This window comes from Rhinopithecus roxellana, chromosome 3 (genome assembly GCF_007565055.1).
Source record: "Rhinopithecus roxellana isolate Shanxi Qingling chromosome 3, ASM756505v1, whole genome shotgun sequence".
In the NCBI taxonomy this organism is placed as follows: domain Eukaryota; kingdom Metazoa; phylum Chordata; class Mammalia; order Primates; family Cercopithecidae; genus Rhinopithecus; species Rhinopithecus roxellana.
The window spans coordinates 165,479,069-165,766,113 of NC_044551.1; the positions used below are offsets into that span (position 1 = coordinate 165,479,069).

At 52.8% G+C, this 287,045-nt stretch overlaps 1 protein-coding gene across 1 annotated transcript; it reads right to left on the reverse strand.

The window, feature by feature from the left end:
• Positions 1–7,306: 7,306 nt before the first annotated feature.
• Positions 7,307–240,609, reverse strand: ADAMTS2 (ADAM metallopeptidase with thrombospondin type 1 motif 2). The gene is given in 23 exon segments (XM_030927877.1): positions 7,307–10,763; positions 18,483–18,572; positions 19,487–19,616; positions 21,940–22,147; positions 22,963–23,095; positions 24,911–25,070; positions 27,183–27,349; positions 29,434–29,514; positions 29,979–30,087; positions 30,089–30,103; positions 32,964–33,097; positions 34,877–35,052; positions 37,036–37,181; positions 51,110–51,223; positions 52,468–52,600; positions 53,024–53,167; positions 53,767–53,872; positions 57,705–57,861; positions 80,401–80,484; positions 107,192–107,394; positions 172,749–172,902; positions 238,936–239,330; positions 240,358–240,609. Coding segments are annotated over 23 exon segments (3,624 nt in total). The 5' UTR covers positions 240,485–240,609; the 3' UTR covers positions 7,307–10,305.
• Between the last annotated feature and the right edge of the window lie 46,436 nt (positions 240,610–287,045).

Genomic DNA, 287,045 nt, shown 5'->3' on the forward strand with positions numbered 1-287,045 from the left:
ACTGGGCCATTTCTGGGCTGGAACCCAGGAACAAGATTGGTGGAACAGCCAACTGGTATTAGTCTACACTCTCAAAATAATCCTCCAAGATCTTGGGCTCCACCAAGATTTCACAAACTCCTATCTGAATCCTGAGGCAGAGAGACTTTGGATTGTGGATAGGTGCAGAATTCTTCTTGTTATGGGGATATTTGAGCAGGTTACCTTCTATTCTGCCATCTTGGTGACCAGAATTTTCTAATTTTCAATTTTTTTGACCTATGATTTATTTAGAGGTATGATTTTTAAATTTCAAATATATATTTTTAGCTAAATTTTTAAATATTGATTTCTAATGTAATTACATGTAGTTAAGTTACAATACGTAAAACATCATTTCAATTTATTATTCTTCTTTAATTGCCCAATATGTTGTCAGTTGTCATAAATATTTCATATGTGTTTGAAAAGAATGGGAGTTGTTCAGTTGTTGGAGGCTCAGAGATATATGTGTTTTCCTGAGATCAAACTTGTTTGTTGTATTATTCAAATTATCTATATATTATTATTTTTTCTGCTGAGCTATCAATTACTGAGAGACATGTTAAACTTGTTCCCTAGGATGGAGGCTTTGTCAATCTCTCCTTGAGGTTATGACAACTTTTAGTATATTAACCAGGTTAATTGAACGTTGACATCTTTATAATATTTATTTGATGATCCTTGTCTATCCAGTAATGTTTTTCTGCCTGAAAATCAAAAGCCCTATATATACAGAATTATGGTGATCTATATTAGGAACACTGTAGTTTAAATTGCTTTAGAAATAAAGAAGAAACTGCCACATTTGGGAACTTTGCTAGGAATTTAAATGCCTATTCTCTTTCACCACTAAAACTTTGTGTTACAGGTTTGTCACACATTATTGGAAATGGCACTTAGTCTAATTCCAATTGTTAGAAATAGACAATTTTATATTAAAAGTTGAAATATAGGTTCCAGAAATTTCTGATTTGATAATTCAGGCCAAACATCCTGCTGAAAACAGCTAAAAAAGGCAAAAGGCTGAGCAAGAAAAAAAAAAACAAAAACAACTCTTGAAAGCATCAAATAGCTGAAAGGTGAGTTGGAAATTCTCAGCCAACATCAGGGAGGGGATTGGAATTCAGAGAGGTGAGCCATAGCCACTAGAAAACTTAATCATATGAACCAACTTGACCTGACACCCCCAGAACGCCTCAGCCAACAACAGCAGGATATGCATTGTTTTCAAATACATACGAGGCCATTTACAAAGTCTCAATCATTTAAAAGGATTGAAATAACACAAAGTATGCTTTTCTGGCCACAATGATATTAAAACAAAAACAGGAATAAAATGGGCCTGGGCACAGTGGCTCATGCCTGTAATCCCAGCACTTTGGGAGGCTAAGGTGGGCAAATCACTTGTCAGGCGTTCGAGACCAGCCTGGCAACCCCATCTCTACTAAAAATACAAAAAATTAGCCAAGTGTGGTGGCGCATGCCTGTTATCCCAGCTACTCAGGAAGCTGAGGCAGCAGAATCACTTGAACCTGGGAGGCAGAGGTTGCAATGAGCCGAGATTGCACTACTGCACTCCGGCCTGGGCAACAGAGTGAGACTCTGTCTCAACAACAACAATAACAAAAAAAAAAAAAAAAAAAAAAAAGAAAGAAGAAAGAAAGAAAAGAAAGAAAATTGGGACATACCCAAGTATTTTGAAAATTAAAAACAATTTTTAAATAACCCATGAGTAGAAGAGCAAACTAACCCAAAGCAAGAAGAATATATTAAGGATGCAAATGAAAATCTGTGCAGTAAAAAATCAAAAACCAGGAGAGAAAAATCAGTGAAACAAGAAGTTGCTTCTTTGAAAAGACCAACAAGATTGAAAAACCTTTAGCTAAAGTAAGAAAAAAGGTAAAAAACACAAATGCATAAATAATGAGTGAATATGCGGATGTCATTACTGACCCTACAACAGTTGAAAGGATTATAAGGGAATACCAGGAATAATTGTATGGCAACAAATTAGACAACTCAGATGAAATGGAAATTTCTAGAAAGACACAAACTACCAAAAGTAATTCAAGAAGAAGAAATATAAAATCTTAATAGACTTATAATAAGCAAAAAAAAAAAAAAAAAATTGAATTCATAATATAAAATCTGGCCACAAAGAAAAGCTTGGGTCAGAGGTGTTCACTGGTGGTCTATCAAACATTTACGACAGAAGTAATATCATTTCTTCACAAACTCCTCCAGTAGAAGTAATAGGAAGGACCACTTCCCAATTTATTCTATGAGGCCAGTATTACCCTGAAACCAAAGCCAAAGACATCATGAGAAAACTATAGAATATAGGTACAAATGCCCTTAACAAAATATTAGCAAAACAACTTTAGGAACAGAGAAAGAGAATTATATACCATGACCAACTGGGATGTATCTGTGGAATGCAAGGTTGATTTAACATCTGAAAATCAATTAATATAATAGACAATATTAATAGGATAAAGGACAAAATTTATGTGATTACCTCAGTAGATACAAAAAAAGATATTTGATAAAATCCAATACCCATTCATGATAAAAAAAAAAAAACTCTCAATAAATTAGGAATAGGAGGCACCTTCCTCAATCTAATGAAGTGTATCTATAAGAAGCTTACAGCTAACATCATACTTAATGGTGAAATACTGGATGCTTTTCCCATAAAATGAGGAATAAGGCAAGCATGTGTGCTCTTGCCATTTCTAGTCAGCACTGTAGGGAAGTTCTAGCCAGTCCAATAATAAAAAAGAAGGCAGTCCAGATCGAAAAAAGATAAATAAAACTGTATTTATTCACAAATATGAAGAAAATACCAGAACGGGCACGTGGTTCATGCCAGTGGTACCAGCACTTTGGGAGGCCAAGGTAGATGGATTGCTTGAGTCCAGGAGTTTGAGACAAACCTGGGCAACATACAAAACCCTGTGTCTACAAAAACAAAACAGAACCAAAATAGCCAGGCATGGTGGCATGCACCTGTAGTCCCAGCTACTTGGGAGGCTGGGGAGGGAGGACTGCTTGTGTCCAGGAGGTCGAGGCTGCAGTAAGCTGTAATCATGCCACTGCATTTCAGCCTAGGCAACAGAGCAAGACCCTGTCTCAAAAGGAAAAGAAAAGAAAATACTGAGGAATCCATAAAAAAAAACCAAAACCCAGCTACTAGAACTAATAAACACGTTGAGTACATTTGAGGACCTAGGATTAAGACACAAAAAGCAACTGTACTTCGCGATACTAGCAATGACCAATATGAAAATGAAATTAATAAAACTAGTCCATCAAAGAGAATAAAATGCTTAGGAGTAAACTTAACAAAAATGTGTAAGACGTGTATGTTGAAAACTACAAAACACTGCCTGAGAGATATTAAAGAAAATCTAAATAAATCAAAAGACATTTCATGTTCATAGACTGGAAGACACAATATTGTTATGTATCAGTTGTTCCCTGATTGATCTAATAAATTCAATGTGACTTTTCTCACATTCTAGTAGGCCCAGAATTGACAAGATGACTTAAATACTTATATGGAAGTGCAAAAGACCCCAAAGAGGCCAAACAATTTTGAAAAATAACGAAGTTAAAGGACTTCATACTCCCTGATTTCAAAGTTTACTAAAAGTTACAGTAATCAAGATAGTTGTGACATGAATGCAAGGAAAGATGTAGATCAATGGAACAGAACTGATTTAAAAATAGTTCTTCATTTGTGATCACTTGATTTTTATCAACATACCAAGGAAATTTTATAGGGAAAAGAGCCTTTTCAACAAATGACGTTTGTTTTCAAGAAATTATGCAACAAAATGACAATTGGATAAAGATGAATTTAGACCTTCATGTCACAACATACATAAAAATTAAATCAAAATGGACCGTCGGCCTAAACATAAGAGCTAAAACGATTATGCTTTTAGAAAAACAAGGAAATCTTCACAGACTTCAGCAATTTCTTGGCAAAAGGGTAGTTTTATCAACACAGAGCTCTACTACGTTTGGACATCCAGATGCAAACAGATCAATGTGTATCCAAACTTCACTTTAGATACAAAAATTAACTCAAAATACAGACAGAAATGTAAAACCTAGGAATATAAAACTTCCAGAACAAAACATAGAAGAAAATCTTTGTGACCTTAGGTTGGGTGAAGATTTCTTGGATACAATATGAAACACACAGTCTATAATAGAACAAATTGATAAACTGAACTCTAGTAAAATTAAAAACTTCTGCTCTTCGGAAGACACTGTTAAGAGAATAAAAAAAGAATAAAAATACAAGCCACGAACTGGGAGAAAACATTTGCATGGCATATTTTTGGTAAATTACTCATAATATATACAGAACTCTCCAAACTAAGTAAGAAAATTTTAAAAACCTAATATAAATTTGGCAAGGTTTCACAGATGCCTCACCATATATGCACATATACATGACAAATAAGGGCATGAAAAGACGTGTCCATCAACTGGTAAATAAACAAATTAAATATATCTGTACAATGGACTACTCCTCAGTAATAAAAGGGAATGAACTATTGATGTACTCAATAACACATATGAATCTAAAACATTACGCTGATTGAAAGCAGAGAGTAGATACTGTTTAATTTCATTTTATGAAACTCAAACGAGTTAGTTTCATTTTATGAAACTCAAACGAGAGACCTGTGGCTGCCTGGGGATAGGAGTGAAGGGGAGAAGATTACAAAGGAGCAGAAAGAAATTTGGGGGGCGATGGATAGGTTCTCTCTCTCTTTTTTTTTTTTTTGAGACAGAATCTTGCTCTGTCATCCAGGCTGGAGAGCAGTGGTGCGATCTAAGCTCACTGCTGCAACTTCCACCTCCTGGATTCAAGCAGTTCTCCCTGCCTCAGCCTCCCGAGCAGCTGGGATTACAGGCATCCGTCACCACACCTGGCTAATTTTTGTATTTTTAGTAGAGATGGGGTTTCACCATGTTGGGCAAGCTGGTCTCGAACTCCTGGCCTCCAGTGATCCATCCGCCTCGGCCTCCCAAAGTGCTGGGATTACAGGCGTGAGCCACCATGCCTGGTCGGTTCCTTGTCTTGATTGTGATGATGGTTTCCCACTTATATACATGTTTCAAAATTTGTCAATGTATATACCCAAATATATGCAGTTTATTAGATGTCTCAAAACTATTTTTAAAAATCGGGTATGCATTTTATGTATATTTGCTTTTTTATTTCTTTTTTCTATAAATTATTCTTTATTCATCCACAATGAAATAAAAACAGTACGTGGCTTCAAAACTAACAGAAGGTTAAAATGGAATGGGGAAAACAGCAGCCAATCCAAAGGAAGGAGAGAAAGAAGCGGAGAAACAACACAGAACAGTCAGGAGGAATGGAGAGCACAGAGGGCAGCCAGAGGGTGCTGGCCGCAGGGATGGCATTAGAGATAATGAACTAAATGGTCCAATTAAAGGATTAAAATGTTGGGCTATATTAAAACTGATATGTCTACAAAGCTCAAATAGAGCACATAGGATACAGAAAATTTGCAAGTCAAGGAGAAGTTATATCATGCAACCTCTCACTAAAAGAAAGCTGATTTAGCTATACTGGACTAACATTGGGGGAAATTTTCAAGACAAGTTATTTCTGGGAATAAAATCAGTCAATTCATTAAGATAAAAGGATGATGTCACCAAGAAGATAACAATTAGAAATGTGTATGTTCTAAATGTGGTTTCAAATAGTAAAAAGCTTGTTCTTTAACACAAGGGGAAAAAGGGGCCGGGTGCTGTGGCTCCCACCTGTAATCCCAGCGCTTTGGGATGTCAAAGCAGGTGGATCACCTGAGGTCAGGAGTTCAAGATCAGCCTGGCCAACATGGCGAAACCCTGTCTCTACTAAAAATACAAAAATTAGCTAGGCATCGTGGTGGGCGCCTGTAATCCCAGCTACACTGGAGGCTGAGGCACGAGAATCCTTTGACCCGGGAGGCAGAGGTTGCAGTGAGCTGAGACCATGCCAGGCACTCTAGCCTGGGCAACAGAGCCAGACTCGGTCTCAAAAATAAATAAATAAATATAAAAGAAGGGTAAAAATGGACAAAACTGCAATTGAAATGGGAGAAATAGTAAAATCCATGATCAGTGGAATCTACTGAAACAACCTTCTGGCTGGGCGTGGTGGCTCATGCCTGTAATCCCAGCCGTTTGGGAGGCCAAGGTGGGCTGATCACCTGAGGTCAGGAGTTCAAGACCAGCCTGGCCAATGTGGCAAAACCCCATCTGTACTAAAAATACAAAAATTAGCTGAGCGTGGTGGCACGTGCCTGTAATCCAAGCTACTCAGGAGGCTGAGGCAGGAGAATTGCTTGAACTCAGGAGGTGGAGGCTGCAGTGAGCCAAGATGGTGCCATTGTACTCCAGCCTGGGCAACAAGAGCGAAACTCCCTCCAGAGAAACAAACAACAACAACAACAACAAAACAAACAAACAAAAAAACCCTAACTTTCTATCAAACTAATATAACAAGGAGACAACAAAATCAAGATACAAAATATTTCAATAACAAATCAACAAATTTGACATCATGGGCATGTATAGATAATATCCCCAACAACCGCCAATTCCCTGTTCTTTTGGAATGCATGGGAATACTTACAAAAATTGGGACAGAAGAAATCTCCTCTGCCCTCCTACCCCTGCTTCTCCCTCTACCTGCTGATAGCAACAAAGGCCAGAGATAAGGGAGTTTTCTTTAGAAGTGGAACACGAAGTATAAGTTGGGTGACCAAATTTAACAAATAACAACACAGGATTCTCGGTCAAATTTGCATTTCAGAGAAACAAAAAATAATTTCTTAGTATAAATATGTCCCATTTTCATGCTAAAAAATAGTGTGTGTGTTGTTTCTCTGAAATTCAAATTCAACTGTGCATCTAGTATTTTTTCTGGAAACCCTAATCATAGGAGAGAAGGGATTGTCATCAGGGAGATGTCTGGAGACTCCTCATCTCTTCCCTGAACTAAAGGTTTGGTTGGGGCCCTTGGCTCAGTCATGTGACATGGAGAGCTGATCCATGGGGAGCTAGGAGAGGGAACCTTTCTTCAGGGTGCCTTCTGCCCTTTACATGGTTCTCCCTTCAGCAGCCATGGCTCAGCACCCCCCAGCACCCTGACCTCTTGGCCTGGTGAAGGCAGCACATCCTTCCATTCCACCCACGTTCCAGCCAGGCACGGGCACAAGTGTAATCAAGACAACAACAAACGCAGGCATGATTTGCAAAAACACAGACATTTTAACTTTAATAAGTTATAAAAGTAAGAGTCAGATTTTACATTACAGAACGAGAATGTATTGATTGCTGTATCGGTAAGCCAGAATTTTGTGATTTGAGTTCAGCACCTTGATTCAGTATGGCGGCTACCTGTCATACAGGAGGGAGGAGGATCGTAATGCTTCATCTGCTAAGATGTTGCTATTGAGCACCATTTATATACTCAAAACAAACAGAAAAACCTTAAAATACAAACGAAAGGCTTATACATGAAATTCCATGGGTTTTCCAAAAGGAGTAAATCAGAGAACTGGGTCCCACAAACCTAACACGAGTCTGCCCACTAATGAGAAGTGTGTCAGGGACACTGTTGCAGATTTTCTAGTGCAGTGGAAGGTCTGAGTCTCATCATGTGGTTAGAAGCTCAGCTGGAAGACATCTGTCTGCCTCCTCTGGGTGTCAGGAGCCTCTCAGATGCAGAAGCTGGCTTGCAAAGATCAAGACTGTCACTAAGCCGGTTCTCCAAGTGGTCCCCAGCTCAGAGGAGATTTGCACCGTTTCTCAAAGCCCGGTCAACGTTGCCATTCCTTGGACAGAGAGACTTCTGAGGACCATCCGGCTCTAGAGGACTCTTTTGATACATGGCTCAAGGATTGAGGATGGCATATAGGGTCATGGCCGTCAGTCCCATAGGGCACCTTGCTCCCTTCAGCAGAAGACAGATGCCCAGGGAATGCCCCAGCTGGGCCTCTTCCCAAAGGCTTCCAGCCTCAAGCCAGGAAGCCCTGCTCTGCTGAGATCTGGGAAGGGAGTGTTCCCATCCAGAGGCCCTTAGGCTGGGTAAACCGAGTCACACTGTCTGCCTAGTGTTAGTCCTGAATTTCCTCCATATCCTAGGACAGACCCAAGTAAGAACCTCCCAGTTCTTCAGCCTGTGAATAGCACCAACTGTCCTGGGTTCAACCAACAATGGAAAGCCTCAGGCTCCATTTCCTAATTACGGAGGCAGGATTGCACACATGCTCTAAACCACATCTTCTTAAGGAAGGGGTACTATGCGAGATACTCAGAAAGGTTTTCTCCAGTTTGGTTCTCCAGGAGACACAGGGACAGTGCGCAGCATGTGTGGGATGCAGTGACGGAGGGCAGGAGGCTAGCCATTGAGGTGGAGACAAGCATCAGCCCAGATACTGTCCTTGCTGGTTCCTACATCGTCATTTTGTCCCTTGGATCATACACACAGACCCACCCACACATGTGCAGCCTCAGACAAACATATTTAGCACCTCAAAACTCAGTAGAAAGTAGCCTGAGCCTCATCCATATAATGGGGAAATAAACAAGAACAAATTCTCGAAGAATGAGGATTGGTGAGAGTACACAGCCTCTAGAAGTTTCTTAAAAAGGAAAAACTTAAGAATTATGTGTCAGGCTAAGCCCAGCTAAGGAGCTAATGTGCCCCTGGGTCTTGTAATCCTGGAAAGTTTAAGCTTCACTTTCATAAAATACCAATGCGGTGAGAGGTAAAAACGAGCCACTCTTCTCCCATCCGCCCCCACTCCCTTCCTCCTATTTCTCTCTTACTTGCGTCTTGCTCACAAAGCACCATGCTCTGGAAAATAGGAGCTATTAAAGTTTTCAAGGAGCAAAAGATAATGTAGGCTCTCCCCATCTCCCACCCTATGCCCCCATCAGAGGCCACATTTTGCAGGTCACTGCTGGGTTCTGGAGCTTCTAAGAGACAGAGGCGAGAGTGGGGCAGGGCTGGACAAGGAAAGCCCATTCCCAGCAAGCAAGCAAAGCCCACAAAGCCCAGGATCCCGAATCCTTAGGCTTGGCCACAGGGAGATTCTAGGCCCTTGAACTGCTCACTGAACCTTCCCAGCAGAGCACGTGCCTCCCTCATCCTTCTCAGGTACTTGGGGAGGGAAGAGGCTCTCTGGGGAGCCCTGAAGCCAAGGTGGCCAGGGAAGAATGCAGGAGCTCTTCCCCCAGAGCCTGGAAGGCAGCCAGCAAGGCCAGGACTAGTGGACAGGGGAGAGGCCTGGGAGGACACCCCACTGTTTTCTTGGCATGGACCCTGTTTAGACCTATCCTTATGTCCCGTTATAGGATTCTCATTACTTTCGTAGGTGAAGAGGACAGCTGCACAGCTCAGACTCGGTGGAGACATTCAGACGCAGTACAACATGAACACCAAATAGGTCAGATGGCCTTTAGTTCTTAATTAGCAAGACTGCAGCAGGCCAAGCGGAGGCCTCCTTAAAATATTCTGAGTTGACCTTTAAAGATTGAGTTTTTTCATGTGAAAATCTAGACTTCTTCCGACAAAGGACACTGTCTGGCAAAGCCAGGGAGAGTGGAGCAGAGATGAACAGAGATACAGATTTCACAGTGGCAGCAACGGCCAGAGCCAACCATCAGCTCCAGGTGGGTGTGGCTGTCAGGGTGGCCATGGTCCCCAGCGGGCCACTACACTCACCCTGGTCACCTGCCTGGCCCTGGAAGACCATTTGAGTTCATCACCTCCACTTCATTGTACTCGTCTTGGCAACTGGTCAGTTATGTAGTAAATCACCATTTCTCCTAAGAGTCCCACAGGCTGTGTCTGGGGATCACTAGGGAATGTCATGCATCATCATCAAGGAAAGATTCCCAATCACTGCTTAGCAACTTGGGGCCTATTTTGTTTCTCTCAGAGTGATCCCTCTTGCCCTGCCCTCACTGACAGAGGCTGTAGAGCCTCTGTATTCCTCTCCACTCCACACCCGACACCACTGCAGGATTTGGTCGCTCCTGGGCTGGGAAGCACGTGTGCTATAACCTAGTTACCACATGCTCACGCCTATCTTCCTTACATCATTCCCCCTCTTTGTTTTCTCAAAACCTTTTGGAATCAGGAATTTTGACTTCATCTCCATGACACAGGATGTGCTATCCCATGGAATATCTCTATAAGCAAGAAAAAAATGCTAGTGATGCTATCTTTCCATTTTATTAGAACTTTCCGAGCATCTCTTTCTTCCGCATCTCGTCAATGAGCTCTTGGATTCTTTGGTTTCTGGTCTTTTCATATGGGCTCGGTCGTCGAGGGATTAGGTTGGGTGGCTGGACTTCATCTTCTAGGCCATGGATTTTGTAGGGTTCATCTACAGCATTGGTTTCTGGGTGATCCTCTGTGGCATTGGTGCTGGAGGCATTGAGAGGGACATCCAGGGGGGTGCTTGGTGATGGCTGCACCTCCGTGACTACAGTGGGCACTGGGAGGGTGGGCATGAACACATCAATGTCGTTGTGCTTCCCAGGCGGTGGCTGTGTCCTGCCCTCCACGCTGGTGAGGTTGTTGTGCAGGTCACAGGACTTGCAGCACAGCTTGTTGTAACCTGGGATGGAGCAGTAGCGAGACAAGACTTCCATCCTACAGAATATTGACTTGTCGCCTTGGCAGTGGCCCTCTGAAAGAGAAAAGTGGGACAGATAACCAAAGGACAAGATAAGGGGGACTTTGTTCCCCCACAGGGTGCAGCTTGCTGGAGGAGGCATATGGAAGAGCCCAGAGACAGCACAGAGGCAAGTGAGCCCAGGCAGAAAGTCTGTGTGGGTTCAGTGTCAGAGCATTCCCAGAGCAGGCAGCGTCCAGGGACCTCTGCCCTGAAGTGCTGACACAAGCTGTGAGCAAGACTTCCCTCTTCCAAGCAGGCACCAGCTGAACCTGGATGTTTCAGTATCTCTTAAAGTTTGAGAAAGAAATGAGGCCTGTTTGTTCTTACAGAGTGATTCCAAACTCATTTTAAGGAATAGGACATCATCACATCTTCACATTTGACATCCCAGTGGTAACCCCAATGAAATTCTGTGGCAAGGCTTGACTCTACAATAATCTATAAGTAGTAACTATAACAAAATTAAACCGAGAAGAGTCAATTCCTAAGACCCAATACAGCAAATCCCAGTGCCGCTGTGGCCCTGCCATGCTCCACAACTCCCTTATGTTGCTCCCATTCTGACCCAAATGCCCCAGATGATCTTTTAACTGAACAAAGCCTAAGGGAAAGTTAAAAATCACCCAAACCTGCATGGGTTCTCTCACACTTGCTTCAACTTACCCGACAGCCTCACGCCCAGCCTCTGCTCCATCCCCCTACGGCACCGCCACCTTGCGCATCCAGCCATTTCCCAAAGAAATATGCTGCCCTCACATAGATTAATCCTTCCACCCTGCACATCCTTCTCTTTCCTTTCCACCCAAGAAATTGGTCATCTGTGGTCCAGCTTGCATGGAGAGCCCCGACTCTCCACAGAAGCCACCATTATCTCTCACTTTCTACCCAGCCGTCTTCTCTCTGGCCCATCTCGACCTCTGTCTGCAGCTATGTTCATTCACCTCTTCTTTTGCTCACTCTCTCTTTACCCTCTGTCTTCTTCCCAAGTTTTCGCCCCTTCCCTCTCCCCACCCCCTCATTCCACAACACAAAAATTAAGATGATTTTTAAAAATTCACTCGAAGAAAGAGTAAGTTCATGTTACAGGAGATACTCGATCCACTATAAATTCCTAATCACTGACCTCCATGAGCCCAACACCGCCTGTTATGGTCTCTGCTCAACAGCTCTCTACTCTCCACAGTGACGACTTCAGACCTTTCCCACACTAACCCCTGATGTACCCTCCTTTTCCCTCACTCTCCTTAGTTGAACTCATCTACTATTGAAAGGAAGGAAGGAGGGAGTGGGTGAAAGGAAGGAGTAACTGAAGGAAGGAAAGGAAGGAAAAAAGGAAAGGGAGGGAGGGACAAAAGGAAGCAAGGGAGGGAGAAAGGGTCAGGCACTGGATGGGAGCCACATCTTACAGTTATCCCATACACCAACATATGGCACCATCTACACCTGAAGCTGTCCAACCCGTTGAAACTCCCCACAATAACAGACAAGACCCCCTCCTCCCATCGAGGGCCAGTGGTTCTGATGTTCTCCTGCTTCTTAATGGCCACTGCTCCAACCTGTAATTTTCGCTTAGAAGCTGGTGACAGACCACCAGCCCCAAACCCCTGAAGCTTCACACTTGCTACAAGCCAAATCCACCAAGCGCCTGTGGGTCCCAAAAGCCTCTGAGGCCCAACCCCTGCAGCGTGAGCTTAGGGCTTCTGCTGCACCCTCCATCCCCCTCTTGGTGCATGGTGTTTCAGGCACACAAGCCAAATACCCGGGTGCCCTGTCCTAGACACTCTCAGATATGCCCTTGTTCCGCCCCCTCTCCCACCTCCACCCTGGCTGAGCTACCTCTTGGCTGCACTATGGGAGGGGTCTGTGTCCATTCTTTACCCATGTCATCTAGCTATCCTGCTTCAGGCAGAATGCTGTTTTCTCACTGGAGATGTGACCACGGCACACTCCCCCCAACCCCTGCCCTCACTTGAAGCCCCTAACCTGTCCCCTTCCCCTCTCCAGCCTCCCTCTGGCCTTAGACTCCTTGTTCTGCATGGACTTCCTTCTGGCCACAGGGTCTTTGCACATGCAATGCCTCTGTCCTGCCTCCAGCTACCACCCTTCCTCCTTCAGGGGCAGTGGGAACACATCTTCCTCAGGCAGGCATTGCCTGACCTCCTTGAGCAGGTCTCTGCAGCACACGGTCTCAGCGGCTGTGCCTTTCCAGATGCAAGATTGCTCACATCTAATTTTTAGATAAGTGACTAGTGCCAGACTTTTTCATTATCCTGAAAGCTCCGAAGGGCAGAGCCCCAGAGCCTAGAACAGTGAACCAAATAATGCATAAAGGCATAAAAAAGATAAGATATGAAAAAGATCAATGTGAATAACTGAGGAAGTTCAAAACAGGTAAATTTTGAACATGAAAATAGCAAAGCTCTAGGCAAGAAGAACGCAGACAGGCCTATGCATCAGAGGGCGCCCAACTTTGGCCCTGAGCTTCTAAGCAGCCAAAATAAGGAGAACACATGACTGGCTGCAGGGTCCACCATGAAAAGGGAGTTAAAACCCATCAGCCATCAGGAGAAGCGGGGATCTCCCTGACACTGAGCCCAAGAACAATGCTCACAATGCCAAGGAGGAAGGGGGAGGGCCTGGTGCCCAGGGGAGATGCCAGAAGTCAAATCGGAAGATCCTGAGATGTGGCTGTCAGGATTTTGCAACTGGCAGAAGGCTTTTCTCAGACAAAACTCTTACACAGATGCCCAATATATGAAACAGACTCAGACTACTGATGATGGTGCTGTTTGACGGTGGGTGGAGGAGACACAGGGCTCCCATCCCTGCCCCACCCCATCCTCTCCAGCAGCCTGGGAGGCTGAAGGTATGAAACCACTGAGCCCCACCCTCAGGGAAACACCAGGGGTTCTGGATAAGAGCTGATGGCAGCCTCCCCACCCCCTACCTCACAGGCTTTGACAAAGGAGGGAGCCTGGGCCTGATGGTGCTGGGAGGGACACCCCGGCCACACACTGTCCCCTCTCCTGTTGCCCGTGCTTTTTCCTTCACACAAGTAAGGCTGGTATTACACATTTATCCACATCTCCACTCCCTCACTGTCTCCCCCACCAGGCTGGGATCCCTGAAAAGCAGGAATCACATCAACCTGGTACAGTGGTGGGCCACCTACGGCTAGTGTGCCAAGTCCCTCCCTCCACCTGGTTTTGTAAATAAAGTTTTATTGGATCAGGGCCATGCCCATGCATTTCTCTTTTTTTTGAGATGAAGTCTTGCTCTGTCGCTGAGGCTGGAGTGCAGTGGCGTGATCTTGGCTCACTGCAACCTCCGCCTCTTGGGTTCAAGAGCCTCCTGAGTAGCTGGGGCTACAGGTGCGTGCCACCATGCTTGGCTAATTTTCATATTTTTAGTAGAGACGGGGTTTCACTATGTTGGCCAGGCTGGTCTCGAACTCCTGACCTTGTGATCCGCCAAGGCCTCCCAAAGTGCTGGGATCACAGGTGTGAGCCACTGTGCCCAGCCCATGCATTCCTTATTTGTAGCTGCTTTCCCACTCTAAAGGCAGAGCTGAGTCCCGTGACAGAGACCATATGGGATCCAATGCCCAAAATATTTACTACCTGGCCCTTCACAGAAAAGACTGACAGATCCTGGGTCAAGTGCATGCCTAGGTCAGAGCCAGGTACAAGAAAGTGCTCTGTAAATGTCCGTAATGTGAGGGGCAGCAGCCCCAGGTGGGGTCCCCCTTCCACCTAGTCTACATACTGGACTTTTAAATTTTTTATTATTTTTATTTTTATCTTTTTGAGACAGAGTCTCGCTCTGTCGTCCAGGCTGGAGTGCACTGGCGCGATCTCGGCTCACTGCAAGCTCCACCTCCCGGGTTCACGCCAGTCTCCTGCCTCAGCCTCCCGAGTAGCTGGGACTACAGGCGCCCGCCACCTCGCCCGGCTAATGGTTTTGTATTTTTGGTAGAGATGGGGTTTCACTGTGTTAGCCAGGATGGTCTCGATCTCCTGACCTTGTGATCTGCCCGCCTCGGCCTCCCAAAGTGCTGGGATTACAGGCGTGAGCCACCTGTGCCCGGCCTACATACTGGACCGTCTATGTCTGATTTTCTCCCAACAGTGGGTGGCATTGCTCTTAGTTTTTAAAAATAATACGTCAATGAATAAATACAAAATTGAAATAAAATCCTGGCCAAGAGCTTGACTATGCGAATATCCCACAAAAATTTCAAAATAGCCTAGAAAAATTTCAAAGCCATCATGACCCACTGATCTTAAAGATACCCCAGGGTTTGTGCATTTTTAAGTATTATCACAGACCACAGAGAACAGTGATGCGCCTGAGGCAATGACTGGCGATGCCTCTCTGCCAAGATGATCACTGTGGCTTTATGATACGTGGTCTTCAGCCGTTTCCAGCAGCAATTAAGTAGCGAGACCTATTGTCTTCCAGTGAGTGACAGTCAACCATTGAGAGTAAACACAGTTTTCATAAACTTAAGTCACTGTGGGCTACTGCCACGATCTTGGCATACACCTGAACAGCACCTGTATTATTATTTGCTTAGTCATAGCCTTTAAATTAACTCATTTTTAAACTTAAAATTTGTTTTAGGAGAAGACCTTATACTACCACCACTCATGGAAAACTACTGCAGTGAACAAAGATAACCCTAAATAGGAATACAAAAAAAAAAAAAAAGTTTTAAGTCCTTTTAAGTCAATTTCAAAGTCAAACTTTAACTCATCAAATTCTAGAGAGAGACTCCTGCCTGCCAAGCTCTGAGCTGAAGGGAAATGAGCAAATGTGAGAGAGGCTAAAGCTGGTAGCAAGTGAGGCTTCTTCCTGAGGTCATTGTAAAGTAGAAAGGGAACTAGGAAGGGACCTGCTCAGTGCAGTGCAGCCCGGGCTATGTTTATGCACCACCAAATCACCTTCCATTTCCCATGCTTTGGAAATGGAATGAATAGATGGAGAATACCTCATTCTCATTTCTCAGTAAAGGAGTGGTGGGCTCAGGCACCCATGCCAACATTCAAAAGGTCATGCAGCTGGTTAAAAAAGTAAGAGGCACCCTCCTCCAGATGCGCCCTCCTCAGCACCTGGCTGTAGGCGGTGTCTCCAGCTCGGGCCTGGGAGCCTCTTAGCGGGAATTGCTCCTGACTCATCTCTGGAAAGAGAGACTGAGTGGAGGGAAGCACTGTCGGACCCAATTTTCCCTGATGCTCTTTGTCTCCCTTAAGCTTCGATTCCTTTTGATGATCAGTGATCTGAGCTCTGGGCAGGCTGAACTCAGCCATTGCTACCATGGTTACTCTCTCCCCAGGCTAGCCCCTGGGCCTGGCCCTACACCCAAGGCCTGTCCCCATGATGCTAGGCTGCTCCCCACTGTTCTTTCTCATGGTCTCCCACGCTTTCTTCCCCCTTCCTGGTGGGACTCCTCAGTGTTACAGAAAAGGGAGGAGTGAGACTCCCACAGGCAGGACACAGCCCGGGCCCCAGGTCAGGAGGTCCCTGTTGAACCCAGACCCTCTTTCTGGCCATTGTCAGCAATGTGAGAGACACAGGCCCTGTGGCTGCCTGGGAAGACCTGAGAAGACACGGGTAGGCCGGTTGCCCAGAGAGCCGCCCCTGCCCTGTCACCTCTCCCGACCCTGGCCCAGCCCCCACCTGAGAGAGATGGGCACCTCTCCCTTCCTGAACAAGTAGCCCACGGCTGAACTGTGCCTGGAGCCGGGGTAGTGACCTGCTGGTGGCTCACGGCAGGTGACCTGGACCAGCAATGTCTGACCCCACATTCCCACTCCACAGGCTCTGCTCCCAAGATGAGGAGAAACCCATCTCGGTCCCTTTACCTGACGAGGAGACCTCCATATAGAACCTAGATATTCTTGCGAGGTGAGAACCTTGACATGATTCAAAACCCGGAATCACGGTGGAGTGTCTGCATGGTTTGCTATCAGATTTTGGAAAATGCCTGGGGAGGGGAGATACACCTTTCAGGGGCAGGGGCCCTAAATATCTATGTTGGGCAGTGGGGAGTGTGGGGCAGTAAAGTCGAAACCGGGGTGATTAATGCTACTGAGTGAGGGCCCACAACTCCTCAGTGTCTGGGCGGTGAAAAAGAGAAGGAGCCATCAGCTTGCCAAACCCACGCACCCAGTTTTACTGGAACTTTTATTGAGTTTATTTGTGGGATGCATGACAGGAGGTCTTTCCATCATTAGTAAGAATAAAAGGTCATTTTCACAGTCACTTTGGCACACGCTAACGTCTCATAAAAAAAAAAAAAAAAAAACCAGAAAAGCAACGACAATGGAACCTATAGAATACGTCATTAAATACATACAAAACACTAATAAAATATCCCTGATAAACCAAAGTGCATATGCCCAGGACAGTATTGCACCTTCCCCAGTCGCGCGTGTCGCTCGCATGGCCACGTCAAAGTTGGAAGTTAACAGTCGTGAGATTAGTACGCAGGTGCACACCAGTTATTTACAGAACAGTAGTCAGAGCCGCAGGGGTAGGGGCCGGCCGCCCGGCAGGGGTGCGGTGTGAACAGAGGCGGGGGCTGGGGTGGAGAGGCGGGGCGGAGTGCTACATGGATCGCGGCTCAGGGCCCAGGGAGTCGCCCCCTGGGTGTAAGGCCGCGCTGTGGAGCACCCTCGGGGGCTCCATGCAACAGTCAGCGCCGACTGGCCAGGGGGCATCAGGGCGGACTCCGGTCCGCAGAGATGGACCGTGCGCACCGCTCAGCCCAGGGAGAGAAGCCGTCTGCACTTGCAAACGTTAACCTTGGCAAAGGTGGATGAACACACCAGCTCCCCTACACCTTCCCTGCCTTCTACCTGGCCCACTTCCCCCTCTGAAGTTGGAGCTAGCAGCCAATCCTGTTACCTTTCAACTTTAAGGCATTTTCTACATAGTTTTTCTAAGCAAAAAAGCAATAAAAATTGAGGTAATTCTGTAGTTGTTCACACTGGTAGGCGAGGCAGGCCCGCACCAGACATTCTCTTCCAGCCCTACGGAGGGGGTCCTGTGCGCGCGATGAGAAAAGGCCATCGGGGCTAACGGGCGGACAGTGGAGGTGGGGAGTGTCCCCACGCCCCGGCCCGGAGGGACGCGCCCCTCTGCCGCCCCCGTGACCGGACCCCCGCAGGGCAGGGCCGGCGGGGCTGTGAGTTGCGCAAAGGCCGGGTGGAAGCAGGCCATAGTTGCACGAGTCAGAAGACACGCTCAGCAAAGGGTCAGCAGCAGCAGCGACAGCGGTGGCAGCCGGGAAGCCCCTGGCAGTGCCGGAAACTCGGGGCGGGGTCCCCGCACGACGACGCAAGACCGCGCCCCCGAAACCCCCCAGGCCGCGCCTCAAGGGTGGGCGGGGGGGGCGGGTTCGGCCCGGACGGTCGCCCTTTGGCCACCGGCCCTTCCTGCAACCACGACAGATCTTTGCCCCTTTACAAGCCATCACCAACCAGGTTCCGGCCCCAGCAGAGGCCCGAGCCCCTGCCACGCCTCGGCGAGGGTGGCCCCGCCAGCAGGCAGTGTGGCCCGGAGCAGACGCCGAGCTCAGAGGCCCGGGAGAAAACGGTCACCCCAGAGCGCGCCCGGAGAGTCAGGGGAGCTTTCCATAGACAGAGAGGAGGGGGGCCCAAGGCAAGCTCCACAGGGCGCAGGGCATGCACTGGAGGGCAGAGGCAGAGTTATAAACGGGTCGGTTACTTGACGAGATCTTCTGGATGGGCGAGTCGGGGTCCGGGCGGGACAGCCACTGAACTACGTAGCTCTTCTTGGAGGGATCTGAGATGTTTCCTAGAGGGAGGAGAGAGGGGCTGCGGCTGCGGGGCACCAGGCTGGGGCCCCCACTCCAGGCAGAGAGGCTCCGGGTCTCCGGGGGTCCTGGGGAGGCGTCATTCAAGGCCCTCCCATCCCAGCCTCTCCATCACCCCCCACCTGCCCCCGCCCCCAGAGAAACGGTCCTCACTGCCAAGTCCATGCCCACTTCCTGCCCCTCCTGACAGCATCCTGGGTCTCAGCTGGGTCTCAGCTATCCCGTCTCTCCCGCTGCCCTGGCATGCAGGCCCTGCCACCTCCTTTTCTGGGCCGGCTTCTCTGCCCCTGCACCCTGCCTCCTCCCCAGGTTCCACCTGCTGACTCCAGCTCTGAGCTTCCAGAAAACTTGGACAGAGCAGTGCCATGGGAATGAGAGATCCCGGATCCACTCTCCCCAGCTGGGTGCAGGTGCCTAGACCCCCCAGAGCTCCCTCCACTATAGAAGGGAACTGTGGCAGGCAGGGTCTAGTTTTGAGCTGTGTGGAGACCTTAGACGTGGCACATGTACAGCATTTGGCCAGGCATCTGTGAGCAGTGGGTATTCTGGTTCTCCTCGAAGGGCACAGAGCACACCCTCTACTTACACAGGCACCCCCCTACACCATGGGCACCCCCTACACCATGGGCACCAGCCCAGCTGACCAAGTCCTGCTGTCACCGCGAGTCTGCAGTGCCCTGAAAGCAGGCAGGGGCGAGTCAGCTCCACACAGCTCCCTCCAGTTCCTGACAGGCAAAGGTCCCAGACCTGGCCTCAGCGCTCTGCTTCTCCATGCTCACAGATGCTGTGTCCAGCTACTCTTTGGCAAGAGCCAGATTTGCCTGAACCAAGTCCGACAACCCCGCCCTGGACTGCTGCATGCTGGGAGCAGGGGCAGGGGCTGCAGAGGGCTTACGGGGACAGGGGCCAAGCCTGCAGATCCTCGCCGTCTCAGGCCGCTCCTCTTGGCAGATGCCGAAGCTGTCGTCTGCAGTGCGGCAGAGCACTGGCCGCTCCTGAGTGCCATTGCCACAGGTCACCGAGCACTGCAGGGGGAGAGTCGCCAGGCAGGGTTCACCTCCCATGCAGGGCCCACACTGGCAGAGCTGGAGGAGCGCACGGTCCCCAGGCACATGACCCATGCACTCAGGAGGATGCGTGGGACAGTGGGGAGAGTGGGGTTAGAGGCTGCCTTGCCCCACCCTTGGGGGCTGTTCCAATCTCCTGGGGTCTAAAGAAGGGACCCACATGCCTGTCTGTCTGAGCTGTTGTCAGTGCCCATACACAGACTGGCATAGGCCTGGCACTACTTGGCTCTCAATGACAGCCTCCCTTCTCTAGCTGGAGGAGGTCCAAGGCCCAGGAAAACCTGCTGTGCCCTGGGCAGGGGTTGGGGTGGGGCACTGCGAAAGCTCTGACTCAGCCTAGGAGGTGCCAGTAAGCACCCCACAGTCCTGGACACAAGGCTCTACCACTGGTGCCCTCACTGGCTCCTCCAGCCCCCAGCACCCCCGCTGCTCCACCACACTGACCAGGGAGGTGCCAGAAGGAGCAGTCATGCCCAGCCCTGCCCAAGGAAAATTCTCCAGTCCTCACCACATGTGCAGGAAAAGGCCGACTCAGCAGACCTGTATTGCTTAAAGCCTGCACATTCCCAACAAAGGCCTGTTTTTTTTTTTTTTTTTCCTTTTGTTATTGGTTTTGAGACAGGATCTCACTATGTGGCCCAGGCTGGAGTACAGTGGCACGATATCAGCTCACTGCAACCTCCACCTCCCAGGCTCAAGCAATCCTCCCACCTTAGCCTCCTGAGGAGCAGGGAGTACAGGCATGCACCACCACACCTGGCTAATTTTTTTAAATTTTTTGTAAAGACAGTATTTTGCCATGCTGCCCAGGCTGGTCTCTAACACCTGAACCCAAGTGATCCACCCGCCTCGCCTCCCAAAGTGCTGGGATTGCAGGCATTGTGCCCAGTCCTTGTGCAGCTCCTGGGAACCAAGCTCATGGAAGGTTCCACCTATTAAGAGTGCTTTTGCATGCTTGAGGTCTTGAGTCACGCAGTACCAGTTGGTCTGGGTAGTTGACACCAACGATAATGGATGGGGAACACCTGCTTTTCCTCTAAAGTCTGAGGTCACATCTATGTAACTGACCCCAGTGAAAACCCTGGGCGCCCAGGCTCTGGTGGGCTTCCCTGGTTGGCAGCATTTCACGTGCATTGCCACACATGGGTGCAGGGAGAATTCAGGGCATTTCTGTGACCCTACTGGGAGGGGACACTGGGAGCTTGCGCCTAGATTCCTCCCAACCTCCTCACCTGTGACTTCTTTTTCCCGATTCTACTCTGTATCCTTTCACTGTAAGCCCCTGCAACTGCGAGTCTGCGAGTCTTTTTTTTTTTTTTTTTTTTTTGAGACGGAGTCTTGCTCTGTCGCACAGGCTGGAGTGTAGTGGCCGGATCTCAGCTCACTGCAAGCTCCGCCTCCCGGGTTTACGCCATTCTCCTGCCTCAGCCTCCCGAGTAGCTGGGACTACAGGCGCCTGCCACCTCGCCCGGCTAGTTTTTTTTTTTTTTTTTTTTTTTTTTTGTATTTTTAGTAGAGACGGGGTTTCACCATGTTAGCCAGGATGGTCTCTATCTCCTGACCTCGTGATCCACCCGTCTCCGCCTCCCAAAGTGCTGGGATTACAGGCTTGAGCCACCGTGCCCGGCCGAGTCTGCAAGTCTTGCTTCTGAGTCCGCGAGTCCCGCTTCTGAGTCTGTGAGTCCTCCTAGTGGATTACTGAGCCTGAGGGTGGTCTTGGGGAGCCCCTGACACATGCTCCTCCAGCTCTGCCAGCGTGGGCCCTACATGTGACTGGGCTGTCAGACCTCACGTCAGCTCTGGTCTGGCCTCGGCTGGCTCTCAGGCCCTGCCTCTAGGACCACCCCTGTAGCCCTTCAGTCCATCCTCATTCTTCCTCCCAGCACAAGCCTAAGCACGCCCTGCTGATCTCCCCTCCTGCAAATTTGGCTGGCCTCCTAGATACCCCTCCCACCTCTGCATGAGACCCAGGCCTCCCCTAGGATCCTGGAGCCCTGAACATCCCACTGGGCCTTGGAGCCCAGGCTACCCTCAGTTTCCTGGGATTCCAGATGCCGTATCATACAGAAGCCTCTGCCTGTGCAGTGAAGACACACATTCCACTGGTTTCTTAGCACAGCACTGACCACGTGGCACCCACTGGGGCCGTGAAACCCACGGGATATGACTCAGGACAGGAGCTACATCCAGACCCACATGCCAAAGGGGAATGCTCTGGTCACCTCAGTCCCACCCAAGCTCAGTTTGGGAGCTGAGGACACGGGATTGGGGAATTGCTCACCTGGGACCAGGGCCCGGCTCGCCAACGACCAGGGCAGAGCTCGCGGTTGCAGGCCCGGCGGCTCTCGGGCCGGGCGTCGTTGCAGTGCTTGGTGTGTACGGAGCGGGTGGTGTTGTTGTGTAGGGGCTGAATGCAGCGCACGGAGCGTACCTGCATGCCTGTCCGCCCACAGCTGTGGCTGCATGGCTCCCACTCGCCTGTGACCCACCTGCCAGGGCAGAGCGGTGCACGGTCAGGCCTCTGCAGCACCTGCAGAACCCACCTGGCTGAGCTCCACCGCTGCTCCCTGCAGCCCAGGTAGACAGCGAGAACAGAGGGTAGCCTGCTCCTCTCCCTGGTGCACCTTCTCTTATTCTTACTAAGATGCTGGCCATCCAGGGTTGCACAGAGGGGAAACTGAGGCTCAGCTGCCGTAGGTCCTACTGATGATGAGTCCCATGCATTTCACCACTGGGACACTCTGGTGGAGCTGGTGGCTGTGGAGGTCCCTGGCCTCAAGAGGTTTCCCAGCCTCCTTAGGGTCTGGGCCCTGCTACCTGGCCTCACCTTCTGCTGACGTCATAAATCCTTCTGGGCAGAGTTCAAGAGCACTGTGGATTCCCTCAGCACCCTGTCCTATGTGGCCTCCACCTGCCCATTTACCAACCATCTTCCCCACTGAGGTCCCTGGGCTCAGAAATGCAGCTGGGCCCAGCCCCAGGGCCTGAGCATCAAAGCCACTATTTAAGAAACATCTACCACAGGGCCAGGAGGCAAGCCCCGGGCCTCTGAACCTCCATTTCCCCATCTGGGCATCACTGTTTCTTGTCACCTCTAAGATGCACATAACTGTTCAGTCTGGCGGATCTGAAGCTGGGGTGCACCTTCTGCCCTGCAGCATCTTAGATTCCATGAAATGTGGCGAGACAGACTTCATCAAATGCCTTGGAGGAGCCAGGCCCAGGCCCCACACCTCCAAGCATGGGACCCCTGGTGGCCCCTGGCCTCTCGCCTCTAGTGGGAGCCCGAGCTGGGGGCACTCACACTGGCTGGGAGCACTCCTGCGGGTTGCACGCTCGGCGGATGGCTTTGGGCTTCGAGAGGGCGGCACAGAAGCCGCGGTGCACCATCTTGTGGTCCAGTCTCCGGCGGCAGCCATACTTGGTGAACTGGGACCCTGAAGACAGAGAGCTCGAAGGGGCTTGGTGGGGCGGCACGCTCCACCCATGGGGGCAAGGAGGGGTGGGCTTCACCAGCAGTGCTGGCCTCATTCTCCTGCACACCCTTGTGATGACAATAAGGGTGGGCAGGGCATCGAGCCTGTGGCTGGCTGGGGGAGGCTTGGTGTGCTCCAGGCGGAGGGGCGGGAGGGCAGGAGAGAGGCCACTTTCTCCCCTAGGCTGCTTCTCCCTCACTGGGCTCCTGGGTCAGAGTGGAGGCCCTATTTCCTCTCTACTGCTAGGGCACCGCTTCTACCTTGACCTCACATGCCCAGCAGGCCTGGTGCAAGCCAGGACCAGGTAAGCACTGGGCCCGCAGCCCGCATGCTTCCTCCCACAGGCCCGGAGCAGCTGTGCTCAACCTGGGTGATTTTCTCCAGCAGGGGACATTTGGCCATGTCTGGGACATTTTTGGTTGTCACAGCTGGGGGAAGGGGTGCTACTGGCATCTGGTGGGCAAAGGCCAGGGATGCTGCTCGGCACCCTGTGTGCAGTACACAGGACAGCCCCCATGGCGGAGAGTGACAGAGCCCAAAATGTCAGTGATGCCCAGACTATGAAACCCTGGCCTGCTGGGTAAGACCAAAGAAAGCACGGGGATAAAGCCCGACCTCCTCTGGGTGCCTGGAGGCATCAGGAAGCAGGGGCTGGGAGGCTGACGTGGTGGAAAGGCAGTGGAGGGGCTCAGGCGAGGAGAAGCCTGCGCAGAGGACCCAAGGGGGGACACGGTGTGTCCAGGAAAAGCCCTCAGGGCCAGCGTCGCCAGGACCTTGGGGTGAGGCACAGGGTGGAAATATACTGGGGGAGGCCAATAAGTTGCCCCAACCCTGAAGGCCATGAGGAGAATTTTGTTTTTTATCCTGAGAATAGAGAAAGCTGCTGAAGACTGTGACACCAGGAAGAGACACTGTCTGATGTGTCCCCTCAAAAGGTCACTTTAGAGTGAGAGTGGACACACAAGGGCCAGTCCAGAGGAAGGTGCCAGGACCAGGGGAATGGCCAGGAAGACGGGAAGAGCAGACAGGCCCAGGAGATTCGCGGGAATCACCAGGAGTGGATGTGCTGATGAAATCCAGGCCTGGTGTAGGGCCAGGGGTGCACAGGGGCCCCGGAAGAGGACCCTTCCATCTGCCTGGGCCAGGGAATGACCCCACCTCTTGGTGAGCTCCTTGTCCTCTAGGTGTGGGCTCAGCATGGCATCAAGGGAGGCCTGTTATGGCCACTTGCCTGGCATTGCCCAGCCCCCAGGAGCAGTGAGCACGCAGGACAGATCAGTGCTTCCTGTCCACCTCTGTGTCCTACGTCTGGGGTCCAAGGTGGGTAGGACCCCTCTGTGCTCAGCCCTGCCCCAGAAACATCTGGGAGGCTTTTACCAGTGAACAGAGGGAGAAGCCTCTGGGGGTGTCATCTGCACTGCCAGAGTCTTGCCTGTGCGATCCTGCCAATGCCATGGCGTGATCCTTCTGAGCCGCCCACACATCAACCTCCCGCCAGGCCAGCCTGTCACCCCCACACCGAAGCAGGCCCACAGATACATACATGGTCCATGCCCCACATGCCCTTTGGCCACCTTTGACCCAATGCCCCAGCACCCACCCTTCCTGCCCACCCGCTGGCCCCTCCAGTGCCACGAAGCCCTCACCCACCCAGGCAAAGGTCCCTGCCGTGGCTCCTCGGTCCCTGCTCACACTAGGCCCCACCCCAGGGAGGCTCCCTACCTTCTCATGGCCACCCTCATGTCACCCAGGTCCCCAACTCCGAGACCCCCTCACCTCCGCCACAGGGCTTGGAGCACGGAGACCACTTCTTCAGGGCCCACTCGTAGACCACAGAGTCATCTTCCAGGACATTGTTGTCGTCGACATTGAGTGAGTCCTCATGGATCATGTATTTGTATGTCAGTGAGACCCGGGTGTCTCCCGCCGGGATGACCTGTGCCAGCCCAAGAGGCCTTGATGTGCCTGGCCTGCCTTCCACGCTTCCTCCCCAGCCAGCTTAGGAACGGCAGCCGAGGCCAACTCCAGAGGAGTCTCACCAATCATGGCAGCTACCATCCATGAAGTCGCCCCTAACACCGCATTCATGAACACAGAACCTTTATCCCAGGGAGCACAGGGAGAGGTTCCTGTGAGCCTCTGTCTCAACATGTTTTTGTTAACTGATCAATATATAACCTGGTTTTATGTGTGAGTCTGTTTATTTTTCTGTTTGTTTTTGTTTTTGAGATGGAGTCTCGCTCTGTCACCCAGGCTGGAGTGCAGTGGCACAATCTCGGCTCACTGCAACCTCCGCCTCCTGGGTTCAAGCCCTTCTCCTGCCTCAGCCTCCCAAGTAGCTGGGACTACAGGTGCCCACCACCACATCTGGCTAGTTTTTGTATTTTTAGTAGAGATGGGGTTTCACCATGTTGGCCAGGCTGGTCTTGAACTCCTGACCTCAGGTGATACACCTGGCTTGGCCTCCCAAAGTCCTGGGATTATAGGCATGAGCCACTGCACCTGGCCTATTTGTGAGTCTGTTTAAAGACACTTTATTTGATATTGACTGTGATTCATTAACACTGAACTCACAGTCAATAGCACTGCAGCCCATGCCTGAACGAAGCTTATTCAACACATGTATTTTCTTCTTAAGACAACACTACTTCCTGGGCCTAGGAACACTGGACAGCGCTTCAGCAATAGGCTCGGGGTGATTTTAAACAGTGAAATCACCCCCAAAGTAGCACAAAACGTGACATATGTGACACTCAACACGCTGCAGAAAGAATCCCTTTGTGGGATGAGAGCAGAAACAAGCAGACAGCGTGCCGAGTTGCTCCCACCTCCACTGGGAACACGTGTGTCAGGGAACTCACACTTCACCACTCTGTGCATGTCCATTTGGGGCTCACAAATCAATGTTAATGAGCAGGTGAATTTGCAAATACAGAAACCGCGAGTACCAAGGACCAACTGCTCACACACTGATGCAGGCAGGTCACCAAAGGCACTTCCAGGGGGCAAGAAGTCACTGCAGGTGAGGCGGGCAGGGTGGCATGGGGTACATGGGGCACACTTGGCTCACTGCTGCACCTGCTTACAGGTGCACCCACGTGTGGAGCGCTGGGGACTGGCAGATTAACCCCAATGCCCACTTCAGGGGAGGGGCTCCAGAGCATGAGAGCCTTATTTGTGATGTGTATCTTTTGTTTTTTTTTTGAGACAGAGTCTCGCTCTGTCGCCCAGGCTGGAGTGCGGTGCCGCGATCTTGGCTCACTGCAAGCTCCGCCTCCCGGGTTCACGCCATTCTCCTGCCTCAGCCTCCCGAGTAGCTGGGACTACAGGCGCCCGCCACCATGCCCGGATAATTTTTTGTATTTTTAGTAGAGACAGGGTTACACCATGTTAGCCAGGATGGTCTTGATCTCCTGACCTCGTGATCCGCCTGCCTCAGCCTCCCAAAGTGCTGAGATGACAGGCATGAGCCACCGCGCCCAGCCGATGTGTACCTTTTTTGACAAATAAAATATGTCCTTATGAAATTAAAATTAAATTTTAAAAAGTGATCTGACCTTGTCGAAACCATGTTAAAAAAAAAAAGGGATTTGAAAATCCAGCCCCCTTGGTACTTTCCTATAACCAGGAGCCCTGGGGTCCCGTCCTGCTCAGAGACGCACTCCAGCGCAGCCTGGGGCTGGGCATCTAGCTTCCCGGACCCTGACTGTCACCTCCCGGAGTGTTACCGGCTTCCAACGTAACAGCATACTCGAACGAGCATGCTGATGGCAGCTGTGAATGTCATTCAGATGGTGAAACCGAAACCCTCAAAGGCAGAGTGTGCCCAAAGTCACCTGGGGCCATGTGGGGTCCAGAGCCCCGACTCGTGGACGCACGTCCCTTCCTGGCTCTGATGAAGTCGAAGGCCCTTGGAGCCAAGGGCAGGCCAAAGGGGCCATGCAGAGTGTGACCTGAAGGGTCAGGAGGCTCAGTGTCCCAGGCACCCCCATCCCTCCCCCAGTGGCCACCCGCACCCCTGCCTGGGCCCAGCCCTGCCCGGACTCACCAGAACAGTGATGGTACCGTGGAGGGGGCCCATGGTCTGCAGCGTCTCCCGGCCGTCCTCGTCCCTGTACTCCCACTCCACGCCCATGGCAATGAAGGTTTGGGAACTGGCATCCACGTCATTCTCTTCATTTAAGATGAACTTGCCTGTCTCCAGGTTCTTGACGGCTGAGAATGGCAAGACCAAGTCCCCTGTTGTGGTCACCCAAGGGCAGGCCCCAGGCCCACTGGTTTGGGCTGGTTGGGGAGTGGTGGGCAGCTGGACCCCTCATCTCTCTGGCTGCCCCCCGCCAGTTTCCTCTGTGCCATGACAGCCCAAAGGGCTCTGGGATCCCTGCTTGTCCATCACTGCTCCCTTGGGACCAGATTGCCCTCGACTCACAGCCTCTGCCCCCACCAGCCCTGGAGGTGCCGGCTCCCCTTGGAAGCCACTCAGTAGCTGCCAAGGCCACCTACCGACAGCCTATTGGGAGCACTCAGTGGGCACTTAGAGGCCACCCTGGGCAGGATGGCTGGGAGGGGTCTCTACCCGGTGCAGGGCATCTGCTGGACAGGCGAGCACTGGACCCTGCTGGGGTAGGGGCTTCCTGCCATGGGGTGAGCAGATGTCTGGCTGAAGCAGCAGAACCCCCATCAGTGACCATGGCCCAGCCGAGGCCCCAGCAGCTCCCCACAGCTCCAGAAGAGGCCTGGCCCAATTGGGTGACACTCAAGTCATCTAGGAGCAGAGGACCTGGCTAGCCAGGAAGCCCCATGCTTTCTGCAGTGTGGGGGGTGGCTACTGCGGGGCAGCTGGGTGATGTGAGTAGGGCTGCAAACAGGGCACTAGTCAGAGAATCATTCCCTGTCACGTCCCCTGTAATTCTGTCAACTCACAAAGCCTCTGCTTGGTGCCACAGGTCCCTGACTTCTCCTTCCACAGAGAGTGGCCTCAGCCCCAGAGGCGGTGGCAGGAAGCAATGTTGGGACAGAAATGTCTTTTTGTTCAGAAACTGACTTTTCTGTTCACTTTCTGCTTCAGGCAAGTGGTACAGGTTTTTGAATTTAGGGTAGCAATCTAAAGTTTCCTCTTAAGATGAGTAAGAGGCTGGGCGCGGTGGCTCACGCCTGTAATCCCAGCACTTTGGGAGGCCGAGGCAGGTGGATCATGAGGTCAGGAGATCGAGACCATCCTTGCTAACACAGTGAAACCCCGTCTCTAGTAAAAATACAAAAAATTAGCCGGGCATGGTGGCGGGCGCCTGTAGTCCCAGCTACTCGGAAGGCTGAGGCAGGAGAATGGCGTGAACCCGGGAGGCGGAGCTTGCAGTGAGCCGAGATCCGGCCACTACACTCCAGCCTGTGCGACAGAGCAGGACTCCGTCTCAAAAACAAAAACAAAAACAAAAACAAAAGAAGTAAGAAAGAAAAATGAGTATCAAAAGAGAGTGAGACCCTGTCTCTAAATAAAAACAAAATAAAATAAAACAAAAAGGTGTGGTGTGTTTGTCAGGCAGCGTGGGAGCCCCGACCCTGTCCAGCCTCCTGGGGACAGGGATGAATGTGGGGCTCAGACTGGGGAAGGGACTTACCCAGGGGCCCCAGCAGTCCCTGGTATCACTTCTGACCTTGGCCCACGAGTCCCCGGAAGGCAGGGCCCAGGCACCTTCAGGGGAAGGGCGGACAGGCCCTGAGAGCCTCCTGCGTGGCCTGGGAGGGCGCAGTCTCCCAGGCAGTGCTGCTTCGTGGAAAGGGACACCCAAAGGTGTGAGAACATCCATATTTTCGGGAGATACCAGAATCCCTATTTTAGCTGGAATCTCTTGAATTTAAAATTAAATGAATTGAAAATATAAGTGCACTGTGTGCGCCCACCTGCCAGCTGGCCTTGCTGTGGGGATGGGAGGGCTGCCCAGGACCCTGCTGCCTGTAGACCCTGCCTGCCTTCCCAAGGGCAGGGGGCCTTCTCACCCCAACCGTGAGAACAGGTGACAGGGAGTCATCCTGTAGACTGAGGGACACATGTTTTGGATATACATCCTTTCATAGCTGCTGCCAAGTGGAGCCCTCTGATCCCAAACCCTGGCCTCTCCACAAAGGGAGGACCCTCGGAAAGGGCCCAGGTGGGCTAAGCAGAGGGACAGGTTGGGGAGGGGCTGCCCTGGCTCAGGTCACAGCTGTACAACCCAGGACCCTGACCCCTAGCACTCTGCCCGTTGATCCCAGAGGAGCCAGGTCTTGAGGACGTTGAGTTGTCTGGCTCTGAGACTCACCCAGATGGTGGCTGGTGGCGTCTACCTCCTGAATGAGCAGGTGCCTGGCTCCCGCAGGGATCTCAAACATCTTGATGTAACCTTTTTTGATGTGGAAAGACACAGCAAACTGAGAAGGGAAAGGGCTGCTCGAATTCGCATAATGTAAGGAGGGGCCTCACTCTTCAAGGCAGTTCCCTTGGGGGCTCTCCCAGGACCCTGGTATTTCTCTGGCTTTGAGCACCCACCTGAGAGGGGCCACCAGGAAAGCTGCTGCCTCTGGGCTAGTCTCTAAGGCCCAACCCCGACATCCTCAGATACTGGCATTCTCCACTCTGACTCCTGTGACCTAGGCCCCCACTCTCCTCTTCTCCACCCACCCTGGCACCCAGCTGGGGCTGTCCCCAACTTAGGATTCTCCCTCCCCATCACTGTCACAGACCTCTCCCCCTCCCCAGAATAGTCATGACCCCGGACAGTCCCAGGATGAGTCAGGCCCACAGCTGTCCGGGCATGAGCTACTGCAGGCATCCAGGCTCCAGGGCAGAGGGCAGGGACTCACTCACCGTGCTTCTTGGGTGACCGTGTGAACGTGCCCTTGACCACTTTGCAGTGGCTGTTGTCCCCTCCACACACGCCACATTTGTCTTCCTGCTTGCTGGAGCCGATCACACCAGTCACAGCCTACCTTCTGTTGGGGGAGGAGGCAGTGAGCCCTTGAGATGTCCGGCTAGTAGAGTCAGGGTCATGCTATGTTGTCCCCAGTCTCGAACACCTGGCCTCAAGAAATCCTCCTGCCTTGGCCTCCCAAAGCATTGGGATTACAGGCACGAACCACCTCGCCTGGCCTCATCTTTTATTACCTCCTAAATCAGAATGCGTCTGGTCATCAGTTAAATCGACCTTGCCTGCCACCTACAGCATGTCTCGACCTGGCAGTTTCCGTCTGGGTCCCTGTATATGTGGCTTATCTTGGGCAGGGGACCCACCGGGGCCCAGGCAGACACTCTCCCTGGCTTGGTGAACATTTATGTTTGGCAAGCGGGAGATGCTGTTTATTTTTAAATTTTTTTTTGAGACAGAATCTCACTCTGTCACCCAAGCTGGAGTGCAGTGGTACAATCTCAGCTCACTACAACCTCTGTCTCCTGGGTTCAAGCAATTCTTCTGCCTCAGCCTCCCGAGTAGCTGGGATTACAGGTGCCCACCACCATGCCAGGCTAATTTTTTTGTATTCTTAATACGACGGGTCAGACTGGTCTCGAACTCCTAACCTCAGGTGATCTGCCCGCCTTGGCCTCCCAAAGTGCTGGGATTACAGGCCTGAGCCACTGCACCCAGCCAAGTGTTGATATTCTTTAATAGACAGAATCCAGTTGGATATTATTTTTTGACCCAGTATTAGATTCTGCATGAATATTTATGTTTTCTAATTATGCAAAATTGAGCAACCTGCTATTACCTGTCAAAATCAACATTAATAAAATATTTAACTTATTCTTTTTTTTTTTTGAGATGGAATCTCGCTCTGTCGCCTAAGCTGGAGTCAGTGGCGTGATCTCGGCTCACTGCGGCTTCCACCTCCCAGGTTCAAGTGAGTCTCCTGCCTCAGCCTCCCGAGTAGCTGGAACTACAGGCATGTGCCACCATGCATGGCTAAATTTTTTTGTATTTTTAGTAGAGATGGGGTTTCACCATATTGGTCAGAGTAGTCTCAAACCCCAGACCTCAAATGATCTGCCTGCCTCAGCCTCCCAAAGTGCTGGGATTACAGGCGTGAGCCGCCGCGCCCAGCCCCTATCCTTCTTTAATATCAATGTGAGGAATGAAGTGATAGCCATACCCACTGAGATGGTGGATTAGTGATCTTCCCTCCCCATTAGGTTTGCAACCATGTTCATAGCTGCCATCTAAAGCTACTTGTACTACAACTGTTTCCCATGCTTGCTGCCTGTATTATGTTTTCGTTTTTTAAAATTTCTTATGTCTTGATGTTTTGACATCTTGAAAGTCTTCCTGTCTAGGGAGAGACCACACCTCCCAGGGCTCCCCAGTTCTAAGGGACAGCAAAGCACTGGGCTGGGGATACACCTTTCATATGCAAACCAGCTAGTCCTCAGTCTATACCCCAAGTACCCCCTTTATCCAGGCCTCACATACCAAACCAAGATTCCTTTACCCTAAGTCATCCCAGGGTCAGGTACCAGACAACTGGGGACCACCCTGGACTCCAGGGCTCACTGGAATGATTCAAACTGGCCATTCCCGAGCTGTTCCCTTTGTACTGCCCTGCCTTCCTGAGGAGGCCTTTCAGCGACATTGGCCTCCCCACGTCCTCACTGGGTGAGGCCTCCATCAGTTAAAATCCCACGGGTACAAAGCAGACACCACCTGTGCTTGTTTTGGAGTATGTGGTGTCACCATCTCTGAGCCAGCTGTATAGCCCAGCCTCCCTGCCAGGCTCTGGCTGATCTGGCTGAACCAGCCTCTCTGCCCTGCTGAAGTCACAGGAGCAAACGTAGAGCAGCCCTCAAGCACTCTCCTGGCTCTAGGCTCCCAGCTCCCAGCCCCCAGCCCTAGCCTCCAGCTCCCAGCCCCCAGCCCCAGCTTCCAGCTCCCAGCTCCCAGCCTCCAGCTCCCAGCCTCCAGCCCCAGCCTCCAGCCTCCAGCCTCCAGCTCCCAGCCTCCAGCTCCCAGTCCCCAGCCCCAGCTTCCAGCTCCCAGCCTCCAGCCCCAGCCTCCAGCCTCCAGCTCCCAGCCTCCAGCTCCCAGCTCCCAGTCCCCAGCCCCAGCCTCCAGCTCCCAGCCTCCAGCCCCAGCCTCCAGCTTCCAGCCTCCAGCCCCAGCCGCTGCACCTGCGCCCACTCCCCTAGAGATGGCTTCTTGCCGACGTTGCTATTTCTCAGGAAGGTCAAGCCAGAGTCAGCCTCCATGACTCCTGCAATCAGTCCTGTCTACACAAGCCCTAAGCAGAGGCTTCCAGTTGTTTGCGGGGGAGCCTGGCAGGGACAAGTCTATGTTCATGTCACTGTCACATGCCGAGGTGACACATGATTGTTTTTCCTGACAGCCTAAGACTGAAGGCAAAGGCATCATAATAAAAGAAAACAGGGGAGGCATTTCTACAAAGCACCAAACCAGTCACCCTCACAGGGGTCCCCCAGATCCAGCAAGAAGCTGCCTAGTGCCCTACAGGGTGCAAGGACCGGGCCTGCTTCACAAGGATCCCTGTAGGTCACGTGCATTGGAAATCACCTGGGATGCTCCTAAAAATTCATGCTCCCAGGCCGCCACCCTGATCTGTGGAATCAGGATGTCTGAGGTGGAGTCCAAACTCTCCAGGTGAATCCTAGGCATACTCAAGTCTGAGGCTCCCAGCACAGGGAAGAGGTAAACAGACATTTGCTAAGAGCCTGCCCTGGTCCGGGCACTGTTCCTGACATTTTGTGTGCTTCACCTCACGCATCTTATAGCCCAAAAAGCGGGAGGTCAGTACCCAGGAAGCTGAGACTTGACACGGTAGCCCCCTGCGCCAGCCTCTGTGTACTCACCCTGCAGTCCCCGCGCACACAGAGGCTGAAGGCGTCCTTGTAGGAGCAGCGTGTCCCGTCGTGCACCATGCGCTTCATGGACACCACCTCCCCAGTCTCCCTGGACTCGCAGTACAGGTGGCATCTCTCCTTGGCTGGAAGGGAAGCAGCTGGGGGTCTGCAAGGAGCCCTGATGGCTTCCCCAGGTGTGTGCAAAGGAGGCACCATGCAGGGAGAAATTTCCAAGAGGGTCTTAGGACTCACCTGCCCCCATGTGGCCCGCCCTCCAGGGCAGACAGAGAGGGAAAGGGGTGGGTGACAGCAGCCCCCGTCCTGTCTCTGTGTCTCCTGAGCCTTTGACTCTGGTGGTTGTGGACTTCGGAAGAGCTTTTCCCAACCAAGCCAGCCAGGCTGTTGGTGCAGCCTGGCTCTCACATCCTGAGGCCCCGCCTGGAGACCCCTGAGGCTGCAAATGACTGTTTGCTGGGTCGCTATCTAAAGAACCCTTTCCAGGCCGGGCACGATGGCTCACGCCTGTAGTCCCAGCACTTTGGGAGGCTGAGGTGGGCAGATCACTTGGGGTCAGGAGTTCAAGACCAGCCTGACCAACATGGTGAAACCCTGTCTCTACTAAAAATACAAAAATTAGCTGGGTGTGGTGGCAGGCGCCTGTAATCCCAGATACTTGGGAGGCTGAGGCAGGAGAATCGCTTGAACCCAGGAGGCAGAGCTTGCAGTGAGCCAAGACTGCACCACAACACACTGCACTCCAGCCTCCAGCCTGGGTGACAGAGCAAGACCCCCCCCTCAAAAAAAAAAAAAAAAAAAAAAAAAAGGTCAGGAGCAATGGCTCACACCTGTAATCCCAGCACTTTGGGAAGCCAGGCAGGCAGATCACAAGGTCAGGAGATTGAGACCATCTTGGCTAACATGGTGAAACCCTGTCTCTACTAAAAATACAAAAACAAAAATAGCCGGTTGTGGTGGCAGGTGCCTATTGTCCCAGCTACTCGGAAGGCTGAGGCAGGAGACTTGAGTGAACCTGGGAGGCGGAGCTTGCAGTGAGCCGAGATCGTGCCACTACACTCCAGCCTGGGCAACAGAGTGAGACTCCGTCTCAAGAAAAAAAAAAAAAGTAAATAAAGAATCCTTTTCAGTCAATCTCTGAAATCCAGAATGAGGCCAGCCTGCCTGGATTCAGACCCAGATCCCCGGAACCCTCCCTTCTCAGCCTTTATCTCAGAGGCAACGAAAACACTGGGCCCCCAGACTGTAGCCTCCGCCAGAGGGGGACCCCGTCTGCTCTGTCACCTCCAACCCTGCACTGGCCCACATAGGGCAGCAGGTGCTGGGCTAGGGCAATAGCCACGGAGGAGAAACAGGGACTGTATGTTTACAGTCTGTCACAGGAAGGTCCCCAGCTGCCACACAAGCACTGCCATGCCCAAGGCCACCAGACTCCTCAGGTCCCTGAGCAATAAATGCCTTCTAATGCTGAAACCGGTTGAAGTCAACTTTCTGACACTTGCAACTGAGAGTCCTGACTAATAGAGAAGGTCAGAGGTCACCAGATTCCTTGGCAGGGCCAGCCCCGGCCTCAGCCTTGAGCTGATCATGCAGTTCAAGCCTTGTCCACCCCTGGTGGACTGCAGGAGCCCAGCCCCTGCTGAGCCCACAGCCCAGCCACCTCTTCCATGTCCTCAGCTACTCCAGGTGTTCTGGCTGCTCTGGGATTGCAGCCCTGCTAGGAACCTTAATGCCCCACCCGGGAGTGGCACAGGGCAGCCACACCAGTCAGGGTGGGCTCTCCTGCTAGCCCAGGGTCGTGGCAGCCTTGCCCCATGCAGAATCACAGGCACAAGCCAAGGCAACCCCCACCTGCCCACCCTAGGGCCTGCCTGCTGAGCCCCACTGCTGTCCCCAGAGGGGCTCACCATCCCGGTGCTCGTGGGGCAGCCAGTGGTGCTGGGCGTCACCGTGCTCGAAGTACAGGTCCCACTGGCGGCACTGCTCCTCACGGAAGTCAGCCAGGGAGTCGGGGCAGTCCTGGCGGCTGCAGAGCTGGAAATCGTAGGCAAGGCCCGAGCAAGTGCGGCCCCCGTTGGCTGGGCTGGAGGAGAAAGCAAAGGCCTTGCTGCTCAGCGCCAATGGAAAGAGGCAGCACCTGGGTGCCACTTGTGAGATCTTTTCAGGGGGGATCCCTAAGTCTCAGGTGTCAGGGGGGCAGGTGTCAGGGGGGATCCCTAAGTCTCAGGTGTCGGGGGGCAGCTCTGCTGAGCAAAGGGACCTTGCTCTGCCACCTCGCAGGTATAAGACCTGGGCAGTTCCCCAGCCTGTCGGGCCTCAGAGTGAAGATCTTGAAAGGACAGGGCAGGATGGCCACATCCTCCCTCCTGGGGCTCCTGTGGGGAGGCAGCATCTGCTCACAGCCCCAGTGCCACCCCCTCCCCAGCACTGATGCCTGGGCTTGGAAATGAACAGGAAGCTGTGATTGGGTGTTTAGGTCTGTGTTCCCCACAGGGCGAGAACCCCAGCTGGCAGGAGTTGAGCGAGTCTTCTCTGCAGCTGGCCCTGGGCACTGAGCCTGGCACAGAAAGAGGCATGCTGAGGCCCCAGAGTCCTGGTGCTGCTGTTCTTAGCAAGTGTCTGGCACAAGACAGATGTACCACGGCCGCTGGGTTTTCTCCCTGCAGACAAGGCGGGCTGTGTCTCTGTAACGTCTTCGCTTCATTGAGAGCAGCACCGACCCACACACTGCCTCTTGAGGTTCTAAATGCCCAGCAATATCTTCCCGAGTATGGTGTAAAAGCCCCAAGGGTGCTTGAGGAGGGGCCATGGGGCTCCCTGTCTGCTCCTGGCCGGGAGGGCAGCCTGGAGCCTGGGGCAGGAGGATAGCAGGGGTAGGAGAGGGCTCCATGCACACGCATGTTCACAAGTGCTGCTGAGGGAGGCTGATATGGTCTTGACTCCCTCCCCAGAACCAAGACTGATGGCCCTCTCTGGCTCCCCAGGGTCCAGTTCAGGCCTGGCCAGAGCAAGCAGAGCAGCCCAAGGGAACAGGACCCAGGAGCGGCTGCAGAGGCCGGAGCCCAGCAGCCAGGACGCACCCCGGAGGCCTCTGGCCAGCTGGTAACTGGGCCTGGCTGTGCATCTGTGATGCCCGATTCGAAGGCTGGAAATCTGTTTTGTTTGTTTTTCTAATGTGAAATTACAGATTGTCAATATTTTCAGGCAAATCAAAATCTTTAAAATACCAGACAAGCCAAAAGGGAAAGACAGAAGCTCTGTGTGTCTAAGCAGCCGCAGGGCCTGCAGGGTAAGGGCCCGCTGGGCGGGTGGGAGATGGAGTAACGCTGATGTTTGTGGAGGGTTCTCCCTCTACCCCAGCCCCTCCAGGACGCTCCCGGGGTGAGGCCGGGGTGAGCGTTCAGGCAGGAGGAGGCAGGCAGAGGAGGAGGGAGAGGAGGGTGTAGATAAGAAAGTGGCTGTGGGCCGAGGAGGGCGCATGGGCCCAGGAGACATTTACAGGGTGTGTGGGGTGAGGTGGGAGGAATGAGAAGGCGCAGGAGGACAGCACAGGGCATGGGGCCTGCGTGACGGGCAGGGGTGGGGTGTGGCTGGGCACGGGGATGCAGCTGGCATGGGCCAGCTCCACAGGCTGTCCCTGCCCTGGACAGCCAGACACTGATGACAAGTCCCAACCCTGCCCTCACCTGGCTGCAAATAGCTGCCCAGGTGCTAGCATCCGGGGGCCTGAAAGACCACCCCCGTTTACCCCCATTTTCCCCAGCTCGGTCTTGCCTCCTCTCCTCCATGCCCGTGGCCAGGAGAGACAGAGTAAACCTGTCTAGAGTGGGCTGCAGGCAGGTGGGCCGCGGGCCCAGTCCGGGGGAAGGGGTAAGAGGCAGAGCTAAGCATCCCCTGAGCCGTGGCCCCCTCCCAGGTAGGGTGAGGCGGGCGGGGCAGCCTGCCCTGCACCTCTCCAGAACTGGTGAGCAGCCACAGGGCCCTCTAGGACAGGGCTGGCTGGAGAGGGTCTCCTGGACCCTCAGCTGCCACTCAGGAAGGCCAGGGGAACGTGGGGCCAACTCACTGTGGGTTATCGCACTGGCGGGTCCTGAACTTCACGCCCGTGCCACAGGTACGCGAGCAGGAGCCAAACGGACTCCAAGCGCCCCAGTTGCCGTCCCGTTTGAGGATGTCAGGCGTCAGCCAGATGCAGTGTCCTTTAAAGCAATGCTGAAAGACAGGAAGCCAGTCCCTCCACTCACCCTCACACCAGGCCGTGGGGACACTCCAGCACTCCGCAGCCTGCAGTGCCTGGGACATGTCCTGGCCTGGCTCCGGGGCACAGGGGGAGCTCACCCTTGCCCCTAGATGCTCAGAGCCCCTGGAAGACAGGCCTCATCCGCCAGAGGCAATAAGAGGCACAGTGAGGGGCCGGCCTGCCCTGCCTCCCGCTTGCTGACCCACCCTCCTGCCTTCCAGCAGCTCTGTGTCCCCTCAGCCGGAACCGGCACCATAGTACGTCACCAGGATAGATGCCTCCTGGGTGCCCACACACAGCCCGTTTATAAAGATACCACTGGCGTATCAGGCCAGTGACTGCAAGACATCCAAGGTTTATTTAAGTAAAAAAGGCAATTTAGAGGAAATACTACGGAAAAGAGGGACAAGTAATAGCCGACATGGTAAAAAACAGGAATAAAGTCCAACGCTGGTAAAAACCAGGAATAAAGTACAACGCTGGCATGTCGGAAAAACAATTTCACAACTTAATCTGATCACAGTGCTCCCATTCTTCTAGGTCAAGGGGGAGGAAGCGTCTCTAGTTTAGGGGACCCGCTTTAAGAAGAAGATTGCAAAATTAAAGAATTAAATTAGGTGCAAAATGGATTATTGACTTGAAATGAGAAAATACATCATACGAAAACGTTTTAAAACTGACAATGACCACAACCAACCAAAAAACAAAGAACAATGATGGAACTTTTCCTTCAGTTCTGACTCCGTACTGTTGTTTTTTTTTTTTTTTTGAGACGGAGTCTCGCTCTGTCGCCCAGACTGGAGTACAATGATGATCTCGGCTCACTGCAAGCTCCACCTCCCGGGTTCAAGCAATTCTCCTGCCTCAGCCTCCCAAGTAGCTGGGATTACAGGTGCCGCCACCACGCCCAGCTAATTTTTGCATTTTTTTTTTTTAGTAGACACAGAGTTTTGCCATGTTGGCCAGGCTGGTCTCAAACTCCTGACCTCAGGGGCTCCACTCGTGTTGGCCTCCCAAAGTGCTGGGATTATAGGTGTGAGCCACCATGCCCGGCTGACTGCATACTCTTTAACCCTTCTTTGTATAACCTAATTTTGTAGCACTGTTTCCACAAAGAGAACAGAAAGAGAACGCAGCCATTCCTTAGCAAACTCTTCTCAGCAAACCATTCCTCAGTAAATTCTTTCTGTAAAAGGGCCAGAGAGTAACTATTGTAGACTTTGCAGGCTATATAATCTCTGTTGCAATTAATCAATTCTGCCATCAGAGTTTGAAAGCAGCTATAGACAACCTGTAAATGAATGGACATGGCTGTGTTCCAATAAAACTTTATTTATAAAAAGAGGCAGCAAATAGAAACTTTGAATGGAAGTGTAAGGAGGCTGGTGAGCCCTCTCCCCAGTAACCGATGAAAATTACTTTATAAAAAGCAACAATTTAAAGTCTTTGGAAATTGTCCTAAGGTCTATACAATAAATAAAGAAGCTTTTTTTTTTTCAAGAAAATCTATTAAATCTTGGTAAGAAAAGCAAAAGTCTATGGCATTTGAGCCACAAGCCTCCCCCATTCCTTCCCTAGCTCAGTCTGACGAGGCTTTACTGCCAGGAAGACGGGGCTCCCTCTACTCCAAGCTCCCAGTCTGAGGCTACAGTTTCATACTGAGAAAGTCAGGCCACTGGCGTCATCCCTCCCAACTCTGTTGCAGAGTCTATTTCCAGTGGGATGGCCAAGAGGCCTGGGGCCCCCTTCCCCTACCCAGGCCCCACTCATAGGGCAGAAGCTCTGCTCCAGGTACACCAGGCCAAGAATTGTGGACCTGATAGCCCCCTCCCCAGATTGCTTGTAGGGCAGAGGTTCCATGTTGAAAGGGGCAAGCCCAGAAGACTAGGGGCTACCATTCCCATCTAGTGAGTAGTTTGTAGGCCAGGAATGTCACTCTGGGAGAAGCAGGCCACTGACCCTGCTCCTAGCTCTGGTGCAGGGGTGCAGGGGTCTGCCCAGACGGAGAGTCAGAACAGAAGGCTTCATAGCTCTCCCTAACGGGACTGACTTGGATCTGAAACAGAGCATGGAGGATGTTCGTGTCTAAGGGCACCGTCAGAAACAACAGGGGTCTTAGCAGTCAGCAATTAAAAGGAGGCCAGTGGTCCTAATAGCAACAAACAAAACGTTAAACCAACTACAGGTTGAGTATCCCTTATCTGAAATGCTGGGAACCAGAAGTGTTTGGAACCAGAAGTGTTTTGGATTTCAGATTTTCAGATTAAGGATGCTCAACCTGTAGAAGTTAAACAGACAGAACCAGGGACAAAGACAGCTAAGAGCCCTCCTGAAGCCCTCAGATACTGGCAACACCCTGCTCCTGTGAAAGGTCTAGAATTTAATGAGGTCATATTGTAGAGCAAGTTATACACCCCAGGACATTGTCAAAAACAATACAGCAATCAGTCGCACTAGCAGTTAGTAGCAGCTAGCAGTTAGGGGAAGGCCAACAGTTGGGTGTGATAGCAATAGAGGCAGAATGACCAGAAGCTTAATGGAAAGATCTGGGAAAGAGACAGTCAAAGAGAGCCTGGCTAATGCCACTGTCCCAGGGGGTTAGGAGCAGGGGTGCAGTTAGGGTGACTGTGCATATGACCAAGGCTGTGACCTCTGGTGAGCAGTATCAGTGGCTGCACACTGCAGGGGAAATAAGCTTCATTGAAACAGCAGGACCAGGTCACAAAATCCACAAGCAAACAGTAGCAACAAGGCCCAGGGGGATCATTCTCCACAGTTTCTTCAGTGTATTATCTGAAGTTTCCAGTTTTCAAGGAAACATTCTGAGCCATGAAAAGAAACAAGAAAGTGTGACCCATCCACAGGAAATTCAGCAGGTGACAGAAACTACCTCTCAGGAGGCCCAGATGTCCGACTTCGCAGGTAAGATTTCAAAGCAGCTAAAATAAATGTGTTTAAAGAATAAAAGGAAATCATGTCTAAAGAACTAAAGGAGAGTACAGGAATGACGTGTTACCAAATGAAGAATCTCAGGAAAGAGATAGAAATTATAAAAAGAACTGAATCGAGGCCGCATGCAGTGGCTCACATATGTAATCCCAACACTTTGGGAGGCTGAGGTGGGCAGATCACCTGAGGTCAGGAGTTCTAGACCAGCCTGGCCAACATAGTGAAACCCTGTCTCTATTAAAAATACAAAAATTAGCCGGGCGTGGTGGCACATCCTGTAATCCCAGCTACTCGGGAGGCTGAGACAGGAGAATCTCTTGAACCCGGGAGGTGGAGGTTGCAGTGAGCTGAGATCGTGCCACTGCACTCCAGCCTGGGTAACAGAGACTCTGTCTCAAAAAAAAAAAAAAAAAAAAAAAAAAAAAAGAGGAGGAGGAAGAAGAAGAAGAAGGAGAAGGAGAAGGAGAAGAAGAAGAGGAGGAAGAAGAAGAAGAACTAAATAGAAATTCTGGAGGTGAATAGTACAAAAACTTAAAAAATAAATTAATTAGCTCACTGAATGGTAGATTTGAGCTGGCAGAAGATGCAGTCACTGAACTTGAATACAGATTAATCAAAACCATGTAATCTAAAGAGCAGAGAGAAAAAGAATGAAGAAAAATGAACAGAGCCTCTGAGGAACATGGAAGCCATTAAGTACAATAAAAAATGCATAGTAGAAGTACCAGAAGGAGAAGACACAGAGAAATAAGCAGAAAATATTTTTTAAAAAAGGCTCAAAACATCCAAAATGTGATGAAAAACATTAACTTACACATCTAAGAAATGCAATTAAATTCAAGTGGGGTAAATGCAAAGAGGTCCACACCTAGACACACCATAGTTAAAATGTTGAAATTAGACAAAGATGAAGAGAAAATACTGAACATTGAACGGTTCACAATATACAGGGAAATCACGATAAAATTAACAACTCACTTTTAATCAGAAATAATGAAGGCCAGAGGCAGTAGTGTCAACCAAGAAGGTTTAATTCAGCAAAACTATCTCTCATAAATAAAAGTGAAATAAAGATATTCCCGGATAAACAAAAACTGAAAGAATTCATTGCTAGCAGACCCTGCCATGTAAGAATGCTGAAGGAAGTTCTTCTGGCTGAAAGCAAGTAACACCAGAGAATAATTCAAATCCCCATGGAAACCAAAAAAAGCACTGGAAATGGACAAACTTCTACAAAGATACAAACTACCAAAGCTGAATTAAGAAGGTATAGAAAATCTGAATAGACCTAAACAAGAGATTGAATGAGTAATATAAAAACTCCACAAACAAATGTCCAGGCTCAGATGGCTTCACCAGTGAATTCTACCAATTAGAATGTAAAGAAATCTAAACATTTTTAAAAAATTAATACCAATCCTTCAGAAACTCTTCCAAAAAACATAAAAGGATTCCCAACACATTCCCTGAGGCTAGTATTACCCTGATAACAAAATCAGACAGACATCACACAAAAAAGAAAACTACAGATCAATATCTCTTATGAGTATAAACATAAAAATTCTTAACAAAATATCAGCAAACAGAATCTAAGAGCGTATTTCAATATGGATGTCTTCCTTTCCAATACAGATGTCTTTTATTTCCTTTTCTTGCCTACTTGTCCTGGCTAGAACGTCCACGACAATGCTGAATAGAAGTAGCATGACCAAACATCTTTGTCTTGTTAATGATCATAGGGGGCTACGGTTTGAGCGTTGGTTTGTGTCCCCTCCAAAATTAGAAACTTGATTCCTAATGAGACAGTTTTAAGAGGTGGAGCCTTAAGGAGATCATTAGGCCATGAAGGTTCCGTCATCCTGGATGGGATTAGTAGCCTTATAAAAGGCCAGAGGTAGCTAGCTAGGCCCCCTTTTGCCCTTTAGTCTCTTCTGACGTGAGGACAAATAGCCATTAAGCACATGAAAAGCAATGGAACAGATTTGTGTGTGTGTGTGTGACAATGAGCTCAGCAACAGAAAGGAATGCAGTGCTGTTGCACACTACAACAGGGATGAGCCCTGGGAACGTTATGCCAAGTGAAAGAGGCCAGGTGCAAAATGTCACATGTTGTATGATTTCATTGATATGAAATGTCCAGAATTAGAAAATCTATAAAGACAGCAAGAGGATGAGTGGCTATCTGGAGCTGGCCGAGAGTAGGATGGATTGGGGTGACTACTAAGGGGTTTGGAACTTTTCAGAGTGACAAAAATGTTCCAACATTTGCTTGGCGCGATGACTGTAAAACTCTATGAATACACTGAAAATCACTGAATTGTACACTCTGTTTTATTTATTTATTTTTGAGACGAAGTTTCGCTCTTGCTGCCTAAGCTGGAGTGCAGTGGCGCGATCTCGGCTCACTGCAACCTCCGCTTCCCGGGTTCAAGCGATTCTCCTGCCTCAGCCTCCTGAGTAGCTGGGATTACAGGTGCCCACCACCACGCCCGGCTAATTTTTTTTGTATTTTTAGTAGGGATAGGGTTTCACCATATTGGCCAGGCTGGTCTCGAACTCCTGACCTCAGGTCATCCACCTGCCTCAACCCTCCCAAAGTGTTGGGATTACAGGCGTGAGCCACTGCACCCGGCCTGCATACTTTAAAAAGTGAATTTAAATATAGATCTCACCTTATTAAATCTGTTAGAGAAAAAAACCAATATCAACCAAACAGGCAGCAGATGGAGTTGGCCAACACTTGCCCTGGCATATTGAGGGAAATTCTTTCTTTTTTTAAAAAAAAAATCAATACTTTAAAGAAGTTATGGGTGATGACATCTGAACATTTAGGATGATCAGATTTGGAGGAGGTGCTCTCTGGTTTCCATCCTTGATGTGGATTTCAGGGCATTTCAAGTTTTCTCTGTGGGAGCTGGCCTTTAAGACACTCTTTGGATGAGCAATGCTCGGTAACAGTTGCTGTGGATGCCTCACTGTAGTGGCAGCATTCGCAGCTTCCTGGCGTCTTTGATGTTGTCAGCATTTCATGTCAAATCAGAAAGATGTCTGAACCATTTTCCTGTGTGTTCATCAGGTTCCCTCCTCTTCATTAATGAGGCTGTCAAATGCTCCAAGAGCCTGTTAACTTCTTTCATATGTGTCTCTTCCTCCTAATGAGTGACTGCTTTTGGTTTGATATAAAACCTTTCTTTTTTTGGTGACAATGAGCTTTTGGAAGCCAGAGTTATTTTTTTTTTCCTTGCTCATTTTCTACTACTTTAGTTTCACATTCCATTAATTTTTATCTGAATTTTCTTTCCTTTCTAATAAATAAATTTGAAAATGATAAAAGGTATATTTTATACATATATATATATCCAAATCAGAGTCTGTCATTTCTTCCTTATTTTATGGAAACATTCCCAAGCCACTTTCCAAATGGAAGTGAAAACAGTGCATTCAGACGTAATCAACAGTTTTGCATTGTGTTTTCATTGAGGTTTCTCTTCTGTCTTTGAAATTTTTTAGAGCCCTTCATTTATTGTCATCCATATGTTGTGAGGCTAGGCCAACTTTTATTTATTTATGTTTTAATTATTGTATTTATTTTTTTGAGACAGAGTCTCACTCTGTCGTCCAGCCTGGAGTGCATTGGCATGATCTTGACTCACTGCAACCTCCACCTCCTGGGTTCAAGTGATTCTCCTGCCTCAGCCTCCCCAGTAGCTGGGACTACAGGCATGCGCCACCACGTGCAGCTAATTTTTGTATTTTTAGTAGAGATGGGGTTTTACCATGTTGGCTAGGCTGATCTCGAACTCCTGACCTCAAGTGATCCACCCACCTTGGCCTCCCAAAGTGCCGGATTACAGGTGTGAGCCACCACACATGACCTAGGCCAGCTTTTAGACAAGCAGACCATCCTGTTACACTTGGCCTTTCTAAAGAAATATCCATGTTGGATCTGTGTTTAAAGTACTCCATCTATAAAACAAACCTAAAATGAAAACAAAATGCTGCTCATATAGAAGTAGTCATAACCTCAGGTACCGTTGAGGCACCTTTTTCTCCAAAGATCTGAGGAAACGGCCAGCACACAGCCCATATTCTGCAATGACCCCAGGTGAGTTGGCACAGCGGTGTGGCAAGTATTTCTGGAAGCTACTATCACACCTGGACAGACACAATAATTTAACTCTACTTGTAAGAGACAGAACCGTGGCAATAAGCCAAAAAAATGCCCTCAATCCATTTTCTCTGTAGTCAAAGCAGCAAAATGCCCGAGGCCGTTCTAATGCCACCCACGGGAGAAGAGGTACATCAGTGAGAAGCAGGAATGAAGACAGAAGTGCTCTTAATCAAATATGGTTAAAATATCTTATTTTTGCAAAATTTACAAAACCATATGACCACGTGAACACATGGCTTGGCCTCTCCCCGGGCCTTGGAAGGGGGTCAGGTGAGCCAGGGGCCCTGAAGCCTAAGCATCATGAGCTTCATGGGAAATCGACTTCTGCTTCCTCCTCAAAGCCCCTCCATGGCTCCCCTCTTGCAGCAGGACCAAGCCTTGTGGCTGGCATCAAAGACTCGGTACGACTGGCCTCTACTTACCCCTCAGGGTCGCCTGCCCCAGCACATCAGCACTGCAGTGCTGACTGCTCTGAACAGACCCCACTCTCTTCCCTCCCTGCCCTGTGCACACCTCCATCTCCTCAACGCACACCTGGCGCAGTAGACCCCGTGCTGTGCCACCCAGATACCTCTTCAGGACCAAGTCATTGATTCCTCAAACTGTAGAGCATGTGGGCTGTTCATGGCTCACAGCTGAGTTCTTTTCCAGGAACAGCCCCCAGACCAAAGTCATGTCCCTTTCCTGGGGATAGCCAAAGCCAGTGACCGGTCAGGGTTGGGGTTCAAACGTTGCTTCAGTTGGGCCAACTCTGAAAGGCTCCAGAGCTGCACGTGGTGCTGGCCGAGCCCTCTCCTGAAGTCCTATCCCTGTGCAGTGCCTCAGTCTCCCCACAGCGCTGGCCCTGAGAGTGCGCCCTGGAACTTCTACCATCAGGTCTCTGTGTCTGAGGTCGTTTCTGGGGACCTGTACTCCTGTGTCCACGCCTGAGCTGCTCCCCTCCTGTGCTTCCTTCCTGGTCTTCCTTGCTTGGGCAAGCCCTGCCCAGCACCCGACTTTGCCCACATCTTCCCTTCCTTCCTAGCAAAGGCCCCTCACTCTCATGCCTTGCTAAAATCCTCCCAGGCCTGCCTTTGTGGCAGTCTGAGCCACGTGGGGACTGCAGAGGCCACTACTCTGTGGAAGGAGATACTGTGGGCAGGCGGTCAAGGGCTCTTCCCATCAGGCTGGGCCAACAGGAACTGACTGGGGTCAGGCAGCCCTGGCTCCCGGCCACTTGGGGTCCTAACCATCTCCTTCCTGGGCACCGTTACCTCATCTCTTGCCCCAAAGCCTCCCCTCACTCGAGCATGGAGGGGAGGGGAACAATCCAGAGAAATGCTGGCTGGTGTTCCCCTCAGCCAGTGGTGCAGGTGGGGCTTGCAGGCGAGGAGGGGCCCAGGTAAGGCAATGCCATGGCCTGAGTGTGTGTGTCCCCTCAAATTCATATGGTGAAGCCCTGACCCCCAGTGTGGTGGCCTTTGAGAAGTGTTAGGTAATGGCCCTCATGAGTAGGATTGACATCCTCATGAGAAGAGACGTGAGAGAGATGCCCTCTCTCCCTGCCATGTGAAGAGATCATGGGAACATGGCAAGCCAGGAAGAGGGTCCTTCCAGAAACCAACCTTGCTGGCACCCAGACCTTGGATTTCCCAGCCTCCAGGACTGCGAAGAACAAGGCTCTGTTGTGTACGTCACCAGCCTGTGGTATTTCTGTTAGAGCAGCCGACGCTGAGGAAGATGGAGTGGGTGAGCTGTCCTGGCACTGCTGAAGGCTGCGGCCGGGGCAGACTCTAAATCACTGGTGGCTGCAGGAACCAGGAGCCAGGAGGATGGAAGGAGCCACACAGTGGTTCCCCTGTCCCAACTGGGCAAGCCAGTGCCTAACCTGGAAATGGAAGCTGGGCATGACCACTCAGGGCAGCCCCCCAGGGTCTGCAGTGTGGGGGACCACCCCTGGGGCAGACCTGGATACAAATGTGTAGACGGGAACAGGAAGACAAAGCAATGCAGAAAGAGAAAAAGTCACCCTCATTTCCGCCACGCAGATGTCATTCCTCTAATAGGCTGGTTGATTTCCTCCTGGACAGCTATGAGCGCTGAAAAGTGTGATAACCCTCCATGAAGAGTTCATCCTCTGATCTCCTCAGTGTGATGACCCTGCATGAAGAGTTTCATCCTCTGATCTCAGTGTCATGACCCTGCGTGAAGAGTTCATCCTCTGATCTTCTCAGTGTGATGATCCTGCATGAAGAGTTCATCCTCTGATCTCCTCAGTGTGATGACCCTGCATGAAGAGTTCATCCTCTGATCTCCTCAGTGTGATGACCCTGCATGAAGAGTTCATCCTCTGATCTCCTCAGTGTGATGACCCTGTGTGAAGAGTTCATCCTCTGATCTCCTCAGTGTGATGACCCTGCGTGAAGAGTTCATCCTCTGATCTCCTCAGTGTGATGACCCTGCATGAAGAGTTCATCCTCTGATCTCCTCAGTGTGATAACCCTGCGTGAAGAGTTTCATCCTCTGATCTCAGTGTGATGACCCTGCGTGAAGAGTTCATCCTCTGATCTCCTCAGTGTGATAACCCTGCGTGAAGAGTTTCATCCTCTGATCTCAGTGTGATGACCCTGCGTGAAGAGTTCATCCTCTGATCTCCTCAGTGTGATGACCCTGCGTGAAGAGTTCATCCTCTGATCTGCTCAGTGTGATGACCCTGTGTGAAGAGTTCATCCTCTGATCTCCTCAGTGTGATAACCCTGGGTGAAGAGTTCATCCTCTGATCTCCTCAGTGTGATAACCCTGCATGAAGAGTTTCATTCTCTGATCTCAGTGTGATAACGCTGCGTGAAGAGTTCATCCTCTGATCTCCTCAGTGTGATAATCCTGCGTGAAGAGTTTCATCCTCTGATCTTCTCAGTGTGATGACCCTGCGTGAAGAGTTCATCCTCTGATCTCAGTGTGATAACCCTGCATGAAGAGTTCATCCTCTGATCTCCTCAGTGTGATGACCCTGCGTGAAGAGTTCATCCTCTGATCTCTTCAGTGTGATGACCCTGCGTGAAGAGTTCATCCTCTGATCTCCTCAGTGTGATGACCCTGCGTGAAGAGTTCATCCTCTGATCTCCTCAGTGTGATGACCCTGCATGAAGAGTTCATCCTCTGATCTCCTCAGTGTGATGACCCTGCATGAAGAGTTTCATCCTCTGATCTCCGCAGTGTGATAACCCTCGGTGAAGAGTTCATCCTCTGATCTCCTCAGTGTGATGACCCTGCGTGAAGAGTTCATTCTCTGATCTCCTCAGTGGTGTGATGACCCTGCGTGAAGAGTTCATCCTCTGATCTCCTCAATGTGATGACCCTGTGTGAAGAGTTCATCCTCTGATCTCCTCAGTGTGATGACCCTGTGTGAAGAGTTCATCCTCTGATCTCCTCAGTGTGATGACCCTGCATGAAGAGTTCATCCTCTGATCTCTCACCCATTGTTAGAAAAGAAACCATTTAATGTTGTTGACATGTTTTATAAACATATGCTTAAGTGCCTACAAATATTCCATCCACTAGAGAGACTTCAACATTTAAAGGGAAAGGTTATGTGTGCTGCGTGAATTTGGAACCCGTCATATGGGGAAATGAATGAATGAATGAATGAATCTAGAGCTGAGGAGATATGTAGCTTCCTCAGCCTAATCCTCTGGCCTATTGCCTTTTTTTTTTTAACCCAAAGGGAATGAGCCCACCTCTCCCCTCTCACCCAAACCAGCCAAACCTGCCTGTCCAACACAATCAGTTCCATGGAAAGGCTCCCCTCCTCCCTGCCCCCACCCCACCCCTCCCACTGAGCAACCTGGCCCCATCTCTCACTACCCTGGTCCTCTGCTTCATCTTATGGAGGCCAAGGTTCTGAACCCGCAGGCACCGCAGCATCCCTGCCTCCCGGTGCACATGGGCTCAGGGCAGGCAATGGATGGGCCATGCAGCCGCACAGCAGAGGGTGAGGGCAGATCACCTGTGGGCTCTGTGGCTTCTCTCCCAGCTACCTCCGTGTCTAGAATCTAGAGACAGATCTTCTCTCTCTAGGAAATGGTGGCAACAGAGGCCAAGAGGGGAGTGAGGTGCTGGGACAGCCAGCAGGAGTTCCCAGTCAGCGGCCTCATGCAGAGCCTGAGCTCTCCACAGCCCCTGCCGGGTGTCTGGGGATGCAGACGGACAGCTCTGTCCCAGAGCCACTTTCAGCAGGCAACCTGCCATTTCTCCAGCCCGGCCAGGCTTTGCCTTGCTCTCTCCTCTCTCTCCTTCCCCTCTGGCTCCCCTTGCAGGGAAGGGTGGGAGAGAAGATGATTGCTTTCCAGACGTAAAATCACAGTGCAAGAGAACAGTGATGCGTAGAACAGGGAAACATCCAGACCCACATTCAGGGATTCTGACAGCTGCCCGGAGGAGCCCCTCTTCCACATTCCCCTAACCCCTAACACAGGATTCAGCACTGAATCCTGATCTAGGTCAATTTCAACCTGTGCTCCTCGGGAACCAGGGGAGGCTGAGCAGAGCCCCAGCTCTGCCCCTCAGTCAGCACAACTATTCTTTATACATAAAAGGCAATTTCACTTACTGGGCTAAATGCAGAGGATCCTACCACCAAAATGAGTGAAGGGCTGCGGCCAGGTCAGTGGTCTCTGTGAGGAGGGGACACTTTGGTTGCATCTGCTCCCTGTCCTCACCAGACCTCCCCCACCCCGTTTCTACCTTGCAGGAGAAGCAGGGGGCAATCAGCTGGGGTGCAGGCCAGCCACACACACACATGTGGGGGCCCCACCTGCTCCTGCTCCTGCTCCCTGGGCCAGCATGCCTGTGCAGGGCCTGCCTTCCATTCCCTGTGCCTCCTCCCTGCCTGGGGTGGGTGGGGCGGGCAGGGAGCCATGCTTAGCTGGTCTTGTTCTCCAACTCAGCTTTCCGCAAGCACCCCCTGGGGTCACGGCAGATGTTCTGCCCTGCTCCTTCTGCTGAGCTCCTGTGGGAAGAGGACTAGCTGGGTGGTTCTGGCCTCACCAGGCCCCCAGTGAGTTACCAACAACTCTAACCCTTCATTAAATCTGGGCACATCTTAAAAACATCAATTCCCAGGTCCTCAGACAAAACCTTATACACGAATGTTCACAGCAGCATGACTCACAATGGCCAAAAGGTGGAAACCACCCAAATGTCCCTCCATGGAGATAACGGATGCACCAAATGTGGGACATCCACATGACGGGAGGTTATTCAGTGATCGAGAGGAATGGAAAGCGGACAGATGCCACACAGGATGACCCTTGGAACCATTCTGCTGAATGAAGTGAGTCAGATACAAAAAGCCACATATGTATGATTCCATTTATATGAAATTCCGGAATAGGCAACTCTACAGAGACAGAAAGCAGACTGGTGCTAGCCAGGGGATGGGGTGAGGAGGGAAGGGAGGAGTGACTGATAAATGAGACTTCCTTTTTGCAGTGATGAAAAGCTCTGGGACCGGGTAGTGGTGACGGTTGCCCGACATTGCGAATGTACTAAATGCCACCGAATGGTGCACTTCACTTTTATTTTTAGTTTTTGAGACAGGGTCTTGCTCTGTCGTCCAGACTGGAGTGCAGTGACGCAATCTCAGGTCACTGCAACCTCTGCCTCCCGGGCTCAAGAGATTTTCATGCCTCAGCCTCCTGAGTAGCTGGGATTACAGGCACCAACCACTGCACCTGGCTAATTTTTGTATTTTTAGTAGAGACGGGATTTTGCTATGTTAACCAGACTGGTCTTGAACTTCTGACCTCAGGCGATCCATCCGCCTCGGCCTCCCAAAGTGCTGGAATAACAGGCATAAGCCACTGTGCCCGGCCTGAGCTGTGCACTTTAAAGTGGTTCAGATAGTGAATTTTATGTGAATTTTACCATAGTTTAAAAAAGAACACCCAAAACAATTATTGGATCCTGCCCCCAACAAAAGTCTTCAGGGATGGGCCTGGGAATTTGTTTCTTTCAGAAGCTCCACCAGGGACTAAAATTAGGTGGCTGGCCCAGTCCCGAGCCAAAGACTTCCATCAAGGAGCCACAGGTCCAGACAGTCTGGGGGGGTTCCAGGCCTGGCTGGGATGTGCATCGGTGTCCACGCCCCACTCCCTGTCCCCACTGCAGGGCCAGGGTGGTCTCAGTGGGGCTGAGCCTTCCTGGGCAGGGATCCAGGCTTCGCTCATTTGCATATGCCAGCCCCCTAGCAACTAACTGGCAGAGTAGGGGGTGTGTGATTTCATCTGAACCAATGAGAATCAGGTCTGGAGTTCTGGGAGGACCATGGGGAAGACGCCCTTCTTTCAAGAGTCACCGGGGGTGGGAAGTGGGCCTGGGGCAGCCATCAAGTGACCTTGAAGGACAGCGTGCCCAGCGAGGGACAAACACGGAGATCCTGGGGATGGAGAGGTTAAGCCTCATGCTGGGCCCGAGGACTCCAATGCTGACCTCAAGGTGAGGTGACCCACAGTGCCCAAGGGTAACCAAAGGCTGCCAGGACCCCAGAAATTACTCCTTAGAAGGGGATTTCTGAGTGGGGGGCATGAAGCACTGTGAGGAGCTCTCAGATGCCAGGTGTGCTCCAGCACAGGGTGGAGGCAGCTCTGGCGTATACTGTGTGAGGGGTAATTAGAAAGGGGAGAGGAGAGGGCAGCAGAGGTCCCTGAGAGGGCCCCCCATCTCCACTTCAGGGCCTGTCCCTGGCGACCTGGGCACCTAAGATTCCTGGCCTCTGCACTGCTGCCCTTGATCCTGCCTCACCTTGCCAGGTGCACACATAGTCCCGTCCAAGGGGGGTCCCTTCTTGGTCTTGCAGAAGTAGGGGTTGTCGGGGTGGCTGCACCACAGCTGCTTGCAGGGGTCGAAGGTCCGGAACTGGAAGACAGAACCACAGCTTGCCAGGCCCTCCCGCCTCAGGGACCTCCCAGGGGTGCCACCCACGCCCCGGGTCCTGTAACCTGAGATGCCCCAGTGGGACTGGCCCGTGATGGGCCTGTGTGGCTGGTGCATGTCATGATTCTGGAGCGGTGAGGACCTTGCCCGTACAGCGTGGGGGCTGCCGCATCCCTGGACGTGGCTGGGCCTCTCTGCTTCCATTCCTTGGAGGCTGCACACCTCAGAGGGCCTGGCAGGCAGCTGGGCCCCGTGTGCCCGCCTGAGGCTAAGTGCGTCCCTTTTGACCCTTTCTTTGCTGTGGATTCCCCTCCTAAACCCAGGTGAAGCCCTGCCCCCACCCCACAGGCCTGCCCCCTCTGCAGCCTCGGCCTCCCCGGACTTCACAGTCCTCTTGCCTGGCCTTTCTGCTTCCTGTCCTGATAGCACTTCCCGCAGGACAGCCCTGAGGGATCAGCTGAAACTCAGCCGCGGCCCTGAGGCTCCCCTACTCAAGCCTTTCCAGAGCCCCCCATCGCCATGAGAACCGAGTCCACCGTGCTCCTTAGGGGGTCCTGGAAGGAGTTAGCCCTCCTGCATTGGTACTCGACTCCATCACTTGCTCACTGTGTGGACTCAGGCAGGTTACCTAGCCTCTCTGGGCCTCCGTTTCCTCATCTGTAAAATGGGACTACTTTGCTTCCTTCCTTCATGCAGCAGAGGCAAGCATTAAGACACTCACAGACACCGAAGCTCCCCCGCATGGCCTCCACGCTGATGGCCAGTTCCTCTGACGGCTCAGCCCTGGCCCTCGGCCCTGGAGAGCATCGAGTGCTCCTATGCCTGCCACGCTCTCCTCCAGGCCTCTGTGTCCATGGCCCTCCCTTCCTGAATGCCCTCTCCTTCTGCTTAGCCTGCAGGCCTCCCTTCTTCCTTGGGAGCTCTCCTGACCTCTGCAGGCTGACACAAAGGCCTTGCCAGGCTCTCACTGCCCCTGGCTGACACCCTGGTCACAGCCCTGTCACCCATGTGCTTCCTGCCTAGGACCATCTGGGCCTGCCAGGTGGGCTCAGGGTGCCTAGCGGGTAGGGAGTGGTGGGTGCAGAGGGAGAGGCTGCCACTCTGGAGGGCTGCTCTGCGCTCCCCACGCTGGGCTGATCCTCACACTGTCCCAGGAGCTGCCCCAACACCAGCACACTTCCCCTGAGGTCTGGGAGGGGACCCCGCTGCAGGGCTGCCACACTCACCGCTGTGCACATCATGTAACCCAGGCCGAAGTCAAAGCGGCACTGCTCGTTCATGGAGTAGTGCAGCCCTGGGAGCTGGGGCAGTGCCGGCCAGTCGTGGGCAAAGGGGTCATCCCGCAGGCAGTCATAGGAGCTGTGGGGGACACACGGAACCTCAAGAAGCGTTCAGCATGGCTGACCATCCAGCCCTGGAGGCAGCTGAGGCCCCTGCTGGAGCTGCCACAGCAGCCCTACCTGCACATCCCGGCCCCTGGCTGTGCTGCCTCAGTTTCCCTGCTGTGTCTCTTGTCCTTGGTGTAAGATACCAGGACCCAGCTTGCGCAGACCCCAGGGTAGCTGCCTTGCCTACTTGCCATTCAAGGACAGACTCCTGACAATGGGTTCTCCTCCAGACACCAGGCTCCTCTCACAGGTGTGTCCTCTCTCCTCCCCTGCACACAAGGCTAGGGGACCTGAGGTTGGAGGGCTCTGGCTCCGGTGCATGGGGACTTGCACCCTCCCAGAGCTGAGCCCAGGGACTGAGGGGTCGCCCTCGGAGGACAAGGGTGGTACTCACTGCAAGTAGCGACTCAGCTCCTGCTGGCTGCAGCGGGACCAATGGAAGCGGTGGAAGGCGGCCTGCACCAGGGGCGCCATGATGCTGCCCAGCCGCACCTCGTCGCCGCAGCGGTTGCCCTGCCCGTCATGCTCCATGCCCAGCCTGTGAGGGGTGAGGCAGCTGGTTGAATCCTATTGGCACACGGGCCTGCCAGCCCCACCCTGCCCCGATGATAGGAGGGAGCCCCATCTTTCCCTCACGGGCTTCCCCTGACCTTGGCCCACCCTGAGCCGGGTGGCACCGACCTGCTGCACTTTGAAAGCTGAGGCACTCTGGGGAGACAGTGTCCAGCGGGTAGTCCCCAGGTATCCTGTCCCCAGGAGGGGCATGCACACCTTGGCGGAACCATGGCTTCCCTGCCTCCAGCTTTCTGGGCGAGCCACCCTCCAAACCTCCGAGCCTCCTTTACAACATGGGGTAGAGCCCACCCTGCCTGGGGGCTTGGATGGGATAATGTGGCAAGGCCCAAGCTCTAGCTGGCCCAGGGCGCCTGCTCAGTCTGCAGGTGAGCCCTTCCTCCTTTGGTTGTTGCCTTCAGCAGACAGTGGGCCTTGGGCCAGCACTGCCCAGTGCTGGGAAGACAGGAGACCACACCCCAAGTGGCTTTCACACAGTATGTGTCCCTCTTAAGGCACAGAGAAGTGGGCAGCCAGGGCTGGGGATCCTAGGGAGGCCCCTCTGTGCCCCGCCCTTCCACTTACACGTGGCCAGTCTCATGGGCCACCACGAAGGCTGAGGAGAAGCCGTCCTCGTGGTTCAGGGTGCAGCTGCGGACCGGATGGCACATGCCGGTGACGGGAGCATAGCCTGGGAGGAGACAAGAGGTGGCTCTAGACGCTGCCATAGACTGAATGGGAAGGTGAGGCCTGGCCCAACTCCCAGGCGCTGCTTCTCCTCAAGGCCCCAGTGCCTCCTGTTCCACAGGTAACTACCCCCAGGTGGCACAGCTCAGAAGACACCATAGCAGACACCTCATAGCCTGTGACATCTGGCTGACAGCAGGCCCCCAGCCCATCACCATGCAAGCCCCGTGGCCGTTCTGCCTGCAACAGCTATACTGCAGCTGGGGCCCTCTGCTTAGTCAGATGTCACCTGCTATGGCTTGTCTGATACCTGACAGTTTCCTGCCTGCCATTCTCTTTCACGCTGCCTGCCCCTGCCCACTGTCTGCCTCACTGAGTGGCCCCTGAGCAGCACATGCTTCCACACTTTTCTCCCTGCTAGAGGCATCCTGCCCCTCATCTGCCTGGCATCACACCCTCCAAGCCCACCTCCTCTGGGGGTTTTTCCTGGGTCTCCCCTTGTGTCTCTGGGGTCCTTGAGACCCCAGCTAAACCTGTTTCCATAACGCCGCAGAAGGCTGCAAAGCTGTTCAGCCCATGTGCCACACTAGCCTGCAGAATCTCCCAGAGGGGGCTGGCTGGTGTGGACTGAGAGGTCAGAGCCACCGCAGAAGATGAGACCAGTGGCCTATGACAGCCCAGGGCCAGGGGGAGGGTTGCAGAAGCTCATGATGCTGAGACCCCACGTCAAACTGCGGAAGACAGATAATGAGACCGATTCATTTCCCCAGCTCTTGTCTCAGCAGAGGGAGGCGGCTTGGACAAAACAGAGAAGTGCATACAGGGATATGGGTGCCACATGAGGTCTCTACTTGTACCCCTGGGAGTCTTCCTAGAGGCCTGCCAAGCATGGAGCCCTGACTTTCAGAACCCCAACCTGCCCTCACTCCTGCCATGCCCCGGTGAGAGACCCTGAGGCCATGTGTTCCACAGAGAAGGGAAGGAGGGTCGCTGGGACCCCGGGTGAGCTGGCGGTGTATGCCCCTAAAAATAGAAGTGTGGTGATCCAACCCTTGTCTTTTCCCGTTGTAATAAATAGGGAAATCTGCGTTTTTTGCTCTGCGGATTTTGAGACGAGTGTTGAGTCTGTGTGCCGGAGTGGAACGCTGCCATCTCCTCTTTGTCCTTTGTGTGCAAGGCTTGCAGATGCATCTGCCTCGTGGGAGACTTTTCATTCCTCCTACTTAGCATTACAGGAGCCTGCGAGATTTGAAAGCGCATCTTTATGTTTTTCTTTGTTTTCTTCCCTCTTATTTTACTGTGTGGCTGTTTCCTCCATCCGGAATCTTATTAGACAGAGTGTGCCTCCTCGATGGAGGATATGTCTCCTAACTTCTCTCATGTTCATCTTTTTGTCTTTTGCTCCCATTGGGAGATGCCCTTGACTTTTCATTTCAGCTTTCGATTTTTTTTTTTTTTTTTTTTTTTTTAAGATAGGGTCTCACTCTGTCACCCAGGCTGGAGTGCAGTGGCGTGATCCTGGCTCACTGCAACCTCTGCCTCCCAGGTTCAAGCGATTCTCCTGCCTCAGCCTCCCAAGTAGCTAGGACTACAGGCGCCTGCCACCTTTGCCCGGCTAATTTTTGTATTTTTAGTAGAGACGGGATTTCACCATGTTGGCCAGGCTGGTCTCGATCTCCTGACCTTGTGATCCGCCAGCCTTGGCCTCCCAAAGTGCTGGGATTACAGGCATGAGCCACTGTGCCCGGTCTAGCTTTCAAATTTTTTACTTTCCCCATCCTATCCATAATTTTATACAAATGCTTTGTTGTTCTCTAATTCTTCATAGAAACCTCCTCTGGGTTTATGGATGTATTTTCTCAAACATTCTGGGAATACTACTTTTAAAAACCTGCTTTTCTTCTCTCTAAATTATCTCTGTTTCCTCTAGAGCCAGTTTTCAAACTTTTTGTTTTGTCTTACATCTTGGTCCGTCTTTTTCATGCTGTAATGATTTCTTGTGTTTTGGGTTTTAAAAAAATATCTGGTAACCCTTGGCTGTCCTTTCATTTTTTTTTTTTTTTTTTTTTTTTTTTTTTTTTGAGACAGTCTCATACTCTGCTGCCCAGGCTGGAGTGCAGTAGCACAATCTCGGCTCACTGCAACCTCTGCCTCCCGGGTTCTAGCGATTCTCCTGCCTCAGTCTCCTGAGTAGCTGGGATTACAGGCGCCCGCCACTACACTAGTTAATTTTTGTATTTTTAGTAGAGACGGTGTTTCACCATGTTGGCCAGGCTGGTCACAAACTCCTGACCTCAAGTGATCCGCCTGCCTCGGCCTCCAAAGTGCTGGGATTACAGGAGTGAGCCATCGCACCCGGTCAATTTCACATTTTTAAATGAGTGATCGGGTCACTTAATATAAAAGCTGTGTCGGTTTCCTCTCCTGGGGGATAGCTCTGCTCCCCATTAGTGCCCTCACCATGACAAAAGAGCCAAGCGCACCCTCATCACGTAGCTGGGGCAACCCCTGGCTGCACTGCGTTCGAGGGCGAGCTATCCACTCCTCACCCAGACATGGCAGTTTCAGTCTTTTCAAGTTAACTAAGCTATTAGCTATGTCTTGATATCTCATTGTGGTTTTCTTCTCTTTCCTTTTTTTTTTTTTTTTTTTTTTTTAAGACAAGGCCTCGCTCTGTCGCCCAAGCTGGAGTGCAGTGGTGCAATCATAGCTCACCTCCTGGGCTCAAACAATCCTCCCACCTCAGGCTCCTGAGTGGCTGGGACTACAGGCATCCAGCACCATGCCCAGTCTCATTGTTTCAATTGCATTTTTCCAATGTCTACTGAGGTTGAGTGCCTTTTCATACATTTATTGCTCATTCATATTTTGTTAAGAGCCTGATAAGAGTCTCCTGCCCACTTTCCGACCGGATTGTTTTTATTATCCTTACTGTTATTGCAGGCATTCTTCATATACTTCAGATAGCAGGTCCTTTTTCATAAATACTTCCCCCAGTGGATTAGCAGTGCCTTTAATGCACAAACTTTTAAAATGTGCTACTATTTATCCGTTTTTTCCATTGAGTTTGTGGGTTTTTTTTTTTAGGTCGGAGTCTCGCTCTGTCACCCAGGCTGGAGTGCAGTAGCGCGATCTCGGCTCACTGCAAGCTCCGCCTCCCGGGTTCACGCCATTCTCCTGCCTCAGCCTCCTGAGTAGCTGGGACTACAGGCGCCCGCCACCGCGCCCGGCTAATTTTTTGTATTTTTTTTAGAGATGGGGTTTCACCGTGTTAGCCAGGATGGTCTCAATCTCCTGACCTCGTGATCTGCCCGCCTCGGCTTCCCAAAGTGCTGGGATTATAGGCGTGAGCCACCGCGCCCGGCCTATTTTTTTTTTTTTTTGTCGCTTTTTAAAGAAAACATCTCTTACTCCAAGAACATGGAGCTGTCCGCCTATGTTATCTTCTTTCATTATTTTGCATTTCTTATTTAGACCTAAAATCCATGTGAGATGCTCTCTGTCTACAGAGTGAGTGGAGGTGACAGGCCTCCTTTCTTTCCAAATTAGCCCCACACCATTTGTTAGACTGTTTTCCTCCTCTTCTCTGAAATGTCACTTTTGTGACACAAAAGTGTCCCTATACACATAGGTCCAATTCAGGACACCGGATTCTGTTCTAATGTGTATTTGTCTGTCCGTGCACTGCCCCACACCCTCACCCAGCTAAGGTGGCCACAGCCTTCCTTGCCCTGACACTCTTCCCTGGGCTGGGCCAAGGCTCCCAGGGCCCCTTGCACGATCAGGGGCTTATTTCCAGTTTCATGCCTCTATGGCCCTGCATGGGTGAGGCTCACCTTGCATGCCAGAAGGCCCAAAGTCCTGCCGTGTGAGGAAGATGGCGTGATCGTGGTATTCATCGTGGTCCGTGTCTGGCTTCTGTTGGAGGTAGGCCCAGCGGCAGACATTCTCCAGGCTCTGAGAGGGGTTCCCGATCTCGATGAGGCTCATGGACTGCAGGGGGATGGAGAGAAATGGAAGAGAGAGGTTGGCGCCTGGTGGCCCAGCAGGGGGCCGAGCAGTCTGCAGTGTTGACAGACCCCATCCACTGGGAATCTGGTCCATATAGTACAAAGGCCCGGCCCGGTCACTCTCAGGACCTGCTCCCACTGGGCTCTATTCTTTGACATGGATGGAAAGGTTCCCCAGTCACACTCACCTGCATGAGTTTCCATACAAAGTCACCACAGTTTTCAGGTGAGATACGGAAGCCAAGCTCTAGGTCATCTAAGGCCTCACATAGTCCCTCCGTTACCCCATTTCCAGAAGTCCCTGTGCTTGTTCTATGAGGCACCTGTTCCATGAAAGGCCTCCACAGAAGGCCAATGCCATGCGGACCTCACCCCAAAGAGCTCACAGTTCTGGGAGGGTCTGTGGCAGGATAGGTGGAAATCCCAGTGTGGTGTGCAAGGCCAGAGGAAGCAGGCGATCACTTTACATGTTCCGCCCATGTGAAGGTACTTGCAGAAACCAGTGCAGGGCAGGAAAAGAAACTGCAACTGACATATTCGGTTGGTGTAAAGGTAATCGCGGTTTTGCCATTAAAAGTAACGTCAAGGACTTTGGCACCAAACTAATAGAAAAACAGCTGTATCAAGAACAGGGGCATACACAGATGATTCCCACAGGAACCACACGTGGGAAGCCACTGGGAACCATCCCATTCCATTTTGTATCATGACATACGCCTGACAGCCAGGGTGGCCTCGGGACCACGTGTCCTGCACACCCTCTCTGCACCACGACATTCGCAGGCACTCTCATTTAGACTCAGGACGAAGAAAGCTGTCCTGGACAGGAAACTGAGACTCAGAGAAGTTAAGCAGGTTGCCCACGTCACAAAACTAGGAAGTAGGAGAATTGAGATCGGATCCGAAGAAGCCTGAAACCAAAATCCATACTCAATTCAGCGCCCTAAACTTCCTCCTTAAATAAGACGTGTACAGTATCGTTTCAAAAGCGAGGCTTCTTTGAGCGGCGCCCTTCCTTTTTTCCTCCACAATCCTCACAGCATCATTTTGGTTTCTGTTCTCACCATAGACTCCAAACACCGAAGTAGTTCCCTCCAAGAGAACCAACAGTCCCTCTGAGTCCTGGGCGTGTTCTTTTCCCCTTTAAGGATTTATCTGGCCATAAAATAGAGATGTGCATTCCTTGGTAGCTATGTATGCAGCTGTTTTTTCTCTTGCATAAATATATCTCTTGCATAAATATAAGTAGAGCCACGTATTTCTCTTTGTGTGTATAAATAACAAAGAGTTAGCTGAGCACAGTGGCACACACCTGTAATCCCAGCACTTTGGGAGGCTGAGGTGGGAGGATCACCTGAGGTCAGGAGTTTGAGACCAGCCTGGCCAACATGATGAAAACCTGTCTCTACTAAAAATGCAAAAATTAGTCTGGCTTGGTGGCGTAATCCCAGCAACCTGAGAGGCTGAAGCAGGAGTATCGCTTGAAGCTGGGAGGCGGAGGCTGCAGTGAGCTGAGATTTCGCCACTGCCCTCCAGCCTGGGCAACAGAGTGAGACTCCATCACAAAACAAAACAAAACGAAACGAAACGAAACAACAAAGGGTATTGTTAGCAAACCAGTTAGGTCCAGAAGAAGGGAGCACAACTCAAGCCTAGTAAGACAAGTCGTTCCCAGGGGTCCCAGTCAATGACTGACAAGATGTCAGACCAATTCCCAAGTCCCAAGCACAGAGTTAATTGTAAGATTTTATTTCCTGCTCCTGGGAGATGAGATAACTCATTCGAATAATGTTTCCATGAGTCCTGATGAAATAAGTCATAAATCAGTGTGTGATGTCCTGTGACCAGGACTTGTGGGACATTGGCACAGCCTAGAGGATGCTGGAAGAGGGCAAGGGGAGGTGCACTTCCTGTTCCCATCATGACCAAGAAGAGCATGTGACTAGCTCTGGCCAATGAGCTGTGAGCAAAAGTGGGGCATGTCTCTTTTTGTTTGGAGCATCTAATTGCCCACTGAGACCCTTCAGAAATCTCTCTTTTCTGGCATGTGATCTGGGAACATAAAGACAGTGGCTGCTCACTAGGACCTGAGTGACAATGAAACCCAAATCCTCTGCCAACCCACACTGAACATACAGCGTGAGCAGGAAATCTTGGTCGTTTTAAGCCATTAGGATGCAAAGTGTGTTTGTTTCTGTAGCATAACCTCACCTACTCCAATTGATACAGGAGGAAGGGAGTGGGTATCTGCATCACATCCAAGCCTGATCCCTGCAGCTCATCCCAAGTCCCAGCCGGGTAGTATCCGCCTCTGGGTAGCCTTGAGAGGTCACAGTTCTGAAGGAGGAATCAGGTGAAAGAATGTCCTTTCTCACTGTCTCCACCTAGGGAGTGAGCTTGGGATGGCACGAGGAGGAAGGGACCCTGGGGTGGATGGGATTCGGTGCTAGAGCTTGGGCCTTGTGGTTGGTTGTACTCACTGAACTTAAGATTGGCAGCCCAGGCCGGGCGCGGTGGCTCAAGCCTGTAATCCCAGCACTTTGGGAGGCCGAGACGGGCAGATCACAAGGTCAGGAGATCGAGACCATCCTGGCTAACCCGGTGAAACCCCGTCTCTACTAAAAAATACAAAAAACTAGCCGGGCGAGGTGGCGGGCGCTTGTAGTCCCAGCTACTCGGGAGGCTGAGGCAGGAGAATGGCGTAAACCTGGGAGGCGGAGCTTGCAGTGAGCTGAGATCTGGCCACTGCACTCCAGTCCGGGTGACAGAGCGAGACTCCGTCTCAAAAAAAAAAAGAAAAAGATTGTCAGCCCAGATATGGATGAGCCTAGGGAACCTTATGTTAAATGAAATAAGCCAGGCTCAGAAAGACAGATATTGCATGCTCTCGCTCCTATGTGGAAGCTAGAACAGTTGATGTCATAGAAATGGAGAGTAGTTCCCAGAGGCTGGGGGCAGCGGGCTGGGGAGTGCCAGAGGCTGGTTAACATATCCGAAAGTACAGCGAGATGGGGGGAATAAGTGCTAGTGCCCTGTAGTGCCAGAGAGTGCCTGGAATCCATAAGAATGTATGGTGCATTTTCAAACAGCTGGAAGAGTGGACTTGGAATGTTCCCAACACAAAGAAATGATAACCGAGGTGACAGATATGCTAATTACCCTGATGTCATCATGACACATTGCATACCTGTGTCTAAATCTCACACCCTACCCCAGAAATATGTACAATTATTACATGTCAATTAAAAATAACAGTAAGAGCAAAATCAAAAACCAAACAAGCATGACTTTTTAACATAAATGTTTTAAAAATGCCAGCCCAAATCCAAATCAGAAGGTCAGCACAAAGGTCACTAATGATTGCTTTTGCTAGGATGGTGGCAGGCCCCTGCTGCAGTGTGAGTGTCTCTATCCATGACACCCAGCACAGCTCAGCAGCCTCGCTGGGCTCCAGGGAAAGCAGCCTTGCTTCCTCCAGGGCACATCTCCCAGCATCAGTGTCAAGGGAGTCCTGCCCATGATAAACTCACCTGTCCTCAGGGTCCTAAGCCCCATGTAGTGGGACGGTCCCTTCCGATGCCCTGGTGGGCTGCAGGGACTTCTGCCTGCCCTTGTTTCCCTTTCTTGAAACATCCCCTCCTTTAATCTGAGTCAGACCCCAGGCTTCAGGGGCGGGCCATCCTGGCCAATCCCAGCACCCTGCCTTCCTGGCCACCATGAAGGATCAGGGTGAACACACAACCAAAGTGGACCAAGGAGTGGGCAAGGTGTGAGGTGGTGGCCTGCGGCGGCTGGAGCCCCTGCACTACAGGAGACCCCCCACCAAGGATTAAAGGAGGATGACACCCCTGTCGAGCTAAGACTGGGGCTGCATTCTCATCTGAAGGCTGTACTGGAGGCGGGTCAGCTCCCAGGCTCATTCAGGTGGTCACGGCGGGCCCCCGCTTCTCAGAGCTGTTGCACACCATACCGTGTGGGTGGGGCTGTCACCCATGGCAGTTTTACCCCCCGCCGCCGCCCCCTGCTCGAGGGAACCCAAGAAACAACAAGAGAATGCACCTGTATCAAATGCAGAAGCCTTTGATAGAATCTCAGTCCTGTCTACCCCACGGCATGGACATTAAGAGACCGGGTCACTGGGGGACATCGCGAAGGCTGCCTGCTGCTGACCTGCGTCATTTATGCATCAAGAAGTTCCTCTCCTTGTGAAAGCCAATTCTGAGTTGTGTCCTTGTCACTTGCAGCTGACAGACTCTGAGCCACATGCTTCCTCCTTTGGGGGACCCCAATCAGGACATTCTCTGGCCCATGAAAGATGGCGTCTGGTCTGGGGGCAGCTGATATGTTCTGGGGGCAGTTTGTATGTTTTCCAGTGGGAGAAGCCCCTGGCCAAGTCTTTGAGGAGTCAAGAGTCCAGCCAGAAAGACATGCCCCAATGTCAGGCCCAGAGGCAGGAATGAGGCCATCAGGTAGGACAGAGCCGCGGCAGGAGCCAGGCTGAGGCAGGCTGGGAGCAGGCAGGCTGGGGGTGTGCAGGGAGGTCCGCCATCATAGTGTGTGGGCTTGTGGGGAGTACTGGGAGGAAGCTAGAAACCCAAGTGCCTACAGGAGCAAGGCAGCTGACAAGTCAATGAGGCAGGTGACAAGTCAACGAGGCAGGCTGGTTGCACGAAAAGTAAGTCCATCTTGTGTTTTCCCAGTTTTGAAGGAGAAAGGGTACAGAGGAATATTTCCCTATTAGAATAGAGTCGGGGGTGGTGATAAGGAGTGGCGAGGACTATGGCAAACCCAGGTGCCCAGGCACAGCTGAAGGGAGCAACATCCGCCCAGTGCTGGCAGGAACAGAGGCCCGGAGCCGCCGGATCAGATTTCTCAGGTCAGTCGTGAAATCTGGATTTTACAGACACCTACCTAGTAGTAAACACTGGCTCAAATTAAAATTAGTTATGCAGACGAAACAACGCATCCCCCCGATCACCGCCTTATTCCAGAACCCTGGAATAAGAGCCCTGCAGTGAACAGCCCCTTCTCCACATCCCTGCAGACTGGATCCACTCTGGCTCATCACCTCTCTCCTCCCAGATGCTGGCTTCTGTGGTTCAGCCCAGGTTCCCAGTGCCTCTTAGCAGCCAAAGTGATCCTGCTGCTGCGGCAAGATAATTTATTGAAATATTGATTTGTGTTTTTGTTCTTGCCTCGCTTTGTTCTTGGCCCATTCCAAGAAGGCAGTCTGCCACTTTTGTTCTCCAACCCCAAGGGGGTTGTACTGCAGGGTCCAGAGCTAAAGGGGTCTACGACCCCCTTCTGGCTTTGGGGTTCTGAGGAGACTCCCTGAGGAGGGGGCAGGGGGAGGGCTGGGGTGCATGGGCACAGGGAGGGGAAGCTGCACTGGGGCCAGGGGAACCCTGGGAGGCAGGACTTCAGAAGACATGACAGTGTGCTGGACCTTGGGAGCCTGGGTCCCAGCAGGGGGCACCCCAAGAAGTAGAGGAGAACGTGACCTCAGTGTCCAGGTACCCCAGGACTCAACCTGCCACTAGGATCTTAACTGACAAGCCATGGAGCTGCTTGTACTTTCTCTCTGCAATGTCCCAACATTTCCAAGGTCCCGGCCTATCGCTGATGGGCACACAGGAGCCCAGGGACAGAGATCTTGTCCTTGCTGGGTCTGGAGCATTCAAGGGCTATGGGGTACCCATGATGCCCAGACATTGACCTTGTGCCCAGAGACTAGGGCAAGGGCTGTGTGCATTCTTTAAAAAGCCCTTTGGGTCAGTGAGGAAGGCATGGGGATAGAAGGGGACAGTGTGGCACTAAGATGCATGCAGGTGTGGCTGGTGCTATGTCAGGAGGGTCAGGACCTGGGGGCAGGAGCTAAGAGGCATCAGGGCTGCAGGATGGGAACAATGAGGCAGAGACAGCACCAGTCTCTGGCTTTGGGGATTGGTAGCAAGGCAGAAATGGAGGCTTGGGAAGGGGACGACAAGCTCCAGAGGAAAAGCGTGGGGTCCGCAGTGCATGGAACATGGTCACGGCAATGTCTTTCCTGGCCAGCTTGCTCGTGGGGAAGAGCTGGGCAGTTTGGCTTTGGGAGCTCTTCCACTTTTGGGGGTGCAGCCCTTGTGGGTGATCAGTTCCAAGCGTTAGCAGGGGCCCACGTTAGGCCTCATGGAGCACAGGTTCAAAAGGACTGAAAACTGGCCAAAGTGGGTTTGCCTGGTGGCAGCACCCAAAGCAACTATCCCCAAACTCCTGCTCATGCACCCCAGAGCCCCCTCCATCCACTCCTTCCACTCCATGAGAGCTACAGGCAGCCTTGGGTTCTGCATGCCTCTAAGGACTCCTCACAGAAAGAAACTGATGTCCAGGCAGAGACATCGGGGCAGCTGGACAGGTCTGCAGCCCAGGAGGGAAGTCTGGGCTGGCCGTGGACAGGGCAAGGCCCTCGCTGCGGGAGGAGTCAGAACCCAGGGAGAAGAGCCAAGCTCAGGTCTCTCTGCTGAGATCTCCAGCAAAGGATACTCTCCTGACATGCAGGGAGCTCCCCCGTGGGCCACTTGGGCTCCAGCGGGACCACCTGCTGGGATGCGACCTCCTTTGCTCCTCTGCCACCTGGCCTGCATGCAGGAGGCCAGATGGGTCCCTGCTGCCTGGGGCACCCCAGCCCCCACCATCCTGCACCCTTGCTTGTATCAAGCATGGGAACTGTGCTTCCCCTGAGCGAGGAGGAGGAAACACACATTTCTCATATATGGATCTCCTCCAGAAGTGAGGGAGGCTGCATTGCTTGTTTCAACTGAGGATTCTTTCACCAGCTCACCCTGGTCATCTGCGTCCCTCCCAGTCCTGAATGCGCCTGACTTTCACCTGCCTGCTTGGCTCTGAACGGCTCCTCTAAGAAAGTCTGTCTGTGTGACTCCACCTGTTCCCAGCTGTGCTGACATGAGGACCAGGAGTGAGCCCCTTGGGCCATGGTGTTCCTGGGGAGTAGCAGCCCGGGCTCTGCAAGAGGGTGGCCACAGGACCAGCCAGGGGCTTTACAGGGCATCCAGTCCTCTCCCGGGCAGCCGCGGGCACCCACCTTCCAGAGCAGGGGGCGGTAGATGGTGCTGTATGACTGTGGATGGACATTTCTAGACCCTGGGGCTGCATGCTAGCTGCAGGATCCACCTCCTGAGTGCGGCAGGGCCTCTGAGGGCAGACTCTTCATAGCAGCAGCAGCTCCCAGAACTCCCAGCTCCAGCCTGGGGGCCCCAGAGGAGCCAGGCCAGAGAAGCCTTCAGTCAAGCTGTGGATGGAGTCCAGGGACCCACCCAGTCCAGGATGCAGGAGGAGTCCTGTGTGGGCTGACCCTAGCTCAGAGCATGGGAACAGAAGAGCTTCCTAGGAGGCTGATCGGACCCTCCACAGGGGCCTGAGGACAGTGGTCATCCCTCATGGAGGGCTCTGCCACCTGTTTGGATGTGACATCGACTGCTGCAGACATGGGCTCCCAACTGGGCTCCACTACCCGAGTGCTTTGGGGCCCTGGCCCAGGCTGGCTCTTCCCATGTGCAGGGTCCTCCTTGGCCATCATGAGCAGCCACCTATATCCACATGGAGACCCTCCTTGCTATGCTGGTTCACAGAGCTGCCCAGATGCACAAGCAGACACTCGTCCAGGCCCCTGGGGTCCTCCCAGAGCAGCGCCAGGAGCCTGGTCCCAAAAAGAATGGTGTTTCCTCCGGGTTCAGCCTGTTTGGCTCCCCTGGCCTGGGCTGGAAGGGGTCTGAGGACATGCGTGAAAGGCTCAGTGATCCCACCATGAGGTGGAGAGGGCAGATCTGAGAGGGCAGATCTGAGGGACTTAGCGAGTCAAGAGCTTGATGGCCCTCACCTTGGGTCCGAAGGTCACTTTGCTGAACGCTCGCCAGGGCTGTCAGGAGTTTTGGCCAGGGCAAGGATGGGGAACCACTGCGGGTCCCTGAACCTCAGGCCCAGCCTGCAGGGGTCTGGGTAACCCCACGGGCCTCAGGGAACAGCCAGAAGCTTAGGGGGCCTGTGGACCTTGGGTGGGCAAGTGGACTGTGTCCAGCTCCAAGCCCCAGCCCCGCCGTGTGACCCTGGCTCTGAGCTGCCTGCCTGGTCCCCTCTCCTGGGTGCGGTCAGGCACCTGCCAGATGGGGCACCTACTGGGGATATGCCTGTTGCTGTCGCTGGCCTCTGAGCCACTAAAGCCTAAGCTCCTTGAGGGCTGGGTGGATGCTGGGCACGACTCTGTGCCCCAGCCTTGGCCCATGCCTGCCCTCAGTAGCCCCGCTCGGAGCAATGTCAGCTTCTCTCCATGCCAGGATGAGGCAGCGAATGTGGCCAGAGGGCCCTGGCTGCTGGGTGCTTAGTGACCGGGAGGGAACACAGGAGTGAAGGAATGAACACAAGCACCCTCAGGAGCCAGGCTGGGCAGGGAGGGAGGGGCCGGCGGTGGGGGCGTTCTCAGGAGGCCTGGGGAAGTGAGCCAAAAGGGCTGCCCCGCAGATGCTGACCCCAATAATAAGTTACTGCCCGCAAAGAGCGCCCCGCTAGGCTCAGGCTGGGCACACAACATCTCACTTCAACTTTATTTTCCTACCTTCCAGATGACAAGCCGCGTCTCAGACAACTGAAGGGACTCGCCAAAGCCCCACAGCTCGAAAGAGGTCGGGATGGCAGCCCCCTCGCGGGGAGCAAGGCAAAGGCCGGGCCGGGCCCGAGCGGCCACCAGGTGGCGCTGCTGCCGCGAGAACGGCGGCCCGGGCCGGGGACGCACCCTGCGCCGACACCGCGACCGCACCCGGGCTCCCGGAGCCCTGGCGGCCCCAAGACAGCCTCTGGGTTTCACCCTAAATAAATCAATTACGACCTGAGCAAAAAGTTCTGTTCCAATCGTTGCTCTCCGCCATTTCCATTGTTTGCTCTGGAATGAGCTGAATTATTTATGCCCTTCCCTCCTTCAGTCAAGGAGACGTGGGAGGAAACCGGGATGGGGATCCGCAGCCTGGAGGCCGACTCCGTTGGAACCGCGCCCGCCCCGCCAGGAGGCTCTGTCTGCTGAGCAAGGCGCGCTCAGCCAGTCCCGCAGGTCGCTACCGGACCCAGGCTCAACCGAGGCCACTGCAGGTGGCAGGTGAGGTCACCTGGGCAGCTCTAGGCCCGGTCTAAATATCTCATCTGCTCTGTTCTTGGGCAGGTTACCTTACTTGTCCCCACCTGCAAAATGGAAACAACTGCAGCTCCAAGCTTGGAGCTGGGGGATTCCGCCCAAGACAGTTCAGGCAGGGTGCAGTCAGCGCCCACAAACGCTCCTCGTCCTTGTCTCTGCCGTGCTGATGATACAGATGGAGGATGACGCCAGTCCCCGGGGACTGGCCCACCCGCTGGGGCTGGCTCATGTCCCAAGGGGATGTGGCTTCAGCAAAACTTCTCAACCGTCCCCATCCCAGAGGGGCCTTCCTGCCTCAGACCAGCCTCCCAAACAGGTGCGAGATAGGACAGCAGAGAGGTTGGTTCAGGTGAGCAGAATACATTTCTCAACCTCAGCACTCCAGACATTTGGGGCCAGATAATTCCTGTTAGGTGGGGCAGGCACCCTGTGCATGGCAGGATGTTGAGTGCACCCCTGGGCTCTCCTTGCCAGAACCCAGTGGAACCCTCCCCCTAGTCGTGACAACCAAAAGTCTCTCCAGACACTGCCAAATGTCCCCTGGGTCGGGGGAGGGGTGGCAAAGTCATTCTTGGTTGGGAGCATCTGATCCTCAGGGGACCAGGGCAAGGAACCTGAAGCTGGTGCTCCTGACCAGCAGGATCACAAAGTCCAGCCCCTCCTCCCAGAGCAGAGTGGCTCCACCAGCATGTGGCCCCAGGCAGGCTGCTTAATCCCTGGAGCCAGGGTCCTCACTGTCAAACGGGGATGGTTACAGCGACTACTCCATAGGGTTGCTGTGGGGGTGAGGGCATAAAGTCACGTAAAGGGCTTCAGACGGTGCCTGTCCCAGAAGACGCTCTACAAACAGTCACTTGCATGAACACCTTTATGATTGTCATCATTCCTGTGGTGTGCTGAGGTTTCACAGACCCCCCCCACCCCATGGGGGAATCTAAGGCTCCAGGATGTTACATTGCTCACCAAAGGTCCCACGAGTATGGACAAAGCCAGAATGAATGGCAGGGACAGGGTCCCACCATCCCTGCTCCGTGAGCACACCTTCTACCGTACGCCCCAGCTGAGTGCAATGTGGACTCCCCCAAGGCTGGAGGTCTCTTGTTCCAGGCAGGGCTTACAGATGAAATTTCATCACGACGGGGAACCACAACAAGAGCTGGGGCAGAAGGCGTGCACCTCATTTCTCTGCCAGAACTCCCATATCGTTCCAGCATTTTGTTTCCAGCCATCCTCCCCAAAGCCTGGGAAGCTATTCCCAGAGAGAGAGCCAAGCTGCCAGAACAGGATTCTCAACTCGAGCCTTCCCAGGCATGAGCTGGTACAGGCCTGGGGGCAGCCAGGAGAGGGACCTCCTGCTAGAATCTGAATGTTGTGTTCCCCACATTTGAAAGGTTGAAATCTGAGAACCAATGTTCTGGTATTAGGAAGTGTGGCCTTTGAGAGGTCATTAGGTCATGAGGGTGGAATCTCCATAAATGAGATTAGCGCCTTTACAAAAGAAGCCTGAGGGAGCCTGTTCACCTTTCCATCATGCGAGGGCACAGCTAGAAGGTGCCCTCTAGGAGGAATGGGTCCTTACGACACATCAGTTCTGCTGGTGTCCTGCTCTTGGACTTCCCAGCCCCCAGAACAGTGAGTAACACAATTCCATTGGTTGTAAATTACCTAGTCCAAGGTGTTTTTGTTATTGCAGCCCAAACAGAAGACACCTCCCGAGGGCAGTGTCCAGCCCTAGTGCCTCCTAGTTCTCTGGACCCAGGTAAGTCTGGGTCAGGAGGTGGATTGAGGATGACCTCAGGTGGGCCATCATGCCTATCAGGTTGGGGGTTGGGACCCAGATGCTCAGGAGGACAGGGGGCTGTCCCTGGGATGAGGCATGGGGTGTGCTTCCCCACCTCACCCCTGTCCCAGATCCCCAGGGCCCTTGACAGATCCTCCCCAGACCTTCACTCCCTGGCCTTCCTGCACCATGGCTGGGCCACTCTACCCTACAGGTGGGTGGGTGGGCACAACAAGCCCCCACCCTCGGCACCTCTCTTCTCTTGCTTTTCACTAGGAGACTTACATGCAAAATTTCTCAGACCTTTCACCTCCAATGCTGAAAAATTCCAACAAGCATTCCACACTTTGTCTTGACCTGGTTTTTTATAACAAGACACTTTATGCCCTTCTCTGATGGTCCCCAAGTCTCTGATTTCCATTTGCTTTGATTTTCATCATCCTAGGAAATATTTAAAATGAGAACAGTTGAGTAGCTTTGGTACCTTCTCAAAAAATCAATTGAAAAGCCAGTTGCTATGCAACCTCAAGTGTTGCCGACGCTCTGCCCCCTGGCTGGTGGCATATTGTATAAAATAAGATCATCTCTTTTCTTCTGCTTTATTTTTTTTAAGAAATGGAGAAAAATGTTGTTTTAGGAAAAACTTGAGATAACTCAGAGGCTTCTCATAAGCTAGAAGACAAACAACATGTCACTCAAACAAGTGCTACCAATTTTATCCCCACTGGAGCCTGGTGAGGCCGGGGGGACAGGCAATGGGGGAGCGGCAGGTGATGGGGGAGCGGCAGGCGGGGAGTTGGTCTATTTCTGTCACAATTTGGGATGAATAACAGGAACTGAATGCCTGGGCCACTTTCTGCTCAAGTCTGGGTCACGGTCTACAGCCCCCAGAGTCTGCCTCCACCGCAGGGGGGACAGCTCAGCCCTTCCTGATGCCATCACCTTGGTTCTGCCGTGCTAAAATTCTTCCAGAGATGGGGGCCTCGTTCCTTGAGAGGAAGCCTGTGGTTCCTTGAAGAGCAGCTCATCAGAATTCATCCTCACCATGTGCCAAACTTTGTCCCCAGAGCCCCATCGAGCAGCCCTGGCTGTGCTTCTCTGTGAGCAAACAGAGCCTGTTTCCTTGGATGCAGGAGCTGGGCCTTTTGCCCCCCAGATCTGGGCTGGGAAGTCCCCATCCTGGCCTCTCCATCCATGGTCCCCTATTGCCTGCCACCCTGCTGTATTCCTTGCCGGTGCTCACCACTCTTTCGCTGTCTTGTCTGCTGCTCTACTGCCCGGACACAGGGCTCCTCTACCCTCCTCCTTCAAGTACCTTCCTGGGATTCAACAGCAGCTGCTCCGGAGGCCAGAGGCTCTGGGCTGGCTGGATGCTTTGGGGGCACCAGGATACATCTCCCGCATCCACCCCATACCTCACAGACCTGAAAACAGGGCCTCCCCCAGTTCTATGCAAAGTGAAGGCTGTGCCTGGTGGACACAAACTGTTCCAGTCCACAGTGAGATAAGCACAGAAACTAGAAACTTTTATAGCAGTTGGATGGGTTGAGTTTATGTCCACAGAATTTAATAATAAAAACCCAGAGCTAGAGTTTCTGGATACCTCGGTTTTCGTCACATCTGCTTTTCTCAATAATTCACTTATAACGTATGGTACGGAAGTATTGGTCTGTGATGGGTTTGAAATAGGAAAAAGAAAACAGCCAGGTCTCTGGCACTGAGGTGCACTGTGTGCTGCTGCTCCCCAGGATGGCCTCTCCCCTGGCCACCTGGGGATGGCAGATGGATCCTCCTGTCCCACAGATGCTGCTCCCAAGCCCTGTGGCCCACAGCGCATTCACTGAGTCAGCCGGGGCCCATGACCAGCACCTGTTTTCCTGGTCGCTGTGCCCTCTACCCCAAGCCTTCAGCCCAGCCCCCAGCAGCGCCACCTCCTCCACTCTGCTATTTCCTGCACTTTTGCAGTGGGTCCAACCCAAAGCAATGAGGATTCACAACCTTGGCTCACTTCCCCTCTCACAGCCCGGAACCCTCCAAAGGAGAGCGCAGCAGCGGGCAGGCCCCGGCTTTTCTGGCAGTCAGTCCACACTCACCTGACCAACCGGTGGTTCCTGAGATCCCCGGGACATCCCCATGGGAGCTGGCGTCCCCTACCCACATCACTGCCTCCTGGGCTTGATCTAGGAGGCTTCTAGGAGGCAGGTGGGGTAGGGCCAGGCAGAAAAAGGTGGGCAGAGTATGCAGTGGGCTTTGCTGACCGCCACTCTGGACAGGCATGAGCTAGGAGCAGAAAAAAAAGGCCCAGAATGCTGGAATGTTCCCAGAACATTCCAGGAGGCCAGTTGTTCCTTAATCCCCAGGGTCTGACAGAGGGACGGGCTGTGGGTTGTCCTCCAAGCTAGGCTGAGGGGCCTGGGGACAGGCACTGGGGCAGCCTGGGCCCCGCACCCCTCATAACCCAGCACTGCCTCTCTCCTGCCTCCTCAGCTGCTGGTCCACTGAGCCCTTGGGGCCAGGGGTCAGCAGGCTCCATCTGGAGTTAGCTCTGGAAGCATGCGTCCACCTTCCGGTTCTGTCTTCCAATCCCTCACCGCCATCAGTTCTCAAGCCCCTTCCCAGGAGGAGGCGGAAGCAAGGCCAGCCTCAGTTCACCTATGTCCTCTCTGTTCTCTCTGTACCTGGTGTCACAGAAGTTGCCCAGTGCCCACCATGGGCTTGAGCTGACCTGCTTTGCTGGCTGTGGATCTCAGCATCCCCAGGGCCTGCACATGTCCCCATGTTGTCCCTGGGAAGAGCAGGGTGCACCTGACAACCAGTCCCCTGCCCACTGCCCCATTCCCGACTCTGCCAACAGGGAAAGAGGGGCACCAGCATGGCCCCAGCAAAGTAGAGCCTCTGCAGGCACAGCGCATGAGGGGCAGGGGCCAGGGAGGCCCTGGCCAGGAGGGCAGTGCCTGCTAACCCAGGGGGGTGGGCTTCCCATGCAGGGGTGACCACGTACCTGTGGCAGCCTGCGTCCTCACTCCAAGATTTCTCATTTCCTTCAGGTGGACCCGCTGTAGGTGGGTCCCTGCCCCAGCCACAGGAAACGTGAGATAGTGCCCATAGGGTGGAACACAGAAACCTCATTAATCCTCCCCAGCCCACTGCAGAGATGAGGTGCCAAGGGAAAGCGTGAATTCTCTTTGACGTCTTCATTCAAATCAGAAATAAAGGACTGAGCGTGACGGAGCCCTGCGGCGTGCCGTCGGAGACCTTTCTCCAGAGTGCTGAATTCAGTTAAATGGCATCATTTGGATCCTATCATTTTTAAATGATTTTTTAAAAATCATTTAAAAAATTTAAATTTCATAAATTTAAAATGCACTGTTTTGTTTATAAAAGAAACATGTTGGGCCAGGCTCAGTTCGTGACACCTGTAATCCCAGTGCTATGGGAGACAGAGGCAGGAGAATCATTTGAGGCCAGGAGTTCAACACCAGCCTGGGAAACATAGTGAGACCTTGTCTCTACCAAAAAAAAAAAAAAAAAAAAATCGAGTGTGGGGATGTGTGCCTGTAGTCCAAGCTACTTGGGAGGCTGACATGAGAGGATCCCTTGAACCCAGGAGACCGAGGCTGTGGTGAGTTATGATTGCACAATCCACTCTAGCCTGGGCAACAGAGCTACAGCCCATCTCTTAAAAGAGTAATAATAATAATAACAACCATGCGCATCATGGTGAATTTAAAAAATTCAGTAAAGTACAAAGAAGAAAATGAAAATTAATTGGACTACTGCCCAGAGACAAATCCTGCTCACATCTGATGTGTTCCTTCCAGTCTTTTCTGTAAATACGTTTGTACACCAAATTGAGATCATACGGAAAACCGATATCCTGCTTTTCAAACAAATAACAAATAACTTTAGACTGTAACCATTTCCCGATGCCATTAAACGTGCTTTGAGAATGCAATTCTGTGGCAGCCTAATATTCTACCACACAGGTTTATCATTACTTAACTAGACCACTATTATTGGACAATACAGGTTGTTTGCTATTGTTTACATGAGAGATGATGCCTGGTCTTGTTCCTAAAACTTGGTCCACAGCTGGGATCACTGCTTTGGAACAGAATTGTAGAAATGAATGTCTGGGGTCATAGAAATTAATGTTTGGGGGCAAACATCAAGAACATTTTAAAGGCCGAGCATGGTGGTTTGTGCCTGTAATCCCAGCACTTTGGGAGGCTGAGGCGGGCGGATCACCTGAGGTCAGGAGTTTGAGACCACCCTGGTCAACCTGGTGAAACCCCGTCTGTACTAAAAATACAAAAAATTAGCTGGGTGTGGTGGCAGGCACCTGTAATTCCAGCTACTTAGGAGGCTGAGGCAGGAGAATCGCTTGAACCCAGGCAGTGGAGGTTGCAGTGAGCTGCGATCGCACCACTGTACTCCAGCCTGGGCAACAGAGCAAGACTGCATCTCAAAAAAAAAAAAAAAAAAAAAAAAAAAAAAAAAAAAAAAAAAAAAAACATTTTTAAGGGCAGTGATAAATATTGCTACATTTCCTTAGAATATTTGTACTCATACCGAAAGTGTGCGCATGCTTCATTCTCCCAGCCATAGATCCCTCTTCATCTTAACAGAGTTGGTGCTTTATAAATGGTGTATTATTTATTTCTTTAACAGTAAAGTTAGATACTTTTCCATATGGGTTTTCTCTTAGCTACTTGGATTTTTTTCTTTGTTTCCTTCCGTTGCCAGTTTTGTTTCCCTATGATTTAGAGGAGGTCTTTATAGATTAAGACGTATTTGTCACATTGCACGTGTTTTTCCTGCTTGTCATTTGCCTTTTCATTGTGTTTTTTGACAGAAGTTTTGTATTATACTTATTCAAATATATCTATATTCCCCCTTACAATTCCTTCAATTGGATTTATGCTTAGAAAGCTCTTGACAACCAATATTTTCTTCTTGATTTCTGTGATTTAAATAGTTGAATGTTGTACCGGCTTATATTTGGCATATGATAATTTAATTTCCTATTTATTAAATTTATGTTATATTTATTCATAACGCGATAACCATCCTGTGTTTATCACGTTAGGTTATTTGTAAGAGGGGTATTTTCAACTACTTTATTCAACTGAACTGTCTGTGAAAGTTTATGCAAATACGGCCCTATTTTAATTATCTTCACTTCACAAGGTGTTTGGAGGAAGTCTCTTACTTGCTTGGGCTCCACACCTGTCTCAGCCATTCTTGACCATTCATGCTCCTAGATGGCACTTCGAATCGCTTCATAACATTTCCAACTATGAATCTGGGAAAGGTCAGCCTCTCGACTACACCCAGCTTCCCATGAAGACAGCATTCATGCCTTCATTTATGATCACTTTTTTCCTATCATTAATCACATACAATTTCCTTCCAATGGGTCCTTCGTCTGTCTTGTCAGGACTATTCCAGGTATTGTGCGTTTTTGGTTACTACCATAATGGAAATTTTCTTTCCCTGTTTTCCCTACTACCAAGGCTTTTTTTTTTTTGGTTCACACAGAAGCTGCTGACTTTTTAAACAGTGGTCTTACATTTGGCCATGTCACCAAACTCCTCTCCCAACTCGACAGGTTGTCCCACGGATTCTTCTAGGTTTTCCCGATACACGATTAACAGCAAACAGTGAGAATTTGTCTCTGCTTTTTTCCAATATAAGCTTCATGTCACATAAAACTATCTAGGATTTTCAGAACCATAGTAACTAGTTTATGGGTCTTTTGTTGTTGTTGTTTCCAAGACTATCTCCAGGGCAGTGCTCCCCAAAGCTGGTTCGGTAGGCTGTGGATTTGGCGAGGAAGAAGCTTCCGTGGAGAAAGTTTTCAGAGACCACCTGGACTGCTCTGGCTCTCGGAGGTGCACCGTGCACATGTCCACAGGAAAGTCTACGGGAAATTTCACCCCCGGGCATGCCCATCTGCCTTTTTTTACCAGTATTTTCCAGACTTCTTTGACCTTGGGACGCCTCTATAGTCCTCTGTAACATCTACACATATCCTAAGAATTCGCTGTGCAGAACACTTGTAGGGAAATGTGCTGCTTTTTCCACCTTTAAACACAGTCTTGGTTGTCCTGTTGCCCTCTGTTACTAGTTTTCTGGATTTTTTTTAAAAGGAGGAGTGCCCTGTGAGGGGCCATGGGGCCGTCATGCCCTTGCCCTGCCCAAGCCTTCAACACCGGAGCCCTGGGGCCTCTCTCCCAGGCACCCCCCAGGCAGCAAGCTCCTCATGCCTGCAGCTGCTTCTGCCACCCCCAGCTCCAGACCTCCGCAGGGCTCCAGACCCACATCCACCTATTCTTGGCCTCCTTCACTGGGATGGCACCAGGCACCTCTAACAACATCTCAGTTGACCTCTTCAGCTTCCCTCCTGTGCTCCCCAATCTCAGGGGTTGATACCATCATCTACCCTGCTGAGTGTCTCCACCTTCACCCACGTAGTGCCACATCCTCTGGAAGTGACCTCCTCTGTCCTCCTGTCTGTATCCCTGGACCCAGGCAGCCACATCCTCTCGAAGTGACCTCCTCTGTCCTCCTGTCTGTATCCCTGGACCCAGGCATGGTCCCAGTCCAGCTGCCATCATCCCCCATTTGATGGCAGTGACTGTCTCCTAAGTCACTGCTTCCACCTGCCACTTCTGCATACAGGAGCCAGCAATCTTCTTTTTCTTTTTTGAGACGGAATCTCAGTTCACTGCAAGCTCCCTTGCCCGGGTTCACGCCATTCTCCTGGCTCAGTCTCCCGAGTAGCTGGGACTACAGGTGCCCGCCACCACGCCCGGCTAATTTTTTTGTATTTTTAGTAGAGAAGGGGTTTCACCATGTTAGTCAGGGTGGTCTCGATCTCCTGACCTCATGATCCGCCCGCCTCGGCCTCCCAGAGTGCTGCGATTACAGGTGTGAGCCACCACGCCTGGCCAACAGGAGCCGGTGATATTCTCAGAAGTGCACATGGGATCGTGTCACTTTGCTTAAAGCTGCCCTCATAGGCAAGTCAAACCCCTTGGCGGGTGACGCAGATCTGCTCTGCTTCTTGCGATCTGCTCTGCTTCTTGCGATCTGCTCCTTCCAGCGTCTTTGGCATTGGGTCTGCTCTTCCTGTCCCTGTGCTCCTCCCTCTGGGTTCAGGTGCCCTCCCTCCCCTCCCAGCCTGTGAAGTCAGAGCATCTCTGTGCTGGTCACTTCACTGGACCATCTTCAGGTCGGGGTGGAATGGTCACTTTCTCCCGTTGCTTTTCCTGACCTTGTAAGGAAAGACTGCCTGCCCCGCATCTCCTCCATCCAGCCCTGAGCCCTGGTACAATTGTTTCCTTGTCTAGATCTCCCTTCTGGAAGCGGTCCCCTGAGGACAGGGACCCTGCCAGGGAATATTCCCAGCATGGCACTTCCCACACAGAAGCTCTTCACACAGTATTTGTTAGAGGATGAGTTTTGTCATTTGGGAACTGATGTGATGAACTGTATGAATAGATTTCCTGATATTAAACAATCTCCACATTCCTAGGATAAGCCCTAGTTGGTCATGGTGGAAGTTTCTCTTTATGCATTATTCAATTAAACTCTTAATGCCTTGGCATTTTTACTTCTATTTGCAGAAGCGAGACAGGTCTGTACTTTGTCCTGACAGGCTACCTCTGGCATCTGGGTATAAGGGTCCCATTGACTACGAAAGATACATTGGGTAGATTTCAGAATACATGAGTTTACGGGGTATGGTATTAGTCTTGCTTGATAAGTGCTTGCAAATGAGTCTGAATGCACTGGCAAAACTTTGGAAAAGGTGAAGAACTTGAGTTCCCTCCATGGTTATGGGACTTATGATGTATTCTCCATTTTTTGAAGTCAGCTTTGAAATATTCACATCTCCCCAGGAAATCCTCAGTTTCCCCAGGATCTCCACGTCCCTGGCACAGAGATCCTCAAATTCTCACCTTCAGGGTCTGACTCTCTTCTGCAAATGTTCTGACTGTGGTCACATACTCCTTCTACCTACCTGAGGCAGTTAAGGAAAAAAAAGGAAAATAAAAAGAAAAGGCTTAGGGCCGGGACAATTTAGCACAGAGCCTGCTAAGGAATAGTTAATAAAGGAGGCTTTATTCCATTAAGTACTCAAGACTGGGAAGGAGCAGACACTTTGGAGGCCAAATAAGATCCAAAGCTTTGCCAGCACTGGTATGCGATTAACCCTAGCCAATTACAAAATTTTTCTTTTTAAACAATACAGGAGCAACCCGCGGGGGAAATGCAAGCTGCCACCCGGAACCCAGACCAATCAATGGGATAATCTTTTCTCCCCTTTCTAGCCCCAGGACCAGGAGTTTCCCATTTCTGGAAACTTCCAAAAGAGGATATAACTGTCCATCTCTCATGCCAAAGACTTGAAAATTCCTAAAACACCAGAGGATCCTGGCCAGGAAGGGACAGGCTGGAAGGCCGGAACAGAGAACCCCACTGGAGGCAGGCAGAGAGCCACATGGGATAGTCCAAAGACCCTCCTCCTGTGAAAGGAGAGCTGGAAGCAGATTGCTGGGCTGGGGCCCACCCCCAGGCCCTGCATCTGTGTGGTCCAAAGCCCACTGCCACAAACCTGGGATAGAGGGCTCAGCGAGCCTCTCTCTGCGCTCCCAGCCAGCATTCACTGGCAGAGGAGGCCTTGCATATCCCTCCTACACCGATCACCCCTGGGCCTCCAAAGCGGCCGGCTGCAGAGAGCCTCCCAACAGCTTCCCAGTGGGCAGATGGCCCTGAATGCTTTCCCTTCTGCCAGAAGAAACATCTTGTTGTAGTCACATTACGTATACTCTTTCTGATCTTTTGGTTTGTGCCTTCTCTCTTTTTTTCTAGATTAAATAGGCCAGAGGGTCGCTTTTTCCAAAGCTCTCTTGTTCCTTGATTCTATGTGTTTCTTCTGTTTTCTAATTTATCTGTTTCTGCTTTTTCTGAATTATTTCCTTATGTTTGCTTTCCTTAGGTTTTTGGTTTTGCTGCTGTTGAAATTCATTCCAATGTATTGAGTTGAAGGCAGGGCTAATGTGTGTCAAACACGTCACCCAAGGAAGAAGCTTTTGGAAAATATCTGTGAATTTGCCTCTGAATACAGCTTTAACCACATTCCATAAGATTTGACAGTAGTGCTCCTGTTTTTATTAGCGTTCCAAATAGTCTATAACTGCAATCCTAACATTCTCTTGCCTTGCTCTGTCGCCCAGACTGGAGTGCAGTAGCATGATCTCAGCTCACTGCAACCTCTGCCTCCTGGGTTCAAGCAATTCACCCACCACAGTCTCCCAGGTAGCTGGGACTACAGGCACATGCCACCACACCCAGCTAATTTTTGTATTTTTTTGGTAGAGACAGTGTTTTACCACGTTGGGCAGGCTGGTCTTGAACTCCTGACCTCAAGTGATCTACCCACCTTGGCCTCCCAAAGTGCTAGGATTACAGGTGTGAGTGACCATGCCCGGCCCCTAGCAGGTTTTTTTTTTTTTTAAGTGTTCAAATGAATTTTATTTTTTTAGGTTTATAAATTCTGCTGCCCCCACCCCTAGTTTTAGGCATTTCATCAGAGAACATGGACGAAATCGTTTTTGCTGTATAAAATTCACATTTTCTTTATGACCCAAAACACTTCTATAATTTTTAAGTGTTCTATGATTCCTCAGAAAGAAGGTACATCTTTTTTTCTGTAGAGCAAGGGAAACAGTGATATAACCACTAATTTAACTTTACTCATTGTGTCATTCAAAAATTCTATGCCTTATTAGCATCTAATCTGTGAAAGGCTTTGAAAAGGGTATCAGAGACTCTCATAGTTAAGTTTTTGCCAATTTCCCCTTCGTTCCAAGGATCTGCTTTGGGATGTTTTGTGTTCTCTTGGGGTGCATGAAGGCCTGTAACTGGCATCCGCCCTGTGGGTGCCTTCGGTCACTGTGCAATGAGGTGCTTGGTAGGTGTAGGGAAGTGGCCCCAAACCTACTTAGTATTCCTGGGATCCCTTCTGCCACCGGAGCCCTTCGTTGTCATTCTTACGTCATGTGCCTTGTAAGTTGCATGCAGTTTTTTATTTTTTGAGACTGAGATTCTCTTTGAACAGAGTTCAACCTTTATATAATTATCTGATGTGTTTGATCCTATTATGATTTGATTTTCTATGCACAGTCAGACCACAGGCTTGAATTCAGCTGTCTGAGTGAGAAGCCTGACTCTTCAGGTGCTGGATGGCCCTGGCCACTGACCTGGGCATGCCACTAAGTCACATTAAGCCTCAGTGTTCTTATCTGTGAAATGGGCAGAGTCACAGCATGCACCCCTCCATCTACCCTGTAGATTAAGGGCATTCATCTGTACAAAGTTCTTCCCACATGGCTGGTACAGGCACTTTGCAGTCCACACTGGCCGCATCATGAGGCTCCTCTCTTCCTCTATCTCTGTCTGCACGGCATCCTGTGTTTCCATCCCAGGTCACTGTCCCTGGCGGCTACACACCCATGCCCACTGCCAGGAAAGGGTGTCCCAGGCTGCAAAAGGAAATGGGACGGGCAAGAGGGCCCAGCTGGGACAGCAGCTGAGGCCAGAGGAGAGGAGGCCACAGATTTAATACAGGGACAGGAGTCCAAGGGAGGGTCGTGTAAACCACGTGTTTCTGAGGCTTTGACATCCGAGCCTTGCTGACTCTGGAGGGATGGCCCCCGCCACCAGTGGGAAGCAGTGCTTACAGACAGGGAACAATTCATCCATGGGAACATTTTTCAGATACAGACCAACCAATCCAGCGCCCATGTCCCCAGCCACCTCCTTTGTCAGACCTCGCACTCTGAGCCACTGTCCGCCTGCCCTCATTACCCAGGGCCAGGTGCCAGAAAACTCAGGACCGCTCCACTCCCCAGAGCCCTACTGGAATTATTCAAACTGGCCGACCTGAAGCCAGCTCACCCTGTCTCCGTTGGTCCTTCCTGCAGAAACAACACGGACTCAAGGCCGCTGTTTACCCAACTCCCTCTGCCTCTTGACCAACCCTGGTGCCTCCCTGTGTGACCCCCGGGCCTGGTATGTCTCTTCCTCTAGGGATCTGGGAGTAACAGACTCTTTTCAGTGAACGATAGTAATGGCCACATTTTAAAACTAGGGGTGAAAGGGAGCAGGTATCTAGGGGCGGCTCATGAGTTTCTTGTTTCTTTTTTATTTTTTTTTTGAGACGAAGTCTTGCTCTGTCGCCCAGGCTGGAGTGCAGTGGCGCGATCTCCGCCTCCCAGGTTCACGCCATTCTCCTGCCTCAGCCTCCCAAGTAACTGGGACTGCAGGCGCCCGCTACCATGCCCGGCTAATTTTTTTGTATTTTTTTAGTAGAGACGGGGTTTCACCATGTTAGCCAGGGAGTTTCTTGTTTCTTATAGGAACCTCAGGGGAGGCAGGGAGAGGCACAGTGGTTCTGGCAAATGCAAACGCTCTCCAAGAAGGCCCATGCCTCCCTCCCAGGCCCCTCACTCTGAGTGGGTGGAGGCAGGCCCAGCTGGCCACAGTGCACTCACCTTCCCATAGCTTAGGAGGATGATCCGCACCAGGACCACATTGATGTGGGCACCCAAGGACTCGTCATGGTAGATTTCGTTGACCTGAAAGAAAGAGGGAGGTGTCAGCGGGAACCACAGGTCCTAGAATGGGCTCTGGCTCTGCCAGTGGGATGACCCCCCAACCAGCTCCCAGGCCTGGGACCCCCACCCGCTCCTGCCTCTTCCCATGCTTTCCAGCCAGGCATCACCGTCATCTGGGAGCCACCTTGTGACCCTTCCCTCATTGTCCCCTCTGCCCCTCCAGGCAGCCACCACCGCCTGCTGCGATCACTGCAGCCCTTTCCTGAGCAACCCCACCCACCAGCCCAGGGATTCCTCTCCTGGGGCCTGAACATGGAACATGGGCAGGGAAGGCAGCCCTACACTTGCTGTGGCTTCCAACTGAAACATGACCTTCCCTTCAACAGTGAATGTGGGCAACGGGCCCCCGGGGCACAGGCAGGGCTGGGACCGGCCCTGGAAGAAGTCACTCCAAGCTGTTGCTGGTGGGTGTGGGGGTTACCTACGAGCATCGCTACTTGGAAATGGGGGCAGTTCTAGGCCCACCACCAGGTATAATGTTTTAACGTGTTAATTAAAAGCTCATTATTGCATCCCCAACGTGCTCTCCCTGTTCTGTTTTGATGGCTGGAGCTCCTGCAATTGCTGTCCTCTGTACTTATCACAATCTTTTTTTTTTTTTTTTTTTTTTTTTTGAGACGGAGTCTCTCTCTGTGGCCCAGGCTGAAGTGCAGTGGCCGGATCTCGGCTCACTGCAAGCTCCGCCTCCCGAGTTCACGCCATTCTCCTGCCTCAGCCTCCTGAGTAGCTGGGACTACAGGCGCCCGCCACCACGCCTGGTTAATTTTTTGTATTTTTAGTAGAGACGGGGTTTCACCGTGTTAGCCAGGATGGTCTCAATCTCCTGACCTCCTGATCTGCCCGCCTCGGCCTCCCAAAGTGCTGGGATTACAGGCGTGAGCCCCCGCGCCCGGCCACAGTGGTATTCTTACATGTGTTTCATTCTTCCCATTTAAAACCGTTATTCTGAGCAGGTGCCAATGGGCTTCAGCAGATGTCAAAGGGATCCATGGCACGAAAACGGGGTGAGCTCCCCTTTCGCAGAACACAGCCAGCAAGACACTCCAGAAACACAGGTCATGTTACCCCGGGCTCGAGGCTGTTAAGGGCTTCCTTCCCACTGAGCCCCCACCCTCCAGCTTCCCACCACACACACCCAGGACCCTTCCTAGCACAGCCCCCTCCCGGTCACCTCCTTTGTTGGTTGACCAAAGCCTACTCCTCCTCGAGGCCAGCTCAGCGGTCACTTCCCCCTGGAAGGCCCCCCGCAGGCCTGATCCGCTCCTCATCAAGCACAAAGTGTATTATTCCTGGAGCCCTCTGTGTGCCCTTGTGGGCTGGGCAGCCACCTGCATCCTCCCTGCTTGCACGCCCAGGGCCAGGCTGAGCAGCGCCTGGCAGGTACTCAGGGATACCCGCTGACAGGCTCAAGACATTGGCACCATCAGGAAGTGGAGAAGCAGGAACTGGCCACGCACCCCTCCCCATGTGCAGACCGAGCCCAGGGGCTGCTGACGGGCTCCAGACACGGCCAAGACAAACTTCCTGGAGCCTGCTGCCATGCCAGGCCAGCACACACTCCCTGCATTCCAATCTGTAGAGCCTCCATCTGAGCAACAGTCATTGCTACCTTGAAACAGTGGGGAGGCACCTCAGGAAACCTGAGGGTTAACAAGGAGAATCACATCATGATGGATGGGTGGACAGGCACACAGGGCATGCAAGACAAGGATCCCGGGGCCCGCTGGCATTGGTGCTGGGAACAAAGATGGCACCAATCGTGCGGCAGGGTTTGTGAGCATGCAGGCCCCTGCTAAGGGGACCATCCAGCCCCAACGCAGCTCCTCCCAGCAACTGCTGCCCAGCAAATCTACGTCTGATTGTAAATGGGCTCCCACAAGTCTCAATTCTCTTTCCTACAGGCAAGGGACGACTCATCAGACCCACAGGAGCGTGGCTGGTCACCGTCGGCTCCAGGCCGTGGGTGTCTGGGGAGGGTGGGTTGGCAACCCCTGTGGGCACAAGGGTTATCCTCTAGACCCTCAGGGACCCATCTTGCCCCTGTGGCTGATGAGGTGGAGCTCCGAGGAGGGCACCCAGGTCCCCAGGAAGCCTTGCCATGTGGCCGTCGCTGTCCGTTTCCTCTGTAAAATGAGGATCGCTGCCCCCCCATCACAAAGCTGTTGTGGCGATGAAATCTCCAATGGAATGGTGCTTGTGCAAACAATGAAACAATTTCTTCATCGTTGCTGGTAAACCATAGTGCCCTGCAGCTCCCTGCGAGGTGCTGGGGGTAGGGTATGCACCCCTGAACCACAGAAGTCCTTGCCCAGCTTTGAGGGTCAGACTAGATTTTTTAGTCCATGCTGGCACAGTAGCCTTAAAAGCCAGTTTTTCTTAAGAAAGAAGGGGTTTCTTTAATTGTCCACAGTAGCGCTTTCTCTATCACGACAGAGCCTGGCCAGCTTGGCTCATGGAGTCTGACTGTAGAAATGAAGACCTTGACGCAGGGAAGGTCCCACTGCAGCTGACAGGAGCAGAACAGAGGAGGGGAGGGGAGGGGAGGGGAGGGGAGGAGAGGAGAAAGGCCAGGGATGAGGGGCCAGGCTTCTCCTCATCCCCAACCCCAACCTCACAGGTCATACAGAACAGTCCTGACATCTGAGAAGGAAAAGTGGGAGAGCTTGATCCTGACTGCTGCCTGGGACCTGAGAGGTGACAGGTTCCTAGCAGTAGGAGTGGCTTCCAGGGCCCGAGTGGAGGCCCAGCCTGGCTCAGGCCTGAGAGGGTGGCCCAGCTCCCAGCTGTGCGTGGCAGATGCCAGGGTCCCCTGCACCCCAGGGACACATAGGCAAGACAGCTGGGGACTGGCTTGCGGTTTACTGGCTCTAGGGGGCACCGCCAGGCTTCAGAGCAAGCCCAGAGGATACTGGCCTACAAGAGAGGAGGGCAGGCCTACTTGCAAGGCTGCTGCAGAGAGGACACGCTCCTACTGCCCCCCACCAGTCCTCTGCCTGCAAATCGGGCTTTTGGGAGTTAATTAGGGGTAGATGAGTTCGTGGGGGTGGGACCCTCGTGATAGGGTTAGTGTCCCATAGGAACAGACACCAGAGAGCCTGCGTCCTCTCTCTCTGCCATGGGAGGACCCAGCAAGAAGGTGGCTGTCTGCAAACCAGGAAGAGGGTCCTCACTGGGGAATGACCCAGCTGGCAACACACTCTTGAAATTCTTAGTCTCCAGAACTGTGGGAAATGATTTCCTGTGATGCAAGTCCCTGGGTCTATGGCACTTTGTTATACCAGCCCAAGCGGAATGAGACAAAGGCTTTATGGGGAAGAGACCGAGCCACCTCCCACAGGCCAGACTGCAGCCTTCCTTCCATCCTGGGGCTGAGTGCCTGATATGAGGGCAGTACCAGATATAGGAAAGAAAGAAAGCCCCTGCCAGCTGCGGTGGCTCACGCTTGCAATCCCAGCACTTTGTGAGGGCGAAGCAGGTGGATCACCTGAGGTCAGAAGTTCAAGACCAGCCTGGCCAACATGGTGAAACTCTGTCTCTACTAAAAATACAAAATTAGCCAGGCATGGTGGCAGGTGCTTGTAATCCCAGCTGCTCAGGAGACTGAGGCAGAAGAATCACTTGAATCCAGGAGGTGGAAGTTGCAGTGAGCCGAGATTACGCCACTGCACTCCAGCCTGAGTGACAGAGCGAGACTGTCTCAAAAAAAAAAAAAAAAAAAAGAATGAAAGAAAGTTGCATTTTTCCCCATGTTTGAGCCTAAGTGTGTAAATGCCGACCTCACCATCCACACAGACCCTCAGCACAGCCACGGGTCCCTCACAGGTTCTCAATGGGATTTCTCAAACTGAACTGACCCTGGCCTCTTGTGCAGCCCACCACACCCTGGGAACGAGAATGGCCTGGGCGAGCCTGGCCTGGTCTCTCCTTCCCCATTGGCCTGAGGCTGGCACCCAGCAGACCCAGCGGAGCCACTGCATCACCATGAATTGTGGCTCTGAGTGGATCAGAACCAGTACAGAGCCAGCCCTCCTGCCAGGAGGTGGAGAGGGACGCTCAGATGCCACCAGACCAGCTCCAGGATCACGGGCCTTGAGGGAAAGGCCGGGAACCAGAGGACATATTAGTGGGAATCTGCCCACTGGGGCCTGGGTCCCCCTAAGGATGTGGCATGTCATGAGACCTGAGAAACAGAACAGGTTAGCTCAGCAAAGCAGGCTGGCGCTCCTGGCAGAGGAGGCAGCCCACGCAAACCTCCCAGGGTTGGAAGCAGCGAGGCACCTTCCAAGCACGGAGGGGATGCGGAAGGGACGCTCCAGCAGAGGAGGTGAGGGGAGCACTGAGGCCGGACCACAAAGTCAGGAGGATTTTAAATCCACTCTAAGAGCAATGGGAGAACACAGAGGAAGGATGATGGCAGTGCATTTAAGAAGCTTACACCAGGTGCCTTATGGAAAGTAGATGGAAGGGGTCAAGATGTGGGAATGTGGGGTTCAGCTTTGGGGATGAGTGCAGAGAAGGGACAGATGTGAGGGATGATGTGGATTGGAATGGGGGTCATTGGCTCGCCTGAGCAGGTGGAGGCTGGGGCTCTGGGAAGGGCGTGCCAGCAGCTCCCACAGGGTGGAGGGCGGAGAGGCGGGGCTGGCCCTCTCCTGGCTCCTGGCCAGGCCCTGCCCCTCAGGACACAGGATCTTCCGTTCTCCTAGCACTGCCCCTGGGGCCAAAGGTGGCAGCTCTCATCTCAAGAAGGAATCTTGTATCCTTCTGGAACATTGGGAAGATCTAATCCTGCTCCCTGTTTTGGGACAGGAGGTGACCAACCATTCCAAAAGCCCTGCTGCCGGGCATCGAACTCCCTGGGATAGACCCACCTCACATTCTGCTTGGAGGTGGGGTCAAGGCCGCTGAGCCCCGGGGTGTCAGGCTGCTAGGTGTGGGGCCCTGGCTGGGGAGCCCCACTGTGGGGCTGTCTGCCAGCAGCCAGCTCCCACCTCCTGCGCTGGGTGCCCCGACCCTGGCCTCTGGAAGCCTCAGATGATTCGGAGATGAACTGGGGTTCCCTGGCTGCTGAGGAGCTAGAGAGGGCTTCCTTGCAAATGCTCCCAGCAGGTAGCCAGGAAGGAGGAGGCCGGGCCGCAGCCAAGGCCCCCTCGTGAAGGCTCCCTCAGCCTGCCCTCCCTGGTAGCCTTCGACTGTGGTGTGCTCTCCCTGATCCTCTCCCCAGCAAGCCTCTGTCCTTCCTCTCTTCCACACCAGAACAGCACACTGTGCCCCAGGCATCCCTCCTCTCTGGCAGGCAGGCCTGAGCGAAGCCATGGTGGGGCTTGCGATGGCCTCCTGGCTCCTCTGGGTGGCCGCTGGGCCTGGAATCCTGTTCCAGAGCCCTCACCTTGGCCCCTCCCAGGCCAGGCCTCAGCAGCCCCTCCCAGCAGTCAGGAACCCCATGGGGCACTGTGGCCCAGAGACCACTGACCGCTGGCCTGGGTGGTTCTCCTGCCCTTGCATGTGCTGTGGCAAAGTCCAGCCCACAGTCCGGGCCGGGCTCCTTCTGCTGTCTGGCGTCTCAGTTCCCGTAGGTTAATATGATACATCAGGAACAGACATGGCGGGCGGGCAGGCAGGGTCTGTGGGGCGTGAGATGCAGGGGCTATCCACAATGTCCTTGTCCTCCACAGGCCTGAGGAGTGAGCCCCATCCTGTCCCCCTCTACCATCCCAGGGCTCTACATGCTTTTCAGGGGGCTGCAAAATTGCCACAGTTTGCTGCCCAGCCCTGGCCCCTCACAGGTTCTCAATGGGACTTCTCAAACGGAACCTGGGCACGGGAGCCACTGGGAGGAATCAGTGCAATTCCTGACAAAACACTGGCATCCTCAATAAGGACAGAGCTGCAACATTTCTGCAGAGCAGAGAGTTGACTGATGTGGCAAAAAGAGCAACTGAAGACAGAAGGCGGCCTCCGCATGCCTGCCTCCCTCACATCCCCCTCCTCCCCTGGCCCCACCCACTTTCTCTTCCAGACAGGAGACAGGTGGTAGGGCTCCCCAACAGCTCCCCTCATGTCCTCCCCACCGTCCCCGACACACACACCATTCTTCACTACGATCACCCCGAGGAACAGATCTCACCTTCCCCTTCCGCTGTCTAAAACCCTCAATGGCTCTCCAGTGCCTTCAGAGGCAGGGCCCAGCCACTCCGCCTGCCATTCAGAGCCCTCTGCACGCTGGCCCTGGCTGGCTTCTCCATGCCCTACTTCAGATACTTCCCCACATGGCACCCTTCCCCAGAGCCAGCTGCCCTCTCCTGCTGCCTGTGCATTGGTTCAGACCTGGAATCCTCACTTTCCCTGACCAGCCCCTGAATTCTTTAGATATCTCAAGAGCATTTGGAAAAAAAAAAGACTCATCCTAAAAAATATATTTAAAAGGAAGGAGGCAGTGACCGCCTTGCTTAAACCCTTCCTACCCAAGGTGTAAGACCACAGTTCCTGGCACGACCTCCAGGCCAGGAGGGTCTAGCCCTGCTGCATCTTCTCAGGCTGCCCTGGCCCTGCTCCCTGTGCTCTAGCGGATAGCCTGGCTGCTCCTTGCACAGGGAGCCTGTCTCCAACTCAGGAACTTTGGACTTGCAGTGCAACTGCTCCCAGCAGTGTCTGGCCCACAGTAGGTGCTCAATAAACAGTTGTTGAATGAATGGAGTGAATCACTTTGAAGATACGGAATAACAAGAAATGGGCCAAATGTATGACCCAGCATAGGCCTGTGACCCCTGTCATGGGGAGGCCCCTAGCTAAGGCCTCCCCTCGGCTACCCCCAGCAGCCCTGGGGCCTCCTCCGCATCCACCCTCCCCAAGGCCTGTATGTGCTGGGGGGAAGCAGCTCTGCTTTCCCAGGTTGCAGGCGGAGGGGAAGCCCAGGGACAATGTCCTTGAGTCCTGTCTGAGAAATTGATCCTGGAATCTTTAAACCTTGGGGGGAAATGTTCAAAGCCGCAGCCATCTTTGTGCGGAGAGAGGCCAAAGGCTCTCTTGTTTGGGGAAATACATTGTAATGTGCCTTTTGCTTATGCAAAGATGCAGCCAAGTTTCTGTTCTGGAATAGACAATGAGGAAGGAGTGGCTCTGCATGACGATGTAAAAGTTTGCCTCCGAGGGTGGCAGAGTTCCACCCGGGGACGGTGAGCCCTGGGAGGTGGCCTGAGGCTGCTGGGCAGAGGTGACTTTGTCCTCTGCCAAGGTGGGGGAGGGGTGCAGAAACAGGGGAACCGGTTCAGGTTCCCTACTAGGGGAGGCCTGCTGGCCCGCCTGCCCGCTGCAGAGGAGACAGGCAGGGGCACTGGAACAGCAGCCACCCCAACCTTCAGGAAAGTTCCCATATCCTTCGCTCGGCTGAGCTTTGGGCCACCAGAGGCAGCCTGTGACCCACCCGGCAAAACCATGGCCAGGAGCAAGCCAGGCCTGCAAAGTCTGTCAGAGGCCTGGGGGAGGGGGACCTGCTGCTCTGTGACTTCTCTGGGACCCCCTGAAATAAGTGGGGAGAGGGCTGTTCTCTCTGTGGCCCCTTCGGAGGCCAGGCTTGGACCACCAAGGTGGAGGCAGAGAAGAGAGTGCAGCCAGAAGTCAGGGAGAGAGGTCTGCTGGCCTCAGGGAGGAACTGCTTCATCTGTGTGCATTGCATATGGTGCCTAAACGGGGCTGCCAGAGCCTGGGCTTATCATGAGAATAAATGTTCTCACGGCATAGCTTCTTCACCCTCTGGCTTCTCACCCTCAGCAAATGCTTCAGAGGCAATGCGAGAAGAAACATGACTCTTGCTCAAAATATCAAACTATCATGGAATGGAAATGGCCAGGATCAGAATTACTGGGGTCAGATCATACATCAAAAAGCCAGGCGGTCAGAGCCCTCTCCTTCAATACCCAGTGCGAGAACACTCTGCCCAAGGCCACCCCCTCACTCCTCAGGCGCCGTCTCCTGTGCCCGTCCACACTCTGCTGATACCTCTGCAGGTGCCTCAGGGTGGGGATGGGGCCCCTCCACCCCAGGCCAGCTGATCAATGCACAGAGCCCAGCAGAGGCTAAGAGGCATGTGCTATGCTCAAGAGATATGTGTAGCACTCCAGCAGGCACGCTGAGAAGACAGGTTGCATGACAAACCTTCCCGGCTTTGTACTAACAACTGCAAGAGGCTGCCGCTCCCCCTCTCCAGAGTTTGGGGGGTTAGCAGAGCATTGGGGGCGATATTCCCACTCCGAGGTCAGACTGCATGGGTGCCAGCATGGGGGGTTCTCCCACAATCCTGCCGTGTGACTTGGGGGCCACTTACTTAATCTATCTGGGCCTCAGTTTCCTTATCTGTAAAATGGAGATAATAATAGTCCCTGTGTCTCAGGGTTGTTTCAGGTTGAAGCAACAATGAAAGTTGTCACACGCATCCGTGTGAAGAGACCACCACACAGGCTTTGTGTGAGCAATAAAGCTTTTTAATCACCTGGGTGCAGGCGGGCTGAGTCGGAAAAGAGAGTCAGCGAAGGGTGGTGGAATTGTCATTAGTTCTTATAGGTCTGGGATAGGCGGTGGAGTTAGGAGCAATTTTTTTGCGGGCAGGGGGTGGATCTTACAAAATACATTCTCAAGTGGGGTAGAATATTGCAAAGTACCTTCTCCAGGGTGGGGAGGGTGTACCGTACAAAGCACATTCACAAGGGTGGGGGAATATCACAAAGTACTTATCACAAGGGCGGGGAGGGTGTATTGTCACAAAGTCAACTGATCGGTTAGGGTGGGGTGGAAACAGATCACAATGGGGGATGCCATCAGTGAAGGCAGGAACTGGCTATTTTCACTTCTTTTGTGCATCTTCAGTTGCTTCAGGCCATCTGGATGTATACGTGCAGGTCGCAGGGGATATGATGGCTTAGCTTGGTCTCAGAGGCCTGACATTCCTGTCTTCTTATATTAATAAGAAAAACAAGACAAAATAGTGGTGAAATGTTGGGGCAGTGAAAATTTTGGGAGGTGGTATGGAGAGATAATGGGCAATGTTTCTTAGGGCTGCTTGGAGAGGGATTAGGGGCAGCGTGGGAACCTATAGTGGGAGAGATTAAACTGAAGAAAGAGTTTGGGGTAACAGGTGATATTGTGGGTTTGTTAAAAGAGCATTTGTTGTATAGAATGATTAGTGATGGCCTGGATGTGGTTTTGTATGAATTAAAAAACTAAACCGAAGACTCAAGGTCCAAATAGAAGGAGAAAAATAGGTATTAAAGGACTAGGAACTGGGAGGACCCAGGACATCCAATTAGAGAGTGCCCAAGGGGGTTCAGCATAATTATTTGCTTGGTTGGCGAGTTTTTTGGGCTCCATCCTTGAGTTTTTTTATGTTGTCATATACCAGGCCAGATTGATTTAGGTAAAAACAACACCCGGGTGATTAAAAAGCTTTATTGCTCACACAAAGCCTGTTGGTGGTCTCTTCACAGGGACGCGTGTGACAAGTGAAATCCCCAGCACCTAGTACAGGCTCAATGAGATTGCCATCAAATTGGCCGGGCACGGTGGCTCACGCCTGGAACCCCAGCACTTTGGGAGGCCAAGGCAGGCGGATCATGAGGTCAGGAGGTTGAGACCATCCTGGCTGACACAGTGAAACCCCATCTCTACTAAAAATACAAAAATACAAAAAAAATTAGCCGAGCATGGTGGCCAGCGCCTGTAGTCCCAGCTACTTGGGAGGCTGAGGCCAGGGAATGGCGTGAACCCGGGAGGCAGAGCTTGCAGTGAGCCGAGATCGTGCCACTGCACTCCAGTCTGGGCGACAGAGAGAGACTCCATCTCAAAAAGAAAAAAAAAAAAATTGTCATCACATTACAGGAGGGTCCAATAGCCCAAGCTGCTTCCCTGGGACTCCATGAGCAGAATGGTCCATCGGGACTTCACCCTTACACCCACCCTGGCTTTCCTCCTGGCTATCACCATGGGGAGGGGTCTGAGTGAACAGCTTGCGCATGTCCCTGTGTTTTCCAGAGCTGGAGGGGCTGCCGTGCCCAGGCACGTCTACGAGTGTGACCCAGCCCTGGAGCTCTCCCTGCTGGCTGAGTCGCCATGCCACCACTTAGACTGACCTTCCCACTCGCTGGCCGGACGCCTCATCAGAAACGGAAATGCTGCAGAACGCGGAAGAACCAGTGCTGCTGAGGCCGCAGGACACAGAAGGACACGGCCGAGGCCGCAGGCCAGAGCCCAGTGTCCCCCAGGGGCCTCTCGGCCGCTGCGAGCCACTGACAAGGAAAGGCTGAGAAAAGTCAGGGATTCTTATTCTTGCTGGCAGTGGCTGCGGGATGGCCCTGCCTCCCTGGAACTCTGCTGAACTTGTCAGCTGTCCCTGGCCACAGAGCCCTGGGGGGCTCAGTGTGGAGTTTCCTTTCAAAGAGGGGCCCCAAGTGTCCAGGCCTTGTGCCACCCCCAGCCCTGGCACCCCCATGCCTGCCTCAGAGCCTGTATGGCACAGCCCATCCCCTGTGACTGAGCTCAGTCACCTGGGTACGTTCGGGCACCACCATGTAACTTGAGAACAACGCATTTTTATTACCCTGCACATCATATTCTGCTGCTGCTCTGTCACCAGTTTGACCTAGGGAAAGAGGGAAGGAAAATGCCGCTATGGGAGGAGAGGGCCATGGCATCAGGGGACAGGAACGGTGTGGAGGAGGGGGCAGGGGGGTGGGCTGCTGAGCTGACACCAGGCTTAGAGCCGGAGCCCTATCCCTACCGCTGCCCCTGCCTTAGGGTGAGATGCAGATAGTCCCTAGGGTTCTGAGCTCCACTTCCCACTGAGATGAGACCCTCTGCTGAGGGTGGAGTCGGATCCACATGGTGGCTAGGCAGGTGCTTAGAATCGAGAGGGATCTCATGTTAATGAATGGGCCTCAGGCAGCACGTGGATGCCCCCCAGCTCCAGAGGGGTATGTGAGGGCTGCAGCAGCTCCTGCTGATGAGGGCCAGGGCGTGGGTAGCTGGCAGTGGCTGGCAGAGGCTGCAGAGTGGACACCCATCAAGGCATAGGGCTTGGACTGGGCAGGGGTCCAGCACGCCTAAGTGGCCCAGACGTCAGACCTGACCAACTCAGAGCAAAACTGAGGAGGACTCAGGCCAGCCTCCCTACACCCCAGGCATCCATGCATGGTAAGGAAGAAGGGAGAGGCCCTGACAGAGCAGGTTTGAACCCCTCAGAGACTGAGAAGGCATGACAGAGGGCCGCAGGCCATCACCTTGCAGTGTGCCCCTCGACCTGGGCAGGGGCTCCCAAGGCACTCAGAGCACAGGGCAAGAGTAAGGTGACGGCTGCAAGAAGGGTCCTGCATTACAAGCTCACGGCAAGGGTTGTCCGCTGCGAGCACATCCCTCCCTGAAAGTGCAGTCACGCGGGGTGCTTTCCAACACCCAGAGCACAGGCGTTCCAGCACCTCTTGGGCTTGGCAGGAAACGGCTTTGCCCTTCTGTGCAGCAGGTCACATGCCCCCTGCACCATCGGAGTCTGTTTAGGTGGCTTAGCTCCCTTGCCAGACTCTGGCAGACGGGAAGATAGATGAAATCCTGCCCACCGCTACACAGGAAACCCAGAACCAAAGGAAGAGGGGCTGAATTATTGGAGGCACAAGTGTCCGTGATCACTTCTGCTCAGGCTGGGAAGGGCCAGCATGGGCAGCCCCCAGGCCAGGCTCACTGCCAGGCGTGGGTGGGAGGTCGTGCGGGCTGCACCCAGGCTTCTATCCTCCTGTCTGGCTGCAGGGAAGTCTCCTTTGCTCTGTGAAGTTTTCCCACTCTGTGAACCTTCCCACGGGGCACCCTATGCTGCCTCGGGTGCTGTCCCATCTAAGTAACTTCCTGGCACCATTGTAATCTCCAGTCACCTTCATTTGTTAGCTGCCTATCCATCTCCACTAGACAGGGACTCTTCTGCATCCTTGCTGATGCACCCTGGGTGCCGGTACTCTCGTGTTTCCCCAGGCTTCAGGACCAAGGCCAAGCTCAGCCTCATGCACCTTCTCCCACCCCAGCGGGCTCCCCAGGGTGGCCAAGGGCTGGCACCTCTTTTGCAGAAGCAGCCCCCTCTGTGTGTAGTTATGCCCTCCCCACTTTCCACTTGGGAAACACCAACTCTGTGACCAAAACCAGCTCAAGGATCACCCCACTGGGACTATCTCCATAACCAGGTGGAGGCAGCTGACGGTCTCCTTTGGCTGCCAAGGCCCTGTCCTCGCTGTGCCAAAGCAAGCAGGTGGCCCCCATGAGAAAAAGCTTGTCCAGCACAGGAGCTGGCTGGGGCTGTTCCCAGACATCATGGGCCGAATGAACAACAGCTCGCCTGGCTGGTTGGCTCTGATCTTCTCCGTCCGTGCTGAGCACTTCCCCGTGTGCGATATCTTTCCCCTCCCACACCCCACAAGTGAGTATTATCCCCATTGTATGAGTGAGGAAGCCGAGGTACAGAGAGATTGAGAGGCTCACGTAAGTGGGCGTGGGAGTCAGTACAGAAGCTCTGGAGAGCAATTTGGCAAAGCTGCTGCAACTAGAAACCGCATCCCGGGACCTGGCCATTCAGCTGTCAGCTTGACGACGGAGACACAGCCTCTGCCATAGACGCGAAGGCATGAGGGCACCAGCCACCAGGAGCTCCACACCCACAGATAGAGCTCATTTTTTATGGGAGGCTCTGAGATCACAGTTGCTTTATGGGAATTCATTTAGTCACTTATTCATTCAAAATAGATTTACTGGGCGCCTACTATGTGCCTGGCCTTTTCCAGGTACTCAGTGAAAAATCAGGCGGGCAGACCCTCCCTGGGCCCCGTACAAAGTCACCTTTGTGGGAGTCCCTAACCCTCCTGAGACACACCGCCAAGGAGACCCCTGGACTGGGGAGCAAGACCCAGGATTGCTTGACGGCAACTCAGCTCAGGGGGCAGTCCGGGAGGGGCCTTGGGAAGTGAGAGCCCGTGCCAGGCCAGCCTGGGAGCCTGGCGCAGCACATCATTGCCTCTGTCTGTGGTTCAGCTGTCACCTCCTTGCTGGAGCCTGCACAGGACAAGCTCTGAGGCTGCCTCAAGCTGTCAGCGGGTGTGCGGACGGCTGGCCCTCCTCGTCCACAGGGACTCAAACTCGCACTCTGACAACCACCAGCTCCTCACAGGAGGCCAAGGACAGGCTGCTGGGAGGCTTCCACCTCAGCTGTCAGGAGGTCTGCGGAGGAGCGGGGAGGAGGGGAGAGGCCCGCTTGCGGGGAGGGTGTCGCACATTTCAGGAGGAAGCAGAGGTGAGACCCACCCACAGGACCCCCGTCAGAGGGTTCCCTACCTGCTCACCATCACCGGTCTGTCGGCCTCCCCAAACCTGCTGGAACATATGCTCTCTGCAGTCTGGATCCCGTGCTCACCATGACATCCCCAGCACCTAAGGCTGCTCTATCCGTGTGCGCTAAAGGAGTGAGTAGGCAGGAGGGCAGCCCTCAGAACAGGAGGACACAGTAGACGCAGAAGCCAAGGCAAAGCAAGAGGCAGAGCAGAAGGTCTGCGGGGAGAGGCAGGTGTGGCCAGGAGACTCCAAATGCTGCGGGGAGGTAGTGAGACCTGAGATGAGAACCCGTGGAGCATGTGGGGAGAGGCAGGTGTGGCCAGGGGACTCCAAATGCTGCGAGGAGGTCAGCGAGGCCTGAGATGAGAACCTGTGGGGCATGCGGGGAGAGGCAGGTGTGGCCAGGGGACTCCAAATGCTGCGGGGAGGTCAGTGAGGCCTGAGATGAGAACCTGTGGAGCATGCTAGGGGATTTGGGATCTCTGGATCTTCAGGCCGGAACAGTAGGGGAGGACCAACACAGGGGCCACCTTCCCACAGGTATGTGACTCCGTCTGCCATGCTCTGGCCATGTCTCTCTGAGTCTCAGTGACCTGATGCAGGCAAGGGAATCTCACAGGGCCACTGGGGCAAGGAAGTGAGGTCCCAGACATGCCTCCTTGCACAGGGTCAGCACGTGCAAAAACAGCAAATGTGAGTTTCCCCCTCCTCAGGTGGGGAGAGGTGCTTCCAAGGATAGAAAGCATAAGCCCCAAACCTCCTAAGAGAGATGAGTCCATCTTTGTAGACCACAAAGCAGCCTCACTGCTGTTCTCCAAGCCCCCTAAGCTCCAGCAGGGCCCAATCTGTGCACCATGATTCACGATGCGGCCAGGTTTGCAGGTGCTGTGCCGCCGCCAGGAGCCCTCATTAGAGGCAGCTGCAGTGGCCCTTGTCCGAGGAGCCTTCCCTGACCAGCCGCCCCAGGCACCCTTCCCTGGTGATCCAGGGTGTAATCACGCGTCCTGATTCTGCTCCCCATACTCCTGTGCTCTGAGCTCCCTCAGTGCAGGGACGTGGAGGCCAGGAGTTCAGGGAGTGCCGGACACGACTGAGGACAGCTCTCAGTCTCAGTGTGCTCCTCCCATGCCTGTCTCTGCTGAGCACTTCCCTGGTGTTTCACTTGAGTGGTGCTCCCAACGGCCCTGGGAGTTGGCACTGCCCAGCACAGGGCGCAGCAGGACAGGCAGTCGCCTCCTTCCCTCTAGGCTGGAAAGGACACTCAGGCCACCCACACGCCAGACTTGTCCCACAGCCGTGTTCTGCTTCACCTGTGCAGCGTGGGTTCTTAATTTCAATTTGTGGCCCACATTGAAAAATAATTAGATTTCCCATAAAAATTAGATTTCCAGCTTCTCATGGAAGAAGGACCTGGCAGCAGTGGTCTGCTTCTTCCTACAGAAACACAAGTGAGTGGAACCAGGAGGAGCTGGTTCCAGGGGGGCTGGAACCAGGGGTCGTGGCTTCTTCTGTCGCCCCAGTCCCCACCACTCTCAACAGCCTTCAGCCACCTGGGCCCCTCCTGCCTGGCTCCTGTGAGCACATGAGGACACTACCCTCTTAGCCCTGCATGCAGCCTCGCACACACCACTGGCGCTCATGGCTGTGTCTCCTGGTGCCGCACAAGGCCAGGCTCTGAGGCCAGCGGGACAAGCGTGAGGAACAGAAACAGTGCCAGCAACATCCCCAGGGCCACGCCGCCACCAGCAGACCCTGAACCCCACTTCCCTCCCCCCACTTAAGGGAACCACATTTTCGTGTCCAGTTTCAGAGATGTTTTTCTCTTTCCCAGGAACCAGAGCCAGAGACTCGTGAACTATGACTTGGGGTGACGCTTTCCGCCTGGCTGGTTTGCAGCTCCGTGGCCACTTTACAAGATTTCCACCACGACCAGCCGAAAGCATTCCTGTCCAGCCGCTGCCTTCCCCACCGCCACCATGCGGTCTCAACACGTTTGAAAGTTGGTGAGAAATTGAGCCCATATGCCTTCTGATTGTTTACAAACCCTGGCAAGGCTTTGGTAAGTCCAGGCCAATTTCTGGATTAAATTAGAAAAGAAAAGAGGAAAAATATCTGAATCCTGGCATAGAGAGAAATCATTCATTCAAAAAAAAAAAAAAAAAAAACTGTTGAAGAACATACTGTACAGAGAATGTTTTCATGCTGGGAGGGGTCAAAGGTTATAGCCTCGGCTGAAGGCACAGAAGACCCTTGGATTCCACATTCTCCATAGGTCTAGGAGCGTGTCTGCCCTCAGCAGAAGAGATGCTCTGGGGGCTCAGGCATTCTCCCAGAACGTAAGCAGTTAACACAGGTGGGAGAGACTATTCTGCGTGACCAGAAACCTGCTCCTCCTGCTCTGCCGTTCTACAGCGGTTAAGAGCAGCTCATTCTATCCTTTAAAAAGAATCCCCGAAGTAACCTCACCGGAGCTTTGTGCTGACAAGGCTAGGGTGGGGGCGGGCTGGGGTCTGAGCAGCCCACTGCACTCAGTACTTCCCTAATACGTGCACCCACATGCACTGATGTAGTGAAAGGCACATGCTAACTTTGGAGGCCTGGGGCCATCATAGCTCAAGGCAGGCACTAAGCAAGTACATTTCTGCAGAGCCTGGTAGCAAATATTCCTTTAGCACCCCATAGTGAATTTCTTCTCAGCTTTGTGGGCCATATGGTTTTTGTTGCAACTACCCAACCTGTTGTTGCAGCACAAAAATGGCCACAGGCTCTGCCGGGTGCAGTGGCTCATGCCTGTAATCCCAGCACTTTGGGAGGTCGAGGCAGGTGGATCACCTGAGGTCAGGAGTTCAAGACCAGCCTGGCCAAGATGGTGAAACCCCGTCTCTACTAAAATACAAAAATTAGCCGAGCATGTTGGTGGGCGCCTGTAATCCCAGCTACTCGGGAGGCTGAGGCAGAGAATCGCTTGAACCCAGGAGGTGGAAAGTTGCAGTGGGCCAAGATCATGTCACTGCACTCCAGCCTGCATGAGAGAGTGAGACTCTGCCTCAAAAAAAAAAAAAAAAAAAAGCCACAGGCAATTCATAAATCAATAGGCGTAGCTGTGTTCCAACAAAACTTTATTTACAAAAACAGGTGAAGGGCCAGGTGGCCCTGGGGCCAGAGTTTGCCAACACAGATTTAGAATCTCCAGTTCACGTGAATTTTGCCTTCGTGCAAGTAATATGTCCAAATTTATTTTAAAGTAAAACTGATGTTTTAAAATGCTTCTAAAAAAGGGGCCACTTCAGGGGGAGATGGCTTACATCTGTCTGGTGGCCTCTGGCAGGCCTGAGAGTATGTGTTCTCATTAGCAAATAGGTTGAGCGCCGTCCTTGCTGCAGGCTGCAACGGTCTCTCCCTCCTGTCTACAAGGAGTGCAGTAGGACCAGAGGCTCACACAGACAGTTCAAGGTCTTTGTAGATCCTGATATTTAAGCAACACATTGAGGCCTTAGGCTTCGCAGGGAAGAGGAGGATTGAAATTAGTGCTTTAATTAAATGCTTGAAGCCACAAAGGAAACTTTAGCCTTGGGCCCAAGCTTTATATTTCTTGAAGTCTTGGCACAGATAGATTTTACTTTTAAAAATGTATCCATAGCCAGGCATGGTGGCTCGTGCCTGTGATCCCAGCTACTCAGGAAGCTGAGACGGCAGCATCATTAAGCCCAGGAGATTGAGTCCACCATGCAACATAGCATGACCCTGTCTCTAAAAAAATCTTTAAAAAATTAGTCAGGCATGGTGGTGTGAGGCTGCAATCCCAGCTGCTTGAGAGGCTGAGGTTTGAGGCTGCACTGAACTGTGATTGCAGTACTACACTCAAGCCTGGGTGACTGAGTGAGACCCTGTCTCAAAAAAATAAAAATGCATATATAAACATATTACTTCCACAATGGCTCTGATCTTCCAAGGCATTCATCCCTGCCTCCCATTCACCTGAGCCTAGAGAAGAGTCCCTGACTGTACCTGGTGACGAAACTTGAGGTGCCACACACATCTGAGCTGCCTCCTAGCCTGTCAGGCTCAAGCCCACTCTACGTGTGCCCAGGCCCACACACATGGCCACTGCATCTAGTTTGTGAGCAGAGACTAGCCTAGGCACTGGCAGAGCAAGTTTTTGAAAATGTGAGAAATACCAAAGCCCCAGGGTCAGTATCAGGCATGTTCACCAGTGTCAACTGTGTCCCAGCCTGGCAGCACCCAGTACCTCAGGGAGCACGTTTCCAAGCAGGAAGCGTCACACATGGCAGTGGTCTCCCAATGCCGTCGGGGGCGGGGGGCAGGCCTGGACAGAGGAGAGCCCCTTATCCTCCCGGCTGGGCCCAGGGGAGGCAGCAATGCAAGGTGGAGGCTGGAGGCTGAGCCAGAGTCGAGGCTGGGAGGAGCAGGAGCAGAATGAAGGCAGAGGGAAGAGAGTTCACTCTGCTAGTGATGGGGCCAGGGGGCCGGCAAGGCTGGACGGGCCGCACCTCTGCCCATGGCTCACACTCCATCCTCTTAGCCCTCACAGTGCTTGGGAGGGAGACCCCTCTGCCCTTAGATGGGGAATGTGGGCATCCCCAAGGGGCCTCAGCCTCTCTGACCAGGCTAAGGGCCGCTGAGCCTCAGGAGACTGGACTCATCCCAGGGTTGCCAGCAGCCAGGAGGGCTACGGCTGTGTGTGCTCAAACTCCATTGTAGGCCAGGTGCAGTGGCTCATGCCTGTAATCCCAGCACTTTGGGAGGCTGAGGTGGGTGGATCACCTCAGGTCAGGAGTTCTAGACCAGCCTGGCCAACATGGTGAACCCAGTCTCTACTAAAAATACAAAAATTAGCCGGGCATGGTGGCATGTGCCAGTAGTCCCAGGTACTTGGGAGGCTGAGGCAGGAGAATTGCTTGAGCCTGGGAGGTGGCGGTTGCAGTGAGCCGAGATCATGCCATTGCACTCCAGCCTGGGAGAGAGAGCAAGACTGTATCTCAAGAAAAAAAAAAAAAAAAAAACTCAGTGCAGGGAGCCTCCACAGACAAGGGCCGCAGGCTCAGCGCACACCTAGCACCCTCTCAGCACAGCTGGCTTCCCCTGAGCCTCGGAGTTGTGTGGATGTGCCCAAGTAGAGGCTGGGGAAAGGCCACAGAGAATGGGAGCCTGAGGTGGCATACAGGGGGCACATGCAGGGCACCAGGTGGTCCACCGGGCTATGGGGTCTGAGTGCAGGGCTCAGGTTCTTGGGCTTGCCCTAGGGGCAGGCTGACTTCATAGATGACCAGGGCCCGTGTTCAGAAGGCCCCGAACTTGGGGCTTGACCCTCTACAGCTCCGTCTGGAAGTTCTTCATCATCTCACCCTTGCACGTGTGTTTTGGAAGTGAAGGCTCCTGGGGCAATGGAGCATGGTCCCACCTCCCCAGGACAGGCTTTCAGCCGCCCCCAGCAGGTGCAGGATCAGGCATGTATTCCCCACAGCATCTCAGGGCAGGCGTGGTGGTGGCCGTCCTGCCCATGGCTGGCAGGAAAGGGGCATGTCTAGTGGATGGCCGGCCAGAGCCCATGTTTTGGCGGAGGTGAGCCTCCCGTGAGTGACACCTGCATAGAGATGGGATTGGCTGTGGCCATACGCTCTGGGCTGGAGCAGTGTACCAGTGGGAAGGGGGTGTGCCTGGCTCTACTTCCCCAGACCCCCTGGCTGGGACACAAACAATGTGTTCTTCCAGCGGTGGCAGGAAGCTCTCAGACTCCAGTGGGCGCACCCTTCACGCTGGGGGTGCACTCACTCTGCTAGGACCCTGTACCTGAGGAGAAATCCCTCAGTGGGGTTCCACTCTGTGGGATCCTCTCTTTCTCCTCCCAGCCTCCCTGAGTCTGGCCTGTGCCTGTCATAAACTTCTGGCCAGCCTGAGGCACCCACCAGGATCAGCCACAAAATGCACATTTGTTTAATTTCAGTGACTCCACGTAGAAGCTAAGCGCTCTAATATTTGCATTTAAAATAGCCATTGCACAATTTAAAGATGAATAAGAAATTCATGCTAATAATTCAAGGTTCCAATTTTTGTTCACTTAGAACAACACTGAAAAGCAAATAAAAAAACAGCAAGTTGAGAGAGAAAGAGACAGAGACTAAGGAAGAAAGGAAGTGGCTAAATAGTCCCTTTTAATGGCACTTTCTTCTGCTCTTCGAGCAAGCGATCCCACATTTCCATTTTGCGCTGGGCCCTGGGAGTTACGTGCTGGCTCTGCCTATAGGCCAGCGTTCCCCACTGATGAGTTTTGCAGCAGCCAGATATTGCAGGGAAATAAGAATGCATTGCATGTAATACACTGGCCCCTTTGAATTCTCTATCTTCCCCCGCCCCCTTCATTTTATTTATTTATTTATTTATTTATTTACTTATTTGAGACAGAATCTCACTCTGTCGCCCAGGCTGGAGTGCGGTGGCACGATCTTGGCTCACGGCAACCTCCGCCTCCCGGGTTCAAGCCGTTCTCCTGCCTCAGCCTCCTGAGTAGCTGGAATTACAGGCACGGGCCACCATCTTGGCTTATTTTTGTATTTTTAGTAGAGACGGGGTTTTGCCATGTTGGCCAGGCTGGTCTCGAACTCCTGACCTCAAGTGAGCTGCCCACCTTGGCCTCCCAAAGTCCTAGGATTACAGGTGTGAGCCACCGCGCCCAGTCTATCTTTCCTCTTACTTCGGGAGAAATTCAGGTGGAGGGCTGCTATGGCTGAACCCAGGTGTGACAAGAACAGTCAGTGGTTGGTGAGGAGCTGGAGCTTGGGAAGTACGGCTGCCAAACAGAGCGGCATCTCAAAAGATTAACTTCTGGGGAGGGCAGGAGACGCCAAACACGTCACCCAAGGGAGAAGCTTTTCCCATGGGAAGGGAAAGACTGCAGGATCTGACCACACACAAAAACGTAGGACATCAAAAACTATCCCAGGCAGAACAAAACAAAAGGTACACAAGAAGAGGGGGGAAAATATTTCCTACACATGTGACAGACAAAAAGTTAATCTACTTAGATACGCAAACTCTTCAGATGCATGGAACACCCCCAGATCCCAGCAGAATCAAGGGCATGAATAGGCCAAGCACAAACAATAAAATAATCTCTGTTTACAAATACACGTATATTTTTAAATGCAGGCTCATTAACATCAAGGAAATACAACTTACAACAAAAAGTTTATCTCAGTTGTAATTAAATTACCACTGTTCAAAAGGACTCAGTGGTGTGAGGGGGTGGGGAGACAGGCATTTGCTCAACGAAGCAGGAATAGAGGAAACCATAACAGAGAACATTCCAGCGTAGAAAGCTTACAAAATGGGCATATCTGTTGACCAGAGACTCTGCTTTCAGCAACTCAGCTTAAGGAAATATGTAAGCAGGAGCGGTAGATTCAGCTCGATGAACATGGTACAGTTAGTGGCATGTCTGACCTCTAATGGAGAAATTAGTTTTGCTATGTGAATATGTCGTATAAATAATAAGTTAGGTAAAAAGTGTGCTACAGTCATATGGTGTGATGTTGTGTGATCATTAAAACCAGGTAGTAGACAATAACTGCTGGGAGAAGACACTCACGTATCTACATGAATTTATGCTAATTTTACATAGTAAAAAAAAGATGGCTGGTGCAGTGGCTCATGTCTGTAACCTCAGCACTTTGTGAGGCCGAGGCGGGTGGATCACCTGAGGTCAAGAGTTCAAGACCAGCCTGGCCAACATGGTGAAACCACTGTCTCTATTAAAAATACAAAAAAAAAAAAAAAAAAAAAAACCAATTAGCCAGCCGTGGTGGCACATGCCCGTAATTCCAGCTACTCAGGAGGTTGAAGCAGGAGAATCACTTGAACTCGGGAGGAGGAGGTTGCAGTGAGCCGAGATCGCGCCACTATACTCCAGCCTGGGCGACAGAGTGAGACTCTGTTTCAAAATAAATACATACATAAAATGAATCATCTGTGTTAAATATAGATTATTTCGATAAACCAAGAAACATGTTTTTCTAGATGTAAGGAGGAAGATAAGAAAACTGGACCCATCAGGGGCTGCCGGAATGGGCAGGTGGGGGGTTGCCTAAACCAAAGAGCCCCTTTCTGTGCCCAGGTGACCCCGTGAAATGCTCCATTTCCAACCCTCTTCCCCTCCAGCAAGTCTGAGATGAGAAGGGCAGTTTCATTTTTCCCATGGAAAAGGGAATATCATGTCTTGCCATTCACAAGAAAAGGAAGCAGCCCCTCCAGTGATTTCTACTGCTCCCGGAGCCACAGGCAGCTCCCCTCCACCTCTGGAAGACTGCGGTGGGCGGCCTCGCTCATCCCAACTTCCCCTACCTGTGCCCCCTGCTTCACAGGCCAGGCCTTCTCCATTCTTCCAGCCGGCCCCATTCCTGCCTCAGGGCCTTGGCACCGCCTGCCCCCTCCCTCAGACTTGGAACAGGCTGTCCCTATCCTACCTCTTTCCACATCCTTCATTTGTCGTGAGCCTCAGCTCCCATGATATCTCCCATGCACCAGCCCCTGACCTCCTCTATAAAGTGGCTTGCCTTCCCCTACCCTTCTTCCTTCTCCATCTCATAACGATTTTATTTCTTTCATTGCATTTATCATTACTTGAAATGATCCCGTTTGTTTTTCACTTGAATATCGTCTGCGTCCCCCTTCCCAGAATGCAAGGTAGCAGGGCTACATCCTGTCATGCTCACGGCCACACCCCTAGCCTGACATATAATAGATGCCCCATAAACACTGGTCCCCCGTATGAATGGCAGCCAGGGGCACCAGACAGAGGAGGATGGCTATGCCGAGAATCCACCCCATCTCAGCAGCTGAACACAATACAGTGTACACTGTGTTTCCCTATTCACACCATGGTGCAGCGTGGGTCAGGGGGCTGAGCCTATGCTGTAGCTGTGCCTTCTGGGACACGTGGTTTCCAAGGTTTCCATAGCAGGGAGAGACAGAGATGGAGGGAGACTCCAAGTTTTTACCAGCCTTGGTCCACAGGTGACCCAAATCACTTCCTTTCACACAGGCCACTAGGCAAAACTAGCCATGCAGTTCCATGTCAGTTACAAGGAAGCCTGGGCAGAGGAGGGGAGCATGGGGGTGACTGATGAGGCTGAACTGCCTGTGCCACCCCTGGACCCTAAATTCTGGCCCAGGCTCTGGCACAAAGAGATCCCAAAGGGAGTTCTGCAGGCAGAAGTCACCCCAAATGATGAGGGAAACTGAGGCAGTGCAGGGCTGCAGGGCTGCCAGGGTGGAGCTGTGCCTGCACTCAGCCCGCCTCTGCCTCACCTCCTCCTCAGAGTCTGCATTCCCTGGGTCCTCACCATCGGAGCCCCCACCAGCTCCTCCTCCCAAGGCTCGATGGCCTTTCCCAGGGCACAGGCTGTGCCACTGTTCTCTGCATCCAGTTCAGTGGGCAGCTCACTGCCCAGGACTGGCCCTCACACCCTGGGCTCTGGGCGTGCCATTGCCCAGCCCACCTGCTGTACAGCCAGTCAAACACCTCACTGGGAGCCCAGTCCCAGCTGGCTGCTGCCACCTCTGTCCTTCCATGCTTTTGCTTTTACTCTAGCCATGGGGAGCCCCATGACCAGCTGGGACTTACAAGAGGAGTGTGACAAGCCACTGGCCAGGCCTTGGGGGGCCCCTTGGGGTTGTGGTTTGAGGCCCTCACAGCACCCCAGTTCAGAGACAGGGCATGGTAGGCAGTCCGTCTGTGCACAGACCCAGCGCTGCCCTATCCAGCACAGCAGCTGCCAGCCACACTGTGGCTTCCATCCAGGTGCAAATTAATTCAAATAAAGTACTCTTTGGGGTGACTACCATAAAAAAGAAAAAAAAGACAAGTGTTGGTGACAATTTGGAGAGACTAGAATCCCTGTACACTGTTGGCAAAATGGTGCAGCCACTGTGGAAAACAGTGTGGAAACTCCTCAAAAAATTAAGGAAAGAAAGAATTACCCTGTGTCCCGCAATTCTACTTGTGGGCATATAGTCAAGAGAACGGAAAGCAGGGTCTGAACACCCACGTTCATGGCAGCATTATTCACGGTAGCCCATGAGGGGGCAACCCGAGTGCCCATGGATGGCCGGGATACTATTCCTCCCTGAAAAGGAAGGACATTCTTACATATGCTGCAACATGGAAGGCCCCTGAGGACATCATGCTAAGTGAAGTAAGCCGGACGCAGAAGGACAATTACCGTGTGATCCACTTACGCGAGGTACCCAGAGTAGTCAAATTCTTAGAAACAGAGAGTGGAGTGGTGGGTGCCAGGAGTGGGGGAGGGGAGGAACAGGGCTGAAATTTAACGGGCATAGTTTCCACTTTACAGGATGAAGAGTTCTGTGGACGGTGGCGGCGATGGCGGCCCAACCATGTGAATGTGCTTACGCCACTGAATCACACGCTTAAAAATGGTGAAGACGCTGACTTATGTTCTGTATATTTCACCGCGATTAAAAAACTTTTAATTAAAATTATCTTGGAACAAATAAGTTACATTAAAAGTTCAGTTCTTCAGGGACACCAGCCACACTTCAAGTGCGTGAGAGCCCGGTGGCTGCTGCCCCAGAAAGGGCAAAACCAGCGTCTCTCCGCTCCAGCACTGCAGGAAGCTCGGTCGCACGCACAGCAGTGTTCTGGAAGGTCATCCTTTCTCAGACGCTCCCTCAATGCTCCTCCTCCCCAAGACCACCAAAGGGTCCAGCATGCCTTAGATCTGTCCCCAGGACTCTCCAGGCATGCACAGGCTCTCAGTGAGGACGCAAGGTATTAACCGTCAGGGCAACGCATGCTCCAAGCACGGCCGCGCCTTGTCTCCCTCGGCCACGCTGGGCTCTTGCAGAGGGAGCTGGGGCTCCGATCAGAGGACAGACCCCCGCTGACCCTCCGACCCTGGTCTCCCAAGCCCCGGGACTCTCTGCCATGCCCCACCGCCTCTGCAGGACACTCCCACTGTGCCCATGACAAGCACACTGTCAACACATGTTTGCTGAATGAATCAGTGCTCACTTCTGTGCAACAGGGGACAAAAGACGCGGCCCAAATATTTTCTCAACTTCTGAGACTTGTCTCCTAAAACGGCTTCTCTGTTGTGATAAAACTCATCTCAATTTAAGACGTTTTAAATTTCTCATCCTTTTCTAGAAACGAACCTTCCCATTATTGGGGGGTACGGCTGGATCACTAGGGTTTGAATAAAGTTGGATGGCAAAAGTGAGAGAACCTTCTAGACATCCTCCAACCAGCTGTTGTGACAGAGAGACCCTCGGCACCAGGAGAAAGGCTGATCTGCCTCCACCGGCCTCATGAAGGACTCACCCCGGGTCCCACCTTCAGTCAGCGTCCTTGGTGGGCTCTCAGCAGTGACCCCTCCTGGGCTGTCACTAAATTAGACAGTGTCACTGTCATGATAACAAAACCACATTTTATGCGGAAACTAAAAAGGTGTCCACCCTACCGAGAGACTGAAAAGCACAGTCACCGACATTCTCTCATTTAACCCTCACATCAACCCCCACGATGAAAACACTGACCCATTTTATAGATGAGAAAACCAAGGCTCAGAGGATGGGAGCAGCATTCCCAAGGACGCACCTGGAAAAGGCGAGGCCGGGAGCCGCCATCGGACGGTGATTCCAAGCCCAGTCCTTTCCCCGCTGGGTTGGAAGGCAATATGATGCTAGGGGAAGAACTCATTGTGAAGGCAGGCAAGATTTTATACCCACCAGTCTCACAGACCCAGCCTGAGGACTTCCTAAGATAATTCAGCACGGCAGGTGTCCAGTGTGGGCTTGGCATGGTCACATAGTAGAGGCTCAATAATTGTAGCCATTATGGTTTTATTGTTATTATTATTGCAATAAAGGTACGTTTCAAAAATAAGATGAGGTTAATTGTGAAAACACTCTCCCAAATAAAACGAATTTTGCCGACGCAGCGGACTTCAGCCGCCGGTGTGGATAAGGCTGGGCTCCAGAGGGCTCGCGGACTCATGCAAGGCCGGTCAAGAGGAAAGTGAGTATGAAGGTGGGGTCTCTGTCAAGTGTTCAGCTCACTTACATCCCCCTTTTCCCCCTGAGGTATCTTTTCACCAGGGCCCTGGGGACTCTGACCCACGTGTCAGCTTGGTTACTGGGGGGCTCATCCCTGGCCCGAAAAGCAGAACTGAGCAGCAGACTCCGAGCAGACCTCCACAGCCTGCTGCCTGCCTCCAGGCCGGCCCCAGAGGACCTCATTCATCCACAGGTTTGGACACACAGCATGGGGTTCTAGAACTTCCCACCTGCCCGGCTTCCACAGCACCTCTAGCCTTCCCTAAGCCCTGGCTGGTTAGTGGGGCCCCCTAACGCCCCATTGGCAGCATCTCACATTCCAGGCCATGCCGTGGTCCTCCTTCTCACCCCTTCTTTTCCCTGCAGGGCTCAGCCGAGCCAGTCTGCTCCCCTGGGAACCTGCATTTTGAAGACTGGATGCCCCTCAGCCCCACAGTGGCTCTGGCCACTTGAGGCAGAGAGAGGAAAGGCCTGCACAGCCTCCACCCACACATGATGCAGCGTCCTTGCATCTCCAGGTCAGGCTGCGGGGGTGTGGAGCGAGGGAGGAGGTTCTTTAATCTCATAGCATCAGGCAGACAAGGGGCAGGTGCCCAGAAGACAGAGGTGGCACACAGACACCCCTTTCAATAGCCCAGACTCACAGGGAGAAAGGAATTCCCTCCCCGATTTTCAGTTCTCCCACTGCCAGCTTCAAGGAGGGGCCCTGGGTTGGTGCCTGGCCCTGGCTCTAATGCACACTAATCTCTACTTTAAACAGAAAGGGGCCTCTGTTCGGAGCCAGAGGAACGCAGGACTCTCTAGTTGGGGCTGAATAATGTCACTTTATGTCTTACTATTAGGTTAGCTTTTTAGGTAAAATGAGGTTTCCTTTTAAAATAATTTTAGTTTTAAAAGTGGCAAACATTGAGAAAACCTGTTTTTCAAATGACACATTGAATGACATTTGTCATTCAAATGACTGGAGTCTGCATAAAACCGCCTTAGCCTATAAAGAGCCCATCAAGTTGGAATTACCCGCAATTTGCAGATGAGAAAACTGAGGTCAGGGAGGGTCAACTTGTCTCACCTGTGGACCCAGAGCGCCTCCCTGAGACTGTGGCACTCACCTCCGGCTAACAAGGAAATCAGCAGAGCCTCAGGGGATGCAGCTGGGCCTCTCTGGCCTGCCCAGCCCCTGGCTGACCCTCCCCGTCCCGCCCCGCCCCTCAGCCACCCGACTCACAATGTTCATGAGCGTGAGCAGGTACTTCTGCACATGCTCCTTCCCGTGGAACTGCACCACAGAGTCATCCACGCCCAGCAGGACCTCGATGTTGTAGTCGTCATCTGCAGCATGCCTGCGTGCCCTCCGCCTCGAGCTGTTGACACGCTCCTCTAGGATGCCCAGGGCGCGGCTGAGGCTGTCCAGGTTGCCCAGGGAGGCTCCTGCAAGGAGAGGACACCATCTTCAGCATCAGGGCAAACCCACCTGCACACAACACCACCCACCAGGCGCCAGCTCGCCAGCTCAGCCATCCTCTCATTTAAAACTCATAGCACCCCGAACCTGGGGTATTGTTCCATTTTACAGAGGAAAGCGAGGTGCAGAGGAAGGTGGCAGAGACTTGCCAAGCTGTCTCACACACAGCAGGGCTCAGACAGCCACCTTTGGGACTTCCAGGACCGCTCGTTCCCCAGCCCCTGGTGGCAACCCCAGCCACAGCAGGGGCCACAGTGGCCTCCACACGATGGTCAGGCCTGCTGAGACTGTGAGAGTCCCAGCCCAGCATCACCGTCTGCCTTATGGATCCCAGGGCTGGCACCCAGCCACAGAGAGGCCAGGAACCTCAGCCCACACTGCCTGAAGCTGGAGTGGGCAGAGCCGCCTCTTCTCCCCCCAAGGGCTGCCAGGTGCCAAAGGACTGGTGTCCCAGGTGTCACTGCCAGCTGTTATGACTGGGGAAACCGAGGCCCATCCTGGGCTGTGCATGTTCTCCACTGCCTCCTTGGGCCCCTCCCAGAACTTTCTGCTCAGTCCTCCACTGAAGTGAGGCCCCACACCTCTGGGCCAGGTCCTGGGCCCCTCCACAGGCGAACTGTACCACCTCTGGTCTGATTGAATTGTTCCGAGACCAAGACGAACCCCTCTGGGGCAGCTCTGCTGCAGTCAGCCCTGGGCAGGCACTGATCTCCTGCCCCCAAGGTGTGCCTCTGGCCACTTGGGGCTGCCATCCTGGGGAGCCCGCCCCGGATATCGTCCCTGCCTTCTGTGCAGCGCAGTTTCTGCTCTGTTCCGTGTCCTGCAGGCCGGAGATCACCCTGGACCAGGCTTCAGTTCCCAGCCCTCCACTGCCCATCTCTAAAGGCCACAGCAAGGCTGGCCAGGCTGACCTTCAGCATCGACGGCAGCCCCAGACCACACTGCCCACTGCCCCCCAAGCCCCAGTGTCCAGGAAGCCCCCATTCCCTTGCACTGGTCTCTGTCTAAGCCAGGTCCCGGTCCCAGGGTCCTGTGTCTCCATGGCATTCCCCAGGCAGGTCCTCAGAGACAGACCCAGGGCTGCAGGTCATCGTGACATCACCAACCCACAGAGCCCCGAGGCCCCTGCAGTTGTGGGACACCAGGGTCCCGGCTGCACCACCTCTCTACAAAGAGTCTTCCAGAAAAACACTTTTCACCCCCAACACCTCTCTCCTGCTACCTCTTCCAGGTAGGGACAGGCACTCCCTCCCTGTGAGGGTGGCCCAGGACAGGCCCCGGGGGCAGAACCAGGCCTCTGCGGGCAGCACGGCCACTCGGACAGTGAGGCAGCCTGGCACCGGGCCCCCATCCTGGCACACACTTCCTCACCCGGTGCTGACAGCCTCTCGGTGGACTTGGCCATTTCCGTTTTACAGCTGGGGAGACCCATGGCATCCCAGTGGGGCCAGCTCTCAGCCAAGGGCTCTCTCCTAGCACCCTGCAGCCCGGCTCAGACAAGACAGACTGAACATGAGGTTTCAGGCACAAACCTGCAACCCGACTGTGGGCAAGACCAAGAGAGACAGTGCAGGTGCGAGGCAGAGGGTGAGGGCTGGGACAGGAAAAGAGGAGTAAGTGGGGCCAGGGCTGAGCAGCTGCTGGGGTTCCAGTACCTTTGGGGTCCTCGTGCCACCTCCAGCTCCACAGTTCTGTGTCCCCTCAACATACACACACAAGCAGGCGCACATGTACACATACATGCACACACACACACGCATGTACACAGCAAGGACTCCCAGGGCCACTCCAGGGACAGGGGTGGGGCAGGCAGGCCTGTGGGCAGGGCCATGTGGAGCTGAGCAGTCTGCTTAGCTGCCTGGATGATTCAGGACCATCCACGCTGTTCCCAGAGGAAGCGCCAGTGACTTAAGCCTGACAGGGGGGTTGAGGAATCGCCACTCTATTTTTGTACATTTATTTCTTTGCATTTCCAAAGAACAGAGACAGCTCACCTTCAGAATCACCTTGGGAAGCAGAGAGATGCTAATTTCCATAGGAAAATTCTTCTTCCCCTGGGGAATAGGCCGGATGTTAACCTCTGCCCTTGTCAAGCAAGGGGTCACACACAGCGGTGCCCTCGGCAAAACCAGACCACAGAGCCACCCGTTGAGGCCATGTGGTGCCATTTGGTTAATAGCATTTGAAAATTGGAAGATTTCATGTTTAAAAATTCTAGAACATCCAGCTTCTCTTGAGGAATTAGGAGACGGGGCCATCCCAGGGGTAGCCCTGGACCGTGAATTGAGGGGCCACACCTGGAGACAAAATATACAGGGCTTGGCTCACCAGGGCCGCTGCCTGCCACCCTCAATGTCATTCTGGCACCAGAAAGCATCACAGTATGTCCTCCTGGCCCTAAACCCGGACTCACCATGCAGGGACCCTCCAGACACTCCCCGCAGGAGGACTGGGGCGCCGTGTCGGGACAGAGCTGGGCTGGGCACGTCTTGAGGCTGCTTCTGCTGAGCAGGTGGAGTTTTTAACTAAATTGTGTGTTGCAGGCCCATGAAAAATAGCAAAGATTTCTAAAGATGCTTTAAAAGTGTCAGTTTCACCTGAAATGGATTTATTATTGTTGCCATCATTATTTTAATCGTGATAATTTTGGGGGGAAATTTGGAAATTATGTTCTAGAGCACTCCTTCTCCACTCAGGACCAGTGCCTAGAGACGGTCCAAGGCCCAAAGGTAAAGAGGGTGAAGAGAGGAAGACAGGGGCCTGGGTCACCTGGCAGGTGACAGTCACCCCGAGTCTGGCCCCTGGAAGCCTCAGTCATGTTCAGGCTGGACAGGACAAGGGGAGAGCCCTCAGGCCTGGGGCAACAGGAGCCCTGGCCCAGACACCCTCCTGCCTCCTCTGTCCCAAAAAGACCCGGCAGTCAGGCTGAAACCCCAGCTTGTCAATCATGAGTGCCACCTCAGTTTTCCCCACAATAGGATTGATCCCGACCCTGTCAATCATGAGTGCCACCTCAGTTTTTCCCACCGTGGGCTTAACCCAGGCCATGAAGACACTCTGACCACATGCTGGCCCTCGCAGGCTGTTCCCCAGAGCCTTGCTATAAGGAGCTCTAATCGATGGGCCTGGCACGGTCCTGAGTCGGCTTCCTAGTGATCCCTCTGAAGTCAACCTTGACCTTGGGCCTGCCCACCTGTACTGGTTGCCTACCTGGTCTAATGGCCCCTGTTCCACTCAGTCCCTCCAAGGCAGGAGGGGGCTATTTGCTGCTCTCCCCTCCTCCCCTGGGAGCTTCCTATGTTTGTAGCCCAGCCCTGCTGAGCTGTGGTGACCAGGAGCTCACACAGCCTCTGCTCTATCCCTCGGCATTGACCCTGCTTGGATGAGTGGTCAGCGCTGCCCGTCTCCTGTGGAGGCAGGAGGATGACGCTGCCCTTGGCCTTCTTTTCCTCTGGGTGCAGCCTTCCCCACGAGAAGGCGCGGGGCCCCCTGGGGGTGCTGATTGACCAGGCCCCAGAAGTCATGCCCAGGTGGGCTGTGGCTACCCAGAAGGGAGGTATCTGTGGCAGGATCCCATCTTTTAAATAGGTAACACGGAGCTTTTGAGTTCCTGGCATTCCCTGTACTCGGGGCCCCTACTGGATGGCAGCTGGAGATCTCCTTGCTCACATCACGGCCATAGAATGACACTGTGGGAAGCCCTCCAGAGCTGTCCTGTTTCAGAGTCTCTAGAATGGAACAAAAAGACTCCATCGAAGAGTCAATCAATAAACAGGGAGAGGATGGAACGAGGGGAGGCAGCAGTTCTGTCCAGGGAATTCCAGCAGGGGAACGGGTGGGTCACAGCAGCCATGGCTCATCCACAGTGCCGTAGCGCACAGGGCACGTGGGCGAGGGCTGCACCTGCCAGCATCCTAGGCACGCCCCAAGTCTCCAGGCAGGGGTGTGTGCACAGCCCTTCACAGTGACAAAGCTCCATACCCCCAGCAGCCATCTAAGCCCCTCACCAAGATGGAGGCTCGTCACCATCAGCATATCGTCCCATTTTAGCATCAAGGAAACAACCAAGGAGCAGAAAAATTACATGACTCAGACAAGCCACACCACCAGAGAGGATGAGTGGGCATGTGCGCAGGCCTCTGGGTCCAACGTTGTCCACATGCCCGGAGCCCTTCTGTACTTCACCATCACTGAAGGGTGATTTGTGGGAATAAAAATTGTAGAAACAAGTATGATTACCCTAGGGAAGAGAAAACCTGGGACCGAGTCTGGAACCTCATGAGTACCATGGGATGGTGTGGGCTCTGAGGGCAGGTACAGTGGGCAGGTGTGGGCTCTGAGGGCAGGTGCAGTGGGCAGGCGTGGGCTCTGAGGGCAGGTGTAGGGGGCAGGCGTGGGCTCTGAGGGCATGTGCAGTGAGCAGGTGTGGGCTCTGAGGGCAGGTGTAGGGGGCAGGCGTGGGCTCTGAGGGCAAGTGCAGTGAGCAGGTGTGGGCTCTGAGGGCAGGGGTAGTGGACAGGGGTGGGCTCTGAGGGCAGGTGTAGCGGACAGGGGTGGGCTCTGAGGGCAGGTGTAGTGGACAGGGGTGGGCTCTGAGGGCAGGTGTAGTGGGCAGATGTGGGCTCTGAGGGCAGGCAGGGGCTTTGCTGTGCTAAGGGCGGCTGGGTGTTCGCTGTCCTCCATGCAAAGCCTAGGCCTATGCCTTTTCTGGGCTGGCCTCTTCACCTGGGATGCCCTTTCTGCTGCTGCCGCCGCTGCTGGCCAAATTTAGGCCCCCTGAAAGACCCAGAAGGAAGGGAGCCCACTGCCTTTCATGGGACTCAGAGCTCTTGGAAGAGAGGAGCATGTTCTGCCCCTCTCTGCCTCCTCCACAGCCCCACTGCGTGCCACTTGGGGAGGACAGGGACAGGGGCTGGGGCAGGGATGCTTAAACCCTGAGGACAACACTGTTCAGTGATAGGGCAGACTGCTATCCCCTCTCCATGGGATGACCATCCCCTCATTGCTCTCTTCCTTCAGGTGTCTACTGAAACGTCAGCTCCTCAGGGAGAACTTTCCTTATTTCATCCTAAACTGAAATTGCCCCTCCCCTGATTTCTCCCAATAGCACCTCGTGCCCTTCCTTCCTGCTACGCTCCACCACGGGCAGGTCTTGTCTCATTTGTGAATTTGCCTGGGCATTAACTGACTTTCCCTCTCAGATAGAGAACCCTGGGGGATGGAGACCATGGGGTCTGGTGTGCCTCAGTTTCCCCAGTGCCCCACAGGTAATCGCAGGGCTGTGAGGGGCTGGAGCCATGGAAAAGAGATGCTTTGGGAACAGAGGGCCCAGCAGAGGCGAGCTGGGGGCCTCTGGGGAGTTGGGAACTGAGATATGAGAGGCAGGTGCAGCAGGGCCAGAGGGGCCATACTGGGGGGTGGGGAGCCGAGACCAGGAGCAAAAGTGTGGTGACAGTTGGAGGAGTATGAGATGGAACAAAATCCAGCTACAAATTACTTGCATATGGAATAACCAAGTCGAAGTGACCAGCAGGAGTTAAAAAAAAAGTGGGGCAAAGAAACATGTACCATGTAATCACCAACCAAGGCATTTAAGGAGACAAACTGATAAACAACTCATGGGAAAAAAATGTAAAAGATACGAAAGTTTATGCCCCTAAGAGCTTCAACTTGATGCAAGGAAGAAGAGATGAGGCCACAGTGATAGGAGCACTGTAATACATTTGTTCCAGACAAGTTTGATACAACATTAGGTAAGGATAGAAACTATTGGAATTAATAGGAAAACCTAATGTTCAAACCCAACAACCAGAATACATGCCCTTGTCAAGCACACATGGGAGAAGTTCCACATTTTGCCACACATTAGGGCACAAAATTCAAAAATCGTGCCCACAATCACCATTACTGAGACAAAATCAGAGATAACAATAAAACCCTAAACCCTAAACATCTGAAATTAAAAGCACAGTTCCAATGGGCCTAGACTAAATGGAAAAAGTACTTTCCACTCATGGCTCAAGTAGAAAACCTGGATAAACCAATAACCTCAGAAGAAATTGAAAGAGTATTCAAAGAAATGCTTCCATAGAAGAGTTTAACCAAACCCACGAGGAATAGATACTTCTCATCTTACAAAAAATAAGTATGCAAAGATCAATACTTTTCTTGAACATAGCAATAACCAGCTAGAAGGTAGAGTGGAAAAAAGAGCTTATCAACTATAAGAACAAAACTCCCAAGTATCTAAGAATAAACAAAAACTAATAAATGTTCAAAGACTACACAAAAAGTAGTATAATATAGTCTAAAATCTCCAAAAACACAAAAGAAGACCTCAGTAAATGAAGATACACTGACATAATCCTGGACTGGAAGCTGATCCTCCTCCAAATGAATCAAGAAATTTAACATAATCTCCATCAAATAATGGTTAAAACCCAACAAAGTGATTCCAACATTCATCCGGAAGACTATACGTGACACCCGACAGACAAATAATGGAAAAGAATGATAATGAGGAGATATGTGTCTTTCAAATTAATGCAATGTATTATAAAATAATGTTAAAGAAAACATAGTGATGTCAGATCAATGGAGCTGAATAAAACTTCCAAAAATAGGCTGGGCGCGGTGTCTCACGCCTGTAATCCCAGCACTTTGGGAGGCTGAGGCGGGTGGATCAGCTGAGGTTGGGAGTTTGAGACCAGCCTGACCAACATGGAGAAACCCTATCTCTACTAAAAATACAAAATCAGCTGGGTGTGGTGGTGTACGCCTGTGATCCCAGCTACTCAGGAGGCTGAGGCAGGAGAATCGCTTGAACCCGGGAGGCGGAGGTTGTGGTGAGCCGAGATCATGCTATTGCACTCCAGCCTGGGCAACGAGAGCAAAACTCCATCTCAAAACAAAACAAAACAAAAACTTCCAAAAACAGATCCAAGAATATGGGAGTTTCCAGGTAAAAATGGCAGATTGAACACAGATATCTGATTTGGCTCCTTTCTAGAATCCCATGAAAAGTTTAGTAAAGAAATTAAAAAAAAAAAAATTAAAGTCACAAGCCTACAAGGATAAGGAGAGCAGGAGGGGAAGAAATAACCAGGGAACTGTGGGAGGCTGGAAACAGATGGGCAAGTGGTAACAGACTTGGTATATCAAGAAAGTTGAATCCCAGGCTGGCCATGAAGACAGCCACATTCTACAAGGTCTCCCAGAGAATAAGAAGAGGGGAAAATCAGGTTACAGGAGAGGTCATAGACAAAGAATTGGAATCAGCATGACTCAGAGTTCTCAAAAGCAGCATTAGATGCAAGAAAACAGTGGAGCAAAGCCTTCAAAATTCTGAAGGAAAATGATTTCCCAACTGGAATTCTGCGCCCAGACACACTCCCCATCAAGTGTGAAAGTGGAATAAGGACGTTTCTAGACATGTCAGTTCTCCAAAGATTTACCTAACAAGTACCCCTCTCAAGAAGCTACCGAAAGGTGTGCTCCACAAAAAAAAAAAAAAAAAAAAAAAAAAAAAAAGGAAGAGTAAGACGTAAAACACAGATACAGAAAATGGGAGCCCAACACAGAAGACATGGCCTGGGAGGCCCATGGAGGGTGGCGAGAAGTGACCCTGGGGTGATGGCTCTGCACCAGACGTGGAGGGCGACTGAGCCGTACTGAGCAGTGTGACCCATGGGTGAACGGTCTTCACGAGGCCCCACCTCCATCAGGCCAGCTGTAGCCCGGGGTCGGAACGCCCAGGAGAGCCTGGCCTAGGTTCTCGGCAGTACTTGGCTTGGCCATGTGCTGATGAGGGGTGCTCCCATCCTCTGCTGAAGACACACAACACTCACAGAAGTTCCCAGCTTTCCCCCCACGGAGAGCTGAAGGCAGGCCATGGTGAGCTTAGAAGCAGGAAATACAGGGCAGCCCCCTCCCTCTGACCGTATTTCCACCACAGGTCCAGCACCTGGTCCCCACCTTGGCCCTGCCAGGTGCCTGACTGTGCTGAGCCCAAGACTCCCTCGAGACCTGGCTCACGACTTCCCCAGGAGGGGCCTTGTCAGTTCCCAGAGAAGCGGGAGTCAGACCACGACCTGGAGACTGATCTGCTCACCTCCGGGAGCCTCCATCCAGCGGGGGCAGTGCTGTCGTCTCTTTACACCGCCAGTGTGTGCCAGCTCTCTGCTTTAATATTAATCATCTTTGATACTCATTTGCACGTAATTATAAATAGTTGCTCAAGTAGCCATATAGTAAAAAAAATAGTAAATGATAAAGGTAGCAAATGGTGCTAGGAAACGGTGCAGGCGGAGCAGGCCGGGACACTCTGGCAGTCTGGCACTACTGAGGGGATGATGAGGAAGAGCACCATGTGGCTCTAAAGATACAGGATGTCTATCGGATATCCCAGTGCCCTCCTCGGGCTGACCCTCGGCCCACGGCCACTGTTCGCCCCCATGGACTGGCTTGCAGACGGGCAAACTTGCACAGGTCTGTAAGGAGGCAATGGGGAGCTGCCCCTTGCAGCATTGCTTGGGTGGAGTGAGGGAGCTAGAAACAACACAGGGGTCATCCGTGCGTGAGAGGAGAGGCAGATGTGGTGGGGGCACACCACAAAGTGCTACCAAGGTTAGAAGTTTGATATCTACATAGATGGATGGATCTTAAAAACAGAGAGCCAAGTGCAGAAGGTAAGAAACAGAATCAGACACCTCAGAGCGACTTATGTAAATTACGGATACACACATACAAGACAGCAACATTCACGTTGCAAAAATGTACACTAACAAAAGGATACCCTTTGATCACCTGAAACGGTTGCTCATTGCAGGAGAAAAGAAGAAGAAAGAGAGCAGGCTGGGGAGATAAATGGCTTTTGTTTGTTTCTTTCTTTGTTTTAACGATGTTAGGACAACTGGTTAGAGGGAGGAAAAGGTCAAATTTTGACATCATGCCTTAAGCAAAAACAGATTCCTAGTGGATGAGATGATCGAAAGGAAGTCATAGAAGTGCTAGAAGAAAATGTAGCTAGGCACCTTTTGATAATCTTGCTGTTGGGTGGGCTTTGGGTTCCAAGCCTAGGGCTCTTTCCCAGCCCTCTCCTTGGCTGCCCCAACCCCTGTGAGCTGTTTCCCACTCTGCTGGACTCTGCTGGCTGAATGCGAGGGCAGATGGCACACTTGCTAGGGGACGGTGTGAGGGCAGATGGCACACTTGCTAGGGGATGGTGTGAGGGTGGATGGGCACACTCACTAGGAGATGGTGCAAAGGGGGATGGGCACACTTGCTAGGGGATGGCACGAGGGCAGACGGGCACACTCACTAAGGGATGGTGCAATGGCAGACAGGCACACTCACTGAGGCACCTGCACACAGACAGAGGTGCTGTGCTACTGCCTCAACCTGCCAACCACATGGATGGGAACGAATCATCCCCTTTTTCCCGTGCTTAGGAGTGCCCAAAACATAAGTCCTAATAACCGCCCTGCAGAGCCAGAACTGCCACATTGCCCAGAAGAGGAGAGGGAGGCTCAGGAAATTAGACTAAGGCCATGATGTTGGCAAATACCCAGGCCAGAATGCCAGCCCAGTTCCTGCTTACAAGCACTGCCAGGGCCTGCAGGGGCCACCGCCGGGCCCAGGAGGACCAAAGCCTGGAGCACCAGCAGCCTCTCCTCCAACATGGGGAGCCCTACCCAGGGGAGGTCAACGGGAGCAAGGTCATCCCCTCCATTTGTTACCAACCAAGAGACAGTCGCTCTGGCTGCGCATTCCCCTAAAGATAATCATTAAGATGAAATATGTTTATGTGGAAGTGTAATCAGGACATGGCAGAAAGCCTTGTTTGGAAGCAGGCAGGCTCTTTGGAGGCTCTGGGAAGCAGAAGGCAGTCTCAGCCCCACGGGGGCCATCAGCACGGAGCCCCACTGGTGCAGTTTATTAAAAGATGCTCATTAGGATTATTTCATCCCAGCCCTTTATAACTTTATTACCGACTTTGAATTAATTTCTGCAACTTCAACAGACGCAGCTCATCCAGTGCCATTTTTATGACCTTAGGTGGATCGGAGGGTGGGGAGGGGCTCCTGGGGCCGGCCTGGCCATCGGGAGTGCGTCGGAACAGCTGCGCCGAATCTCAGGGGCAGTCCTGACAGTTCTCTAACCTCCCACAGGATGGGCTGCCCCACGGACAGATGGACGCTCCAGCCCAGCACCGCTCAGCCTTAGCAGAGCTTCAGGGAGAAAAAGGAAGCACTAAAAAAGGAGAGAAATCCTCTCCAGGCTGGTCGTCAGAACATACCCTCCCCCTTCCGCCACAGCAGAGGACAAAGGACACCTCTCGGTGGTGGACACAGAAGGTCCTGGCCTGCCCAGCACCTGCATACCCTCATGGAGCCACCTGGAGTTGTGCAGCATGGTGGCCTGCCCTGTCTGGCCACCACACCTTTTCTGCTAGTGAACCACGCTCCCCTACTCGCACCCCACATGGCTCATGGGGAGCCAACCCCACTGCACCCCAGCTCCAGGAGTGCCCGAGGGGTCCTATTGGACTACTGGAACCCGATGCTGTGTGTTGGTGTGCACAGGAAGACTCCCGTGCTTTCCTCTCTGCTGGGAAAATGTGACTCTGGGGCTGCTAGGTACCTCCTTCTCCCAGGAGCAGCAGAGGGGAGAGATGAGGGCAGCCCCGTGTGCTGCTGACACTGTTCAGGTCACCGAATCCAGCTGTGACTGAAGCTGATGCACCCCTGGACATTCTAATTCTTCCAGTCAATTCATTTAGCTTTTCTGTCTCCTGCAACAGCAAGAGTCCTGTGTGCCCTCACAAACACAGACACAGCCAAAAGTGCTGGCCTGTGAGAGACACCATGGTTTGGCTTTGCAGCCAGAGCTCTCTTAAACTATTGAGGCATCAGACCAGGCCACTCTCTTCTGCCCTGTGCTGCACCTCCCAGTGTGGGGCAAGGAGGTCTGCTGTGTATTTAAGTCTATGACCAGAAAAGGGGCCAGGCTCTGGTCCAGCTCCCAGATCCGTGTCCTTGGGAAATGGTGTCCAGCAGAGGTGTGAGGCCGCTGAGGTTGAACCAAGCCAACCTCAGCTGTGCGAGTGACCGGCAGCTGTGCAAGCCCCTTTGAGGTGTCCTGCAGCAAGTCTGGGGGCCTCCTGTCTACAGTCCTCACAGAGGCCTCCCAAACACAACTTCCCCCTCTTCCCCTCAACACCTGCCAAACTGCCGAGGCTCCTCCGCACCTGCTCCATGCCACTCTCCAGCGGCCCCTGCAGCCCACCCACCTCCAAGGACTCACGGGGGTCTCCGGGCCTTCAGAGGCTGGGGCGGGTGAGAAGAGCCGCCAAGCCCTTCCCCTGCCTAGCATCTGCTTAAACCAGGGAGGGTCCCCAGGACCTGCCACAGCCCCCAGGGCTCCAAGCCTTCTCTCTGCTGGGCAGTTGGCCCAGGGAAGGGGAGCTGGTCTGGGTAATCTCACACGGGCACCGCAGCACACGGCAGCCAGATCGTGGGGGCCAATGGAGAGGCCGGGAGGTCTTTTAATGAAAACATTCACTGTGAACTTTAGAACAAAGCAAAGATACCCACAGGTCCCAACGGAAGGGAGAACTCCCAGGCATTGTGATCCGAATGCAGGGGAGGAGGGGGCTGGCAAGTGGGGTGCTGGCAGCCAGTGCCACCCACGTGGCAGACCCACGTGGCCAGAGCCTTGGCCAGTGGCTTAGCAGATGACAGGTGGAAAATCCCTGTCACCAGCCTGGTACATGCTCCAGAGCCCCCAGTTTGGACATCTGGAAATGCGGCATTGCTCCCCGGACGGCCTCAGGTACCTTACACTCAGAAAATCCAGGGCCTGGTGCCTCCACTGCCTGCACGTGCACCTCCGGCTGCACTGCCAGCTGCATTGTCCACCTGGGGAGTGGCGCCCGCATGCAGCTGGGCTCACGCCAGGAGCACAGCCTGCCTCTCCCTCTCCCTCAGAGCTCCCTCCTCACTCCTCAGGCTCTCTGGAACCTAACCCTCCACCGTCTATGCCTTCTGTGTTGCCCACGCTCCTGACTCCAGCAGAATCTGTGCCTCATCCATCACTGCACTCTTCAAATCCAAGTTCCAAGGCATTTCTCTAATCACCAACCTCAGTTTCCCTTGTTGTGGCCTTCATGTCCTTGGATGTTGAGCCCTGCGTCATGCAGGGTGGGCGTGGGCCCTGCAGGGGTGAGGTCCTGGTCCCCTGGGAAGGGCCTGCAGCCAGCACAAGCGGGAGGTCTCAGATGCTGCCTGACCCTGTGCAAATGAAGCCCTCTCCTACCCGGCCATGGGCCACGTGCAGGGACTTAGCGCCTGCCTTTGCTCCCTCCTCCTTCCCCGCCCCTCCAGATCAGGAGTCCAGGCACACAGCAGTGCTGGGGCCGAGCACAGGCTCTTCCTGGCTGATGGTGGGAACTGGGGCAGCACTGCCTGGTGGGCCACACTGTGCCAACAAGCTGCCTTCCCAGGAGGAAGAGTTCCCCAGATGCCCGGGCACCAGGGACTTCATACCCTCCTGTTTCTTCTTCATGGCAGCCGGCGGAGTGGGCATGGGACCTCTCTACACAAATGAGGGAACAAGCCCAGAGCCCAGGCAACAGGCACCCCTGTGTGACTCCAGTATCTGGCTCTGTTCCCGCATCCCGAGCTTCCAATGGCCCATGGTGGTGATTGCACCTGGCCAGCAGCAAGAGGGAGCTGAAGGTACCGGGACCCTGGCCCAGCTGGGGACCTTGCTGCCGTCACACCCACCATGACCCTGGGGCACAAAGACCCCCCACTTTCAGTCACGGCACCAAGCATAGTCCCTGTGTCTGTCCAGGGCCTGCTCAAGGAGCAGGAGTGGCCAAGGACAGCCCCAGAGACGACTCCAGCCCTCCCCCGTGCTGGGGGCGGAAGGGTGGTGGGGTCTGGGGCCTCTTGACGCTCCCACGCCCTGACGTCCCATCCTCCAGGACGCTCCCACGCCCCTGTGACTCCTGCGGGAGCAGGGAAACCCCCTGCGGGTGGGCAGCGGCCAGGCTCCCTGGATCTGCCCGGAGAAGAGCCCCCCACAGAGGTGATGCGATGCTCACCACACCCCCCTCAGCTCAAGACCCTGGAACTTCCCAGACCCTCAGCCCTCTCTCCCAGTGAGTGTCAGGGACCCCCCCCTCTCTCCTCAGGTGCTGCGCCCCCAAACCACATGTCCTCCTTCCCTCTGCTCCAGCCACATGGGGCTGAGGAGCAGGTCTGCCCAACCTTTGTTTCTGGCCTCTCCTGTCCTTCCCACCTGGCTGTGGGATCTTCTCTCAGACCTGCCCCTCCCACGGGTAAATCCCGAGGTGCAGACTCGGAGACAGCACCGAGAGGCCCCCAGTGCAGCCGCCACTCTGAGCCCAGGCCATGTCACCCAATCCTGCACGGGCGGGGGGGTTCCTCCCCTTTGTCTTCCTGTGTGAACTCCATGGGTCCAGAAGCCTGGGGTTGGGGGTGGTGACAGTTAGTCCTGGTGGACCCCACACACTCCTGTCCCATGATGCGTCCTGCCCTATAATACCCCAGGTGCGGATGAGGAGGGAAGGGCTCCGCATGCTCCCGGCACAGCGCCCAGGCCGCGGTGTTGACGAGGCTTAATTGGATCAGCCCTATTTCGAGAAGGGAGGAAATCAGAAATCAGAGTGAGTGCTGAGTCCTGAAAATTTAATCCCCAAGGCAGCCTCACAGGGGCCTTTCCACACCAACTGGGGGGGTGGCAGGGATGCACTCCAAGCCCAGATCCCAGGGCCACCCTGAGAACCAGGAGGGGAGGAAGCGCCGCCCTTCCTGCAGAGAAGATGACAAAGGCCCTGCTCGCTGGGCCCCTGCTGCCCCCAACACCACGAGGGCGCAGAAGACTGGACCAGCAGCTGGTCAGGCAGAAAGTATAAAAATCACCCTAATTCTACTGTAAAAGGCTGGGGTTTCCTTTTCTTGGCTTAAAAGCTGGTGTGATCCTTCCAGGTAGCAGCCAGCAGCAGGCCTGCGGCTCACGGAGATGGGCTGGGTGGGTGGCCCTCTGGCCCGTGCTTGCCAACCAGCTGCCCACGTGCTCTGCTGCCCTGCAGAGGTGACGCGGCTGCCATCACAGCCATGCATGTTGTGAACTGACTCCTGCCAAGTCCTGAGAGGGCATCTAGTCTGGCAGCAGCCCCTGCAGGGCCCAGCTGCCTCTGAAGCTCCACATCCTTCTCCCAGGGCGGGAGTACTCTCCCCAGAGCACCTGGTCCTGCTGCCACTTTCTGCCAGGCAACCTCTCTCCCTGCTTCCAGGTCCAGCCTGACTTTCCTCCTGTTTGCAGCAGTTCCTACCTGCCTGCCCTGGGCCCATGTCCCCCACCAGGCCAAGTCACTGTCTCCTTCTCTGGCTCCCAAAACCTTCATTTTCATTCGTTTGTTCATTGTTCATTCACTCAAGTATTTTGGTAACTACCATTTGCCAGGCCTTGCGTGGCACCACCTCCAGAAGAGTGCTCTGGGGTGTCACCATCATAGGCTGGCCTGCTCAGTGATCACTCCTCACACACATGCACACATGCACACACACGCACTCACATCCACACACGCACACTTACACACGAATGCATGTACTCTCTCACACACATGCACACACACACGCCAACGCACTTACGCACTCACACACACGCACACATGCACACGCACGCAGTCACATCCACACACGCACACTCACACACGAATGCACGTACTCTCTCACACACATGCACACACACACACGCCAACGCACTTATGCACTCACACACATGCACACATGCACATGCATGCACTCACATCCACAGCCAACACACACACACAAATGCACCACGGGCACACTCACGTGAATGCACTGACACACACATGCACACACACACGAATGCACTTATACACATATGCACACTCACATGCCAATGCACTTACACACACAAGCACACTCACGTGAATGCACTTACACAATCTCACACATGCACACACACACGAATGCACTTACACAATCTCACACATGCACACTCACACACGAATGCACTTACTCTCACACATGCACGCAAACGCACATGCATGCATACATTCATCACATGTGAGCGTATATGTGTGCATGTGCATGTATGAGTCTGGGTGTGCGTGAATGTGCATGTCACACGTGTGTGCGTGTGACAATGCACACTCATGCATACACACGCACACACACATACGTGCACATGCACGCACACACACACATGCTCTACAGTGAACTCCCAGAAGACTGAAGTGGCCCTTGACCCCTCTCTAAGTCCTCGGGTACCCATATGGGGCTTGGCAAAATGAATAAATAAATTGGGGCCAAAAAACGCCTGTTGGATAAATGGAAAACTGTAGTTATCCTTATGCTACTTCTGACCAGGCAGAGACAGGACAGGGTAGGAGGAGGCGCAGCGTGGATGTGGGCGGAGTGTGCATCTCCTTGGTGGGAGCAGTTGGCTGTGGAGGCTGCGTCGGTTTCCTTCCTGGCTGTCATTTACAGGGAGAGCGTGAGGGTGGCGTGAGGTCAGCAGGGCAGGTGGGCGCTGTGTGTGCTCACTGCAGCTGTGCGGTGGGTGCACGCTGCCGCCATCTTCTCCCCTTTTTCTTGGGAGCTGTTGCCATGGCTCCCGGCACATCCTGACATCCGTAGGCGCCATCCTGACAACACGCTGCCGGCCACAGGTCACAGGGTGTACCTCATGCCACAGCAATTCTCCCCTGGGCCTCCCTGACCCTCGACCTGCGGGTCCCTGTTAGGCTGGGCATGTTTCCCGATGCCCCATCTCTCTGACCCTGACATATTTTGTTCACATGTTGAACAGAGAGAAATATTCTCTCTCCCGTTTTTCCTGAAGCGTGTGGCCCTCTTGGCTCATCTTTTGCTTTTTCCTTTTCACTCAGAAATATTTTGCTCTCATGAGAAAAGTCATGTGGGCAGGGGGATGAGAGGGACAGTGGGCCCTGGGCAGGCTATCTCCAGCCTGAGGTGGCCAGCGGTGGCGAGGAGGGTGCAGGTCCATGTTGCTGGGTCTTCTTATTTTTGTAAGTAAGAAAGAAATCTGGATTTGCATGTGAAGTCTCTGATCTCTAAATACTGGCAAGCAACTTAAGAGTAATGTAGGTACTGTGCTGCTTGTGAAATGAGCCAAGGCTGGGCCCCCAGGGCTGTCTGCCACCTCAGCTCCACGCCCTGAGCACCTGTTTACCTGTATCCTCCTCCGTCTGACCTGGAGAGTTCTGAGCACAGTAAGGTTCTGGCCAACCAGAGTGAGTCTGCCTGCCTCTGCCTCACAGCGGCTGAAGCTTCCCGGGCCGCAGTTCACACCCCGTTTCTTTCTCCACATCCCTTTCCCATCTTGAAGGACAGCACCTGATGGACGTGTTTCACAGTGCAATCCTCAGGCAGGGGCCTGAGGAGCACTCCCGGTTATCCACATAGCAACTAACACTCAGCGCGCACCAGGCTCCTCCTCCCTCTCATGGACTCTCAATTCAGCCCTACACAGCCAAGGGCTCACCAACATCATGTGCACTTCAGACAAAGGACTGATTTCCTTAATATATAAAGTGCTCTTACGAATCAACAAGAAACAATCCAGCAATCCAAAAGGGAAATGGACAAATGGTATTGATACAAAGGTGCCGGGTGGAGAAGGGCATGCCCCCTTTAAATGATACGGAAGCGGGAAGGGCGTAGTCCCTGGCTAAGGGCTCCACCCTCACGGAACTAGGTGAGGACAGGCACTCTTGCCTTTGTGCCCAAATGTCGCACTTCCCAAGACCACCCTGGTCCACCACGCCCCCATCTTGTGCCTATAAAAACCCCTGAGACCCTAACAGGCAGACACAGGCGGCCGGACGCCAAGAGGAGCACATGAGTGGAGGAACACACGGACGGCTGGACGTCGAGAGGAGCGCACCAACAAGCACCGGCAGCTGCAGGCCACCGACCAGCAGAAGCAGAATGAGTTTGGCTGGGGCAGTCAGAGGAGAGCCCAGGCTGCTTAGCGGCCTGACTCCAGGAAAAAACCTTTGCACCCCCTCCTCCTTCTGGCTTCCCCCATCTGCTGAGAGCTACTTCCACTCAATAAAAAGCACCCCGTGCTTCTGGCTTCCCCCATCTGCTGACAGCTACTTCCACTCAATAAAACCTCGCACTCATTCTCCAAGCCCACCATTCCCTGCACCAAGGTAGAGGGTCTAATTGAGCTGGTTAACACAAGCTGCCTATAGACAGCTAAACTAAAAGAGCACATGTGGCACACGCCCACTGGTGCTTCAGGCGCTGTGAACATCCACCCCTAGACGCTGCCGTGAGGTCGGAGCCCAGAGCCTGCCCGTCTGTACGCTACCCCGGAGGTTTGAGCAGAGGATACTGAAGAAGCGAACCACACCCCCATTGCACGCCCTGCAAGGAGGACAAGGGAACTTTTCCCATCTCAGTATGAAGGGACAGTTCTCCGGAAAGAAAAGACAGCAGCTTTTTTTTTTTTTTTTTTTTTTTTTTTTTTTTTTTTGAGACAGAGTCTCTGTTGCCTAGGCTAGAGTACAGTGGCGTGATCTCGGCTCACTGCAACCACCGCCTCCCAGATTCAAGCAATTTTCCTGCCTCAGCCTTCCAAGTAGCTGGGATTACAGGTGCCTGCTATCAGGCTCGGTTAATTTATTTTTGTATTTTTAGTACAGACAGGGTTTCACCATGTTGGCCAGGCTAGTTTCGAACTCTTGACCTCAGGTGATCCATCCAACTTGGCCTCCCAAAGCGTTGGGATTATAGGCGTGAGCTACCGAGCAGTTTTTCAGTGTATGAGAAGATGCTCAACCTCACCCTTAATTGAAGAAATAACCTTCATTAGATTGTCCAAATAAAAATGTATGGATCAGGGGCACATGCTGAGAGACATGGACCCAGCCAACCATCCTAGGGTTGTGGTCATCCTTATCAAATTTGAAAATGCACAAACCTTTTGAACGTGCAATTTCAGTTATTGAATTTAATCCTACAAATGTCCTCATACAAGTGGCCAAGGAAATAAGTGTAAGGATATCCAGGGCTGCATTATAAGAAACAGTGAATATTGAAAAGAAGTCAAGTCGCCGTCAATCAAGCTCTGGTGAAGTAAGTGATCCACAGGATGGAATACCTTCGTGGAAGGAATGGGCAGATCTGGAAGGGCCGATGTGGAAGATGTCCAAGATATGTTACCTGACAATCGCGAATGCAGGGTAGTACATGGTATAGTCTGCAGTGTGCATGAAAGTCATAAAAATGAAAACACAATATGTATAGGACACAAAATCCCTTGAGCCAGAGATTCCAATCCTAGGATTTATATGTGTGTGTGCGCAGGACATGCTGAAAGGACACAGAGGAAAGGTGTGCAGTGGCTGCCCTGGAGAAAGGAGCTGAGTTCCTGGACAGCCAATGGGAGAGGCATGAGGACAGCAATGAGCATTTCATATGGCTGCAATCCTTAGCCCAGCCAAAAAGCAAGCCACGCACATGCGGGAAAAGCCAGGACTCTCCCAGCAGCCAGGGGTGGAGCTCCCCTAGGGGTTGGGGCAGAGGGAGTCCAGAGTCTGGCCTGCTCCCTGATGACTCTACACTTGGCAGCCGAAGGGGGCCACCCTGACAGTCAGGGCCCAGCTGTGATCTGGGGTGGAACTGGTCTGGCACTGATCTCCTTGGCCTGGCTCTGGGTGCTGGCATGGCAGTATCTGGTGGGCTGCGGGGCCCCCAGCTGGGCCCTCTGAGTGATGTGAGCCTGCTGGGCTGGGACCACAGAGTGAGCAGGACCAGCATCCCCTCAACCCCAGATGCCCTCCAAGACGGCAAGGCCCAGACAGAGAGGGAACCTGACACTCACTCACGGCAGGGCTGAGAGGCAGGCAGAGTGGGAAGGGTGTTCCTGACCACGGCCCATGGGACCAGCAATGCAGAGAGCCTAGGAGTGAGGGAAGCCCCTGCTGTGCCAAGGAGGGAAGGCCAGGAGAGGAGAGATGGCCGAGACCAGGGAGGAGGGCAGAAGTGCAGAGAGACTAGAGGGGGCAGGGCAGCCCTGGCTTCAGGGAGCAGATGGGTCTGGAGAGGGAGCCAGGAGGGAGACTGGGAGGCAGGAGAGGCAGCGTGTGGACAAAGACTGAGAGGTGGAGTTGCCGCTTGGGTGCAGAAAGTGGGGCCAGGGAGGATTCCAGGTTTCTGACCTGGGCAACTGGTCACCCTGGGAAGCCGTCCCGGCAAGCGACCCTCAGGAGGAGCCACGTGGGAGGAGGAAAAGCCCGTGTGGGCATGTTGGGCTGAGATTTCTGTGGGGACCCAAGGACAGACACCCATGAGACACTCGGGCAGGAGTGGTCTGGAGCACAGAGAGAGGGTGGGGGGAGGCCCCAGGTGTGGGCGGCCTCCGGGATGGATCAGTTGCAGAGCACTCCAGTGGCGCACACAGGAGCAGGCCAGGTGCACGGACAGGGCTGTTACTGACTCAGCTCACTCCACCAGGACCCTGTCTAGGCACCAGCCTGTTTTCTTGTCCTCTCCAGCCAGAGGGGCAGAGTTGGGGGTGGACTCGCCCCAGCCTGAGGACCTCCAGGGCCCTGGCGCCTCCCCCTCTCCACCTGCCACAGCCGGAAACCCGTGTGGGTGTGAAGTGGAAGGAGTCTCCGCAGCAAGGCCCAGCTCTTAGGCCGGCCACTGCCTCACCTCCTGCCTGATGCTGTCTCTCGACAACAAGGCAGGTGCCCTGAGACCCGGAGGTGCCCCCAGCCCCAGCACCCACCATGCGCGGCTGGGCTGGCTGGGCCTGCCTTTGAGGCAGGCAGAACCCCAACCAAAGCCAGCTGCCATCACTGCCTGCAGAGCTTCTGGGGAAGGCTCCTGTGGGGCTCCAGACTCGGGGCGGTGCCTTCACCCCTGCCTCCTCATCCAGCATCCGCAACTCTGGAGCCAGGAAGCCTGGTGCTCCTTCCCAGAGGAGGAGCTGAAGCTCTGGAAGTCTGGACTGAAGTCTCTGTGGTGTGCGGCCGCCCGAGAACAGCTCCGTCTGGCTGGATCCTGAGCTCCTCCCCCGGCCTGTGCTTGAGAGGTGACAGCCAGCAGGTAAGCAAGTGCCCTGGGTTCTGGTCCCAGCAAAGCCTCCTCCAGCTGTGCGCCTGGGTCAGGCCACCCTCTCTCTGTCAGAGCCTCAGTGTCCTTGTCTGAAAAGCAGGCACAACGCTGCTGGCGACAGCCCACAAGTAAGACACACGGAAAACCTGAGGCCCAAGAAACGGAGGAGAGGCTTACAGGCTGCTGTCGGAGAATGGAAGGAAAGGAGGGGACGCCAGAGACTCTGGGCTTAAGCGACTTGGCCGTGATCAAAACACAGGCGGAGTCTCACACACAGACCCCGCTGCCCACTCCCCACGGAGAGGTAATCCCAGGTCAGTGGCATCCAGCCTTCCCCAGCCCCCAGGCCCCTGGCTGCCACCAAGAAACAGTCTTTGTGGGGGTCCTGCCCCACTGGGGTGCAGGGACACATCCCCCAAGGCCCAGCCCTACAGAAGCTCTTCCTCCGCAGCCGTTCTTGAAATCACCTCCAAGAAAAAAGAATCGCTTCAGCTTCCAAAGATATCCCCAGGCAGGAAATGGGCCGCGGGCAGCATGAATGTTTAATTACGTTAATTGTCCAAGTTCAGCGCACATCATCCCTCCTTAAGTACCTTATGGGAAACTGTAATGAGGCGTGAAATGGCTCATTTTTACAACTCCCCTTTCTCAGTGTTCTCCAGAGGGGGTGCCCCTGTCTGCTGGCTGGCCAGGCCTCTCTTGCCAAGGCTCCCCTTCCGTGGTTCTAATTTAATTTTCTGACCTTTTCGCTCGCCATCCTTACCCCGTACATTCCTGCGCCCTGGCACACTACGCTAAAGCACCATAATTACTGAGCTGTAAACCTCTCATGGAAATCTGGTTTTGACTTTGTTAGAAAACACTACAATCCAATCCCTGAGAGTCAGGATCGATGGGCTTGGCCTGCCAGAGGAAATATATCACCGGATTAAGTGGTTTCGCAGAGGCGGTCCCGGCGGGAGGAGGGCAGGGCAGGCTGGGCAGGGCTGGGCGTAAGGTGAGCAGGCAGGGTGCCCTCGTGGGCAAGGGGGGAGGGGATGCACAGAGGCGGAGGGCGGGCAATGTGAGATCACCAGAAAGTGTGGCCTGGCCATCCCAGGGCCTGCAGGCTTCCTGAGTGCCTACTTGGCCCTGGGCACCCGCAGGGCATTGAGGCCGAGATGCCCAGCTGTGCAGAGGCTGTGCAGGTATTGTGGTCACTTATGTGCTCCAGGACCTGCTTCTGCTGATGCCAGGGCAAGACCCAGCCTCAAGCACACATCAAACACATACGCTGGACGTTATGCCCGGGAGAGCTGTGCACACAGGCACACAGAGATGATGAGAACCGGGGGTACCTGGGTCCAATCACTCTCACCTTGGGTCTCACTTCTAGGGGCGTGGACTTGGCTGGCATCACTGCACTGCAGCACGTCTGGGTCCATACAGACTTCCTTCATTTCATGCGTGTACTTAAAACATACCACCATTCATGTACTGTCAGGCACTCCTTCATTTTGTAAAACAATAGGGCTCTCAAGGCCTGAACAGTGCCTCACACCTGCAATACCAGCACTTTGGGAGGCCGAGGCAGGCGGATCACCTGAGGTCAGGAGTTCGAGACCGGCCTGGCCAACATGGCAAAACCCCATCTCTACTAAAACTACAAAAATCAGCTGGGCATGGTGGTGGGCGCCTGTAATTCCAGCTACTCAGGAGGCTGAGGCAGGAGAATCGCTTGAACCCAGGAGGTTGAGGTTGCAGTGAGCCGAAGTCGTGCCATTGCACTCCAGCTTGGGCAACAGAGCGAAACTCAGTCTCAAAAAAACATGGGGGGCGGCTATGAAAAGATGAGAGGGACCCAGGCCTGTATTGCACATCCATGTCAGTGACAGTGTAATGGTGTGCAGACCCCCCTCCCCTCCACGCACACGCGTTCTGAAGTAAGTCAGGCCCAGAAGGACAAATCCAGCGTGCATCCACTCACACGAGGATCTATAATCAAACTCACAGAAGCGGACGACAGCATCGTGGCTGCCAGAGCTGAGGGAGAGGGAAATGGGGAGTTGTTGGTCAATGGGTGTGAAGTTTTAGTGATGCTAGACGAGTACGTTCTAGAGATCTGCTGTACAATGTTGTGCCTGTAGCTAACCATGTGGCATCGTGCACTTCGAAATTCTTTAAGAGGTCTGAGCTCACGTTAAGTGTTCTTACCACAAAAGCAAACAACAGCAGCAACAGAAAGGAAGGGACAGAAGGAAACCGTGGGAGAAGACGAGGGTCCCCTGCCTCGATGTGCTGATGACGTCCGGTGTCCGCACAAGTCCACGCTCGCGGAACTGTAAGGGGCCAGTGATCTCTACAGTCCCTTACCATGGCGAGCATAAACTTGCGGAGAAGAGATGAGAATTCTGATAACAGAACCAATCAAAGCCTGACCAGTAACCGAAGGACCAATTGGTGTATATAACACGTCGTTCCCTGTCTCACAGGTGACATGGACCAATGTTCGCCCAAAATTTTTACCCAAATTCTTGTAAATACACATAGGAGAGTCTTCTCGGTGCAGAGAACAGTGAAGCCGGCAGGGGCAGTGGCCCACCCCTGCAATCTCAGCACTTTAGGAGGCCGAGGGGATAGGATCTCATGAGCACCAGAGCTGGAGGCTGCAGTAAGCCATGATTGTGCTGCTGCACTCCAGCCGGGGCAGCAGAGCGAGACCCTGTCTCTAGGAAAAAAAGAAAAAAAGAAAAAAAGAAAAAAAAAGAGGAAATTAGCCAATAGCGCAGAGAGTGAAGGCAGAACCCATATCAGCTTTTGCCAAAAACGAGAAGTCCGTGGTTGCCTCTGAATTCTGTCTTTTAAAAGGCGTCAATTTTACATTATGAAATAGAGTACATCTTTTTAAAGTAAAATCGATGCTCCAGGAAGACACTCCACATTTATCCTGGACTTTGGTGCCCTCCCGACACCTGGTTTTGATTAAATTAATCAAAACTCCAGTTGGCTGAGCCAGTGCATCTGTGTGCGGCTGTGACATCGCACCAACATTTGATCAAATCTCCGACTATGCCCACGTGCAGCGCCGCGGAAGCCACACGGGGTCCCTAACAAACAGAAACATCCATACTACTCTCAAGGCAGCTCAGGCACCGTTCTAAGCACCTTGTCCACAGTGGCCCACGGATTCTTCGCAGCAGCTGTGCGAGTTAGCTGTGATGATTCTCTTCATTCTGCAGATGGGGAAACTGAGAAACGCTATCCCAATTTCACACCGCTCAGAAGCGGCAGAACCAGGATTTGAACCCCGGCATGGCTCCCACAAGTCTGCGCTCTCCAACGCTGTGCCAGGCCACTCCTTCTGGGGCTGTTACATTTTAATGCTGACATGTCAAGCAAGTCACTGTAAGTTTGTTGAGTCATTTCTCAGCTGCCTGATCAAATAGGGTGACAACGGCCACAGGTCCTGCCACTGAGAAGATTCCCACGTGTGTCTGTATCAGGATGAGGATGAGTAGACTGGCGGAGTAAAGTGCCTTGTAGATTGTGATGACCATATTTTTGTCTTTGATTCCAATGCCAGCACAATACTTTTTTTTTTTTTTAAATAAAGGGCTGTTGAACTGCCAATTCCCATAATTAAGTTTGTATACATTATTCTTATGTTTCTTTGGTTAAAGTTTCAAGATTCTCTTAGGGTTCAAATGTTTAAACATCAAATCCTTTGGCTCATCTGACTAATTACAAGCATAAAATATGGCATTTCCAACAAGTCTGGAGAATGGAAGCACATAAAATTATGCAGAGCCATGCACATCTCTGCCGGGAGACGTTCAGGGACACCCTTCAAACTCAAGTGAAAGATGTTTGCTGTAGTTAAAGGCTGCTGACAAATAACTACTGTTCTGAGAAATCACCACTGTTTACTGGGAGAATTGTTTTAGCAAACATATCAAGAAAAGTAAATATCAAGGATAATTTGCAGAGTTGCAGATAACTTCGATTTTGGAATAGAAAGCTTCTGTGTCTGTGTACAAGTGTGCAAAACACAGCAAATGAGACATTTTTGTTCCCAGTCAATCCTGCCTAAATACTGACCGAGCATCATCAATGCCATCTCACGTGACTGTGACAGCGTACCTAGTGTGTGTTATATCATATTATCTGCTTTGTTAAATGCTATGCTTGTTAAAAACGTGTCACATTAAAAACAAAAACAGGCCGGGCACGGTGGCTCATGCCAGCACTTTGAGAGGCTGAGTCGGGTGGATCACAAGGTCAGGAGTTCAAGACCAGCCTGGCCAACATGGTGAAACCCCATCTCTACTAAAAATACAAAAATTAGCCAGGCATGTTGGCGGGCACCTGTAATCCCAGCTACTCGGGAGGCTGAAGCAGGAGAATCGCTTGAACTCGGAGGCAGAGGTTGCAGTGAGAGTTCGCACCATTGCACTCCAGCCTGAGTAACAGAGTGAGACTCCATTTCGAACAAACAAACAAACAAAAACAGAACACACACTGACTACACTGAAGCCCTCAGCCACTGAACAGCCATCCCCAGATCCCCAAGGACCAGGCACCAAGGTCTGGGGGTGCCCCGCATCCATTCTCCCCTTTCTCAGAGCAGCAGCCCAACGTTATTTCCTGGAATTCCTGGAATCGCACACGCACACAGCCCTCCCCAAGCCGCACACCCTCTCCCTCACAGAGTGTGGGATTTGAGCCACAGGAGCCACAAGAGGAAAAAGTAGTGGTGTCACTAAACACCTGGTCACAACGGTTAAGACCCTCCTGTGTCCAGGACCCCGAGTGTCAGGCCCTTCCACAGCCCAGCTCCCCATGGACTCTGCAGGTTTCCTAATGTCCTCCCAGTAACTCCTCCTGGCTCAGGGCAGCTGGACTCCATGCAAGCTCTCTGCCTGAAAAGACCCTCTCCTGCTGCAGGCACCTTCGCCATCAGATGCCAGAGATATCACCAGCCCTTGAGGCTTAACCCCTGCTCTGTGGGGGATTCCTGGTGCTCTGCCTGAAATCATCCAGGTGGGCAGTCCTCAGAAGTCGTCTGCCATCTCTGCATGGAGAAGGCCTCACCATGCATCTCAAAGAGAAGTGGAGGCCACATTCCCACAGGAAGTGGGGCCCAGTCCACTGTGCCCTGGACTCTGCTCATCCACTAGGGCTGGGTTTCCGTGTGCAGGGCTTCACGCTTGCTCTCCTCTCTGCCTGCTCCACACCTGCTGCTTTGACCTCCGTGGCAGTGGACCTGCTGACAGGTGCCCCCCACCCCCCACCCCCGTCTCCAGCCTGCACCTCCCCAGGCCTCAGACCCCGCCCCCTGTTGCCTGCAACTGCCCCTGGGGTGTCACAAGGCACCTTCATGCCAACAAGTCCCCAACAAACCTGTCACCTTTCCTACCCCAACCTGTCAGCCACTGCTGCTCCACCCATCTCATCTCCACACCCAAGGAGTCACCGCATCCTGGCACCTTCCCCGTCTCCCTGTCCATGATGAGCTCAGCCTCTCCCTCTACCTGGGCGCAGCAGCCTCCTCCCAGACCTTGCCCCATCTGCTCCTGCTCCCTGATCTTCACTCCCTGCAGCTCGAGTCCTCACCTGTGCTTGCCCTCATTAAAATCCTCTGTAACTCCCTCTTCCCAAGCCTACCAGACCCACGCAGGACCGCGAGCACACTGGCTAGGGCCTCCTGATGGGCCTGACCTGCCTGCCACCCCGCCCAGGGACCTGCTCACGTTCCCGCAATGCTCTTACAGCCGTGGGTCCGAGAAAACTGCTCACTCCGCCCAGACTGCCTGCCCTGCCCTTGCTGGCAGACTCCTATTCAGTCTTCAAAACCCAGCTCTGCAGCTTTGTCAGGCCTGCAAAGAGAGCAAGTTACTCTCTCTCCTAGACTCAAGTACCCTTTGCTTCCTTCTTTCGAACCCTGATCATGCGGAAGTACAAGCTCAGCAGTTTCCAGGTCCCCCAACCAGACTATGAGCTCCGGGGTAAAATCATGCGCCAGATTCATCTCTGGGTCACCTGCCTTGGCTGAGAGGAGACTCGGTGAAGGTTTAGCGCAATGGGATGAAGGAATAGACAAGGAGCAAGAATAAGAGCTCACCCTCACGCCTCAGGATAGCATGAAATGCTCAGGGTGTGTGAGACAGAGCTGACGTCTTCGCACCGAGGGAGCCAGTGCCTATGTGTGTCCGAGTCCTACCAAGTCCCAGGCTGCATGGAAATCAGAGGGACGCCAAATAGAATGAGCGAGGGGGCCTCAAAGAAACTCACCTGGCCCCTCTGTCTCAGGTCCTAGGGGTTGGCGCTGCCAGAGACTCTCACAGGAGAGGGCCTTGTTCCCATCTAGTCCCAGGTGACTGAGCAGGGCCAACGAAAGGGCTGGTGGGCCAGGCTTTGCCCTGGGAGAGGAAGGGGAGAGAGGAAGGAGAGGGGAAGCGGGTGGACCACCTCTGCCCAGACCAAAGGCAGAATCCAGTGCTGATGGTTGCCAATAGGGTCCTCTCTGTTGCTGGGCCCGCATGAACCATGTGAGCACAGAGCTCCTGCTAGATCCTGGGGGCCTCCCCGCACTGGGATTGCTCCAACAGTGCCCCTACCCTCAGGGCATGGGTTGCCCTCTGCATCTGGCTAAGTGCCTTCCCAGAAACCCTGTAGCCTCAGCCTCCTGTGACCACTCTTGTTCACCTGGTCTGGTCCTGGTCCCAGGTACCTTCCTGGTCCAGCTGCCTCTAAGCAGATAGGAACCTCCCTCCCATCCCAGCCCTGAAATATGCTCAGCCTCAAAGCCTCTTGGCACATCCCAGCTTCCAGATGTCCTGTGCCCTGTGAGATGTTAACCACACTCTGCCCAGCCCTCTGCCTTGAGGTCAGCTCCACTCCCAGGCAGGGGGAAGAGCTGCCTTCGGAGCAATGATGGGCATCGCCCCTCTGTGCTGTGTTTGGCGTCTTCCCTCCCTCCAAGTCCTGGACTTTGGGCCCAGGAATCGCTTTCCCTCCCTCCTCTCTGAGCACACAAAGGGCAGGCCTTGTCTTCAGGTACTTGGGGAAGAGGGACACCAATTGTTCCAGCCACTCCCCTGAGGGTGAACCCGGAGACTAACCATCAAATTCACCAGGAAATCCCAACCTCCAGGCCCTGACTGAGGCCCTAAGACCCCAAGCAAGCAATATCAATGAAAGCCGGTGGTGCTGAAGGTGGGGAACAAGAATGAGCTGTCAGAGGCCTCGGATAAAGAACCATTTAAAAAGACTTTCTTTACTGTGGCTCACGCCTGTGATCCCAGTCCTTCGGAAGTCTGAGGCAGTAGGATCACTTGAGGCCAGGAATTGAAGAGCAGCCTGGGCAATATAGTAAAACCTTGTCTCCATACACATAACAAAAAATTAGCCAAACATAGTGGAGTGCACCTATAGTCCCAGCTACTCGGGAGGCTGAGGTGGCAGGACTGACTGACTCTGAGAGGTTGAGGCTGCAGTGAGCCGAGTCTATGTTGCTGCACTTCAGCCTGGGTTACAAACCAAGACCCTGTTTCAAAAAAAAGAATTTCCCCCTTCGATGTATGCTATGGACTGAATATTTGTACCCCCAAAATTCGTATGTTGAAACCTAATCCCCAGTGGGATGATTTTAGAAGGTGGGGCCTTTGGGGAGTAATTAGGTCATGAGGGTGGGGCCTCATGAATGGGATTAGTGCCTTCATCAAAGAATCCCCCTGGTCAGGTGTGGCGGCTTACACCAGTAATCTCAGTGCTTTGGGGGGTTGAGATGGGAGGATAGCTTGAGCACAGAAGTACAAGACCAGCTTGGTTAACACAGTGAGCCCTCATCACTACAAAAACTAAAAATAAAAAAAAATGTGTTGGATGTGATGGCTCACATCTCTAGCCCCAGCTACTTGAGAGGCTGAGGCAGGATGATCGAGTTGGAAGATGCAATGAGCTAGGATCGTGCCACTGCACTCCAGCCTAGGTGATGAGTGAGACTCTGTCTCTAAAAACTTTTTAAATTAAAAATATAGAAATAAAATAAAAGAGGCCCCAGAGAGCTCTCTTGCCCCTTCCGCTGCATGAAGACAAAGCACGAGAAGGTGCCACGTGTGAACCAGAAGGTGGGTCCACACCAGAGACAAAATCTGCCAGCACTTTGATCTTGGACTTCCCAGCCCCCAGAACTATGAGAAATAAACACCGTGTAAGCCACTTGGTGTCGGTGGTGCTTTTGTGGTAGCAGCCTCTGTTGATTAAGACAGTAACACTTCAGTTACTCTCAAGAAAGGCTTCGTAACTTGGAGCCCGTTGAGTCAGTTAAGTGCTGCTGCCCAGCTTGGGGCGGCTGAGGGAGATCAGGCGATGTGTGATTATCAAGGTCGCCATGTTGGAAAGTCTAGCAGGGTTTACTGAGGATGGAATTAAAGAAGATGGGACCTGATGAGAGGCTCTGGGCCTCTCTGTATCCCTGTCTGCTTTGTCTGGAAAACAGCGAAAAGAAGGAGGCATCTTGGAGCATCTGCGTCCTCTGGTTTTACCTTGATCCCTGGATTCACCAGGACACAAAAACCCAGTGCTTCTTGTACTGCAAGGTGCTTGAGAAAGGAAGAGCAAACACACAAGCTGAAGAGCCCCAGGCAGCCGTCGCTGACGACACGCATGCCACAGTGTGGCTGTGGCTCCTGAGCATGGCAGTATTTAAGGACAGTTACTTAACCAGAACCTGGTGTCCCCCTGCCCTGCCCCACGGAGGCCTTGAACATCCTACAATAAACACACACCGAAGCCGTGTTCTTGGAGAGACCTTGGGGAGGCTGTGTGCTCTGGAAACAGCCAAGCTGCTCTGTGGCTTGGAAGAAACAAGCAGTTCCATCCACTCTGGGCTCACAGATACTCCTCCTGAGCTTGAAGGAAGCCACAGCGGAACTTGGAGCTGCTCTAGTTCTCTGGAACATGCAACAGGTGGAACCGCAGACATCTCTCCAGGGAGCTGAGTCCCGGTTTTCACCTGCTGGGTATCCATGGATTCACCCCCAGCTACTTTGTAGGGCCAGCTCCCCTCAGGGACTGCTCCAGGGAGACCCTGGGAGTCACGGCAGCTCCCTGCTCTGTGGAGCTGCTATGCTAGCAGAAGGAACAGAGGGTGCCAGCGCTCTGAGTATGCTGGAGGGCAGGGAGTGCTGTGGAAAGGGGCTGCAGGGCAGAGGGCCTGCAAGTGCCAGGGCAGGTGGTGCAGGGAGAGTATCTGCAAAGCCTTAGCGCATCAGGTTAAGTCCCACTGGAAGGGAACATGACAGCAAAGACTCGAATGAGTGGGGGGAGGTGAGCTGAGGGTGTCTAGAAAGGGCATCCAGGCAGAAGGAGGACCCCATGCCAGGTTTTGAAAAGAAGGGCAAGAAGGCCCAGGATGGCAGGAATCAACTGAGTGAGAAGGCAACTGGAGGCCACGGGGTCCCAGGGACGAGGCGCTGGGTCATGTGGGGTCTGGTAGATGGCCTGGGTGCTGGGTGATGACTTCTGAGCTGAATGAAGCAGGAGCCACTGTGGGATTTCCAGCAGAGAACAGACATAATCCAGCAGAAGGCATCAAAGGATCCCTGACCACCGACCACCCCAGGACCCTTCTACCACAGTGCAGGATTCCTCTTACAGGAAATGCCCCAGTAGGCAAATCTAGAGAGGCAGGAAGTAGATGAGAGGCTGGCTGGAAGGTGGGGAGGGAGGAAGGATGACAGCTAAGCAGGGGGTGTGGGGTCTCTTTGGAGGGAGAAGATGTTCAGAATATATTAAAAACCATTGACTCCCATTACTGGGTATACACCCAAAGGATTATAAATCATGCTTCTATAAAGACACATGCACACGTATGTTTATTGCAGCACTATTCACAATAGCAAAGACTTGGAACCAACCCTAATGTCCATCAGTGACAGACTGGATTAAGAAAATGTGGCACATATACACCATGGATACATACAATGCAGCCATAAAAAAGGATGAGTTCGTGTCCTTTGTAGGGACATGGATGCAGCTGGAAACCATCATTCTCAGCAAACTATTGCAAGAACAGAAAATCAAACACTGCATGTTCTCACTCATAGGTGGGAACTGAACAATGAGAACACTTGGACACAGACAGGGGAACATCACACACCAGGGCCTGTCGTGGGGTGGGGAGAGCAGGGAGGGATAGCCTTAGGAGATACACCTAATGTAAATGACGAGTTAGTGGGTGCAGCACACCAACACGGCACATGTATACATATGTAACAAACCTGCACGTTGTGCACATGTACCCTAGAACTTAAAGCATAACAAAATATAAAAAATAAAAAAACCATTGAATCGTACACTTTAAATGGGTGGCCTGTATGGTATGTGAATTATATCTCAATAAACTGTTAGAGAAAAGAATCCCTGCTGCTGTGTTGAGGACACATGGGGGTGGGGAGGCAGGGAGGTCTGCTGGGGGCTCCTACAGTCATTAGAAGAGGACAGAGGCTTGGCGCAAGTGACAACAGTGGAGGTGGTAAGAAGCGATCAGGGTCAGAGTGGATTCTGAAAGAACAACTAAAAGATTTCTCAACAGATTTCTCATCAGTGTGAGAGGAAGACAGGTCAACCCGAACTGCAGAGCTTTGGCTGTGCAAATGGAAGGAAGGATCAGCTCAGCACAGAGCTGGGGAAGGCCGAGGGTGAGTGCAGAGGGTGAGTGCCAGAGTTCAGTGAGGGGCATGCTGAGTTGGTACCTCCAAACTGAGGTTGGCAGGTAGAGAAATGGAACTTGGATTTGAAGAGTGCGAAGACAGATGAGGTGCAGATTCTGCTGGAGTCAGGAGCGTGGGCAACACAGAGGGCATGGAAGGTGGAGGGGCAGTTGGAATATGAGTCTCGGGTGCAGGAGAGAGATCTGGGCTGGAGACGCAAATCTGGGAGCCATTTCATGGTACTTAAAGCAACAAGAGGAATGAGATCGCCCACAGAGGGGCGCCCAGGGAGACCAAGGAGCGTCCAGGGAGACCAAGGAGCGTCCAGGACAGGGGCCCCTGCGCACCAACCCCAGAGGGTGGGGGAAGAGAAAGGATCGGCAAAGGAAATGGGGATGAGTGCTGTGATTAAACCAAGAAAGTGGGTGTCCCTTAAGCCACACCAAGGGCCCTAGCAGGAGGGACTAGCCTGCCACGTGCTACGGATGGCGACGGAGGAGACACAGCAGCATGGAGACAGCGCTGCCCTGGGGAGGGGCAAAGACGGCGCTGCCCTGGGGGGGCGGGGGGAGACGGCGCTGCCCTGGTGGGGGCGGGTGGAGACGGCGCTGCCCTGTGGGGGGCGGGTGGAGACGGCGCTGCCCTGGTGGGGGCGGGTGGAGACGGCGCTGCCCTGGGGGGGACGGGGGGGAGACGGCGCTGCCCTGCGGGCGGGCGCCTGTGGCAGAGTGGTGCACACAGAGGCCTGGCCCAAGTGGGGTCAAGACGGAGTGGGAGGAGTGGAATCGAAGGCGGCGTCCCCACCCAGGGGGTGGTGCTGAGAGAGCAAAAAGCTGGGACAGTAGGTGGCAGACAAAGGAAGCCATGAGGTGTGAATGGGGATAGGGAGTGGATGTTGGAGGTGTTCAGAGGACGGAAGATGTGAAGAGTCACCCGGAAGGAGGCGAACAGATGAGGGGAGCCGTCTGGCTGCCAGAGGCACCTTGCTGGTGAGCACCATCGTAGGCAAGAGCAGAAGCAGGGCTGAGCTTTGTTCAGGGGCACCCCTGCCAGCATGAAGTAGGTAGAAAGTTTCATTTGACCAGGACTAGGGTGCTGTTCAGCAGATGTTACAAAGCAAGAGTGACCCCAGTGAGGGAGCCTGCAGCTTCAGACAAGGAGGCTGGGTGGGGGCAGAGGCTGGGTGAGAAGTGGAGGCTGGGTCGGGGCGGAGGCTGGGTGGGGGGCGGGGGCTGGGTGGGGACGGGGGCTGGGTGAGGGGTGGAGGGAAGGATCGGTGGTGTGAGAGACCATGACAAGGTGGCAGCGTCAGTGGCCTGCAGGTTTGCTGGAGCACAGGCTGGAGCAAAAGGGAACCAGGAAAATAGAAGGTCATCAGAATGCAACACTGGAACGGATTATGCAGGGATAGGGGCCACTGGCAAAAGAAGGTCTAAGGTATGACCAAGACCAAATCCAGTGGGGAGTCCTTTTTGGAAACCTTGAAAGCCGTGGTCATGGTCAACCTCATGGGAAATTTTGCAAACTTGATCCTGTGTCAAATGAGTTCCCACGATGTGTGCCAGTGTCTGTGGATCTTGCTGTTTCGGGGAGGGCAGAAACTCTGCAGACCCCATGCCTTGCTGCCCTCAACCCTGGTATGCGATGCCAACAGACACAGTTCTGTGGAAACCATAATGTCACCAGATTCAGAGCTCAAGCTCACCCCTCCCAGAGGTTTTGTCCAGTAAAGGAAGAGGAACAGGGTTTAGTTCTCCTGGCAGAACTCTATGGATGCCGCAGAAGACAACATTCGTCAGCTTGGCTTAACTTACAAGGGACCTCCGGTTTTGTGAAAGAGGAGGAAACTCAAGTCTCAGGAGAGTTTTGTGGGAGGAGCGAGCTTGAGTGTTGGTTTCCCGAATAGATGGGTTTAGCTACATGGCTGAGGTAGGCCAAGGCCCTCTGTAGAAGATGCTAGAGAACAATGATCCAAGACTACAAAGAAACTGAAGTGTGCGCGGAAGATAGGAGTGAACCTTCGAGAACCAGAGGCCATGCCACTGCCTTGTTTCAAGTGGAGGAACAGGGCCTTGTCACCGTGTCGCCAGGGACAGAGTGCAAGGTGCCTGGAAGCTCCTCGGGAAGGTTAGCTGTGCCCCTCATCACAGGCAACGGGACCCTGCACCAGTGGCCAGTACCTGCCACCCCAGCCAGCCTCTGTGAGGCCCGCACTGCCAGAGATGACCTCACGCTGGTGGAAAACGAGGAGACAGCAGATCAACCCAGAGGGCTTCTGCGTCCAGCAAAGCGAGACGAGCTCGAGTTGTTATTCTGGTCCGTCATGAGTCAGGGCTTTGGGCCTCACTGCCTTCCACACAGAGTCAAAATCAATTTGATGTTCAAAACGAAAAGAAAATTGCCATGTCAAAGGCCATTCTGTCATTTCAATGTATTGAAATCAACAGACCACAGCCTCCTTGAAGAAGTTTCCTTCGGGCAGAATTCAAGTTTCCTCTTTCTTTTACTTGCGCAAGTCGAATTATTTCACTTTTTCAGGAAGTGGCCATTTTTGCACAAAAAGCGTAGTCAAAGAGATAATGCACATGAAGTTTCTTTTTAAGTTCTGAGTATGTCCAAGAGATTTACAGTGCATTAAAATAAATTGTAGGCAGAATAGTGTGTGTACCTGTCTAGACGCATTTTTTAAAGGGGCAAGTGGGGACCATTGCTGATTTTTCAAACCAGCAACCCCTTTCTGCCAGTGGGAAGGGCCTTGCCCCACCCAGTGTGTCTCTGGAGGATGGGTAATTCATGCCCACCCTGCTCCCAGTGGCTGTGGTGGGGGGAGCACACAGCCCACACCCCGGTACTCAATGCTCTCAGTGCAGTGACTGGTCCAGGGGCTGAATACATGACTGGAGTGAGACTAATCACGGGTCTTCCATGAGGTCTGAACGTTGGGAGAAAAAACTGTTCCCTTCCTGGATCAGTAAGCTGACAGTGCAGGCCGGGGCTGCGTGTGTGAAGAGCCAGTCTGAGAAGGAAGTCTCCGCACAGGAGAGCCAAGTCCGAGGAGGAGGAGAGACGCCGAGCCTTGGCAGCCTTGTGTGGGCCAGCTGTGCCTGCTGCCTCGCTCGTGTGTGCCAGCAAATTTCCTTTTTTTGGCTTAATTGGATTTGGATCTCCAATTATACCTTGAATGATCCTGACATATCCAGCATCCTCTACCTTCTTTACTGCTGTGGCCCTTTAAAAAAAAGAGTAGGGGCCGGGTGCGGTGGCTCACGCCTGTAATCTCAGCACTTTGGGAGGCCGAGGCAGGCAGATCATGAGGTCAGGAGATCGAGACCATCCTGGCTAACATGGTGAAACCCCGTCTCTACTAAAAAAAATACAAAGGAATTAGCAGGGCGTGGTGGCAGCGCCTGTAGTCCCAGCTACTCGGGAGGCTGAGGCAGGAGAATGGCGTGAACAGGGGAGGCGGAGCTTGCAGTGAGTCGAGATGGCGCCACTGCACTCCCGCCTGGGTGACAGAGCGAGATTCCATCTCAAAAAAAAAAAAAAAAAAGATTAGGAATCATCGATCATGAGAATTCCACTTCTGGAATGGTGGTGGGAGGAACCCCATGGACACACCCCCTCAAAACAACCGTAACTGGTGAGAAGTATTGAAAAGTAACCACCAACAACAACTGAAAGTCTCTGGAAATTATCCTAAGAGCATACAGCAAACTAAGCACCATCACGCATTCAAGAAAATCAACTAAATCTTGGGAAGAAAAATCCCAGTAAGCGCAGCAACTGGGCTCAGGTGGCACCTGAGCCATCACTTGGTCTCTCTTCCCCGCTACTAGTCCTCCCAGTTCGGCTTATGGGATGTTCCACTCTGGGGGTGTGTGGCCAAGAACACAGAGCTCCCTCTTCCCTCGGATCCCAATCAAGGAACACAGTATTTCACCAGGATAGACGGCCCAGCAGCGCTTCTCATCGTCTCCAACTCCCAGTGACAGAGGGTAACTCCCTGGTGAGTGTGACCAGGAGGCTGGAGCACCTTCCTCCACCCAGCCCTAACTCAGAGCAGAAGCTCCGTCTTGGGGCAGCAGGGCGAGAGTGCTGGGCTCCTGATCACCCTAAGTCCAGCCTGCTTGCTAGAAAAAGATTCCATGCTAGGGGGAGGCAAACCAAGAAGATCAGAGGTTACCTCCTGCCCAATACCTGGAGCAGTGGCTTCAGTGAAGATTTTGGCGGCAAGAATTTAAGAGGAGGCTGACAGCTCTATGAGAACAACAACCTAAACCATAGACCAGATTATTTACTGGAAAAAAAAAAAAAATCAGGAGAACACATCGTTAGGAGGATCTCATCCAGGAATAGAATGAATTTCAAAGACTGGCCTCAAAATCATCCCTACCCAAATTTAATTGGATCAAACTAAGTAACAATTTATGTCTCCAGACATTGTTGAAAATAACAGAGCGATCATCCATCAATTAGTGAAGCCTCAGAGCTGAGCGTGACACCAAATGAAGCAGAGAGCGTAACAGGCAGCTCAGAGAAAGGGACCGTCCTAGGGAGCCCTGCCGAAATCACTGTCATCCCAGGAAGACCCTGCACACACTGAAGGCTGTGCCCTCCGAGGAGCGACAGCGGAGGCTTCCCCACCGTGAAGAAAACAGACTTCGCTAAAATAGTCCAACCAAATCAGGAAACCAATAAATACACAAACCACAGCAAAGAGCCTCAGAGACGGGGGAGGGGAATCAGTATACAGAGCTGCCACATGACCAAAACGTCCAGTTTCACACAATGGATACACAAATGACCCATTCACACAAAAAAAGGGGCAACTGAAGCTGTCGGTAAGAAAGCCCAGATGTCAGATTTAACAGCTGTCAGGTTTAGCAGCAAAGATTTCAGAGCAACCCTTGGAAATACGTCTTTTAAAAAATGAAATCATGCTTATGTAAAGGAGTGATGATGATAATGTCTCATCAAATAAAGACTATCAATAAAGAGAATTATAAACAAGAACCAAATGGAAATTCTGGAGTTGAAAAGCACAATAATTGAGAGGCACCACAGTAGACTGGAACTGGCAGAAGAAAGAATCTTGAACATAGATCAATAGATATTATGCAATTTGAAGGACACAGGGAAGAAAGAACAAAGAAAATTAAATGGAACCTAAGAAAAATACGGAACACCATTAAGGGTATGAACATACACAAAATGGGAGTCCCCGAAAGAGGCAAGTGAGATAAAGGAGCCAAAAAGATGCAAGAAACAGTGGCAAAAAGCTCCCTAAATTTGGTGAAAAACATTAACCTATGTGTCCAAGAAACTCAGCAAACTTCAAATAGGATAAATGCCAAGAGATCCACACCCAGAGACATCACAGTAAAAATACCGAAAGCTAAAGACAAAGAGAAAATTCTGAAAGCAGCAAGAGAAAAATGACTTGCCACAAATACGGGAATCCCAATGGGATTTCTAGCTGACTTCTCCTAAGAAATAATGGAAGCCAGAAGGCAGTAGAATGGCATATCCATTGTAGAAAAGCTGTCAACCAAGAATCTTTCTCCAGCAGAACTATTTTTCAAAATTAAAGTGTAATATAGACAGTCCCAGATAAGTAAAAACTGAGAGAATTATGAGTAGACCTATTTTATCAGACATACTAAAGGAAGTTCTTCAGGCTGAAAGCAGGTGACCTCAGTTGGTAACTTGAATTCACACCCACACACATACAATACCAGTAAGGGTAATCATGCAACTTTAAAAGACAATATAAATGGATATTTCTTCTCTTTTCTTCCCTTAACTGGCTTAAAAAGCAATAGTATAGAAGAAGATGTGTATAATTGTATTATTGGGCCCACACAATATATAAATGTAATGTATCTGACTAACAGCACAAAGCAGGTAGACAGAAACACAGCTACTGGAGTAAGGAAATGACAGCAGATGGGAACTTGAATCTACCGGCACAAATGAAGAGAGTCAGAAATGGTCAACGAGAAGGCAAACTGTAGATACATACATCCTCTCTTTTTTCAGCTTCTTTAAGCATGAAATTATATAAAGTAATAATTACAACAATTGTAAGGTTTGTAACATATATAGATAGATGTGTGGTAGGCAGAACTGTGGCCCTCCAAAGATGTTCATGTTCTCATCCCCAGAACCTATCTATCTGTAAGGTTATAGGGAAAGGGAAATTAACATGGTAAATCAGATGACTTTAAAATACTGAAATTATCCTGGATTAGCCAGATGGGTCCAGTGTAATCACAAGGGTCCACAGAGGGGGAACAGGGAAGCAAAAGGAAGAAAACTGGAGGGATGGCTGCATGGGAAGGACTTGGCCTGATGTTGCTGGCATAAAAAAGGAAGGACAGAAGTCATGAGCAAGGAATGCAGGTGGCCTCCAGAAACTGGAAAGGGCAAGGAAACAGATACTCCCCTGGAGGAGGACCCAGAAGGAACAAAGCCCTGCCGATACCCTGATTTAAGCTCAATGAGACTCATTTCAGACTTTGACTTCCAAAACTGCAAAATAATACCATTGCATTATTTAAGCCACTAAATTTGTGGTAATTTGTTACAGCAGCAATCAAAAACTGATACAAGTTGCACAGCAAAAATAGTACAAAGGCGGGGGTGGAGGAATAGAGCTATATAAGTGTCATGTTTCTATAGCTCGCTGGAATCAAGTTAATATAAATCTAAAGATTCTGATAAGATGCATACGGTAAGGGAGAGGACATCACCAAAGTGGCGGAATAGAGGACTTCAAAATTCTGCCCCTCCACAAAAACAGGAAATAAGCTGGCAAATCCCAGAATCGACTTTTTTGGAAATCCAGAATTTAACCAGAAACCTACAACAACCAGGGAATGTTTAATGAAGAAAGAAGCTACTGAACTTTGGTGACAGTGGGTTATGGTGTTTTAATTTACCTGCTTAACATTATCTTATTCTCCAACTCAGCAGTGGCCATGAAGATGGCAGACCACATTCCTGGTGTAGGTTGCTGGTACCAACTTAAACATCCAAGGAGCTCAATAACTCCAAGTTTGAAAACTCAAAAGAAAGAAATATGAACCTTATATCCAGAGAATTGTGGTTGTGAGTTTTAACCCATTTGCTGGCTTGCCTTTGTTCCAATGGTCTCGGAGCTTCCCCAGGACTGAAGTGGTTTCCCAGAAAGTGTTTGTCAAAAACATTTAAAAGTAAACGTATTAGCTGCAGCCACCTGGGGCACAGGACAAGAGTTGGGGCAAGATGCAGTCAACAGATCTAAAGGCTTGGGAAGGAACAGGCTAGGGAAGGAGATATTTGGGGAAATAAGGTTTTTGGAAAGCTCTTGTGCATACCAGAGGATCTAGGATTCTACCACAGTCATGTCTAGGGTGAGATGCGTGCTCAGAAAAGGCCTAAGAAGACTCAGAAGTTTTCACCTCTGGCTGACAGTTAGGGTCTGTGCCAGTAGGAAGTGACGGCTAAGAGAGAGTTGTAAACAGTCTGGCTCAGCATCAAAGATGTGCTCAAACACAGAACCAATCTACAAAGACTAGGAGAGTATTTCTTCCCACCCTAGGCTTTTAAGAAAGTCTCTGTCAAATCACTAGCTGACCACCAAGCTAACAAAACAGAGACTTTGGTGGCCATATATAATGAACAATGCAGACGTTACAAAACTAGTTTAGAAAACTAAACAAACAAGCAACAACAACACATAAAAAACAACAAGCCCTCGGAAGTGGGGGGCATCTGATTTCCAGAGTCTTCACATTCAAAATGTCCAGTTTCCAACAAAAAATACAAGGCATGCAAAGTAACAAGAAAAGATGGTCCACTCACAGGAAATAAAAAAGAGAGACCTTCCCTGAGGAAGTCGAGACACTTCACATGCCCTGACAAAGCCTTTAAATCAACTGTCTTAAATGTATTCAAAGAGCTAAAGGAAACCATGGACAAATAACATAAGTAAAGCAAGAACATAATGTGTCACAAAATAGAGAATATCAATAAAGGAATAGAAATTGCAAAAAGGAACCACAAATAATTTTGGAGCTGAAAAGCATAATAACTGAAATAAAAATTTCAATAGATCAGTTCAATAGCAGATTTGAGCAGGCAAACAAAGAATCAGCAGACTTAAATTATCAGCAATTATCCAGTCTAAGGAGTAGAAGGAAAAATAAGGAGGAAAAAGGAACAGAACCTAAGAGATCAAGTACACCAAAATACAAAAAAATAAAGAGTTCAAGAAAGAGAATAGAGAAACAAAGGGGCATAAAGAATGTTTGAAAAAACAGTGACCCCAAATTCCCCAAATTTGATAAAATAACATGATTATACACATCCAAGGAGCTCAATGACTCCAAGTTTGAAAACTCAAAGAGTTACATCAAGATACGTTGTAATCAATTTGTCAAAGATGAAGACAAAAAGAGAGTCTTGAAGTCCACAAGAGAGGAGCAGCTTGCCACATATACGATGGTTCTCAATGAGGAGACTTGTCATCAGAAACAATAAAGGAGAGAAACCAGTAGGATGACATATTTAAGGTGCTGAAAAAAATACTGTTCTGTCAGCTAAGAATTCCAACAAAACCATCCTTCAAAAAAACAAGAAAAATGAAGACATTTTCAGATAAACAAAAACTGAGAGAGTTTGTTTTCTAGTTAACCTGCCTTCCAATAAGTGTTAAAGAAAGTCCTTCAGGTTGAAATAAAAGGACAGAAGATAGTAACTCAAAGCCATATGATGAAGTGAAGAATACTAATAAAGGAAACCGCACAATCTTCGTTTGTAACTCCTCTCTTTTTTCCTATATGATTTAGTCTATAGATGCATAAAGCAATAATTATAAATCTACATTAATATACACACATGTATAAAATGTAATATGTAACAATATTATATAATAAGGCGGGGAAGACAGAGCTGTATGGAGCAAAGCATTTTGTATACTATTGACACGAAGTTGATATCAATTCAAATAAAATTGGTATGTGTTTAAGATAACAGCTGTAATTCCCAGGATAACCAATAAGACCATAACTTTTAAATATGCAGCAAAAGAAATGAAAAAATGAATCAAAACAGTACACTAGAAAACAATGTACTAAACACAAAAGAAGGAAATATTTGAAGAACTGAGGAATAAAAAATATGACATATACAAAACAAATAGCAGATGCCAGAATTCACTCCATCTTTATCAGTAATTACTTTAAACACAGATGGATTAAATGCTGTAATTAAAATGCAGAGAATAGGAGAATGGATTAAAAAAATCCCAAGATATAATCCAACTATATGCTGTCCACAGGAGACCAAATTTGGATCCAAAATACACAAATATTTCGAAAATGAAAAGATGGAAAAAGAAATGCTACGCAAATAGTAACCAGAAGAGACCTGGGATGGCCATACTAATATCAGACAAAATAGACTTTAAGTCAAAAAATTTTACAATGAAGAAGGGCATTATATATTGATGAAAGAGCCAATCCATCAAGAAGATACAACAATTATAAACATAAACACACCTAACAACAGAGTCCCAAAATCTATGAAGAAAAAACTGACAGAACTGAAGACAGAAACAGACTGTTTTACAATAACAGTTGAAGACTTCAATATTCCACTTTCAAAAATGGGCAAAACAACCAGCACATGATCAATAAGAAAATAGAGGACATGAACAACACTGTAAATCAACTAGACTTGACAGACATATATAGAGCACCCCACCCAGCAGTGGCAGAATATATACAGAATATATATTCTTCTCGTGTATGATGATCATTCTCCAGGATAGATCACATGTTAGGTCACAAAACAAGTCTCAATAACCTTGAAGAGACTGAAATCATACAAAGCATCTTCTCCAACCACAATGGAATAAAACTAGAAATCAACGATAGAAGAAAAACTCTAAAAATTCACAAATATGTAGAAATTAAACAACATGCTCTTAAAGAATCATTAGGTCAGATAATATGTTACAAGATGAACTAGAATATATAATGAATAATAAATCTTGGGACAAATGAAAACAAAAACACAACATACCCAAAACTTACAGGACGTACAAAAGCAGTGCCCAGAGGAATATTTACAGCTGCAAATTCCTACATTAAAAATAATAAAGATCTCAAATCAATAACCTAACTTTACACATTAAGGAACCAGAAGAAGAAAAGCAACACAAACTCAAAGCTAGCAGAAAAAAGGAAATAATGAAGATTATAGTGAAGGCGGAGGAAATAGAGAATTGAAAAACAGTAAGGAGACTCAATGAAACCAAAAGTTGGTTCTTCGAAAGGTCAACAAAATTGACAAACATTTAGCCAAACTGACCAAGAGAAAAAGAGAGAAGGCTCCAACTACTTAAACCAGCAGCAAAAGTGGGACATTACCACTGACCTTATAGAAATAAAAATGATTATAAGAGAATACTATGTACAGTCGTATACCAACAAATTAAATAACCTAGAAGAAATGAACAAATTCCTAGCAACACACAAACTACCAAAATTGACTCAAGGAGAAACAGAAAATTTGTACAGATCTATGACAAATAAAGAGATTGAATCAGTAATCAAAAACTCCTAATAAAGAAGAACCTAGGACCAGATGGCTTTCCTGGGAATTCTACTTACCACTTAAAGAATTAATATCAATCTTTCCATGAGGCCAGCATTACTCTGATACTGAAGCCAGACAAAAACATCACAAGAAAACTACAGACTAATGTCTCTTATAAATATAGGTGCAAACATCCTCAATGATATCCTAGCAAACCAAGTTCAGCAGCATATTAAAAGGATTATATACAATAACCAAGTGGGATTTACCCGTGGAATGCAAGAGTGGTTCAACACACAAAAATCAATCAAGACAATACACCACATTCAGAAAATGGAGGAAAATAAACCACAGAGTCATCTTGGTTAATGCAGAAAAAGCATTAGACAGAACCCAACACTCTTTATGATTAAAAAGTACTGAAGAAACTAGGACTAGAAGGGACATTCCTCAGCATGATAAAGGGCATTTACGAAAAGCCAGAAGTACACATCACAGTCAATTTTAAGACTGGAAGTCTGCTCTCACCACTTGTATTCAACATAGTACTGGACACTCTAGTCAGAGCAATTCGGCAAAAAAATAAATAAATAAAAGGCATCCAAATTGCAAAGGAAGAAGTAACACCTCTTGAGGGAAAACGGGGAATGATGGCTCGTGGGTACAGGGTTTCTTCTGGGAGGAATGAAAGTGATCTAAAATTGATTGTGGTGATGGTTGCACAACTCAGTGAATATAGTCAAAATTACAGAATTGTGCCCTTTCAATGCTGAACTATAGCATATGTGAATTACATCTCAACAAACCCACCATAAAGAAAAAATAAAACAGTGATCTACGCCTTGACCTTACTGTTCTCAGAGCCATTTCCAGCCCAGCCCAGGCCCCAGGCAACCCTCTGTGGATGACACAGCATTACCTGCTTTCTGGCTGTCCAGTGTTGTGTAGTGCAAGGCCCTGGGAGGCCACTCTGTTGGTCATGTGATCACCAAGAAGGGGAGCAAGTACTTGGGTGACAAACCCTGTACAACTGCTCCTAACTTTGACCCCAGCTGATGGGAGGCCAATGTCACCCTCTAATGCCCTCCCACAGCAACCTCTGCTTGTCTTCTGACAGCGGCACTGTCCACCCACAGGCATCACCCATCCTGCCTGCACACTGCTTCTGCCAGTGGAGCCCCAGCTGAAACACTGGACAGGAGAGAAGTCCAGAGAGCCTGCTCACTCTAGGGAAGGAGCAAAGACCTCATCAGCTTGTCCTGCCTCTGCAAAGGCAAAGCCTCATGCATTTGCTCGCTCCTCCCTCCCAGGGCTCTGCCAGCACCTGAAGCTCATATAGCAGAAAGAGCCCAATTCTGCATCAGGCAGGCCTGGGTTCAAATCCCAGCTCCTCCACCTTCTAATTGTGCCATCTCTAAGCCTTCCATCTCTTACCTAGAAACAGAGTTCTCGCCACCCATGCCCTTGTGAGATAGTGTAAATGAAAATGACATCCACATGGTCCTGAAAACAGAGCTGCTAGAAGCCGCCACAGCCAGGCAGGGTTTGAACTTGTCTCCAAAGTCTCAGGAATCGTATTTCTGCCGGATGGTGACCTACTTCAAGCAAGGACCCAATGTAGAAATTACTCTGCCACCAAAAAAGCAGGACTCACATCCCTCCATCACCTCCCCAATTTATGGATTAAACAACGAGGCCAGTGTCTAAGGAGTCTGCAGATAAAAGTCAGAAGCCAGCAGCCCCCCACCCCACACAGACAGGTCCCTGCTAACTAGACACAAGTGTGGCCTTCTGAGGTCTCTGTGTGTTCTGTGTGTGGTGAGCTAGCCCCAGCCCTCCAGGAGGGACACTATGTGCAGGACGTTTTGGAAAACAGTCTGGTGTTTTCCTCAAAAGGTGAAACACTCTGCGTTACCGTGTGAGCCAGCAATTCTCCTCCTAGGCATATACCCAAGAGTAATGAACATATATGTGGACACACAGACTTGTACACAAATGGCCATCGAGAAGAAGCCGGCCAAAGAGAAGATGGCCCAGAGAGGAGGTGCTGTGTGCAGAAGCAGCTCTGGGAGGAAAGAGGAGCACAGGCCAAATTGAGACTACTGACACTTTTTTCTTTGTAAATGCAGAGATTGCCTGCAGAATTACGTATTTTTGACTTACCTTGAAAAACTGAAGATCTGGCAACACTGACCCTGAATCTGCCTAACAGCAACGATTTTCAGAACTCAGAGGTTTTCTGTCTCACTGATTTCTTTCTTTCTTTCTTTTTTTTTTTTTTTTTTTTGAGACAGGGTCTGACTTTGTCACCTAGGCTGGAGTGCAGTGGCGCACTCTCAGCTCACTGCAACCTCCACCTCCCAGGCTCAAGCAACTCTCCTGCCTCAGCCTCCCAAGTAGCTGAGACCACAGGTGCATGCCACCATGTGCAGCTGATTTTTGGATTTTTTAGTAGAGATGGGGTTTCACCATTTTGCCCAGGCTGGTCTCGAACCCCTGAGCTCAGGTGATCCATCCTCCTCAGACTCCCAAAGTGCTGAGATTATAGGCTTGAGCCGCTGCACCCGGCCTTGTCTCACTGATTTCTGATCTTATTTTGTATTATCTTTTTCCTTCTATTTTCGTTGGGTCAATGTTGCCTTTTTCTAACTTCTTACACTGGAAATTTATCTCTTTAATTTTTAGAACTTTTTCTTTTCTAATGTAAATTTCCATCCACGTTTTGATATTTAGTGCTTTTATTATCATTCAGTTGCATTTTCGAAGTTCCATTATTATTTCTTCTTTGACCCATGAATTATTTAAAAGTATTTTTTAAAATTTCCAAATAATGGGGATTTTTGCTTTGGGGGCTATTAATTTCTCTCTCGCAGGCATGATGGCAGGGAGCGAGACCTGCTGACACTATTCTCTTAGTTTTTGTGAGATTTGCACTTAATTGACCAATTGTTGTAAGTGTTTCCTATGCGTTTGAGAAAAAGAAATAACCTCTACTTGTCAGATGCAAAATTCATCAATGTCAAGCTTATTATTTGTGTTATTTAGAACTTCCTTATCTGTGCTGGGTTTTTTGTCTACTTGATCCAACGCCAATTGGAAAAAATGGTTGGAATCTCTCAAAAATGATGATAAATGTGTCATTTTCTCTATTTCTAACAATGTTTACGTCAAATACGTTGAGGTTATTTTATTAAGTGACTCTACCTTTAGAACTGCTCTATCATCTTGGGGAAATGAACCTTTTCTCATTAAACGGTGACCTGTCTTTCCCCAGCAGCGTCTCCTGTCTTCAAGTCTACTGAGTCTGAGACTGATACGGCAATGTCGGCTTGCCTTTGGCAGCCTGATAGATCTGTTTCCACGCTTTCCTTTCAGCCTTTTCTTGCCTTTACACTTTGCTCTGGTGATAGCATCAAGCTGGATTTCTAATTTGGGGTTTGTGTTGTTTGTCGGATATGACAGCCTCTGTCTTTGAATTCATGAATTTAATCTGTTTACCTTTACCTGGATTATTGATAAATCTGGGTTTGTTTCTCCCATCTTACTCTATTATCTCAATTTGTCTTGGTTTTTCTGTCCCTTTTTTCTCCTTTATAATGTTTCTTATAAAAAATGGCATCCTGGCCAGGTGCAGTGGCTCAGGCCTATAATCCCAGCACTTTGGGAGGCCAAGGTGGGCGGATCACTTGAGGCCAGGAGTTTGAGACCAGCCTGACCAACACAGCAAAACCCTGTCTCTATTAAAAATACAAAAAAATTAGGGGGGTATGGTGGTGTGTGCCTATAGTCCCAGCTGCTCAGGAGGCTGAGGCAGGAGAATCACTTGAACCAGAGAGGCAGAGGCTGCAGTGAGACAAGATTGAGCCACTGCACTCCAGCCTAGGTGACAAAGCGAGACTCCATCTCAAAAAAAAAAAAAAAAAAAAAAAAGACATCCCTTTTTCTCTAATTTGTCCTGCTCTGCTGGCTTTCCCAGCCTGGCTGCAACCTGGGGATACGCGTGCCCCTCCAGCAGTGAGTTCAGACCCTTCTCACTGTTTGACCTCAGGCACCCACTTCCTGCCACCTCTCCTGAGAGATGACACACCATGTCCACACCAACTCCAAATCTGATCATCGGTTCCTGTCCAGTCCCTGCACCAGGGGCTCATGGGCCTTTCTCTCTGGGGTGGGGCTGGGAGCAGTGGTTCCTGTTGCTGCGTCCTGCACTGATGCCACATTTCCCAGTTCCGAGGTGATCGGAGCCCCCTCTGATATGCCATTCCAGGGCGGGGCGGCAGGGCAAAGGCCACTGCAGTGTCCACATGGATCTCACTACAGGAACCAGGAGGGGCCCCCTTAGGAAGAGGCATTCTGGACTGTTTTAACCACAGTCCCCACTTCTCCCTCCTGTCTCACAGCCCCAAGCTTCATACACACACGCTGCTGCCTATTCTGGAGTTATCCAGTATTATTATTTTATATTCATGTCACTGGGACATATGATGCTCCCAGGACAAGGGGCCCTGGGAGCTTTTAGGCCACTCCTTAGAAGGACTCCAGCTAGACCCCAAAGGCCACATATTACCAATGTGTTTATATGAAGTATACAGACTAGGAAAATCCAAAGATACAGGGCGGAGATTACTGTGAGACAGGAGGCAGAAGTGGGGACTGTGGTTAAAACAGTCCAGAATGCCTCTTCCTAAGGGGGGGCCCCTCCTGGTTCCTGAAGTGAGATCCATGTGGACACTGAAGTGGCCTTTGCCCTGCCGCCCCGCCCTGGGATGGCATATCAGAGGGGGCTCCGATCACCTCGGAACTGGGAGATGTGGAGTCAGTGCAGGAGGCAGCAATAGGAACCACTGCTCCCAGCCCCACCCCAGAGAGAAAGGCCCATGAGCCCCTGGTGCAGGGACTGGACAGGAACCGGTGATCAGTGGTCACTATGGGCTGGGGATGGGAAAGGGGAGTGACTGCTCTGGGTACAGCATTCCCACCGGGGTGATGAAAACGTTCTGGAACTAGATGGTGATGATGGCTGCACAACACTGCCAAAAACCACTGGATTACACATTTTCATACTCACATGAATTATAGTCCATCGATTTTTAAAAAGTCAGAGGAAGCAACTCAAATGCTTATAGGAGGTCAGAAGAGGCCTAAATGGGTGAAGTCAGTGGGATATGCAGATTAAGTCCATAAGAATATTCTCTAAGCCACCAGGTCACACACACACTCCCTCTCACTGTCCCTGAAGCCCATAGCACCCTCCTGTCAACTGTTGATGGCATCAATGATGCACACAAATATATTTTGGCTGAAAGAAACACAACAGGGCACAATGAGGAAGGGCTGCCAAGCCTCAAGGCTTCAGACCAGGGAGTCACTGGGCATGGGGGTGGGGGTCAGGAAGCTGTGGGAATGGAACACAAGCTCTCCCTACCCAGGAAGCAGCCCCTCAGTGCCCACCCACCAGAGCCACACAGGGGAGCAATGCAGGCCAGGTGCTGCCAGCGTCCTGATGTCTCGTGGGAAACTGGAAATCCCTCTGCGTGTATGAATCCTCTGAAATATCCGCTCGCTTTGTTCATTTTGGGTTTTGACATTGTGTGGGAAAAACAGAGCATATCAAAGTGTCCGACAAAGTCCATGGCTGGTGTTTCACCCACTCAGCTCTAGCAGGTCTCTGGCTGCACAGGGCGGGCTCTGATGAAGGAGTTCTGCATTCCCATCTACAAGACTCCAGGATGTCTGTTCCTGTGGGCTAGGCAGTATCGAAGACCCACCCCCCACCCCTGGCTCTGGCGTGTGCCTGTTTCCCATGCCTGACTTGGTGAGGCAGGTAAATTGGTTTCTCCAAGATCGCTCCAAGCTGAGCCCAGCAAACATCTGCTGAATAAATGCTGGACAAGCAGCAGCCCCTGGGAAGCAGCTGGAGGTGCACGAGCCTTGGGAATTCTTTAAGGAACCCTTTCTCTTTCCATGTCAGACAGGCTTAGCACAATCAGAAGAGTAAAGGGGCAACTTAAATGCCTGTGGGCTGTGCCCGCTGCGAGGGGCAACAGAGGAAGTGCCAGGATGGGAGACGTTGCAGAGACCCTCTCCCGGTAGCTGTGGATGGAGGTGGGGCTTTCTGCTCTGATCACTACAATACTTCATGACTTACGATGCACCAGGCCCTGCACTGAGCCCTTTACAGGTATAATGTGGCTTAATCCTCTCAACAACTTACCAGGGGAAAATGTAGTATCCATGCTTTTCAAATGAGGAAACTGAAGCACAGAGAAGTGGAAGGAGAAGCCAGGGTTTAAACTAGGTAGCAGGACCTCAAGGCCTGCATTCTGAGCCAGCACACCCTGCCCTGTCCAGGGTGCCAGAACAAAGCCACTCAGTCTGTGAGGCCTGGCAAGTGTAGCCCCAGCTCTGACAAGCTTCCTGGAACTCACCCCAGCCAAGAAAACATCAACTGCCCACACCTCGGGCCTCTCCAGCCTATTAGCAGCGTTTGTTATGGTTGATCTGGGAATCTGCCTTTTCCCTCAACCAGACTCTTCAGGGGCAGAGCCCAGATTATACATATTCAGTGCCCACCAGGGGGCTGGCCTGGGGTGCTTGCAGACACTGACTGGATGGATGGATGGATGGATGGATAGATAGATGGATTGGGTGGATGGGTGGATGAATGAGTGGATAGATGAATGGATGATGAATGATGGATGGATGGATGATGGATGAATGAATGGATAAATGATTGGATGGATGGATGGATGGCTAGATGGGGGATAGGTAGATGGATGAGCGAGTACATGAATGGATGATCAATGATGGATGGACAGATGGGTGGATGAATGAGTGGGTAGATGAATGAATACATGATGGATGAATGAATGGAGAAATGATTGGATGGATGGATGGATGACACATGGATAAATGGATGAATGGGTAGACAGACAGACTCTGATACTGGAAAGTGAATCCTTCACATCCATGGCAAGTGAACCGGGTAACAAAGTCAGAGGCAAGGCCATGGCAGCGTCATTTGTCACTGTTGCCATTTGTACACATTTTAGGGGCAGAATCGGTTATGCTCAACCACAGGTCATCTCTAGAGGGTGAGGATTAGGGGTCGGGAACTGTGGGGAGGGCTCAGGGCTGGGGCTGCAGATGTGGCCTTTGTGCCTGTGAGCAGACTGCATTTCCATCAGCCTCATCCCCATCTTCCCTCTCTGCCTCCACCAGTGAGTTCAGATCCTTCTTACATTCAGCCTTGAGGTCCCCTCCCTTCCTGTCCCATCTCCTAAGACCTGGCTGGGCCCTGACTCAGAATGGGGTCAGCAAAGTCCTGAGGTAGAGCCGTCTCCCAAGATTATGGGACTGGGACCCACCTCACCTCCTTTCACAGGACACCATGTGAGAAAACCAATATGCCCCCAACCAGGGGTGGCATGGTACAAACACTGATGGCACAGAGCCCACTTCTTGCTCCCTCCTGTTGTCTTCATCCTTGGGGATCAGGGGCTCTGCAGCAGCAGGCAGGGCTGAGCAGCCCTGGAGTGTGTGGCACAATCCGGGCACTGTGACCCTACTGGACCCCTTTGCACAGATGCTGCTGGGCCTAGGAACTGGCTGCTCCCCACTGGCTGCTCTGGTGGGCCCTGGGGTCTGCCTACACTCCCAACACATGAGCATGGGCAGGTACCCACCATCCTCCTTCACTGTCTGCAGCCTCTCCCGCAGCTTGGCCTGGGTCCACCATGGAGAGCGTCTCTGACACAGTCCTTCATCCCACAGGGAGACCTGGAGGGTCTTGTTCTGCCCTCAGGGCACGGAGGCCCCAGGCTCCTTCAGGTGGGAACACAGGTGCCTTTTGTACAGGGTCCAGCAGCCAGCTCAGCTCACAGAACAGTGAGCCACCAGGTCCCAAGTTGTCATCTTGTGACCCGCCCCTTGGAACACGGGTGCCCAACAGGAAAGAGGACTGGGGCTTTCTTATAGGGAAAATAGTGTCCAGGCTGCCATGGAGCTTCGGGCCTGAGGCCTCGGCTGAGGCCAAGCGAGCAGGACTTATCCAGAGACAGGCCAGACCCTGGGCTCCTGGTGCCCAGCTCAGGGAAGCTCCTGGGCGCGGCTCGGTTCACTCCAGCGTTTCCTACACGGATGAAGGCGCAGGTGTGTCTGCTCTGACCATGGGCGTGTGCATGCCTACGTGTGTGAGACAGAGAGAAGGGAGAGAGATGGAGAGAGTGTATGCATGTGTAACTCCAACCAGAGTCCAGGAGTCTCACACTCCACTGCAGACCAGGCAGGCGGGGCCAGCATGAGTTGGGGGGGCCAGGCCTGAATCAGCGGGGAGGGAGGGGCTGTGTTCGCCCATCAGGAGGAGGCACAGAGCCTCCCACCCAGTGCTGCTGGCAGGAACACGCCCAGGGTGGCCAGGCCTTCTGAAGGAACTGAAAATTGAGATTTTCATGTGAAACCTGATTAAGTGTACACTCAACATTTCTGAAGATGTTGTACGAGTCAAATAAAACATTGTGGGGTGGGGCGGCGAAGCAGCCCAAGAGCTGCAGGGGTGAGGCCTGGCTTTAGTTCAGCATCCCGATGTACAGATGAGAAAACTGAGGTCAGGCCAGAGCAAGGACTCCGCAGGCCAGGGCCACATTGGAGGCCCCGGCTGCCTGGCCCATCACTGGGGTCACCACAGCCCATGGGGAGCACCAAGGACACCAAGAAAGAGAGGCCCAGGCCTGGCCCCCGGGGTCTCTGTCACCAAGGGCCCACACTGCGAGTGGCTGAGGTGGTTCCTGCAGGCCTGTGAGTCCCCACACTCCTTCCCAGTTCAAGGCCTTGGGACAAATCCAAGCCCAGTTTTGTCCTCGTGGTGATGAAGGCCAAGAACGCTGGTAGCTCCCAGGATATTGCCCAGAACAAAGCAGCACAGGCACCTGATGTTTGGATACAAGGGTGGAACCCTCTTGAGACCATCATCGGCCGTTTGCTCTCCAGGCTGTGGGGGCCTGGAGGACGTCCAGGCATGGGTATAGGTGCCGGGAGCCCAGGGAACAGAACCTTAGACCTGGAACTGGGTACCAGATGCACCAGCCAGGGGGTCTGTCCACTCAGCCCGGGGAGTCCTGGGGCTGCTCGGAACCCAGCGCCATGCCTGCTCCCTCAGTGCCGCATCCAAGGGTTCTGTTTGCCTGCGCCGGGGCCCTGCGCCCTCCCCACTGCTGGCTCCCCTAACGCGCTGCAGATGGGCTTCCTCGCTGCCTCCAAGAAAAACAGGACAACCGCAGATTTCGCCTCACAGAAACGGAACTGCTGGAAAGGCCTCTCTCGACATTCCCGAAAGGAAAATAAAAATTCCCCTGAGGTACATTTCAACTCCGAGGCAGCCCTGGCCACATCCAAGAGGCTCGGTCCTGAGCGCCGTGGGCTCTGGTGAAGGTCCCCAGCACCGAAGCTGCCTCCTGACCCCTATCCCGGCCACCGCCCCGGGCTGCTCAACCCTTACATGGCTTTCACAAATTTTGAATTAGCTGCCAACAGTTTAAAATGAAGAGATTTTACATAAAATCAATTTCCAGCTTCTCTTATAAAATCGGAGGCCCTGGCTGCTGCTGGCCGACCTCACGTCTACCTGGAACCAGTGATCTCTGCTGGCATCGCCCACCAGGCCCCCATCAGTGTGCCCAAATGAGATCACTGTCCTCAGTGAATGCCTGACCCCCAGGCTCCAGGCAAGGTTGAGAGGACAGATGCTGTCATCCTGGGGGCTCTGGCCTTCCTGGGACCAGTGTTATCCAGCTCTGCCCTCCAGGGCCCTCCGCACCCACTGGGGCTGGGACTGACCATGGCTATGGGCTCTGATTTGGGTGGGCAGTGCTGAGCAGGCCATCACGCTCCTTATTCCCAGCCTGATCCCCTAGACCCACTCCCCCCACCAACCCAGACAACGTGTACTGAACTCCCGGTCAACTCGACCCCTGAGCGCCTCCCCACAGCCCACCAGGTGCTCCTGCTGCGGTCTGGGCAGCACCTAGTTCTTCGCCCGGCTGGACGTCGCCTGGCCAGACTTGCAGAGCCATCTCAGCCCTTTGTTCTCCTGACTCCGTCCCTCCAAGCCTGGCCACCCCAGCCCTGGCCCCAGCTCCTGCCACGTGAATTGTCAAAGGCTGAGCATGGGGAGGCTGAAGGCAGCCCCCATGGCACACCCCACAGAGTCCCTGCAGTCGGCCAAAGAAAGGCTGAAGCCTGGGCAGCCTTGCTCCCAGCTAGGAATCTGCAGCTGGACTCAAGCATGTGTCCAGAATGATCTGGGAAGGGTCCTTGAGAAAAGGCCCAGACACAGGGACCTTCCCAGGCCTGGATCCCACAGAGGAAATGATTCGAGCGAGCGCCACCTCGACAGGTCTGAGGTCCGGGCAGGGGTGGAGCTGTCACAGGCAGCCGGGTGGGGCTGCGATCTGGGTCCTCCCAGCCTCAGGGTGATCTGGAATATGAGAATACAGTTCTGCCCGGCAAGGAGCACCCCCTCTGACCAACCTGTGGACTGCCTACCAGGTCCCCCAACACCCTTGCTGCACGATGGCGCTGGGGGGGCTGATCCGGTCGCTGCTCTCATTCCCATGGCCACCTGATCCAGGCCAGTCTCTCTGGACACAGGGCAGCAGCCTCCTGCCGGCTCCCTGCTTCTTCCCTGTTCACCCTCCTTGGAAACCAGACCATCCCACTTGTTGCAGGGCACAGCCCCTCCTCCATGATGGAGCCCACAGAAGCCACCGTGATCTGATCCCCAGTCCCCTCAGGCCCTCACCCTGCGCCTCCTGTCGGACCCTCAAACAAGCCCCATCCTCACCCCTCAGGTACCTCGCATCTGCTGCCCTGGCCCCTTTTCCTCTTGGGGAACTGCAACCCCCACTCCAGGCCTCAGCCCAATGTCTAGTGACTGCAGGGCCACTTTGTGGCACTTCCCAAGTTTTTCATTGTGCAGATATTTGTGAACTGACTAGTGCACTGTGAGCTGTATGAGGTCAGGGCTGTGTCTGTCTGGTCCCAGAGCCTGGCCCAGTGCCTGGCCCTGCTGTGCGTGCCGGGTAGAGATCTGCTGGATGAATCAAGGGAGAGAGGAAGGGGAGCAGCCCTGGGATTCCACAGGTACTTTATGTCTAGAGACAACCACGCAGGAAACAGTGGCCAAGGCACGCTGGAAGCAGTGCTCCCGCCCGACAGCATCCCCAAGACGGAGGCTGGGATTCACACACTGCCGCCCTCAGGCACCAATCAGGCCTGTGGCAGTCACAGGGGCACATTCCTGACACCAGGTCTGTCATTCCAGCATGGATGGGGCCATCTTCCTCACCATCTGCAGTCTGGCATCAGATATTCCCAAATAAAGGATAGACAGTTAACTATCAGAAAGTGCTGGTGCTCGGACCTGGAAGGGAGGGAGCCAGTGTCTACTGGGCACTCGCAATTTTGGCCACTGTGCAGCACCCCGTGTCCTCAACCTCAGGGCCTGGACCACAGCTCCATAAGACCACAGGGAGGAAGCAGAGTCACAGGAGAAAGAGTGATGAACAGCACTGGCCATTTGATTTGCAGGGCACGGTGCAAAATGGAAACGCACAGTCCCTTGTTCCAAAAGCGATGAAGACTTTTAAGGCGGGGATGATAGAGCGCTGCAGTGGGCACAGGGCCCTGCTGGGTGGGTCACAAGCCTGCCAAGTCAGTCCTGGTCAGGTGTGAGGAAGTGGCACTAACAAAGGCCCAGGGCCACCCGATGTCCCACAGGCCCATGGGATCAGTAGCCACCCACAGCTGCCAACCTGAGTCTGTGGCCCTGACACTGTGGCAACAACAGCAGGCGTCAGTGCCAAGCCCTCCAACGCCTGCAAGGAGCAACCGTTGCTCCTGGAGTGAGCACTGGGTGACCAGGCTTCCCAGGCACTATGCTCATTCTTTCTTTTCACAGATATTTAAGCAACAACTGTGTGCCAGGCATTCCTCAAAATGCTGGAAATTCCACTGTAAGCAAAAGATTCTCCTCCAAGCTAATGTGCTAAGTGACCTGGAGACACATCCCCACTCACCCTCACTGGGCCTCAGTTTCTGCATCTATTAAGTGGAGTTCCAGGCCTTGGTGCTTGGAAGGCCCGTTGCCCAACAACCAGATGGGGTCACAGGCTACCGGGTTTTGCCAGCCTGGGCTCTGAGTGGGGACAGGAGGGCACCGCACAGGGTGTCAGCAGCCCTGGGTTCTAAGTCTGCTCCTCCCTCCCGATGCAGGTGTCGAAAGGCCTGGCTCCCACTGTGTTTCTACAGCTTTTACAATCTGTGTGACTGTTGGCACCTCAGTATCCTCATCCGTAACGTGGGCACAGAAAAAGCACCAACTAACCCTACAGCTCATGACAAGAATCCCGGGAGATGATATATCTGCAGCGTGCGGGCAGATGCGGTCAACGGTAAGTGCTCCAGGAACACGGCACATTCTTCTTGCTCCCTGCTGTTCCTGCTACTGCGTGGACAGTGGTACCCCTGTGCCTTGCTTTTCTCTCTGCTTCCAGGGCTACCGTGCCTATTAAATGACACCATGAAGGGTGCCCGCCCTCGCGCAGGCCCTCAGTAAATGGGCATGTCCTTGACGGCCAACTTGGCTCCAACGGGGCAGGAGAAGGATCATTCAGACTCAGCTACAGAAAAACGGACTTTTGTGCAACTAACGCTAACAAAGCTGGAAAGGAAAGAGGAACTACGGCCTGGGGAAAAGCTTGTATCAAACATGACAGAAAGTCAATATCTAAAAGAGATAAAGGGCTTATCCCAATATATAAGACCCCAAGAGATAAACAGGCAAAGGACTTAGACAGGAAGAGGAGACATACAAAGTAATCAAACCCAGGGAAGATCACTCATCCTCACTAGTAATCAAAGAAGCAAATTAGCGCAAAAAGTAACGCCGCTTTGCTAAACCCCCGTGCTGGTGAGGATTTGGAGAAACCGGGAGCTGCTGTGGGAGCCAGTCTGGCTCTGCCCTGAGTGGTGAGTCTGTTAAGCGCTGGGATTTCCTAATTCATTTAGTCACTCAGTAAGTGCTCCCTGATGGCTGCTCGGGGCCAGGGCTTGAGCACGTCTGGGCTGGCTCAGGCCGCCATCTGCCAGGTCAGCAACAGATACCTATTTGCAGGAACAGAACCTGAGGTCAGCTCCCAGGATGTCCCCAACCCTGAGTTTCAAGAGTTTGCACCAGGGGCAGGAGCTTTCCAGCTGTCTTGGACAGCTTTTGTATGTGGAACAGCTGGTAGCGCTGCCTGCGGCCTCTTGGGGTGGACAGGAAGGCTCTGCCTGCAAAGGCCCTAAAGACAGCCACACACCCTGCCCTGCACACTCGTAAGTACGTGCAGGCCACAGTTCCTGCGTTCATTCATCCTGGCCAGTCTGGGGTCCCTCCCCACAGTGGCAGGCAAGGGGAAGCAGGACCTGTCCTGCTAGAGAAACAAGGATGCATGCGCACCCATGGGACCCCAAACCTCACACTGTCCCTGAGAGCCTGCCCCACAGAGCAGAACCTCTGCCTCCTGGAGCAAGAGGAGGTGGCAGTTCATCCCGGGGCCTGGCTGCCTGTGGGGCTGCATCGGGGGCTCCTGCTCCCGCCCCCAAGTCTGGGAGCACATGGGTCTTGGCCTTGGCACCTTTCCTGGGAAAACACCTCCCTCTGGGCCAGGGCAGTGCAGAGCAGTAGACGCGGGCAGCTGTGCAGTCAGAGTGATGGGTACCAATTCTGGTTCCTGCACTTGGCCCAGGCCACCTGACCTGCCACCCCCACCAGCAACTGCCCGGCCAGCCTCCCAGCCATGTCACCTTTCAGGGGCAGGACATGTCCTTGATTCCTTCCTTCACACCATGTCCTGGAAGCTCCACCTCAAACTCCTCCTGAACTCACTGGCTCCACCCCACCGGCATGGGCACCGCAATCGGTCACTGGGATTCCTCCCTGCTTCCACCCCCTCCACCAAAAACCCTCCAAAGGCCTCCCACCACACACAGAATGAATTCCCACCCCACACCGTGACAGTCCCTTCAAAGCGATGAGTGCTGCCCATCCCTCCTGGCCCCGCACGCCTCCCACTGGGATCCAGGTACTCACTCTGCTTTCTGCCCCTTGGTCACGCTGCAGTAACTCCAGCCTCAGGGCCCCTGCGTGTGCTGTTCCCTCTGCCTGGAACACCCTTCCCAGGGCTGGGCTTTCCCATCACCACCAACCTGGGGCACCTCCCTCCATTGCCTGCCTTCTCATGCTGCCCTTTCACCCCGTTTTACTTTGTTCACAGGATTCTCCACTGTCTGCAAGCATCTGCTCACCGGGTCTCCCCTGCTGGGCTGTGAGCCCAGAGATCAGGGACTCAGTCAGGTTCCTCCGCTGCTACAGCCCCAGCACCCAGTCCTGCCCCAGACACACGGCGGACACATAGCAAGAACAGTGATGAGTGAATGAAGGAGAACACACTCGTGGTAGCAGGCAAGGTGCCCTCTCTGAGTCTCGGTCTCCCCCTAAGCAGTAGAGCTGCTAATGCTATTATTCCTCCTGTGATTTGGGGAGCAGCATTATAGTAATAATGAGCATTACTGAACCCACATGGCACTCAGGTGCCCAGCCTTTTCCCAACCAGACCAGCACCAGCCACCTCTCCATGCAGGCGCAGTGCCCAGATCACCTCCTGCCCTGTCCTGTAAGCTCTCTCTGGGTGTGCACCACCATCCTGACAGGTTGGGATGGGAGCCGTGGGAGGCGCCAGTGCGCTCCTGGCCGGGTTCTCTACCAGCTTTGCCCGTGGTGCAGCCCACAGCTCAGGGCAAGCGCCGGCCAAAGGGACCACGTCAAGAGCTCTGAGAGAGACATCCCAGCGGAAGAATCCAGCCCGTGCCCCAAATGTGTGTGCACAGGCACGTGAAAGAGGGTGAGACAGAAGGAGAGGAAAATGAAGCCAGAGATCAGGACAGAGAGAAGCCAGACGCCAGCACGTCCATCTGACTGTGCGACCTTTTCCCCGCTCAGAGCTCCTTCAGGGCCCAGAGCGCAGCGCTGCCGAGGATTAATTTCAAAGAGAAACGGGTCAAAGAAAATTGGAAATTTTTATAGAAAAGATTTCAGGCTTGGAGCTGGCTGAAGTGTCTGCCAACCTGCAGAGAATTCTGAGAGGAGGTGGGGCCTGTGGTCAGAGGCCTCCGTCTGGCACAAACTGGCAGAGTTTGGACCTCGGACCCAAATGCAGTTTCTGAGCCAAGCTGGGGAAGTGCTTCCTGTCCCCTTCAGATGTCCCTCCAGCTGCCTCTGCTGATACCCAACACCTCTCACCTGTCGCCCCACCCCCTCTCTTTCCCCAAGAGGACCCACCATGGGATGCAGTCCCTTTGTCCCCATTATGCAGGGTGCCCATGTCTCTTCCACAGTCATCCATGGGGCACCCAGGGCATGAAGAGAGCCTCACCTGGGTCCCAAGCAGGCCCCACTGCTCCTTGCCCCAACCTCACCCCAGCCAGCAGGCTCCTACACCCAAGGCACAGATGTCACAGACGTGGAAAGATGCCCTGGAGACATCGCCTCTCTCCCAGGAGGCTGCCTCTGCCCTGCTGGGGACCCGAAGGGGGGCGTGCCCAGCCCACAGCTGCTAATCGAACACCAGGTGCCCCTGTGAGCAGATCACGGCTTCGCCCCTGAGCCGTGCACTGTCTGCATGCCAGGCGTGGTTACCCTGCGCATCACCAGAAAAGCTCTCTGGAGGTCATTCCCAACACAGATTCAAGGGAAGGAAAGAAAGTATTAGTTCACTGTGTCTGTGGAAGACGATGAGACAGAGTAGGGAAAGGGGACTGGAGAGCCTCAGCAAGCGTCACAGTGAGCACCGGGCAGGCGCCCTGTGCCCTGTGTAATTCCAACAACCCCTGTGCTACCGCACCCAGGTACGGAGATCCTGAGGGGCTGAGTGAGCTGCCCTGGGCCCCTCAGTGAGCCAGCACAGCAGCATGCCAGGTGGAGCTGAGCACACTGACCCCTGCACCAAACTGCCCGCTGTCCACCCCACTCACCCACCTCGCGCTGGAAGCATCTGTGGGAGCAGCCCTAATGCAGTTCCTCAGAACCACTGACCGGTCTTCCAGAGTTGTCCCTGCACTCGAGTTGGGGCTGCAGCCAAGCCAGGGCCAAGACCACCATCTTCCGGGTCACGCTTGTCACCTGCCCACGGTGCTCCACCAAAGATCCAGGCTCTTGCCAGCCACATTCACCTGGTCGGCTCCACCCCTGAACCAGAAACCATATTCGGAGGCGAGAGGTGGTGGGGGAAGGGCAGGCCTGAGACTCAGGGACTACATTTATGTCGGAGGCACAGGGGAGGAGCTGCGCACGTGGGGGCTGTCAGGCGGAGTGCCAGGCCCAGACGCCATGGAGGGGGAGCACACCCTGGCACATCTCCCCTGCGGGATAAGGGGGGCCAAGCCCTCGCCCAGGTGCAAGCCTCGCTTCTGCCTTCACAGCCCGGGGTTGGGAAGCACCCACAGGGCAGTGCTCCGAGCAGCAGACGCCAGCCGGAAAGCCAGCCAGGCCTGGGAGCTGGCCCCTCCTGCTCTCCCCGGCTGACCCCAGGCAACTCCAACCTCGGAGAATGTGCAGCCTCGGCTTTCCCAGCGCCCGCCCCCGCCCACCCCTTCCGCGTGGGCCACATCACCACACTGGCATCTCCGACAGTCATCCCAAGGGCCCGGTCTGCACGAGGACAGGAGCGCCACGGCGTCTGCCAAGGGTGCGCTCAGCCCTGAAGCACGCCTCCCGGAGCCGCCTCGGGTTTCACAATCCGTGCTTCTCCCTGGGTTTCCCGGGGCCGGGGCTGCAGGCACAGCTCCAGAGTAGAAAGAGAGGAAGCTCTGAGAGGGCTCTAGGGCGCTGAACTCAGTGAGTTGGCAACAGTGGCTTGGCAGGGCCCAGGCTGACCAGGGTATGAGAGAGAGCGCCTATCACTACATGAGAGGCCCAGGCCTCAGGGGTCCAGGGAGTTGCTCAGGAAGTGACTGGCTGGAGACACAGAGACAGGTCTGGGCACAAGACGCTGGCCAGGTCCAGGGCTCACCCTGCAAATCCAGCCAAAGGCCTCTCTCCATTCTCCCTTAGGACCCGAGGTTCAACACTCAGACATGTCAGCTGAATCATGAGCCCCCCGAGACGTCCATGTCCTAATCCCTAAAACTCGTGAGCGTTACCTTATATGGCAGAAGAGACTTTGCAAATGTGTTTAAATTAGGGGTCTTGAGATGGGGAGAGTAACCTGGATGGTCCCAGTGGGCCCTAAATGTTGTCACAAGTGCCCTTCTAAGAGGGAGAGCTGCCTATAGAAGAGGAGAAGCCATGTGACCAGGGAGGCAGAGACTGCAGCAATGTGGCCACAAGCCAAGGAACGCCAGCAGCCTCCAGGAGCTGGGAGAGGCCAGGAATGGATCCTGCCCTGGAGCCTCCAGAAGGAACCAGTTCTGCCAACACCTTGATTTTAGCCCCTAAAAGCCTATTTCCAATTTCTGAGCTCCAGAACTGTGAGAGAATACATGTATACTGTTTTAAGCCATTAAGGTGTGGGTAAGTTGATACAGTAGCCACAGGAAGCTGAGATGGACGTCAACAGCTACAGGGCTGAAGGGCTCTCTGACCCGGCATTCGGCAAACTTGCAGCCCCCAACAAAGCAACAGCCGTCCTGCCCTATCCTGGGCCCCCCAACCGCCACCAGGCCTAGCCTCACATCTGCTGTGTCAGTGGGGCTGGCTATTTGCTCGACACTGAGTAGATGAGTCTCGCCTGCTCCCCGGTCCTGTGGCCTGAGAGAACAGAGCTCCTCTCTCTCTCCTATGCCATTGCTCCAGCCTCCCCGACAGCCTCCCTGCCTCCAGCCTCCCCCACACTGCAACCAGCACAAGCTTGCTGAAACACTCAACTCTTTTGAAACTGGAGGGCGCCATCACCACCTTGGGTCATTCAAGGCTGCAGCTTCCACAAAGGCTGCCCCATCAGCTCCCTGCCTCCAGTCCTGGGCCCTGAACACCCAGGGGCAGCTGTCATACCTGAGGTCCCCTCCCCTGCCCACTCTTCCCCCAGGATCCCCTGCAGCCTGGAAAACTCCTACCCAACTCAAGGCAAAGTCACAGGGTGGAGACTGTGGGTCAGGAGGGGGCTCTTCCTGGCCTGGTGGGGAAGGGCTGGCTGTGGGCTGCAGGTGGCAGCCACGCTCAGCCACATGGAGGAGCTGCCCTGTGCCGGCGCTTGTCCTCTATTTCCTGGCGGGCTTTCCTTGGTGCAGTGAGGCTGAGAGGCTCCCATGGTGCTGTGCCTCCTCTGCCCGTCAGGGAGGACGCTGCAGCCTGACAGCAGCAGGCAGAGGCTTGGCACCAGCGGCGTCTGGAGTGGAGGCAGCCAAGGTCACCGGCACATTGCTGTCTGACTTCTCTTCCTTCAGCCCAGCGGGGTGTATGCACGGCAGCCTGGTAGCAGTTCCCCAGGACGGGAAGCACCTGCCCTTCCTCTGTCCCAAGGCCAGACCCGGGGAAGCCCCAGGAGAGCAGCCCACAGAGGAGGGCAGAGGATGCTTCCGCCTCTGCATCACAGCCAGCCAATGGGGAACCGTGTTTTGTTCGATCCATATAGTGAACACGGGAGGGGACCCCAGGCATGAGAGCTCCCACTAGATGTGCAGGGCCCGGGGCTGGAGGCAGAATGCTGATGTGGAGCCTTCTGTGGAAAGAGGGCTTTGGCTGGATTTGCTGGCTGAGCCCTGGACCTGGCCAGCGTCCTTGTGCCCGGACCGTCTCTGTGTCTCCAACCAGGCACTTCCTGAGTGACTCCCCAGACCCCCGAGGCCTGGTCCTCTCGCTTGGTGATAGGGGCTGTCTCTTGTACTGGGGTCGGCCTGGGCCCTGCCGAGCCAGCTCTTGCCAACTCACTGAGCTCAGTGCCTCGGCTGGATTCCTGGAGCCCTCTCAGTTCATCCTCTCATTCCAGAAATTTGAAGACACATTTTAACATCAGGAAGGTTCACATAAAAATTCTGATGTCTGGATTCTCTTGATAGGATGTTCAGCTGCACCAGACCCACACTTCTACCAGATTGAGGTCAAGGGAGTTGAGGAGGGTCTGTCGCTCCTTGCAGGGTCTCCCAGATGCCCTGTGCCCATGGCAAGGCCAGGGCTGGACACCACAGGCAGCTGCATTCCTGCTGCTGTTTCTCTTTAGTGGAGATGTATTCTTGGTCGTCCATGTTTCTATCAAAAGGAGAGAAATGAAAGCCAGGCCAAGGGGGGTGCAATTATCTGTTTTTCCTCCACTGCTGTCCGTGTTGGCATTGCCTGCCAAGCCCTGCCGGCCTCTGAGTTTGCAGCTCTTGTCTTGACATTCTGCAAATGGCACTGTCTGAAACAGAGACCACATGCCCAACACATGACTCGGGGTCTTTCTCACTGTGTGGCAACCTTCGCGGAATCCCAAGGTCAGTCTCTGGGAAGCTAGAGAGGCCCTCAGTGTCAACAGCAGCATTGGCTTCTCTATGCACGTGGTCTTGGAGTCAGCCTCTCCAGGTCCCTTAATGCAGGGGATGGGGGAGGACTGCCAGGCTGAGATGGGCACTCAGGCATGCAGGGAAGAGCTCCCACACCACCGGGTGGAGGGTCCAGTGAGGGAGGCAGCAGGACCAGGGCCTGCCTGGGCTGTGCCTCTGGGCTATATGCCCTGGGAAGGAGTAAGTGAAGCCTACAGTGCTGATCCTCCACATGACCCAGACGGGCGCCTCCCAGGTGTGCTGTGCACTGCGTGGCCAGCCTTGTACGCAAGGGCCATTCACATCCTGTAGCTGGCTGCACGGTGCCCCCAAAGATGCTGGGTCCGGATTCCTGCAACCTGAGATGGGTACCTTCTATGGGAAGAAAGGGCTTTGCAGATGTGCTTACGGGAAGGCTCTTGAGATGAGAAGACTGTCCTGGATTACTGGGGTGAGTCCTAAATGCAATCAAGGCATCCTTGCAAGAGGGAGGCACGGGGACACTGTCAGAAGAGGAGGGGGTGATATGACCCAGGGATAGAGATTGGCATGATGCAGCCACAAGCCAAGGGAGGCTGGCAGCCCCCAGGAGCTGGGACGGGCCAGAAACACATTCTTCCCTGGGGCGTCTGGAGGGAGCACAGCCCTGTCCACCCTTGATCTTGGCTCAGTGAGATTCATTTCAGACTCCTGGCCCACAGAGCTGTGAGAGAATACATGGGTATTAGTCCGTTTTCACGATGCTGACAAAGACACACCCGAGACTGGGCAAATTACAAAAGAAGGAGATTTATTGGACGTTCAGTTCCACGCGGCTGGGAGGCCCTCCCAATCACGGCAGAAGGTGAAAGGCACGTCTCACACGGCAGCAGGCGAGAGACAGAGAGAGAGCTTGTGCAGGGAAACTCCCGTTTTTCAGACCATCAGATCTCATGAGACCCATTCACTATCACAAGAACGGCACGGCAAAGACCCACCCCCATGAGTCAATCATCTCTCACTGGGTCCCTCCCACAACACAAGGGAATTATGGGAGCTACAAGATGAGATTCAGGTGGAGGCACTGAGACAAACCATATCAACGTTTCTATTGTTTCAAGCTCCCTGGGGCTCCCTCCTCAACAGTCCTACACAGGATGAGACACACACACACCAGAGAGGACAATGCCACAGGGCCCCCTGTCCCTGAACCCCAGTACAGTGTCCCTGGGCACAGAGCTGGCCTTGGGAAGGGCAGAGAACAGGGATTCGAGATGCCTGTCAGAATGCCTGGCGGGGGGAAGGGGGGGCACCTCAACCACCTCTCCCCAAAAGGTCACCCAGCCTCAGAGCTCTGCCTCTGGTCCTGGCCAGGTTCCCAGGCCAGCAGCACTGAGCAGGACCCTTCTGCCAAGGCCAGCATGGCCAGGGAGGAGAGAAAAGGACCCTGCCCGCTCCCTCCCTCCCCCTTGGCCCTCCTAACACTCTCTCCCGGGTATTACCTAAGCTGCCCAGCGCACACGCTCATCCCTGGCCTGAGTCTGTGAAACATGTTAAAACCGTCATTTTCCATCCGTTTTCCCAGGTGATCTGCAACCCAGCAACTGATCTTGGATGACACAGACTCTTAGTGAAAATGATTTCCTGAGGCTCCATGAGCCCCCGAGATCACCCTGGTCAGCCTGTGGGCTTCTCGGGGAAAACAGGACACCCGTCTCAGCAACCCTGAAAAGGAGGCACCCCTGACCCTGCAGGGAGATCCCGCCACCCAGACTGATGCCCACCCCCCTTTGGGACACCCAGGGCAGGTGTGTCACCTTCCCCGGCAGAACATAAATAGCAGGGTGCTTCACACCCACTTCCAGACGTTGCTTTTCGGGAGGCAGGAAGAAACTGCCAGCCAGCACCTCCTGCCAGCTTCCACCAGGGCCACACAGATCTATAAGGGTTCCCTCAGAATTCACTAGAAGAAAGGGTCCCCTACACACACACACACACACACACACACACCCCTGCACCCAGGTCCTGGAGCTATGTGCCAGGCAGGCTGCGCCCCTCACTATACCACAACACACAGCTTCTATGCACCTCCCCGTTGCCACTCAAAGGCCCAGGCAGATGGAAAGCTGGACGCCTGAGGTCACCGTGGGCCCTCCACCCAGCTCCGCTCTTCCAGCCAATGTGTCGACCTCAGCCCAGGGCTGCATGGGAACAATTAACAATTAGGTGCATGGAGTGGGGGCTAGCTCCCTGAAGGCCCAGTCCCCTCACACAGGGTCCTGCAGACACCAGACAGGAACATCAAGCAAAGGGGACTTGGCCCCAGCCCCAAGGCCTGGGATCCGGACCTATAGCCCCAGGCCCACGCCCACACCCATAGCTTGGGCTTTCAGCTGGAGACCCTGGGTTTGCAGCCTGGGCCCAAGGCCTCGATCTCAGGCTGGACAGGCTCGCGTCCTCCCCCACAGCCCGTTACCAAACCCCCACCTTCCATCCCAGCCTCACCCCTGACCTGGCAGCCGGCCTCACCCAGCGTCTTCTAAGGCCAATGGTTTCTGGGCTTATTCGGAGTTTGAAATTCCTTTCCTGTGTTCTGAATTTCAAGTTCTCATTAAAGATATGTGGATTGGGGGTGGGGGTGGAGGGAGGATTCAGTAGAAGATGCCAAACACCAGCAGAAGCCCAGAAAATAAGGCAAGGCCGGCCAGGCTGTGGGGGAAGGGCTGCCATGTTCAGGAAGACAAGCACCATATGGAATTTGGGATCAGAGACATGGCCAAGGGCACACGGCCAGCTCCCCTCACCTGAGCAGAGGCCCCCAGAACCCCCCTGAGTCTTCCAGGAGAGGCCAGCCAGAAGCACCAAGCCCACAGCACCAAGTGACCAGCCCCGGAGCTCTCGGGGACACAGGGGTTGCTAACGCCACTGGGCTTGCCCCAAGGCAGCTAGCTAGCCAGGAGCGAAACTGAGGCCCAGCCCCATTTCACGCTTGCCCTCCTGGATTACTCCTCCTTCCTTCCCTGCAAAATAGTCCAAGGCGGGGAATAAGCAGTCGAGGCTGAGACCGCAGCTGGAGAAGGCTGGGCAGGCAGTGCCCAGTGGCCTGGTTGTCTGCAGCACAGGAGACGCTGACTTGGCCCCAAGGAACAGGGGCCACCGGTTACACTGACGTCTCCAGAGCACAGTGGGCTTCCTGACGGAGCCATTCCTTTTCAAAGGTATCTGATGCCGTTTCATGAAATTAGAATTGTGCCCTGCCAGGCTGTACTCAATTTATCTGTCAAGCTAGGAAGTCAGAGACACCTACAGTAAATGAGGCAGGGATGCTATGGAGTGACAGGAGTACCTTAGTAAATCACAGCACAGGGGCTGCCCAGCCCAGGTCCCTGGAGCATTCGCTGTGAACAGGCAGGTGTGCCTGACCCTGAGCCCCAGGCTCTCTTCACCCAGGGGGTCCTGACCAGAGGCCGAGGGCTGAGCTCACAGCTTCCCACTCTCCCAGTAAGAGCCAAGCACAGGCCAGGCGTCCCCGACCACACAGGGGACCCTGAGAACTATGGGCCCGTAGAACCACATCAGACACTGACCCTGGCTTCACCACAATCCAGGACCAGAGATTGGGAGATGCTGGGAGGTGGAGGCTGGCACAGCGAGGCCAGGTCTGAGGCGACAGTCAGGGACTGTCACCATGGCCACCCGGCAGCTCCTTTCAGCTTTCTGGGCCCAGGGCACACATGGGTTCTGAGTTGAAAAAGACAGAAGCCGTGAGTCTGTGCGGAGACTGCTGAGGCTGCTGGGAGCATCTCCAGAGTCTTTGTAGGGCACATGCCTCCAGGGATCCAGAAAGAGCATGCAGGGCCTTTCTTCCTGAGCAGCCAGGCGAGGGCTGGGACCTACCACAGGCACCCTCCCGGGGACCGTGGCAGCACAGAGGCAGGGGAGGCGCTGTCTGGGGCACTGGAGGCATCTTCACAGGCACAGACTCAGAGATGCGGGCACTGGACTCAGGCCTGGTCTGGGCCCCACCCCACTCCACGACACTTGCTCGCCCTTAGACAACAGAAGACAAGCCCTTGAACAGCCTTCATTGTCCACCATGGAGGCCCCAGACCTGAAGGCAGAGGTGCCTGGGCTGCTTGTCACCCATGTGCACCCAGAGGAGAGGCCCCAGCCCCAGCAGCCCTGCTACGCCCTGCCGTCTGCCAGGCAGCTGGCCCATTCCTGAGCCACTGAGACTGGGGCTCAGCCTCAGCGGCGAAGCTGGTCTTCAGAGAGCTGCCTGAGTCTCTGGGATGCTCCCCTGGGGACTAGGGCCTCAGAGGGCTCTCCACACAGCCTGCCCACCTGCAGTAGCCTCACCTGTGTCCAGGGCCTGTGGCCCCACTAGAGGAGGGGACTTGGGGGGCCGGCGATACACCACGTGCACGCGGCCTTGCTCAGCCTCCTGCGCCGCCAGCCCCTTCTCCAAGGGTTCGATGAAGAACTCCTCCTCCTCCATCCGGATCAGACCAGCCTGCAGGACAAAGACAACATGATCAGATTTCCAGCACACAAAAGACCAAGGAAGGGGAACAGTCAGGAGACCCCCTCAGGGAGTACCTCCCATCTGAGGACCCTGCCCAGCACCCCATCTGGTGCTCAGCTTGAAGCCTGGGCTGGCCGGAGGGCATGAACATGTGGCCCCAGAGGCCCCCCGCCCTCCGCCCTGTCTAGGAATGGGGGCCTCTGTCTGGGTCGTCTCCACCCCTGTACGCCAACCCTCTCTGCTTTCAGAAAAGTTACTGTGTTTATAAAGTCATAACTGTCCAGAGATGCCTGGAGACATTCAAGGGCAGCTGTGGGCCTGTGCATGTCCCCAGAGGGCACCCACCAAAGTGCATCAAATACGAGCCAAGAGCTGCCCCCACTCCCAGGAGCCCAGAGTCCAAGACAAAGGTCAAAACAGTCAGCCAGGGATGGAATCTGCCCACAGACATGTTCCATTTGGGCCAAACAACATTTTTAAAGCTCTGAAGCTAACACTCAGAATGATGAGATTTCATGTCTTGAACACGGAATCCTAGCTTTCCTTGGAAAACGCAGGCCCTGACCACAGCGGGTCTTGGACAGAACACACGCCCCTGCAGCTGGCTCCAGTCCCCACTGCCCCCCACTCTCTCCCGCTCTCTGTGTCAGCCACCAGCCCAGACTCCACAGGCAGCTGAACTGATGCCCCTGACCCGCTAGACCAGCCAGTGCCCTCCCTTACTACAAACTCCTCGCTGGGCCCGCATTTCCGTTGGAACTCAGGCTGCTCTGTACACTGGCATTCAGGCTCCTGACCTGCCCCACCCTCCCAGACCCTGGCTTCCACACCCCACGCTCCTCACTGGGCTGTGTGCACCCTGCCGAGCCACCCAGCCCCTGAACCCACCATGCTGTCAACTCAGGAATCCCCATTCCCCACCACCCCACTCCCAACTCGGCCATCTGGTAAACCTGTGTTCTCCCTTTGAGGCCTGACTCAGCCCCCCTCACCTCCCCTGCCCTCCCCTGCCATCCAGCCTGCCCGCCCCTGCTGTCCAGCTTGCCCTTCCCTGCCCTCCTGTGCCCTCCTCTGCCATCCAGCCTGCCCTCCCCTGCCCTCCCCTGCCCTCCCCAGCCCTCCCCTGCCATCCAGCCTGCTGGCACCACCAGGTCCACCCATCCCATGACCACTCCAGTTCCCACACTTTTATCTTTTAGTCCATTATCCATAAACCAAAGTCTCACACTGGAAACTCACACTGTGTCCAGCCTTCAGAGTGTTTCCTTCAGATCACTGGCTTATGACCCATGCAGGGGATTTTAAAAGCTTGAATTTGTTGCTCAAACTTAAGAAACAGGAGAGTTCACATAAATGACCAGATTTCCAAACTCTCTTGAAAATCAGAAAAGCTGGCATTTCTAGCACCCATCGATGCTCCAAAGCTTAGCCGGCACTGGCTGGGGTCCCCTGTCCAGTCAGGAGTGTGCCCTCTGGTGGGTAGCCCCGGCACCTGCCATCTGGATGTGCGAAAACCACGCACCCCCGAAGTAACCTGGTGATGGCCTCTGCCACATCATCATCCTGGCTGGGGCAGGGGGCACAGTGGCGTACGGGCTGCCCTCCTTCTGCCTGACCTGAGGTGCTCGGTGAGCACCATCCTGTTGCTGGCTGGGAGCCCCTGCAGACTGAGATGCAGTCAGTGCCCACAAGGGCCTGCTGGGCGGCTGCCCCAGCCTCAAGTAGGGAGGGAGGCTGGAGATGCCTGCCGGCGCACTCAGCCTGGGTCCTTGGGAAGCTGATGTGCCAGGCAGGGGCTGGTGGAAGTGCAGGGCCTGGAGGAACACAGGGCCCAGCATCAGGCCTGGCTCCCGAATGAAGGATGCCTCCAGCAGGAGGTGACATCTATCCAAACCGACCCAATCCCTTTGCACTGGCCAGGCAAAGAGTTGGAGAGAGAATCAGTGCTCCAGACAGAGGAAACCGCACATGCCATGGCTGGGGAGGTGGACGGAGCACAGCTGGTAGGAACCGCTGACCAGGTGGGTGGACAGGAGCATCGAAGGCACAGTGCCCAGTGGCCTGTCACTCAGGGGGCTGGTGAGGGAGGGTTGTAGGCAGCCAGGGGCTTCTGGGGGGAGCCTTGATCTGATTCCTGTTCAGAAGCATGGTGGCTGCCGCAGGGGGAATGGGCTGAAGAACAAAAATGGGTCCGGGGTCCTGGGGAGAAGGCATGGCAGGTGCCTGGGAGAGGGACAATGGTCCAGATGGGAGCATGAGAGACAGGGACAAGTGGCAGGTATGAGGGAGGTGAGGAGTGGAATGGACAGGACGTGGTAGGGTAGATCCAGTTGAGATGGGAGGGAGGAGGCAGCACCCAGGTGGGCTTCCAGGTCTGTGGCTGGCTGAAAAAGACGGCCCCCAAAGTCACCCAGGCCCCCGTCCCTGGCAGCTGTGAGGGTAGCAGGACATGGTGGAAAGAGACTCTGCCGGTATGATCAGGTGGGCTCTGGGGCTGGCTGGGCCCTGAATGCAGTCACTTGTCCACTTCCTTACGGGGGAGTAGAGGGGGACTAGGCAGATGCGCAGAGGACGAGGCCATGGGCAGACAGGGAGGGTGCCAGATGCCAGCCTTGGCGATTGGAGCAATGCGACCTCAAGCCAAAGAACACTGGCAGCCCCCAGGAGCTGGCAGAGGCCAGAAAGTATCCTCCCCTGGAGCCTCCAGAGGGAGTGCAGCCTGCCGACGCCTGGATTTGGGTCAGGTTATGCTGACTTCGGACTTCCAGCCTCAGAACTGAGAGGACGAATTCCTGCTGTTTTAAGTACTTTCTTACAGCAGCCGCAGAAAACTAATTCAGGGTCCCAGTGGGTGGCCGGCAAAGCGGGTGCCGTTCTCTGAGGGGCATGAGAAGAAGGGCAAGGAGCACAGGACACTCTGGGCTCGGGCATCCTGGGCTTCTGGGGAAGAGGCTGAAGAGGCAGGGGGAACCAGAGTTACCAGGGCAAGACCGAGGTCGGGGAAGGAGGTCATCAGGGCTGTGGGAGGAGTGTGGAAGGGGGCAGTGGGAACCCTGCAGGCCCCACGCTTCTGACTCATCCCTGGGTCTCAGGGCCCAACCAGGCCTGGTAGAGACTCAGCAGATGCCTGTGGGATGAGTGAACCGATGACCCCAAAGCCAGAGGCTGCGACCCCCAAGGGAGGCACCGAGCAGGCAGGCGGGGAGACCACAGCCATCCCTGTCCACTGGCACGGGCGCAGCGTGTTTACCAGTGCAGGATTTGGGAGGGTCCAGCACTGACGGTCCCAGTGTGTGGTGCGGGGGAGGCTGGTGCCTCAAATCCATCTTATTACTGAAACTCATTCGATGAAGTGCAGGAATTAACCCTGGGGAGTGGCAGCGGACAAGCTGTCCTGGAGTGTGAAGTTCTGAGTTCCTGGCACCCTTTCTAGCTGGCCAGGTGACCTCAGGCAAGGTGTCAAGCTCCCCAAGCGTCCAGTGACTCGCCTGTACATGAGGCCGGTTGCCCTTTCCCGTGCACACTCACACAGGAGCACATGCAGCCTGGCAGACGCTGAGAACCAGGCCATGCCTCCACCCAAGTGACTTCAGCCAGCCAGCTTGCTTTCCAAATGAGGAAACTGAGGCCTAGGTGGGCAGACAGCCTGCGGACACAAGTTCCAGGAATCAGAGCCCACACCTGTGCAGAAAGGGCATCTCCCAGACAGGCCCCTGGGCCAGACTGGGCTGATGGAGCCAGTTAGGGCAGGACACTGGGGCATGAGGACCCCTTATGGCAGCCCCATCTTCTGGAGGACCTTGCAGCCGGGAGCCTCCATGCCACAGGCCTGAGGCCATGGGGTTATTCTGGAGGGACCTAGTGTAACGATGAGGCCAGGCTCAGCCTGGGGATGGGCAGTACTCTCTGGCCGGAGCAACCCAGGAGAGTTTGGGGTCTCCCTGACCAGCAGGGTCAGGCTCCCCTCCCTGGCTGCCTCCCTGAGGACAATCTCTTGGCTGAGCCAACGGCACTAGCTCCATCTGATGCTGCCCTGGGCCTTGCCTCCTGGAAGGGCATCCTTGCAGGAGACTCCGTGGAGAGCACAGGAGCACACTGGGGTCCCTGTGAAGCAGGGCCTGGGCTCAGGCTTCCTCACACAGCCAGAAGCCTCCAAGCGGTGGCTTTCTCAAACGCAGATGCTCAACACGCTCCTCACGGCCCCGCCCGTCTCTGTGGACCACTGTGTGATGTGCACAAGCATGCGGCACTTGCCCCGAGACCAAGGCTGACCACCCCAAGACCACCAGCCAAGACCACCGGCCAGAAAAATTCGCGGAGCGGCGGGCACTTCACAAAAGAAGTGGAGATCATTTTATCCCCTGATTTTCAAACACTTTAATATGCATCCCAGGAACGATCTGTCAAAAAAACACAAGAAAATTGACAGAAGAGCAAAGCACAAAATGTGAGCTAGGTTTTGCTGCATTTTTTCCAGGACTTTGATTTTCCTGCTGCCAGTGTCACGTATCTGTTTTTACATGCAATTTTTATTAATTAGAATCCGTTTCCTCTCCCCACTCAATAAATATTCAAGAAACTCCAGGAGCACACTAGGCTGAAGAGCACTCAGTTGGGAGCCTGCTGGCGGCCTGTCTGTCCAACCCCACAGCTGTCCAGCCTGGGGTCTTGCAGAAAGGTTGACACCCCGACCCGGCTCTCCGTGTGAGTCCTGCCTTGCTCTTGAAGTCTGTGGATGTCTGGCAAAGCTAACCAGGTTCTGCCCTGGGGGATGGAGAGAGGGTCATGGGGAGGGCTCTGTCCCTGACCCTCAGGTGCCACTGCAGGGGCCCAGAGCCTGGCAGTGCCTGGGTCATCAAGTAAAGCTGCCGGCATTCAGACCCTGGTGAGTTACACTCCTGCCCTGCCTCTTCCTTCTACAGAACCTACTCCTTTGCAGTTGGATTGATGGTAAAGTAGTTACTAGAAATGGCAACTAGACGTTAAAAATGTATAAAGATCCAAAGGCTTAACAGTTCTGTTACTCTGAATTTTTAAGTATTCAACCACAGACACCCTGGAAGTTAGGGGTTCCCGGGAAACCCAGGCATGCGTCCCGTTCCCCTCTGCAGGGCACCCAGGCTGGCTGGGCCTCACTGCCCCTCCCATGGAAGCCACAGCTGCAGCCATCAGCAGCCTCCCATCTGTGCATGACTGGGACCTGGCCTGTCACTCAACCTTGTCAACCTCCAGCACAAAGACTGTCAGGTGTGTGCCAAGGTTGCAATGGCCACAATCAAGCGTGGAAGTCACAAAGCATAAGAAGCACAGAGGCACCCAGACTTTGCCAAGGGACAAGGCAGCAAGTCCCTGTTGCCCTCAAACTCACCTCCCTCTAAAATACACACACAGCATGCACACTCGCCAAAAAAAGTCCCCTAAACGCTGGCATCTGCTAAGATTCCCGTTCCAGAAAGTATTCTAACTCCAAGATTCTTTCTCTCCTTCTTCCTTTTGGTAATGAACCTGGGAGTTTCTGCTGGGCAACGGGGCACTGGCCAGGCAGCCTCCCCTGCTGTGGGAGCCGCCCGGTGGAACGACAGTCTCACAGGGAGAGCCGCAGGGTGCCTGCAGCTCCCAGGGCACCTCCTCAGAGCCTGCTCGGGCACTCTTGCCCCTCCCAGCTCCCCAGGGAGGTCTCTAACAACCTTGGGAGCTTTCAGGGAAGGGGGCTGTACCCCTCGCCACTCAACACTCCCAGGAGTGGGAAATATCATTGAGTGGGATTTGAGCCACTCCGTCCTCACCACCATGGCCTCCTTCACAGTTCAGCATCCCAGAGGATTTCACATACTGACTTTTCCACTTTTCCAAAAGGAACGCTAGCGGGCAGAGCTGTCCATGGCGTTAGGAAACAGCTGTCCTCACCCGCATCTCCACTGGCTCCCCCTCTGTGTTTCATGGAGTCCTCGCCAGATGCCAGCCACTCCCTTCCTTCCTCTTGGAGAGCGACCCCTTGTCCAGGGCTCTGTCTTGAAGCTGTGGCTGGAGCTGGGCCTTCCAGGGTTCTGTTGAGGACAGTGACCACAACAGAGGTGCCTCTGAGCTCCACAGAACCTAATGACTTTGCCCGACTGCTCTACCCTTCCCTGGACCCAGTTTCAGGCCCTACAGACCTTTACTCCAGAAAAGTCTCTTTTTTTGGCCTAAGCTGGCCAGAGCCAATCTCCGACAGGACCAAGGAGCCCCGACAGTCACATGCCCACCGAGGCTCTAAGGAAAGCTAGACTCCACTTTGAAGGGCAGGGCGGGGGGCAAGGCAGGGAGGGAGAGCACTGGACGCTGAGCCAGGGGACCTGGTTTCCAGTGCGGTCATGGTCAGTCCTGTCCCCTTGCAGGTCCCCAGTTCCCTCTTCTGCAAACTGAGGAGCTGGACCAGGTAGCCTATGAATTACTGTTTATCCTGTTTATTCATCACCCCAAAAAGAAACCCTGCACACATTGGCAGGTGCCGTTTATCCCTCTAAAACTCTACTAGGACCAAGGAGAGCTCCAGGAGAACGAACCAAACCGAAAACCAGAAACCCACTTCTACAAAATAAAAGTCAAGGCCGTCTCCCGGCACACAAGGCCCTCCATGGAGTCCTGGCAGCCCTCTGTCCCTGAGCGTACCCCCAGTGTCTTCCTCTGTCTCCCTCCCCAGCACCCCTCACCTGCCATTTTATGCAGCCTGGACTTGATTTTAAAACTGAGTCACCTGGCCGGTGGGGAACTCACAGGTCGAACTAGTGGAATTGCCCTCTGCACCTATGCTACAGGGATAATTAGGATTACAAGAAGACATTTAGCATATATTCTTGGGGAAAAAAAGCTATGTAATATATAAACTATTCATAATTTAACTTTAATAAATGGGGGTGAGCAAAAAATTGCCAAACAAGCCCACAAAACTCAGACAAAGAGTAGAGGAAGAAAAAAGGAATTACAGTTTAATTGCACTTGTTTCCTAATCTTCAGTTAGGATCAACAGTTATTGATAAGTTTCTAAAGTCAATAGATACAAGTTGAAGAATTCTACTCAAAATTAGAAAAGTCACAACTAGTAAAAGTAATGTATACCTTCCAAATTACTGAAGATAGGCCATATAGAAAACATGGCAGACTAGAAAAACAGCAAAAAAAAAATCCAGAAAAACAGAAAACAAAAATTAGATGACAGAAGTAAGAACAAATATATGTTATAATAATAAATGTAGGCTGGGAATGATGTGATCCCAGCGCTCTGGGAGGCTGAGGCAGTCAGGAGTTTGAGACCAGCTTGGTCAACATGGTGAAACCCTGTCTCTACTAAAAATGCAAAATGAGCCAGGCGTGGTGGTCCACACCTATAATCCCAGCTACTCAGGAGGCTGAGGCAGGAGAATCACTTGAACCCAGGAGGCAGAGTTGCAGTGAACCAAGATCATGTCACTGAGCTCCAACTTGAGAGACAGAGAGAGACCCTATCTCAAAAAAACCAAAACCTAAAACTGAACAAATAAACAAAATAAATAAATAAATAAATGGTCAGATTATTATTACTATTAATATTATTTTGGACACTCCAGTCTGGGAGACAGAGAGATATCCTGTCTTAAAAAACCAAAACCCAACCAGGCGCCGTGGCTCCTGCCTGTAATCCCAGCACTTTGGGAGGCTGAGGTGGGCAGATCACAAGGCCAGGAGTTCGAGACCAGCCTGGCCAATATAGTGAAATTCTGTCTCTACTAAAAACACAAAAATTAGCTGGGTGTGGTGGTGTGCGCCTGTGGTCCCAGCTGCTCGGGAGACTGAGACAGGAGAATTGCTTGAACCCAGGAGGCAGAGGTTGCAGTGAGCCAAGGTTACATCGCTGCACTCCAGTCTGGGCCACAGAGTGGGACTCTGTCCCAAACAAGCAAACAAACAAACAAAAAATAAATGATCAGATTATTATTATTATTATTATTATTTTGGAGACAGTGTCTTGCTCTGTCGCCCACACTGGAGTGCAGGGGCATGAGCTCAGCTCACTGTGACCTCTGCCTCCCGGATTCAAGTGATACCCCTGCCTCAACCTCCCAACTAGCTGGGATTACAGGTGCACCCCACCATGCCCAGCTAATTTTTGCATTTTTAGTAGAGACGAGGTTTCACCATGTTGGCCAGGCTGGTCTCAAACCCTTGACCTCAGGTGATCCACCCACCTCAGGTGATCCTCCCCCCTCAGCCTCCCAAAGTGCTGAGATTACAGGTGTGAACCACCACTCCCAGCCAGTCAGATTATTTCAAAAACACTCTGTGCCCTGCAAAATAATTTTACAAAATTTACAGATTTTTGCTAGGCTAAAAGAGTTTCACAGATTTTTGACCACTTAAGGAACGGACATACCCCTGACATACTGGTGACCGAAGAAGGCAAGCCCAGCTCCAGCATCGTCTCCTTATGTAAAATCATGTATGTCTCTGGGCCCAACGTCAGCACAGCCTAACAATTAAGCATGTGGCCTCTGCGTCACTCTGCCTCAATTCCAATGCTTACTTCACCTCTGGCTAGCTGAGTGGCCTCCCTGTGGCCAGTGTCTGCCGGGTTGATTAGGGATAACAACAGAGCTTCCACGGCTGATGTGAGGTCTGAGCGAGATACTGTGTGGAGAGCACTGGGCACAGCACCTGGTAAATCAGCCGACCGGCAGCACCACTGCCATCATCACGATCGTGGCATGACAGTTGTGAGGAAACGCGTAACAAAGGGTCAGCAGTGTTACGATCGGGGGTGAGTTTCACTTGTTATTAGTATTTTCTGTATTTTTTGTTTGTTTGTTCTACATTTTTACAAAGGGCATAGAGCAAAACAGGCAATTCATGTGAAGATAGTAGAGAGGGAAAGGGGGAGGGCAAAGAGAGAAAGATAAGGGGAAAAATGGAATAAACAAGATGTCGACAAGAATGCCTCATGGGGCCAGCGCAGGGGCCAGCCAGGCGGCCTTCTGCTAAATCAAGCAATGCTTGAGAGGCTCCCTCGGGACCTGGCCTGTCCAGAATGTCCCACACTCAGCCCTCTGCAGCCAGCTCCCCCATCTCCATGGCTCCTGCACACACCAGTGCTGGGGTAGCCTCCAGGAAACAGAGCTGGCCAGCCAGAGCCAGCCAGGACACAGAGGTCAGTGGGTCAGACCCAGACCCTGGGACTGCAACAGGCCTGCCTATTTATCACGAGAACTGACACTCGTCCCTGCCAGATGCTCTGGCTGACATTTCCCAGATCTTGTTCAGCATGAAGACCACGTCGGGGAATGTCCCCAGTCACAAGTTAACATTCACATAAATAACAGGGCGCTCTCGACTAAAGAAGAAAAATGACTCGTGCTGCAGGAACATTTGCCAAGCTATCAAAAAGCGAGATTTTTCTTTCTGAGCTTCCAGGTCTCACCAGCTGGACCACAGCAGATTGTGGCCTTGAGGCATGTGGTGGAGGAGAGCTCGTGCAATAAGGTCCAACATCCGCATTCAAGATCCTGTCAACAGGCCGGGCGCGGTGGCTCACGCCTGTAATCCTGGCACGTTGGGAGGCCGAGGCAGGCAGATCACCTGAGGTCAGGAGTTTGAAACCACCGTGGACAACATGGTGAAACCTCGTCTCTACCAAAATAGAAAAAATGAGCGGGGCATGGTGGCATGTGCCTGTAATCCCAGCTACTCGGGAGGCTGAGGCACGAGAATCACTTGAGCCTGGAAGGTGGAAGTTGCAGTGAGCTGAGATGGCACTGCTGCACTCCAGCTTGGGCTACAGAGTGAGACACTGTCTCAGGGAAAAAAAAAAAAAAAACCACCCTGTCGACAGGCCCTTCCCTGGGCTGGCACCTGGCCCTAGGGCAGCCCACACCAACTGGAACCTAACACCTTTGCACAGCTGTTCCCTGCCAGCCTCCCTGCCTCCTTGGAGGCCTATACACACTGCCCCTCCCCTCCCCCGACCAGCCCCGGGAGCCCAGCACGCCTGAGCACCAGCACCCCCAGAGACAGAGCCAGCATGGTGGGTCTGTATGCTCTGGGGGCTGGGGTGGCAGGGGCACATGTCTGGGAGTTGCCAACATGTGCTTCCATACCAGATTCCCCAGGGGACTCAACCTGGAGAGCAACCAAAGCCTGCAAGGCCACACTCCAGGAACTAAGGGCCTGGGGACCCAGGACGGTCCCTCAGCATTCACAGCAGCCTCACCCACGTCTACCAGGAGATGCCACCCAGGGAGACTGCCAGCATCCCCTCCCACAGGAGGCCGGGGCCGGCGCCTTCCCTAGTTGCTCGGGCAGCCGTCACAGGGCAGCACAGCCTGGGGCTTGAACAGCAGAACCCATTCTCTCACAGTCCTGGAGGCTAGATCTCTAAAATCAAGGTGTGGGCAGAGGAGGTTTCTCTCGAGACCTCTCTCCTCGGCTTGTCGATAGCGTCTTTCCCCTGTCCTCACATGGCCGTCTCCCCGTCTCCCCGTGTGTACTTCTGTCCTAATGGATTCTTCTAGGGAAGACACCAGTCATTCTGTGACAACAGTCACTGTTGAATCAGTGACCTCATTTTCAGTTAATTATCTCTTTAAAGACCCTGCCTCCAAATACAGCCAACATCCTGATCTATGGGAGTTTAGGACCTCAACAAAGGAATTGGGGGGTGTGGGGAGGGCACCACTCAGCCCATAATAGCCTCTAGGCGCCAAGGCCACACAGAGTTGGAGCAGGCTGCTGGCAGGGTCCGGTGGCCAGAGCTGGGCGGGCTGTTCCTTGGGGAGCCACTCTAGACAGGCCGGAAGGTCGATGCCAGAATCACTCCCCAGGGGCCAGAAATCCGGCACGGAGGAAAGCTGCCACTCCAGGGAAGGTGGAGCGCACCCAGGGCTGGCCACATGGGATGCCCACCTCACCCTTCCTTCTGACCCAGGCATTCTCACACAGGGACACGAGGTCATGAGTGCAGGCACGGGGAGACGAGAATGCTGCCCGGCTGGCGGGTGGCGGGCAGGCCTCAAGAGCCCTCCGCCAATGGCAGGTCACTCTCTCACGGTCCAGCAGGAGCCCTGCTCCAGAGCCCACGACTGGGGCCAGCTGAGGCTGGTGTCTCACATTCCTGCAGAGAGGCTGGCTAAGGTTCCGGGGGGGGGGCACTCCCCATGCCCACTGCACCCTATAATTTTCTGGGTGATCCCAAGGCTGAGTTGACGCAGCTGTTGGAAGACGGGGCATGCAATTCTAGATGTGTGGCATGTTTTGAACAGCATCCAATACCCTTTCCAGGACAGCTCAGCCCGGAGAGGAAGTCCCCAGTCTTGAGGACCCAGGAGGCAGGGTCTGCTCCTTCCCACGTGGCGTGCTCCTCCAGGAGGGGCCAGGTGCTCAGAGGGAAACCAGGGCCCAGCTGCCTGGCTGGCAGGCAAAGGTGGGTTTGGTGGGCAAGGAGCCTGCAGCCTCGCCCTCTACCCAGAATTCCCTTAACACATGTCTGTCAGGGCCGGGGCAGGGGCAGTGTAGCGGGAGTCACGGCCGTGGCAGGAAAAAGGTTGCTGGGCTGGCTCCCAGCGGTGTGGGGAAGACACACTACCCAATGGATGTGCCTTCAGAAGCAGGAACAGACAGAAACTCCCATGGGGAGAGCACAGGCCGGGACACAGCACACCCAACACCAGTCCCCCCAACTCCACTGTGCAACAAGGATCAGCCTTTTCTCTCTCGAAGCCTCTGTTCCCCCAGAGGGGGCTACAGTTGAGAGCTGACGGTGAGACTCAGTGGGGCGTGTCCTCCATGTCCGCTTGTGCAAGGGAGCCCAGATCAGGCAATTTTCCCAGGCAGACAACACCCCCCTTTCACTTTCCATCACAGGCTGTCATTTCCCCAGGTCCCTGGGCCACAGGCCCCTCTCAGGACCCCTCAGGCCTCATGCACACACACAGCCTGTGCACTGCCTGACTCTGGCTTCCTTCGAATTGGGCTTCTTTTCCTGCTGTGATCTCTGGGGCCCACTGTGCTATCCAGGGCAGGCTGACCGCCGACCGTCCTCTGCCCGCCTGCCCAGCTGCCACTCCCGGGCGGGCAGCCCTGCCGGGCCTGAGGCTGTCTGCTTCCCCTTCTGTCCAGAGTTCCCAAAACAAAAATCAGGCCATGCCATCTGATGAAGGATCCTGTCTGGTTTATTTATGGGAAGAGCCAGGGCTGTGAGGGCCAGGTTGTCTGGGCTGTGGCCAGGCTGCTCTGCAGGCCTTCAGACACTGCCCAGCCCGTGTCCCCACCCATCCAGGGTGGATCTGGGGCAGCCGGCAGGGAGGGGGGGCAGGGCCTCAGCACTGGTGAGCCCACACTGGTGACTCTAGGATATTTATTTATTCTAGAGCCAGGACAGCAGCCCCTGGGGCCCGAGGACCTTCTGTGGGTGGCTGGCCCACTGGAGAGCCTGAGCAGCAAGGCCAGCGACGACCAAAGGTGCCGTATCCAGAATGCAGGCAGGCTCAAGTGCACCTACCCTCCCTAGATGCCCCTAGATTCAGGGAGACTGAACTCGTAGGATCTGGTGCCCCACAAATCCTGGTCCTCACAGGGGACAAGGCTACCAGGTGTCACCCCGGGAGATGGTGGCGCCCCAGGGTATGAAAGGCCACATCAGGCTTATGTCCAGTACCCCTGCCTGCAGAACAGCACAGCATGGCATCCATACCACAGCACAGCCCCACCCTCCAGCAGTGCCAAGCCTGGGATCTCAGGGCCCCTACAAGAAACCAGACAGGTGAGCAGGTGACAGCTCAGACCAGGTGCTGACCTTGTGCATAGCAGGCCTTCCCCAAGAGCAGACTGAAGCCCTCCCAGCCAGTTCTCACTGCCACAGGACTATGCCCCTCCTGTAGGGCTCTGCTCACCCCCACACTCCCTGCTCAGAGAAGGCCTGTCCCACCGCCCCATGTGAAATCACACCCAAGCACAGCATGCTTTCAGTGGTCAAATCTGGGGTAATTTGAACACAATAATAAATAATGATAGTAACAAATTAGAACCCATTGAATAAAATAAATATCCACAAATCAGTACTGGCAGAAACAAATAATGAATAATAAGCAGGAGGGGAACGGCAGCTCTTTCTCACAGGGGAATTCAACTAAAAATGTAAAAGAAATGATGAGACAGAATATCATGGTAGTAAACTCCGTCGGCAACAGCACAGTAAGGACTGCTGCAGGTACAGTATCCATGGAAGCTACAGTTAGCGAAAGGATAACTAGAAACAGAATGTCACATCATGTCATGGCAGCTACCCACGGGAGATTTATTCGTCGCAATGGGAAAAAATGGTACCTTTACTGGGGAGAATCCCAGTCAGTAACACCTTAGCCAAATGAAGAAGGGTATCACTGACAACAGGAGACAACTGGACACCCCAGTGTGATAATCCCAGCGTGATGCCCTGTGGACGGTGCAGTGCTTCTGTGACAGTCCTGCCAGAAACACGGAAGCTCAATCCAGTTCAAGGCACACCAGAAAAACCCATGCGGAGGCACCGTCTACAAAACAGCTGACCAGTCCCCTTCGAAAACATCCAGGTCATGAAACCTCAGATGGGAGGAAACAGGAGAGACACAACAACTAAATGCCATGTGGGATCCCGAGTGGGAGCCTGAACCAGACAACGGATGAGTCGGAAGACTGACAACATTCAGTGCAGTCTGGAGTGTTACGGTGAGAATGTGATTCGTTTGTTCCCACCAAAACTCATCTTGAAATTTGGTCCCCAGTGGCCGGGCGCGGTGGCTCACACCTGTAATCCCAGCACTTTGGGAGGCCGAGGCCAAGATCTCACGAGGTCAGGAGATCGAGACCATCCTGGCTAACACAGTGAAACCCCGTCTCTACTAAAAATACAAAAAATTAGCCGGGCGTGGTGGCACACGCCTATAGTCCCAGCTACTTGGAAGGCTGAGGCAGGAGAATGGCGTGAACCCAGGAGGCGGAGCTTGCAGTGAGCCGAGATCACGCCACTGCACTCCAGCCTGGGCAACAGAGCGAGACTCTGTCTCAGAAAAAAAGAAAAAGAAATTTGGTCCCCAGTGTGGCAATGTTGGAAGGGGAGGCCTGGTGGGAGGTATTTGAATCATGAAGGCAGATCCCTCGTGAGTGGCTTTACACTGTTCTCGAGGCAGTGAGGGAATTCCTGCTCTGAAGAGACTTGATTAGTTCCCGAGACTGGGTTGTTATAAAACCAGGACACTCCTTGGGTTCTCCTTCTTTGCATACATCGGCTTTCCCTTTGACCTTCTCCACCATGTGATGACACAGCACAAAAGCCCTCACCAGAAGCTGGGGCCATGCTCTTGAACTTCACAGCCTGCAGAACCATGAGCTAAATAAACTTCTTTTCTTTATAAATTACCCAGTCTCAGGTATTCCATTATAGCAATGGCAAACTAGACTAAAACTAAGACACTAAGTAACAAAGCTTAGCATCAACCTTCAAAGTTCCTGGTTCTAGTCCTTGTTCTGCGTTGCATACAGAGGAAGCTGGGTGAAGGGCATAGAGGAAATCTATGCTATTTTTGCAACATTTCTTGCAATTTTTCCAAAACAGCATAGATCTAAAGTTATTTCAAAATTAAAAATTTAAACACATAAAAATAAAACTGGGCCCCAGACTCCCTCAGTGCTCCCTGGCCAGTCCATTCTTCACATTGGCTGCCTTTGCCTGGAATGGAGGCACCCGGCTTTGCCACTGCATCCCTGGGAGCAGGTCCTGTAGAAGGTGTTAGGTTCCAGGGATGGAGCAGCAAGTACAGAGGCCCTGAGAAGGAAGCTAACCTGGAGTGTTCCAGGAACACCAGGGAGAACCGTGTAGCCAGAGCAATGCTCCTGTGCAGAGGCCCCATGCCTGAGCTGCCTTCTGTGGGCCCTGCTGTTCCCTTCAGGGCACTCTCCAACCCTCTACCCTGTGCACGGGGCCCACCGGATGCCCCAGGAGCTCTAGGGCTGTGACTCTGAGGTTGCTTCAGGTCTCAGGTGAGTGGCTTGATGAGCAAACAACCCTCACTGGCCAGAAGAGTACGCCCTTCATAGGTGTGAGCAGGGTGGAGCCACCAGCACGATGCTGACACGGGGGTTTTGATGATTTCCACTCACATCACACAGAACGAGTGCAGGGCTCTGGGATACAGCTGCCCAAGCTGCAAGCCTGAGTGGCACTCGTGGACTCATGCATCGGCTGTGGTGCCACCCCCGGGCTCTGGTGTTCAGGGGTGGGCAATGGCAGCAGACATCCTTTGCTCTGTGCCTGTCACTGGTGCCCAGGGCAGTAGCCCACACCCTCAAAGGTTCCGTGTCATTTCTGGGCAGTCTTCCAGGGCCGGCTGCATCCACCTGCGTGGAGAGATTTCAGAGGGAAGCTGCTGCCCTGCCACGCCACGACCCTTCCCCCGTGTCCTCTCTTGCCTCCCAGCCGTGCTGGACATCACGCTCTCCCAGGCTGGTCTGCAGAGGGATGGAATGCCTGTCACAACTGGGATCCCTCTTCTCTTGTCATTTTGCCTGCCGGTGGCAGAGTGTGGAAGGTGGGAGTGTGCCCACCATTCAACGAGGTTGAATTCTGGGAGTGCAGAAGTAACAGCCTCAGGACTGATGGGGGAGATGAAGCTGCAAGATGAGTGGTTCTTCCCTTATGCTATAAAGGTCCAAATGGCATTTTTTTTTTTGAGACAGGATGGTACTGTGTCACTCACTGCAGTACAGTGACTCAAACACAGCTCACCGCAGCCTGGACCTCTTGGGCTCAAGCGATCCTCCCAACTCAGCCTCCCAAGTAGCTGGGACCACAGATGTGTGCCACAACAGCTAGCTAATTTAAAAAAAAATTTGTAGAGATGATGTCTTGCTATGTTGCCGGGGCTGATCTTAAACTCTGGGTGCAAGTAATCCTACTGCCTTGGTCTCCCAAAATGCTGGGATTACAGATGTGAGCCACCACACCTGGCCCAAACATTGAATTTACCACGACCAGATGAGGATCTATGGCTCACATTTTCTTGCACACTCTGGGCGAGATCCATCTTGGTGGTCATCGTTAATGAAGCACAGCAACCACCTTCAAGGAAACGACAGAAGCCAGCATTCCCGGGGGCAGACAGAAGCGGCAGAGTCAGGAGAAATGCCATAACCAGCACTAAATACATGGGGCTGGGGAATGCGGGGCAAGAAGATATACAGCATCTCCACACAAACAGGTTCCAAAGAGCCACACATTGTGAGCAATAACAGCATTGCTATTCCCCCCCACACACCCCAGCTGTGGGAGATATAAACACGAAATTAGCTGGGACAGCACACTCGACCCTAAAGAACAGGAAGAGGTGGCTCCTGAGCCTGAGTGGCAACGAGGGTCGCTGCGTGCACTGAGCAGACAGTGAGCAAATGTGTTCATGCCTCTCCTCCCTGTCCCTAAATCTTCCTTGATACATCTTGCTATTCCCCATGTGGGCTCATGAATCTTGTTATAAATTTTTAAATCAAATTGTCTATATAGACAGGAGCTCTGCAAGAAATATGTGCCCAGGGTGCCATGTCATGTATCCTAGGGACAGCCAGCCACACCTCTGGGAACAGTCTAGAAGGACTGTCAGTAGGGGCCGGGTGGGTGGAGTCAGCTTGCCCAAGGTGCCTCTCTCCTTGGAAGATACATCTGAGAGAGAAGCCCGTTGTGAGCAGGGCCGATCCAAGCTCCCACACCGCCCTGGAGAGCAGACCACTGCCCAGACGGCTTCCTGAGGTCCTGGCTGGGGCCCTCCAAGGCACCCCATTTCCAGGCCTCCAGCCCCAGCCCCCCAATAGCCTGCCTTGAATTGTCTGCTGCTTAAGTGAGCTAAGGTCAGTTTTGCCATCGAAAGAGAAGCCCTCCTGTCTTCCTAGAGGTTGTCAGGAGCTACATTGGCCGGTCCCCCGGGCTTGGGACATCCTCTGTTGTTGGGGGGAGAAGGCAGGAAACATCTTTCCTACAGCCATCAACTCACCTCGGTGACGGCCACGACTCCTCACTCACAGCACTCGTGTAAGTGTGAACCTGAAGCCGCTCCTCCTTGTCCATGGGGAAGACAATCTGGCCCCACTTGCCTCTGCTACCCAAAAATAAGGAACATTATTGTGTTGCTTTGTCCTGACAGACGCACTCCTTAAAAAGTGCTAATCTTCACAAAAGAGGCAGAGGCCTGTGCCTTCCTTGAGGAAAGTCAGATTAATTAGCTGACTCCCGCATGAGGAGCCTCTGATTCTTGCAGGCTTTGTTTACGGATCAGAAATCAGGCTTGAAGTGAAAACTGACATCTCAACGTGAAGAGTATTTTCCCTGCTAACTGCAGTGAGTTAGGGCCGTGCGCTGAGCTAGACAGATAGGGAACATGGCCTTCGCATGTGGACTGGAGTGTGCCAGCGCCTCCGGGCCAAAGCCCGGGACAAGCGTAGGACATCAGCCTCCCACTGCGAGGCCAGCTCAGGCCAGTGCCCCATAGATCCCAGCCCAAGACAAGCACCGGAGCTGGCATATTCCGGGGTGGCTTTTCTGCCTGTTTGTTTGTTGTTTGTTTTTCTCGAGGCGGAGTCTTGCTCTGTCACCCAGGCTGGAGTACAGTGGCATGATCTGGGCTCACTGCAACCTCCACCTCCCAGGTCCAAGTGACTCTTGTTTCTCAGCCTCCCAAGTAGCTGTGATTACAGGTGCCCGCCACCATGCCCAGCTAACTTTTTTTTTTTTTTTTTTTTTTGTATTTTTTAAGTAGAGATGGGTTTCACCATGTTGGCTAGGCTGGTCTCGAACTTCTGACCTGGTGATCTGCCCGCCTCTGCCTCCCAAAATGCTGGGATTACAGATGTAGCCCCTGCACCCGGCCAGGGTGGTTTTTTTCTGTTTGTTTGTTTGTTTGTTTGTTTTAAAGTATTGGTGCATCTCAAACATTCCACTTAATGACTGGGAACTGGGGCCTGCAATCCTAGTAGTTTGGGAGGCTGAGGCGGGAGAATTGCTTGAGCCCAGGAGTTCCAGATCAGCATAGTGAAGCCTCATCTCTACAAATAATTTAAAAATTAGCTGAGTGTGGTGGTGCCTGCCTGTGGTCCCAGCTACTTGGGAGGCTGAGGTGGGAGAATCACCTAAACCCTGAAGGTCCAAGCTGCAGTGAGCTAAGACGGTGCCACTGCACTCCAGCCTGGGTGACAGAAAAAGACCCTGTTTCAAAAAGAAAAAATATGACTGGGAACTGGGTAAATGGTGCTGATGAAGGTATGCAGCCTGTAGTCAGACCTGACAGCCCAGAAACACGTCCAGCCACAGCCAATTCATTGTAACAAATGCCCTTCCTTTGGCAACTCAATCCCATGAACAGGGAAGATGGGTGCATGGCTAGAAGCTCTGTCCAGGCTCCAAGAGCTGCCCCAGCAGACCCCCCCAGAGGGTGCCAGGGTCAACCTGACCCAAGGATGCTGAGCACCCAAGCAAGTCTGACCCACCCATGTGGCCCAAGGAGGCAGCTTGCGGAGGTCAGGAATGGAGGCCTGGAGATTGGGCACCCACAGACTCGGGGAGTGGAAAGGCCACTCCAAACCCTTCCCCTGCCCCCACTGCAGCTTCCCCGCAGGGCTGCACCCACATCCGCAGCGTGGCCTCTGCCCCATGTGCCCAGCTTCCAAGTTGGCCTGCCCCTGCTGCCAGAGAAGCTCCCTGCTGGCCAAGTGGAGGGGCTTGCTTTCTAGGGTCAGCAGGAAATGGCAACATTTTCCCTGAAAAATTCTTCAATTCCCTCATTGAGTCTCCAGTAGACATAGGTCTTGTATACGCTCAACAGGGCAACTCTTCCCCCTCAAAGGCTGAGAGCCTCGGATGCAGTCTAAAGAAGGAAGGAAGAGTCAGTGTGCGGACTCCTGGCATGGAGGCCCTCCCGTCGCTCTCATCTACTGCCTCCAGGCGAACGGTCCTGGGCATGGAGGCCCTCCCATCGCTCTCATCTACTGCCTCCAGGCGAACGGTCTTGTGGGGAACTTGGCAGGTTCCCACTGGCTGCATGGATCATTGTTTCCACTTCAAAACCAGGCCTTGAGCACCCTACTGGAGGCTGCTGGGTTTGTCTGTCATCCTCAGAGCCCGAGATCATCTGGCATTAGGCCTGGCTGAATAAACAGGTTCCGGATCAGAAAGGAAACCTGGCTTTGAAAAGACATGGAGAAGAACAAGGTCCCTGCCTCCCTTCCTTCCAGGCTGATGTTCTGGGCTGGTGGGTCTCTGTTGGGCTCCCCACCCCCTTCACCTTCTGCCCTCTCTTGCAGCCCAGTAGGCTGACCTGACGGACTGGCTCTCCCTGGGTGAAAGGGGGCACCAACAGGAAACCAGGGCTGGGGAGAGAGAGAAGGTTTTCTTTTTCTCAGTGGTGGGCACAGCTCCCACTGTGGTAGCCCCCAGCTTCCCCACCCCGCAGGATCCCTTGTCCTGCCCTCAGCTCTGTGTGAGTCAAGCCTTCATCAACTCCCTTCTGTTGGTCCCTTATGTGTCCCAGGCCCCTGACTGATCTGAGGTGCCCTGTAGCCTGACCAGGCAGCCCTCACTCTCATAGTCCGGGTGCTGGTCCCATCTCTCAGATGTGGGGTGGCACTTCCACGCTCCAGTCCAATTTCCACCCTGAAGCACATGGGTGAGCCAGTTCCCTGCAACCACCACAGACTCAGACACAAAGTCCCAGTCTGGTCCAGAACACTCTGAGCAGGGCACAGGAGCCCCGCCCATGGCGGCAGGGGCAGTCCCGCAAGTGAGAGTCGTGGTAGGAGGAGCTGGAGGCTCTGGAAGGGATTTAGGAGCAGCCACCAAGGCCACCTTCCACACACACACCCACAAAAGCCCTTCCACATTCCGATAAAAACCAAGTGTGGGGCCTGTGCTGGGAGCAGGGGAGGTGCGGAGACATGTGGGGCTGTGGAAGGAGGCTGCCGTGAGGAGGGAAGGCTCCTCCAACCCAGGACGCCCTGCTGCAGGAGGAAATGACTTTCTGGCTGTGGTCCAGGAGACTGAGGGTCCCGCTCAGCCACACGGCACGTGCCAAGGTGCAGAGGAGAGCCCAGGAGAACAAGAGCAAACCGAGGAGCTGGCGGTGCCTTGGACGAGGTAGTGAGGGTGAAGCAGGAGGATGGGGGAGGCCCGAGCCGTGGGGACAGGCGAATGACCACAGGATCCACACCTCTGTGGTCTGTGGGACCTCAGCAGACGCTTTGGGTGATGCCAGAGAGCCATGGAGGAGGTGGAGGAAGGGTCTGTGCTTCTGAGAATGCTGACAATGACAGGACCCGGGAGCAGCCGGAGCTCCAGGGACCAGCGGGCGGGGCAATGCCTGAGCCTGTCTGCGCTCGGAGGAGGGGGAGGTGGGTGAGCAAGGGGGCCGGTGAGCAGGGAGAGGGAAGGTCCCAAGGGGGAATGCTGCCTGCAGAGCCCAGCAGTCGGGAATGTCAAAGTAGATCCTTCAGCGAGGCTGGGGCCCCTGCTTAGAGGCAGGAAAGTAAGGGAGGAGGGATGGGGTTAGACCCAGCCATTCATCAAGGAAGGCAGGGGGCGGGAGACAGTGGTACAGGCAGGGAGCAAGTGTGGCGAAGAGGACCAGTGGCATCAACTCGAGTAAGGAAGAGCTGCAAGGCAGGTGGAGATGGGCTCAGTGGGTAAGGTCCCCAGGGGCGGCCTAGGCTGAGGGCAGGAGGGAGAAGCGGTGGGCAGAGAGGGGCTGCTGCGTGCTGAGGGTCAGGAGGGGGGTGCCTGGGGAGACCAGCTGCCTGCCTACCCCCAGGGCAGACGTGGGACACGTCAAGCATAAAGATGCGGAGGTGTGGGCCAAACAAGGGACAGGCCACTAGGATCACTGACACAGCTGTCAATGGGTTTAACACTGCAGTTAAAGATCAACCAGACTGAGATTGAACAAACAAGGCATGCTGTCGGTAAGACATGCCTGAAACATGCTGAAAGAGAGGCAGAGAAAACTGCAAACCCAGAAAGCAGGGCGTCTGTAGCATCATCAAACTAGAATTCAGAGCAAGTACTAAATGACTCGAAACTCCTGTTGTATTGACAAGGCTTGGCGAAAACACACAGTCACCACGCTTTACAAACCAAGGGCCGCAGCATCTGCCGTGGTTAGAAGCACAAGTGGCCCAACAGCCCTGTCACGGGGAAATGTTAATGGCCACTCCCAGCGGGTGACAGGTCTCCTAGACCACGGCAGAGGGGCACAGACTCATTTAATCGGGAAATGGGCTGGATTGATTTCCGGGTGGATCTGACAACTTACAACTGAAAGCAAACGGATATTCTTTACAAGCATGGGGGAACATTTACAAAATTGATCCCAGCCTCCCCTGCCTGCCTGGCCTGAATCCCCCAAGCCTGTCACCTGTAGCCTCCCACCACACCTGCCCAGCAATGCCAAAACCTAAGATTGCTGCTTCTTGGCACCAAGAACCAAGAGGTGAAGTTGGTAGGGGGACGCCCCTCTGCTCCGCTCCCTGCCGGTGCTATCCAGCCTGAAGGCCCTCCGCACAGCCTGCCACCTTTCTCTTGACTGTTCCCTTCCCCAGTACCCTGAGGCCCCATGTCTCCCAGGACCCTCCCTCAAGACCCCAGCTTCCCTCTCCAGGGTGACTTGGGCCCTTGCATCATGGGGCATGATGCCAACTCCCCACCCCTACTGATGAAGTCACTGGCAGAGTGCCCCCAGCACCTTCCACTATAATCCCAGAGGATGGAGAGCTCCTGCTCTGAGCCGAGACAACCCACCGCCCACCACCAGCTCCCTCAGGGCTCTCCACAAGTCCCTTCTCCCTTCCCCTACTGTGTCGTCAGCCTCCTCCTCTCTAAAGTCCTCTTTCAGCCCAGCAACAGGCCTGGATCTCTCCAATCCTGAACAAGAAGACTCTGCTTCCCCTCCAGCTACAGGACGTCCCTTCCGCTCACAGCCCTTCTCAACAGGCTGGCCTCTGCTGCTCCCTCCCACACACCAATGCCCATGGCCTCTGTCCCTCCTCCTCAGGGCTTGTGAGATCTCCACGACCTCCTCCTCAGCCTCTCTCTGGCCACCCCCAGCTGCTCCGGTTTCCATAGCACCAGAGGCCACGGTCCCCTCATGCCACAGTGACCCTGCAATGCAGATTCTGTGCTCCCTTCAGCAGCCCACCTGACATTCATAGAAGCTGAGCAAGCACCAGGAGACAAAGGCAATTTTAGAAATTCCCCGAGGCTTGGGGAACCCAGGTTGCCCCCTTCACTCCTAACTCAGTGGAGGGCCTGGCCCTGCCAAGCCTCCATGGAGATGAGCTCTTCCTGTCCTGCGGGAGTCTGGCAGCTGGGGAAGGTGTCTGACACCCTACTGCTGTGGTCTGAATGTTTATGACCCCCTAAAATCCCTGTGTTGAAATGCTAACCCCCAAGGTGATGGTGTGAAGTGGGCATTTGGAAGGTGATGAGGTTGTGAGGGTGGGGCCCCCATTAATGGGATTAGTGCCCTTTTCAGAGAGGCCCAGGGAGCCTGTGCACCCTCCACCGTGTACAAACACACCAAGAAGGTGCCAGCAGTGAGCGAGGAAGCAGCCCTCACCAGACACCAAATCCACTGACACCCTGATCTCACATGTCCAGCCTCCAAAACTGTGAGAAATAAACTTCTGTTGTTTCTAAACACCCAGTCTGCGATATTTTGTTATGGCAGCCTGAACAGATGGACAGCTGCACAACCGGGGATGCCCAGAATACACACCTGGCAGGAGGGGTGTGGACAGGTTCGACGGAACTGGGAGATGCCTAGAAATGCTAGAGGGGTTGGGAAGGAGACATTCACAAGCCCTTGTAGGAAGCTGAGATCTGCACTGGTTAGGGGTGGGGTGTCACTGGAATGGGAAGATGCAGATATAAATGCTGACAAGACCCAATTTAAACCCAGAGAGGCTAAGGTCTGAAAACATTTGGATTGTACTAGGATTCAACACAAAGCTTAACAACCTAAAATCCAACCACTCGGAAGTTTTTTCAATGTTCCTCTAAATGGCTCTTAGGTTACTGGAATCAAAATCATCAATCTTTTTAAAATGATGACAGTGAGAATTCAGCACATCAGAACCGTGGATGAGACAAAAGCCACCACCAGAAGCAAGTTCAGATCCTTCGAGGCTTCATAATTATAAACCAGAGTGAAAATAAATGAAGTGAGTGCTCCAGTCAAGAGGGCAGAAGAAACAGCAAGCATAAACCTAAAGAAGGGGATACAAATAGCACAGGTGACACAATCTCATTTATAAGTAGTGACATATATGTAACAAGATGGAAAAATGGTCACCAAATATCAGTGGTGACTGTGTTAGTTTCTATAGCTGTAACAAATTACTGCAAATGTAGTGGCTTAAAAAACACAAATTTATTATCTGACAAAGTTCTAGAGATCTGAAGTCCACAGTGGGTCTCAATGAGCTAAAATCAAGGCTTGAGGAGGGCTGCATTTCTTCTGGAAGCTCTAAGAAGAATGTTTCCTTGTTTTTTCCAGCTTTTAGAGGCCACCTACATTCCTTGGCTTGTGGCCCCTTCCTCCATCTTCTGACCTCTCTCTGACTCTGAACTTCTGCCTCCATCTTCTACTTTTTTTTTTTTTTTTTGAGGCGGAGTCTCGCTCTGTCGCCCGGACTGGAGTGCAGTGGCCAGATCTCAGCTCACTGCAAGCTCCGCCTCCCGGGTTTACGCCATTCTCCTGCCTCAGCCTCCCGAGTAGCTGGGACTACAGGCGCCCGCCACCTCGCCCGGCTAGTTTTTTGTATTTTTAGTAGAGACGGGGTTTCACCATGTTAGCCAGGATGGTCTCGATCTCCTGACCTCGTGATCCGCCCGTCTCGGCCTCCCAAAGTGCTGGGATTACAGGCTTGAGCCACCGCGCCCGGCCCATCTTCTACTTTTAAGAATCCTTGTGGGCTGGGTGCGGTGGCTCACACCTGTAATCCCAGCACTTTGGGAGGCCAAGGTGGGCAGATCATGAGGTCAGGAGATCGAGACCATCCTGGCTAACATGGTGAAACCCCAAATCTACTAAAAATACAAAAAATTATCCGGGCGTGGTGGCGGGTGCCTGTAGTCCCAGCTACTCGGGAGGCTGAGGCAGGAGAATGACGTGAACCCGGGAGGCGGAGCTTACAGTGAGCTGAGATCGCACCACTGCACTCCAGCCTGGGCGACAGAGCGAGATTCCGTCTCAAAAAAAAAAAAAAAAAAAAATCCTTGTCATTACACTGTGCCTTCCTGGATAATCCAGGATAATCTCCTTATTTTACAAGTCAACTAATGAGCAACCTGACTTCCATCTGGAACCTTCACTCCCCCTGCTGTGTCACCTGACCTATTCCCAGGTTCTCGGGACTGGGACATGGGCAACCTTGGGAGAAGCATTATTCTGTCTCTCACAGAGGCCATCTCAAAAGAGTAGGATTTCATGGTTTTTGCTTTTTTCTTAATACTATTCATTGATAATGACCACATGTTTTGTATGTTCAAAAGTAATTTTTAATTGGGAATAATGTAAATTAGTGTGAATCATGTTGTGTCAATTGTTGTGAATAATGTTTAATTGTAAACAATGGAAAACTAAAGAAACAAATGAAGAGCATCCTCTTGGCCGGGCGCGGTGGCTCACCCCTGTAATCCCAGCACTGTGGGAGGCCGGGGCGGACGGATCACAAGGTCAGGAGATCAAGACCATCCCGGCTAACACGGTGAAACCCCACCTCTACTAAAAATACAAAAAAATTAGCTGGGCGTGGTGGCGGGCACCTGTAGTCCCAGCTACTCGGGAGGCTGAGGCAGAAGAATGGCAGTGAACCCGGGAGGCAGAGGTTGCAGTGAGCTGAGATTGCGCCACTACACTCCAGCCTGGGCCACAGAGCGAGACTCTGTCTCAAAAAAAAAAAAAAAAAAAAGAATAGCATCCTCTTGTAGCACCCATTGATGCTGTCTTTGCAACACTTTTTGGCTGGTCTTTTGTCCCCATCCCCCCGACTATGAGCTGCCTGAGGACAAGCCAGACTCCTCACTCCTGCAGCTCTGGCTCTAAGCATGAAGACGTTGGCCCAGCCAGCTTTAGCAGATGTTTCTCAAAGTGAAGATAAATCCCCTGATAAAGGAGGCCCTGGTTTAAGAAGAATGATGTGTACACTGAAAAATGCACTTTAAGGCCAAGATCCAAATAAACACAATGACATTATTTTATTTAAGAGTCTTCATATGTAAAACTTAATTCAGTAACAGTCTGAGAAACGCAAGCCAGCAGACAGATAAACCGTTATTGCTGATAAACCGTTATTGCTCTGGCAAAAATTCTTCATCTATGCGGAGCCAGAAGAAAGCCAATTAAAAGTCGGAGAGGTCCCGCAGGACGGAGGCAGGAGGGTGTCCCCACACACTGAGCACAAGCCCCAAACACAGGCCTCCCCAGACTGGAGCCGGCGGCCAGCCCCCTCCTGGCCTCAGTGATGACTGGACTCCTCACTCTGTCCAAGTAGGAGGAACTGGTCCCAGCTGCAAGAACCACCTACTGTGATCTGGGCAAAGGCTCTGAAGGGTTTGCCTGCTCCTGTCCCCTTCTCACTCCCCCGCAAAAAAAACCCAGAAAGCAGAGGGCATTGCTCAGGGGCCCAGCCTGGCTGTGTCATCCCTAAACATCCTGGGCTAAAGGAAAAAATTGGGCCCAGCCAAAACTTGAGATCTTTAGACTGAAATTCCTGCTCTGTCACTTGTGGCTATTTGGCCTCTTTCAGCCTCTGCTTTTTCGTCTCTAAAATGGTACAATATTACCGACTTTACAAAGTTATCAAGGGATTGAAAATAAAATAATGAAGACAAAGGAAGTGAGCTCAGTATCATTATGCCCATTTTACAGATTGGAAAACAGGCTCCAAGAGATGACATGACTCTTTCAGGATTAGACAGCTAATGAGCGGTGGATCCAGACCTGCGGCCACAAAGGTGCATTCACATTTGCGACCCGTGGCTGAATGCAGACCCTGGGTGCTATCTCCTGGTGGGGCAAATGGCAGCAAGCAAGCAAACAGGAAGTCGACAGAGAGTGATGCAGCCGTGAGGACAGCAGTACAGGGTATTGTTGAGGGGGGAAGGGGACTTCCTGGAAGAGATAACATTGGGACTGAGGCCTAAATGATTGGAAAGAGCCAGCCATGGAGAGATCTGGGGAAGTGGGCTCCAGCAGAGAGAACAGCACATGCAGAGGACCTGGGGTCAGAACAGACCTGCCATGTTTGAGGAAAGGAAAGAAGGCCAACGTAAGTGGAGTGTGGAGAGCAAAGGGTGGGCGGAGGCAGAGGAGACGAGGGCAGAGTGGCGGGCCGGGGCCGGGGGCACGAGGGCGGAGTGGCGGGCCGGGGCGGGGAGCACGAGGGCAGAGTGGCGGGCAGGGACAGACTGCACAGAGCTTCCTCCGCTGTGGGGAGGAGCTTGGATTTTCTCCTCTGGGCAATGAGTAGCCCCTGGAGGGTCTCAGGCAGGGGTGGGTGAGACCTGATTCCCGTCAGTTGCTCTGGGCATGTGAGAATTGTTGGGGGCAGGATCTCTCTCCCTCTCTCTATGAAATTCCTCTTCAGCTGGGATCTGGCTTGGCTGTATTTCTGCTGGTAGAAGTCCCTCCCTGATTATAAACCGCCCAACACATAGAGGGGTCCCTAGGAGGAGGTTCAGGTTCCAGGTAGGATGGTGTGAGCACACCTCACCTGCGTCCCCACTGCCTGCAGCCACCCAAATGCACTGAATCATAAGCAGATAGCTGAGGACCCTGGAAAGTAAATAACAGCACGCATACTGGGGAAGAAGACTGGAATGTGAGGTTCAGCAAACCCGCAGAGTTTACTCTTCATTCTGCGGTATTCCTCAGCCTAGACACGAGGCAGATCAAACCCCAGAAGTAAGCACTGGGTGCAGACAGACAGAGCTCGAGACAAGCCCTGGTGCTGTAGCTCAAGGACAGAAAAGGCATTTCCGAATGCTCAGAGCCAAGCCAACGCCTCATTTTTCTTTCCTATTTCCTTTTTCTTTTCTCCGTGTTCTCACTCGCCAGCCCATGGCAGCCCACAGACACCTAAAACTCTGAGAGGGGAGCCTGGCTGTGTAGTTGGAGGTGCTGTGGTCCTGGGAAGGAGGGGTGAAACCCCATTGCTCTTTCCTCTTTTGGTCCCCCTCAGGAGTGTAGTTGCAGGAAGTGTGCAAGAGAGCAGGGTCAATAAAGCCCCAGCTTTCTGGCCAGAGAGCCTTAACGGGGAGCCACAGGAAACTGGACAGGGCTAGGAAGATGGCAGAGACAGCAGAGCTCGGGGAACTGGCATCAGAAAGCTGGTTGGAATCTCCTGGGCTCGCGCTTGAGCTGTGCATGAGTGGACCTGACCCTAAACAACACACTATAGATTCCGGGGACTGACTTATGAGGTGGACCAATGTCCAGGTCCCAGATGAGCCACAGGGTTGTGTGCATGTGGGATTGATCGGAATAGGACTGCACAGGCTTTGAAAATGGACCTGACATTGAACCACAATCCACAGGCACATGGGAACGTGCAGCCAGAACCCAACAGGGTTAATTACGTGATCAAACAAAAATAATGACCTTCTCCATAGCATTTAAACAAGATCCAAAGTCTCATAGGATAATATCAAAGTGTCCAGGATACAGTCCAAAATTACTTGGCATACCAAGAATCCAGGAAAATCTCAACTCCTCCAGGCAAACACAACCAACAGACAACAGGACTGAGATAGCACGTATGTTGGAATTAACTGACAATGATCTTAAAGCAGCTATTATAAAAATACTCCATAAAGTAAGGGCAAAAACTCTGACAACTAATGGAAAGATGGTCTCAGCAAGAAACAGAAGACGTATTTTTAAAAAGGACCAAACGGAAAATTTGGAACTGAAAAACATAATAACAGAAACTTTAAGAACTCACTGGATAGGCTCAAGAGCAGAATGGATATGACAGAGGAATGAGTCAGTGAACTTGAGGATAGAGCAATAGAAGTTACCCAATTCAAACTGCAGAGAGTAAAAATATTTTGTAATGCAAAGAGCCTTAGAGACTGTGGGAAAATACCAAAAGATCTAACATTCATGTCCCAGAAGGAGAAGAGGAAGAATGTATTACGAAACAAATATTTGAATAAATAATGGCTGAAAACTTTTCAAATTCCGTGAAATGCATAAACCTACCAATTCAACAGATTAGCAAACCTCAAATGAGAGCAATCCAAGGAAACACAATCCCACACGTTATAAACACACTACTGAAAACTATAGACAAAAAAATCTTGAAAGCTGGCAGAGAAAAACAGTTCATTACTTCTAGGGGAAAAATGGTTCAGATAACTGCAGATTTCTTATCAAAACTGTGAGCCCAAAGGACGTGCAAAACATTGTTAATATGCTGAAAGAAAAGAACTGTCAACCCAGAATTCTATCTCCAGCAAAAATACCCTTCAAGAATTAAGGAGAAATAAAGACATTCTCAGATAAAGCAAAACTTATAGAATGTGTAGCCCGCAGATCTACTCTAAGATGGTTGCTGAAGGAAGTTCTTCAGACAGGGGGAAATGATGCTAGAAAGAAATTCTGAACATCAGGAATAAAGGAAGAGCAACAGAAATACCTGAAAAAATATAATAGACTAGGCCCTTGCATACTTTAATGATAACGTTGTCTGATGTAGTTTTCCATGTATGTAGATGATACAAGACAACAATATTCAGGGGAGGACAGAGGGACCTGTATGATGGCAGGGTCTCAACATTCAACTTGAAGTGGTAAAATACTGATTCAAAAAAGACTGTAAAGAGTTACGTAGGTTTATTATAATCCCTGGAACAACCGCTAAATGCTATACAAAGATATACAGCCAAACACAATAGGTAAACTAAAATGGAATACCAAAACATGCTCAAATAGAAAGAGAACAGCAAAATAAGCCCAACGCAAGCAGAAGGGAGGAAATGATAAGCGTAAAAATCAATGAAACTGAAAACATAAAAATAATACAGAAGATCAATGACACCAAATTTGGTTCTTTGTAAAGATCAGTCAATTGATAAATCTCTAGTAAGAGGGAAGAAGAAAAACAGAAAAAATATGAATTACCAGTAGCAGAAAATTTTTAAAAAGGGTATCACTAACGACCTCACAGCCATAAAAAAAGATAATGGAAGAGTATAAACAATTCTATGCACATGAATTCATCAATGTTGAAGAAATGCATGATTTCCTCAAAAACTATAAGCTACCAAAACTTATCCAAGTAAAGTAAACAGCATAAAAAGTTCTGTAACTATTAAAGAAAAAGAATTCATAGTTTAAAATCCTGCAAAAAAGAAATCTCCAGGTCCAGACGGTTTTACTGGAAAATTCTACTAACCACTCAGGAAAAAATGGCACCAATTCTCCCATTCATTTTATGAGGCCACCATTACCCTAATATTAAAACCAGACAAAGATAGTTCAATAAAGAAAAAAAACCCTACAAACCAATATCCCTCATGAACCCATAAACCAATATCCCTCAGTGAACACAGACACAAAAATCCTCAACGAAACACTGGCAAGTCTAATCCAGCCACGTATAAACAGTAGAATGCACCACAGACAAGTCACATTCGCCCTGGATTTGCAGTCTGGCACGATATCCAAAAGTCAGTGTAATCCACCATATTAACAGACTAAAAAAGGAAAAAACATATGCTCACATCAAGTGACAGAGAAAACCATAAGATAAAATTCATTCAGGACCAAAAATTAAATACTCTCAACTAACAGAGAAAGAAACACGCTCAACCTGGGAAGAACATCTACGGAACAACTAAAGCTAACACAATACCGCGTCCTGAGAAACTATTTTCCCCTAAAATAAGGAGCGTTTTCACGACTCCTACTCAACCCTGGGTTGAGTCCTAGACAGCACCTCTGTGCACGCCCAGCACCCAGCACACACCCTCAGGCCAGGGCAGCCTGTGGGCAGGAAGGGGACCCAGAGAGCTTCCCCAAAGCTCACGTTCCCGGGGAAGGTGGATGTCCAGGAAGGGTGACTGGCTCCTAAAGCCTAGGGGAAGGGGGGCCCTCCTGCTCCAGCCTCACGAAACTTTGTTCTCCTGTGCCAAGCCTGGTGCCAGCAGAGAGCTAGGCAGATAAACTCAACCCGGGAATGGACACCCAGGAAGGAAGCAAGTCCATGAGATCCAGTCCCATAGCACCACGTGCTCCCACGGCTCTGAGGACACAGCTGTTATTCCAGGACCAGGCCCGACAGGAGCACAGCCTGAGGGGATGAGAGGGCAGGGCAGTCTTCTGCTGGGTGGGGACTGGGCCACCAGGGCCAGTCCCACCTCTCTTGTGGCCCTGGCAGGATCAACCCTGGGCCTGAGTCCTTGGGGGTGAGGCCAGCACATAGTAGAGGGGCAGCTGAGTAAGAAGAATCCCTCGAGGAAGTCAGTGGCTGGCCAGCCTGAGCCTGGCCCAGACCCTCACCCTGCTAGCATGGGACAAACACAGGGGGCCCGCACTGCAGAGCTGCCCCGGCCCACGCGCCCCTGCCCTGCTGTGCCCTGCGATCTGCCCCAGCAGTGCTGGGAGAGCATCGCACCCTGCAAGCCTCAGCCTTCAGGGACGGCAAGACCTGGGGCCCACAGGAGGTCCACCAGCCCTCTCAGGGCTCCAGCACCCAGCCAACCCTGGGTGGCCACTGCTCAGCACTCCAGAACAGCTCCATGACACAGCAGCAGCTCTGCCCGTGAGCATTCAACAGCCTGGTCCTGGGGGCACCACCACTCAGGGGCTTCCCAGGTCACGCTGTACCATCTGCTAATAGCACCATCAAGTATGCCAGGCTCGGAGCCAGGGCGTCCCAAGCCTGTGTGACCTCAGTCTCTACGCTCCACATGGCTGCCCCACAGAAGCTCTGAGACACGACTCAGACCTGTCACCGCCTGCCCAAAGCCCTCCAGCAGCTTCCCACCATGTGACTGCCCTGGTCCCTGCTGATTTCTCCTTCACTCAAGTGCCAGCCATGGAGATCTCCTCTGTGTCCTTGGCACACTTCAACTCAGCACCTGCCTCAGGGCCTTTGCACCTGCTGCTGCCTCCACCTGGAAGGGCCTTCTTCCAGAAGTCCAGGTTCTAGCTCTGACGCCTCCTCACAAGGACCTTGTTGAAGGGTGTCCCTTCCCCATCACACTCCACGCTGCCGTCCTGTCCTATTTTTTCATAACACCCTTTCCTAATCATCGACACATGGCTTCTTTATCAGGTCACTGTCTGCCCTCTGACCAGAGATCTTGCGAGAGCAAAGCTGTCCTTGCTGAGTCCACGTCACCAGACCAGTGCCTGGCATCTCACAGGCATGGAGTGAGTACAGGAGGTCACCGTCCCTCCCGAGGCTCCCTTCCCCTACTTCAGGATGGTGTAAGGTTTCCTTGCCAAGATCCCTGTGGTGCAGAGTGGGCCGAGTTTGCCGCCTTCTGGAGCGAGAGCAAGGAGAAAACAGGGGTTTAAGCGGAGGATCCAGTGCTCTGATTCCTCCCCAGTTAGTAAAGCATTCGGGTTGCGTGGTGGAGGTGGGAAGACAGGCGCTGAGAGTTGTCTGACACAATTGTCTTAGCAGCAGGAGACGCTGATGGGATGTCAGGAGTCACCAGGACCATCTGACAAATGACCACCTTGGGGACCCGTGGAGCTCAGCGGCGTCCAGAGAGAGCACTTGAAATGCCAGCTGGAAAGGTCGCGCTCGCCAGCTGGAAGGGGAGCCGTGCAGCCCCTGGGCAGGCTGAGGACAGGAACGGGCGGCCGCCACTGTTGACGAGCAAGGGTACAGGGGCACCGGGGCCCACAGGCGCCTGCAGGCCCCCACAAGAGACAGCCTTATTTTTTTTTCTAGGCAAAAATTTTGGGAAGATCCTTTTAATTGTATTTGCAAAACAGTTTCTCCCAACATGGCGCCCATGTGTGTAGATTGGGGGAGATTCCCAAGGCCACTCAGAGAAGTGACTCCTTCCCAAGATGGTGGTCCCAGCAGATTAATCTGGCTGGTGTCCTGAGAGGGAACAGGGCACTGGCTGCCATGGAACTCCTCCCTCCTGAGGTTCCTGGCCCCTCTGCCTCCTCTTCCTTCCCACCCCAGGGTCCCTGGGATGCGGCTAGGCCAGCTGGGAGCCAGACACCCACTGAAGCCCTTGGGGCACCGTTCCCTGTCTTTAACACCCGTCAGGTGCCCATTCATTCAGCCATTCTTCTAGGATGACAGGCCAGGCAATGGTGAGGCCCTGGGTCCAGGGAAAGGTACAAAGCGGGCTGAGGCAGGGAGGTTCCTGCCCTTGGGTCTCTGGTCACCGCCCCGGCAGCCCCGTGCCTCTGCTGTGGACTGGAGTTCTGCAGCTGTGCCATCCACAGGAAGCTACATGGAGAGATAAGCCAGCTCAGCAGAGGCGCAAACACCAATTCAGTTGAAAACTCAGTGTTTCCCTGCTAGAGGCCAGTTAGGAGCCAGCATGCCTCCCAAGGGTTGTGCAGGGAGACCTCAGCAGGCACCCTTTGGGGCAGACCCAGCCCCACTGCTTCTGCCTCCAGTGGCCAGAGGCCTGGGGCCATTGGTGGATAAAGCTGGAGAAAGGCCACCTCTTTGGGACCCAGGTCACAGATGTCCCCAAAGCCATCCCAGTCAGATGTCTGCAGACACCTGCTCCCCTGGCAACAGTGACCCAGACCTGACCTTCAACTCCAACTGTGCACAACTTCCTAGCCAGGCCCCCAAGCCGAAGCCTGGTCCCTCAAGATGCTGCAGAAAGCTGGGGCTGACTGTAATTCCAGCACTTTGGGAGGCCAAGGTGGGTGGATCACGAGGTCAGGAGATAGAGACCATCATGGCTAACATGGTGAAACCCCGTCTCTACTAAAAATACAAAAAATTAGCTGGGCGTGATGGCGGCGCCTGTAGTCCCAGCTACTCAGGAGGCTGAGGCAGGAGAATCACTGGAACCCGCGAGGTGGAGATTGCAGTGAGCCGAGATAATGCCACTGCACTCCAGCCTGGGCGACAGAGCAAGACTCAGTCTCCAACACAAAAAACAACAACAACAAAAAATTGCTCTGGCCCTGCCACTTTACCACATGGGTCACCACTCTGTGCCTCAGTTTCTTCTATTTAAAATGCATGGGGGAGGAACTCTGAGGGCAAAACACTCTGGGTTTGCCTCAGGGCAGGGCAGGACCCTGGACCCAGCAGGATCCCAGTGCATGTCCCTCCTGCCCTCCCTGCGCCCCCCCACCCCCCAGCCCTCCAGCTTCTGGGATTCAAGTCAGGGAGGCCTTGGGAGTAGCCTGCAGTCCTGGGGACAGAAGAGGGTGCCCCTGAATGTTCTGCGGATCTGCCCAGGTTGGTGCCTTGATTGCTCCTTCCTGTCACCCAGGACCCCCCGGGAGAGGCCACCCCAGACTGTGCCTGCCCAGGGCTCCCTGTACGCCCCACGTCCCCACAGCGCTCAGGCGAGGAGAGGTCACTTCGGACTATGCCTGCCCAGGGCTCCCCACACGTCCCATGTCCCCACAGCGCTCAGGCACTGAGATGCTCTGCCGTCTGCTGTGCGGGCCTGTGGACGGCCCTCCTCCCCCACCAGGTTGCAGCTCCCAGTGGGCAGGGATCTAGGTGTGCCTTGCTCATACCACAAGACAGAAACACACAGTGAAGAAAGACAAAGAACTGGTCTTGTCGTCTTCGGGGGCTCAGCACCCCCAGCCCCAAGCTGGAGGATCAGGAGGCACCTACAAGCCTTTCTGAAGCCCCCACATAGGCTGCCTTGCAGGGTACAGCATGGTCTAAAGAGCCCCAGAGGGCTCCCCTGGTCATTAAATATCTCAGGATTCCCAGGAACAAGGAGAGGTCCAAGCCCACAGAAGTGTCTGATTGGCGTCTCTGGGTTGCCCACCGGTGCTAGAATCCCAGCTAGGGTGAGGGATGGTGGTGCAGAGCCTGGCCACGCAACGTGTGGCCTGGAGCAGCCTGGGGGCCCTGGGAGCTTCTTGGAGATGCTGAATCCAGGCCCCACTCAGACCAGCTGAACAAAAACCTGCATTTTGGCAAGTTCCCAGGTGGTTTGATGACATTAAAGTCTGGGACACACCGCTCTAGACCGTCCCACAGTCCGTCAGAGGTGGGCACAGAGGCCCTACTGCCCTGCCCTGGGGAAGCAGCAGCAACAGGACCTTAGTCCTCCCCCCGGGGACAGTGAAAAGGCTATACCCCAGACCATGGCCAAACTGCAGGGGTCAGGGAGGCACCGCCCGGGACAGCAGCTCAGCAGCGCGCCCACCCCCACTGCCCCTGCCGGCCCCAACCCACTTGCCAGCTGGGTCCTCTGGACCTCCGCCCCGTTCCACCCCAGGCTGGAGCCAAAGACCACCCTCTCCACTCCCCACCCCCCACACCCCAACCCATCGAATTCAGAGCCCCTTGGCTCCTGTCTCAGCAACAACAGGAAACCATTTTTCCAGACCACATGATATAAAAGGGGAGAATGCGTATGTTCAGCAGATGTTGACTCTGAGGCCGAGCCTCCCCCGCCCTCTGAACAGGAAGGCCCTATCCCCATCCTTCTCCCCCAGGGCCTGGTGCTCCTGGCCCAGGTGGAGCTGCCTCTGGCTGGCCACTCCTCTGGAAGGGCCTCGTCCAGCTCTGTCCTGTGCAGGCTCATGCCCCTCCACTCTGCTCTCTCTAGCCCACGGGCAGGCACCGCCTGGCTCAGAGGCAGAGCAATGGGCCAGGGTCAGACACTGGTGAGCAGCATGTCAAGAATTACAGGAACGCCCACCTACCAGCAAAGACACATGACGACAAAGCACCTGAACAGTGGACATGGGTAGGGACTCTCCTGCTTGACCAAGCTTTAGTTCGGCTCCTGAACCTTCTCCTTCGCCCACTTCCTCGTAAGACCCAGTTTATCAAGAACTCTGCTAAGTCACGAATGCCTCATCTCTCCATATCTGATCACCCTTGATATCCCCTCAGCTTCCTCATCCCCACCACCCCTCTGGTGATGTCTGGTCACCCTAGCCTGTCTTCAGCTGGATCGTGTAAGGTGAGTTTAGCTACAATCCCTGACCCCTGATGTTGCTCTTAGTAATTCCCCATCCCCTGGTCCCCACCCTGCCCCTTGGCTATCCACCCCCACTCGCCCATGCTGTATTCGGAGTTGAGCCCAGTTTCTTTCTGCCACGGCAAGAGCCCACTCTAGCGGTTCCTGTCTCTATCTCCATGGTCCTGAATGACATCTGCCTCACCACGCGTTAATAAGTATCGTTGAATCATTTTTCATTTAACAACACTCTGCCCTGCTGAAGGGAAGGTGGAAAGGACAGAAGTGGGGAGGGGAGGGAAGGGGCATGGGAACCCTGTGACACTGAGGGCGTACTGTAGACCCTCTGCCCTAGGCTGACGTTAGAAGCCGCAGATGTGCAAACATAACAGTCAAACGACCAGGGGAGTGGTCAGCTGAAAAACGGGTTCCAATCCCTAGAACCCGTAGATGTTACCTTTCATGGCAAAAAAGAACTCTGCAGACGTGGTGAAGCCAAGGACCCTGAGATGGAACGACTGCTGGATTTTCCGGGTGGGCCCTGTGATAGACGGAATGTTTATATTCCCCCCCGATTCCGATGCTGGGAGCTACTCCCCCAAGGTGATGTCGTAGGAAGTGGGGCCTTTGGGAGGTGATTATGTCATGAGATCCCATCCACATGAATGGGATTTGTGCCCTTACCAGAGGGACCCCAGGGAGCTCCTTTCCACCATGTGAGGATGCAACAAGGTGCCTTCCTGAACCAGGGAGCAGACCCTCACCATTACTCAGCCATATGGGCAGCTTCCAGAACCGTCAGAAATAAGCTTCTGACGCTTTTAAGCTGTTTCGTTTATGGTATTTGGCTATAGCAGCCTGCATAGACTAAGACAGGCCCTAAATGCAATCACACTTCTCTTTATCAGAGGAAGGCAGAGCAAGATGAGAGGAGAAGGCCACGTACGGGCAGAGCAGAGGAAGACGGAGGATGTAGGCCTTGAAGCCTGGAGCGAAGGGGCCACAAGCCAAGCACCGCTGGCCGCCACCAGAACCTGGAAGAAGCCAGGAAGCCTCCTCCCCTAGAGCCTCCTGAGGAAGCTCGGCCCTGCTGCCACCTGGGGTTTGGCCTGTTGAAACTGATTCCAGCCTCCAGAACTGTGAGAGGATACATTTCTATTGTTTCAAACCGGCAAGCTTGTAGTAATTTGTAGGCAGCCTCAGAAACCAATACAATGAGGAACTCTGATCTGGACTAAAAGTGGTGACAGAATTATTGTAGAAGAATGGGACTGGGCGGGGCAGCAGGGTTATCAGTGAGCTAAACCCTCATCTTCCAGGACAGGAAGTCAGTGGAAACCATCGAAACCCGATACATCAAGAAACAGCAGTAGGATAGCATTTCAGGACTTCATGGCAACACCAGAACCAGCCAGCAGCCTAAAGCCTTGCAGAGGCTCCTCCTCGGGAGTGGCCTGTGAAGAGGGGACATGCACACATTCACACTCATACACTCGCTCACACGGAGACAGAGGAGGGCCTGGCCGGAGCAGGGGGGTCAGCTCCAGGACCAGGAGTTCCCAGCCAGAACCTGATGGGTGGGGCGGCGGGGGGGGGGTCCTCGCACGCCCCATACCCCTGCCTATGCCCAGACCTCCAGCTTCAGGCTCTGCATCCACTCGGAGGCTTCGGATTGGGTGCAGCCTGGGAGCACACAGATGAGCCAGGGCCAGGGCCAGGACTGGCATTTCCCGGGCTTCTGGTCCCTTCCTGCCCCTCCCACCAGGTCGGCCCTGTCCTTGTCTTGCTCAGCTCAGGGGAAGCACCTCTCGCCAGCCATCTGGGGCTTGGCTGGGTCTCAGCCTCCTGGCTGCCACGTCTCACTGGGAGCTGGGCGGCCGCCAGCTCTGAGCTAAGTGAGTGCAGAGGAGAGTGCAGGGAGCGGCAGGGCCAGGCTCCTCCCCACCCCGTGGCGTGGCCGGAATACTCACTGCTTTTCCCTGCTTTTTGAGACAAGAGTAGTAAATCCACCGAGCTGTACTCAGGAGCCCAGGAAGCAGCCCTCCCACTCGCAGCGCTCGTGCCTGCGCATGGCTCTGCAGCCCCCAGGCCGTGTCCCTCTCTCATGAGCCCACATCCTCACTGGACTGTCTCCTTTTTACAAATGAGGTAAAACAGCCTGCAGAGGCCAATGTGCTTGTCCAACAGGGTGACGGGCCAGAATTACAAGCCCCTGACTCTGGGGGGACCACTCTCTTCCGCCTAGCCCTTGTAGCCTTCCTGCACCCAGGTGGGGCTCCCATCCCACCTCCAGTGCCCCCAACCTCTACTCCAGCAGACCTCCACCTACGGACAGGAGTCTTGGGCACACACCTTTTTGTGCCAGGCCCAGCCAAGAGCTACAAGGGATATAGGAATGTCCCTTAGCATGGCCTGGGAGCCTCAAGCCCAGGGCCTACCTAGAAGTAACTCTTTCCTGACATTAAGCAACTCCCCTCCTGGAGCCTAATCGCAGCCAGCTACGCCCCCTTCTCCCAGTTATTCAAGCCTGGAAGGAACCTGGAAGTGGTAACTGGATTCCTACTCCCACCCCCACAATCCCCAAGGCCCCACCCTGGCCTCTTCCTCCCCCCCGCCCCTGCATGGAGCAGGCCTCACTCACTCCCTCTCCTCTGTTCCTCCTGGGTCCTTGCCTCAGACCCTCCCACCTAACACAGCTTCTGTCCCAAGCCAGAGAGCTCCTCCCAAGACACGTGTCCGCATCACCATGGACAAGATTAAATACGCTGGCTTCTGGAAAGCACTGAGCCCACAGTGCTTTGGGAAGGTCATGTTGGGGTCCCAGGGCCGACTGCACTCCTGCCGGTGAAGTGGGGGTGTCTCCAAAGGGCGTTTGTTTCCCCACCGTCCCCCAGGGGAGCCAGGATCCCGGGTCAGGAAACAGCTTGGGTCAGTCGTCACACACAGGGTGGGAGGGGAGCCGTCTCTGGGGACTTTCCTCCCATCTCCCTTGTCTCGCTCACAAGGAGAAGCTGGAGCAGGAAGCTGGCATGAGCCTTGCTAGGACCACCAGCCACAGTCCCCACCTCCAGAGACACGAGCTAGGATCTGAGTGGCACAGGTACTATGGTATAGAGAGGCCATGCCCAGGACTGCCCATGGCACACAAAGGAAAACGGAAACAACCATCCTTCCAGAAATAAAGAACAGCCCCAGACAGCTGCAGGAACGGGCCGCCCCCGGGAGCTGCTTAGCACAGGTGCCACTGGAAAGAGGGCTTGGTGGCTGCACCGAATAGCAGGACGGAGGAGCTGAACAGCCACCGCCACCGCAGAGCTGGGGATCTGGCCAGAGCTCTCACTGTATGCTAGGAAAGGAGCAAGAGAGAGAGGGCAGCGAGAAAAGCTGGGAGACATGGGCAAGTCCCAGAAAAGAGCAGGGGAGGTGAGAGAAGGAATATTTGAACAAACAATGGCCAAGAATTTCTCAAAATTAGATGAAAGATTTCAACATGGATGGATTCCTAGAGACCTTATCAGTATATATCTAAGAAAAAGCCCCATAGCTAGACCCGTGGTAATGAAACCTAACAACATCAAAGACAAAGAGGAAGTTCAAAAGCTCCCAGAGGGAGAGAGCAGATCAGATCAGTGTAAACAGGGAGGCACCAGGCAGATGTCCAAGTCCCGGACTGGGGCATGGGCTCTGGGCAGCAGATGGGAGACAAGAGCCCAGGAAGTCCTGTTGGCAAAGAATTCAAAGACTCTCGCCGGGAGGGAAGAGGCTGCCTCATCCCCTGAGGCCAGAGTGACAGCCACTGCAGCAGAGGGCAGCTGTGTCCCTCAGAGGGGTCAGCAGTGACCAAGACCACACCAGAGCAGCAGAGATCTAGCAACCCAGGAGGGTGACACCCTGGGAGATGCCGAGCACGGCGGGGGCCAGGCTGGGAGACGCCGAGGACAGCGGGGGCCAGGCTGGGAGACGCCGAGGACGGCGGGGGCCAGGGCCCTCAGAAGCAGGGATGACGGGTTGGCCACAGCTCAGGGGGTCATTCCACGTGGGCATCCCAGGCTCCGGCCTAGGCCCGCTAGGGCTCCCCACCCCCACAGAACACCCTCCCCGCTCCCGGGGATGGCATTCGAGACCTTCCTGCTGTGTCTCTCCAGGAACCTGTCAGCTCCAAGAGAAGAGAAGGCTGCCTCTTCACCCCGAGTCCAGCAAGGCCCAGGACAGAGCAGGAACGGAGAACCGCTGTTGAACGTGAAGTGGGGACCGGAAGCAGCGGCGTACAGCTATAATCCCAGCACTATGGGAGGCCAAGAACCGCTTAAGTCCAGAAGTTCAAGATCAGCCTGGGCAACATAGTGAGACCCCACCTCTACAAAAAATAAATTTTAAAAATTGGCCAGGCATGGTGGTGCATACCTGTACTTCCAGCTACTTTGGAGGCTGAGGCTGGAGAATCCCAAGGTCAAGGATGCAGGGAGCTATGACTGCACCACTGCATTCTAGCCTGGGAGACAGCAAGACCCTGTCTCAAGAAAAGGAAATATATTTAATTTTGTAAAAAGAATACAAAGTTGTGAGAAAGGATGGAAAGAAGCGAGGAAAGGAAGGGGAAAAAACAAAAGAAGGAAGGAAAGAAAGAAATTCCGGCTAATTCTCAGCAACAGTTACAAGAACACAAGGACAAAGCCCAGAGCCCTAACCCCCAGGCGGCTGGGGTCCCCACAGCCTCCAGCCCTCCTGTCGCTCTGCCAGCCGGCAGAAGGGCTGCCTCTGAGCGTCCTTTTCCTCAGCACTTTGGCCTCTTTCCTCCCAATGGTTTCTTGGTAGTTCCTCATAAATCCACGTGTAGGCTCTGGCTAGAGCTATCCTTGTCCCTGAAGATGGACTCAGTTAACAGAGCTGCTGAGACGGTAACACGGTATCACACATCTCATCCAAGCCTGCTTGGACGCTGCCCTTCTGACCCCAATGCCTGTCACCAACACAACAGGAAAGGAGCTTGAAGACCCACGAGGCCACAGCACAGTTCCTCGTGGAGGGAGAGAGATGCGAACAAGTGGGCGGATGGTGTACTCCTGAGACTTCTACAAGCACGGACCCAGAGGCCATCCCAGCGACACTGTGTGAGGACTCCTGCACCTCTTTCTGTTGCCCAGACCATGGGTGGCCAGCAGCATTGCACTATTGGTGTAATCTGTGTCTCCCGGATGGCCAGTGGGCATGGAGCATATGTGTGCTGAGGAACACATGCACCACACAAATGCCCCCACACGTGTGCATCACATACATCACCCACAAACACACACGTGCATTTCAACACACGTCTGGGGAGGTTAGCATGCCAGCGCCAGTTGAGACTCCCTGGCCAGACTCAGCGCCAGCTGGAGAGAGTGGAGCAGACGTGCAGGGTGGAGGTGGGGCTGGGCCACAGTGAGGGAGGGAGGCAGGTGTAGACTGGGCCAGGGAAAGGTTCCAGAAACCCATACTGAGGTTCTCTGGGGTCCCTGGGGGCTCATCCAGGGCTGGGGTGGAGCTGGGACATAAGGAACGGGCAGTGGTGAGTCTGAAGCCCTGCTGGTCAGCAGACGCTCCACCTGCACATCCTCCCCAAAGGTCAGGGCAGGCTTCAGCCTGGCCAGGTCTCTACCCTGGCCATTAGCAAAGAGGCCCTCCTTGGACTAGGAGGGACAGAGTGGGCCAGCCCTCCCGCCCTCCCCACCCAAGACTCCGGCCACTCTGATGGAGATTCCGAGCTGAGACGTTCCCAGCAGAAAGGGTCATTTATCTCAGAGCTTAACTAGCCCCTTGCAATTAGTGAGGAATAAAATGGCAGCATTTACTCTGAAGAACTGCGATGTGAGAGTATTAATTAAATGCACTGCCGCTGAGCCTCAGCACACAGGAGGCCGAGCTCTCATTAAAACGGCATGAGAGGGAGGAGAGGCGGGGCGAACTAGACAGGAGACGGGGAGAGAAGGAGATGCCGGGCGGGGCGGGGACATCCAGGGACGGCCACAGCTGCCTGCCAGGAGGGACAGGGCCCACTGCAAACTGGGACAGCTGCCTCCAGCCCTCTCACCAGGAGGCTGGTGGGGAAGACGCCAAGCACAGCAGAGGGTGCCCGCGCCCTGCGCCTCCGTCTTTTTGGAATCTTGATGGTTAGAAGATGACAAGGGCCACTGTCCAGTGGCTGGCATTTGTCCCCATGAGACCACAGAGAGGCAGAGGACAGCTCCTTCTCAGACCAGGGCGGGTGGGGTGATGCCAAGGCCCCCTCGGCTCAGGATGGAGCTGAGCCTCCCCAAGATGACTGCCCCTGGGGGAAACACTAATGTCCTGTTTGAGCACTGAGACCTTGAGGCCCGGCCTCTGAGGGGCGGGGGCCCGAGGGGTCTTCCAGGAAGGTCAGACCCCGACCCAAAAGCTGCAGGCCTGGGCCACAAGGAGAGCAGATCCCCGGGCCAGAAAGCCCCTTCCACCATGCACTCTGGGCAAGGGGCGTGTGTGCCATGAGGAACACACCTGAACGCTGTTTCTCTCCTGTCTTCCTTCAGCTGAGGATTTCACATGGCTCTGTTATGACTGTGGGTTCCCAACAGTTATTCCCGCAACACACACACACCCCCACACATGCATGTGCACTCACGCACTCCTACATGCAGCATGCACTCACATACAAAGGTCCACGTACGCATCACATGCACCACATGTGCACTCACATGCAGGTGTCACACAGGCACCGTGCAAACACTTGCACGCATGCATCACTCATGTATGTGCATCCCCCATGCCATATGCATCACACACACATGTCCACACATGTGCACTGCACACACAAGTACACACATGCACCAGAAAAATGCCCCATACATGTGCATCACAGACATTACCCACACATACACATGTGCATCATTCATACATGTGCATCATATGCAGGTGTCACATGTACAGGCATGCAGTGCACACACACATGCATCAAACACATGCATATTACATACATACACCCACACGTGCACACATGCATGACACGCACTCACCCATGCCTCACATTTGCGCACATGCATCACACTGACATGCTTGTGCATCCTCCACACACATGCACTCACTCACACCCTGCTGCTGCCCCCGGCCTCACTGCCTGCTTGCTGATGTTCCCGGGTCTTGCCACTATCTGAAAAGGTATTTATTTGACCTCTTGCTTATTATATGTCTCCACCACCTCATCCCACCCCTCCCAGCCCTCCCCATCCACACTCGTCCAGTAGAATAGAAGCCCCTCCCCTCTGCTGAGGCAAGCTGTCACCCTCTTTCACCCAGAAACCACACAAAGCATGCGTGCAGACTGGACTCAGCCTTCACGAGCCTCTCCCAGGCCCAGCAGTCATCACGCCTGGCTCCCCAGTGCCCACACCCAGGTCACCGCTGGCCAGCACATTCATACCCAGCCTGCCACATCTCCGGCCTGGCCCAGAGAATGCCCGGTCCCAGACTCCTAATGTAGGAAGACTACCCTGCCTGATCTCAAGGCTTGCTTCTCTGCATTCAGGCCACTCCTGCTGCCCAGCCTGAGGGCTCCTGGAGCAGCCGGTGATCAGTCAACCTCCTTAGCCTCATGCTTGCCTTGCAGAGCCAGCCGACTCCCAGGAGAGCTGTAGAGGCTGGTCAGCAGCCTCACCGTCCCTGCCCTGCCCGGTGAGGGAAGGGAGGCCACAGAGGAAATTCCCTCCTGCTCCATGTCTGCCTCGTATCCTTCTCTCTCCTACTGCACTCCTGGGCAGCAGCTCCCTCCTCCAGCCTTCCAGGGCTCCCAATCCTGGCCCCAGCCACTTCCTCCAGAACCCTAAGCTTGCCTAGAGCCCACCCTCCTCCTCCTTCTTCTTTTTTTTTTTTTTTTTTTTTATGAGACGGGGTCTTGCTCTGTCGCCCAGGCTGCTGGAGTGCAGTGGCGCAATCTCGGCTCACTGCAAGCTCCACCTCCCGCGTTCACGCCATTCTCCTGCCTCAGTCTCCCGAGTAGCTGGGACTACAGGCGCCCGCCACCACGCCCAGCTAATTTTTTTTTGTATTTTTAGTAGAGACAGGGTTTCACCATGTTAGCCAGGATGGTCTCGATCTCCTGACCTCGTGATCTGCCTGCCTTGGCCTCCCAAAGTGCTGGGATTACAGGCGTAAGCCACCACACCCGGCCCACCTCCTCCTGATAGCACAGCCCCTGTGTCACTCAGGAACCACCTCTCATCCCTGCGTCACCAGCAGAGAAGGAGGGCACATGACCCAGCCTAGGCCAGGGAGAATACGTTGTCATCTGACTGCATGAACACAGATCAGTGATGAGGACTTGCCACAAGGTAGTCCATCGAGTGAAATCCAGGAACTATTGCTGGACTTGTTGGAAAGGAAAAGCTGTCTCCCCTGGGTTGTTGTCCTGTGAGGAGGTGATGCAGCAGATGCCTGCATCCATTTTTCTGACTCAGAGAAGGGCAGGCCTGAGAGTGAAACTGACATAGAGGAGAGCAAAGCCAAGGGTTGGAGAATGTGGGGGAAAAAAAAACTGAAAATTTATTTGGGCACCTGGATCCAGCCATACCTGAAGCTAAATAGCTCTAGATATTTTTCGTCTTGCAGATTAACCAGTAAGTTTTTTTCTCTTTTTCCTGAAGCCACTTTTACTTGGATTTCCAACACTTGAGGAGTAACACCTGACTAATACACTCTTTCTCTTCTATAGCTTCAAACTCTCCCTGTCTCCTGGATCCTTGTCCTCAGTGCAAGCCACCTAAAATCCTCTGTGTGAGAGGCAGGGCCACACACACATCTTCACAAGTGCACACATAAACACTGCACGCATATGTGGATACTCACATCTAAGACTGCACATCCTCTCCAACTGATGTCTGCCCCACGACAGCACGTGTGCCATGTGCACCAGCTTCCCTCCACTCCCTTGCCTCTCACTGGCCCCTCACCTGTCGGTCTAGCTTCCACCAACTCCCCACACTCCTGCCCCTGATCCTGCAAAGCCCCCTCTTGGCTGCTGGGCCTGGTGCCCCTGCCATCCCAATTCCCTGAACCCCCTCCTCTTGAATCTCTCTCATCCTTTAGCACATGGGCAGCCCTGCTGCTAAGACCCCACTGCCTCCTCCACTTGTCTGCACATGGTGGGAGGCGAAGGAGCACTTCCTCCTCCTTCTGCCACCCTCTTCCTTTGGTGCCCACCCACCCTAGGACGTGGAATCCACAGCCCTCCATACAGAGTGCTCCCAACCCGAACTCTACCCAGACCTTGCCCCTGCACCTAGGACCTGCATTTCCAGCTGCCAACTCCTTCCAAGAGACAGCCCCAGTGACATACCCTCTCTCCAAGCAACCCTTCCTCTCTACCACCCCTCTGCCCAAGTCAAAAGCTGGGGAGTGCTCCTCCTCAGCCTCTCCCTCAGCCCCCAGGCCCACAGACCCAAGTGCCTAGAGATCCTGGCCTCTCCATGTTCCCTGAGTAGATTATGCTGCCTCTGTTGAAAGATGTTCCAGTAGAACACGGGATGATCCAGAAATATTTCCATTATATGTAGCATGAACAAAGGCAGATCACAAAGAGAAGGTACAATACGACCCTTTTGTCATTAAGTATGTTTACACACACGTGCGCGGATGTGGGAAACACACGGAAATGTTGAATGCTAATGGGATTGCAAGGATTTCCATGTTCTCCTTTTGGCTTATTTTTGCATTCTCTTTTATATGAAGGCACATATGACACTTTTTTTTTTTTTTTTGAGATGGAGTCTGGCTCTGTCGCCCAGGCTGGAGTGCAGTGGCGCCATCTCCACTCACTGCAAGCTCCGCCTCCCGGGTTCCCGCCATTCTCCTGCCTCAGCCTCCCGTGTAGCTGGGACTACAGGCGCCCACCACCGCGCCCGGCTAATTTTTGTATTTTTAGTAGAGACGGGGTTTCATCGTGTTAGTCAGGATGATCTCGATCTCCTGACCTCGTGATCCGCCCGTCTCGGCCTCCCAAAGTGCTGGGATTACAGGCGTGAGCCACCGCGCCTGGCCGACACTTTTTAACTTAAAGACGGGATAAAAAGTTGCCAGCCATTGTAAGCCACCCCAGGACTGCCGGTGCTGGAAATGCTAAAATCTGATGGGACCCAGAGCAGGTGGGGAGAGGAGCTGAGGACGTGCCCCCGGCCTGTGCCTTCTTTGAATTAGTCCTCATGGGGCCATCTCAAGGCAGAGACTCTGAAAGTGCAGAGAAGTGAAGTAGCCTGCCCACGGTCACACAGGAGGGAGTGCAGGGTCCAGTTCTCCCTACCCAGGTCTGCACCACAGGCTCTGATCCATGCCCTCCCTTGAGGGCAAACCCTGAAGCCATGCTGGGTCCTCCCACAGGCCCTGAAATAGAGCTTCATTGCCACATCAGACACCGGGAGACGCGAGGAGGCCGTGAGCCAATTCCAGATGACTTGTCAAGACCACGCCAGCCACCGAGTCAGGGAAGCCTCTGGCTGCCTCTGTAATACAAGAACCAGGACTGGAGGCCCCTCTGGAAGGGCACTAGATGAAAGCCTTGGCAGCTCCGCAGGCAGGTGGAGCCCAGGCCGGGTGGGGCGGAAACCCAAATGTGGTGATGCAGGCTGGACAGAAAGAGGCCTGTCTGGGCTGCGGCTCCCTCACTCCGGGCCTGACAGTACCGTGGGGAGTTGATCTCCCACACACAAGCTGGCGCCAGACCCCTAACTGCAGGTGTCTCTGAGGAGAGGTGCCCGGCAAGGCCGCTCCTGGGAGGGGACACTCCCCTCCTGAGCACGGTGTGGAGGCAGGGCCGTGCCCAGCATGGGTGCGTGAGGACTGGATCCTGCCTGCAGACAGGACAGGTGGGAGGCAGGACTTGAGCTGCCTACGACTGAGGCCACTCCAGAGCCAAGACTGACAGTCTCTACAAAACCAAGGAGCCCTCACCAGCCCCATGCCCGGCGGAGGCCACACAGTAAGTGACCGAGGCCTGGTGCCCTCCAGAGGCAAGCACCAGCTGAGCCAGTGTCAGGGAGCAGGGCTGCACACTGATGGAAAATCCATGCCTGGTCCCCCTTCTGACAGCCCTTTGGCTGCCTTCCCTCCTAGGTAGCTGCGAAGGGAAGTGGCCTGGCAGAAGGAAAAACAATGCGGCCCCAGGGGCAGCAGTCCAGGAGGGCCTGGGCCCCCGCCCTCCAGCTGTAGGACTCCCAAGCTAAGGACAGAGAGAATACTTGGGGGAGGAGAAGGAAGCAGATACCAGGCTTCGTGGCAGGTGTCAGCATGGCTGAGGGCAGGCAGAACAGCCACCAGCTTGATCTGGACACCTGGTCCTGCCACAGGCCACAGCACTTGCCAGGGTCCACTGGGGCCTGTCATGGCCCTGTGGGAGCTCCCTGGAGCGTTCTTAACCTGGGCTTCATACACTGAGAAGAGAGAACACTTCAACTTCATCTTCACTAACTGCAAACTGAAAGCTGCCGTTCCCTTCAACTCTGGAGAGAGGCAGCAACCCCCAGACTTGGCAGCACCTGTGCCCATCAGGGCAGAAATCACAGGCTTCAGCACCTGTCAGCACCACTGCCACAGATCAGACCAAATGGTGTTTACGCTCAGCACAACTTAAATTATAGAGGCTGCAAGATGTACTCCTCGGTCTTGTTATGTAATGCATTAATTAAAAGCACATGAAAAAGTTTTATATGAATGTTCACGGCAGCATTATTCACAAGAGCTAAAGGGTGGAAACAGCCCAATCCATCAATCGATGAGTGGATTTAAAAAACTGTGGTACATCCATACAGTGGAATCGTATCTTTCCATACAAAGTAATGAAGCTCTGATGCGTGCTGCAACCTAGATGAACCTTGAAAACATTATGCTGAGTGAAAGAAGCCAGACACGAAGGGCAAATACTGTGTGATTCCATTTCTACTAATGAAATGCCCAGAACAGGCAAATCTATAGAGGCAGAAGGCAGGTCAGTGGTTGCCTAGGACTGGGAGGACAGGGTAATTGGGGGTTACTAAAGGGTCGGGTTTCTTTTCAGAGTCTTGAACATGATCTAAAATTGTGGTGATGGTTGCACCATTCTGTGAACGTACTAAAGCCATTCATTGAATTTTACGCTACAACCTGAGCCAGTGAGAACTGGCTATAAGTCGGTAAAGTATATAGTATGTGAATTATATCTCAGTAACATTACTACCAAAATTTTTTAAGATATAATAATGATTAAAAAATTTAAAAGCATGTGTATGTTGACAGCTTTCTTTCTTTCCTTCTTTTTTTTTTTTTTTTTTGAGACAGAGTGTCACTCTGTAGCCCCAACTGGAGTGCAGTGGCGCGAGCTCGGCTCACTACAAGCTCCCCCTCCGGAGTTCAAGTGATTCTCGTGCTTCAGCCTCCCGAGTAGCTGGGACTACAGATGGCCGCCACCACGCCCGGCTAGTTCTTTGTATTTTAGTAGAGGCAGGGTTTCACCATGTTGCCCAGGGTGGTCTCAAACTCCTGAGCTCAGGCCATCCTCCTGCCTTGGCCTCCCAAAGTGCTGGGATTACAGGCGTGAGCCACCATGACTGGCCAATAGCTTTATTTCAATTGGATTTATTCCCTGTGTATTTTGTAGTGTGCACTAAAAACATTATTTTGATCAGGGGTCCATGGGCCTCAACAGGCTGGCAGGAGGGTTCAGGACACGGAATAGCTGTACTAACTACCATGAAAGAGGACAGGAAGGCTTCCTGGAAGAGGGGTGACGAGGAGTTGGCCAGGTCTATGGGGTTTCCAGCACTTCAGGTAAAAGCCCAGAGGTCCTCAGGGACGCCCCACTGTCTGCTCTGCTAATGCAAGCCCATGAGGCTGAAGGAGTCTCAGCTTCCTCAGCCACCCAATCACACCCCTGATGTATACTAGGCCCTGGTTCCTTCAAGTCCTTAGGTCATTTTCAGATTCAACTTCAGCCAAGACAATGGTCCCCTCCTGCACCTGCCACAAGCACTGTTTCCAACGTGGGCAGAGCTGACAGTTGATGGGTATGTGTGATCTTTCGGAGCTCCTGTCCCAGGCCCACAGGATGAACGGGAAGGTGGATGCGGTGGGTACAGCAAGCAGGAAATGATGATGGTCAGGAGGGGCCTTGAATGCTGGTCTTGGGGGCCTGTGCTTTACCCTCCAAGTGGAGGAGCCGTGGGGAGCATTTAGGGTAGGGCACGGAAGGGAGGCTGTGTGCTTATCATGGGCAGCTGGACGGAAGTGGGAGAAACAGGAGGCAGGGAGAAGACAGGGCAGATGTCCTGGAGACAGAAGGCAATGGGGACCCACAGCTCCTCTGGACAACAGCAGCCTGGCTTTCCTCTGGGGCCCATCCTCTCCCCGACCCACTCCCAGAGGGTCAGAGGACAGACGCCAGCCCTGGAGCCACAGCGGTCCTGTGACCAGGCCTGGCCAGCCAACGTCCCACTCCGCTGCCCTGGCCATAGTGATTTGCCTGAAGCATGTGACCCAACCTGAGCCAGTGAGAACTGGCCACTGGACTCTCCCAGAAACCCTCGGGGAAGCTGGGCCTCTCTGCCGGGCGCCAGGTGCACTGCCCAGGCAGGGCCCACGGGGAGGGCGGCTGAGCTGAAACTGTGCGGGAGGCATGGACCGCCGCCCTGAGTCCCGCATTCCCCCTTTGGTCCCAGCTGCTTCGGCCCCGGTTTTCTGTCACTTGCAGTCACAGGAGTGTGGACCTGGGGACGGCCTGTGGGAGGGACAGGGGCACAGGCGCCGGCTGCACAGGTGTGGATGGGAGGACAGGAGCGAGGCCAGCCGCCTCTGGACCACACCCTCCGGATTCGCTGCCAAAGGAGAACGGCCAGGCGGCCAGGCCCTCCCAGCAAAGGGGTGCGGAGGAAGGGACCAGGGCACTCCCCGAACAAAGGCTGCCTCTCCGTCCTGCACATCCCCTCGCCACACTGGCCTCTCGTCCTGCACATTCCCTCGCCACACTGGCCTCTCCATCCTGCACATCCCCTCGCCACACTGGCCTCTCCGTCCTGCACATCCCCTGGCCACACTGGCCTCCATTTCCTTTCTTGGGGCCCGCCCGCCAACAAGACTCTTCTCCCGTTCCAGACTGGAAATCTTTCCCACGTCTTGACTAATTGTGTTCAGGTGGGAAGGATTTGGTGGAGAAACGGCGTGTGTGTGTGTGTGTGTGTGGTGTGTCCACCCCCAGCCGGGCAGCTGCCCCAGGAATGCTGTATTGGCAGGAAGGGCTAGAGGACCCTTGGCCTCAGTCATGTCCTGAGGGGCTCTCGGTGATGTCAGCGGCTCCTGGCCTCTTCCAGTAAACATCTGTTCTCCTTATTCTGACCCAGGAATTCCATTTCAGAACAGTAACGGCCTCCGCTGGCAACACATCCCAGGCCGGTGATGCCTGGGGCAGGCAGAGCATCCTACCCCGGCCTGTGCCCCGCCCCTGGTCCCGCCTCCCCACTCCCACGCCCGCCCAAGCCCAGCCCACAGAGCTCTCAAAAGGGACAAAATCTGCACCTGGCTCCGTGTGTTTCCAAGCGCTTTCACACTGTGGTTCCTCCTAGCAGCGCCATCAGGAAAATATTATCTTGTAGTAACAAAGGCTCTTCGCTGCTCGTTGCTGGCCGTGGGACTCACTTCATTTAATCCTCATAACCCACCAGAGTAGTTACTGCCATTAGCTTTTACCTTTCACAGATGAGAGACAGGAGGCTCGCCCAGGGAGGGAAGGAGCAGAAACCAAGCCCACGTGATGGAGCGAGATCGCGTCTGACTCCAGTGCACGGGGCCTTGCGTGGGGCTGATGGCCAAAGACTGAAGTCATGGGAAGGAGAGGGAGAGAGGGGGAGGAAGAAATGACCGGTTCCAAAGCCCAGCAGCACTCATCTCAAGAGCAGAGAAACTCTCAGGTGCCTACACAAGGAATGAATGTGAATGAAGCCCACCCGGGTAATCAGAGGGAGCAGCAGAGACTCCCAAGGCACCTGGAACTGTGGGACCCTTCTAGACGGTTCCATCCTTGCTCCACTCTAGCCCTCCAGCACATAGGCCCCGCAGATTTCCTAGTTCTCAAGAGAAACTGGAAATCTTGAGCTTTGTGAGAAATTTTCAAACTCTGGGAAAGCCAAACAAAACTCATCTGTGGGTGGACATGGCACACGGCCCGCCGGCTCGCAAACCCCGCCCTACACAATGGGGACACTGAAGTTCAGAAAATTATCTCATTGTTACGGGTAAAGCAGGGACTCCAAACAGGGCTCATAAGTCCAGATTCCTAGAGTTTCCAGGTTGTACCACTGAATCTACGTGCCAGCCTTCTCCTGAAAGTGTCTCACTGAACCACATCCCCCATAGAAACTAGGGCATCTTTCAAAGACCGCAGTGTTCCTGCCAGCCTGCAAACAATCCTGTGCATGGCTGGTGCACTGCTCCCCAACCACAGGGGACACCTAACAGACCACGAGGGGCTGAGAGAGGCTTCTTGACTGAAAGGGAAGGTCAGTCGCTGCCACTCGTCCCCATAAAACCACAACATGGGCACATCCTGCGTTCGAAGCTCTACTTGATGCAAGAGAGCAGGGAAAGGAAAGCCGTGCCACCGTGGGGAAATGGACATGGGAGATCCATTCAGGCCAGCGTTTGTCCACGTTGGGTCTACCACCACCCACGTTCACAGAAGCAGCAGCACCTGGTTCTCAATTACCTTAGAAGCAGGGCTAGATGCTCTGAAGACAGGGTTGTAGCTCCCACACAAAATTACTAAAGACATAAAACGAACACATATGGAAAAAGAAGAGACAATATTATGAACTGCAGAAAATAACGACACACTTAGAGAATCCTCACCCCCAAAAACATCTACAAAAAGGGAACCAAATAGTAACAAGGAAGTTCATGAAAAGTCTAGATGCAAAATAAATACAGAGACTCATAGACCTGGGAATGCAAGCATGGGAAACATCCAAGCAAGAGATTTAGTTTTGCTTTCTTTTTTTTTTTTTTTTTTTTTTTTTTTGAGACGGAGTCTCCCTCTGTCGCCCAGGCTGGAGTGCAGCGGCGCGATCTCGGCTCACTGCAAGCTCCGCCTCCCGGGTTCATGCTATTCTCCTGTCTCAGCCTCCCGAGTAGCTGGGACTACAGGCGCCCGCCACCACGCCCGGCTAAATTTTTTTTGTGTTTTTAGTAGAGACAGGGTTTCACTGTGTTGGCCAGGATGGTCTCGATCTCCTGACCTCATGATCCGCCCACCTCAGCCTCCCAAAGTGCTGGGATTACAGGTGTGAGGAACCACGCCTAGCAAGAGATTTATTTTAAAAGGACTTTTTGTGATTATCTGTGGTTCATATTTGTAAGACATGGGAAGACACAAGTCATTGAGAGCAAAGGATCAGAAGCAGGGGCTGTTGCCAGGGAGGGCACGCCTTGAGGACAGCAATGCTGGGGCTGGGGTTTGCCAGGTCAGCCAAGGTTGTCAAATGGTTCGCTGCAGCTCTGCACATGCATGTATAATTTGCACTAATGTGTCATTTTTAACTCTGTTTCCTCCCTGGGAATAAAGATGTCTGTCTAAATTCTGAGAATATCTTTAGTCTGAAATAAGCAGGTCCCAGGTATTCCGAGTAAATAATCATCTACTGTATTATAAATTAAAGGTATTCCCAGATATCTATAACAGTCTGCTGTAAAATATAATGAAAAAGACCCTATTCACAATGGCAATAAAATTCTAAGTCTCTTAGTAATAAACCTACTGGGCTATATTTTTAAAGATCTGAATCAATGTTCTTATTTCCATGAGAAAATTAAACATCATAAAGATGTCATTCATTTGTTCAGCAAAGATTTGTTGAGGGCCTGCTGCAAAGGGGACACTCTTTTAGGCATTTTTTTAAAACCTCATGATGGTGATACTTGCCCTATCAGATATCGGAACGTATTGTCAACCAACAGCAATTAAAAACCCCTGGACTGGTGCAAAAGAAAAACAGAAAGGGCAGAAATAAACCCCATCGCCTCCATGAACTTCAGAGATGATGGAATATACATCCCAAAGTCAAGAAGAAAGAGTGAATCAGCAAATGAATGGTGCTGAGACAACAGCATGGCGATTCAGAAAAAAAGAAACACTTAAAACCAACACCTTAGACAGTATAAGAAACACATTTCATTTGAATTAAAGGAGTTAAACATTTAAAAATCAAGTCAGGAAAAAAGCAAAACATATAATGGAGTACTTCTTTGAAAGGCTGGTAATTTTCTACAGCCTGAGTAACAGAAGAAAGCAACAAGGGAGGCCTGCCAGAGCTGACCAAAGAAAGGAAATGCCAGCCCGGTAGAATAAAAAAGGAAGTTCTGCAAATATAAACCCACCCAAGCTAACAGAGGGCTAATGACCAGCCCCAGTGAGAACCAATCAGCTTCAGAGGAGGAAAGTTGGAGGCAGTAACCACCAGCCATTAAAGAAACAAGTTTCAACAACAAGGGTCCCAGGCCAGCCCAGCCCATCCCCAGAGGACTCCTGCAGGCCTTGGGGAGCCAGGTGGGCACCTGCGGGCAGGTTGGGGAAGGTTGTGAGGACTCTGAGCCCCCAGAGACTATCAGGACAGGCTGACACCAAGACAGAGACGGCCTACATCTACCCACCCCATACCATGCCCACTCCTGGACCGGCCATCCCCGGCCCCAGAGGCCACAGTGTGACCACAGCCGAGACTACCCCAACCAGGGCCACTCAGCTTGCAGTCAGCACACCCAGGCCTCGGCATGGTGTGTCTCTTAATGTCCCTAGTCCCGAGGATACAGAAGCTCCCCAAAGAGAAGAATGCAGGAACTCTGGCAACCCTGACTGTGGAGGCAGACACCTGACACATATTTCCCCTCCCCCAGTGCCCGAGATCTCCACCCAGCGCTGGGCACCCTCCAACCTCCACTCCATTCACTCCTAGACAGAGCAAAGGCTGGCCTCATTGACCCCCTTGCCCAGGTGCCCTCGAGCAGGATACCACCTGCACAACCTTCCCCAGCAGCTCTGCTCATCGGACCACCCTCCCCAGTGAGGACACAGCCCATGAGAGACTGGGCACCCCAAGAGGCAAGACAGCCCAAAGGCCAAGCCACCCTATCTGAGGCGGGGGATGCTCTGGCAGGGCAGGGACTCAGTTTTGACCTTGTTTGCTGGAAAATGCACCAAGAACTCAGTAGCAGGCCAAGGAGAGGAGAAATTAATCCCCCTTTTCAGCAATTCGCCCTGCTCGTGCGGGTGGGGAGTTATCTGTACCTCTGAGGAGGCACAGGCGCTCCAGCTGCAGTGGAGGGGGCTGGGCTCTGTGGGCCCTGGGGTGGGTCACTCCCCGTCGCTGTGCCCTGATTTCCTCCCAGCACATTGGGATGGGTCGTTGTTGGTTCCCAGAATGTACCTGTTGGCAACGGGGGCTTCTTGGTGGTGTCACAGGAGGTGACGTGTAAACAGGAAGGTACAGGTGCAGAGTGCAGCTGACGATGAAGGGCCCCCAGCCAGGAAAGGTCCCCAGGAGTCCTGGCTGATGAAAGACTCTGGGAAAGAAAGGTGGGGAGAGGGAGGGGGCAGAAGGAGCAGGGAGGGGAGAGGGCATAAAGGGAGAATGGAGAGAAAAAGAAAAAGGGATGAAGGAGAAGAGAAGGGAGGGGAGTGGGAAGAAGAGGAAAGAGAAAAGCAGAAGGGGGAAGAGAGAGGCGGGAAGGGGAGGAGAAGCTGGAGGGAGGGGAAAGGGAAGGAGGGAGAGGCTCCCAGCACCAGGACCCAGCACAACTGTCTTATGACAGTTGTCTCTGCAGCTGCATTTAGGGCTGTTCCCGAAACTCAGGCCTTCTCCCTGTCCGCGGGGCTGAGCCCTAGGCCCTAGCCTGGGACCTCCCGTTGTTCTATCAGAGGCCCCAGCCTGGGTGAGGTCCACAGGGATCTGTTTTCACTCACAATGCTTCTGACACCAAACACGTGGTTTCCCTCCCACCACCCAGTGCTCCAACCTCCAGATGCCAGCTGGGTGTCCCACAGTTCAGTGCAAAACTCACACTAACTACCTGGGGTCAGCGTAGCCCTCAGGCTAAGGGCTCAGTCCCACAAGGCGGCCCCACTTGTGGTTGCAAGTCCCAGCTTCCCACCTGTGCTTCTGACCCAGCGGCTATACATTGGGAGGGTCCCACAACTCCCTCCTCAGGCTCTGTAATTTGCTATTAGGTTGGTGCAAAAGTAATTGGGACCTTGTGTTCATTAATAGAACAGATCACAGAACTCAGGGAGGCACTTTACTTACTATTTCTAGTTGATTATTAAAGACACAACCCAGAAACAGCTGCATGGGAGGGATGGGCAGGGCAAGGTAACGGGAAGGGCTGCAGAGCTTCCATGCTCTCTCCAGGCACTCACCCTCCCAGCACCTCCGCGTGTTCACCAACACTAAGCTCTCCAAACCTTGTCATTCAGGGGTTTTCATGGAAGTTCCGTGACTCCCATCCCCAGAGGTTAGGGCAGTGAGGCTGAATTCTCAACCCAGTAATCCGGAAACTCTTATATCAGGAACCAGGGGGCTTAGACCAAATATGAAAATAAAAGGTGTTTCTATCACCCCTTAACACTCAGGAGATTACAAAGGTTTGAGGAGCTCTGAGGCAGGAGCCAGGGATGAAGAGCAAATAAACATTTATAATTTCCACTATCACAGGGTCTCAGACAGCACCTCAGCCTGTGACCCAACCTACACTGCCCCAGAGGCCCAGACCTCAGCTCAGGGCCAGTGCACTGGGATCAGTCGCCAGTGGTCAGCCGTCGTGCAGAGACAGGGGGGCAAAGGAGAGGGAGGGAGGTGATGGGAGGAGAAGGAGGGGAAGGAAGGGAAGGAGAGGAGACCAGGAGCCTCCCAGGGCCTGGGCACCTGCCTGGGAGGGCACTGAGGAGCACCAAGGAGGATGCCTACCACTGCCCCCACCTTGCCCTGATCAGGTCTGCAGGATCAGTGCTCAACGCCCATGGAGCTCCAGGTGCCCACCAAGTGTGGACAGCCCTGCAGCAAAGGCCAGCTGCTGCCCTGGTATCCTGCCCACTTGCATGTGAGGACCCCTTCCTACCGTGTGGCCTTGGGGACGTCCGTGCAATGGGGGCTGCCTTCCTTCTGCCAGGGCTCTGAATTTCCAGGTGAGAGACCCGAGAGCAGAGGGCCAGGAGCCGACACCGCCAAGGCAGCTTCCCGCATCCCAGGCCTGGCCATCCCCACTGGATCACTTCCTTCCACCTCAACCCCCAACGGAATTCCCTTTGACAGAGGCCAGCCAGCCTCATCCCCCTCTGCTCCCTCGCTGACACATGCCTTGGGAGGCCGGTGGTGTCTTAACTGGGGAAACGGAGGGTCACAGGCCAGCAAGAGAAGAGCCAGGCCCCAAGTCTGGTCTGGTCTGAGAGCCCTCACTACCCACAGCCCTCTCTAGTGAGCAGCTGTCATGCTGTGCCAAAGACTCTATTGTGTTTTGAAAAATATAGACCCCGGGGCGCGTGCAGTTCTGACAAACCAGAATTTCTCAGGATGGGGCCTATGTACAGATGCTATTCAAAGCTCCTCAAATTCCATGCCCATCAGTGGATAGGCAGATAGATCACACAATGGAAAAACTCTTCTGCAAGACAAGCCACAGGCTTTTTCTTTGTTTTGTTTTGTTTTTGAGACGGAGTCTCACTCTGCCACCAGGCTGGAGTGCGGTGGCGCGAACTCAGCTCACTGCAAGCTCCACCTCCTGGGTTCAGGAGATTCTCCTGCCTCAGCCTCCCAAGTAGCTGGGACTACAGGTGCGTGCCACCACGTACAGCTAATTTTTGTATTTTTAATGGAGATGGGGTTTCACCATGTTGGCCAGGCTGGTCTCAAACACCTGACCTCAAGTCATCCACCCGCCTCAGCCTCCCAAAGTTACACAGGCGTGAGCCACCGTGCCCTGCCTACAGATTTATTCTAAGGAGGGGAATGTCTTTGCTTGGAAAAACACCTTCTAGAAGCACATGGGATAACAGGTAACAGTGGGACTGCACAGTGGGACTGTGCAGGCAGCGCCAGCACCTCAGAGCAGAGGGCAAAGTCCGCTGTAAGGCACAGGAGGAAAATGGAGGGTTGCTCCAGAGAAACTGGACAGAGGGAGGGAGATACCACTGGGAGGGGAGACCGCAAATCAAAGTGGAAATTCCCCCACACATGGCCCAAAGGGCTTTCCAAGGACAGGGTCCTGTTCTCCCCGAAGCCACCTGCACGGCGGGAAGTGCTGGCTCCCCCACCAGGGTCCTGTTCTCCCCGAAACCACCTGCACGGCGGGAAGTGCTGGCTCCCCCACCTTCCGGAGGAAAGCTCCCCTCCCTACGAGTGCTTCCCATGGGGCGTAAATGGGGACTGGGTTTCATCTCTGGCCCAGCAAAGTGGACAGCTGAGGCCCTGAGGCTGAGAACACAAACACCCCGGAATTGCAACACCTCTGGCTTTTGGAGGTGAGAGAAGGGAGCGTTAAGAGTTAAGACACATTTTATCCCGATTTCAGCTCCTTTACTGATAAAAATGGGATCTTAGAAAACAAGAATTCAGAGGATATTGCCTTCACATGAAATCCATCTTAATCCGCAAGCAAGCGTTGTATTAAGCAGAGAAATACTGGGGGCGTTGCCGCTAAAGCCAGGCACGGACGAGGATGCACGTAGCCATGGCTATGACTTCCCATCGCTCTGAAGGTTCCAGACGGTGCAGATTGGAGATGAGGAGCCAAAATTATCAGTGTTTACAGAGAGCACAACTGTATACCTAGAAAACCCAAGGGACTTCACAGATATATTAGAATTAATGAGTTCAATCAAGCTACTCGGTAAAAGATAGTTCTATAAAAATCAATAGCCTTCCTGCGTACCAACAACAGATGTAAAGTATTTAATTAGCAATGGCAAAAAGGAAAAAAATCCTCAAAATAACCCTGATTTTTAAAAATGGATGACCTGTATAAAAATATATATATATAATACTTTACGGAGCAACATCAAAGCAGAATGAAATAAACTGAAAGATACACTGTTCCTGATAAATACTGTAAATTACATCGGTTCCTTCTTTCATTCGTTTCTAAGTTTAATTTGCTATCAATCAAATTCACGAGGGATTTTTCTACCCGACAAAACAATTCTAAAATTCATTTGAAAGAATAAACTTATGTGACCAGCCAAGAAAATTTTGCAAGAGAATACCAGCAAAGGGGGAAGTATCCAGCCAGATGTTCCAAAGCCACACAGTCCAACAGAAATAGAACTCGTGCTTTATATGTAGCCACGTTTAAAAAAAAAAAAGACACAGGTGAAATTAATTCCAGTAATATATTTTATTTAACCCAGTATACCCAAAATACTATGATTTCAACCTGTAATCAATGCTTTAAAATGATCTATTAAACACTGCACATTCTTTTTTTGGGGGGGCACTGTCTCTGAAATCCAATGTATATTTTACACTCAGGGTCCCTCTCAATTCAGACCAGACACATTTTAAGTCTTCAATAGCCTTGTGTGGCTTATAGCTACTGTATTGGACAGCGAAGCTTCAAAGTACTTAATACTTTGAATATTAGAGCCTTAAAGTTCTAATAATAAACACAGCTTAGTATTGGTACAAGAACAGAATGATGGAAAAGTAGAATGTTATCTGTGGTATTGCTTAACCTGAGGTTTCATTTGCCACTGACTGGCGATGGTACATGCTATAATCCATAAAATAGAGATATAAATATATACCAACATGCTCACCGCTCTCAAGCCCCTTTTTGTCATATGTCCAGAAGCTCTGGCCCAATCAGAATGGCCACTAGCAAGGCTTAGACAAGCCTTGCACGAAACATAAAGACACCCTCCTTTCCATGTGGTCCCAATCCTTGCTTTCAAACAGCTGCATGGGAGGGACGGGCAGGGCAAGGTAATGGGAAGGGCTGCACAGCTTCCACACCCTCTCTGACCACTCACCCTCCCAGCACCTCCACGTGTTCACCAACCCTAAGCTCTCCAAACCTTGTCGTTTAGGGGTTTTCAAAGGAAAAATACCCAGGTTTAAAGATGACAGGCTTTAATACTTTGAAATACTTTTAATACATTGAAATTTCAAATGAGGGCTTTCAAAGGAAAAATACCTGGGTGTAAAGATGAATCCTGGACATTCTGCTCAGAGAGCTGGTGAGGGCTGCTCCCTCCAACACACATCTTTCAATTTCCCGTCCCTGAAGTGAGGATGCAATTGGCAGGTCTCACACCCTGGCCCTGGCCCCCGCCTCCTGGGCCACCACACTTCCAATGCAGTCCCTCACTGGAGACGCGTGCAGTGCCAGCACCCTGGACACTCAAAATGTCTTTGAAGAGTCACACTGTGAGGTCAAAAAGTTAGGGTGCTCGCAGAAAGGCGCAGGTAGCTTTGCACTGGTGAGGCAAATACCTATCCCTGGAGGAAGGACTGCTACTTCGTAATTCACAAGAGGAAGACCCCCGGAGGCAGACGAAGCCGCCTGAACTCAGTTCCTGGGAGCCGTGCCAAGCAACGGCCAGGCAAGAGAAATGGTCCACCCATTAGGCTGCAGACAGCATCAGAGAAACCAGGCACTACAGTGGCGGGGCCTGCACCTCCAGGGGACCCAGTTAGGGCACAGAGTCGCAGTTTAAATGGGAGTGTCTCCTCTTTCTTGGTGGCATATAAAGTAATGGTGTGTCCGGTAACTGATGGCACCTCAGAGCTAATGAGATGCAGACACGGCCCCCGCTTTCTCACCCCCAGGCCTGGGGTAGGCGCTTGCTGCACACCCATCCTTTCACTGCCAGTGAAGTGCATGCGGACAGAACCCATCTTTCGCTATTGGAGGAACCGAGGTTCGCAGCATCATGGTGCTGGTCCGCCCTACGCAGTCACGAGGGGCACAGCGGACCATGTGACCTGCAGCAGCCTCCAGCCCACACTAGGCCCCTGCTTCCCTGGGTTAACCCCTGAAATGCACAGGGCAGCGTGGGGATGGCGTACAGCCTGCCTGGCTTCAGCAGCACCCAGGCCTTGGCCTTGGACACTAGGGGTTCCCTTTGCCTCTGAGCGGAAGCCGTGCACCCCACTCTGCAGCCCTGGAGTCGTCGTGCAGTGTAATTGAAATTCATGGACAAGCCCGAGGAGCCAGCTCCAGGCTCGGTAATAACTTCTCCATATTAATGGCAGCACTGCAGACCCGGCGGACAGCTGACATTTAATATGAAACATACGCAGCAGAGTGTGCAGCTCCTACCTGGATCCTCCCATTCCGGGGTGACCACCAGTAGGGGATGGGGGTATCTAAAGTGGCGCCAAGATTGAGGGGCTGGGTCCTCCTCTCCCCTGAGTAACTCAACCCCACTTGAGGCCCCTCTTCTGCAGGGTGCAGGAAACCCCTCCCGAGAAATACATAAACACGTGCTGGCCCATGCTCACTCAAATGCACACACTCCCATGCAGACACACTTGTGTGCACACACTCACATGTACACACTCATTCAGACATGCACGCATATATGCACCCCCACACGCACACTATGTGCACGCACCCCTACATGCAAGACATGCAGAGGCAACATGTATGTGCACACACTTCCACACACTCCTGCCATGCACAGCCCCAGGACATGCACACGTCCACATGCAGCCAGCAGACTGCTGTCCTGGCAGCAACACAGGGACCTCCAGGGCTGCCCAAGCCAGAGAAGGAGGTGGGGTAAGGAAGGACATGTCTGCCTGCCAGCACAGACCCAGGGTCCCAGGAAGGCCGCCATGCACACTTGCCCCTTTGGGTCTCCAGATACCAGAGTAGGCAGGCCCAGACCACAGCTCAGGCAGCCACGAAGCAAAGCCGGCCTCGCTCCTGAGTGTATGTTCCTGGCCCTGGGGCTCAGGGCAGATAAGCCCCTAGCTGATTCCCTTACTCACCCAGGTGTGGCCCCTGTGAGCGTCACAGCAGGCCTGGGTGAGGACCTGGCCTTCACCTCCCAGCTGACTCTGCAGGAGGGCCTGCTTTCTCTCAGGCATGACTCGCTAACCACTGGAGACACAGGCAACAGGGAAGCCACGGCGAGCCATCGGGCAGGAGAAGCCTGCCACACAGGAATGAGCACTTGGCTGCGCGCATTGACCAGTGCCAGAAACACACCCAGCCTCGCAATGGAGTGCAGGCTGAGGCTGGGCAACATGATACGGGGGTCCCAGGAAGAGCTGGCCTCCCTGGGCTGCAGCTGAGACCAGCACTGACTAGGCTGGCCTTCATGAGGGGCTGGGAGCTGGCTCCACTCTGCCCCTCCCTAAAGGATTCCAGGAGAGACGCCAGCCCACACAGAAAGAACCCGCATATGTAACTCCTAGAGCCTCGGTTTCCTACCTGTGAGATGGGGCCACGGTGGCTGGTTCACAGGAAGACCGCAGGGGCTGGGTTCACAGCCCCCAGCGGAGGTAGATGGTTTGGATGCTGCTCCCCGCACCGGCTCCTGAGGCTGCCCACCGCCTCTGCCTCTGGAGGGACTGCGCTGCACTGCTGGATTCCTCAAGCGTCTCCGTAGGGGCCCTCAGCTCAGGTAAGGCAGTAGGGGAGGGAGTCACTGCCCACCCTCCCAGGGGCACCTGAGGAGGACGCTGGAGTTCTGCCTCCTGCAACCCTTGCTCCCGGAGTCTCACTGCAGACCAGCAGAGCGTGTGACTCGGGCCGGAGCTGGAGGGCCCTGGCCAGGTCATGGGGACCTTGAATGCCAGGCCAGTGAGTTTGGGTTTTTTTAAGAGCAGTAAGAACCACCGAGAGGTCTTAAGTGAAGGCGTGACGTGAGTTTCTGCGTGGTTTCTGAAAATCCCTCTGGCTGCAGTGCAGAGAAGCGTTGTTGGAGAGAGACCATGGAGCACTGGGGGGCACAGGAGCAGAAGGCAGCGGCTGGCGCCAGGCGGGAGGGGAGCCGGGCCAGAGAGAGCTCTGGGATTGGAGCTGGCTACGGGAGGGCAACCCTGGAAAGGTGGGATCTGGAGGAGACTGCGGGGAGCCATGTGACTTGAGGAGTACGGGGTCATCCAGGGAAGGGGGTTCCGGAGGCAGCTGAGCAGGCAAGCCTGGAGCCCAGGAAGACTTCTAAGCCCAACATGGGCTCTGGAGTCCAGGGGGAGGGAGGCCACAACCGTTTTCACCACACTGCACAATTGTCGTCCTCCCTTCTTGTACAATAGAACCCTCTCCATTCCAGAGTTTGGGAGTCTGTCCCTCCCCCTCAGTCCCAAAGGTGGGCAGACTTGGGCTAGGCCTGCACCACGGCTATGGGTTTGAAGATGAGCCTCCAATTCCTCCCCCAACTCTTACAGGTGTCACCCAGAGAGGAGGGCTTTCCGTTTCAAAGGGTTGCCTCCTTGGAAAACAAGTTAGGTCTGGAGCCGCTGGTGGCCCCATGTGGTGGGCTGGGGGTGAAGAACAATTCTGAAATCAACACTGAGAGACAGGGCTGAGAAACAGATAGCATGCTCTGAGCCCCTGGATGCAGCTAGACCTGAAGCCCACACTCCTCAAGACCCCGAGATAATTGGGGCCATGGTGTCCCTTGTTTGTTTCATCCAATATGAGAAGGGGTTTCTGTCACTTAAACTGAGCAAGACTTAAACAAGGAAGGTGACAAGTATGGCAGAGGCTGAGACTGGCCTTAGCAGCTGTGTAGGCTGCTTGCAGCTGGGGCCCACAGGAGCCTCTGCTCCTATCTGGGGAGACCTGACACCCTAGGGAACCCAGAGGTTTCTTCAGCCCCTCTTTGGTCTTCCTGACAACCTCTCATTGCGATCCAGGCAGTGCCAAGGCGGGGTAGGAGGAAGGAAGACCCTACCAGCGGCAGCTGCAAATCCCAGGCACCCTGCCCCACACTGCACAGTCCCAGGGCCCGCCCACACCTGCCTGATCTGCTCTAACCCCTGAGCCTGCTGGAGTCCAGTGTGTGGCCTCGAAGGCAGCAGCCTTGCTGGGAAAAATGAAACTCATCTCGATCCCTTAGGCCAGCTTCTGACTTCTCTCTGTGGCTTTGATGACTCTTAATGTCCAGCAAGACAGAGTGGGTGCCTAGCCCAGACAGCAGCCCACAGGGGAGCCACATCTTGAAAGGCAGCAGCCCTGGCTTTCTTCTTGCTATGGGACCTTGGGTCTCTCTGAGTCTCAGCCATGCAGTGGGGCAGCTCTACCTCACAGGGTTGTGGGGCTCGCATCAAGCACCCAGGGCAGAGCATACACTTCCTCCTTTGGGCCCCAGGATTGGACCAGGCCTTGGAGGGCAGACCATCTCCACTGCCCAGCCCATGGAGGCTTCATCCACTGGCCCTGCCTAGCCTGGCAGGAGAAGACCCCTGTGCTGCCCTGAGTGGGGAGGCAGAGGCGGGCAGGGCTGCTTCCATCCCACAGAAGTCCCAGCTGCAGTCCCCCACCAGTGAGGACTTAGGCCAGCCATAGGAACTGCAGCCCAGCACAGGTCACCAGCCAGTCAAAGCCACTCAGCTCCCAGGCCTACTCCCGGCTCCCCACTGACACTGACAACGGTCAAACCCACAATGAGAATGTCTCCAGGAGTCAAATAAGAAAGGTGGGAAATGTTTTTAAGAAATGCATTTTTAAAATTCTCTTTGTAGGCATGCAGAAAAAGGCAACAAAAAGTAGTGAGCATGGCCTTGGAATTGGCTTCAAAGCTTGAAGCAAGCTATTTCAACTTTTGGAGCCTCGGTTTATTCATCTGTAGAAGGGGGATGATGTCGGGACACGTTCCATAGGGTGCTGTGAGGATTAAACAATGCAATGTGGCATAGGGGGCTCAGCTGAGAGCCCGGCACACAGCATTAATAGGAACACAGTCGATTGTCACTTACCATTATTACCTTTTACGCCAAAAGGCTTCTCATTGGGTTTTTAATGGGCATGTAAAAATCATGTAAAATTAGCACACTTACCATGCTGCCCAAGAGATACTAGAAAACTCTTCCGTAGCAATATGATGCACAAGAACACACTGTTGAGCATTTTTTGCTCATGCCTTGTGCAAAGGTACATTTTGCTGTGGATATTATGAATAACCCCTCACTGTGGATACTAACCCTCTCTGTGGGTACGATGAATAACTTCTGTCTAGTCACTCAACCTCCCAGAGCCTGAGTGCTCCCCCGTAACCAGGAATGAGATGCCTCCCCGACAGGGGCTCTGTGAGGACAAGAGGCACCCTGTATGAAGCCCCAGGTCCTTAGCAAATAGCCCCAGGTCCTATCATGGTAGCAGAGGGGGATTTAAAAGCAAAACAGACACATACGCAGCAAAAAAGTAAGAAAAGAAAAGAAGATTCTGGTTGTGGTGGCTCACGCCTGTAATCCCAGCACTTTAGGAGGCCAAGGTGGCGGACCACCTGAGGTCAGAAGTTCGAGACCAGCCTGATCAACATGGAGAAACCTCATCTCTACTAAAACTACAAAACTAGCTGGGCATGGTGGCACATGCCTGTAATCTCAGTTACTCAGGAGACTGAGGCAGGAGAATCGCTTGAACCCGAGAGGTGGAGGTTGCAGTGAGCTGAGATTGTGCCATTGCACTCCAGCCTGGGCAACAAGAGTGAAACTCTGTCTAAAAGAAAGAAAGGAAAGAAAGGAGAGAGAGAGAGAGAGAGAGAAAGGAGAGAAAGAAAGAGGAAGGGAGGGAGGGAGGGATGAAAAGAAAAGAAGAGAAGAGAAAAGGAAAGAAAAGAAAAAAGAAAAGAAAAGAAAAAGAACCAATGGTGCTGTCCCACTGTCCAAGGCCATTATTCACTGACAGCATTCAACGCCACTCAGGCAGGTCCCAGGTCCTCTTCGAACTCCAATATTCTTCCCAGCTCTGTCTGGTACCTGGAACACCTCAGCAGTCCTTTCCTGCCCAGTCCAGTCCACACCTGGTACTTCTGCACATGCTCCTCCCTTTGCCCAGGTTGCCAACCTGCGTCTTTTCCAGCTGGCCACTCATCCTTGCAGCCCCCATTCAAACTGCCCCCCAGGACCACACTCTCCAAGTCCTGGCCAGAGTGTCCATCAGCCACCCTGATGGCAGGAGGCCTTGGGTGGGTACCAGACCTGCCTCATCGCCGACCAGTACAGGTGGTAAACACATAAGAAGGTGCTGGCTGAAAAAATGAATCACCAAATGAATTGCTGAATGAATGAAACAGTGACCAGTCCTCTCCACAATGCTCTCCATCAGGAATGCACAGTACACAGGTGTTGGCCCACCACCAGACTGCAATCCCATGTCAACTCCCACCACCTTACCTCACCCTAAGTCTGTAGCAAGCATCTCCTTTCATTTAGGAAATTTGCCTCCAGCATAAAATGGGACAGACCTCTGAGGCCCAGGATGTCCTCGGAGACAGTGGGCGATGTCAAGGGCTCGCCATTTTAACCCACCTCCTCCAGGGATATTTACAGTTGTTTGCAGTATGGCCAAGTTCTAACTAAATCCAGCCAAAGGCAGTGATTTTCCAAAGCAACAAGTGATATTTTCTGTGTCTCCATAAAAAGAATGGCAGTGGTTGTGGAGCCCTGGTGTAATTGCTGGCTCTGCAGACTGTAGGATGAGCCTGGGCTGCCTGAGTATGGGTGTGCTCAGGGGCCGTGGGGCTGGGAGAGTGGCCACTGGCTCGGGGCAGGAGTGCCCTGAGTAGCAATTAGAACGGAGCCCATGGTGGGCGGCTTCAGATGTCTGGCCAGCACAGCCAGCCTGACCACCACACACCCAATCCAAAATAGAAAACTGCAGTGGCCTCTGCTGTGTGCCAGGCCCCGGGCAGCCGGACAGAGCACTGCCAATGTCAGCCTCCTCCCTCAGCATCGATCCAGGCTTCCTCTGAGGCCCCCTTGTGCTGAGCCATGGTCCCTCCTGCCCTCTCCAGGAAGCAGAGCTTCCCACAGCTCCAGTCACAGGACTAGAGAGTCCCAGGCAGTCTCAAAAGGGATCCCCTAGCCTCTCTCTTGTCCTTCAGGGGCTGCCCCCAAAAGATCGAGCAGCTTCTGGGCACTAGAGCCTTCATTTCCAAATGCACCCCTCAGCTCAAAATAGAAAAAACCAACTTTTCAAAGAACCAGCTGGAGTTCAACAGGAAACCACAGCAGAAAAACCAGTGATTCCCGGTCAGCCAAGGGGCAGAGGGCTAACTGGGCATTTCAGCACCACCGCCTGCTCCCTGGGCTGGCATCACCCCCACACAAGGAAACAGGAAGACTGACTGCCAGCCCATAAGTCCACCACAAACATATCACGCATACCAGTATGCACAAGGACAGACACAAACTCAACAGATGCTCAACACACTTACACACAGAAACCCAGACACATACGTGCACAAAAGACACTGGCATATGCACATGTTCACACAGGTGCACAGGCACCCAGATGCAGGTACACACCAACGTTCCAGAACACATGTGCACACACTCACGAAGGTACACACACATACATGGACGGACCCACCCCTGGATGCAAGCCAGAGACCTGTTCAGGCAGGCGTAAGAGAGAGGCGCACGCTGCTGCCTGCTGAGCCTTTTGGAGACCCGGGCCTCCCCTTGCATAAATAGCCCCCTGCTCAGACCAATCAAAACAACCTGCTTTCCAGCCAAGCCCTTCAGTTGGAGCACGAGGCTCCCTAAAGCACGGGGAGGGCAGGGAAAGTCCTCAGCGCAGGCCTTGCCCTCGCAAGGGACTCCCAGGTAACCCTTTTCCAAAGCCCAGGCAAGAGCAGCGGAGAGAAAGGAGCCAGAGAAGTGCGTACTCACCAGCCCATCGCAGTTGCTGAGCGCCACAGAGGAGGCTTCCGCTAGGCCGGCCACGTCTCCGACGTAGAGACAGCTCCCGAGCAGGGGCTCCACGCGGGTGGTGCCTGTCTCGCCCTGCCACTCCATAGTGGCCCCAGGCGCCACGAGGCGGGCGTTGGGCCGCAGCCGCAGGTGCAGGTCTCGGCCAAAGACCGTGACATTATAGAAGAGGTGACTGCCAGGGTCCTCCTCGTTGCCTCCGGGGAAGCTCGGGGTCCGGACAGGGGCGGCCCTGCGGGCTCGTACCCCTGCTCTGGCCGTAGCTGCCGACACCACGTGGGACACCAAGCGGCCCCGGGCGTCAGTGCGCACCGGCACCGCCAGGATGCGCTCCGCTCCGTGCCCCAGGGGCCCGCCTGCAACGGGAAGGGGCATTAGATCGGCGGAGACCTCCGAGCCCCAGAGCCTCAGAGCCCCGCCGGCAAGCCACGCCCCCCAGACCCCGCCCCACTGCGAAGGGCAGGGGCATTCCGCCAGGCAACCCCAGAAGCCAGCCTGCACCTCCCCGGCTTTCCTGCAACCGGGAAGGGGCGTTAACGGGGCCACCACTCCGGGGCTCCGCCACTCCCCAGCCGTTCCCTCCTTAGGGGACCTTGCCTGCCGAGAGCGCTGCCCCCTGCCCCGTTCAGGGTTGGGGCTCTGTGGGAACCTCCCTGTGCCCGAAGAGACGACCCTGTCAGAGAGTCCCCCGAACCTTGAACCCACCGTCCTTGGCAGGACGTGGGGCTGCTCGGAAGCCATTCCGGGTTGGCCCCCTCACCCGTGTGCCACGACCCCTCGGCGGGGCCCTGCTGCCCAAGTGCCCTCACCGCTGGCCTCCGGAGCGGCGGAGTCTCGGCTTCCCCGAGCACGAGCGGCCTGTCCTGCCTGTCCAGCTCCCGCTCAGCCCGCTGCCGGCCCCGTCTCCCCGAGCGCCCGAGGACTGGGAGGGGTGGAACAGGGTCCCTCCGATCTCTGGGGATCCCCTCCGGAGCGCCCCAACCAATCCTTAGGGCCCAAGGCTACGCGCTGGGCAGCCGGCTCCTCCGGAGCGTCCCCGGACACGAGCCCGGGCGCCGCCTCGCCCTGGCTCCCCCCCGGACCCGCTGGGGCTGACTCTGCGCTCTCCGCCGCGGGGCTTTTCCCGGCCCTCCGTCCCCACCCTCCGCGACTCGGGAGCCGCCAGTGCTCCGAGGCTGCCCCCGGCCCAAGGCGCTCGGGTGCGCTGCGGGGCGCCCCCTGCGCGACCAACCCGGCCCCGAAGTTGGCCAACTTGGCCCCGGGCGGGGCGCGCGGAGTTTGCCCAAGTCAGGCTGGACGACGCCTGGGGAGGGGGTGGCGGGGCACGCGGGACAGGGCCAGGCCGGCGGGGGTCCCGGGGCGTGGGGGCCGGGCCGCGCCTACCTGGGGGGTCGGCGGCAGCTGCGAGCCTGGCGTTCGCGGGCGGCGGCGGCGGCAGGAGCGGTGGCAGCAGCAGCAGCAGCAGCGCGGGGCAGAGCAGGCGGCGAGCGGCTCCCGCCGGCAGATCCATGGCAGCCGGACTGCAGCCGGGGCCCCGCACTGGCAGCCGGCGCGAAAGTTCCCCGCGAGCCGCCCAGCCCACATCTGGGGGCAGCTGGAGCCGCCCGCAGCTGCAGCACCGCAGGGCGCGGGGCGGAGGAGACGAGGCGCGGAGGGGAGGGCGGGGGAGCGCGGAGGGAAGGCGGGGAGAGGGAAGGAGCGAGCGAGCGAGCGAGGGAGGCGGGAGGGAGGGAGGCGAGAGAGGGGGAGGGCGGGGACGGCGGGCGCCTCAGCCTGCGGTGACCCGGCGCATCTTGGCGCGGCCGCCGCCGCCGCCCGCTTCCCTCTTCGCGCCGCCGCCGCCGCGGTGCCGGGCTCGCAGCGAAGCACAGACACCCCGAGGCGGCTGCAGAGAAGCGCCGCGGGCCGGGCCGGGGGAGCCCAGCAGCCAGCCACCCCAGGCGAACAACCTCCGAGGAGCGGCGCCGGCAGAACGTCCCCACCTAGCGAGCACTCGGGGTGCTGGGTCCCACTCATCAGCCCTGGGAATCAAGGGGTGCACCCCCTCTCTCTGTGCCCTGGGACAGGACAGGGTGAGGGAATGAAAGGAGAGGGGGGACTGACTACTGGGTCCTAGGGGCTGAGCCAGGCCTAATGCCCAAATAGAGGCCACAAAGGCCAGAAGATGCTAAGAGGGTACACCCAGGGCACGACCCCAAAGATCAACTTTTGCCCTTACAGTGAGAGGCAAGGCTCCCTCAGTCCCCAGTTCCTCTTCCTCTGAAGTCCCTGTCCCCTGTCCCCCATCTGCCTTCCCATCCCTCCGCTGCAGCCTCAGCACAGCCTCTTCCTGCCAGACCTGGGCTCTCTGCCCAGGAGCACAGTCAGGCTCCTGCCCTCACCTGTCCTCAACCCCACGTATGCATTCTGTCCTCCCGCCACTGCACTCCTGGCCCCCAACCTGAAATGTCCTCTCCAAGGTCTGCCTACCTTTTCCACCTAAGCATCCAAGGACACCTGGGTCCATCCTGGAGCCAGTTTGCTGTTAGAGCCCATTGCCAACTGGAATCCCTCCCCAATCCCTCCTCTCCAGCAAGGCCCTGATCCTCCTATGCTGTCTAAGCTCAGCGGCCTCCCTCCAGGGACTGCCTGAGAGCCCCCACTCAGGCTATTGGACATCTCTGCCCTGGGACCCCCAATTTCTGCCTCACTTCCCCAGAGGGTGAACACCTACCCCTTCGATTTTCTCATTCGCCCTGCCCCAGGCCTGTGTGGCCAGGGCTTTGATCTTTGCCTTGGCCAGGGGCAGAGGACCCAGAGATGACTCAGGCCTCTCCCTGCTGGCCAGGAGGTCCCAGTCGTTGGGGGAAACATGACTTACACAGCAGGCTGTAACTGTGATCTCACGTCCTTGGTTCTTTCGATTCTGGGGCCTGGGTGTGAGGGCACCGCAGCTGGACAGCCATCTTCACCTGCAAGCTGTGCTCTTTCTGGGTCACCTAAGGGTGCCCGAGGCTGGATCCAGCCCCCAGGCATGGTGAGATGCCACATGGAAATTTAGATTGGTAACTTTTCTTGAGATATTGGAAGATGTGGCCACACTAGACCCACACTCCTGCTTAGCAGCTGTTAAATGGGCACTTACCTTGCAGTTTGTGGCAAGTCACTCCACTCCTCACTCTCTGTAGGCATCTGCTCTTGTGACCTCTGATGACCCAGGTGGTTCCAGAGAAAGTTGGAACTGGAATCCTAGTGTATCACAAGAGAGATGACTCCAGAGCTGGGCATCCAGGAGGACTTCCCATAAGAGGTGGCATGAGTTGAATCGTGCAGGCTGGGGGAGCCAGGCAATCCCAGAGTTCGGTCCAGCCAGTTGGCATCCTAGAACCCATGAGACATTCCTCTGGTGATTGTCAGTGCTTCCATCCTCTTCAAAACACAAGTGAAACCCAACCAGCAGCCGCCCCTACTTCAAGGGGCATGTTCTACACCTTCCTGCCGTGTTTATGGTTGGGTTTTTCTTTACACAGCGCCTAAAACTTTATTCAAAAATTTAAAGGATACTTTAAATCATTACCATAAATGGAAAAGCCAGCATCTCACCATCTTTCCATAAATCAAAGATAATTGCTAAAAACAAATACAACAAGAACAGCAATGTTATCAAATTCCAGATACTTCGACCTGCTAAAGGTACTGAAGGCTGAAGCTGATTAGCAAGTGTTACAAAAGCCTTAAGATGGACTAGCACAGAAGTCACTGCTTTGATGTGATCAGAAGTAGGAAAGGAGACCTGAAAAGGAGTAACTCTGGCTTTGTGAGTTGATGGCATCTTCTAACAGGTTCACGGAGCTAAATTATTTTGTATACTTTGGGATACTTGCTTTAGGATATTTTTTGGAAAAAGAGTTTGTCTCCTGGACACTGAATAACCCCTGGCAGCTGTTTCTTCCCACATCACCCATGTCCCTGCCACCAGGGATGAGTTGGGGACGGAGCAGCACCCTTGCCCGGCCCATCCTTTAATGCCCCCACTGTCACCCACCAGGGTGGTGGATGAACGAGGCTCACATGCATCTAACTTCACAGTTAAACCCTCAGGGAGGTGGAGGGGACTTGCAGACACATCCCAGCTTCGTGATCACTTGTCCTCTACTCAGAAACAAACAGAAAAACAAAAAACAACCAAAGAACAACAACAAAAATCTTCCTACTTCAAACCTCCATGACTCAACTCTCGCCTCTCCCCTCTGCTGGTGTTTGCCTTTTTCTCTGGTCCCCCTTTTCCTCTTCCAGGTAAAATATGGGACACAGAAGTCCCCAGTGGCTCTCTGCCCCTCTACGTGCGTCTAGGTCCCAAAGACAAAAACCAAGGGCCACTGGACCGACGCCGCTGGATGTGTTGTTCAGCCCATGCCACGTGCGTTAGTTTCTACTGGAGCCTGAATCTTCAGGTCTGACTGTGCTCTCCAACTTACGGCAGTCCTCATCACCCGCTGTTGCCCTACACCTGCCTATTGCTCGTGATTGTCAGCACCACGGTCCCTGAAAACCTGGAGTTTTCACCCTCACCGAGAAGCCCAGTGTTTGTGGGGAGGAGTGAGGACAATTCAGGGTCAGCTCCGGCCTTACACACCCAAGCCCTTTAAAACCTTCCTGAAGATGTGAAGTGCGGAAGAGGTGAGCACCTTTCCAGGTCATCTTGGGTGCCACGAGTCACCCCCCATCCCTGGCAGAAGAAGCATCAAGGAGGAGGAATGTTCTCAGTTGCCCACTTCAGCTCTCAGTTGGTGGTTGCCCTGCGTTGCCCTGAGAGGAGGGTCGGGCTCCCTGGTCTGGCTCAGGCTTCCGGGTGACATTTGTCAGCACAGACCTCATTAAAGACAGGAACCTATTTGAGAGCCAGTGCTGTCCCCCGATGTCCACACAGAAACCAGCCCCTGAGAAGGTCTCCTGCACTTTGACAAAGTCACCTTTCTTGGCACGACCTGCCAAGCAGATGGAGGCAGGGAGGTTTCACTGTCCTCCCTAATGACAGACAAGCTCTCAGGGGCTGTGGGAAAGGAGCTGGACTCTTAGTCTCACTGGTGCCTGTGTGCAGAGTGCGTCAAGCATGAGGGGCTAGTTACCTTGTCGAGGGGCCTTGAAGACAGCAGCTCTGTCCGACTTTGCTGTTGGCACACAGCGAGTGCAGTGGTCCCATCAGATGCTCTGGTGGAGTTCTGGCCAGGAGTGGCCCTGGGGAGCAACATGTCAAGGGAACGCTGATTGAACAGAATGTGGAGGCCTAGTGGGCTGCAGAAAGAGTGGTTCTTGCTGTTTCTTGAGCATGCTCCTTCCCCATGCCATGTACACACTTTAATAGGGAGCAGCTGTGTCCAGCAAAAGAGGAAAGATGGGTGGTGTTTCAGTAGCAATTGTTTTTACTGCCATTTTGCACCACGGAGGCGTCCCATCGCCATTGAGATTGATTCTGCCTGGAAGTGAAAGACAAACTGCTTGAGGTCTGGAGGCTTGGGGATCAGGGCTTGGTTAACATTTCTACATGGAGATGCAAGATGGAGACTCAGACTCAGTCTAAGCATTTATGGCCCTGGGAAGGATGTAGCTTAATGCCTATTTGTGATTGTCCTTTGCACATATGCTCAGCCTAGCAGAGAACAGAGAAAAATTTTAAAGGGGCTATCTGGGTGTGTCAGGCAACAACACCATTTGAGCAGGGGTCTAAATCTCTGGGTTCACCTGTGTCTGGTCCCTGTCAGGGTCAAGGGGCCATTTTGTCCAGCCCCCTCATCTGGGAAAGGCCTTTAGGTCCCTCAAGATGCTCCTTGCTGCAAGTAACACAGCCAGCTTAAACCACAAGTAAATGCATCAGCTCGCACACCCGGAAGTCTACAGGTGTGATGGCCACGGAGCTTAACCGCAGCACCAAGGGCCCTGCTGTCTGCCTAGCATCTGTGCCCCAACCAGGTAGAAGGATGGCCAAAACACAGGTGCACTGCCCTCTCCCAGAAGGGCTGCTGTCTCCCCTGTGGTCTGTGGGCCAAAGCTGGGTCATTTGCCGAACCAGTTGCTGACAGGCTGTGGGTGAAGGGACGACTGGGAGAAACCTGGATTGAGCATCGCATCCACCTCAGTGCCCCCAGCATTGCCTTCTGTCTTTATTTCCAAATCAGAGTATTGCATAGTACCAGGCATCCTCCTGCCTGGCGAAAGAAGCTTTTCCCATGTGACGCTATATTTGTATCCCGTTCCTGTACTACATCATCTGGACAGCGTGCAGAATTCCTTTCTTTTTATGTAAATCCTGTAGGTAACTAGTGAAGAGCCCAATTATATTACATTATGGGGATCTGTGTTCAAAGCCTTTTCTAAGCCTGTCTGGACACTTTCTTACTTCCTAGATTTTGAGGAACGCCATTGGTGGCCCCAGCCCAGGCCTTGCTAGATCCCCGGGATCCCTGGCCTCTGGGGCTTCATTCCCTTTAGGTCACCCTCTGCGTCAATGTCCTTCCATCCAGTCCAGCCTGACCCTTCCCAGTTCACAGGATCAAGGGTGTGGGCCTTAAAGACACTGAAGCTTCTGGCTGGGACTTCAGGGCTATGGTGCCCATGATGAAGCCTAAGACAAAGACCCTGGTGGGAGGAAAACTCTGGGTGCAGGGCTGGGGGCCTCCGACCATCTCTACAGCCTTGGGGACCCCACTTCTCCTCCAGGAGGGAGAAGGGTCCCTCCTCTGGCTGGTAGGCGCATCCTTCTTCACTGCTCCTGCCAACAGCTCCAGGGGTCCTTCTTCCTCTGCAGAAACACTGAGACTGGACACAAATGCCAGGACACTGAGAGTGGGGCTCCTGGAGGAACTGGTCGCCTCTGCTCCCTGTAAAATGGTGTCCCCTTCCTCTGAGGGTGCCAAGAACAAAAAGAAAGAAACAAAAAAATATATGCTTGTATCCTTTTGGTAATTTTTTAAAAGTTTGTTTTTAAAAACGCACTAAATCGTCCCTGTGCTCAGTGTCTCTGCAGCTCTGGCTCTGGGCCACCCCTCAGGAGGAGAAGACTTTTCTCTTCATGCTGACCCAAGGCCAATCCTTAGGGCTGGTCCCTGACCCCTCTGCTTCCTGGGCAGTCTCATCCTTTCTCATAGGCTCGAGAGCTGGTATGCTGATGACTGCCCACCGGCCGGGTTCACCCTACGGGTAAATGCGGCTCCCCCAGCCACCTGCATCAAAATGTCTCAAAGCCTCACCAACTCACCAACCCAGAACTGCCCCATCTCCAGCCTGGCCCCAGCCCTGGCCCAGTCCCGTTGGGCTCAGCATCTGGCATCTCCACTCTCCCTGCAGGCACCCAGCCAGGGACCCAGGAGTATCTCGGTCCCCTCCATTCCTTTTTCCCCACATGAAAGCACTCTCCAATCCCACCCCCTCCCTACCACCCTCTCTACCCCAGCCTCAATACCCGTCCCTGACATGATGGAGCACCCACAGGACCACCCCCGTTGGGCACTAGATGCCTGAAATTGAGCCCGTGGGCTCAAGTGACATCCTCTCCTGCTAGTCAGATGGGGGCGGCTCCAGGACAGCACCCCACACACAGTGACCTGCACACAGCACACATCTTCTCATGCCTGCCTCTGTCTCCTCATTGGAGTGGGCTTGCACACCTCTCTCCCAGTCTTGAGCAAAGCTTGAGCATGGCTTATATTTGTTTTCAACAGAGGGTAGATGCGAGTAACCCCTAAAACAAGTTGGTGGCTGAAAGTGCCAGTGTTCTTTGGAATAATGAGGCCCATCTCCCAACTGGACAGCTCCTTCTCCACCCTGCGGGCGTGGCTGTCCTGGGTAGCAGGGGGTCGGGTTTCCTGGGGTTAAGGGGAATTCCGCCAGAGCTCAATGGCTTAGATTATTTCAACTCCCCTTTCCAGTCGTGTGCCCTTGGGAAAGTTAACCTCTCGTGCCTCAGTTTCTTAAAGTGTGTATTGGGCATGATAATACCTCGTCATAGAGCAGTTTTCAGAATCAAATGATGTGTTTTTTTTGAGACCGGATCTCACTCTGTCGCCCAGGCTGAGTGCAGTGGCGTGATCACAGCTCAGTGCAGCCTCAACATTCCAGGCTCAAGCGATCCTCCCACCTCCGCCAATCAAGTAGCTGGGACTGCAGGCATGTTGCACTGTGCCTGTCTAATATTTTATATTTTGTAAAGACAGGGTCTTGTTTTGCTGCCCAAGCTGGTCTTGAACTCTTGGGCTCAAGCGATCCACCTACCATAGCCTCATCAAGTGCTGGGATTGCCGGTGTGAGCTACCACACCTGGCTGAGAATCAAATGATTGACCACATATGTGGGGCTCACAGCTGATCCTCACAGAGTGAGCACTGGTACCTTTGCTAGTATCGCTCTCCATTGCTTCCTGTACATGGCTGGACCCACAGTGCAGTATTGGGCCAGAAACACAACACTGTGGATGCTGGAAATTTGCAGAGTGTTTTGACCATGGCCTTTTTCATGCCATCACTGACTTTAGAACCAAACCCTGACTGTACTGTATGACATTAATGGCAGGAGGCCAGGGTTGACTTTGGACTGGTAACCTTGCCAAAGTCTTGCAGAAAATATGGCAATTGACAAAACACAGCCTGGTACATAGTAGGTGCACAGTAAATATTTGTAGAACCAAACGAGTAAGATGATTTTCAAAGGTAGATGCCATGAAGGAGATAAAAGAGGCAGGTGATATAGAACACGTGTGACAAAGGTGGTGGATGGTGGGAGGGGGAGGTTTAGGCTAAAAGCTAATCAGAGAGAATTTCCCAGGGAGAGTGGCTTACACAGGGAGCACCTCAAGCAGACAGACGGCACGTGCAGAGGCCCTGAGATGAGAAAGAGGTTTCTGTGCTCTAGGAAAAGCAAGAGCAGTGCAGCAAGAGGGTGGTGAGAACAGGAGAGAGCAGGAGGGGATGGAGTGAGAGAGGAAACCGTCGTGGAGGCAGGGACTTGTGGGTCTCAGCCAGGGGGTTGCATTTTGTTCTAAGCAGAGAGTTTAAAGTAGAGGAAGGAAGCAAGATCATGCTCACTGCAAAATGCCCTGGGAACTAGGAACTCTCACTGGGACACTGGTTGAGGGGTCCCCAGCCCTCTTCTCAGGAGAAGGATCATGCATGTTTCTACCCCATGACCACCCTCATCTGCCCAGATCAAAGGTGACGGGGTCAGCTGGACCCTGCAGTTTCCTCTCCCACTGGAGCAGAAAGATGCCATCGTTGGGCAGCTCTGCAGGTAAATTAGCCAAGGTCTTCACAAACTGCCTCCCCTGAGCCTCGTGACTGCCCGCAAGGTGGAACTGCAGCACCCCACTTGCGGTGAAGAGGCTGACACTCAAGGACAGCAGCCCCCGAGGGTTCAAAGGCAGATCGAACCCCCAGACTCCAACGCTCACCCCATATAGGGGTGTCCAGCGGCTTCTGAGACCCTGGGACTTCTGGGGTCCAGCATCTTCCCATGAAGCCCCCCTCGTCCTGGAGTGGTCATGGAGTCATTCACTGTCACTCACAAACTCAAGCATCCTATCCTAAGTGATGCATAAGGGGCTGCCCACTGGTGGCTCATAGCGTTTTATTTTTTAACTCAAATTATTTGCTAAGATTTAAAAAAGCAAAAGATGGCCCATGAAAACATGCAGCTCTGGCTTCCACGGAAAAAAAAAAAAAAAGCCCAGTGCTCCTCTGGGCCCGCTCTGCCACGGGGCATCCACAAGCGGGAACTGAGGGCCTCCAGACCCTCACGTTCCACACACAGCCACCTCGCCCCTGGGCCTGTGACCTCCAGCCCATGTGCTGCAGAGCCCAGCTCTGCCTCATTGGATGGAGAAGCTGGGGCAGCCCCGGGGAACCTCTGTAGCCCAAGGCTTTGCATACCCCGTCCCGGGCTTCTCTGCTGTCTCACACGCGGACCTCTACGATGGCTTCAGCTGCTAGAACTTTCCAAAATGTTCCTTTTCCTATCCCCATGTAGCACCAGTGACCCCCTGCTACCCATTAAGAGGTCCTGCTCTTTGGCTGCAGATAGGAACCGTGACCTGAGGAAGAGACCATCCCCAAGGCCCTCCAAACCTAAGTCTGGAAGCACAGGATGCTGGGAGGGAGGACAGGAAGGCAGGGGTGCAGGGTGGAGGAGAGTGCCATGGGAACACTGTCATCTCAAGGCTGGGGGACTTCCCAGCAAATTGATGTGAAAGGGAACAGAAGCCAGTTCAGGTTGCTGGATGGGTGACTTCTCCAGGAGACCAGAGGCGAGAGTTCACTTGCACATGCCTGTATACACACACTCGCACCACGGCACACACAGGTGGTGATGCACGTGCACTAGCAGGCATGCAGACACACGCCAATCTGCAGCCCGCAAACGCCCACAGACCCAGACACGCAGACGCACGCTCCAGAGCCCACGCAGTGCCCCGGCCTCCCTAATTGCATTTCTGAAAATGAGAAAGAGGAAATCGAATGACTTTGAGGCGGCTGCCGTTACCCCATGGCGATTTCCCATCTCCGTTCAGAGAGGCCGCAGCAGCAAGGCTGTCTGGAGTTCCGTCTGAGCCCTGAGACTCCTTAGCAACCCTCAGCATGGGCCATACTGCAAGCTGTCTCTGGCCTCGGCCAGCCGGCCTGCTGTGGATGGGAGCTGCCAGCTCACCTAGGGCTTGCAGTGGTAATAAGGGCCACTGACCTGCTTCCTAGGGCAACTGAGACCCCAGTGTCTCTCTGTTCTCAAAAGGCACCCCAGAGCCCAGGACCACATTTCCCAGGGCCCCTGCCCCATGCTTGGTGCATCCTAGGACCCTGTGCCTATAGGATGAGAAGCTGCTGCCCAGAAGACCCCTTCCTATGGGCCAGTGCCACGGTGTGTTCTCCCCCTGAGGCTCTTCCCGTCCTGAGCCACTCCGCAGATGCTCTGATTGGAAGCTCCCCCAGACCCCTTATTCCCCACGACATCTCAGACACAGCCTAGGCAGGAGGTTGCTGTTGGCCATAATATTGTCTTCAACGATAGAGCAAATTGCATGATCAGCCACACTGTTATCTTGGAGGTCAACCGAGACCCTGAGATCTTCCTCATGTAAACATAGTAAAGCATGTCTCCCGCACCCACACAGGACACGGACGACAGAGGCTTTGAACTGATTACAGGTGTCACTGGTTTCCCTCTATCGGTTTGAATCTGCGATGATGAAGTGCACAGCTGAGAAACAGCACAGTCCCTGGGCCAGGTGGCTCCAGGGAAGCCCCATCCCTGGTCTGAATGACCGAGCCCCTATGCTCCTGCATCCTCCTGGACACAAGAGAGGCAGTGGCTGGACCTGAGAACTGTAGAGCCAGGTGGTCCTGGACAAGCCATCCCTGCAGAGGAAGACCCTCAGCCCTGGGATCAACAGGGAGTGAGCAGTAACTTGCTTCAGATTCATCAGAGGTTTGTGGACAATTCCATCCACCTGACACAGGGCAGCAGGGAAACAAATGTCTCCGAAAGGCCTTACTCTCACTGGAAACTGGGATCTGGCCTTGCACAGTCCCAGGTCTCAGCCTCTGCCCAGACTAGACCCTGGCCCTCCATCTCACTGGGCCCCAGGCTGTGGCCACGGTAGGCCCCAGGTGTCAGCTTTGCTGGATCATGGACCTCAGTCATGCAGAACCCTAGGCCTCAGCCTCACTGAACCCTAGACCACGACCTTATTGGACCCTGGACCTTGGCCTCACTGACCTTGGACCTTGGCCTTACTGGACCCTAGACCTCAGTCTCACTGGACCTTTGACCTTGGCCTTGCTGGACCCTGGGCCTCGGCCTCCCTGGATCCTGGACCTCAGGCTCACTGGACCCTATAGACCATGGCTTTATTGGACCCTGGACCTTGACCTCACTGACCTTGGACCTTGGCTTGCTGGACCCTAGACCTCAGTCTCATTGGACCTTGGGTTATGACCTTGCTGGACTCTGGATCTTGGCCTCACTGGACCCTTGGTCTCAACTTCACTGGACCATGGGCCTCAGCCTCATGGGATCCTGGACCTCGACCTCACTGGACCCTGGATCTTGACCTCACTGGACCCTAGGCCTCAGCCTCACTGGACCTTGGCCTCACTGGACCCCGGACCATAGTCTCACTGGGTCTTGGCCTTGCTAGGCCCTAGACTTCAGCCTTGCTGGGCCTTAGACTCTGGCCTTGCTTGACCTTGGACCTCAGCCTCACTGGACCCTAGACCATGATTTTATTGGACCCTGGACCTTGGCCTCACTGGACTTGGACCTTGGCCTTGCTGGACTCTGGACCTCGACCTCACTGGACTTGAACCTGGGCCTCGCTAGCCACTGGGTGCTTGCCTCCGATTCTCTAGCCCCTCTGCAGGCTGCAGTCCTGCCATGCCCCCTCGTCTCTGTGCTGCCAGCACAACTCCAGTCTCACCCTCTCCTCTTCTTGGGGAATTTGAGGCTCCTTAGAAAATGCCTTCTGCAGAAGGCCTACTCCACCAGGCAAGCTGCTGTCCTAGAGAAAAAATAAAAACCTCCCAGCCTCACTTATAACAAACTTGGTCTGTTGTGCAACTTTGCAGTACAGAATGTACATGTGCCCAATCTCCCCACTGTTGCATAATTTTCCAGCTGTTTTCAGGACTCTTTCATCCCTCGTCTGGCATATTTCACAAGCCATATATAAAAATTATATATATGTAAATATAAAGATGAGCATATGTGTGCGATGAAACGACAAATGTGAAGTGAGGGGAAGGAGGTAGGGGACCAGGACTTAGCAAAAAGACGGATGAAACAAGTGTAAACATTTTGAATGCCACCTTCTAGACGTCTGGGCGAGAAAAGGAAGTTGGACTCCATTTAAATTTAAAGTGAGACATTCATCCAATAAAATCGATTTCAAACTTGGTGCTATTTGACTTCCCTCTTCTCCAGTAGTTTTCTTTTTTTCGTAGTCACCCTTAAAACCCCATCCTATTTGTTACAGAAATTCTGTGTGCATCTTCTTGCCAAATATTTCTTAACGTAAGCTGAGATGCCCCACATGGCAGAGAAAGGCCACATCCTGGCAAATCCCGGCATCCTCATGCCCTTATCATGACCCTTCACAGAAAGAAGCTCAACACTTCCTCCCGACAGGAAACCTGGGTCTCTGCTGGTCCAGCCAAAGTCACCTGCCACAAAGGAGGTCACTCTCTTCCTGGAAGCAGGATCTGCCCGGGATGGCTGGGCCTGTGACGGGGAAGCCGCTGAGCTGCTGAGCAGAGCGATCTGCAGGGCCAGCAGGTCACACTCCAGGCCACAAGCTGGAGGCTTGCAGGCAGAATCCTGACCATGGGTGTGTTTGGCTGGGATAGCACAGTCATTTTTAAAATTTGAATTAGATGCACATGTTAAAAACTAGGTGCTTTCAGATTAGAAATCTAGATTCTTGGCTGAGAACAGAAAACTGATAAAATAAAATGTCCTGACAGCACTCCAGCACGGCAGCGGGAACAGGGGCTCAGAAGGGGGTGCCTATCCATTTCAGATCCCTTCTCACCTGTATCAGTTAGCTGTCGGCACAGGAGTACTACCTTGCCACCTACCCCAGGGAACAAGAGCCATCCTCAGGTCACAGCTCTGCAGGTCCAGGCTGCAGCCGGGGCAGCTCAGCTCCATGTCAGCTCATGTGGAGCCCAAAGTGCTGGGACAGCAGCTCCTGGGGAAGCCCATCTCATGGAGGAGGTCAGAAGCTTCCAGAAAGATGAGCATAAAGACCTCATGCTTAAGGTCCGGGCTCCAATCCAGCACACCATCACTTCCACCTGTGTTCCATTGGCCAGGAAAGACGCACGCCCAGCCCATCGGGAGTGGGGTGAGGAGGGACACTTCATCCTAGAGGGAGAAGCTGCAAAGTCACACAACAGTGGATGTGGAGGAGGGATGTGTACTGGATTGAGCAGGGTCCTCCAAAAATGCAAAAATGCAAATCTGGAATCTTAGAAAGGGATCTCATTTGAAAACGGGCTCTTTGCAGATGTAATTAGTTAAGAGGAGGTCACAATGGATCAGAGTGGCCCCAATCCAATATGATTGGTGTCTTTCTAAGAAGTGGAGATGCAGAGACACTGATACACAGAGAGAAGGCTGTATGGTGACAGAGACAGAGATCAGAATGATGCCACCACCAGCCAAGGAACAGCAAGTGTTGCCAGAGCTATAACCTGAATTGTGCCCCCTTCAGATTCACATACTGAAGCCCTAACCCCTAATGGGACTGTATCTGGAGACAGGGCTTTTGGGAGGAGATTAAGGTCAAATGAGGTCACAGGGGTGGGGCCCTAATCCAATAAGATTGGTGGCCTTATAAGAAGAGGAAGGGATATCTACCTCCCTCATTCCCTCCCTCCCTCTCCCTCTCTCTCTTGCTCTCACTCTGGCTCTATCCATCACCTGAGGACACAGCAAGAAGGCGGCCAGCTACAAGCTGGGAAGAGAGCCCTCACCAGGAACTTAGGTGAATGGCATGTTGATTTTGAACTTCCTGCTTCTAGAACTATGAGAATAGATTTCTGTTGTTTAAGCACCTCTATGACATTTCAGTGGCAGCCCAGGCTGAGTAGTGCAGCCAGCAGTCACCAGAAGCCAGGAGAGACACACGTAACAGACTTTCCCTCAAAGCCTCCAGAACAAGCCAGCACCTTGATTTCAGACTTCTGGCCTCCAGAACTGTGAGAGTCGATTTCTGTTGTTCTAAGTCAATTGAGTTTGTGATCATCCATTACAGCAGCTCTAATATAGGATGGGTGAGGAATTGGAAACAACAAGAAAATGTACCACAGACTGTCCTTTTGGACACAATTACTCAAGAGGCTTCCTGCCATGGTTTGAACATGGCCCCTACAAAATTCTTGCGTTGGAAATGTAATCCCCAATGCAACAGTGTTGAGGGATGAGTTGTGATAAAGGGGGCTTGTGAAAATCAGTTCTGTCTCTTCTGCTCTTCTTCCATGTGAGGACACAGGAAAAAAGCCCCCATCAAATGCTGGTGCCTTGATCTTGCCTTCAGAATGGTGAAAGAATAAATTTCTGTTCTTTGTAAATTATTCAGTGTTGGTATTCAGTTACAGCAGCACAAAATGGACAAACATACGCCTGCTCACAAAATATACTCACTCCATCCTAAGACCCTGAAAGCCTTAACCACTCATTATTCAAGCTTCAAGACCAGAATCCCCCATCCCACATCACATCCAGATGTGACTTCTCTTGCTCCAGAGACCTGTGGAACACAAGGAGAAGTTATGTTCACCCCTCCTACCTTCCGTGCCTCACACACACCCCACCAACACTCCCATTCAAAGGAGGGAAGAACAGGAAGCCCATAGCAGTCACCAGTTCATAGCAATTCTTAAACCCTGTTGGAAAAATGTTGCCAGGTGCTGCTCCCCTGGGGGTTGGGAATGTACTGGGATGAGGCCCCAGGTTCACCCTCTGGGACTGGACCTTCAATCCATTGTTTTCTGTGGCTGTTTACTCTCCAGGAGATCCTTCCTTTCCCATCCTTCTCCTTGGTCACCTCTGAGAAGGACCCTGGAAAATATGCCCTTCATGGCAGCTGAAAGGTCTTGTTCATAAAATGTCAGTGGCCCCCAAATTTTTTTTCCACATTAAATACTCTTAGTCTCTTTTAGTCCAGCCTGGTGAGCCTTTGTCAAAACCGCTCTCTCAAAAATGATGCATTTCATAGGTACTGAATGCTGTCTGCCAAAAGCCATATTCACAATTTATTACAAGACATGCCTCTCTCTACACTGAATTGCAGGTACTGTGAGCCCCCTAAGCTGCTTCAGGACCCACAATTGATCTTTCTAGTAACTACTAGGCATCGTTTAATTCTTTCAGAGGTCTTCACACAAGGTGTGATAGCTGCACCTTTAATTTGATTTTTGCCCCCGAGCTATATCTTCATTGACTTGAATTTTCTTCTGGACTGTATCTTAAGTGGGAAATCCTTTATTGGATGGAGAGATTGGAGATTACAAATAGTTTTCTTGACTGGACACAGTGGCTTACACCTGTAATCCCAGTACTTTGGGAGGCCAAGATGGGAGAATAGCTTGGGTTCAGGAGTTCAAGACCAACCCTGGCAATATAGTGAGACCCTGTCTCTACAAAAAAATTAAAAATAATAAAAATTAGCCAGTCATGGTGTCACATGCCTGTTGTCCCAGCTACTTGGGAGGCTGGGGGTTGTTGATCACTGGAGCCTGGGAGGTCAAAGCTGCAGTGGGGTGTGGTCATGCCACTGCACCCTAGCCTGGAAGACAAAGCAAAACCTTGTCTCAAAAAACAAAAAAGAAAAAAGAAATAGTTTTATTTTCCAACCCAGAAAGTTCCAGAATTTCCAGGATCTCTTTTCCCTCTCAATTCTTCCTAACAAGCAGCCAGTGTTTTCCTGAGATGTCTCCTGTTTGTGGTTCCACATCAATTGTGAGCAGCAGAGGCCAGCGCATGCCTTCAACCTCCTACCCGGACACGCCCAGTCCAAGGCCGTGAGTGTACCAAGTACCTTTTCTAACCTTCAACTTACTGCAAGTGACAGTTTTTAGCAAATGTCTCACCATTCCATAACACAGGCCATCATTTTTGCAGCCTCCTATAACAGTTTCTGGTTTCAAAGCCAATTCTGTTCTAGGTGCCGGTTTCCATAGCGGTTCACCACTGCCATAATATCGCTGCATAATAAACCACCCTAAAACTTGGCAACCTAAAACAGCAAGAACGTATTCTCAGGCTCACAGCTCGGTTTCTGTGTGTGCGTTCTGGGGCCCGGGCTGAGGGGGCAGCAGCTCCCACGGGAAGCTCATCCCATGGGTGAGGTCAGAAGCTGCCAGAAAATGTCAGTTCGCCCACGTTCCACTGGCCAGGCAAAACTCACTGCCCAGCCCATCCTAGAGGGAGAAGCTGCAAAGTCACGTGTCAGAGGGCATGGACGTAGGGATGGGGAGGCCCAGGGAACAGCAGTGCAGCCCAACACAGCCTGCACTGAAGTTTCATTATTTGCCAGTTTTCGCGTTATGAAAGTGCTAGTTCTTGTAACAAGTGAAATGATTCCAAATCATGTGAACCAAAGCAAGTATCTGTTCCCTGTGTATCTCTCACATCGCCTTCTTTGCGGATAGAGAAGAATGGAGCCATGGTGGGCGAGGAAGCCAGGAGGAGAGAGGAGGAAGCAAGACTGAAGCAGGGAAAGGGCTGGTGCCTCCCCTGCCCCAGTTCCAGCCCCGCCAGAGGCTCAACGCGCTTTCCCACTCCGAATGTCATGGAATCCGCACCACCCTCATTCTCAACACAGAAGGACCCAATTTGTGCATGACGGTTTAGATGGGTTTCTCTTCTGTATTAGCTTCCTGTGGCTGCTGTAACAAATCAACACCAACTTGGTTTAAGCGAGGCTTAAACCAAAAGAAACTTATTCTCTCCTGGTTCTGGAGGGCAGAAGTCCGAAGTGAGTATCAGAGCATAAAGCGGGTGTCTGCAGGGCTGCACTCCCTCCAGAGGCTTTGGGGAGAATCTGTTCCCTGCCTCTCGCAGCTCCTGGGGCTCCTGGCATTCCTTGGCTCATGGGGGACTCCCTCCCATCTCTGCCTCCCTGGCCACATCACCGCCTCCTCTTCTGGGTGTGTGTCTGTGTCAAACCTCCCTCTGTCTCCTCCTTATAAGGACATTTATCCAATTTAGCACCCACCCAGATAATCCAGGATAATCTTCTCCTCTCAAAATCACCCATCAAATCATATGTTCAAAGACAACTTTTCCAAGTGAGGCCACCTTTACACCTTTGTATACCATCATTCCACAGCCACACCCAGAATAGGGGAGCCAGGTTATGAAGGGTGGGACCTGCCTACGGAGAAGAGGAAGAGTATCAGGGCACAGGCAACAACCTGAGGCACCGGAGAGGGAGAACACAGGTGACGTGCCTCAGGAATGAGTCGCATTTCAGCCTGGTGCCTCCTTCAGTACCATGAGAGATCGCCAGAGGACATGGGCTGTTCATTCTGTTCTCTGAACCTACAATTAAGCCCAAAGCCAGGGGCTGCTTTTCCCTAATGAACATGTCCTTCTTCGGTGGAGCTGACCCTGTAACGGAAAAGCCCTGCTTTGATGAAACCAGTTCTTTAAAATGAAACATTTTATTAAAAGCCATAACAGGATCCCGTGAAATTAAACCGGGAAGACAGACATTCTAAATGCCCCCCGACACTGGTTTTGATTTTTTAAGTTGTCAGTTAAATTAAAGTCAGGCCACAGAGACTCAGTGCTCAGCTTGCCTTCCTGGAGGAAAATGCGCCTCCCCCTAACAGGTCCTCCTCTTGCAAAGCTCTTTGAGGTTGGATACAGTCCTGCCTGCAGCCCATGTTTCAGCTCTGGGGCTGGAAGGCAGGAAGCCACCGGTGAGAGCCAAGAACTATTCACGAGGTCATTGAGGGATTCTGTCTGTATCAGCCTGTCTCCAGACCGTGAAAGGGCCGTTCCTGAGGGCTCAGATGTGGATAAGAACTGGTGGCCTAAATATGGTTATATGGCAAGTGACAGAAACTGACTTGGGCTGACTTGGGCAAAAAGGGAAGTTACTGTTTCACAAAATTAAAAATCCAGGGATAGTCTGGCCTTGGACAGCTGAAATGTTGTCCTCAGGACCCCATTTCTTTCCCTCCAGCTCTCTGTCCCTCTTCCTATGGGTTGATCCCATCTCAAACAAGAAATGTCCTCATGGTACCAACGGGGCTGCCACGGCTCCAGCTTCACATTCTCAGAATCTCAAGCCCTGAGGGGAAGAAGGCTTCTTCCCCAACAACTCCTATTGGGTCCCAGGTATCTAGTGGGCCTAGATGGGGCCAGGGGCCCATCCTTGCACCAACCTAATAGCCAAGAATTCACTTGAGGAGCCAGGACTTGGCCAAATGATCCACCCCACCCCCAAAGCTAAGGGCTGGGTTAGCTTCATCCTAGTTACATGCCCCACGGAAGAGCATGAGTGGCTAACAAATAGTAAGCGTCTTCTATACTATTTAATGGTCTGACTCAAAATGCCTCTAGTAAGTCAGAAAAGCGGTTAATTCTCATAGTGTGGATCGTCCAGTTTAACGGCTCTGTTAGTCAAGAGTTGCCGTTAGAAAACACCACACACTGTGTGGCTTGAGCAACAGAAATGTATTTTCTCACAGTTCTGGAGGCTGAAAATCTGGGACCAGGGTACTAGCATGGTTGGCTCCTGGTGAGGCCTCTCTGGCTTGTAGACACATCTCACCATGTCTTCACACAGCCTCTTCTCTGTGCAAGAAAGGAGAGGGGGGGAGAGAGGAGTGGGAGAGAGAGGGAGAGAGAGGGAGAGGGAGGGAGAGGGAGGGAGAGGGAGGGAGAGAGAAAGAGAGAGAGAGGGAGAGAGAGGGAGAGAGAGGGAGGGAGAGAGGGAGAGAGAGGGAGAGAGAGGGAGAGAGAGGGAGAGGGCCTGAGCTCAAGCGTGCACTCTGGAGTCTTTTCCCCTTTCGTTTGTTTGTTTATTTATTTCTGAGACAGGGTGTCACTCTGTCACCCACACTGAAGTGCAGTGGCACAAACATGGCTCACTGCAGCCTCGACCTCCTGGGCTCTAGTGATCCTCCTACCTCAGCCTCCCAAGTAGCTAGGACTATAGTTGCACGCCGCCATGCTTGGTTAATTTTTTTTTTTCTTTTTTTGTAGAGTCAGAGTCTCACTATGTTGCCCAGGCTGGTTTCAAACTCCTGGGCTCAAGCGATCTTACCTCCCACCTTGGCCTCCCAAAGTTCTGGAATTCCAGGTGTGAGCCGTCGCACTGGCCCCTCTTTTACAAGGACAACAGTTCTATTGGATTAGGGCCACACCTTTAGGACCACACTTAACCTTAATCACCTCCTTAAAGACTATCTCCAAACACAGTCACACTGGGGCTAGGGTTTCATCATCTGGGTGGACGAGGCACAGTTTAGTCCATACGAGGGTCAAACTAACAAAGTAACTGCATATTTCCACTGGGTCCTATGTAAGCATGGCTTGATATCCCAAGAAATACCACTTCAACAGCCCAAGGGAAATCGGGGCTGGAGGTGAAGGTGGAAATGCTTTGCCTGCTTCCAGCCTGTGCATCCTCCCTTCCACACACCACCCCAGCCAGCCTACCCTGCTCTAGGCCACCCCAGGCCTGGTGGAGAGGCCAGGGCCTATAGGGCAAGCTGGCTCAGGTCAGCCAGGTACCAGGTCCCCCCGGCCTCCAACTCCAGCCCCAGTGGTTGCACCCACTTCTTTTCAGAGTCCAGTCTCAGAACTCCAACCTGGGGGCTCCCTCGTCCCCCTCAGAGCCACTACCCTGTGTGCCTTTCTCTATACCTACTATAGGCTGGCCTTTTATCACCTCCAAATCTCATGTTAAGATTTGGTGCCGGTGTTGGAGGTGGGGCCTAAGGGAAGTGTTTGGGTCATGGGACAGGTGTCCCTTGTGAATAGAAATCTTTCTGGCTGGGCGCGATGGCTCACACCTGTAATCCCTGCACTTTAGGAAGCTGAGGTGGGTGGATCACCTGAAGTCGGGGGTTCGAGACTAGCCTGACCAACATGGAGAAACCCTGTCTCTACTTAAAAAAAAAAAGAAATCTATTAGGTTTTCTACTCATGAGGGACACCCGTCCCCCGCACCCATCCTGGTGAATTCCCTCCCTGTGTGGGAGAAGGTGAGTGAGCTCTTGCTCTTTTAGTTCCTGTAAGAGCCTGGCACCTCCCGTCTCCCCTGCTTCTCTCTCACCATGTGGTCTGCACACACCAGCTCCCCTCCACCTTCCTCCATGAGTGGAAGCAGTGGGAGGCCCTCCCCAGATGCCCAAATCTGAACTTTCCAGACATCACGTCAATCTCCGAGCCAGATAAACGTCTTTACTTTATAAACTACCCAGCCTCTGGAATTCCTTTAGAGCAACACTGAGACACTGCCTTGCCCTTACCTCCTGGTAACCCCAGGCTCAGACATGACCCACACTCGTGGACATGTGAGCATCTTTGGAGGGGTCTTTTGGTCAAAAATGGAATCATTCCATAGGTGTCAGCAGCTAACAGTTCTCACTTCCTGACACGTCGCAGCCGTCTATTGAGGACGATAGCCTGAGACCTACGGCCTTCTCCAGCAGGTGCTTAAAAGCCCATAGTTGTGATGTGTTCGGTTCAATTCAAGTACTCCTGTATTTTTTATTGACATTTGTAGGTTGTTTGCAGGTGTGTGTGTGTGTGTGTGTGTGTGTGTGTGTGATGACCAGCAGTCTTGTAGTAAGCATCCTTGCTTCTTTGTACACTGGTGCTATCATTTCCGTAGGATAAAATCTCTAGAGTGGGGTTGTGGGTTCAAGCTAATGTGTCTTTTAAGCTGAACAGATATTGCTGGCAGGTCTTCGATAGGATTGAACCACTCCCCTCTGTCAGTGAGATCCCCTGGGGGTGCGTCTCTGCCTCCCTGCTGGCTCAGGCCACTGCTGCTCTCTGCCTCCTTGCTGGCTCAGGCCACTGCTGCTGTCTCTGGTCTTTGCTAAGCTTACTCTGCACAGAGTGTCTCCCTGTTTTCATTTGCACCTCCTGACCCTAAGGTGTGAGGCTGAGCACTGTTGCTTTTGTTTGACAGACCCTGAGGCACCTGATGGAGCCTGGGTTGCAGAGAGCTTTCCGGAGGCCAGGCACTCTGAGTATGGATGAAATGGCTTAGGCTGGAGAAGGGGAGGAGAGCAGTGCGGAACAGCAGGGTGGAAGCTGAGGGGCTCTGAGCGTGCCCAGAGACTGGGGGTGAGGATGGGCAGTGGCAGGGGTTGTGCACAGGATGAGGGAGTGGCCTAAGACCGCCATATAGATGCCTTTAAATGGGACAGCTGGGCTTACACTAAGGCACCCTGTAGAGTTTCCATTCTAACCCAGCTCGGGCCATCGTCTCAGGAGCGCCCCTGCCCCTGTGGGCCTCCATTTCCCTATCTTTAGCTTCAGGGAGTTGGCCCAGTTGATCTCAGTCCTTTTAGTTCTAGCATCTTCTGAGTGATCAGCAAAAGCCTGCACTACCAGCCCCTTCTATAAACATTAATTCACGAACGATGTTAGAGGCTGTGGGAGCCCTAGAGGGAATCCCGTGCAACAGGCTCGTTTTCAGAGAGATTCCCAAGCACTCGTTCCCTGGCCCTGGGGCCCACTTTGGGCGGTGAATGTGCGGAACCTGAAAGAGAGGGCTGGTGAGAGCTTGGCCTCAGCGTGACTTGGGCCATGAGGCTGGGTTCAGGGGACTGCTTGCCACCCCTTCCTCCAGGCCTCTGCTCCTGTGGGCAGGAACGCCCACGCCCACGCTCCCCAGGCGCCCAGGCCAGGATTCTATAAGGTGTCCTCATCTCTTCCCCTCCCCTCTGCCCCATTCAACCAAAGGAAGACATCCTGCTCACTCCTCCTGTTGAACTACCAGGAGAAGGTGTGGCGGGAATGGCAGGAGCGTCCTGCCTGGGAGATCAGGAGGCCGCGGAGTGTGCAGGGGTGGTGACCTCCTTCCAGCAGCAAGTCCAAGGCACGGGGGTCCTGAGGGCCAGATGGGAGGCTGACGTGGGGCACCCTGCCTGGGGTTTTTTTCATATGGGGTCCTGCCGCAGAGGGGAGCTGGCAGCAGCCAGCCGCCCGAAGACTCCCCCAACCCACTCCTCCCCACACACCAAGGAGTGCAGAGCCCGGGAAGCTCTGGGCAGTGGCTCCAGGGACCTGTGGGCGCCCAGCAAGCCATGGAGCAAGGTTGAGATGGTGACGAATACTGTGGACTAGACGTCTAAAGGGGTTGAAAAGCGATGGCATTTGAGATGTAAAATGACTGTGAGACTGTTTATTACTGAAGGGCCAGGCCTGGTGAGGACATGGATGAGGTCAGCAGACTGGACAGGTTAGCTATGGGGCTAAGTGTTCTCCAGGGGCCTTCAGGCTGGCCCTAGAAGCCAGGTCCTCCCAGGGAGGAGAGCTTTCAGCCCCACCCTCAAACCCCTGCCCTGCGTCCTGCCAGCCCAGCACCTCTTGGCGTTGCTCCTCTAATGAGACCTCGGAACGTTCTCCTTTGCTGACTCAGGCTCTCAGGGCGATGGCCTCCTCCTCAGCTGTCCAGATCATTAGTGAAAAGGTTAATGGATCCCGCTGGGCAAAAAGCCTGGGTATTTTAGGGACCTGCCGTCCTCTGTCCACGTACCCAGGCAGGGTCCCCGCACCCAGCAGAGCACAGACTTGGGAGAGGAGGACCCAGCCCGCAGCAGAGAAAAAGGGTGAGGCAGCCCCGGGTGTGCGCAAAGGATGGAAGATCGGCCAGGAACAGCACCGCCAGCTTCATTCTCAAGGTTGGGGGTGGGACTTGGACTTATGGAATGTCCCAGGCTATGCCTTGCCACCACCTCCAGCCAGGACCTGGGCGTTTCTCTTCTCCACCACCGTTCCCAGGCCTGCCTGCAGCAGCTATCTCCAAGCCACTCTTGCTGCTCTGCAGGAGGTGACCGGCTCCTGCTCCGTGCTCTGGGATCATGGCTTGCCTCGGGCAAGACAGGCTTGGGGTTCTTTAGCCCCAACTCTCAGGGACACTGCTGGGAGTCCCAAACCAGGCCTTATCTCCCGCCTCCTCACCCTGGCCACACACTCGTCTGCAGAACAGATGAGTGAGCTAATGAGCAGATGTGCCAGGTTCTGCCTGGATCCAGTGGTCCCAGTGGGCCTCTGTTGTGCCCCGTGCACCTCTCCCCAGGCACAGCCTCGTGCCTCCTTCCTGTGTCCCTGCTATGCTAGGCCCAGCCCTGTACCTGGCCTAGCCAGAGACGCAGTGCCACCCTGTAGCCAGTAGGAGGATATGCAGTGAGGACACAAAGACAGGGTAATCCTCAACGACTCCAGCATGCACCCTCCACTTCCCGACATCCACTCACAGCATCTGGGTGAGAGGAGCCCTTGGGAACTTGGAGAACGTGGAATCCAGCCCTGCACTCCTGGCATCCTGGGCTCACACCACCAGGTGACTCTCAGGCTGAGGCTGGAGAAGAAGCCCTCGATGCAGCAAGCCAAAGCCAAGGGGGAGGTGGCCTCCTGCCTCTCACTCCCGCAAGACCAGTGCAGGGGCCAGCCCCTCCCGAAGCCGCCTTCACTCTGTCCCCACACACAAAGGACTAGGCTCACAGCTATCTGAGTGCCCATCACGTTCTGTGCAGACCCTGGCGAAACCCTGTGTGCCCCCCAGATGGGGCATGAGGGGTCTCACCCAGATCTGGCCTGCCATTGCCTGTCACAGCATCTGTACGTAACTGGCACTCAATTATTGCTCTTCTTCTCCAACTTCTCCTTTGCCTCTGCTGGGCTGGGGGAGGGGCCTTTACCCCTATCTGCAGGCCCCATCTCATTCTCCCAGGCCTAGGCCCTGAGCTCAGTCCTGTAGCAACCCCAGGTCCCCTCTGATTTCTAGCCCAATCCTATCCATTCAAGAGAAGGAAAGGCCGTAAATCCTGGCAAAGATGTGGGGCCCCGACCCCTCTCCAGGGATGTGCACAGGAACCCTTGGCATTTGTCCCTCCTCAATTGGGACAGCAGTGCCCGGCTTCAGAAAAAGGGTCCTCTCCAACGCTACTGAGGGAATGGAGATCAGGGACAATGGGACGGTTACATTGATTTGGAGTCATCTGGAGTCACATGGCCTTTCCCAGGGACAAGGAGTGCCTGACATGTGCCTGCTCTGTTTAGCCTCCACAGTGTGGAGAAGGAGATGGGGGCTGGCCTCCTATGAGGGTCAAGCTGGAGATCCCCAGTTTCACCGCCTTGGAGCTCCAGGTCTGATGCAGGAAGATCACTGAAAAAAAGCAGCTTGGGTTCACCCATCCACTGTGGCGATTATTAGCTTGGTACCAGCTGGACGGGAGAAGAACTGGGGGCTTAAACGTGGGGCTCCCCAGGCGCTGGCTGCAGATTTTAGAGGTGTCGGGGGCAGGCCCTAGCTTAGCAGTTTCTCTTTTTCCCCATGCCTAGCACCCAGCCCCCTTCTCACTTCTTCTACCCATAAGCTGGAAGAGATGGTCTCCTGTCTCCCTTACCCTCGACACTACCCCCATCCCAGCCCCACTGATATTACAGAAAGAAATGGAGCTCAGAGCCCCCTCATAGCGCCTTCCTGCAGTAACCTGCCTTGGGGAACGGTGAGGGCCTCCTCCATCACGGCTGCTGAGCCCAGAGGCCCCACGGGCCCTGCTACTCTGAGCTTTAAGATGTCATTAAAAAGATGAGTCTAAAAGAAAAATCTATTAAAATTCACAATCCACATGCCCATTTTTCTACCTTGCCCGTGTACCCAAGGGGACCTGTACAAGAGTACGCCTGCAGTGTTGTGTGTAGCAGCAAAACATCGAGAACAATGGAAATGGCACGGACAGTAGTGCCACCGAGCAGGCTGGGCCCCCACTGAGAGGAGGTCCCACACGCCACCTGCACACGGGCTCCACTCCCGCTGCCAGGAAGGAGCGCGAGGTGCAGAGTCCCCTCCAGGTGACCCCATCCACACACAGCAATGGCAGAGTCCCACTCTTCCCCAGGGAGTAGCTCCACACCACTCCCTCAACACAGAGGCCCCTGCTCCAGGGCATGTTCGCTGTCTCCGCAGCCACCCTGTCTGGTCATCTCCTCTTCAGGATTCAGCCCCCGGACTGCCCAGTGTGTGCTGTGTGCTGCCCTGGGCTGAGCACCCAGAACCTAACAACAATGCCTAACACTTGCGTTCATCAGCTGGGCTCCCATCACAGAGCCCCACGGACTATGGGACTAGAACAGCAGAAATCCATTGTCTGGCAGTCCTGGAGGCTGCAAGGCTGAGTTCAAGGTGTTGGCAGAGTTGCTTTCTCACAAGCCCTCTCTCCTTGGCTTGCAGGTGGCCGCCGTCCCCTGGCGTCCACACACGGTCGTCCGTCTGTGTGTCTGCGTCATAAACTCCTCTTCTTATAAAGACGTCAGTCATATTGGATTAGTGACCTCATTTGAATTCAGTGACTTCGTGAGGTCCTGTGTCCTAATCTATGCACACTCAGCGGTACTGGTGGTAGGACTGTAACCGGTGAATTGTGGGGGAACACAGTTCAACCCATTACACTTGTCCAGCACCGACCATGTGTGAGGCAGTACTCAAAATGCTTTAACTCACTCATTTCTCTCAACATCCCTCAGAGGTGGGAACTATTTTAACCATCCTCATGTGACAGATGAGAAAACTAAGGCTCAGAGTTAGGAGAGCAATTGTCCAAGGTCGCCAGCACCTACACTGGCTTGTGTGTGCCTCTTTGGTGGCCTCAGCTAGAAGCTGTGCCCCATGAGGACAGCAGTTGATTGCACCATTCCCAATGCCTGGCACAGAGAGAGTGCTGAATGAAGGAATGGTAGCCAGAGAGGAGCTGCCCTCCAAGGACTGCAGCCCCGCAGAAGCCTCTCTTTCAATTCTCAGCTCAGAGCTGAGCTCTCTGGCCCCCTGGCAACCAGCCCCTGCTCCCCGGGCCCCAGGCCTGCCCAGACACAGGAGCCACAGGGCCACACAGACGGCACAGCCCTTTGGTAAAAATCAATGCCATCGCCAGTGAGCAGCTGGGCCAAGCTTCCCAGAGCTCCACGGTATCCCAGCAACAACACGCACATCCCCTTGTCTGCGCGCTCCTGAGAAGATACTGCTCCCAGACACCAGAGCCCAGCGAGTCCCAGCTTGGCTCAGGAGCCACTGAACCTGCAGCCTCCACCCAGGCTGGTATGGGCTGGGCAGACCTCCTGGGCCAGAGACAGACCTGGGGGTGGGGGGAGGCTGAGAATGGGATCCAGGTTAAAGACCCCACCCACCACCACAGGCCCCCAGGTCAGCCGCCCTCCTGGTGGGCAGTTAATCCTCTTAGATCAGGGCAAACTGCAGGGAGCCTGTCTGCCATGTGAGCAGTTAGGATTTGACAGGAGTCTGTGAGCAGATGCATGTGCAGGACGCTTCATGGAGATGCAAAGTAGTTGAACCAGGAAAGCATCATCCTCATTCACCTCGATCAGCTACAGAAGTGGGCATGAACCCAGACCTGGGCAAGAACCCAGAGGATCTGCTCCCTGTCTCATCAGCTTGTGTGGTCAGGGTGCCCAGTTCCACAGCCAGGGAGTCTGGCTGGCCGTGAGAACTTCCTAGGGCCCCTTGCCAGTGTGGGGCTGCCAGCCCTAGGCCCGGGGGGGAAGGGGAGCAGGAGGCTGGAGCCCAGCTCCAGACTCATAGAGACTGCACAGCTCCAGCCCTTCCTGAGGCTCTGGACTCACATATGTTGAGGTCGCCTATGTCACTGTTTCCTTGGCCTTGTTTGCTCCATTGCTAATGCTCTTTACTCTCCGACTTTTAACTTTTCAGAAATCTTTGGAGCTCCTTTCCTGTTTTACCTTGCCCATTGATTGAGGAAGCTGTTGGTTCATTTCATCCTGTGTATTTTTCTTGTCTTACATTTACAGTGTATTGTTTTGCTTCCATCCCATTGTATTTTGAAGAATCTTCTCTATTTGGCCTTGTCTGTGGGTGGCAGCATTTTTGGAGGAAGGGCCCAGGTTTTGGAGCTGGGCAGACCCTGGCCTAGCTATAGCTCTGCTAGGCTGGTAATTTTTTGGCCTCTTACAGTCACTTTAAGTCTCTGAGCCTCAGTTTCCTCCTATTAAAAATAGGAATAGTCATACCTGTGGGAAGGTTCAGGCCTGTTCAGTGTTGTTAATTTAAAGCGCCTGGGACAGGGCCTGTCCATATGGGGGCCCTGTCATTGCTAGCAGACGTCAGTGCTGGCACCAGGAGTCTGGGTTTCTGAAGAGTCCCAAATTGTGAGACCAGTGGTTTTCTTTGTCTTCCTGTCCCACACCTCAGCGGCTGTGAGGAGGGTCTCAGCCACATGCCAGGAACCTCAGTGTTCCCCCTCGATAAGGGACAGAGCTGTCCCAGCTCTGCCGGAGCCACACCACCCCTTGCCCGCTTTGGGACACTGCTCGGTCTGGCAGTGGTAGGGGAGGAGAGCTGTCAGTCAAATGCTGTGCCTCACCTCCTGCGGCAGGATTGGACGTTCAGCCCTAGCGGGACCTATCAGCATCCTTCCCCAGTGCTTTTGGACTGGACCTAAGGCTTGAGGCACACGTCCTCTTGGAGGAGTGGCTCTGAAGCAAGGGTCTGCTACTGTCAGGAGCCTAGAGGGGAAGAAGCTGGCCTGGCCAGGCCCCAGAAGTGGATGAGAGAGAGTCTGGGCATGCTGAGCCTGCTGCCAGGGCCCCTTGGACGCAGCAACGGTTTAGTTCTAAGAGCCCATCAGCTGGTTTGAGCTTCTGACACTCGCAGCCAAGAATCCTAACTCAAATGCCCACTGCTCTGCCAGGCCACCAAATGGGTTCCCATAACCTGAGCTCCCTCTCCAATTCAGACAGACTCTGGAGGGCTCCCCAGGGAACACATGATCGAGCCCACTTACCAAGCCAGCAGGCTTCTCTCTCCAGGAAGGCACCAAACTTTTCATGGACCAGCTCACGAGCTAGAGCCTGGGGTGGCTCCACACCTCAAGCAGGCAGGCTCCTTCACACAGGACGACACCCTGGCAGGGGTGCCTGAGAGCAGGGCCCCACAGGCCTGGGTGAGTAGGGCATCTAGGTGGCTCATGAGGACACTGCATATTCTGAGTCTCAATCCCTAGGAAGGAGGCCAGGGTGTGTTCTGGGAGCTGGGAACAGGGCAGATCTGTGGGTGTCGGGGTATGAGGTCTGCACCCAGTCAATCAGCCTCGGGGTCCAGGGCACGTGCTCTTCCTCACTGCAAGAGAGGGGCCAAGGCAGGGAGCCAGGACACAGGGTACAGAAAGCAGGCAGTCAGATGGATGGGGCCAGCAGGGACAAAGGGAGACACACCAGGCCCAGGGCTGTGGCAAGTCCATCGAGGGACTCTCTGCCCCCTCAGAAGTGCCCTCACGCTGTTCAGCAGCCAGGCATAGGTGGAGGGTCATGGTGCAGCCAGGCGGCCCCAACATCAGGGCAGCAGACACGGAGGATGTCAGGGCAGGGGGCACAGAGGATGTCAGGGGAGAGGACTCGGAGGATGTCAGGGCAGAGGGCATGGAGGATGTCAGGGCAGGGGACTCGGAGGATGTCAGGGCAGGGGACTTGGAGGATGTCAGGGCAGAGGGCATGGAGGATGTCAGGGCAGGGGACACGGAGGATGTCAGGGCAGGGGACACGGAGGATGTCAGGGCAGGGGACTTGGAGGATGTCAGGGCATGAGACATGGAGGATGTCAGGGCAGGGGACTCGGAGGATGTCAGGGCCCTCTCCTCTAACCATCTCAGGTGCTGTTCTCTATCACCTCATCAAGAGCAGGACCGACTGCCACAGCCTCCGCGGTAGGGAACTTTCTCCACAAGATTGTGCTTATACGTTTCTCATTGTCATAAAAGAACGCCCAAGACTGGGCAATTTATAAAGAAGAGCGGTTTATTTGGTCCACAGTTCTGCTGGTGGTACCGGAGGCATGGCAGCAGCATCTGCTGGGGGTCAGGGCCTCGGGAAGCTTCTACTCCTGGTGGGAGGGGAAGGGTAGCAGAGGTGTCCCACTGTGAGAGATGGAGCAAGAGAGGGGAGCCGGCCAGGCTCTTTCTAACAATCAGATCTCACGGGAACTCACTGCCACAGGGAGAGCACCAGGCCATTCATGATGGATGGGCCCACGTGACCCAAGCACCTCCCACCAGGTCCCACCGCCAGCATTGGGGGGTCACATTTCAATATGAGATTTGGAGAGGACAAACATCCAAACCATGTCAACCACCCTACAAGAACCAGCGCCTGCCTTTCTGACCTCCCCACTCACTCTGCTCCCCCTTCCCCATGATCGCCATCCTTGTCCTTAACAGGCCATGCAGTCCCCACCCAGATGGGAACGCAGGAGTGCTGAGCGGCCTCTGGCTGCTGAGAAGGACGGGAGGCTCTCAGGCAGGGCTTCACTGAGGAGCGCCATCTCCAGCTGGGAACAACTCTTCCACACAGCATCCATGTTGTTTGTCTATACTCGGGTTTCTCTGCTCTCAAATAATGTCCCAGTTAGCCCAAGAGGGCACTGTCCTCTCATCAAGCTATGAGGGTCCAGAGGAAGAGGAGCTAGCCAGGGGATGGGAGAAGAGGGAGGAGTCCAGCTGGGGGAGGAGAAAAGGGGGAGGAGCTCAGCAGGGGAGGTGAAAGAAGTAGGAGTCCAGCCAGAAGAGGGGGGAAGGGGAAGGAGCTCAGCAGGGGAGGGAGAAGAGGGAAGAGTCCAACTGGGGGAGTGGGGAAGGGGGAAGGAATCTAGTCCCCAGGGAGGAGGAAAGGGGGAGGAGCCCAGCCAGAGGAGTGGGGGAAGGGGAAGGATCTCAGTGGGGGAGGGGGAAGGGGAAGGATCTCAGTGGGGGAGGGGGAAGGGGGAGGAGCCCAGCCCAATGCCCCCTTCTGGGCTATACTGCATGAGAGATGAGAGTGGCTACCAGCTAGACCAGCCATGCCTACACCACCAGGTCCCACCAGAATTGTGGACTGGCCAGGTGCAGTGGCTCACACCTGTAATCCTAGCGCTTTGGTGAGGCTGAGGTGGGTGAATCACCTGAGGTCAGGAGTTCAAGACCAGCCTGGCCAACATGGTGAAACCCCATCTCTACTAAAAATATAAAAAATTAGCCAGACGTGGTGGCGGATGCTTGCAATCCCAGCTACTTGGGAGGCTGAGGAAGGAGAATTGCTTGAACCTGGGAGGCAGAGGTTGCCATGAGCTGAGATCACACCACTGCACTTCAGTCTGGGCCACAGAGCAAGACTCCGTCTCAAAAAAAAAAAAAAGTGTGGGTGGTGATGGACCTGTACCCCACTCTCCATCCACAAAGCGATCCGGAGCACATCTCAGCCCTGTAAGGGAGCCGTGGCGACCCTCAGGTGGATGCAGGGGAGATGCGGCTCACAGAGACAACACCCATCAGGCCAGATCCAGAGACACTGGCAGGACCTGCCTCCTGGGAGACCGTAGAGAGACCATCTGGAGCAGGCTCGTCGGAAGGAAGAGCATCCCTGTCTTTATACTCGTTTAACCCAGAGCCACCCACTCCTCTCCAGGCACCAACTAAATCCATACACGGTGAGGCAGGTTTTAAAGCCATCTTCTCACTCCTGTCTCAGGACCAGGAAAATGTCTCCTTCTATTTACATAACAGAGAGAAACCCCTCCCAGAGCAAGGGAGATGTGCCTAGAGGAGGCTAGTGCACCCGAAACAGCCTGCAGAGTCCGAGGAGCACAGACACACATTCAGTCCCCGCAGGGCACTGCTCTGGTGGGGCACCTGTGCCAAGGCAGGCAGGTGTGAAAGCACGTGACCTGGTGGGGAGAGGGCCAGTGTTGGATGCCTGTGGTGTGTAGCTGTGCAGGGGCTGCGGATGTGGCTGGAAACGTGGGGGCGTGGAACTCAGCCAGCCTAAGGGTTTAGCTGTCACTCTGGGAGGATTTTTGTCAGGAATTCAAGACAAGGATTGGATGTCCTAAATTTGACCACAAGTCTTCCTTGTTCCAGGAAAGAAGGCACCAGACCCTGCATGATTGTTTATTCACATCCACTTAGCAGGCTGGGCAGCAGAACCAGAACCAGGATGCAGGACAAGGACGGGGGGCAAGGATGAGATGGGCACAGGATGCCTCCCAATCGAGGCTGCTCTAAGGGTTTCAGAAACGGGACACCCATCCCTTCAAGCCTCCATAGTGTGTGAACTGTAGGACTATAGGGTGCAGGTCACCCCAGAGCTCAGCGTCCAAACCAGTGAGGCACAGGTTCGGCCTCCCACCTGCCCAGTCTCACCAGAGATGCTGGCTGTGGGCAGAGATGACCTGGAGCCAAGAGCTGTGGTGCAGCGGGGAGAGGCTGGGCCCACCGCCATGCCTTCGTGGTGGGGCTATTGCCAGATTCCAGCTGGAAACAAAGACCCTCCAGGCCCAGCCCTGGAGGAAGAAAGAGGCATTAGAGAATAGGGGGGGTGAAAATGTGCAGAGGCCCCGAAGCCTCCTTTCCAGCCAGTGACGCCAGGAAGCACCAGGGGCGGCAGCAGACAGGCCACGGTGTCCTCTGAGACTGGGTGAGGCTCTATGGCCCAAGTGCCTGACACAGAACCAGGCACACAGGGCCACCCCCAGCGGATGTGCTTTACTCCACCTGCTCTCAGAACCCGGAACCTGCATGTTCCTATTCTTTGGATGGGGTGACAATCCTTAGCTCCATAGCTCAGTGGTGCAGGTCAACGTGGTAAGGGAGGTTCAGTGCCCAGCCCAGTGCCTGGCACCCGGGGCTGCTCACCACAGCCTGGGGATGCATGCTTCCAGGTGCCACCATCGTCCTCATAGCTGGCACCCTCAGTATCCACCTCAACTCCTATCCCTGCACCCAGGGCCCTGGTGTTGTCTCCAAAGCCTGGAACTGATCTCTTTATGTCCTTGCTGAAAACCTGCCCATGCCTCCCCACGTCCCGCACTGTCAAGGGCAACTTTCTTAGCCTGACATACAAGGCCTGTTACTCACCCTGGCCAGGCTTCCTGGACATGCCATCAGTGACAGCTCCACAAACCCTCCTGTTCTCCAAGCACAGAAGCTTCATGCCCTGGTCTTCCAGACCTCTGTGTCACTGACTGGGCTGGGGCCTTCGTGCACCCATCAGGGAGACAGTAGAGCAGCGAGAGTTTGGGCTTCAGGCATGGATTCATATCCACCGACTCCTGACAGTCTCGGGCAGAGCAGCTGCCTGCCTGCTTCTCAGATCCCTGATATAGAAAGCAAGGGGCCGTGATGACAGCATAAAAGCATGTGTTGGCCACACACAGGCTTCCCACCACTGCTTCTGCCCTTCACATCTCTGTTGCCTTTCCCCTAGTTCCCCCCAACTGAACAATCTCCCGGCTGGTTTCGATGCTGAGCTCCGGGATGACCTTCACCCTACAGTCCTACAGTTCACACACTATGGATGCCTGAAGGGACAGGTGTCCCCATTTCTGAAACCCACCGAGCAGCCTTGATTGGGGGGCATCCTGTGTCCATCTCATGCCCCCTGTCCTTGTCCTGCACCCTGGTTCTGGTTCTGCTGCCTCCTCGGCACGCTGCCACTGCCTGCTAAGTGGATGTGAATATTTTCCCAAACAATCATGCAGGGTCTGGTGCATTCTTTCCTGGAACAAGGAAGACTTGTGGTCAGATTCAGGACATTCAATCCTTGTCCTAAATTCCCGACATAGAATAGGACTTAAGACAGCACATTGCGTGTCGCTGGTCCCAGGGATTTCTCAAGCAACTTCAGTGGGTCTAATCAGAGTGAGCCTCGGAGTTCCCAGGACGGAAAGTCCCTCTCTCCCGTGGGTGCCTCAGGAACACAAAACACTCTTCTCCAGGAGGCAGCTGTGTGCAGGTGGGTGGCTGGCAATGGCGCAGTTACTTGCCTCTGTGGTGGGGACCAGGCTAAGGAGGAATCCAGTAGCAGAACCAAGAGATTCCCAAAGGAGGACTGGAGCTGGTTCTTGGTGACATCATTTGAATGGCTGGATCAAGCCTCACCTGCAGCCAGCAAGATGACCTCTGGCCTTGTCAGGAACAGGAGCCAATCAATTCCCTTTAGAGTTGAAGCCAGTTTAAGTGGATTTCTGTTACTTACAATGCAGATGCATAGTGGACACTGCTGCCTCACACAGGCTTGTGCATGGCACACACGCAGTCAGTGGCACCTATTCCAGGAAGCTCGACTTGCGGTCATAAGGCAGATGTCTTCTTTGCCCACCCCTGTCCCATCTGCATCCTTGAATTCTCAAGAAAGAGACTATTTTCAGGCACCCTTGCATGCTCAGAACCTTGGTGTGGTATGTCCAACACACACCAGTGCTCAAACACGTAAGCTGAGTGAATGGTCACTCCGGGATGCAAGCAATGTGAAATTCAAAAGTGGTGAGCACGTCAAAGTTCAGCCTGCATGCCAATTCCTACTCAGCTTCTCAGCATCCAGGAGAATATCAAGGTGTACTAGAGGATTCTGAAGAAGAGAGTTTAGGGTGCATTTATTTGGAGAGAGCCTTTGCTATGCTGTGCACACTCCTCTTCCAAGGAGGAAGCGTGGGGTGACACCTCCCTCACCTCTAGCCTCCTGAGAGTGCTCCCGTGGTGTCACGTGGAGGCCCCGCACACTGAGAGCTGGTGTCTGCTTCCCACATGGGAGCCAGTGTCAGCGGAGTCAGACCCTGAACCGACTGCGGCACTGTGCTCGGCCTGCCTCCCAGAGTCCGGTGGGGCCGAGGACGCAGGATGCTCCTGAGGCCCTGAGCCTAAGCAGATATGAGGACTCCACGAGGGGGCTGCATGCAATGAACTTGCAGAAAAAAACTGAGGCTGAGGACACCAGAGGGGCCTGAAGAAGAGGAGACACATCAGCCCCATCGCAGGAGTTGCAGGTGAAAAACGCCAGCAGGGAACCTTCGGGGAACCATGGGGCGGTCCCCTGAGAGAGGCAGTTTCCGGCACCCCCAGGCCGATGGGAAGCCGGCCCACCCTGCTGGCAAGGGGGGACTCCGGATGGAGAAACAGAAAGGCGGCCCCACCACGAGGGGCATGCAGGCACATTGGGAGTCTAGGCCATTCTCGTGAGCTGGACGTGCTTATTTCTGAATGGCAGCTGTGAGAGCCTCTTGCCTGAGCATGAGCTGAAAGGTGCTGAGACCAGGCCAGTTTTCACATGGGGAGGGTGACACCTTCTCCAACCAAATGCATTATAAGGGGCCAGTGGGAGAAAGGCCGCTGCGTTTCACTGCGGGGGGTGTTTGCTCCCCGATCCAGATGAACACACGTTTGGCTCCCACCGGCTGTACGTGAATGTGCCTGTGGCTCAGGCTCCTGCCAGTGCACCATTTTACAACATGCATCTTTTTGTGTGTGTGTGACTTAATAACTGTGCAAGGTGATAACACCTTATTGGTTGCCATTTCTTTAAGGACTTACAAACTGAAACACTTATTTAGACACCAGTTCTTGGTGTGTTTCCTTTTTTATTATTTTTATTTTTATGTATTTATTTATTTTTGAGATGGAGTCTGGGTCTGTTACCCAGGCTGGAGTGAAATGGCATGATGTCGGCTCACTGCAACCTCCGCCTCCTGGGTTCAAGTGATTCTCCTGCCTCAGCCTCCCACGAGTAGCTGGGATTCCAGGTGCCCACCACCATGCCCAGCTAATTTTTTTGTAGTGTTGGTAGAGATGGGATTTCTCCATGTTGCCCAGGCTGGTCTCGAACTCCTGACCTCAAGCGATCCACCCGCCTTGGCCTCCTAAAGTGCTGGGACTGCGGGAGTGAGCCACCGCACCTGGCTTGGTTTGTTTCCTTTTAAACAACGTCATTTTCACTTGCTTTGAACACTTTATTCGGGAGAATGAGAGTTCTGACAAGCCCTCACACTGATGTCAGTTCTCCCCATCATCTTTATGGAGCTCGTTATTTCCCATCTGTGGCTGCTTTTCTTTTGATTATGTTTCATGCCTTTATGTGGCTCTTACCAGGACCCCTGCCCCATGGATGGTCCAAGGCACAGGCTCTGAGACCACCGGCCTGGGCTCGAGACCAGTTCACATGCTGCTCCAGGATTTCAGGCCAGGTCCTTACCTCCCTCACCAAGGGCCAAGAGCCTCATCTGTTAAGTGGAAATAGTAGGCGATGGCCACGAGCAGTAGAAAGAACAGCCTTCACACGACTCAGTGCTCCACGTGGCTCACTGCTCCACGCGTAGCTTCTGACACTGCCGAGCATTTGCAATAGCCGTGTCTCAGCCTCACGACTGTGACCCATGGTTCTTTCTTCCAGGGTTGAGATGACATGCAACTACTTTTCCTTGTAATTTTTAAAATTTCCGTTTAAATCATCAGGAATTCATCGTGATGTCTGGGATATGATATGGATTAAAATTTCTTTTTCTCTAGATTAAAATCCAGTTTTCCCATCTACATTTATTTAATAGCTTCCCCATATAGAAAGAAATGACCTTGTAAATTCAGTTGCAAACCTGGAACTTGCTTGACGATTCATAGATTTCTTTGGACCTCTGCTGCAGAGATTCGTGTTAAAACCATACTCCTCAGATCACAGCTTTTGTTAACACAGATGCGTGTTCACGGACACCTCTGACTTCTTTTTTCCCACTTAATTTTTCCCATCTTCTCATATCATCCCGCCCACGACCTCTACAGGTGCTTCCTCTAAGTCTGGTCTCCTTAAAGACGCGTGCTTCCCTGTAAAGTACTTGGGGTGCCACTGTGTATGTGTTGTTGACTTGCACAAACAGTGTGGTTCTCTGACTCCCTTCCATTTCGCTTCTCTGTTGTAGTATTATTTTTGAGCTCTGTCCGCAGAACCACAGACAGTAGGTTCAGTGTTTCCTCCCCTGTGTATTTCATAGTACACCACAGCTTGCATCCATGTTGAACCTGGCGATGAACCCAGAGTTCATCTCCAGCCCTGCTCTCAGAATCAGTGCCACACACAAAAAGCCTAGTTATGCACACTCCTGCAGGCATCCTGTGATCACCTCTCCAGCACTGCTGGGTCAGAGGAAGCATGCACTCAGTCTCACTAAATGCTGCTCAATTAATTGCCCGGAGGAACGTTCCCGTCGATTGTGCCTGATGTTCTAGCACACACCCACATTGCTATTTGGAATCACCCACCTTCTCAACGTTACCACCCTGATGGATGGACAGTGGCATCTCACTGTTGCTTTAATTTGCATTTCTTTGTCCACGGATGTGTTTGAGTCTCTTCGAACACTTGCTAGCCATTTGGGCGTCCCCTTCTGAAAACCACCTCGTCTTTTCCTTTCTCATTTTTCTACTGAGTTACTAGTCTCTTTGTATTGATCAGCAGGAGATCTTTCTATATTCTAATAGTAATCCCTTAGCATTTGTAGGCATCACAAGTGTCTCTTCTCAGTTTGCCTTCTGTTGGCATGGGCTGTGGTGTTCTTCTTTTTCTTTTCTTTTCTTTTCTTTCTTTCTTTCTTTTTTTTTTTTTTTTTTTTTTTTTGTGAGATGGAGTTTTGCTCTGTCGCCGAGGCTGGAGTGCAGTGGGGCGATCTTGGCTCACTGCAAGCTCCGCCTCCCGGGTTCATGCTATTCTCCTGCCTCAGCCTCCCGAGTAGCTGGGACTACAGGTGCCCACCACCACGCCCAGCTAATTTTTTGTGTTCTTAGTAGAGACAGGGTTTCACTGTGTTAGCCAGGATGGTCTCGATCTCCTGACCTTGTGATTCGCCTGCCTCAGCCTCCCAAAGTGCTGGGCTTACAGGCATGAGCCACTGCACCTGGCCGGGATGTGGTGTTCTTTACTAAACAGATAGCTGTGATTTTGATTTAGCCAAATCCATTCATTTTTCAGCCCTGGTTTGCATGTGGGGAGTTTTGCTTAAGAAAACTTTCCCCTGCTCTAGGTCACCAAGATGTTATCCTGAGTATTCATTGATCAGCTCTGAAGCTTTTCCTTCCATCTGTAGCCTTTTAATCCAGCTGGGGGCCACCTGGGATACTGGGGTGAAGTGGAAGTCTGGCTTCAAAGGGAGTCGGTTTTCCCAGCCTCATTCACTAAACAACCAACCTTGCCCTTTCCCTTTGTGCTGCCACCTCCATCGAGTCTCTGTCTACCCCAGGTCTGTTTTGAGCTCTGTGTTCCACGGTCCTGACGCCCTGGCCTGTGTGGTTCCCAGGACCACGGACTCTGCAACACACCATGGTGCCTGCTCAGGAGTTGCTCTGCCCCTTCTCTGCTCCTGTTGTTCAAAATTGACTTAGGTTTTTGTGTTCGCCCATTTGAACTGCTATTTAAAAAGTACCATAAACAGGGTAGCTAATAAACCACAGAAATTTTTCTTTTTTTCTTTTTTTTGGGACAGTCTCACTCTGTGGCCCAGGCTGGAATGCAGTGGCATGATCTTTGCTCACTGCAATCTTGGCCTTCTGGGCTCAAGCGATTCTCCCACCTCAACCTTTTGAGAGCTGGAACTACAAGCACGTCCCATCATGCCTGGCTAATTTTTAATTTTATTTATTTATTTATTTATTTATTTATTTATTTATTTATTTATTGTAGAGGCACAGTTTCGCCTTGTTGCCCAGACTAGTCTCCAACTCCTGGGCTCAAGCGATCAACCTGCCTTGGCCTTCCAAAGTTCTGGGATTACAGGTATGGGCAACTGTGCCCAGCCTACAGCAAAAAAAATGTTACTCACAGTTCTGGAGGCTGGCACGTCCGAGATCAAGGTGCTGGTAGTTTCTTGTTATTTTATTTTCCTTTTTTTTTTTGAAACGGAGTCTCGCTTTGTCACCCAGGCTGGAGGGCAGTGGCGTGATTGCAACCTCCGCCTGCCAGGTTCATGCGATTCTCCTGCCTCAGCCTCCCCAGTAGCTGGGATTACAAGCATGTGCCATCACACCTGGCTAATTTTTGTATTTTTAGTAGAGATGGGGGTTTCACCATGTTGGCCAGGCTGGTCTCAAACTCCTGACCTCAGGTGATCTGCTCACCTCAGCCTCCCAAAGTGCTGGGATTACAGGAGTGAGTCACTGCACCTGGCCAAGGTGCCGGCAGTTTCAGTGTCTGGTGAGACCACGTCCTCATAGGCCTCCTCACTGTGTCCCCACGTGGTGGAGGGGGCAAGGCTGCTCTGAGCCTCTTGTATAAGGGCACTCGTCCCATTCAGGAGGGCAGCACCCTGACGACCTCATCACCTCCCAAATACCTCTCCTTTCCCATTTTTCTACTGGGTTAGTTTCTACTGGCCCCACTTCCTAATCCCATCACAGCGGGGACTAAGTAGTAGCATGTGAATTTTGGGGGGACACAAACATTCAGTTACAGCATTTTTCTTACACCTTAATCCTTCCACATAAATTCACAGTGCGTTTATTCATTTCCTCGACAATTCCAGCTGGAATTTTGGTCAGGATTACATTTAATGCATAGGTGAATCTGGTACAGTTGGGAACCTGTAACATTAAAGCATCGCTTCATTTAATAATGACTCCAGCTATGTTTTTTTTTTTTTTTTTTTAAAGAAGAAGTCTTGCTCTGTCGCCCTGGATGGAGTGCAGTGGCACGATGTCGGCTCACTGCAAGCTCTGCCTCCCGGGTTCATGCCATTCTCCTGCCTCAGCCTCCCGAGTAGCTGGTACTACAGGTGCCCACCACCACGCCCAGCTAATTTTTTTGTATTTTTTAGTAGAGACAGGGTTTCACCGTGTTAGCCGGGATGGTCTCGATCTCCTGCCCTCATGATCTGCCCGCCTCGGCCTCCCAAAGTGCTGGGATTACAGGCGTGAACCACCGCGCCTGGCCTACGACTCCAGCTGTGTTCTTTACTGGAATGTTCCATGTTTTATAGAAAAACCACGTGTATTCTTTGTTATGTGGACTGTAGGATGCGTTTTAGGTTTTCAGGTATTGCAAATGACTTTTTTTCAGTGTATTGGTCACTTTTCATTAACAACTTGTTCCTATGAAGCCCTTCACAGTGTTTTTGAAATATTAGCATTTTTATAGTACCTTTGCTGTATATGTTTCTTTACTCCATTTTTCAGTAGAGATAATTTATTTGGCGGCCAGTGTCTCATCATCGATAAGACCAGTGGAGGGTTTAGACCAGCTATTTGTGGGTTGTCTGAAGAGAACTGTATAAATCTGTAGTCCAGGGGAAATTCTCCTATTACTTCAAAACTTGAAAAGGCAGTAGCGTGGTAAGTACTGATTCTCTGACGAGACTATGAAGCAATACGTCTGCACTTTCCAGTGCCCAATTCAATCAATAAGAGAGAGAACGGCCTAACCCAAGGGCGGGGCTGGGCGTGGTGAAGCGCCCGCTTGTAGTCCTGGGCATGCTGCCTCCCACCACTCTCTGCATTTGCCGTCCAGAAAGCGCCATGACTTAGTTTTTAGTTGGCTGTGTCACTGGTGTAGAGAGAAGCTGGTGGGCCCATGAGTTGACCACATATCCAGCAGCCTTGCCTAAGCTCCCTGCTAGTTGTTATCTTGCCTGCTGATTCCACGGGTTTATGTGATGTTATCATCTGCAAGGAATGAGGCCTTATCTTTTCCCTTCTGATCCTGAGGGGTCTTCTGCCACTTTCGTCCCTCAGAGCCTCAGTCAGCCCCCTTAGTAGTGGGGCCCGTATGGACTTACAGTGAGAAGATTCATCTTCACCAGGACTCCTGGGGCAGTAGGCTTTTGGGGTGTCGCAGTTATGAAGTTAAGAAACTTTCTGTCTACTCTTAGTTTCCTGAGAGTTTTCAAAAGTCATATATAAGCACCGAACTGTGGTTTTCTCAATCTATGAAGATACTTGAAATCAGCATTCTTAAAAATATATTTAAAAATGGGCCAGGCGTGGTGGCTCATGCGTGTAATCCCAGCACTTTGGGAGGCCGACGTGGGCAGATCACCTCAGGTTAGGAGTTCAAGACCATCCTGGCCAACACGGTGAAACCCCGTCTCTACTAAAAAAATACAAAAAAACTAGCCAGGCAAGGTGGCGGGCGCCTATAGTCCCAGCTACTCGGGAGGCTGAGGCAGGAGAATGGCGAAAACCTGGGAGGCGGAGCTTGCAGTGAGCTGAGATCCGGCCACTGCACTCCAGCCTGGGCGACAGAGTGAGACTCCGTCTCAGGAAAAAAAAAAAAAAAATTAGCTGGGTGTGATGGCGGGCGCCTGTAATCTCAGCTACTCGGGAAGCTGAGGCAGGGAGGATTGCTTGAACCCGGGAGGTGGAGGTTGCAGTGAGCTGAGATACATATATTTAAATATCCAAGAGTGCACTTTTTTTCATTAATAGCTAAAAAAAAAAAAAAACTCTGAGGGAACCCACCGTAGACACTGTAAGGTAACCAGCCAGGTGAGGATGGTGATGAACCAGCCTGGGCCACCGGCTCCACCCTCAGCCCAGCTGGGGACCCAGTGCAGGAGTGGAGAAGCCTCTGGGTGTGAAGAATTAAAATGACACTCCAGGAAAAAAGGGCATTTCTGCCTGATGTAGAGGGGAGGTGGCTGCTAGTGTGGAGGGGCCTATTGGTTGTGGCCAAGGGTGCAGAGTCCAGTGTGAACCCCATGGCCTCAGGTGAGCCATTGCCTCTCTCCCTGCACACCACCCCCCTACCCGCCCCCAACTGCTACAAGACCTAGAACAGCAACCTCTGTGTGTCCTTCAGGTGGGAGGGTGGGGTCAGGTCCTCTAGAGTGAAACCCAGTAAGAGCTGGTGCGGGAGGATTGTGAGCTGGCCCCAGAGCTCCCCTTCCCTCCGCACACAGCCCCTGCCCTCACTGAGCACCAGTTAGCTATAGACGAAGGGGAAGGCTCTTGGAAGACAGCAGTCCCCAGGCTGCCGGATCCAGAAGGTCTGTGAGGGGCAGGGCCACTTGATTGGGGGCATCTCAGAGTGACCATCAAGCCCAGACCATGGGGCTCACTTTGGGCTCTTTGCCCTGGGGCAAGCCCGTCTCCCAAATCCACTGGAAACATCCCAAGCTGCTGAAACTAGTCCCCCCCATACAGTGCTCAGCCTCAGACAAGGTAAATGATCCCCCAGGGGACACTGGTGACCACCCACAGGTAAACACAGGTGTCTAAACTTTTGGAAACAGATTGCCTAAGCAGGGAATGTGCTTTCCAGTGGCCACAGTCCCCACCACCCTCTTTTGTTCAGCATCTGCCCTGACTCATTTGTGTTTCATACCTGGGCCCCTCTGGGGATCTGAATTTGCAAGTCCCACAGAGGCACGGTTTCAAGTTCCTCCTGCCTTTACTGATCTAATAATGGTTACAGTGTGATTTTGTGCACAGGGTCTGCCCTGGGACAAGCCACATGATCTCCATTTAGGGTAGAGCTGCTCCTTCTTCTTCAGAACACCATGCAGGGTGGGGTGGGAATGGAACCAGATAATGACGCTGACACATGTGAAGCACTGTCTCGCTCCACTTCGAGTTTTCTTTCAGTCGCTTGCTACCAAAGGGTCTCCTGCCAGAGCCCTGAGGAAAATGAATAGCTTCTGATTGAGCTCAGACAACCACATCAGAGCAAACCCCTTGGTGAGTCTGTTTATTTAATTGCCTGGTGATGACCGTGTGGTTAACCCCAGCCTGGTGAATCTGTGGGAGATGCACTGGCTTCAATCAAATAGTCTCCAAAATTGATTTATGGACAAGACAGATGACACCAGGATGTTACCCTTCTCAGGATTTCATGCACTCCCAAGGCCTCAGGAGAAGGGGTCACCAACTCAAATGTGGGTCACAAAAACAAGTGAGGTTAGAGGCTAGACACGTGTGAGGAAAATCACATTGCCCACTCAACATATCTTTGCATTATTGTAACAGACATGGGTGGAGAAACTCGGACTAGTAGAAATGAGAACCGCAGCATAAGAATCACTGATGGTGGGCCGGGCGCGGTGGCTCAAGCCTGTAATCCCAGCACTTTGGGAGGCCGAGACGGGTGGATCACGAGGTCAGGAGATCGAGACCATCCTGGCTAACACGGTGAAACCCCGTCTCTACTAAAAAAATACAAAAAAACTAGCCGGGCGATGTGGCGGGCGCCTGTAGTCCCAGTTACTCGGGAGGCTGAGGCAGGAGAATGGCGTAAACCTGGGAGGCGGAGCTTGCAGTGAGCTGAGATCCGGCCACTGCACTCCAGCCAGGGCTACAGAGCGAGACTCCGTCTCAAAAAAAAAAAAAGAAAGAATCACTGATGGTGAATGGATCTGTCAGGCCAGATGCATGCTGCCGTGGGGTGTGCAATCTCATGGGACAGTCAGGATTTTCAAGAGCAGCAGAGAAGCTAACTTTTAAATGAAATCTTCCTTTTTTAAAAAAGTTGATTCTCTTAAAAAACACACACACGTGTGCACACACACGCACACACACACACGCACCCACACACGCATGCACACACACGCACACATGCACACACATATACACACGTGCACACACACATACACACACGTGCACACGTAAACACACACATACACACACGCACACACATGCACACACATACACACACACGCACACACACACACGTGCACACACACGCACACACACCTACACACACGTGCACACACGCGTGCACACACACACACATATACACACATACACACACATACAATGTTGGGGATTTCTCTCTCCAGCCATGATGGTGTGATTGGCACTACCCTTGTCCTTCTGCCTTTAATGGCTTTAAAAGTGGGCAAAATACATAAAGCAAAATACGTTGCCAGGCATTGGACAAGAGCCAGACCCTGAGAGAAGGAAGCATGCTGGGGTAGCCCACGCACACCCAGACCCCTGGCCTAGGACAGTCACCTGACCACAGCAAGGAGGCCAAGCCCAGCAGGCCCAGCAGAGAGAGTGCAGGTACTGAGTTGAGGCAGAGGTTACAGTTTTGGGCTGATGAAGCACCTGAAACTTAAATAGGTGGGTGACAAAGAGGAGGGAATTATGTAGAGAGAGTTCGCAGATTTCTGGCTGAGAGCTGGATGGCTTATGCACAGGGGAAGACTGACAGATCCAGCAGAGAGCAGTTGATGCACAGTTGGAAGCAGAACTGAGATACCGAAGTTCACGCCCTGCTTGGAGATATGGGGGTTCTGGCCCAACCAGAGTGAAGAGCCATCTTTAAGACTTTCGGCCAAGCCACTATACAACCCACATTTTACCAATAAGGGCCACATTCTAGAGAAGTGATTCTCGATTTGGGGGTGGGCTGCCTTTTCCCCTTGTGACCATGTCTGGAGACATTTTTGACTATCATCAGGGGAGTTGCTACTGCCTGCCGTCTCGTGGGTGGGGATCCAACATTAGGCTAACCATCCTGCATTGCAAAAGACAGCCCCCACCACAAAGAATTTTCCAGCCCAAAAGGTCAATAGTATTGAGGTTAAGAAATCTCATCCTAGAGTAAGTGCTACCCCAAACCCCTGTAGGAGCTGGTAGCCAGCCTTCCAGATGACCGCTCATAATGCTCACCTCCTTTTGTTCATACCCTTTTATAGACCTCCCTACCACAAAGACGTCCAAGTGGGAGGGGCAGACGCTTCTGGCCAGCAGTCAACAATGAGCAGAGGCCTGCCAACAAGCACATAAGTAGGTCTGCAAGCACATTCTGCAGCCACAATTGAGCCTGAGATGACTGCACCCCCAAACAACAGCTGGATGGGAACCTCGTTAGAGACTCTGAGCAAGAATCATTGAGCTAAGTCACACTCAGATTCCTGATCTTTGAAAATGATGTGACAACAAATGCTTTTGTTTTAAGGTGTTATTTTGTGGGATAATTTGTTACAGAGCAATAGATAACAAACACAACCCAGCCCTAGCAAAGCCTAAAACTAAGCCTTGATAGGATCAGGGAGAGCCACCAGTAAATTAACTGTCTGCCAGAACAAAACTCAAAACTCTTTAAAGAAAGAAAACATAAACTAGATTCCTTCAAGTGTATGATCTACAATGACCAGCATATAGTAAAAAATTACCAGACACACAAATAAACAAGTAATATGGCACAATATTTTTAAATTTAAAAAAGCACTTGATGGAAAAGATCGTGAGATGACCAAGATGTTGGAATCAGCAGACAAGGATTTTAAAAGCTATATTAAAAATATGTTTAAGAACTTAAAGAAAAACATGATCTTTATGAGTGAACAGATGTGAAATTTCAGCAGAGAAATAGACATTCTGTTAAGGGAACCAGTGAAAATTCTATAACTGAAAACAAAATATCAGAAATCAAAATTTTACTTGGTTAAATTAAACTAGACAGATTCATAAAAATTTCCACTCTGAAGAAAGGAGACTAAACAATAATTGTTAAAACATGAACAGAATCTCAATGACCTGTGTGACAATGTTAAGCAGTCTAACATAAATGTAATTCAAGTCTCACAAGAAAGCAGAGAGAATGGAAAGGAAAAATATTTTGAAGAAATAATGATTAAAATTTTTCCAAATGTGGTAAAAACAAATGAAAACAACAAAAAACATCAACTTGCCAATCCAAGAAACTAAATGAACCCCCAAGCATGATAAATACAATGAAAACCACAAATAGGTACATTATAGTCAAACTGCTGAAAACCAAAAATAAAGAGAAAACTTTGAAAGCAGCCAGAGCAAAATGGCAAAGTAAATGCAGGGGAACAATGACACAAATGAAAACTGTCTTTTCATTAGAAACAATCAACCAACCACCAACCACAGAATGACATGGATGAAGAAAGAAAAGAACTATAATCCAAGACTTTTATGTCCATCAAAAATATTCTTCAAAAGTGAGGATGAAATGAAGAGATTTTTGATTATTAAACATTGAAAGAATTAAAAGCCAGCAGATTTTCACCACCAGAAATTCTAAATAGAGTTCTTAAGCTGAAGAGAAATGACACCAGAGGAAACAGATTTACAGGAAGAAATGGTAAGTGCTAAAAAAAAAAAAAAAAAGTTAACATGTAAATTTAAAACACTAGCTTTTTCCTTAATTTCCTTAGAAGACAAATGTCCATTTAAAGCAAATGTAATAGCATTATAAGGTGGGGTTTATAATATATATATATAACTAAAATTATGACAATAGTACAAAGGATGGGGAAGAAAATGAAGTTGTACTTGTATTAGTTTCTTAGATTTGTGAAGTGTGAATAGTAATGTGTGAAACAAAACAGTATTAATTATAAGCAGACTGTGATAAGAACACATATTGTAATCCCTAAACTACTAAAATATAAAAATAAAAAATAATAGCTAAAATGCCAATGACAGAGATTTTCTAAAAAGAATACAAGATATTCAGTTATTCCCAAAAAAGGCTATAAAAGAGGAAGAGGAGTACAAAGCACTTGGGGTAAATATAAAACAAGTAAGCAGATATTAGACTTAAAAACAGCTACACCAATAATTTAGTATGAATGGGCTAAATACTAATAAAAAGTCAGTGATTGTCAGAATAGATTTTTTAAAGCAATGCCTGACTGTATGAGTATAAAATACAAAGACACAGATAGGTTGAAAGTAAACAGATGGAAAAAGATGTAACATGAAAATGGTTAAAATAAGAAACATGGTGTGGTTGTATTATAAGAAGACAAAGTAGGCATTAAGACAAAATGTATTTCTTCAAATAAAGAAGGACACTTGATAATGACAAAATGGTTAATCCAACAGAAAGTTATAAAAATCCTAACTTTGCACCTAATAATTGTTTCAAAATTCATAAAGCAAAAGCTGATTAAAAGAAAGAGAAAAATAGGCTGGGCACAAAAATAGTCTCACCCCTGTAATCCCAGCACTTTAGGAGGCTGAGGTGGGTGGATCACAAAGTCAGTAGATCGAGACCATCCTGGCTAACATGGTGAAACCCCGTCTCTACTAAAAATACAAAAAATTAGCCAGGTGTGGTGGCAGGTGCCTGTAGTCCCAGCTACTCAGGAGGCTAAAGCAGGAGAATGGCATGAACCCAGGAGGCAGAGTTTGTAGTGAGCTGAGATCACGCCACTGCACTCCAGCCTGGGTGACAGAGAGAGAGAGACTCCGTCTCAAAAAAAAAAAAAAAAAAAAAAAAGGAAAAAAAGAAAGAAAGAGAAAAATAGACAATTCACCAATCATAACTGGAGATTTTAACACCTCCATCTCGGTAATTATAGAACAAAGAGATAAAAAGTCAGTAAGGATATAAAATATTGGAACAACACTATCAACAAACTTGATCTAATTGACATTTTCAGAATATCTCACTATACAACTTCAAAATACACATTTTTTTCAAATGCATATGGAATGTTCACCAAAATTAACCATATTCTGCACCATAAAATGTATCTCAATACATTTCAAAACATTAAAATCTTACAGAGTGTTTCCTGGTCACAACAAAATTAAGTTACAAATCAATAACAATAATATATCTAGAAAATTCCTCCAAAGTTTTGGAAAATAAACAATATACTTCTAAATAACTCATACGGCAAGAAAACAGCAGAAAAAAATAGAAAATATTTTAACTGAATGATAATGAAAACCAAAAAAAAAAAAAAAAACAAATTTTATGGAATACAGTTAAAGCAGTTTCTAGAAAGAAATGTATTACTCTAAACGTTCATAATAGGGAAAAAGTAAAAATTAACAATTAATAGTTTAAGTGTACATGTTAGCAACCTAAAAAGAAAGAAAATATTGAACCTACAGTAAATAGAAGGAAAGAAATAATAAAGAACCCAAATCAATGAACTACAAAACAAGCCAATAAGAGAGAAAAATAACAAAACCAAAAGATACCTCTTTGAAAAATTAATTAAATTGAAAAATCCCAGTAAGACTGATCAAGAAAAAGAACACAAATTACAAAATAACTTTCTGTATGACAAACAAAAACTCTGTGTATTTATGTTGTACAACATGATGTTTTGATATATGTATACTCAAAATATCTGAAATGGAAGATAACCTATCACTACAGATCCTACAGATACCGAAAGAAAAACTACTAAATACTATGAACAACTTTATGGCAGTAAACTCAACAATTTAGATGAAATGGACAAATTCCCTGAAAAACACAAGTTACCAAAAGTGACTCAAGAAAAAATAGAAAAAATGAATAGCCCTACTTTTCAGTATGCTATTGCTTCATAGCCAATCCCAAAGCTTAGTAACTTAACAATTATTTTGTTGTTGCTAAGTTAACTGACCTCAGCTGGGTGGTTCTTCTTTAAATGGTGTTGTCTGGGATGACTCACTCTGGTGCTTTCGACTGGCAACTGGGCCAAACTGGAAAGTTCAAGAAGGCATTAGTCACATGTCTGGTACCTCAGTGCTCCTCCACATGATCTTCCCATGGGAGCTTCCTCATAGCATAGTGGTCTCAGAGCCATCAGACATTTTACATCGTGTCTGGCTTCGAGAGAGACAGCT